The sequence below is a fragment of the Lipophrys pholis genome (genome assembly GCF_963383615.2).
Source record: "Lipophrys pholis genome assembly, chromosome: 14".
In the NCBI taxonomy this organism is placed as follows: domain Eukaryota; kingdom Metazoa; phylum Chordata; class Actinopteri; order Blenniiformes; family Blenniidae; genus Lipophrys; species Lipophrys pholis.
The window spans coordinates 22710386-22998743 of record NC_137633.1 but is presented as its reverse complement, the minus strand read 5'-3'; the positions used below and the strand labels follow the sequence as shown (position 1 = coordinate 22998743).

General features: G+C 42.3%; 9 protein-coding genes across 13 annotated transcripts; 5 read left to right on the top strand and 4 right to left on the bottom strand.

Moving 5' to 3' along the window:
- Positions 1–74770: 74770 nt before the first annotated feature.
- On the top strand, positions 74771–141008 carry ltk (leukocyte receptor tyrosine kinase; the record flags this gene model as incomplete). Its single annotated transcript, XM_080480834.1, has 29 exons — positions 74771–74877; positions 97050–97142; positions 98371–98514; positions 99193–99421; positions 100506–100645; positions 101011–101148; positions 104807–104956; positions 107053–107153; positions 107244–107404; positions 108715–108809; positions 109802–109873; positions 111490–111664; positions 113777–113927; positions 114122–114250; positions 115408–115564; positions 123928–124113; positions 124417–124515; positions 125473–125634; positions 125732–125845; positions 130651–130837; positions 131163–131253; positions 131725–131789; positions 134722–134851; positions 135029–135126; positions 136021–136113; positions 136232–136333; positions 138450–138584; positions 139683–139773; positions 140007–141008. Exons 1-29 carry the CDS (start codon positions 74829–74831, stop codon positions 141006–141008), a joined length of 4539 nt encoding a protein of 1512 aa, XP_080336960.1. The 5' UTR covers positions 74771–74828.
- Positions 141009–144623: 3615 nt separating this feature from the next.
- Positions 144624–159298, bottom strand: itpka (inositol-trisphosphate 3-kinase A). 2 transcript variants are annotated; one of them, XM_080480388.1, is made up of 7 exons: positions 158447–159241; positions 153305–153401; positions 153000–153213; positions 149498–149702; positions 148053–148154; positions 147730–147801; positions 144624–146905 (listed from the first exon to the last, which is right to left on the bottom strand). In XM_080480388.1, the coding sequence occupies exons 1-7, from the start codon at positions 158828–158830 to the stop codon at positions 146648–146650; spliced, it is 1332 nt and encodes a 443-aa protein (XP_080336514.1). In that variant the 5' UTR covers positions 158831–159241; the 3' UTR covers positions 144624–146647. The 2 variants fall into 2 exon arrangements, with proteins under 2 accessions (XP_080336514.1, XP_080336513.1); XM_080480387.1 differs by having other exon boundaries at positions 145339–146905; positions 153305–153404; positions 158447–159298.
- A 7039-nt stretch (positions 159299–166337) lies between these two features.
- Positions 166338–176147, top strand: ivd (isovaleryl-CoA dehydrogenase). Its single transcript, XM_080480676.1, has 12 exons — positions 166338–166575; positions 168923–169012; positions 169159–169210; positions 170190–170359; positions 171278–171371; positions 171511–171641; positions 171751–171847; positions 171957–172050; positions 172634–172715; positions 172787–172891; positions 172975–173047; positions 175416–176147. The coding sequence occupies exons 1-12, from the start codon at positions 166444–166446 to the stop codon at positions 175547–175549; spliced, it is 1254 nt and encodes a 417-aa protein (XP_080336802.1). The 5' UTR covers positions 166338–166443; the 3' UTR covers positions 175550–176147.
- Positions 176148–184256: 8109 nt separating this feature from the next.
- bahd1 (bromo adjacent homology domain containing 1) lies at positions 184257–227576 on the top strand. Its single transcript, XM_080480806.1, has 7 exons — positions 184257–184583; positions 211961–213690; positions 222349–222731; positions 222844–223003; positions 223187–223266; positions 225592–225683; positions 227089–227576. The coding sequence occupies exons 2-7, from the start codon at positions 212070–212072 to the stop codon at positions 227279–227281; spliced, it is 2529 nt and encodes an 842-aa protein (XP_080336932.1). The 5' UTR covers positions 184257–184583; positions 211961–212069; the 3' UTR covers positions 227282–227576.
- Positions 227577–239763: 12187 nt separating this feature from the next.
- On the bottom strand, positions 239764–244316 carry prlh2r (prolactin releasing hormone 2 receptor). The gene is made up of 4 exons (XM_080480571.1): positions 244216–244316; positions 243544–243715; positions 242540–243369; positions 239764–240527 (listed from the first exon to the last, which is right to left on the bottom strand). Exons 3-4 carry the CDS (start codon positions 243365–243367, stop codon positions 240204–240206), a joined length of 1152 nt encoding a protein of 383 aa, XP_080336697.1. The 5' UTR covers positions 243368–243369; positions 243544–243715; positions 244216–244316; the 3' UTR covers positions 239764–240203.
- A 7987-nt stretch (positions 244317–252303) lies between these two features.
- ccdc32 (coiled-coil domain containing 32) lies at positions 252304–255368 on the bottom strand. 2 transcript variants are annotated; one of them, XM_080480285.1, is made up of 4 exons: positions 255241–255368; positions 254716–255105; positions 253232–253385; positions 252304–253092 (listed from the first exon to the last, which is right to left on the bottom strand). In XM_080480285.1, the coding sequence occupies exons 2-4, from the start codon at positions 255029–255031 to the stop codon at positions 252903–252905; spliced, it is 660 nt and encodes a 219-aa protein (XP_080336411.1). In that variant the 5' UTR covers positions 255032–255105; positions 255241–255368; the 3' UTR covers positions 252304–252902. The 2 variants fall into 2 exon arrangements, with proteins under 2 accessions (XP_080336411.1, XP_080336412.1); XM_080480286.1 differs by having other exon boundaries at positions 255318–255361.
- Positions 255369–255382: 14 nt separating this feature from the next.
- Positions 255383–260820, top strand: pcmtl (l-isoaspartyl protein carboxyl methyltransferase, like). 2 transcript variants are annotated; one of them, XM_080480283.1, is made up of 9 exons: positions 255383–255495; positions 255579–255713; positions 256775–256879; positions 258175–258206; positions 258284–258388; positions 258472–258592; positions 258684–258769; positions 259944–260113; positions 260250–260820. In XM_080480283.1, the coding sequence occupies exons 2-9, from the start codon at positions 255596–255598 to the stop codon at positions 260284–260286; spliced, it is 774 nt and encodes a 257-aa protein (XP_080336409.1). In that variant the 5' UTR covers positions 255383–255495; positions 255579–255595; the 3' UTR covers positions 260287–260820. The 2 variants fall into 2 exon arrangements, with proteins under 2 accessions (XP_080336409.1, XP_080336410.1); XM_080480284.1 differs by having other exon boundaries at positions 260213–260820.
- A 1689-nt stretch (positions 260821–262509) lies between these two features.
- rpusd2 (RNA pseudouridine synthase domain containing 2) lies at positions 262510–266371 on the top strand. 2 transcript variants are annotated; one of them, XM_080479637.1, is made up of 3 exons: positions 262510–263107; positions 264330–264626; positions 265074–266371. In XM_080479637.1, the coding sequence occupies exons 1-3, from the start codon at positions 262535–262537 to the stop codon at positions 265806–265808; spliced, it is 1605 nt and encodes a 534-aa protein (XP_080335763.1). In that variant the 5' UTR covers positions 262510–262534; the 3' UTR covers positions 265809–266371. The 2 variants fall into 2 exon arrangements, with proteins under 2 accessions (XP_080335763.1, XP_080335764.1); XM_080479638.1 differs by having other exon boundaries at positions 262524–263107; positions 264330–264611; positions 265074–266316.
- Positions 266372–269076: 2705 nt separating this feature from the next.
- Positions 269077–283283, bottom strand: disp2 (dispatched RND transporter family member 2; the record flags this gene model as incomplete). Its single annotated transcript, XM_080479879.1, has 10 exons — positions 269077–272365; positions 272661–272819; positions 273008–273105; positions 273647–273744; positions 274942–275057; positions 275551–275674; positions 275785–275814; positions 276868–277118; positions 277195–277333; positions 283189–283283. The coding sequence occupies 10 exons, from the start codon at positions 283281–283283 to the stop codon at positions 269084–269086; spliced, it is 4392 nt and encodes a 1463-aa protein (XP_080336005.1). The 3' UTR covers positions 269077–269083.
- Between the last annotated feature and the right edge of the window lie 5075 nt (positions 283284–288358).

The window sequence follows — 288358 nt, the reverse complement described above, 5'->3', positions numbered from 1 at the left end:
ACGGAGACGAAAAGTAGTTGAATAGTTGGAGACATCGTCAGGTGGCTCGGCGTTTTATGTCGTAGTCTTGTTGTTGGAACGCTGTCCTGGGCCAGATGCGTCGTTGGAACACTATACGAACATATATCACTACTTGTTGTAGCTATACTGGTACTCAGCTAGCCTACTAATACAAATCAGACAGGGAGAGTGGAGCTGGATGCAAAGTAGAGTTCTATTGCTAAAACCCGGTCCTCAGATCAGTCCCCAGACAGACACAAACGATCAGACACATTGCTAGGCACGATCGAACACAAAAATAAGTCGCTTGGGTTTAGTTCTTATATACACTGAAGAGGGTCCTCCTTCCTAAACAGGGGCTACCCATTTCTCTTGATGAGGGTCCTCCTTTCCAGACAGGTGCCGCCCATTTCTCTTTTTGTCATTACAACATTAGTGCGGAAATAACCGTGTCTTATTAGGGCATGTTCTGGAGGCCCCTCCCATCCTTATTTCATTCTCTTGACGATACTAATGGTGTCTCCTGTTTGGTCCTGTCTGGTCTATTTTGGGCTTCTTCCAGCATCTACAGCGGACACAGTTATAATCGCCCATAGCTGCATTCCAATTTTTAAAAAACATTGTAAGAGTTTTGATACATTGCTTTGGTATAACTTGCATGCATAATGTGTTTTGTTCACACAGGCTTTCCTAATACAGTTCTAGAGATATATGGATTATTATTCAACAGTTTCCCAACTCATCCCCCAACACGGCCAGCGGACCCGGACTGGGTCCGAACAGAAGACTGCTGGGACTGAAACCGAAGGTTTGTATGTTTTGAATGAGGAAACAGGAGAAAATTACTTCATGAGCATCTGTTGTGGATAACAGGAAAAACATCTTTAGAATGTGTTTGGGTGTGACTTTTATGTGTGGACAAATGTTCAATATGTGTTTGTATTGTGTTATACTGTGTTCTGAACTCAGCTACTTTGTTTTCCCTTCAGAAACTAAAAAAAGTAACTTCTATATGTGATCAAGTACATTATTCATTTTCACTAACTTGCACTGCAAGGCTCCTTCTCGCCATCATGTAGTTTCCTAAAACTTTCCCTTGCTCTTTTCTTTCCAACTTTTTCTTCATTTCCTGAAAGCTGAACCATAACGACACAATCTGGTTTTCTCCAGCGATGACACAGGTTTAATTTGATATTGGGATGAGACTTTGAGCACTAAGGTATCCGTCACTCCAACCTAATCCCCTCTAATTCTCCCTCTTGACAAACGCAGGAGCACAGGAAATGAAAAGCAATAGAAGCTATTACACTTTTACCTCTGTGATTAAATCTTAAATAAAGAGTCTGCGTAATGGGAAAATAATGACCTTCTTACTTTCCATTTCCGCTCCGAGAGAAGTATCAACTGTTGCAGCAGTAGAAAAGTTTCAATATTGTGAGCGTTTTTTGTTTTTTTCTGGATTAAAGTTCATGACAGTCAGACCTTCTAAATACTCCACGAGGATGAATCCATCTCATCTCATTTAATGCAATTGTGGTGACAATACTTTAATAAACACAACAACAAACAATAACGTCAACCTGGAATCAGCTCATATCCAACCATTACAATAATAATGATAATATAAGGTTATGGAGGATGATCTATCTTCTGATGAGAGAAGCAAACAAACAGAGGGTGGCTTTAGTAAGGAGATTAAACCTTTGCCAATTCAAATTAATGTTTCACAAACATGACGCTCTGGATTGAGGTGGACGTCGACTGCCAAGGTTTCTGTTTTCGTGGAAACTGTGAAGGATTTTTAATATTGAGGAGAAATTGTGGATTCTGAATGTCATTACTGTGATTGGTATTGAAAGAAAGCTGGATGAGAAGGTGAAGAGAATTCAGTTAATGTCCAGGTGGAAAATAAATAATAGTAATAGTAACTTCAGGTCTGTGTGCGAAGCATTTATCATGGAATAGACGTCAACAGAAATGTGGTCAAGATGAACTTGAATAGTGAAAAGTGTTCTGAGGAGGAGGGAGAAGTGCTCGGATGATCAGAACGAGAGAAAGCAGGGTGGAGGACGTGGAGGGTGGAGATCTGTAAGCGAAATAGATTCGTGAAGAAATAGTGAGGTGGAGATCTGTGCGCAGCAGTTTGTACTTGAAGCCACTCAAGAGTAGTTGAGATGTGACGTTTGCTTTGAGAATGAAGAAAGAGAGCAGTGGAGAAGGTGAGAAGGAGCTGAGCGACGTGCATGAGGAATCCAGAAGTGACTGAGAAGTACGTTTGAGAGGTTCAGGATGTGTGTGCCTTCAGGCTGACAGCAGTGAGGCGCGCTGTGGCTCAACAGAGGCTTTGAACAAAACTTAGATGGAAAGATCAAGAAGAACCTTCATCAAACAAAAATGTAAAACATAACGGGGTGGGGAGAGGGCCGGCCCAAAAGTCTGGGTTTCCTTCCAAACACAATCTTCACAGGTGTGAGACTGACACGAAGCAGGACAGGCTGCTTTATGACCACAGATGAACCTTGAAGCCTCTGAAGCATCGTGACCACTCAATTTCACTTTATTCCAGCAGAAAGGTTTCAGGCTGAACCTCCTCGCTGCCCTCCTTTAGTTCATATTTTCCATCCCGTTGTTTTGAGGACGACTTTCCCCCGTGTCAGTGTGTTTAGTGTTGGAATGTGAATTAATCACCGTGACGGCACGAGTAGTCCTGCGTTCCATTAATTCATGTTTCTGCAGTTCTGTCAGGCGAGACCATGAACCTCATCATTCCAGATCAACCCTCGTGGAGCTAAACAGACTTGGAGGAAGTCAAGAATAGGAACAAAAGGATTTATTTCTTTATATCAAAAAGATTGTTCTCAATTCTCTTTTTCCTCTCCTCTCTGCTGCACTCAGTGCTGTACCTGTGCACCGTTCACAATCATTTAAGAATGTGCAGGTCATTTTACAAGAGATCTGATTGGTCAGGAGGCGGAGCTGTTACACTCACTGGTGTCTCATAGAGAGCGTATTCTGCTCAGGAGGAGGTTGGACTTTCAGAGTAAGAGTTAATCCTTGAAGGTATCTTGATAAGAGAAAATCCAGAGTCGTAGTACTGTGGTATTGTGGAGGCCCCTGGAGTTTTTATAGAGAGCAGGCGGGTGAATTCCCGATCAGCTTGTTTAGAGAACAGGTGTAGTGGAGGACGCCGAGGCAGCAGAGGGAGAGTGGCCACACCCTGCAGCAAGATGGAAACAAACAGACATTGAGAGACACAGACAAGAGACAGTCGGGACAGGGAAAACACCAGAAACAAGAGTGCAGAGGGAGGACAGTCCCCCCCGCCAACATTAGCCTCCAGGGGAGCTACCTTGTTTGTCCAAGTGGGCCTGATGGAATTCTTGGACTGGCTGAGGGTCCAAGATTAGAGAGCAAGGGACCCAAGAGGTCTTCTCTGGACCCTTTCCCTCCCAGTCCTCTAGATACTGCATTCCTCCTCTGGACATTCAAGAGCCGACGGACTATGTAGGCGAGATAGTCATCAATAAGCCGGGTAGGAGGAGGGCATAACTGACTTTCTGAAACTGGTTTCACTTGAGAGACATTGAAGACAGGACGCACTCTCATAGAGGCAGGCAACCTGAGCTTGAGAGCTTTGGGGTTGATAATCTTGTCAACGGTTAAGGGTCCCGAGAACTGGACAGACAGTTTGTTGGAGTCAGTCTTCAAAGGGATTTTTTTTTTGAGGAAAGCCAAACTTTCTGACCTGGTTCATCGAAAGGATCTGCTCTGCAGTACCAGTCAGAAAGGCACATATTATCCTCAGATGTCCAAAACCAAAGAGGCTAAACTGTTTGACAACCGTGAGAGATGAGATGAGATGAGACATAGATGGATAGTACTGTCCCACGCCATTGGACTGAAAACAGAGATGGTAAGTACCCCAGACACACGTCTGTGAAAGGTGCTATATGAATAAGGTTCTATTCTATTCTATTCTATTCTATTCTATTCTATTCTATTCTATTCTATTCAGAGATGCTTCAAATGGAGACAGGCCTGTAGCAGAGAATGCAAAGGAGTTGTTAGAATCCAAGAGAGATGTTTGGACCAGAAAGACGGGTTAGAAGCAGTGACACACCTCAAGCGGACTCTAGACCTTGATTGGATCTTCGGTCTGCCTATTAGTTTGGAGGTAAAACACAGAAAAGAGGCTCACTGTGGCTCCAAGGGCAGGGTTCTCTCCAGATTTGTGGATTTGACAGATAAACGGAGGTTCTCAATCAGATGCAGTGTCAGCTGGTATGTTATGAAGTTGGAAGACATGAATGATCAGTTTATCAACTGTTTCTTTGGCTTTTGGCAGACTAGACTAGGAAGAGTCTGGAAAAATGGTCAGTTATTGTGAGGATGATCATATTACCTTGGAACGGAGGCAGAACAGTGACAGAGTCCAAGGCGACGTGGGATCAAGGACGGCTGGGGACTGGAAGGATCTGGGGAGGCAAGTTGGTGGCTGGAGAGATGTCTTGCCCTGAGCGCAAATTAAACAAGTATTGACAATCACATGGATATTGATTTCTATCTGGGGCCACTATGTCTCTTAAGAAGCTGTAAAGTGTGGTTGATGCCAGGATGATTGGCAAAACAAGAAGTATGGGCAGATTGGAGAAGCTGTGAAGGGACATTGTCAGGAATGAAAAGCCGGTTGGGTGGTCTGCCGCCTGGATCCTGCTGACTCTGCTGAGCTCTGGAAACTACCTCCTCAATCGTCTAAGTGAAGGAAGCAACCACACAGGAGGCTGGGATCATGGTTTGGGGAGTGTGTGTGGTCTCCACAGTACTCGTGAGACAGGGCATCGGGTTCGACATTTCAGGTCTCAGCTGGTAGAGTGATCATCTCCCAATCAGAAGGTTGCAGGTTTGATTCCCATCTCCACCTGTCCACATAACAAAGTGTCAAGACACTGAACCCGAAATTGCTCTCATGGAGTGACAGTGCCTTGCATGGCCGCAGACTCCATTGGCGTGTGAATGGGTGTGTGTGTTTAACAATGTAAAGCGCTTTGGGGCTGTTCACGCAGTTGAAAAGCGCTATACATGAGCGAAGTGAAGAAAGGTTTCACCTGGTGTCAGGATGACAAGTCAGCAGTCCAACCTGCAGGCCAACAGGCTTGGCCAGAGTAAAACGTCTTGTGGTCAATCCAAACTACAAATGGTTGCTCAGAATCTTTCAGCCAGTGATGCTACTCCCCCAATGCCATCTGGATGACCAATAGCCCTCATTCAGTGGAGTTTAGTTACTAAAAGAAGGCACACGGGTGGGGTTTCTGGTCATGACTGGAATGTTGAAACATTTATCTTTATTAAAAAAACATTTTTTGTCTTGTTCCGTTCAGCAGCTAATGCGTACAATATTATACGATTGAGACCCTTTTTTCAGTATGAGCCTGGTTGAAGCCTGTTTGAAGAGAAAACTAAATTCTGTCACTTGCATAAATTCTTTCAATGTCCTCTAATTATTAAATATTAAGGACAAGTTTCTGGAGGATCATGTCTGTGAATGTGCTGCATTCAAGCAGAAACTGCTGTCAGGGTCATAAATATTGGCCTTGTCACATTAATACATGAGGATGAGATGTGGTTTGAACAGACTGAAGCAACGTGTGTCAGAAGTTCATTCCTGCAGGCAAAAATCAGGCTCCATGTCCAAGACAGTAGTGAACAAGATCAGCGTGATAATGAAAAACACTCTTCTTCCAAAAGCCCCGGAGGTTAGTAACCACAAACACTTCAGTTCTAAATGACAGACAAAGCTCGCTTATAATGACCTTTTTCTTGCTTTACTTCTGGATGTGACTGTGTAAGGAGGATAAGTACGGACTGCGTACAGTGATGTAGTCATGATAGCACTTCAAAGCATTTACTGTGTTCTTAAAATGTGTTGAAGAACCGGTAATCATGCTGTAATGCTTAATGTTGTTCTGATGTTGTGATGGTTTTTCTAATTAAGGCATCAATTTCAATGGTTTGTTACAAAATGCGCTAAATTATCACTTTTTTTTTTAAAATGAAAGTGCAACACCTGCATTTTGTAATAACTGTTGCAATATGTAACAAGTTATTACAAAAGACATTAAAGAATTGTATTATAAAACACGTCAGATTATTACAAAATGCAGTGCTGTTACATAATGAGGCGAGAATCTATGATATTGTTACATAATACACCATTATTACATAATGTGTCGCTGCAGGCCTGAAGGCCAAGCTGAGCTTTACATACTGGAACCAAACACACTGACTAAAGAAGATGTGCTTTTATTTTGTGGGTGACACTGTGATCAGTGTTGTGCCTAAAGATAATCGTTAATTACATTTACGAGTTGATTCCCACACTGGTGATAAAAGAAGCTCTGTTGTTTTTATTTACATGAAAAGTATCATAATGATCCCACTGAACTTCCAGAAATCAGAACGAAGGTGCTGTTTTCATAATAACTAGTTGGTGACTTGTAACTGCCAAAATATGTAGGTATACATTAACTTGATGTTTGGGAATGTGATAATGGAAGCACAGACTCCGTCGTTTACAATGTTTGTTGTTTGTTAAATGGCAATTTCTTTTTTTACGTGTACTTCACTCAGATCTCAATCCAGGAAAGTCTCCTGACTAACGAAATCAGAATATTCTCGTCCTAATGCTGGTTTGTTTGTGATTTGACTTTCACTGTGGTCATAATGTCCTCTGAGGCAAGTCAGCAGACCAGATGGATAAACAAAATGCTTATTACGTTAAAATATCATAAGAATAATAGCTTCTAACCCACATTCGACTGGTATTGGAGGAAGGAGAAAGCCTCACTCTCTGACCAGTTAGTCGGTTGGATTTGCATTTTGGACCAGTGGGTTGAATTTTAAATGGAACAAAATTGAGCACAGCTCTGTTAAACTGCTCGAAATCCCCGACAGACAGAAATGCCAGTGAATGCAGACGGAGCTGGGAATCAAGAAAAGGATCTACTTCAAAGAAGCAGAGACGCTTGGAGGAATCACTTTCTGTCTGTAATTCTCTCGTCTCACCAGGCAGAGACGCCATTTGGAGAGCTGTCGCTCTCTCTCCTCTCTCTCCTCCCTCTCCTCCCTCTCCTCCCTCTTCTCTCTCTCCTCTCTCTTCTCCCTCTCCTCCCTCTTCTCTCTCTCCTCTCTCTTCTCCCTCTCCTCTCTCTTCTCTCTCTCTCCTCTCTCTCCTCCAGGTTCACATAGTCTGAGACATGCAGGGACTTAAGTGGACTGGATGAGTGTCACCAGGTCTTAATGCCATTAGGCACTGTTGTAATTCACAAAAGCTGATTTTGTTAGAGAGAAGACACGATGCTCTCACGATGCTCGACTAACAAAGGCCGCCTTCAGCCTCGACTCGTGCTGCAGATTGAAAAACCACAAGGAAGGAAAAGAGGAAGAGGAAAAGAGGCGACATGCAGAAATAAGTTTAAAAGGCAGAAACAGTGAGAAGGAGTTGTTTTATTTATATAAAGATTGCTTTGCATGTCGTATTGTGCCTGTGTGTATTTATTACTGATGTGAAGGCTGATTCTCTTTGCACAGTCACAATATTGATATTTGTCATTCTTATTCACAAACATTATACCCCAACAGGAAAGTTCTTCTCATCATAAACTATGATGAGGTTTAGGTGAATGCAGGAATCCTTAGTGCAGGAGGATCAGCCCCCCTCACTTTGCTCTTCATGCCAAATGTAGTTTGATTAAACTTGATGGTTGATTTTGTATTGTTAGTCACATTATAAAATATTACCGCCTGTTAAGAATTAGAGGCGATGAAAAGCAAAACGTGCTTGTTGGAAGTTTTTACTTTGAAAAATCTCTTAAGTCTTTACATGTATTAGTTAGTCTGCAGTTAGTCAAACACAAATATGAATGCCTTTATCATTGCCATACAGAGAGCACGAGTAAAGTGAAACAGCATCCACTGTTCTCTGCACCTGAGCAAATATTTGATTAAAAACATGCATTAACTGATATAAGTAGAAGAAATAAGTCACAGCTCAATAGAATGTTTGTTATATTCAACCATAAAGTGGAGAAGAGGCAACATATAAGTGAAATATAAATGTAATTATGAATATATAAATGAAAATGTGAACTAGATATTAAAGTTGTTTGGTGGTCCGGTACTTCTGTTGGGCAGATTCCTGTGCTTTCTTTAAATACTGAAGCATATCTGAGGATTTTAATGAATCTCAATTACACTTCAAACTCATGATTAATAAAAATTAGTTTTCATAAAAATAATTCATAATCATTGATTATTCAATTCTTATTTGAAATGAATGACTAATAACCTACCCAGTAAGCCTTCGTTCCGAGCATGTATGATTAAGTTTAACTATTCAATCATTTCCACAAGGTCACCACTAAAGCATGTTTTAAGGGTGTAAGTTTGTGGTTGGCACATAACATATTAATTTAAAGTCACCTTGTGTGTGTTTCTTGAGCCAAATGGCTGCATTCAGTAAATAGATTGCACAAACGTTTCTCAGGAGAATAAAATCTCATGTTTAAGATGAAGCTTGACTGAGCTTTTGGAAACGAGCACAGTGAGGTAATGATCAGACGATGGTTTCTTCATCAGCATGCATGTGTGAGTGCTAAAAACTTCTAAAGAGCCAATAACTTCGTCTCCCTGGGCCATTCATAAAAAAGGAAAAACAAACCAGACAGGAGTTGGACTGAAGATTATTCACAAGTGTCAACATTTAGTGGTTTAATACTTTATTTCTCTGCCGTCTGACTTCATGTGCTCCATGTGATTTCATCATGTTCAAACCCTCTGCCACTCTGTTTCTGTCACCACTCACATCTCTCTCTCTCTCTCTCTCTCTCTCTCTCTCTCTCTCTCTCTCTCTCTCTCTCTCTCTCTCTCTCTCTCTCTCTCTCTCTCTCTCTCTCTCTCTCTCTCTCTCTCTCTCTCTCTCTCTCTCCGCAGTTTGGTGAGTAATAAATGTTTAATGTCTATGTAATGAGTGCTTTGCTTTTCAAGCTGGGCTGCAATGTGTGTCTCAGAGTGAGAGAGAGGGATTGTAGAATCCACCAGTTTACTCTCTCAAGACGTGAGATGAGAGCCTCAGTTTAGAGGCTTTTCTTTTTCTTTGCGTGTGTTGTTAGTGTCTTTTGGTTTTTCTACAGAAGTTTCAGGTGTGGATACGTCCCTGTATTGTGAGAACATTTAAGCAGCACGTTCTCAACTCAATTAAAGGTGGTGTTCTGCAATAAAACTGACCTTTCCATATCAAGTGTCACTCTCCAGTTTGAAGTTGTTTTTCTTGTTGTTGAAGAAGTAATGGGTACGGTGGCCCAGAAGGGCCAACAACACAACACACCAACATAACACACCAACACAACACACCAACAAAAGCTACAACACACCAACACAACACACCAACACAACACACCAACACAACACACCAACAAAAGTTCTTAAAAGCTCTCAGACTGCTCCATCCTTCCGTTGTGGCTTTTGTTGTTGTGTTGTGGCTTATGTTGTTGTATTGCGGCTTTTGTTGCTGTGCTGTGGCTTTTGTTGTTGTGGCTTTTGTTGTTGTGTTGCAACTTTTGTTGTTGTGTTGTGGCTTATGTTGTTGTGTCGCGGCTTTTGTTGTTGTGTTGTGGCTTTTGTTGTTGTGTTGCGGCTTTTGTTGTTGTGGCTTTTGTTGGTGTGTTGCAACTTTTGTTGTTGTGTTGCAACTTATGTTGTTGTGTTGTGGCTTTTGTTGTTGTGTTGCGGCTTTTGTTGTTGTGGCTTTTGTTGGTGTGTTGCAACTTTTGTTGTTGTGTTGCAACTTATGTTGTTGTGTTGTGGCTTTTGTTGTTGTGTTGTGACTTTTGTTGTTGTGTTGTGACTTTTGTTGTTGTGTTGCGACTTTTGTTGTTGTGTTGTGGCTTTTGTTGTTGTGTTGCGACTTTTGTTGTTGTGTTGTATTGTTGGCCCTTCTGGGCCAGCGTAAATGAGCTGTTCCAGACCTTTAAAGTCAGTATCCTGAAGCTAAACGCAGCTTCAGGGTGACATGTTAGAGTAAACTGTATTTCATTGTTGCTTCTAAGTTTTTCAACCATTTCAGGGGCTCAAACATAGAGTTGTGCTTCAGTATCATTTTGCTTGTTAAAAAGTACCAAGTGAGGCTTTCCTAGTGAAAAAAATGCATCGTTTATACTTGGAAAGATTTAGCACAAGAGCAGTTTGCACACTTGCATTGAGCTGTAATGGCTTCTACAGCAGTCTGATAGCGTCATTACCTGAAGCCACATTGTGCAATATAGATTTTAATAACTTGGATAGGACAAATTGTTTCACTGCACAGTGCCAACCTCCAGATACTCAGAAATGATCCCATAGACGTATGCTCCTTTTCATTGTGTCATTCTTCAAACGAACAAGGAAAATCAATGCGAAGTCCCAATGTTGTGGTCATGACGACAGTCAGAGACGGGCGATGATTTGTGTAAAACATTTCTCTGCAAGGTTTCCCTCTTTTTCCGTCTTTTGGTGGCAGTCAAGGAGGAAGGACCAAAGTAGTCCAGCAATGAATACTGAATCCATGGTTTGTATATAATACTGGCAAGTGGGAGAAGGTAAATTATGAAGAGAAGGGGCCCGAGGACAGAGTCGTGGGGCACTCCACTGCTACCTGAAGAAGGACTGAACCTATAAATCCTCAGCTCTTCATCCTCTGAAATATCTCGCTCCATTTTGGGAAAGATTCGGAACTAAACTATGAAAATAATGGTTAAAGAAACATTTTTAGTCGGTTTAGAGGACTTTTTTCCCAGTGTGGTTTTGGACGGGATGAACTGCAGTTCCTTATGACATTGATCTGTATATGGAGGGGTATCAGGGCGTAGTGGATGATGAAACCTGCGGGTCAGTTCAGAATCAGGTTCTTGTTCCCTTGATGTTTAACGTGAGCAAGTAATCGCCTCAATAATTCAGCAGACATGAAGCAGCATTAGCATTCGTTTGTAGTTGTGTTTTTGGCCGCCTGATCAATATAACTCCAACATTTGAACTGTGATCTGAGGTCCACAGAACTCCTGAGGGAAATATGCAGCTCCTTAGTTGCTAAATGTTTCCTGGCGTTCACCAGCTCGTCTAACTGTTTCTGTCTGCTGTTTGGCACTGAGGGTTAGAAAGGGCTGTTAAAGGCTTTACACTGAAAACATCTGTGTGCAGTTACCTGTTGCCTTGATGACAAGTGGCGAGCCAAAACAAATCAGTGATCTTAAAATAAAGCTCCTGAGAGCAGTGGTTCGTTATTATGGGTGACGCCTTTCACATTACAAGGGATTTGATCCTCTGGTAGGAATAATAATGCCAGCCAGTGCAGGATGGTTTTATTCGATCACGGTGTATCATTTGACAGTGTGGGATGTAAGAGAGGTTGCTCGCTATGACAGCTCCCTTTGGCTTCATGGAGCTTTGAATTGAATACTGCTGCTCATTTCTTAACTGAGCATGGTTTTACTGCGTCACTCTGCTTCAATAGTGCTTCAATAGTGTCTCAAATAATGAAAAAAAAAAAGCCATGTAAAGTACTTGCAGGCAGAAACTGCTAGTGCTGAACACAATGGAGCAATTTAGTGTAACTTGTTGGGGGAAATGGATCAAACTCCGCACAACGCAAACAGATGAGGCATCTAAATTACATTCATCAGAAACAAAACTTAAATGCCTGAAGATGTTGTTTTTTAATTTAACCATCTTTCATTGACTGTTAAGTAGCGTGACCTCATAGTAGTTAACAAAATTCTGTTCAATATGGATTTACATCTTGATTAAATTAAACAACAAACAACAAACTAAACGTATATTACATTGTTTTGATGGGCTGCTATTCTTGCACTGCATCAAGCACGTTTTTCAGAGGTTTTTTCAAAATTTTCCAGGTGTCATATTGGCAATTCAAATTCTAATCCCTATACACAGCAATCTGTAATCCATTAACTAAGCCTTTGAATTAAGTATGTTAATGTCTGTGTTGGACTTTACTTCAGGATCTTGGTTTTTAGCAGTAAATTACTGAAAGTAAGAGATTACTGAAATACATTTATGAATGATTTAAATTATTAATGAAATAAAATGATTTATTAATGAATAATTTCGGGGGACCACCCTGGATTCAGAGACTAATGACTTCTGCTGCGTCTTTGGCTGAGGGGAGCTTAGCCAGAGGGATAAGGTGTGCCATTGTGTAGAAGCAGTCAGCAATGTTTAGAATGACTGTGTTACCTGCGGAAACGGAGTCGGGTCACAAATGCTTCGGTTCCACTGCGCAGTACACACGCGACCTGGGCCGGGATGGGCCAATAAGGCAAGACACACCCAGACCAAACTCTGTTGCGTAGTCCCACCACAGAGAGTAAAGTTAAAATATAGGTGGGGTTGCGAAAGTATGTAAACAACAACAGGAGGAATTTACGGCAGATGATCTGTTTAAATATTGCAGGTTTGTTTGTTGAGAGTGACGACTGTCGCTACCAATCAGCAGACGGCTGCATTGGAGCTCCTCTTCATTGGACCCATACTGATGCGCTAATTACCCCAACTGAGGTGCTACAAAGAAATCGTAACCGTTGGGTACCGTTTTTCTCGGTACTATCCACAACTTTGTCATTGGAGACGTAAGAAAAAACCTGGAGGCAGTTTGAGGGGCAGTTGTCTAAGACCTGGCTCCTCACGTGCTCGTACCACCGCATCCTCAATGGCCACTGGTTACTATTCCACTGACACAGGAAGAAGGAAGGACGTTTGCACTGAGCCCTCCAACCAGCCTTCCATTCCTTTAAGTAAAGCTTCCTGGAAAAGAATGCACAGGGTCATGCGTGTGTTTTCCTTAGACAAAAAAAAGTGAAGCGATAATAACAATAATCAAAATGTCATTGAGAAAGACAAACACAAACTGATTCACCATAATTCACGAGGGGTTGAAACATGGCAGGTGCATTGGTGAGACCAAGATACTCACAGTGGCCACTCGCTATATTGAAAGCAGTGTTCCACTTATCCACCTCTTTTATTCTCACTAAACGATAGACATTCCTTAAGTCCAGTTTGGTAAAGATAGTGCCACTCTGAAACAATTCAAAAATTGAGAAGTCCAAAAGGAAGAGGCTACCTGATCTTCATGGAGGCCACTGTCGTCACTGCGGGAATTTTCCACAAAACGAATCCTGCCCCTGCAGCAACAGATGATGGGTGGATAATGCCGCTTGTTAGAGATTTATAATGATGGATATAATCTGCACAGCCTACCTTTTCGGGTTCGACATGGTGTAAAGTGTGCTGAGCAGAGGCATGGAAGTGTCCAGGTTGTCCATCATAGATGTCTTGCCCCTCTCTTTTACATTGCCTCAACACAAAGGCATGTGTGTCCCGGCTGCATAGGTTCCTCCTGGGTTTTGGGAAACAGAGACGTTGGAGAGGGTCTTAACTCTCATGTTGTGTTTGTTTCACGTTAAACAATTTTATGTTCCCGGTCAAAAATGACCGATCCATTTAAACTCATCATAAAAACTGCAATATTACATTTATTATCACTGCTTGTTGTGTCAGATCTTTTTTATCAACTTCAGTTCTTGTGAACATTACAAGTTTTATTTATGGTCTGTATACCTCACTGATCTGAGCGTATACATCTTGAATTCCAGTTCTAAAAAGCATCATTTCTGGATTATTTTGACTATAACAATAATCAGATGAAACATAGTATATTGTTTATCACAGAATACGTAGAGCGAAAGTTACCAACAACATTTGTTTTGAAAGCATTAATTGTCTTTATACAGTCGCATATATTAACACTGGTCGTATTCCCGGTCAAAAGTGAGTGGAATATTTTATTTGTGTACAAAGGAAATGATCCCAAAACAATTTCCCAATTTTGCAAGATCAATGTCTTAATACATTAAAGAACAACTAAGAAGAACAATAACATTACAATATTCATCACTCTATCAGATGTGTTTTTGCCTGATAACAGAAAAAAAACTGAAAACTGTTAAAAATCTGGCTTCTAAACTTGGAGTGGGTTGACTCAAACTTCTCATGCACATTTTGGACAATATGTGCAGGTTGTTGGACGTGCTTTGCACACATATGCGTTGCATTTCTGGCACGTTATGCTAGTTTTTACATCTCTTGGTGCACACAGACTGAACCTTTTCCTTTTGTCGCCTCTCTCTCTTGCAGCGGGTGATCTTGCTTCTCCGCCTTGTATCTCTCTCAGCAATCCTGCAGAGGCTGGCGTTGGGGGAAGGTATTGGCGCTGTTGAATGCAGGGTGCTAGCATGGCTTTCCCCAACTCTTCCAGGAACAGCCTCCATTTGAAACATTTCCCCTGCTTCCATCTTGGATTCACCTCCATCCACAGCACGAATGCATTGCACGCTGACACATGTAACATGTTGAAAAACACCAGCATGGGCCAACGTGCTGTCTTGGCATATGTTGTAGGTCCTGGGGTCATCCTGATGACATTTTCAGCTGAAGGCCTACCTTGATTCTCAGGTGGGGATGAAGACCAGGATAAATTCCCATTCTTTGACTTGAACGTGACAGCAGCCTCAGCATGGCCATCCTCTTCATCACTGGATTCCTCCCCATCAGTTAATTCTTGGTCTGGATTATATTCTGTGTCGTCTTCATCTTCTGACACTTCCTCCTCGAATCTATCCTCACTGCCAGTTTCCTGGCCTCTCTCTTCCTCACCAGTGCGGTGATCACATATGTAATCAATAGCCTCACTTATGGTATATCGACGAGCCATGGTGCTGCCACACAGTGAACTGTGAGCAAGGCCTCAAAAAAGCATTTATATAGGCGACCAAAGCTGCGAGAAAAGTTCAATATTATTGAAACAGTGTTGGAACTTTCTGAGAACAGGTGATGTTCCTGCAGGAGAGAGACTCTAACTGGGCTAAGGTTCCAGCAGTGGTTGCCTGGGAACCAAGGTGTGTGTGTGTGTGTGTGTGTGTGTGTGTGTGTGTGTGTGTGTGTGTGTGTGTGTGTGTGTGTGTGTGTGTGTGTGTGTGTGTGTGTGTGTGTGTGTGTGTGTGTGTGTGTGTGTGTCCCTATATGGCAAATGAGGATGTACCTGAGATCAGTTTTCTACACTAATTGTAGTCTCCCCCATTCATTTCTAATGACATTGTCATTTTTGCCCAGGAACACCAAGAGTGTACAAAAGTAATACACAAAATTGTATGTAAATAAATACTATTTATTTTGAGGGTCAAAATCCTATTTGTGGACAACGTCATGGACTCTTCGGTCAGTCTGATCAATATAGGTACTTTTTTCAGAGATTAAACTTTGAACTTGGTCAGATTGGACCGGAACACAACATAAGGGTTATTAAGAGCGAGAACCAAACCTCTCCTTTCTGTGAGCCATCAGCCTCCTGTCCAGTTTGATGGCCAGAGAGTTGAGGGAGTCCAGTTAACCAGGAAGGTTGAAGGGAGCCATGTGATCCTTTACCTCCTTTGAGATCCATTCTCAAAAGACAAAAACAAGGTTGGCAGTGTTCCAACCACTGTCTGCAGCAAAGTGTGTGGAACTGGATAGCATATGTATTCTATGGACAGCGTCTGTTCCAGAAGTAGAATGGTCAAAAACTCTTCGACAAAGAAGGACAGTGTGTCTGCCTGAGCTTTCTTGGGAAAAATAGCTCTGGTAAGGCCACATCAGTAAACCCCCTCTCCTTTTCCCTTAAAACAAAAAATAATTGTGATTTTGGCCACCCAGCCTCGCTGGGTACAGTACTTATGGAGTTACAAATAGAAAGTTATGGGGCACTGTCTTGCAGATCACTTACCGCAGAATGTGGCAGGGTATTAAATCCCTGACTGACTACAAAAGTAACAATGTACAGGTCAGTCAGGACATAGGTCTCCCCAACACGTTGAATGTCTTCTCTGCTCACTTTGACGAGCAACAGGAAAAGCCCAACGTGGTGAAAGAACCCAGCACAGAGGGAGCCTGCACTCCCCTTCCAGCAGATCACATCCACCCTGAAGCGGATCAACACCACAAAAGCAGCAGGACCGGATGGAGTGACAGGCCGCCTAGTGAGGACCTGTTGCGACCAGCTGACTGAGTGTTCACAATGATCTTTAACCTCTCCCTACAACAATCTGCAGTCCACACCTGCCTCAAAGGGACCACCATCGTCCCTGTGCCCAAAGATTCTGCCATGACAATCCTCAACGACTACCCCTCGGTCGCCCTCACCTCGGCCATTATGAAGTACTTTGAGAGGAGGTTGTTGTAAAGGCACGTTCACATTTCCCTGTTTGATCCGGACCAGAGTTCTCTTCATGGAGTTTCTGGGAAAGACTGTTTTGTTTGGGCGTCTCCAACGCTCCCCTGAACTCTGAACCAGATCTAACAAGCGATCTCTGGTCCTCTTGAAAACATGGGTCTTGATTCTCAAACGATCTTTCCAGCGGGCGGGGTGAGAGAACGGGACGTAGAACGCAATGCATTCTGGGTAGTAATCAGAGGAAGCAGATGCAGAAAGAAAAAGTTGGAAAATATCTCACTTGCAGATGTGGAGTAATGAGGAAGTAGTGAGGAAGAAGAAGTGAGGAAGGTGCTCATTGATATCAGGTCTGAAGACTACATATCGTGGTTGTTTGTGGCTACCCATTAGCCACACGCTAATTAGCCTAGCCACCACGGGCTAAAATGGCGAGACATCTCCTTTTTTTGAGCTGTGTTTCTTCTTTACTTCCTCTCTGAACAGTGTTTGTTTCAGGCAATGGCGCCCCCAAATGAGCAGCTGGAGTAATTGGGTAACATATTCTAAGCGGTTTGATCCAGTAGCAAAAGTGCTGCTTGTACAAATCTTTGTGGATTTTATCAGAAGCTTCAACCCTGTAATCCCCCATAAACTGGTACCTAAACTCACCAACCTTTGATTCTCTTATAAAGCTGTTTGTTGTTGTTTATTACACTGTGTTGTTTTTAAAAGTGCCAGCAAAGTTTCAATGCAGAAATGCAAAGACAATAAATATCTTTGGTCCTTAAAGCTCAGGTTGAAAATCAACGGGTGACACATTTCTCACAGCAGTAAGTGTATATGTTACTGTTTTTCCAGTATATCACAACACTTTCCAACAGCAGATGCTCCCTCATACTGCCTGGCAAGTAGACTGAAACATTGAAAGGTAAATCCGCACTGCAATTCAAATGCAAGTGCATTTTATGAGAAATTAATGGAAATTTTGCTTCTATCTATATTGACGATGAAGTAGAACAAGATGTGCCGTAAGCAGTATGAAGTGTCACAACTGCCATTTGAAAAAATAAACCAAAGCAATTAGGGCTCACTAAGATCAATATTACTTGTAGCAAGAGTATTTGGCTCCTGGGTTGAAGTTGGGAGCTGGTCGCTCCAGCTGAACGAGCTGCAACCCATTTTGTGTTTCGAAACTCTGGGAAACTCCAATAAACCAGCATGAAGACCAATGTATTACAAATGCCATGTCAGAGAAGAGGTCAGGGGAGCAATAATGTCAGAGTATATTTATCCTCCGGAACCCATGAATATCTGCACATTGCTTGGCATCAGTACATAATGAGATAAATCTATGACCAGCTGTCACTCCAAGAAAGAAAGTCAACCACAAGTTGTGAATATTCTCCTCAACTGGAAAAACGTTTTGTTGTATTCAAGAAAGAATTCACCTCAATCAAATCCAATTAAAGTAAACCAGTAAAATCAGAATATATGCAATACTCGTGTGTCAGACAGAATACAGCATTTTGTATTTGTATTTGTATTTGTATTTCCATCCATCACCAGCATTCTTCATTTTCATTCATTCAGTCAGACCACCAGCTCCAAATGAGACACATCGTGGTTAGTATGATTAACACCTTCCTGAGAATCCCTGTGAAGTCTATAAATATGAAGTGATATGATATGATATGGCCCCTGTAGAGGCTGGAATATCATGGATTTTGCACATATGGAATTTCAAAGAAGTCACCGTAACGAATGTGGCTCGAATTACCAGCTGGATGTGAATGAGTGAAACCGCAGCGTGAGGCCACACAAATCACTCCCAGCCTGAACAGAATGACATTATCCAAACTGAAATCAAGAATTCTTTTACGATAATATATCAAATAAAACTGAGAGAGTGTTGAACAGCTGGATCAGCGGGGAGTTAGAAATACCAGATGTCAACGTTATGTCAACAGCTTGAAGAAGTAGAGCTCAAAGCATAAATAAGTAAATAAAAGCTTTTAAAACCCAATCCAGAAAACAATTTTCATTTAATGCCAGCTTAATTGCCTTTCTAACTTCACACTACTGCACCCAAATCAAAACTGAATAGAAAACTGATCTTACAACCAAACTGATGAACTGGTTTTGTGTTTTTGTGGGTTTTTAAAGATTTATTTTCTTGTACTTGGCTAAACAGCAGCGCAGCCACAAGGGAATCCATCCACCTTCTGTACAACTGTAATGCATGTTTGTTTGAGAGGCCCATTGTGTTTTAGCAAGTAGAAATATCAACCTGAAAGAATTTGTTTATGGATTGCCCATGCACAGGGAAGAACATGCAAACTCACAAAAATGCTGGAACCACCCCGGGGGAGCCTCTCTCTCTGCAGATTGAGGCCAAAGTACCAACCCCTCCACGGCCGTGCGGCCTTGTTTGTGCTGCTCGCGGCTTTACAAACATGTGAACTGGGTGGCGAGTCCACAGCGACGCTAACAGATGGAGCGCAGCTCAAAGTACTTCAAGTAACATGGCTTGGTTTCAGAGTCCGGTGTAACCAGTATTTTTAGTTTCACGTGTTCGGCAACTTGCAAAGTCTGCTTCTAAAAAGAAAAAAGAATTATAACAAATGAACTTTTTATCCACTCCACATGGATCTGTCAATCATCCACTGTTTCAGAGGGATCACATTTCTTTGATATTACGCAAGCCATGATTTAATAAAACCTTGTGTAAAGATGTTTTTGATGTGATATCCCGAAGCTGTAATCGCCTCAAATTATTCTGTGTATTGATCTTGAGGCCTGGTGATGCCACACACCGGTCAAATAAAATCCTGAACATCTGCTCATGGGTCTGAATGATTAACAGCATTAAATGTTACAAATGAGCTGAAAGCTGTCGGTTTGCCACGACTTTGGGATGTTTGGTTCCACAATGATCCCACATGAACGCCCCGGGCCTCTTAGGTCATCACCCGGGTCAACTCCACACTCATCACCATCCTGCACATCCTAAAGCCATTCCATCGTCAATATCTCACTGTGTGTGTGTGTGGGGGGGGGGGGGGGGGGGGGGGGGGGGGGGGGGGGGGGTGTTAAAGAGCAATTAACACACAGCTGTTAAGTGATCACTTCAATATTGATGGTTTAATGGGTTGCTAATCTCTCTCTTTTCCACACACACACACACACACACACACACACACACACACACACACACACACACACACACACACACACACACACACACACACACACACACACACACACACACACACAGAAATGAACTGACTAATTGACCCTGACCTCCTGCTGTGCCTCAGAAACGCTCTGGATTGTAGGTTAATGGTTTTAATGGAAAAGCTTAATTCACATTCCAGCCATTAAGTTCCATTCAGTTAGTAAGTAATGTATAAACACTCCAGTGGGTCGGATAAACATGAGTCGGTTTTCTGTGGCGCACTTTCAATATTCAGAGGTCCTAAATGTCTGACAAATTAGCGCCATGTGACTTCTTGAATGATTTGCAGAAACTGGGACAGGATGTAGTAACATTTTGTCTGCGTAATTGATATTTTTCCTTCAATAAAAAAGGTCCACAAAGACATGGAACATTATTATTTGCAGCAACTGACATGTCACGTATTCACTGGCAGGCAGTTACATGTAATTGTTCTGCTTCATACTGACCAATTAAAAATGAGTGAAGCTGAATCCTCTGTGACTGAATGAACAACGGAATAACAAAAATACACAACGCTTGACCCCTGAAGAAGATTTTCAAAACAAACTACACAAATAAAGGGAACAGTAAATAACCTGTCTTTATTTCAGGTTCATGGGTTTTTAGAGCCTTAGTTGTTCAGTTAATTGTGACGGAGATATGTGTGGAACATGTTAAAATTCTCCCCTCATAGAAAAAAAGCAGAGTCCAGCTTGTACTCGGGGGTGTTTCTGTATGGAGTCTGCATGTTCTCCAGTTTCCTCCCGCAATCCATAAACATGCGTTTGAAGCCGTGACTATAAAAACTGCCCCGAGCCGTGAATAATGTCATTCACAAATATTCTTTGTTGCGGCAAAACTGGTGAAAAATGTTGCAACAATCAATGGTACACAGGCACTAAACACAAACAATATGACGCATATTCCATGAAGATAAAATGCTGGACCACAAACCCCCTCCCTCTATGTTTCTCCATTTATATGAATGTTATTAGAACAATGCTACATCTGTTCACTGTAAACTTCATTGCCTATTTCTTGATGGAAAAGCTGTGGAATTAACTGGTTCTTCTTGCATCATGAAAAACATCACTTTCATTTTCAGTCCAAGTCAAGCCTCTGATCTTCCCCAAGTTTATGAAATTATTTTTTTTTTTATAGCTGAGCAGCTAAACGTAGACCCTGTGTACCTTTCCAAGTGAAGACAGTAAACCTTTGTTGCATTTTGGTTGTTTGTTTACGATGGCTTCCCGCGGTCAACAGCCTCTTCTGAACATTGGAAAACTCAACCTTTCTCAAACAACGTTCAGTAAATGCTCAACATGGTTGCAGTTCAATGTTTCTGCTAAAGTACGAGTAGATTTAAAACAATAACAGCAGAAGATTCCAGGTTGTTTGTGCCACTCACTACTTTGAATGTACATTTATTACCATTGACGACACCGGGGCACATTTCAAACATGCAGATGCTGAACGGTCGATGAAAAAGAGCAACTAAATGGAGCATGAATGTTTACATTGAACCATTCTGTGCACATGTGATCACATTACAAAAACACACCACCAACCACAGCCATTCCACTGCAACAGATTATTATCAAAATGTTTCCATCTGCATGAGTAACTTTCCTGTAAACAGAAAAACAATAGTTCCCAGCGGGTCGTCAGACTGTTTGAGGCTGCACAGCATTTAGAATCAATGTTGTGAGCAGGCTGGAGTCTGTTTCTGTCCGTTACATTCACCTTCACGCTGCTAGATGATTTCTAAACAAAATGAAAATGAAAATAGGCACTTGCTTGATGAAGGAAAGAAAAAAATACAACCACTGTAACAAACAAACAAAATTCCATTAAACACAAATCCTTCTCACTTTCATGCCACGACCATCATTGTTCAAGTGTTTCTGCTTCCATTTGTGGAGACAAGCAGGTTGGGTCAAAGCTTTCCAGTCTGATCTCAGGTCTGCACCTGGTTCGAATGAACTGTCATCACGGTCAGCGGCGGCTCGGGGCTGGAAGAACCGCACTCTGCGCAGGGAAATTTATTTGAGTTTAAGAATAGGATAAAGTCTTTAAAGAGGGGATAATGGAATCTGACAGAAAACTGGCCGACAATTCTTCGGGTTGTATCCAAAACATTTTGGCGGCAGTACCTCTAAACAGGAGTGAACCGCATTCAGTGATACCTCAACCAGACTCAGAGAACATCCATTATCTCTGACAACGTGATCCCCAAACCCTGAGCTCTTTCTTATTATTATCTTTATCCTTGGTGCCATTAATAACACAAGCAGGAGTATTGCTGTCAGGCTCAGGTATAGAATACAACCCGATATACTCTCCTAATAAATCCCTCTGAGCACAGTTCACAGGACCCCAGTCGGTTTGTTTCCTCGTTCTCCCTCCGTTTCCTCGGTGTACTTCTTTATCGCATGGCTATCGCAAGGTGCCGGTCTGTTCTCATCGAGTCTGAATTCTTCTCTCTGTAGAAAAACAGATACTGTAAATGTGGAGTCCAGAGACAGAAGATAAAAGCATGCTGTTGTTATTCCTAAAATCTGCAGCATATGTTTGGCACTTGTGGAGAAACCCCGGCGGGTTACAGTCAAAGGTTGCCTCTTTTGGCTGCAGCTCGTAGTTTGTTGCGGTATTTCACTGTTACCTCTTTGGTCAGGAAAGTGTCCCACTTTTTAATGTCCCGGTGAAAATTAACTTCACAGATGTGACCTGAAGCCTGAACGGGGAAGTGACTGAAGGGAACGTCTGCTGGAGCTCGTTTCAAATACACTGAGAGACAAATAGGGCAAAAAAAAAAATAACAAAAGAAAAAAACTAATCAGCAACAAATGAAGGAATAACTTTTGGTGATGAAAGATAAAATTCAAATCTCAAATTTGGGGAAAACAACACTCGTATAATATGATATCATAGTTCAGTAGTGATTTCTGAACTCTCTCAGTGAATTAACTGACAGCGACTCCTCCAAACCAAGAAGGACTCATGATGTTGAAATGTGCAGGTGCATAAAAAACTATCTTTCATTTATTCGGTTTTGCACCAGAACTGGACGTCTCTCATGGTCTGAATGCATGCAAGACAAGAAAGAGGAGGCACATCCAGGTGAAGAGCCTGATGAGCTTTTTATTGATACCAACATTAATTCGACAACCACAGATTAACTGCATGAAGTGAAAGACTTGCATGAATGGGTAAGAATTGTGTGTGCAATGTTTGAAAAGAGGAAGAATAATTCAATTAAATTCAAGATACTTTATTTATAAGGACAAACTGTAACAATGAAATGTGAATCCTGGGAGGGAGACATGTAAGAGGACCAAGCTGGTATATCTAGAAATGGTGGAAGCTCAGCTGATTCTCGCGGAGTGCCTCCCTCAGTGGGAGCGTCTGCAGAGAAAAGCTGGAGACACATGCGGCAGGCAGAAAGGCAGAAGGTCCATCCATCATTATCCCCACTGTTAACTGAAGGCAGGAGGCTGGAGAAGACCCAAGCTGACTTTGATCAGGAGGCAGAGTACATCCTGTACTCAGGATGTACAGATATCAATACCAGTATCGGGTATGGAGTACACGTACTGGTAAAAAGCTCCCCAATACTTCCCGGTGAGTTCTACGTGTCAATAACGTTGCAGGTACTAAAGATAGCCCAAGCAATGTCTGCGGTTGGGAGATTCTCTGATATTAATTTGGATGACAATAGTAAGACAGACAATACATTTCTGTCCAACAAAACATCAAGAGGAGGAGGAAGATAGTTTGTACAACACCAGCTACTTAATCACCAGGGACATTTGGACCAGCAGAGTTAGCCTGATAACTGCTCAGCACATAACAACATTCTACATGCTGAAGAGTTTCAGGCTCACACACCAGCAATGCTACATGCTAAAGAATTTCAGGCCCACACACCAGCAATGCTACATGCTAAAGAGTTTCAGGCTCACACACCAGCAATGCTACATGCTAAAGAGTTTCAGGCTCACACACCAGCAATGCTACATGCTAAAGAGGTTCAGGCTCACACACCAGCAATGCTACATGCTAAAGATGATTAAAGTATGACTGATACACATAATTAACAGCGAGCTGGAGTGTGTGACAGCACACAGCGAGCTTAGTCCCTCTGTCTCTACTATAGAGGAGTGCGCAGATCAATAAAAACTTGTATCAGTACTCGCGATTGGCAAGTAGCAACTAACTAAGGTCTGTACTTGTACTTGTACTCATTCTTTAAAAAAGTGGTATCGGTGCAGCGGCCCATCACAAACACAGAGAGACACACACTCACCTCTTCAGGACATTTACCAACTGACCAGATTCTCTGGATTGTGGTAGAAAACCAGAGGACACACACACACACACACACACACACACACACACACACACACACATACAGGCTTTTTAATTTGATGTGAAAATCTCAAAACAGGAGTTGTTTTTTTTTATTCATTTTGCAATACAGTACAACCTGTGAGGAGTGGACCCGGTAAGAGCGGACACCCTGTACTGGGCGGACACGTCACTGTGCACGGACACATATTCAACTGTTAACACACCTTGATGGGTGGACAATCTGCTGAAGTGACAACGGACAGGTTTTCCTGGCAAATTCTCCACCTTTTGTAAAGTAGTTTATGTTTCACTTCAGGAGCTCTGAGCCTCCGGCTCTTTATTTGCTTTTAAATTGTGATTGTTCAGACGGGGAGACGGAGGATCTCCTCACACAAAGGTCCAGTAGGCTCTGGCGCATGAGCAGTCGACGGTTGACCGCAGAGGGTCAGAGCCTAACGCACAGGGTGGATGACGATTGTGACCTTAACAGCAGTGAACATAAGGCCCGTGGACCAAAACCGACCAAGAGGCTCCAATCTGGTCCCACCAAGCAAGGAGGTTATAAAGGATAAAGTTTTTTTTTGACATTTCATTGTATTTTGCACCAGAATGTTTCATTAAAATTTACTTTATGTTGGGATTGTAACTATTTGATCTTGCAAAAATATAAACCACAACAAAGAAAAACTTGAAGTGTAACTTTAAAGGTTATTATAACAATATTTTACCAGTCTGGTCCACTCAGGATGAAACTGGACTGGATGTGGTCCCTGAAGTAAATTAAATCTTATTTAATAATTATCTTGTATACATCTTATATACATGTTTCTATATATTGTATACATCTTTGTATTGGTTCAGTTATGTGCTTTTAAATAACCATAACATATTTGGTGTTTGGTTCGTTCATTATCAACTGGTCCTACACTTTGTCCTCGTGTGCCTCCGAAGAGAGGACACCTGCGTTCAGGGGACACTTGCCCTTGGACTCTAGGGCGTCCCTACATCAGAGGTTTTACTGTATTAAACAAAGTTTTGTCAAAGTTGCTCTTTAGTGTGTATTTGGCCTTGTCTTATTTAAACTATCCTAAAATTTGAAAAAAGCTCCTCAGACTCTTCCCAATAATATTCAGTACTATTAAGAGATTTGTTGCTTTGTGGGGGAAAAAGAACCAGGTGAGATGTTTTCTCCATTTCAAGTCATTATACATAAAATCACCACGCAGGATACAGGTTGACACAAAGAAAAACATACAACAGTAACACATAACAAACATGCGCTGCATATACAGAATGAACACACACATAGATCTAAGCTCAGAAAATTCTATTTGATGAATGATTTGAATGCCATTCCTTTGTTTTTAGCAACTCTCCAGTTTCATGCATCGCACTTCACTGGCAAGGATTGCAGGTGGCTTGTGGATGGACCCAAGCGCAGACTCAGTGCCATAAAAACCAGAGTTTATTAAAGTCCAGGGAACACCAGGAGACACAAGGGCGACGAGACGAGCGACATGATGACACATAGACAAGAGGATCCGACAAGGACAACAGAGAGAGGGGGGTTTAAATACAGAAGGAAGGGGTGGACACAAGTGGAACACAACGATGGGCACACACAGAGGGATAAGGCCATTGGTTAAGTGGAAACACGAGGTGAGACACACAGAGACCTGACATTTACAGGATTTACTGGCTCTTGTTGTCAACCATGGCAGATCCACAAGCGTGTCCTCTGTTGCAGACTTGGCTTTGTCAGAACAGTAATGTGTGTTTTTTAACGTCACTGGTTTTATTATAAGCAGGGAACCTTGGTGAGAACTGTGAGGAAACATGTGGCCAGCTGAAGTGGCTGTCAATTTCATTGAGGTGCTCAACAATAATCATTTTACCTGCTGCTTGCGATTAGTTTTAATAGTAAACTCAAATCAACTCTGGATGTAGACAAAAAAAAAAAAAAAAAAGGTTCAAATGAATCAAACATGCCGGTGGACAAATGTTGAAATTGAGCAACATAAAAGAAATTGCAGTATAGTTGAGCAAAAATGCAGGAAAGAGAAACTCTTGAGACGTTCTCAAATATTACCAGAACAAATTAACATTAAAGTAAAACAGGAAATAAATGACTATTTAGCCAAACTGATCACTAATTATAAAAATATTCCTAAAACTCTGTTTTCCACAATAAACCACCTGATCAATCCTGGTTTGAATGAAAAAAAAATTTGGACCAATGACCACTTCTGTGAAGAATTTACTGACCACTTCAGGAGCAAAATTGATTTCGTTAGATTTTATCTGGCCAAATGAACGTTTATTTTTTTTATAATGAAACCAAAGGTCTGTGTTCACCTGCACCGTTTTGTCATCACCAGCTGAAGTTATGAGGACCAAAAATAATCCCATTAAATGGTCACCATCTCAGAGAATCGTCAATGATGGTCAGTACGAGCCTGTCACCTCTAGACACGGGGAACCCAGTGATGAAGTCCGACACAATGTCAGACCAGGGAGGCCGGGGTATGGGCAGCGGGCGCAGAAGACCAGGAGCTGGTCGATGGGAGGTCTAGAGCTGGGTGCAGACAGGGCAGAGGATGACGTACTCCTGGACACATCGCTCCATACCCCCACCCAAACTGCTGTCTGGCCACAAAGAGAGTCCTTCCGGGTCCCTGGAGAGGAATGACCCTGATGAACCATGGAAGACATGATGATCTCAAAGACATACCGGCAATGGGGGGGAGGTGCACTTTTCCAGGATGGTCTGACCCTCTAGCACCTGCTTGACCCTCACCTCCAAGACACAGTCCTACATAGCATGTCGTTTTCAGAATGTATCAGGAGTGTCGGGGCTGGGAGATGGATCAAACAAACCCTATTAAAGTTAGGAAGCACTGCAAGTCCTTCCTGCAGGACGGCGTTTTCCACTCTCTGACTGCACTGACCTTCCCAGAGTCCATCTCCAGAGTTCATCTTTAGCTAATACGCAGACATCCGCACGTGGGTCTAAGGTGAGTCAAAAATAAAACAGGAAGTGACAAACAGGTAAAAGATACAAACAAGACTAAGACACAGAAGGATCCCTCACAGGTTTGTGAGATGAATGCTTTACATTTATATCTTATTCACAGCATTTAAGGGATCGTTATAAGTGTAACAGAGCTGGATAAAGCTTTACTTTTTCTTCACCTTTTATTTAATCAGACAATCTTTATGAAGAAGGACCCGAGAGAAAGCAATCGAACACTGTTAAAAGAACAAATGACTTTAAAACAAGTTCATTAAGCTTATTTCTAAAGTTAAAAGCATTTAACTCATTATGCTCTGGATCCAAACAACTTTCAACAATAACATCTTACAATGTGAAAAAACACATTCAAGCAAAACGTACCACTGACAGTTGTTGGGTGGCAACGTGGTTGAAGCTCTGTGTGTGTGTGTGTGTGTGTGTGTGTGTGTGTGTGTGTGTGTGTGTGTGTGTGTGTGGGGGGGGGGGGGGGGGGGGGGGCTTCCATCCCATCTCATCCCATCTCATCCCATGTAGTTTAGTAATTATAATGTCGCTATCGTGAGTACAAAGAGCTGTGTGTTTAATCTGTCCTGCCACGGTGTTCCTGTTTGGGCATTTCAAAATCAAAGGGTACGTCCGAATTGTCCCTCCTATCCCCTTAACTATCGACTGTTCCTTCACCCCGGAAGAGTTTTGTGTGGCGGCCATGATAAGAACTGTCTGAATTCTCAATAAGCAAAGGAAAGGAGGCTCGTTGCTTCCTTTAGAACCTCCTTTAGCTTAGGAACCACTGATGCTTCCTTTAGCAAAGGAGGCGAGCTCATGCTGTTCAGGGAAACTCAGGTCTGAAAAAGGGAGCAGATCATGTAAGTTACCAAAGCAATAATCTGCCATGAACAACTTTAAATCATCTAAAACCCAAATGTGCTTTTTGTAGTCCATTTTTGGAAACTTGTAGTTCTTTCCCCACCATGGTGGACGTCGCTAACTCGCACTGCCGTCGCATTATCATGACATCACTAAGTGAAAGTGCGGTTCGACTACCACACCACCGTGATCGCCTTTCACTAACGACTTTAGAAAGCCTCCTAACACCTCTCACTAACCCCGTGACGTCATCCAGGGGTTAAGGTAAAGTCAATAGATGAGGAGTTAGGAGGGACAATTCGGACGTACATATATATATACTGTGTATATATATATATATATATATATATATATATATGTTTTGATTATTATTATGCTCAGTCTGGGCAGCTCATAATTATTGATCTGAAACTCATAGTCATTTGTCAGTGTCAATATTAAACTGACAAGGAGCCAGAGAATTTATGATGGATTAACAAAGTTTACTTTGGAGGGAAAAGGCCATTAAATGTGTCCAGTTCACCATAAACCATAAAAGAAGGCAGATGCTTTCCTTAGTCACCGCTGTCAGCATGAACATGTGTGTGTTAAATTCTAAAATGTGATGACGGATCATGTGAACAAAATACACAAAAAAACATCAGTTCGAGTTGTTGTTCCAAACATCTGCTCTTTAGAAAAAGACATAAACAGACCACATGAAATTCTTCTAATGCTGCAAAGTGCTCGAAACAAACCAAACAATCAATACACATCTGCCCTGTGTAACATGTTTTACAGGTCACAGAACATGTCGCTCATTTGGCTTCGGAAAAACTCAATGTGAATAAAAGGAACTACGTACATTCATCTTTCATATTGTTTTATTCAACTTAGTCCCAAATCCATGAAGCTAAAGCATAAAGCCTGTATAAAGCTGCAGGCTCACACAGATATAATAACAGATCACACTTTGCATGTGTTTTGGAGGTGATCAACTAAGAAAACATGAGAGATATAATATACATCTCGAAGCCAAAAGTATTGCTTCATTATAAAGAAGTACTGTGGAGTAGAAAATAGTGGGGCGTCTCATAGCAGATCGCGCAGGCAACACAGCCCGCATGCAGATCTCAGCCTGCGGTCATAACGTGATACAAGACCAGAGGCCTGTGCTACGAAGCTGGATTTTCTCTTATCCAGATAACTTCAAGGATTAACCCTGGGTTTTACGTACTACGACGCTCGCTCACTTCTCACCAGGATAAATCACCATGGTAACTGACGCTGAAAGTCTAACCTGCTCCGGAGCAGGTTATGTTCTCGATAAGAGGTCAGACCTCCGCCTCCTGACCAATCAGATCTCTTGGAAAACGCCCTGCCCGTTCTTAAATGATGGTGATTGGTGTGCAGGTTCAGCACTGAGCTGCAGCTGAGAGAAATTAATTTAGAACGATATTTTTGACATAATAAAATAAATCCTGGTCACTGAGGCTTTGAAGGATGTTTTTGTTCTTGACTGGTTCCAGGTCTGTTTATCTCCACGAGGGTTGATCTGGAATAATGAGGTTAATGATCACACCTGACAGAACGGCAGAAACAGGAATTTATGGAGAACTCCTCGTGTCGTCGCGGTGATTAATTAATATTCCAACGCAAAACACAAGAGAAACTCAAAACAACTGGATGGAAAATCTAAACTAAGAGACGAGCAGTGAGGAAGTTCAGCCTGACATGTTTCTACTGTAATAAAGTGAAATTGATTGATCAGCGGACGTGCTGTCCGTTCATATCGCTGATATATTAATCTGGTATAATCTCACTAAGTCACACATTAACAAGTCAGGAATGTTCTGGCTTTGGCTGCAGCAGCAGTGTTGCTTTTAGCTGCTGGATGTGTTTTAATTCTTCATTTTCTCAGAGAATAACTGCTCCTTCAGTAATCTGTAAACTGCGCTGCAGGATTTCTCTGTGTGTGATTGGTCGGACGCTACAAACTCCGCCCCTTTCACGTGAACGTGCACACGTAGGTCTGGGTTGAACCAGAGAGTTGATAACCTGCTTGGTAGTAACAGTTATCAGGATCACGCACATCTTGATAAGTCAACCCAGGAAACAGAGAGAGATCCTGGATATGTTGATCACGGTTCGTAGTTCATTCCTCTGGAGGTGAAGTTAGTTACGATGACATTATGATAAAAAAAAATGACAATGGAAACTACTTCTAAATTCTATATATCCGACACAGCTGACTTTGTGTGACAGCGCAGGTGAAGTGCAGCACAACAGTTCAGTTACAGCCACTGGCTCCGCCATGGCTACAATATAACCGTGGCCACGAATGAAATTATCTTGTTCCCTCGCTTTATTTTTTCCCTCTATGGCCACTCAATCAGGGGCTCACTGCGACAGCACTTAAGACCTACTCTGAATTCTTGTGTGTTTCTTTTAGCTGCTGTGCGACACAACCGTCCGACATCTGATGCCACGGACCAAGAAATTGAGAACAGGATAACAAAGTGGCTTCAAAATGCACCAGATAGGAATGGTGGGCGAACCGAACATATGGAGAGAAAGGAATTACGATGCATGCTGGCTGCCAAACTATTGGCTAATGTTGCTACTGTTTTCAAAAAGACCATGTTCCAATGTCTTTTTGCACTTTTTAATTGAATGCTATATTAAGTATTTGAACTGTTAAACGTATTGTGTTCCAATGTCTTTTTGCACTTTATAATACATGTTAAGTATTTAAACTGTTAAACTTATTGTGTCATAATAAATGTTTTGGACTTCATAATTGAATGTTAAGTATTTGAAGTGTTAAACTGTGTTACATTGAATTTTTGGTCTTTATAATTCAATGTAGTGTTTTTTTGACAAATATTATAACTATTAAACCTTCTGTGTTATAATGTCTTCTTGCACTTTTTAATTGAATGTTATATTAAGTATTTGAACTTAATTCAATCTTATATTAAGTATTTCAATTGTTAAGGACTAAGTGTGTTAGAATGATTTTTTGCACTATTTAATTGAATGTCGTGTTCTATTGTTAAATATATGGACTGTTAAGGATTGTGAATTGGTTTTCATAAGTTCAATTAAAAAATAAATGTTTGCAAAATTGTATCACTCGAGTTGAAGCATTTTAATATTAAGCTAAATAAGGCATGACTTAATTAAGGTATAAATTAGGCCGACATCTGGTGCCAGTGCTGAAATAGTTCTGGGCCAGCATAGGGCCGCATACTGCAAAGGAAGACGGCCCAGTGCTGGCCCACACCTGGGCCACACCTGGGCCACACTTGGGCCAGCACTGTGCCAGCAGTGTGTCTGCAGCAGGCCCAATGCTGGCCCGTGTGTGGGCCTCCTCTGGCAAAGCGGATCTGGGCCACCAAAGGGCCGTCATTCTTTGCGGTATGTGGGCCGAGCCTAAGAGCATCGTGTGGGCCAGAGCCGGGCCAGACCAATTTGGCAATGTGGGAACAGTACAGTACCACTGAATCATTAGAACAATAACTGCAATGTTACACTATTTGTAATTTTCTCTTGGAAAAATAAAGCCCCCCCCCCTTCACACACACACACACACACACACACACACACACACACACACACACACACACACACACACACGGGCCCCTGCCACCCCCACCACCACCAAAAAAACAAACAAAAAAGGGACTTCGGTGTCAAACTTGTAAGTGGGGAGAGTTTTTTATGTTGATAGGGTTTGTGTTGAAAGTAACTAAAAAGTTACTTGTCATCTAACTTTGTTACTTTTAAAAGCAAGTAATCAGTAAAGTAACTGAGTTACTTTGTAAAGGAGTAACTAGTCATCAGTAATCATACTACCTTTTCAAGGTAACTGTGGCAACACGGCCTGCAAAACAAACCTGATTTTCCATATTAATGACGACAAACACGCTAAACTGTGTTTGTTATTTTGCGTGTCTTCCAGACTCAGTCCTCAGGGGACCCTGTCAGTACAGCAGCGTCCACGTTTGTGTGCACGGCACCAAGTCTGAGCCCATTTTCTTATATTTTTATCTTCTCTCGTGGATCGAGCCCTGAGGACAGACGCGTTGAAAAGAGTCTATCACAACACGCACGCACACAGGCACTAATGCAGTGAACGTTGTGTTGACTCAGGAGAATCAGCAGCAGCAGCAGCAACAGCTTTGATCACTTAAATCAGATTTTTGTTGCTTCTCTGTTCAGACGCCAACACCTGAGAGGACGAGGTGAAGGACAAGCAGGTCCACTCTGCAAGCAGTTATTATCTTTCCCTTTACTTCATCACTTTTTAGTTGGAGTCAGCGTTACTGAAAGAGTTCCTGTTGCCTTCCTGCTGTTGTTAATGCAGTAGTCTGAAAGCAGCTGTTACTACTAAACTCCTGTTTACTGTCGGCGTGCCGCACTGATCCTGCCTTAACTCAGTCCTCCTGACCACAACATGAAAACTGTCCCATCGTCAGTAGCATTACAGTATCACTGTGTCCACAGTGCCTGTCACACCAGCAGCTGTTTGGGCTCTAAGAGCTGGTTGTACAGGTTTCTTTCAGCTGTTCTGTTGCTGTTTCACATTTCTTTCAGAGATTACGAACACCCCGGTCAAAGAGCTCCTTCCTCTCAGTCAGTGATGAACTTAATGAATCAAATGTCACTTTGAGCAGCTCAGCTAATGTGTCAATGAAACAATATAACCATGTAATCAAATGAGTGACATGACTTTCATTCAGTGGTTCATCTTCCATCACTGCTCCCACGTTCGCCAGCTAATAACTCTGACTGTTCCTCCCTATTGGCAGCTACTTTCCACTCAACAAAATACTGACATACGTTTTACTAATGAATATTTGTGTTTCATTTGATTGTTTTTGAAAACAATGTGTTTTAAGAAGCTCAAACTCCTCCATCTGAAAAACTCAAACTTATAAACTGGATTATCAACACTTTGCCACACATGGGATTTCCCTCCCACATTTATTTTTTTTATTTTTTTTATTTTTTATTTTTTTGCAGGGAGAGATTTAACATCTTGAAAAACGAGCTTTGAAGGGGCTGATATGTGATTTTGTCAACACAAGACAGGTGTTTTGTTCTGTTTCCAGTCTTTCCACTGAGACAAACTGCTGCTGGCAGAGCTACAGTCGCACTATAGACAAAGAGCATCAATATAACTTTGGAACAGAAACATAAAGTCATGTCATTCCATGCTAATGATAAAATTACTTATTTAAAGACAGTAAGTTATGCATGAGTGATGATTCATGTTGGATTCCCTAGAAACAACAAATCAAAGTGGAAGCTGCCTCCAGGATTCAATAAACTCTGTATTAAATTTCATTTCGGAGTCGCAGCCTTCAGAGATGTTTCTCCCAGACGAGCTGCTGTCATTACATGCTTATGAAATCCGTGTTGGTCGTAACAACAGTGGTCTAATTGCTTACATACTTCTTCCTTTCAGCTGTTTATTTTCTGTCATTAAAGCGCATTGGCTGACTGCAGTTTTAAGACCGTTAATGAATCATCAGGGTCCTAAGTGAGGAAACACTGAGTTCACGTCCCAGCACCCGCAAAGGTTTTCCTCGCCCGTTTCTGAATGCCCGTGGTCGTGGCTGTAGTTGTGTATGAAATCTTTTTCTGGTTTGCCTCACAAAACAACTCTGACACTGAACACACAGCAGACTTTCTCTCAGCATGGGACTGTACCCATATCTGACAACTGAGCGCATTACAAACACAAAGCTGAACCACAGGAATAAGCATTCTGACTAAAAACAACTGTGTGCGTTCAGTTCTGTCACACTTCTGATGTGAATCCAGTTACTGGGTCAATCCAAAGCAGGGTTAAATATATTGCTCAGTTAAACTGAAAGAAACACATGAGATCTCGACGAGGAAACCTCTCCTGATATGTAATGAATAATGAGTTAGGAATGAATGCTACAGTGTGAATGCTAACGTTACATTGCTTAATGGAAAATACCAGAGGAATCCAAAGAAAACCTGAGAATCAAAGTTAAACAGCGATGCAGCAGCTGCTCAGATTTCATTGCGGGAATCATAAATAGTCGTTGGTTTGTAATGTCTTCACCTGCTTGTCTGACAACAATGTCCCTTCACAAGATGGTTTTCTGGGGGATAAGATGTGAGGCGTGATCTGGCTGACCAGGATGTGACAAAGGAGTTTCATTGGATTTTAATTTATTTTTTAATAAAGGAGAGTTTCTTGAGTGTCTAATTTTCAAGAGGAAAAAGTAATCCACAACAATCAAACAGGCTTGTATAACAAACATATACCGCAAACACACAAACATCTTACACTTCAGGCAGTTCAATTCAAGCCAACAGAACAAAGGGAATGTAGTAATCAATCGTTATCAAGCATGTAGAGGTGTGTATGTCATCCTAGAGTAATCCCAGTAATTCTTCAAGATGTTGCATGAGCCATAACCCTTCAGATTAGTAACACATCCTGAATACTATCTGTTTGGGATTATTTGGTGTGGAGACATTCAGACCGGTGTCCTGCTGGAGGTCATTTTGCGTTGCTCCTTCAATCCTGCTTTCCACAAAGAGCTGATAACGATCCTGCTGATGGATTAATCACTTTCCACGGATTTGTCCACTTCCGTAAAAGTGGCTGCTGGTTTCAAAGAACCTCCGCTTTTTGTCTTCGACTGTTCAGAGACACACAGAAACCTTTTGGTAAGGTAGCATGTATTGATCGAGGAGCGTTACGAGCTGTGCGCCCTTCATAGGGCAAAGGTCCAGAAACATTGTACTAACCAATACGCCGACCCCAGGAAAAGGCAAGTTGTGAAACATTGTCCACTCTGACATTTTTCAGTGTGCACTAACACATTATCACATAATAAACAACACATTTACACCATATTTCTTCCTATATTTTATCTCACATCCCACGGCTCTGAAGTACATGTATGTTCTTCTGAATGATGACTCAATGAAGCTGTTTGTTGCAAATTTCAAAAGTTCAAACTGGTAAGGGAGCTCATTTGCCTTGTTTTTAATTAAAGCAATTATGGCAACGGCTCGCTCTGAGCAGCATTTGGTTTGTTATTGACTGTGAGGTAAATTGTCAGGCTGGTAAACAGGAAAAGATCAGAACACAAGCAAACTACTGACAGAACCTTTATTCCTAGTCTTCCTGTAAAATGTGTTTAACGCATGAGACCAGAAAAAGTAATGATGTCACAGCATGTGAGGAAGTAAATCTATGCAGAGAGAGAGAGAGAGAGAGAGAGAGAGAGAGAGAGGGAGAGAGAGAAAGAGACAGAGAGACAGAGAGAGACAGTGACAGACAGAGAGAGAGAGAGAGAGAGAGAGAGAGAGAGAGAGAGAGAGAGAGAGAGAGAGAGAGAGAGAGAGAGAGAGGACAGACTGGAAGCAAATCAACACACTGCAGACTTCATGGGATTTGACAGATTAAGAACTCTTCCATAATCAGAGATCCTGCAGGGATTTACCAAGAAGAGAGAGTACAGAGAGAAGACACAAGGTTCCAGCAGACTAAACCTACAGCAGCTCAACTAAAAAAGAAAAACCGTCCATGGAGAAATAAATTCAAACTGTGATCAGATACAAACACTGACCTTGAGTAACCTTGATTTTAAAAGTGAAGACTGTGTTAGCCTCTTTAACAACAATTAAGAAGCCTGTGAATGGAAAGCTCTGCCTCCATTTTATTGTACTTTCAGAAACTGTGCAAACTTACAATATGCAACTTTAAAAAAATAAAAGTTTTTTAAATTAAGCTTCACATTTTTGCACAGGGCCAAAACAAAACAATACAATAAGGACTGTTTTTTTTACAAACAAGTTACAGAGTGGAAACATTTTAAAACGCCGCCTCGACTTAGCCATGTGGACGGGCTTAACATGATGATGTCATCGATCCACCTCTTGACCCGATAACACCGCGATTCTCTGCGACGTCACTTAACAACAACTACAATGGCAGACGACATGCTGCTCAAGTTACTGATGATATTTGATTTAATATGGCCAGACGTTAGACTTGTCGATTTCTGTTTTTGTGTGCTCCGTGTCTTCTTCTCCATTTTTGTTGTTGTTCTGTGGCAGCGATACAGCACCACCTATTGGCCTGGCATATGTATGACATCGTTTTGAGTAGTTTTCCTGGACGCAGATGCTTTTTAAGGACCACAGGGTGAACAACAATCGTTTTGGCTCATGTGGTCGGGACCTGAGACTGGCTGGAACAGCGTTGACTCAATGAACAAAGTTCACAGTTAAATAGGTTCATCATTTCCACATTGTCCAGGATCGGTTGCAACGTCTTTATAAATCCTTGGAGGGTGTAGGTCAGCTTTTCTAGAGTGAGTATTCTGAGAACCTCTTTAAACCAATCCTCCACTCTGCGTTGATATCCAGAATTTAAAATGTGTCTTACTTGCTAAATATAAGAGAATATTAATCAGTTTGGCATTACAGTATATTTGTCCACTTTCACTGCCAAAATACACTGAAGAGCTCCGGGTCATATCCCATCAAAAATAATAACTTCATCCTTCACTTCAGATGAAAAATTCTGTATTTTACTACATTTACAAGATGTGTGTACATATGTACCAATTTCTGAATTTCATTTAATACATTTAGGAGAGCTCTGCCTGAGCTTGCTCATCAGCAGTTGTGTATAGAGGAGTTTGTGTACTATTTTGAATTGTGTTTGTCTGTATTACAACTCAGAGTTCTCAGCGTGTCTCCTATAGCTGAAGTCCACACATCCTCATTTATTTGTTCCAAATCAGAAAGCAGTGGCCGGTCTGCTTTCTTCCCGTGAAATTTACGTCAGCATGTTTCCAACATTCACTAAATATTCACATTAAAGTTGCTAAATAAGATTTGAAATTTTTTGGATGGATTTTCCCAACATTTATGCAAAACAATTCTTGTTATATAAATACGGGAGCTTTCCCCATCCAGCGCTCATCGTGTCCTCATACCGCGAGTGAAATGGAGGTGATTATAGAAGTGCTGAAGCTGCAGGATGAGGAGGCCAAACTGGATGAAAACCAGACTGACACACTGAAGGTTCAGCTCTCATTTCTCACTAAATCTCAATTGTGGAAAATAAATTTCAAATATATCAAGATGGGTTTGAGATGTCCACAGTGACTATGAGGAAGTAAAGTCCTGTGAATTTTTCTGAAATAATTAAAATTGAAGTGACATGTTTGCATGTTTCTGTGAAGATTCTGAGATGAAATCTTTCTGGAAAGTCCTTCATGAACTAAAACTTGTTTTCTGGTCCATAAATTTCTTCATAAGAAAGACTGTTTGTCTTAGAGACTATTATGATGTTGCTCTTGGATACCCACGCATCCTGAGTGTTAATATAAAGTATTTAACTATAATTCTTTATATCTGTTTATTAGAATACAATTAAATAATATCATACATGGGTTCCATTTAATTAAAAATGTGTTTTATAGAATCAAAATACATCAATTATGGATTAAAGACGGAAAGAATGAGTTCATATTAAATCATAAATATTTGTAGATGAATAATAGAATGTTAATTCCTCATTTTATTCCCCATCTCAGTCTAGTTAAACATTCTGAAATGAAATCCACATTTAAACTCTACAAATGGACTCCCAGAAATCTTTCCTGAAGATAAAGAACAAAGTAAACACAAAGAAATTAAAGTTCCCTCCGCTAAAATATCCCTAAGTGTTTCAGTCCTCGGCAGAGCAAAGTACTTTACAAGCAACAAAGCACTGCATGTTCTATATTGTTCACTAATATTGTCATTTTTGAATTACTGTGTGGAAGTTTGGGGCAACACCAACAAATCCTCACTCCAACCGGCGTGCATACAGCAGAAAAGAGGCATCAGACTGGTTCATAAGGCTTTCAGGACCACACAAATACCTTTTAATAAATTCCGGCCCACAAAAACTCCCAGATCTGGTAGAATACGAAACAGTTAAAGTAATACACCAAGCAAGAAACAAACAACTACCAGACAACATACAGAAACTTTTTACTGATAGAGGGGGTTATAACTACAGGGGGAATCTGGACTTCAGAACCAAGAGTGTTTGAACTACAATGAGGAGGATGAGCTCTTCAGTCAGTGCAGTGAGGATTTGGAACAAACTCAGCCAAGACCTGAAACAATGTCCAAGCATGAGACGGTTTAAAAAAAAGGCTCAGACTGATCATTTTAAACAAGTACAGGGATGAAACTCTGTGATGAATTTATATGGGTGTGTCTTAAACTGTAAACAGGACACAAGACTGAACAGGTGATTGGTGGTATATTTTCATGTAGTTGTTTGGGTGTGAACATGTATATTGGGAAGAGGTGTACTGTCTGAATGAATGCAAAACGTAAATTTATATGTGTGTGTGTGTGTGTGTGTGTGTGTGTGTGTGTGTGTGTGTGTGTGTGTGTGTGTGTGTGTGTGTGTGTGTGTGTGTGTGCGTGTGTGTGTACATATACGCTGATCATAAAATAAAGGGACCACCTAACTAGCACAATGTAACTAGTGCCACACTGGTGTGAAATCAACCTGTCCAGTTAGGAAGCAACACTAGTTGTGAATCAATTTCCCCTGTTGTACAAATGAAACAAACAACATGTGGAAATGAGAGGCAATTAGCAAGACAATTCCTATAAAGTTGTGTCCCCGGCCAGCTCAGTTGGTACAGCATGAGACTCACAATCTCAAGGGAGTGGGTTCATGTCCCACGCTGGGCGCCACCTTCCGATTGGCTCACCACCCACAGGAAAGGTTCTTAATTGGTGCAATGTGATCTGGGTGACAGTGCTCAGACTGCCACCCCCACCACCCGGAAACAGATAAGCGGGAGAGGATGGATGGATGGATGGATGGATGGATGGATGGATGGATGGATGGATGGATGGATGCATGGATTCCTATAAAGGACTGGTTCTGCAGGTGGTGACCACAAATCATGACGCTGTTTTCGTGGTTTCTGGCTGATGTTCTGGTCACTTTTGAATGTTGTCAGTGTTCTCAGTCCTCGAGGCAGCATAAGGCGTGTCTACAACCAACACAAGTTGCTCAGGTTGTGCAGCTCATCCAAGATGGCACATCAATGTGAGCTGTGGCAAGAAGGTTTGCTGTGTCTCCCAGCACAGTGTCCAGAGCATGGAGGAGACAAGCCAGTACACCAGGAGGCATAGGAGGGCAACAAGCCAGCAGCAGGACCACCACCTCCTCCTCTGTGCAAGAAGTACCAGGAGGAGCCCTGCAACATGACCTCCAGCAGTTTATAAACAGTAGGTTAATAAAACCAGGGCACTCATTTATTTCTTGTAAAAAGACACAGAACCACTGAAGTTCTGGCTCAGCCCTCCATAATTATTCATGTTAAAAATCATGTTAAAATATTTTGTTTGAGGACAGAATATTGAAAAAACCTGCAGTGCAGCGTGATTCCCTGCTTAGCCAAACATCCCGTCAGTCTCTTCTGATCCAGCCTTCATAAATGATCATTGTTTTGGAATTCAGCAGGAATAAATGCAGACAAAATATCTTGGGATCCAAAAATCAGTTCAGACAAATTGTGTCTGTCAAGACCTCTTAACCTGCAGGGTAATTAGATATTTACCTTCATCAGTGGAAGTTGGGGGGAAGGTTATGTTTTGTCCGCGTGTATATATTTATTTATTGGTTTATATGTATGTATTTGACCAACTTTTTGCAAAAACTACTCACCCAAATTGCACTAAATCTTCAAGGATTATTTGTCATTATCCGAGGACCAATCGATACGTTTTGGGGATCAATCAGCTCCTGGAGAGGTAACATATTCCCTCCGTGGTGGACACACTGGAGGTCCGCGGGGCGTCGTCAGTCAGGGCTGCCATTTGCCAGAGTTAGCACTCTGCTCTGGAGCGCGCAGCTAATATCTCAGTTCATCAAGTATCCAGAAAGCCCGGTGTGAGCGCATTGACTCGGGTAGTGTTTTATGTTTGTGCCTCGCTCAGTGTTTTGCACAGTGATGTTGCTATCTGACAGGCTAGTTAGCATCAATATGAGCTAATGGCAAACATGCTATAGATGCTAACTCGGTTCCACAAACAAATGTGGCGTTGGCAAAGGTCTGCACTCTACCGGCTTTAAGATGAGTAGTTTTACTGAATATAACCACGTTGTGTTACCCTCTTTTTGTTTGGATGCATCTTTTAAAGGATAGCAGGTGAAAAATCAACCATATTTTGGTACAACAGAGGCAATAAATTCAAGATTGCTCTAAGAAAAATCGCTTCAGTCAAACTTTTTCAGAGCATTTAGAACATGTATTATATAAGACCATCTTGAATAGGTTTTATAACACTACAAAAAGAAATCTTCAAAACAAACCCTTTGATTTCTTTTAAAAGATATATCTGTGTGGTCATCGGGAGTCAGAATGTTGTTGTGTTTCCTCCACTTGATTTGCCATCATGATGGTACGACCGTGAACAGTTCTTGCTGACAGAGGCATGCCAGCAAGAACTTTTTTTGTCTTTATCTGAAAAGTCGTCAAAAACTTCCGTGGCCACATCAAGCATGAATCTTTTGGCGTACTCCCCGTCTGTGAATGGTTTTTCGTTCCTCACTATTGCTAAAGAACCAGCAAAGCCAGCCGAATTCCAGTCACCTTGTCGGATCCAAACACGGAGAACTTTGCTGCTGACTAGCTTCCACTCGGCACAGTAGCTCTTGGCATGTCTTCTTTCTGCTTTCCCCCCGCCGGGGATTTGGATGCACATGTAGCATGGCGTGTGTCGAAGTGCCACTTCACATTCAACCTCTTCATTGAGGAAATTTTATCACTGCATAATAGACACACCGCAGAACCTGCTCTCTCCACAAAGGCAAATTCCTCCGTCCACTTGTCCTGAAATGTCTGGGACTCGTCATCTTTTTTTCTTTTCGCCATCTTCTTTCAAAAGAGTTTTATCCACATTAACTATCAAGCTGAATATTTGATTGAAAGGCGGAGCGTTTCGTGACCTCGCAACATTCGTAGCTGTGATTGGCTCAAGCCTGGCAGGTAGCTGGAGCCAAACCCGGGCCCTGATTCAAGCGGCAGAGGATGGATGGATGGATTCAAATGCATGAGCATGTTTTAAGGTGGCAAGATTTATCTGCGAGCCAGATGCGGTCATTGAAAGAGCCACAGGTTCCTGATCCCCACTCTGAACTGCCCCTGGGTGGTTGTTTGTCCTGTGATGGACTGAAGACAGAATAGAAGATAGGCGGATGTTTCAATCCTCTTTCCATGTTTGTCGCATTTCCACCCATTTACATGAAATGATCTGTAAAAGCAGCTACACACTGAGATTTTCAGCCGTTGCAGTGAAAGATAACAATCGTTGGCTCTAAATCGGTGGTCGTACTTCGCACTGAGACCGGTTCAAAAATGACTGTTGTCATGGTCTTGCTACAAAAGACTACCTGCAATAAAATCTATACAGTGCCATATTTGGGGTGATGGTGATGGTGATGCTGCTGCGACCTGTTATGTTTACATGTCATGTGTTTTGTTGGAAAATGAAACACTGTGTTCATGTTTAGTGTGCGTTATTGTTGTGCAATCACATCGACTTATGGCTTTACACAGAAACTACTGTAACTATTTAACTCATTTCCATACAATTGTTTGACGGGCCCATTAACTCTGTGCAGAAAAGGATTGTGCACCAAAAAGATTGTCCCATTGAGCAACATAAAGTTTATTCTGTGGAAAAACACTCTGATACGATCAAAGAATGTTTGGGTGGTTTCTCACTCTGGCTGTTCTTGTTCTTGTTTTGAGAGGAACGTGTGGTTGGTACAGAGACACAGAAGTGAACATCAGTAACACTCAGCAGAGTTCACAAGAGGCCACCGCACTTCTCTGGCTAGGATTAATGAACACTTCAAACAATGAGCGATCTGGTGCTTATTTATTAAGAAAAAATGTAAAATGATATTGTTATCTTAATAAAGGCTTCGAGAATAAATGGAAAGTGAAAAAGGTCAAAATTCCCCTCTGGTAAAAATCCATCTAAACGATATCAACATGCAAACATCCCCCTGGAAAGTCAGGAAATGAGATGAAATAAGTCAACATCACAGCGTCTGTATCTACAAACTGAGGATGAATGTGTGAATTCATTCACGCTGGAGGCTGAGCGAATCATGGGCCCTGAAAAACTCAAAACTTCTCCCCTCATCCATCTGAAGACAAACATGGAGGCAGACACGACTTCACATCCTTCAGCAGCTTTGCCAAATAAAACACAAAGTCCAGCCATTTGTTGTAGTTTTGGATTCAACAAATTTAAGAACAAAAAAACTACACATGGGGGACAGTTTTTAAAACATTTCACTGTTTTGCGGCAGGAATCTCTAATAGAAATGTCGAGATGCTGAAGTTTATTCTATTTTATTTACATTCTAAAGCTTATATATTGTACTTTACAGATTTTGTGAAACTATATCTTTATCTAAATGTATTTTCACCTTTTATTTGTCTGTCTTTGCCCTGAACTAAATTCAATACATGTAAAATTTCTATCTATCAATAGAATTAGTTAAAAAAGCATGGTTTTTAGTCTCATTGCTTGTTTTTGGTCTAAAACAAATATTCGCTGTCGTCTCACACTCCAAACTGGGAACTGAAACTTCTCCAAAACATGAACTTATACTTAAACTTATCATGTTCCCAGCTGCATGAAAGCACCATGGACTTTACAAATGTTATGAGATTGGCAGTGAAGTGGGTCATTTTGTTGAGTCGAGATGCTCTGAACAACTAATCCACTGTTACAGATTGAGCAGCGATCAGTATCAGAAATAAGTGAAACCGATTTGTGTTTGTGTAAACTGTGTTTTCTTTACTACTCGAATTGATTGGAAGACATGTTGAGGCCAGAGGGTTTATTCTTATTTGTACATTTCCACACTAAAATTATTTACCCATTTAGTCATTAACCACATTTTTCGACATTCCAGCAAAGTGGAAAAACAAAACAGAAATATTCCTTTTGAACTTCGGGTTTGACTGCTTGATTGCAGCACAGGGTGGAAAGGGTTAACATTAAGCAACAATACAGTGAAAAGAAGCCTGGTCTTAACAAAGTATGAAGCAACGATTCAACATTTTTCTAATCTTACTATTGTTTTTGCCATTTATTCCAATTCAGTGGGATCATCCATCACATCCTTGTGCTAAAATCCAAATCAATCCATTAGAAAGATTGAACTATCCTCGCCTTCATGAGATAAGGAGGAGCCTGGAATGGTTCCCGTCACAATGATTGTTTCTCATAAAACCTTTTCATTCCCCACAGGACAGAACGCACGAGTATAAATTATGAAATCAATGAATAGTTGGAGCTGAATGAGTCACTGTGTTATATGAGAGGAAGCAAAAAGTCTCCCTGCAATAACACTGGGAAATGAACAGTCATGGTAAGTGCACAAGTGTGTTCGATATTAAAGGAGTCATCGCCTGGTATTCACACGTATCCAGTCTCTCTTGAATTGTCTTTTACAGTTTTTTGTTTTAATTGCTTAAGCACGATTTTGAAAACTGGTCCCGATTTCTCCAAACACTACACACAGTTAGCACAACTAAACACCCAAACAGCAGAACACCTCAGACCCTTTGCTAAATGAAGTACTCTTGTCAAAACTATACACCAACTTATAAAAATGGATTTTGTCACCATATCAAACACACACGCTTCATATTACTTGATTCTGTCTGAACCAGTTAAACACTGCTGTTCTTAAATTAAACACTTTTAGCAATTCTACTTCTCAGTGATTCGAGTACTGTAGTACACAGAGAAAGTGCAAATATACAATAAGTTCACCAAAACACTTGACTAGACCAATGCTGCAGACTGACGAAAATATAATTTATTTCTCTCCATACACCTAAATCAGTCAACATGGAGAATCACAACAAAACATGTCTGCAGTAATGTGTGTTACACGGTTACTGTAACCCAGCAAACAACAACATAAAATACTTGCGTCTGCTGTATTTGATTCCGTGCTGTGACTGTGTTGTGCAATCGGTCTAAAAATGTGAGTTTGGGGTGTGTATCGGAAGGGCCAATTTTGGCATAACGGAGGAGGACCCCATCCTGTGTAATGGCCACACAAAGGGTGATGTTACCCCCACGTTGCCCTGGGACCTTGATTATAGCCCTGTGGCCAATGATGTTTCTGCCTCTCCGTCTTGCTTTGGTGAGGTTGAACCCTGCCTCGTCTAGGTAGAGGAATTCATGCTGGATTTCCTCAGCATCCATCTGTAGAACCCTCTGAAATACAGTGAGAGGCAAGATTTTGTAGTTGAGGATAGATCTAGAATACAGCCAATGTACATGTCAAAAGGTCACGTGTGCAGAACTTTTGAGTTCCGCTCAAAAGGCACTCCATACAGGTCTTTCATTTGGACCCGATTTCTTTTCAGGATGTCGGTCAGTGTTGACAGAGAGACCTGATGGACATTATCGAAAAAGGCTTGGTAACCAATAATGTTGGCTTGAATTCCTCTGAGCCTGATGGTATTATTGGCAAAAAACCAAGTTTATTATCTGTCTCTCTTGATCTTGTGTGAAAATGCAACCCCCTTCCTCCTCGCCGTTCTCGAGCCTCAATCCTTTGTAGAAAGGCCATGTTTTGCTTCTTGAGTGTGAGGTTTTGATAATTGTGTGATACTTTCAATTTTAGTGCTTACGCGATCTGAAAAAACTGTAATCGATTCTAAAAATTTATGATGAAAATAAATACAACTGTTCTGACCCTTTTTCATAGCGCAACTTCCTCTCGGTACGGATGTTAGGCGCACATTTATTGGCTGCAGGAACTGTACATCATTAATAGCACAGCATAGCATAGCAGTCCTTTGCTCACAAGAAAAAACTAAGTAAGTTGTTGTGCAGCCGTCTACAAACGCACCACAGAGATATAAGATATGGAGATCATTTTTAAATCATTTGTAAATCACATGGGGCTAAAAGTTCAGACTAGCGGTGCTCCAGTGTTGACGACAACACAGGAGCACAATCAAAACCTCCCGTTTTTGGCTGCGCCCTCTTGTGGGCGATTCCGGTTTAAACAAACAGCCCAAACAAACCAAAGAAAAAAACTCAGCCACTTTCAAACTCCAGATTTTCTGGAGTTTGTCCAACCCCAATATACATGTTTTAACAAGGACAAATGGGATTTGCGGGTGATGACGCCTATAAAGACAGGAAGATTTGCGTATCGATCAGAGGAAGAAGATTCAATCAACTGAAAATTGATATGTGAGTCTTACTATTTTGCCATTTTGGTTCCTGAGACAGAAGCCCAGCGAGCTGAGGAATGCAGTTGAAGTACAGTATTAAATACACTAATACTCTAAAATGCATCTCCCTCATGCTCAGTGACGGATCACTTCACGCTGCTTCCCGTCTGTGCCAAAACCTCCTCCTGTAATATCTAATAGCTCTGGAGATGGGAGCTGAGCTGAACGTTTGGCAGCGCCGGGTGTACGCCGTTCTTCTGGGACTCAGTTTGACAGAAACTCATTCAACAGTGAAGGCATGTCACTCTTGGTTTGAGGGTCATAGATTTTCTTTTTTGACATTCATCCACTCACACTATCCTGAATCCCTTCGATAAAAACCTCTGGAACGTAAATAGAACCTTAAATGTCCGTCTCCAGCCTCACGAGGCTGCGGTTTGGGTGTTTAGCACAGCGGCCAGAAACAACATCAGCAGCGACCCGGTTGTGAGCCTCAAACCACAGGTCAATGTTTTGACACATTTTTGAAAGATTCATCAAAGAACATTAGATTTGTGAATTAGTGATATATGAGTGTTTTCAAACTCATCTAAAGGGCTGTGTTGAATCTGTGCTTCTTATCAGAGCAGCTGCTGTCCGCAGAGACAAAGCTGAGTCTTCAGGTCTATTGGTTTATTGACCTGCCAAATTTGAAATTAAAAAACTTCACAGGAATGAAACAACAAGACAAAATGGCTGCTTCTTTAGATTTCGTGTGTCTCCGTCACCAATGACTGCAGAGAACAGCTTCAACATTTCAGTGGTACCAGTGAAGAGTTATTAACACATTGAACGTTGTGATTGTACCACAGTCAGCTTTACAGCAATACTTCAATACATATGTGATCTACTGCTGGTGCCTTAAGAAAATGAATAAATAAAGTAAACCAGGGATTATTCTCAAAGTGTGAGGCAGGTCAGGTCTCTTATAGAAGCATTATATTTCATTTAGAATTTTTGAGAGGAGATTGTGATCAAATGAAAGTCTCAATAATTGTGTTACAACAAAGTGATGAAAATGTTTTCATAGCAATGTAGAAACATTGAAATTAGAAAATAAGCTTTGATGCCAAACCATGAGTGTGTAAACAGTTTCAGACTATATATAGTATAAATATCTGTGAGATTTCAAATATGCGTTGGTGTGAGAGCTGGGTTGTCCTCTCGCCTTTTTTTGTAGCACTTGCATGCAGGGCAAAAGCTTGAAGTGAAAGAAGATGGCGAATGTGAGTATTTTACTGCCTTGGGAATCTGCAAACTGTTGTTTCACTGCAGCGGTTGTGTTGCTTTGGTCGCTGCATCATCATTGCAGCTGCTGCAGTCACACTGAAGTGAAGTGAGACGTCGGTCCAGAAATTCCTGATACTTTCCTTGATGAAACCAAACTATGTTTAGTTGGTGGCCCTCACGATCAGGGCCTCCGCCTCCGCCTCCGCCATCTGGCTGGACTCTGCCCTCCTGGACTTGGCCGACGCCTCTGCCCTCTGACTTGACTCCACCCTCCTGGACTTGGCCTCAGCCTCCGCCTCCGCCATCTGACTTGACTCCACTCTCCTGGACTTGGCCTCTGCCTCCACCCTCTGGCTGGACTCCACCCTCCTGGACTCCACCTCCGCCCCCTAGCTGGACTCCGCCTGGTGCCTACCCATCCCTGGGCTGGTCGCTGCAGCCCCCGCCGTCACTGGTGCCGGTGTGCATGGGGACCGCCTCTGCGCTGTCCCGTCGAGGCTCCGCCTTTCTCTGCCCTGCTCTCCTCCTCCCGGAGACGGTCTGCCGGCACGGTGCCGCCGCCATTCCGGCCGTCGACGACATGCGCTACTCCGGAGGGTTCTTCTCCAGCTCTGTGGGTTCGAAGGGCACCCAGTGTGGCAGTCCAACACGCCACCGTCAGGTTCCCCCACAGAGGCCCGGAGTCAGAGTTCCAGTTTAAACTATAATTTAAACTAAAGCTAAAACAAAACTCAAAACACACTCAGACACTACTGTCTCTTTCAGACTCTTGTGTGTGTCTGCGTGTTCACTCCAGCCTATCACTTTGATCTTTTGCTGGTATCTGATTTTTTGCGTGATCATTCACATTACATTTTAAACGTGACCTGTATCAGACTGCCGCGTGAACGTGATCGAACCCACTGGGTTCAGGCCCCAGAGTGCATGCGTAGAATATGGATGACATACCGGTCAGCACCAGGGTTGCCAGATGTGACTCACCATTTCCAGCCCAAACAACATAAAACCCACACACCTCAATAAAAACCAGTCCAAATATCAGACTGTGTAGAAATCATGTTAAAACCGTAAAACTATTACACGTGTAATAAAGAACTCGCCATAAACACAAAAATAAAACTAAATAAACAAAGTTAAAAGGTAAGAGAGTTTGGCTCCCCAAATATCCACCATATCTGGCAATGCTGGTCAGCCCGTGTGGATTTGTTTTCAAGTGGTTGTTAAATACGAGTCGACAAAATCTAGACGAGGGAAAAAATAAAGAGAATGAGCTAAAAAGAGAGCACAGCTTTTAACATTTTGGCGGAGCTGCTTCCTCCAGCACTGATCCGTGACGTCGGTCACACGTCAATGACGAAGCGGTCACGTGTAGAAAAATTTCCAAATTGGTACCACATATGAACAAGGCCTGGGTCTGGTGTGAAAAAAGTGGAACTGGAGCTTTCACACGGCCACAAAACAGGTCGATATGGGTCACTGTGAGGAAAAAAACTGAATTGGGTCACTTTTCCCTGCAGTGAGCGAGGACTGTGCTTCTGCTCTTCACTGTCCCTGTTAAACTTTGGTATTTTTGGTTTCACCTTTTTTGGCAGTAAAACGAGTTTCTTCACCAATAACGACGGAGTCTGGTATATTGTGAGTCTACCTCTACCGAGCCAAACGTAACAAACTAAGAATGAAATAAAAATAATGGTTTTCTCAAAGATAAACTAAAAACCAAGTTGGAAAGAAAAGGTAAAAAAATTTAAGAAAAACATGTTCTCAGATGAAGTGTGTGTGTGTGTGTGTGTGTGTGTGTGTGTGTGTGTGTGTGTGTGTGTGTGTGTGTGTGTGTGTGTGTGTGTGTGTGTGTGTGTGTGTGTGTGTGTGTGTGTGTGAGTGAGTGAGTGAGTGAGTGAGTGTTTGGTGTGTGTGTGTGGAGCAGTAGTGTGTGTGTGGAGCAGCAGTGTGTGTGGGTGGAGCAGTAGTGTGTGTGTGGAGCAGCAGTGTGTATGTTGGGTGTTTGTGTAGAGCAGCAGTGTGTGTGTGTGGAGCAGCAGAGTGTGTTGGGTGTTTGTGTGGAGCAGCAGTGTGTGCGTTGAGCAGCAGTGTGTATGTTGGGTGTGTGTGTGGAGCAGCAGTGTGTGCGGGTGGAGCAGCAGTGTGTGTGTGGAGCAGCAGTGTATGTGTGGAGCAGTAGTGTGTGAGTGGAGCAGCAGTGTGTGTGTGGAGCAGCACTGTGTGTGTTGGGTGTGTGTGTGTGGAGCAGCAGTGTGTGTGTGTGGAGCAGTAGTGTGTGTGTTGGGTGTGTGTGTGTGGAGCAGCACTGTGTGTGTTGGGTGTGTGTGTGTGGAGCAGTAGTGTGTGTGTGGAGCAGCAGTGTGTGTGTGAGGAGCAGTAGTGTGTGTGTGGAGCAGTAGTGTGTGTGTGGAGCAGTAGTGTGTTGTACAGCTGCGACTGACTGATGAACAAGGATTAAAATCAGTTGTTGAAGTTAGATTGATATTGTTCTACTTACATTTTTAATACGAACGTTTTCAGTTGACTCCTCTTTATTTTCAGAAACCAAGTCGGATCTAGAATGGAGGATTTAGAATAATACTTAGTTGATTGGTAAATAAAACTGGAATGAAATAAAAACAATGTTTTACAGTTAATTAGAATTAAAGTCAAAAGTGTGATAATAATAATAATAATAGTAATAAACTCCATCTTCCCCATGAAACAGAAGAGAGCATGTTGCTGGGACCGGTGGAAGTGGGTTTGAAGGGTGCAGTACATGCAGCAGATAATCTATATTTTACTGAAAGTCTAACGTGCAGCCACTGTTATGACCTCTTAAATGAAAAGAAATCAACTCAAAAGAGACCATAACATCAGAGCAGCACACCACACAAATATTCAAGTTTAACAACAGACCAAAAGTTTATGGTGCTAAAAGAGATTCATGGATTAAATCACTTACAAACTCAAATAACTCACAGATATTCTGGCCAAACTGACTAAAAGGAGGGGGAGAGGAGGCCGACAGGGCAGTCTTAATATCCTGCATGTTCTGCTGAACTCCCTCACCAATAAAACATTCTAAAATAAAACTGTTAACAGTACTATTTCCTACCTATAAGCAAAACAAAAATAAGAAAACCTCAAATTCCAACGTTTCATGCAGATGGTAAATGGACTTCATTTATGACGCACATTGAAAAAAAGAAAAAATAAGAAAAAGAGAATATAATATAATAACATATCATGATCATGTAAAGACCGCCTTCCTCCATAGCAGTGAAAGCAGTTTTGGAGACGTGTGTCCTCATCCAATATGGTGATAATCCTCCATCCCTGTCTTCGTGTTTCTATCATGAGAGCAGGACAGGCTTCAGTTTCTTTTACTGAAAATCCATCACACTGATCACACCGACTGCTTTCTCTTTGATGAATAATAGACGGTTCAGACTCGTGTGCCCAACTGCTATTCTGCTTTCGATTTTTTGCTCTCTTCTGTTTGTTGTAATATTCATTCCAGATCCCACCTTTTAAAAAAAAAAAAAGAAAAGAAAATGTTTTTAGATATTTTATTCATTCATTCTCCTTCTGTATCATGATACAAGGCTGTTGGCAATGTTAAAACACTTCTTTCCAAATCCAATCTAGCAAGATGATGAATGTTAGGAGTCAGAAGACGTGGTTGACGGCTGTTGTCAAATGCTGAAAATATCGAAAATGTTGTTCAGATAAAGGAACAAGAAAGAGTAGAATCTTGAAAAATAGGTTTACAACTTTACAAATTGTTTTAGTTTGAAATCGTTTTTTAAAATGAAGACACAGATATACAGTAATGCAGATGAAATATAACATAGGAAATACAGAAAAATCTAAATTTCCTTCTCAGTGGAAGAGAAGCAACTGCAATGGAGTAGTAACAGTGTAACTTTAGACTTAACGTGAGTTTGGAGGTAGAAATGTGAGTAAATAGTTAATAGAGCAATTTTGGATGTAAGACTATGAGTCTAGAGTTCATAGTGTGAGTTTAGAGTGAATAGTTCATTGTTTTATCATTGATTTTAATCAATGTCAACTCTCGTTTTAACACTGATTGTCCCATATCAGTTCTTGGACTGAACATTGTCAGTGTTAGACCGGCATCTTCCTCCTGCATGACAGCTGTTTACCCTACTCCACCCATCCACGTCATCTTCCAGTACACCAACACAGAATTTCTCCAACTCCCTTTACACCTGGAGACTCTGCCGTCACTTCTACCTGGACGCTGCTCACCTGCAAGACTCCACAAGGATAAATTCCTGTTGGACCTGAGCTCACCATCCAGAGAAACGCCGGCCGTGAGGTGAACCCCAGCGTCCTCGCCGGCTCTCCTCCAAGACATCGTGATTAGAAAGTCTTGCCAGTCTCCCTCACGTCACTTTAGTATGCCTTGTCATACGACTGCGTGGATCCACACCAACTATAACGGCTAGTTTACCGTCCACCCAAACCCAATAAGGGATCCATAAATGAATTCTCTACTCTCCTCACTCATCTCTGCTCGCTTTCTCCCATTGTGAGACGGCTGGGAGATTCCAACATACACATGGACATTTTCAACAACACCCTCACAATGGACTTCTCATCCCGTCTGGACAGCTTCGGTTTACAGCAATATATTTACTTCCCCACACATTCCTAAGGACACACACTGGATCTGGAACGCTGCACTGGAGTCAGCCCCTCCAGATGCACCGCCTCTGATCTGCCCGTCTCAAACCATAAACTAAGATCAGTCACAGTTCGCCTACCACCTACCTTCAACGCCATCTCACACGACATCCGCCTCCAGAGACTCTTCTCTATTGACATCACAAGCCTCCACCCTTCAACTGGTTTAAATCATGTCACTCACTGCATCCAACTCCACTCACTGACATCCCAGCCATCCCCCGTCACTTCAGGTGTCCCGCAGGGTTCTGTCCGAGGTCAAAAACTGACAGTATCACTATCAAAATTGAAAACTCCCTTGTCATCTCAGTAGTGCTCACACCTGGACTCACGTTTTAACCTGTCAGAGAGCCTGTGCCCGTCTGAGTCTATGTCTGTTTCCCTACCGCTTTTTACTGTCCTACCTTTTTACTGTATCTGTACGTACTGCCAGATGCCCTCTCTTGCTGCACAAAAATCTACCTACGGGTACCACTACAGTCACCTTTGACCTTTGTATCCCCCTTTTTCGATGGCCTTCCTTAAACAACAGCTGCCTGGATCATCATTGAACCCCCTCCACCCACCTCATCACCGCAGTGCTCCAGCAGCTCCACTGGCTCCAGTTCACAAACACATTGATTTCAGGATTCTGGTCCTTAAGGTGGGTAAAGCCTTCAGTCACTCTGCCCCCTACCTTTATAACTCCCTACTACCCCACCTCCAGAACATGGACTCCCTCCCCACATTCCAATCAGCGTTTGACACCCACTTACTGTATTTTAGTTATTAACCTATTCTGTTCCAATCTTTCCACCCCCCCCCCCCCCCCCCCCCTCACACACACACATACACACACACACAGACTGCTGTCTGACTTTATTTACACTATTTTATGTATTTGCTCTCACGTCATTTTAAACCTTTGTGAAGTGACCTTGGGTGTTGTAAAAGGCGAATATGAATAAAATGGATCATTATCATTTTTATTAAAGACCACCTTAATGATGTAAGCAGATCCCTCACGACTTTACTTTATGTCAGGAGCCTCTTAAATTTTCAATTGAATAAGACTGCGCTACAAAGAAAGGCAGACCAAATAGAAGATATAAACGATAGATTTGAGTAGAAAATTACCTAAAAGTAGTGACGTTATCTCTCCATGCTGCAAGTCAGATTTACTTGAGTTTTACATTTGTTTTAAATTTAGATTTTTAAATAATAAGATTATACTGTAAACTCACGGACCAAAAATAAGTAAATTACTTTTTTTATTGGTTATATTGGGTGAAATGTACTCAGTGTTAGTGGTTTACCTACTTATTCTACTTTCTCTTCATTAGTATTCTAGATTTCAGGGTGTAGAATGATTTTATTCAGAGAAAAGTTCGATTGAGGATTCATTTCCTAATTACTGTTTGTTTGGATTTACTTTAATATCCATGATCAAATTTTCGGTTCAGTGAAAGTTACAGCTGTTTCTTCAGTGTCCTTCTCTGCTGGATACTTCACAGCAATGTGAGTACTGTTTTTATAATTGGTTACTTCCACTATGGAAGTTAGTAGAAATTAAAATTAAAATTCAATTGGTTCATACTGACCCGTCTCCATTGTCACTTCATACATATCTTATTATCTTCACTTAGACTCCACTCTCGACTTTGCAGACTTTTCATGAATTACCAAACGTTATACCGGATCCCAGATTGTTTATATCTCGGCTTGACAGGTCATTAATGAAATCACTTCAGATTAGTATTTTAACTCCTGCTTCCACCACGAGCTGATTACACCAATTCTTCTTTCCTTGATTCAGTAAAGGTTTTAAAGGAAGAAATATATGTTATGAGTTATCAACGCACTAGCCTGCTTACCATTATAATCAGCTTGTCTCACTTCTGCTCAGAACTGTTAATAACATGACCATATATGGGAGGATGCAACTACATTCACACCAGTTTGTAACATATGTCAAGGTGACATCCAGCTTGTCTGAAGAAAGAACGATTGTGATGTCTAAAACGTCTCGGGACAGAACACAAGATATAGTCAGTTTGGATAAAGACAACGTGTGATCTCCACACCATATGTGCAGGGAGGAGTGAAAGAAATGCTTATAAACCAACGTTTTCATTTACTCTGCGCTCTTGACCACTTGAAGCCTGGTCCCCCCGGACAGACTGGTGCTTGAGCCCGAGATCTCGTTTTATTCCATGTATTCTGCTGAAGGTAATTATCTGTGAAACTGTGTGATTAATTCCACTCTTGTTTCCTCATCAATAAAAGAACACATTAATGACTGTTTTTCCTTCAGTTTCCAGGATCTTTTTCCTGCTTCAGCTTTAACCTTTTGTGCTGCTGCCATCGTTGGCTGTGGTCTGCCAGTGCACTGAACCCTGTTTGGCCCTTTTTTGTTTGCCCATAAAAATATCTTTGCAGAACTCTGTTTCTTAGTTGTGTGTTTGGGTCGTTGCCTTTGAGCCATGTCAGCTGGCTTTAGTTTTCTACTCATTACCACTGCTCGAAGCTTGTAACAAGCCGGCAGGTTCACTTGTTTCCCAAAATGACATTTCAAATTGTGGCGTAAAGATGATCAGATAGCTTATCTGAAAAAACTCTTCCAGATGAGAAATGGCTCCATTTTCACCGGGGGTGTGAAGCATGAAGCCCAAGGGCCAAAACAGCACCAAGTGGTGATGACTGTGCAAATTGTAATTTAAAGAAAAAAAGTGGTGGTGGGGGTGGTGGTGGTGGTGGTGGGGGTTCTTAAATGGGAGTCACATCATTGTTAAGTCAAGTCAAGTCAAGTCAGCTTTATTTATACAGCACTTTAAAACAGTTGTGGCAGAGGCCAAAGTGCTTTCCAATAAAAGACTAAATAAAAAAGTACAGTAGAGAGTAAAGAGTAAAAACAGTGAAATACAATAAACAAACAATAGATTGGCAACAATAAAACCAGGGACAGAGTCTCAAACATGGTTAAAAGCCAAGGAATAAAAGTGGGTTTTAAGATTAGTTTTAAAAGTGGACAGTGAGGGGGATTGTCTGACGGGCAGTGGTAGCTCATTCCACAACAGAGGGGCTGCAACAGAAAAGGCCCTGTCCCCTCTGAGCTTTCGTTTGGACCTCGGTACCTCCAGAAGAAGCTGATCAGCTGACCGGAGGCACCGAGCAGGGGTGTAGGGGTGGAGCAGTTAAAAGATTAGCAGACATTATTCAGCTTTAAACTGTACAATACTGCCAATCGCAGAGAGAAAACTGGCCACTGTGGCCCTCCTTGATCATGTTTGTATGGAGACAGAACATCTTGGGATTATTCTGCCATCATATCACTGCTCCACCCTGAATGAGATCAAACATATGGTGGTACGCGGCCCCGGAACTAAAATGAGTTTAATACGCCTGTTCGATAAGGTAGTGGACAACACAGTGACCTGGATATGTCATAAGCTGAGACAACTGAGGAAGATCCCCAGAAATAAATCACTTCAAATTGTTTTGTTCCAGTCATCAGAATAAATGGAGTTAAAGACATGTTGATGTCAGAGATGCTGTGGAGAAAAAGAAAGAAAACACACAACTTAACTCAGAAACCAGATAGTTACTTTACACACACACACACACACACACACACACACACACACACACACACACACACACACACACACACACACACACACACACACACACACACACACACACACACACACACACACAATCAATCGGTTTGTCGAGGCACCACTGGCAGCGTACGAAGAGGAGGAGAAGTTACACACAGAGAGGAAGGACTACACAGACCTGCTGCTGAGCATGTATTTCACATTTACCTTTGAAGATGTAGAACATGAACCCAGATCTGTTTTCCTCTCAGTGAACGACACCAATATTTAAAGCAGCTGCAAGATGAAACAAGATGCACGTGTAAAAGTGTATTTCACTTCGAGATATCGAGCATGAACTAAACAGGCTGCTCAATCTGCAGGAGCTTCCCAGACAGGAAAACCTTCATCTTTCTAGGCCAGGGGTCTTCAGCCTTTATGATTCAAAGAGCCGATTTTGCAATTTTTTTTGCATCAAATAAAATTTGTCTGGAGCCACAAAACATGTCACTTTTCTGAAATGAAAGAAGAAGAAAAAATTTCAGAAGCAAAAATTGAGGTAGCATTCCTAAAGTGTAATGATTTGGATTTAGATATGTTTTATCACAGTTTTAGCTCTTGTAGCCATTTTCTGGGCCGAACATTTTTCCTCTTTTTTCATGGATTTTCGCACTTTAGCTATGCATCTTGTCTATATATATATATATAAGTCTGATCATTATAGTAGTAAAAGAACATCAGTGTTACATCTGTACGTGGGGGATGGAGGTTGTGAACATGCAGGCCGAAAGCAGCAATAATCGTGCTGCCTGGAAAGCATCAGGCCCTTTAAACACACACACACACACACACACGCACACACACACACACACACACACACACACACACACACACACACACACACACACACACACACACACACACACACACACACACACACACACACACACACACACACACACACACACACACACACACACACACACACACACACACACACACACATTAGACGAAACACTGTGCCAAACAGGGTTTGGGATTGTACTTTTTGAATTAGTTTCAGGTTGTAGATGCAGGAAGTTCTCTGTAGAGAAACTAAAAACCATTCTGCAGTTGTCATATGCTCATCAGATATTGTCTAATGGGTTTAATGCTCCTGCTGTAAAGGTCAAATCTGCCACGTTCATATGTCACAGACGTAATATGAGCTCAGGTTTGGTTTCAGTCAGAAACACAACGTGATATGAACTTCCCGTCAGCAACAAACAGAATCAGCATGTTTCCTAAAATATGTCAAACTTCCTGCTGGGCAGACTTAATAGACACCAAAGAGGACCAGCGTGCTTGCTGTCACTTTGATGTCCTCCCTTCATCCCTCTTGCTCAGTTTTGGCTCACAGCTCTCGATAAAAATGTCTCCCGGCTCCACACAAACGTCTTTCTGTGTTTTCTCATACCATGTCTTGATTTGCCTCCAGATGTCACCTCATTTTCTCTCTCAGCCCAGTTTACCTCATTCCTCGTCTTTGTTCTGGTTCTGCTAATACTATTCAAGTCCAGCACTAATGCTCTGTCTATGTTTGGGAGTTGAGTTCAGGATAGTTCTCTTATTGATTTCCTCCAGTGTCTTCCTCTTCCTATCCGCTCATCTCCTCAGCACTGTTCTTCCACAGCGTTAACAGAGTCCAACTCGCCTGTTCAGGAATGTTCCGTCTGTGAGAGCATCACTTCTTTGGTTTTCTTCAAGGTCGTTGACGTAGCTTCCAACATTTTGAGATTTTGCCTAGGAATTTGAAGTTTTGCCATAAAGATGGAAATTAAATCCAGTCAGAGATTTTGCTGCCCTGCCAAATACTGCTCCACAGCAAATGTCCAAAGGCAAAATCCAGCCCACTTTAAGGGTTTCCGTCAAATTTCTGCAGATATTCCACTTCTTCTACATCAATTGTACACACACACACACACACACACACACACACACACACACACACACACACACACACACACACACACACACACACACACACACACACACACACACACACACACACACACACACACACACAAAGCAGCTGTAAATTTTTAATCCCAATTTTATACTTTTTTGTCTCAGTGTTTCTCTGCACATCCACAAGCTTTCAATTTGCTCAGTCTCAACATTCCTGCAGAGGCGAAACTAGTCCTGAACATTTGTACTCAAGTGTATCTACTTTCACCCTGTACTACTCAAGTAGTGTTAAAAAGCGTCTAATAAATCTATAAATTACTCTTAACGTATCACTTGATTATTTGCAGGTATTTCTTTTAATTTGCCTACGTCAAATATTAATGTTCAAAGCACATTTCTCAATAAACAGCAAAGTCTATTAAAATCATGCAATAGTAAATAAGAGTAGGTATTTCCTCTGTTAAAGAAATAAGGTTACTGGCTGCAAAAATGCAGATCAGAAGGTTTGAACATTGATTGAGAGTATGATTGATATTCAGCAAGCATATGGCTTGTATGTAGATTATTATACTTAAATTTGAGATAAATTGCATTCACCCATTCACCACAGCAATCTATTTTCTGTCTCCATCCCTCAGTAAAGATAGAATGAGAGAGAGAGAGTTATGGAGATAAAATTAACATACATACATACATACATACATACATACATACATACATACATACATACATACATACATACATACATACATACATACATACATACATACATACATACATACATACATACATACCAATAAATAAAAACATAACCTCCGCCCTCTGTAATAAGAAGACACTTTATGATGGGCTCTGATCAGACGGTCTGATAATCAGACTGGTCACAGGAGGGTGAAGGACTCAGGCATAGCTGGAACAGCAACCGGACTCAAGGAGGTGAAGTCATGGAGCCTGAAACAAAAGACAGGGTGGGACCTAATTAAAAGAGGAAACAGCCAGGACAGAAAATGGGCACTGTGACCAAAGAAAAGGAAAATATAACCCCACAAACACGGACGACTCCATAGTTCACTTTCACTAGATCAGGCATAAGAGGCAGCGGTTTCCTCTGAGGGTGAACAACGCGTTCACCGCTGCACGACACCGTCGTTCAGCTCGTTCGTCTGATCGCTAACATGTCAACTGACTTTAAACCTGCAGTCAACTTTAAACGAAGCGTGTGAAAAGGAAACGCACACATCAGTAAATCTAGAGGTTATCGTACTGCTAAAGGTCACCCTCATCAGTTTTACTCTCCACATTTTGCCCTCAATTTTTTATTCGATAAACTTTAAAAAGAAATTCCACTCTCGCAAATAAATTTAACCAGATGTACAATAGCACAAGTTTATTTGGGCTGCAGCCCTGCAATCAGAGCAATAACAGGTTTGAGTCATTGCGTCTGCATGCCTCTACACTCTGAAATGTGATGCCTTGAACCTGCTGCAGCTCCTCACAGGATGCAGATCTCTGACTTCAGTGCAGTGCAGAGGATGAAAAATCAAACTGTACATGCTGAACAATTGATTCTACCTTCCAGAGAGTAAAAACAATGAAATTCAAGGGAAAACACAAAGCTCCTTCTATTAGTGAGTTCTTTACTTGGCAAAAGACAGCGACTTTAAAAATGTCTCCAGGCTTCCAAAAACGGAGCCGTCCAAACAACACTAATGGAACAATGAGAAAAACACACATCGCTGTTCATGAAGTTAATCAAAGAGGACTCACAAAAACATTTGAAGTCACATGTTTAGCTGGACTGACGCAGCTTGTCCCAAAAATATATGCAAATGGACAGATACCAAGTGGAACAGTTTATACAGAAGTTTCCCTAAACCGTCCAAAATAACTGAATCATCAGGAACTTTAAACGCAATATTCAAATATAAGCCTTCAAAATGTTCTTGTTTTTCAAATAAATCACATTGCCTCGATTGGAAGAAAGATCAGTTTGCTTGATGTCTCCAATGAAAAAAATTGCTTTTCTTTGCTCGTGTTTGCTCCCATCAGGCCACCAACGAGTCAGACGCCAGGAAGAAGAAACCCACCATGAGAAAGTTGAGACAAAGCCATGCTTCTGCGGGCGATTTAAAGTAATGAGGTTCTTTTAATTGAGTTACAGGATTAGATTTGAGATTTTACTGAGCGATAGCATATGTAGTCAAACAAAGGTCAGGGGAATTTGGTGTGAGATGACTCCAGCTCAGGTTGTGGAGAAATGACGAGAGACTTTAGGTATTACAAACCATGCAAACGTGAAGAACTTATACCAGCAACCTGTTTGAGAAGCTCCAGCTAATAGATAATGTCTGAGAAAGACTCTGGAAAAGAAAGCACAAGATGCTGTGATGCCTGTTACTGTATCTGAGGAGGATTGTGGCTGGGGAGCAGTGACGGCTGGTGGTAAATTTCTTAGGTGGGGCTGGTCATCATTCTTCATTGGTCAGTCATTTTTCTGAGTGTTCACGTTGCCCTGTTTGATCTGGACCAGAGTTCTCTTCAGGGAAAAACTGTTTCGTTTGGGCGAAGTGAACAATCCCACGAACTTTGAAACGGAAAGAACAAGCAATCACTGGTCCTCTTGAAATGCTCGCTCTCGCCTCGCTTGCAAACGGTCTTTCTTGCAGGTGGGGTGAGAGGACTGGGGAAGAGGTCGTTACGTAGTTTGCAATGCATTCTGGGTAGTAAACAAAGAAAGCTAACCATGCAAATCAGAATAAGCAGACACAGAAAGAAAAAGTTGGAAAATATCTCAAGGGCAGACATGGAGTAGTGAAGAAGAAGTAGAGAGGTGGAATTATTTAGGAAGACTCGCATTAATATCTGGTCTGAAGACTATGTGTCGCGGTTGTTTATGGCTACCCATTAGCCACGAGATAATTAGCCTAGCCACCACAGGCTAAAGCAATAGGACTTCCGGTTTCAGTCCAGACCAATCAATGAGCCGTGTTTCTTCTTTACTTCCTCTCTGATCAGTGTTTGTTGTAATTGCGTGACATTTTCCAGGCGTTTTAGACTTGCAACGTAAACTGTGCTTTTTTAAGCTCTTAGATTTTCAGTCGTTAATAAATGTGAGCATATCTAAACATTTTAAAAGAATTAACAAACCTGGACACATTTGCAAAATTCTGAACACATTTCTGTTTTTAACAATAACTATAATGGAGAAAGTTGGAGCTGACCTTTGGCTTCTCAGCCAAATTTCTCCTTTCAAACAGGTAAATTACACACATTGTAGAAACACAGGAGAACAAACCAGACCAGTCTGCACCCTAGCGCCCTCTACTGGCCACCACAGTTGAGGAGGATGAAGTTGCATCGGAAGCAGGGAGCTGCTACAATACTCAGTCCAGCTGATGGGAACTGCACAGTCGGCTGACAATTTGGAAACTTTTGTCAGCTGCTCTCCCTCTGAAGACGTTGATCGAATCTGTCACCGGACAGCAGAGCACCAAACTGTGGCGTCACAGTCGAGGCCATGCCCCTTCAGCTCCGAGGTCATGTGGTTTTAGTGATGCTATCACAACAAATTTGAAGAAACCCAAAAGCTTGCGCAGCGAGATAAAAACGTTTTGTGATGTTCACTGTGCTCCAGCTGTCAGTTTATGATAAAGGATCTCCATCCAGCCTCTTGGATTTACTTCTGTTCCAGCTTGTGAATTTCAAAGTCTCTGGGAAGTTTATTTAGGGCATCTGAAGAACAGCTGCTTGTTTCTCCAGCTGAGAAAACATGAAGATGAAACTCCAGCCCGTTGCATGTGCTCCATTCAACTCCATTTACATCTCACACACATGCACAGCCCCATTTTCTGAGTATATTAATATGTTTAGTGGGCTGTTCTTTGTCAGATGATGAAACTATAACTTCAAATGAAGGCTGCAGTTTGAGCTTATCGTTGAGGTAACGCTCCACATGTTTTCCAGGTTACCAAGACGAGTGAAGAGCCATAAAAACAAAGCGATAAATGTTACATCACAGAACCGCGCGTATGCTCATTATTAAATGGCCGGGATCTACTTAAAGTTCAGGTGAAACTACCAAAAGTTTTTATTTACTTTTTAACCACAGTTGATTGACTTGTCATCAGTGTTTGATTGGTTTTACCTGAAGAACACGTCTCTACATTTGAGGCATCTTTTTTCAGCCCATTACAAAGTGCACAAGTCAGTTTATCTTAAAATTTATTGGGTGCAAAAATGAAAGTTTGAATATTAAATCAGATTGTGGTTGCATCGGCAGACTTACCATTCTAAACATAGTGAGATGGATGAAAACAAATAAAAATATTTGAAGTCCATCCTCTCCCTCTGTTCACCGTTTAGACTTCAAATATTTTTATTTGTTTTCAAAGAGCCGAGGCTGAGGGATCCAGAAAGGCAGAGGCAGAAGTGAGTCCAAAAACGAGCAAAACATGAGAGGCAACAAAACATGAGGAAAAGACACGAGGAGTGGCGAGATGTCTGAAGCCACGTTTACACATAGCTGGGTATTTACAAAACCGGCCGTGATATTTCTACCCATTTGGGCCTTACATTTACACATAAATGCAGTTGTGAATTTCCCAAAACGACAATATCCTGAAACTCCTGCCACAGTGGAGATTTAGAAAAACTCTGTTTTTGTATTGTAGCATGTAGGGGGGGGGTGTACGTCACAATATGCTGATGACTGAAGCATTATTGGCGTCATCTGTGTGCGACCCGTGTTTACAGTTAGGCTCTCGACTCCTTTATATCTATATAGACATTTGGAAACAAAGATAAGATAATTAGAATCTACTCTATAAAATCATACGCACCTAATGATAAATGGAGTTTAACACTGGCTCATGTACAGGAGAGAGAAAGAGTCAAAACCGCTCTCCATTTTTTGGCCAGAAAGAGTAAAATAAGTCAGTTGAGAAACTACAAAGCAAAATGCAGCAAACACAATCAATCAACATGAATCAATCTAATCGGCAACATATCAGATAACTGAACAATACAAGATGTGGATGATTGATAAAGAATGAATCCTCTATGATTTTCTTCTTCTGTGTGGTCTGGAGTATCGACAGTGTTTTCTCTGCGTTGGCCTTCTCTACCTGTTCCTCATTGTCCACGCTCTCCTTGTGTGTGCTTGTCATGTTGTCTTCCTTCATGTTTTTTCCACCTCTATTGACTAATTCCTGCCTCTTTAGTGCGCACCTGTAGCTGACTGTCTTCACCTTCATTCCAGGTCTGTTTCTTGGTGTCACAGCTCATTTATTTGTGTTTCATAGTCGGTATTTACAGTCGGATTCTCAGCTTGTGATCTCTGCCTGCGTCGCGTTTAGTGTGCTTCCTCAGACATCTCTTTACCGCCAAGTGGACGTCGAATCTGATTCCGGTAGAAATAGACCTAATAACATGTTATATTCTTGTTTTTGTTTTTTTTAATCCATGCCAGCCTCTCAAGCTTTGATTATACAAAGCTTGTGACCGGCAACAATGGGGGCAGCATGTTTTTGTCTGCACCAACAATAGAGGGTGAAATTTAATTTCAGAATTGTTTTCCATTTAACTGGACAAAAATAAAACCATAAGTTCAGCTGTGATTATTTTAACTTCAGTTTATCTCGGGTCTGGCTTTGATCACATCCTTCTGGACTCCTGCTGCAGCCTCGTGCTCAGTGGTCAAGTCTGAGACCATTTCCTGATATTAAAATCGATACGTGACGGTGCAGATGACAGCTCACCGGTGAGCAGAGGTGGGACGTTGGTGTCATCTTTGGACTGTGTTCAGACACTTGTTACATCTATCCTTGTTGGCAAAGCAAAGAAACCAGACCAGAGTGAATGTCCTGTGGTTTTCACGTCACACATAGATTTCATGATAAAAAAGACAACCGTGGTTGATCTGTAGTTTAAAAAAAAGGAGTTTTCCTTCACAACCACATGGCACCAAGACCATCTGAGGTGATTCATAAATTTGCGTTTTGGCAGAGGGGTTGACAGCTGGTTTGTAACAAGCAGATCGTGAACAAGAAACAGACAGTCATAATCATCGGTCTGTACTGGTTGGGCTCTGCAGAATCCAGCGTGCCCAAACCTCCAGTAATGATGGCAGAAGGAGCTCACATTTTGCATTTGGGTCATTTTTCACTGCTGACTGAAGCTCTGCAACTTTGGAAATGGTCAATTCTTCTAGCTTGCTGATTTGTGGTAAAAGGAAGAAGCCATGTGCCTTACAGAGAAAGTCTGTCCTCGTCTTATTCAGGACATAAGATATCACACAAGTCAATAATCCATAGTGCTAATAAATAACTGTAAAATGAAAAAGACAAAACAACCTCATAATTCTCATATGATTCTTCCAACACACAATATAGTCTGTCAATTCTAAATTTAATTTTTTTTTTAAACTACAGTAGGTATTATTCATTCATCCATCCATCCATCCATCCATCCATCCATCCATCCATCCATCCATCCATCCATCCATCCATCCATCCATCCATCCATCCATCGCCTGTAGCTACCCAACACTGTAAGTGAAGCTGTAAACTGAGGTGTGCTATAATCAGTATGTTTATTCATGGAAGAAAGGAACTAATCACAAGTACTCACATGAGAGTTATATTTTTATTTTTCTCATGCATGTATTTTTACTCAAGAACAGTTGAGTTTTTGTACTAGGTATCTATTTTTTAAAGTCATAAGTCAACACAGATTACCATCATGATAGCAAAAGTTAGTATCTAAACCATTTGATCTGCATTTTCAAAGTCAATCGCTTTATTCTTTAGTGGAGAAAAGCTCTGCTTCGTATCTTCATAAATTATATAGTAAGTTACAGATTATTCTTTGTATGAGAAATGTGCTTTGAACATATAAAATTTATTTAATTCTTTCTTTAATAAGATGAAATAGAATATAGAATGAAGACATTCATTACAACACTACATACTGTACAATCAAAAGCGAAACAGTGATTGTCCTGCAGACATTCATGAAAGCATACACGTCTACTTTGAGAAGAGCACATTGTACTTTTACTTGAGTATTTTTGTTTGAGTAAGTGTGAGTATCACGACATGTCCAGCCAAGGGGCCGGCGGCAGCAGCGGCAAAGCTGGTCTCCGTCTTCCAACAAAACCTTCTTTTTGTCAGTTTTTGCCATTTAATTGTGACACATTTGATTGTTGCTGTAGTCAGAATTTATAAAAGGTATTTCTGAGCTCTATTATTAATACCGGTTGGTATAAACCCAAGTAGTGCCACTTTTGGATCTTTTGTAATATTATGTTGAAATATTGCTGTTAATGCCTCAAAGATTTTTTTCCCAAAATCCTTTGTAATTTAGGACAGGTCTTGAATATATGAGCGTGATTCCCGATCTCCATGCTGCAGTTCCTCCAGCAGGTGTCTGGGTACTGTGGGTAGGGTACTGGGTACTGTGGGTAGAGTACTGGGTACTGTGGGCTCATCTTTGCCTTCAGTTCAGGTGTGTGAAAATATCTCATGAGTATTTTCCATTTGAATTCCCTCCACATATTGGAGTTAATTACTTTATAGGCTTCAACACACATTTCTTCCCATTCATCCAGTTACTTCCCATCGTCTTTTTGTCTTTCACGGGTCATTAGGTGTCATATGTGTAAATAAATGCTAGATTTGGCCGAAGATTTCTGAGTTCTTATTTACTAATTGAATAATTTTTTAAAATAAAAAATTCCTTGATTGGGGTGTGTTTATTCACTTTATACCATTGTTTGTGTTTCATGAGGAAGGATCGTGACTGCAGGTATCTAAAGAAATTCTCGTAATTGTGTAAATGATTTGAAGTTGTCATTTTTGTGAAGTTGGTGTAAGTCTGTGATCCCAGATTTAGCCCAATTTTTTGTCTTTCCTATATACAATATTAGTTACAGCTGATATTTCTTTAGGCAACCCAAATGATATTTAAATTTTTCTCCATATTTTCAATATGTTGCTCTTTTGAGTTTCCTTTAGTGGGGTATCTCCAAAGAGCAGGACCTGCAGTGGGAGGCTGCAGATGCTTTTTAAATGTCAAGCCAACGAGTAGATGCGAGATCTAGAATCCATGTTGTTATAGGTTTCAGTTGTGCAGCCCAGAAATAATATTTAAGATTTGGAAGATTGAGCCCGCCAGATCGTTTAGATAATTTTTGTTTTTTTAGTCTAACTCTGGGTCGTCTTCCTTGCCATACGAATTTTGAGATGAGCTTGTCCAGTTTATCAAATGTTGATTATGGGATTTCAACAGGCAACATCCGAAATGGAATCAGGAGCTTGGAAAGAACACTCGTGTGTACAATTTCAATGCGGCCGAGCAGTGACAACAGGAGTGCAGACCATCGTTCGAGGTCTCGGCCAATTTAGAAAATTAAACCTTTGTAGATTACATTGTACATTTTTTTTCAGGAGTGGGGGGATTTCAATACCCAAGTATTTAACACCTTCTTTTGTCCATTTGAATTGAGTACGCAGGTTGTATTGAAGAGAAAAGACAAATAGAATTAAAGCTGCAAGCAGCGTTGGCCAGGACCTCGCCCCCTGGCCCGCTGGGGTCGGCCCAATCATGGCCTCTGGCCCAATCATGGCCTCAGGCCCCTTTAAACGTTATCTACCTGAAAATAGAATTAAGGACATCATTTTTACATGTCCTTAATTCTATTGCCATTCTTGATGAGCGTGCCAAATTTGGTGAGTTTTTGAGCGTGTTAAATGGGTCAAATTTGGTGCCAAATTTTCAGGAGTGAAAGAAAAAATAAGAAGAAACGCATTAAATACAAAAGGGTCCTGGCCTCTCGGGCTCGGTCCCTAAGAAAAGCTGCAGGCAGCCTTGATCAGGGCTTCGTACTCTGTTCCGTCGGGGTCGGCCTCAACATGGCCTCATGTTATAGGTGTGTGTGAATTGTTCATCACATTCACCCAGTCGCATTCACCAATGGAGGCTGCAGGGCGCTGCCACTCCAATGGGAGTGGTTTGGGGTTCAGTGTCTTGCCCAAGGACACTTCGGCACACGGGCAGGTGGAGGTGGGATTTGAACCTGTAATCTACCGATTAGGAGACGACTGCTCTACCAACCAAGCCTTTCCTGGACATCACACGGACGCCCTGTCTGGACGTTGTTTTGTGCAGGCATGGAGAGTTCCTTGTTGAAATAGTGCAGAAATGGCTGCCACACATTATACAATTTCTTCGTACAGCCTTGTGTGGGCCAGTTCTTCCTCAAGCCAGCGTTTATGTCTTGGAGCCTTGGGGCTCCTCCAATTAACAAGAATTAATTTCCTGACAAAGAGTGTGACGACGGCAACCACACTTGCTTGATTTGTTGTAAGTGTAATTTCCTAAGGTGAGGTCTCAAATATTGCCATAATTAGATTGGGGCTGATCCTTTTCTTACAAACGGAAGAGATGGAATCAAAGATAGACAGCCAGAGAGAGCCCAACCCCATGTGAGCGAAGGTGGCCTCGGTCTGGTGACATCTTTCCCATCTTGGACCAATATTTGAATATAGTTTAGCTCGTCTGCTCTGGGAGAAATGAAGCCTGTGAAATATTTTGAATTGAATCAGACCATGTCTGATACAAATGGATGATGCGTTCACTTACTCACTGCTGGTTGCCAGGTCACATCTGATATCTGTAGGCTGAGATCCTCCTCCTATCTAGTCTTTATATGGTGAAGGGAAGGAGAAGCTGGCGTTTGGATCCTTGAATCTCTCAGTGACACGTACACAAGGTACTTAAAAGAGTCGTGTGGGGAACATGTCAAGAGGCCTCTGCTTTGTAGTTGCGCCTATAGGAAAAATTTGACTTTTTGAGAAGTTTATTTTGTAGCCGGAAATTTAGTGATCAGATCTAATGCCACAGGTATGGATGTATCTGGGTGTGAAAGATACAAAAGGAAATTGTCACAGTATAATGAAAGTTTATGGTTGAGACCGCATCGGTCTATGCCCAGTAAGTCAGTGTTTTCCCTCAAGGACACAACCGGGGTTCAACAGCGATATTGAATAATAGGGGTGACAGGGGGCATCCCTTGTGCCCCTGAAAATTGCAAAATAATCTGATATAAGGTTGTTAGTGTGCACAGAAGCCTGTGGACTGGAGTACTAAAGACTCACCCAGCTACAAAAGTTCTGTTCAAAACCAAACTTTCTAAGAGCTGCAAATAAATAGTTGTACTCCACCCTGTCAAAGGCCTTGTGTGCATCTAATGATAGTAGTACCTCGTGTGTGGTTGTGGTTTGATGTATATATGATGTTAAAGATTGCCGACCAGTCATAAACCCTGTCTGATCTCTGTGGATTATTTTGTGCATAGCTGGTTCAAGTTTCGCTGCAACGGTCTTTGTTAAAATTTTATAATCAGAGCAGAGCAAGCTGATTGGCCTAAAAGACTCACATTTTAGTGGATCTTTACCCTTTTTGAGGAGGACAGATATAATTGCCTTTGTCATTGTTAAAGGTAGAGTTTTCTTCTGCAAGGCTTCTTCATACACTTCACATAGACGTGGCACTAATTTAGCAGAAAAGGCTTTGTAATATTCAATGGGATAGCCGTCTGGGCCGGGCCACTTCCCGGATTTGGATGTTTTAATGGCCCTTTCAATATCTGCATGTGTTAGTGGCACCTCAAGTGCGCCTACGTCGAACCATGTAGTTTTGGATGTAAAAGAAATGAGAGGGAGATTGAAGACCACAATAACATTTACTAAGGTACTGTAAAAATCATATTGAGCAGGTCTAATGATTGTCTTTGCTTGTGTTTTACAGTATATTTGTGGTGCTCCCACAATAGATAGACAAATTCTGGCGACTCAAGTGATAGGAGTCGCAACAGAGACAAAACAACAAAGAGAAAATCAGCGATCTAGAAAAGGAGCTGAACATCTTGAATGAAGAAGAGAAAAATGTCAACATAAAATCTTCTGACAGACATGGAGGTGGTGTGCACCACTGCTAGAGAGGAGCTGGAGGAGGAGAAGTGGGAGGAGAAGCAGGATCAGAGAGAGCAGAAAGAAGAAGGAGCAGCGTGAGATGGTGCAGGAGGAGGAGATGAGGAGCAGGATGAGGTGAAGGAGGAGGAGGAGGAGGAGGGGGAGAGAGAGCAGAAAGAAGTAGCAAGAGAAGGAGACAGAGCAGTAATGGGAGGAGTAAGTGAAGAGAGAGCAGAAAGGAGGTGGAGAAGAATGAAATCAACAGAGAAAATGAAGAACCTGAGACCACACCCCCCACCCCTCCCCCACCAGAGCAAAGGAGTGTGTTTTTAAGAAAATAAAACATGTTAAAAACATTAAATACTGCTGCATGATGAGTCTTGTTAAAGTCCAGGATGGAACAACCACCCAACATGTGACAACCACCTGAATTGTTCTAAAATATACTGTTAGAACAATTGAGGTTGTTTTTTTATTTTGGCTTGTCGATACATATTGGGTTCTAATACGCCCGTGTAACACCCCCACTCACCCAAATAAAATTTTTATAAAAAAACATGCCGACATCTAAACACTGTGGCACTGCTTTTCTACATTATTAAATAGGAAAAACCTTTATTCTGTTTAACCAATTTCACAACAAATGTAAATATATCTGAAGTCATATATCAAACGGTGTAAAAGTACATCATTTACAGAACTAAACTGAATTGTGCACCCACAGAAACATCTGGTTGACCCAAACAAGGAACGTTACAGTGAGACAACAGTGCTGACCAATACTCACAAACACATCACAATGGATAATATGAGATAAAAGTGACATGTGAAGTTTCTGTATAGTTTGGAGGCCTCGGCCTTTCTGCTCGGTCTCTAATAAAGAGCGGCATTCGAGAAGGCGGTCCAGGTCCAGGTCCAGGTCCAGGTCCAGGTCGGCACACAGGAGAAATCCAGGGCTGGGGTCATGAAGACAGAGCAACAAAGAAGATCGAGCACCGAGACACGAAGAGGCAGGGTTTAAATACATGAGGAGAGGGAAGTAACTGGTGAGACACATCAAGCTGATCACACACACACACACACACACACACACACACACACACACACACACACACACACACACACACACACACACACACACACACACACACACACACACACACACACACACGCAGAGGAGTACACATGAAGAGCAAGTGACGGAGACGCAGACAGACGGAGGATTACACAACAAAACAGGAAGTGAAAACCGATTAAGAGACACGGACTTGACGAACAAACACACAAACACAAACCATTACAATGTGGAGATAAAACTTTTTAGGTACGGGATTGTTGTCACGGGTTTGGTGAGGTATAGTAGAACATCGTCTGCATATAGAGACAGTTTATGCTGGTCTTTATTTATTTATTGTGAATCGTTTTATATTATGGTCAGCTCTAGTTAGTTGTGCCACTGGTTCAATACACGTCAAACAGTAAGGGTGAGACAAGGGGGACAGCCCTGTCTACACACACGTTGGATGTCAAACCGGTTTCAAAGAAAACCATTTGCTTTGACTGAAGCTTGTGGGTTTTAATAAGGGTCTGGATCCCTTTTATGAAATTAGGTCCAAATTTAAACAGTTTCACTACTTGAAATCAGAATTTCCAAGACACCCGATTAAATGCTTTTTGGGCATCGAGGGATAATACCATGGATTCTACCTCTCTGAGTTTTGGTTGTGTCATTATATTTAACAGTCGTCTCACGTTGTCTTCGTAATGCCTTCCTGTAATGAATCCAGTCTGATCCGGGTGAATCATTTGGGTGATCCCTTTGTTGACCCTTCTAACTAAGATAGCGGTTAAAATTTGCAGGTCTGTCTTCAGTAGTGATATTGGTTGATGCGATTCGCATTTAGTGGGATTTTGGCCTTCTTTATGAATGACTGTTCTGGTTGCCTTTCTCCAAGAGGGGGCGACAATTCTTGATTACAGGGCATGGTGGTAAGCTTTCAACAATAAAGGCGTTATAGTTGATTTGAATGCTTTGTAGAATTCACTTCAAAACCATCTGGCCTTGGGTTCGTATTATTTTTGAGATCATAATTGGTTCAGTTAGTTCCTTTAGCTGAATATTTTCCCAAAAGTTTATTATTTTGTTTTCATCTGAGCAGGTGTCTGTATCTTTATATAGAGTTTTGTAAAACTCTGCATATTGATAATCGGAACATATTTTTGTTGGTGTCTTTTAATTTCCGGTCATATTTTTTTGCCCTCCTCGGATTCAGGATTCTAAAAGTGACTCTTTCAGTCAAGTTCTGCTCCATGTGACAGCCCACAATTAAAACCATTATTCTGGTCACGTTTAGTCTCAGCCGTGTCTCTCCGCGCCCTGGTGGAAGCCATCAGACCGCAACTTCAACTTTGAGTTTCAACATTTCGAAATAATACCATTGAAAAGGCTGAATATGTGGCATTTTTCTGTACTTACCTGTTTACACCAGCACACACGTCTGTTCAGGCTGGTTTGTGGTTATTTTAACGTTGATGATGTTTTTCTGTCCAATCTCTCCATGTCTCAAGGTTATTTTCCTCCCTCTCCACAGCGCTGCCTCACTTTGACCATTATTGATAATCTGTGGTTTTCAGCGCCGTGAAGAATCAAAACCTTCTTTGTCAAAATGCCATTGACTGACAATGATGAGCACAATGCTGTTTTCAGGTCTACTATTGAAGTGGACTGCGACGACGACCACGACGGCTGGGACAGATTTAAATGCTGCCCGGTCTTGAAAGAAAGACCCAAATGAAGAATAGGCTGACATCAGCTGAGAGTGAATGGAAAGTTTCACTTATAAGAATTTTGTGGGTTTTTTTGGTACTTCAATGATTTTTTTCAAAGTGTTTTTAATGATTCAATTCAGTAGACTTAAGCCCCCTCCTGGTAAGTGACTTTTAAAACTAAGAAAAAGCAATGTGAAAGACTCAATTGTGTTTTAATGGTTACCAGTTATCTGTTGAATTGACAATTTTAAATCGAAGTGTTCGGGAGCAATGGTTTTAAAAGTTTTCATGAACGAGTGGAAGAATGGGTTATACTCATATTACTGTAAATATTAGTACACTCACAAAACTAATTAAAAGTGATTATTCTGGACATGTGTACTTTTCTTTGATTTTCTTTTTAAATATTTGAATTTTACTTGCAGCTACTCAAGTACAGTTGACACCATGTAATCTACTTTACTACTTTAAGAAGGAATTTACGTCTTTTACTCCTGCATTTATTTATTTATTTATTTAATCATCATTTATTTATATATTATAGCATCATTAAAAGAACAATTTTAAATAAAGATATTTTTCACAAGAACAAAACTCACAAGTACAATTTAACCGATGTGACATCATTCAACTTGTGAGAAATTTCTATCTGTATTTTCTCATTTCTGCTTTGAGAGTTTCTTTTTTTAAACTCAATAACGTTTAGAACTGAATGTGTGTTTTGCTCTCGTCATCGGAGGAATCAATAAAGCAGCGTAACGGGATCTCACTCGGCAATTAGTCATACAATCCAATCTGAATAAGATGATTCTGTCGTGTGTCTGTTTTGGTGTTTTTCTGCAGGTGAAAAGAGCTATAGCTCTTTAGTTTATTCTTAGTTTATGTGCCTCAGAGTTGTTAATCAAAAACACTTGGCATCACACAGAGTTGAAAATAGACATAATTGGAAGAGAAGGTTCACTTTTATGTTTTGGAACATCAGATCAGAGATTTACCCTGAAATATGTGCAGTTTTTATAGATTTGTTGGAGGCATATAGACGTGTTTCTAATGTAAATGTTCATAAATGTTCAAACTAAAGATCAAAAAGGTAATAAAATAGTTTTCACTGTTTAAAAATAATTTCCCCCTCATTATTTTATCAATACTGGATCCGATTAACCTCCGTTTAGTAAGAGGTTATGTGCCACAATCCTTTAAAAAGCTCTTAAATAACCCACCCTTGATCAGAGTGTTTTAGTTAGAGGCCAATATCAAACCTTCCCTTTATTTCTAAAATCCCACAAAAAGTTGTTGCAGGTCAGCTATGTGACTCTCTGTGTATTAACGACCCATTTGAGTGTTTCCAGTCAGGTTCTAGAGCTCATCACTCATCACAGCACAGAGACACTCTGGTCAGAGTTACTGATGATCTTCTCACGGCCTCAGACGAAGGACTGGTCTCTGTTCTGGTCCTGTTAGATCTCAGTGCTGCATTGATACTATTGATCAGAACATCCTACTACAGAGATTAGAACACGTCATCAGGATTAAAGGTGCAGCACTAAACTGGTTTCCATCATATTGATCTGACAGATTCGACTTCATTCATGTTAACGACGCTTTAGCTCAGACTGAAGTTAAACATGGAGTTCCACAGGGTTCTGTCTTAGGAACTACACTTTTCACATTATACATGCTTCCTGTAGGGAATATTATGAGGAAAATATTAATTTCTATAGCGATGCAGATGATACATTAATCTAGTTATCTATGAATCCAGATGATACTAATCAACTTGTTAAACTAGAAGCTTGTCTTGAAGACATAACAGCCTGGATGAGCTGTAATGTTCTACTTCTAAACCTGGGAGTTCCTTTTGACCAGGACTGATCCTTCAACTCCCACATTAATCAAATCTGCAGGACTGCCTTGTTTCACCTGCATATTATTTCTAATATGAGAAACATGCTGACTCAGAGTGACGCTGAAAAACTCCTCTATGCCTTTGTTACCTCCAGAGTAGACTATTGTAACTCCCTGCTATCAGGGTGTCCCAACAACTGCTTAAAAAGTCTACAACTGATTCACAATGCTGCAGCAAGAGTTCTGACAGGAACCAGCAGGAGAAACCACGTCACTCCAATATGACCTTCTCTTCATTGGCTTCCTGTTAAATCTAAGATAGAATTAAAAAATCCTCCTTCTAACTTAGAAACAACGAGGCTCCATCCTATCTTAAAGAGTGTTAGTCTCATATCTCCCCAGAAGAACACTTGGTTCTCAGAGTACTGCTCACTGGAGGTTCCTCGGTTTTCTAAAAGTAGAATGGAGGCGGAGCTTTCAGCTCTCAGGCCCCTCTCATGTGGAACCAGATCCCAGTTTCAGTTCGGGAGACTGACACAGTCTCTACTTTAAGGTTAGGATGAAGATTTTTCTATTTAATAAAGTTCACAGTTCAGCCTGGTTCAGGACACCAGGGACCATTTTCTGGTTCTGCAGGTTTCTTCCTGTTAAAACAGTTTTTCCTTTCCACCGTCTCCTCTACTTACTCATGTAGAATTGTTTGTTTTTCTCAGTAACACTGCCTTGAAATGACTGTTGTATTTTGCGCTATACTAATTAAACCTGTATTTAATTCTATACCTAAGTAATTCCATGCTGTGGTAATTTAGTAGCTTTATTCAGTTTGTAAAAACAGATTTGACAGAGAAATTAAGAACAGATAATCATAAAATGTGTTATGTATAATTTTTATGATTGGCATCATCACAGCAGCGCAAACATTGTAGAAATAAACAAATGAAAAAGAAAAAAAAAGAAAAGACACTACAAATGTAATTGTTGCTTCGAATGCATTGTTGCATCTTCTGTGGAAAGGAGAAGTCAACACAACAATCAACAACTGGGAGCAGTCAGAGCAGGTGTAACACAACCAAAAAAAGTTTATTAAACAACAAAACTGGTACAAATAATCCTAAATGTGGAGGAAGTTTGTGCCAATGGGGTTGTGCCAAACAAAATTTGAGAAATACAATCGAACCAGGCCTCACTGTCTCTGAACTTAGAAAACAAAACTCAATCAAAAGCCCGACTCACCGAGAGAAGAGCTCAGCAATGACACCGGTCTGATCACCTCGTGTGTGCATACAAGAAGGATCTACGTGAATGAAAATGTAACTTACCTCACATCACAAGCTACTGTCTAATCTAAAAAGAGAGGATCTCTGCAGGCATGGCTCGTTTATGAGAAGGACTGCTGGATATCGTGTGTTTGTCTGCCTGCTGTGTTGTTCCTCCTTCCTGCTCTTCGCAGGAGGAGCGTGGCGCCTCCAGCTCAATCAATACTCTCGTAGCATGACAGTGGTAGAAATCAGTTAGTCCTATTATGTTGCCAAATATCATCACTGGACCATCATTTTCATGGAGTAAAGTTGGTAAACAAATACTCAAGAGATATGCAGAACTTGATGCAAAATAGAGTTTATTCTCACACAGATATAAACCTGAGTCAGATCACGATGGAGACTGACAAACATTTGTTCCTTTCCTCGTTTATATTCTTCTGACTTAGTGAGATGGCTCTGATCCCCTCTTCAAAAAGGATACCAGTGACTCCAGTCTAGATACACAAGCAGTAGATGGGTTCTATATGCAATGTAATACATGTTCCAATTTGTACTTTATTTATTATGTAATTCTGTTAAACAGTCATAAACATACAGCCATATAAATTCCCTCAATAATGTGATTTGCCAGTCTGGAAGGTGACTCAAACTTCAGCTGCAGGCCAACCAGGCTGATGACAGAAGAAGAACTAGACTTAATATACCCTGGGTATTTCTCCGTTATCTCATTTGGGCAGAGCTTCCTCGGTGTTCTTCCTTTAGTTTATATTTTATATTATATTAATTTATTAAATTTTATGTATTACATGAGTTAAAATCTACTCAATTATGAATAAACTTTCACTCAAGTACAAAGAAGAAATAGCTCAAAAAGTGTTTTTATTTTATTTTTATTTGACACATAAACTTTCCTGATAAAACTTTGAATGTGAGTTTCCCACAGCACATTTGTATTTTCATTTAATTTTAACAAGTAATCCGGAGAAAACAATAAACTACTGAGACTGAACTACTGGTGTATCACAGTTAAACCATAGGATGTGATAAAAGCGCACAGCGTGAATCTGCTGACTAACACACACACACACACACACACACACACACACACACACACACACACACACAGAGAGAGAGAGAGAGAGAGAGAGAGAGAGAGAGAGAGAGAGAGAGAGAGAGAGAGAGAGAGAGAGAGAGAGAGAGAGAGAGAGAGAGAGAGAGAGAGAGAGAGAGAGAGAGAGAGAGAGGTGGAGGAGGAGTTGTCGTCACCGGCTGCTGCAGCAGCATCGGCAGCATCTCCAGAATGAGTAACAGTGCGCAGCTCGGAGGATTGCGCTCAGTGTTTCCCCGGAGGAGCACGTGTACTGTCGGGCCATTGCGCGCGCCTCTCTGCGCGTCCATGAGTGCGTAAAGGTTGCCACAGACGCACGGACCCTCTGTGGATGTGACTCCGGAGCAACGGGAACCATGGATTATAGACAAAATCCCTCTTATCTCTCCATCGTGATGCTGATCAGTAAGTAGAGGAAATCACTTTGACTTGTTTGGACTTTATTGATCAAAGATTAATGTGGGAGAAACTTTTCCTCCTCTGTCGCTTCCCTTCATTACTTTGAGTTTTCACGCAGTGGCTGCATGAGCAGATTCAAAAACAATGCTTCAAACTGAGCCTGTTGCAGGTCCTTTCAACACACACACACACACACACACACACACACACACACACACACACACACACACACACACACACACACACACACACACACGCACGCACGCACGCACGTCCGGGCGAGTTCTGACATCCTCTCAGATGGAGCACACCAGTGGAGGTGTCATGCTCTGCTCAGGGATCTGATTTAAATTAATTTACACTGCAGCAAGAACACTTGGCAGGAAGTGAGCTCTCTCGGGAGAGAACGGTGTTTATGGAAAATTATAGGCTGTTGGTTTTGATTTGTCTCGGTAAACTGAGAAATATGTGGATTTGTTCATGTTAACCAAGGTTTCATGCTGTGAAAGCTGTTTGACAAACAGATCCGTTTTTGTCACAAATGTTGTATTTAGTTGTTTACTGACAGGAGCGCCTCTTTCTAACCATGTCTGATGAGGCTTAATGTCGCATGAAAGGAGTGTTTGTGAGCAGCAGAGGCATGTCATGTGGGCACAGAAATTATGATGAGGTCACTTGTAACCAGCATGGTTTATTAGCATCACTGTGACTCCATCTGACTTCAGCTCTTCTCCGGCAGCACATTATTTCACCTTTCACATCATCCCGATTCTCCTTGGGTTCATTTGTGAAATATCCTGCAGTCCACACACCCAGCTACATGTTTTGCGTCCTCTCAGCAGTTGAACTCGGTGTATCCAGCATGCATGAGCCTAAAGAGGGCAGTGTGCAGCCTGCCTGATGCTCAGCACTACCACCTTCTTGTCTTTGGAGCCAGCAGGCTGCTGTTGGCTCCGGATCAGTGTGAGTGGCTCTTACTGCAGTCAATCCCAGTGACAGGAGAGCACCAGGCTGTGCTTTGCCAGAACTCACATTATTATGTCAGGACGCCCTCCCTCCCTCTGCCCGCACCAGCATCCAAACCAGGACACTTTTCTAAGCTTACAACCCTTTTAGGTATATTGACTTTTCCCAAAAATGTTGTTTTTATTCTGCTGCCTTGGAACAGGAGCTGAGTTGTATGGTGATGTTGAGGGCATGGAGCAGCACGGCTCACCTTCCCAGGTGAACTGACCTCAGTGTTTGTGGTTTCTGCTTCACTTCCTGTCGACTGAATGTGTCGAGGTGAAGCTCCTTTTGGACTTTGCCTCCTCTGGATATTCAGCTGGATGCCTGCGAAGGCTGAGACAATCTGAGAAAGCTGCCTTTCTGGCCCGTACTTGACACAGTTTCTTTTTCTGTTTTTTTTCTTCAATAGTGACGATTCGCTTCCTGTAACTGTGAGAATGTCATTTGTTTTGCAGGCTTGGTTTTCTGCTCTATTTCGCCCATTTTTCTTTCACTGCTCATGTAGGAACCTGTTCACTTTTACAGTCATTGCCCATGTAACATAGTTCACTGAAAGTTAGACTTTCTATAGATTTTATCCACTAACTACTGAAACCTTTAATATAAATAAAGAACACAAAATGTCATGCTACAAATATTGGCGTCACATAATGAATAGATCTCCAGACATGTCAATAAAGTAGCAGGATGCATTGCAAAACATCCCCACATCACTGAATTAAGAAGATCAAATTGAAAATGTACATTGTACAAAACATATTACAAAAAAATTCAATTCCTTCTTCTTGTCTGTATGTGTACAAAAACATTTTCTGGATCAAAATATAAATACATGCGGTTGTACAGTATACAGTAATAAGGTCCTGATGATTAAAACAGCAACGAATTGTCTTCAAAAGAGTCCAAAACGTTATTGAGCATGTAGAAACATATTTATTGAATATCCGACAAAGGACCTGAGAGGAAGATGAAGAGAGTTCGATGATTTGAAACATTCCTCCGGAAACATGTTTTGAATATGCAGATAAGTTATTTGTGTAAACTTTTGTTCTGAACTGCAGTTTCTGAAGATTTTACTGGATTACCTTGCATTAGAAATGTTCCTCTTTGTGTCTCCTCTCGTTGTACCGGGACTCGTGAGTACAGTGTGTTCACATCAGCAGAACTTTCTGTTGTACAATACAAAACAAACAAAGTTTCAGACTCTTCATTTTCTTCTCTCCTCCTCCTTCCTCGTCGGCGCTGCAAGCTTTAATGTTTCATTTGGCACCGAGAGGATCGCAGCCAAAATATGGCTGATCCATTAGACCTGAAGAGTGTTTCTCTTTCCAATGAGGCTTTCCCCTCACTTCTTCCCATTAACACACCTTCGCTCACATCCAGAAAACAAAAAGTCTATTCTGAATCTCACTGCTCTGCAGACCTTTTTAAGAGTGTCCCTCTTTCTACTAGTAAAAAGAAAAAAGTCTTTCAGTTCCACCCTCAGACTTTTGCTTTTAAATTCGTTGAATATACATTAAGTAAAACAAAGGAATGCTTTTTTTACTGTGGGTAAACGTATTGGAAACAAACCTGTGTTTAATGGATTACTTTTACTTTCAGTGGGAAAAAAAAAGTTGATAAATGTGATTATCTTTTAGGATTTGTGTGTGTGTGTGTGTGTTAGTGTGTGTGTGTGTGTGTGTGTGTGTGTGTGTGTCCTCATTTCCAAATTTAAACCTTATAGGCGACACGATACGTCTCTGTATTAATCTCCACTTAAGTAAAGATCAGAAGTAAAAGCAGAGTCTCTGAATTTTATTCAGTGTGTAAAAGTGGAAAATAAATAGCCTCTGAAGCGTTTCATCTGTGCTGCTGTTGTGTTTTTCTCGTCTCTTATATGATCCTGGATGGATTTATCTTCCCGCTCTGAGTTTCGGGGTTAATACCGAGAGCTGCCTCCGGCTGAACTGAAACTTTAAGCAAAAGGAAATTAAGCGCTAACAACAACCATTCGGAGCTGGACGCTGAGCGATGTGATTCTTTTTGCACCGCACACGCTCTGCAAACAGGAAGTGCCCTGCTTAGTAATTCCACTTTGTACCACAAGGTGGTGCAGTGAGCCACAGCAGTGTGCATCACGCCAGACAAAAGAAGAAGATTCTGAAGACGAATGAGAAGTTTTACTTGTGTTGAAGCTCACTGTAGCAACAAACAGCAAATTGCAGTAACGTTGACTCTCTACTGCCACCACTGCACAATAGTGGCATTACATTTACACCACCTTTAAGGCGTATAACTGCAATAGGCAGATAAACTTCTCCAGTAAATACTACAATAATTTGCTGTTAACTTCCCTATATTGTTTTAACTGAATCAAAGTGATGCACATACTGAACAGCTTTGAGTCTGCGTGTGTGTGAACCTTTAATAACACCTTTTAAACTAATCATCTGTGTTTATTCTGCACCCGCAGACCTCATTAACTCCGTGAATGTCAAAGAAAATGACTCCGATCAGTAATTGAGCTGCAGAGTTTGAGTTTGATTAATTCCGGCAGCCGGTGTGGAGATCACATTCGCAGTGAGCCACTTTATCAATGACGAGGTTCGGTTCCAAACAACATGGATCCCCCTGAGAGTTAACACACTCCGACGTCCGACACAAACACACACGCACCTCGAATACCAATGCGTCCAGGTTAATGAAACATTGATGTGACTGGCAGTGTGGTGTCAGGAAAATTCTTAAGAAAACCTCAGGAGACAAAACCCCGTGAGATCAAACTGAAATCAAGTTAAAAGTTTCAAACGGTATTTTAATAAAATCTTGCAGCAAGAGGAGGCAGGTCACATACTGCCTTCGTCTTCGGCCATGCACGACTTGTCTCAAATCTTCCTTCACATTTCAGTTTTTTACCAGGCGAAATAACAAGATGTGTTTGAAGATATGTAGTGGTGTGCCAACTCAGTGGGCAAGCAGTGATAAGATACAGTTTTGTTTTTCCCTTAAGATATTTTGTAGTTCGGTCGTTAACTTGAAGCATTTTCCACTGAAGGGCAGGACCTGTGAAGATTAAAGAACTTCATCTTTAATTAGCCAACAAATTCTTCTCACATGTAGGAACTTTCTCCTGTGGCTTGAGTTACAACTTGTTTAAAGTAGCAAATGAAACCTTATAGTTTGGCTCAGTGGAATTTTCAAAGTGAAAATGTGGACTTCTTTATCTTAGAATGTATAATTGTTCCATCCATCCATATCCATCCATCCATACTGCTGAATGTAGCTGATAATAGGTGAAAGCAGGTTAAACTCTGGATCCAGTCCATCACATTCACACCTGCAACCAATTTAAAGTCATCAATTAACCCCAGCTGTGGGAAGAACAGCCGCCCCCCCCCCCCCCCCCCCCCCCCCCCCCCCCCGCAGAACCACCACCACCACAGGGACTTGAACATCCTCGCTGCCATTTCACCACCATGCAGCCTGTTATCAACAAACACGATGGAACAACATACTAATCATGTGAAACAATTTCACACCGGATTAAACACGCAAAACTAGAATATATGTGACATTTTTATCTCAAACTGACTTCCAACTCAAACTAGAAATGAAGCATAGTTTCACCCATTGGCCACATTTTGAACGTTACAACAGAAAAACGTATTGATGGGAGCCAAAGTTTAAGTCATCGGCTTCAAAGAGTTAAAATATCCGGTGCTGAGCCTTTTTATTTAGCTTTAAGCGTATTTAGGCATCCGCCTGGTGACCCAGCAGGGGCCTTCGTAACACACAGAGACAGGTGAACGTTTCCTCCAGAGTCTCTGTGGTGAAGCGGGACAGGAATCGGATGTCAGCCGCTCAGCTTTTGTTAGATTGGAATGATAAATTCAGTGTCGGCAGAAACCAGAGAAAGTTTGAGGATCAAAGCTGAAAGCTGCGCCTCAGGCTTCACTGGGCCGGCCGGCCGGCTGGATGGCCGGGCGGATATCACACACAGCAAGCAGGACCGAGCAGCAGTTTGCTTCTCTCATATTCAAGGCCAACGAGAACTTCAAGTAAAATAAAGCCTGATATATATATATATATATATATATATATATATAAACAAAAAGATCAAAGGCATCAGGATAATGTCTCAAAGAAAAAAATGAAAAAAGAAAAAAACCTGTATGAGTTTGTTGTTTAACTTGGCAAATCTTAATGCTGCATTAAGTATTTTTTCTTTTTGTCCAAAACAAGAACGATGTTTCATTTAAAGCACTTCATAACTCAAAGACATTTGAATTTACTGTCATGAAATAAAAAGAGGGAACAAAGTTTTCCATTTGGAAAAGAAGAACGGCTGAAGTTTTTTCTTTTTCTTTTTCCAAACCATTGATTCACTCGCTTGTGGATCAATATGTTGACTCTGAGCTTTGCTGCTTTGCGTGAAGCATTTTGAGTTACAGCGTGTCGGCCATCATTCTCTGCATATTCAACAGTTTTTTGTGAGGAGTCTCACATGTTTTATGACGTGACATTAAAACTAAAAATCGGAACCAAAGCAGACAAACCAAACAGAAACGGTGAAAGATTTGCCGGACTTAAGTGTGCTTGTGGCGACTCACAAGGAACCAGAGCAAGTTTTTTTCATTTATCTCTTTTGCAAGTGTGTCCTGGTCGCAATGCATTAAATAAATTTACAACGTCAATAATACTAGAATGTTCTTAAATACAATTAAATAGCAAAAAGATATGAAATACAATAAAAGTACAGAAAACAAGGAGCATATGAAAGATAAATTCTAAAAACCATCAAATAGTTTAAAATCAGTTTGTTAAAACAAGAACATGGTGAATTTTATGATTCCAACCACTGTTAAAGGCTCTAAACTCCCCCAATGAGACCAGCTCTGTCAGTTTAAGGTCGTTCTGTAAAACATTCCATGAGTAAGGAGCAGAACACATGAAGGCTTTTTTTGCCCAGTGCCGTACGGACAGTCGGAACTGTGAGTCAAAATAAATCTTGAGATTGCAGACTGTAGTAATTTCGGGGTTTTCGGATCACATAACTACAAAGGTAGGGAGGCAGCAAACCAAGAATTCCCTTCTAGATTAAACCGAGCCAGTGAACGTGTCTGCGTGCAGGTAGAGCCGCCATCCAACACGTTAGCCCATTATAACCCTCAGTGCTCCATGGTAAACTGTGTCCAGTGAGTGAAGACACTGAGAAGAGGCATTCATATAGACAATGTCCCCATAGTCCAACATGGACACGAAGGTAGCCTCAACAAAGCGCTGTTTGGTCTGGAAGGAGAAGCATGATCGATTTCTAATAACAGACAAAGTCCTGCGGGTGTTTACCCTGGAAAGAGACGATACCGCAGAGATCATCAGCTCCAGACCTGCTGGGCTCCAATCTGGATAAATAGATAAAAACCCTTCGAGTGACTAGATGATGAAACTGTATCTGGACGGCTGCAGGTGGAGATATTATGTCACAGCAGCAGTTTGGTTCAGGACAAATTGTTTCATTCTGCAGGTTCACTTGAGACGTTTCTCATCAGCTATAATTACATTTTATTAAATTCTGTGAATCCAAACAAACGCTGGAGATGGAATGTCATTATTTTACTGTAATTTATTCAGTGACGTCGTCTCGGAGAGCTCGGGTGACTGAACTAACACAGAATAAGTTAACAAGACGCTCACTTTCTCTATTTGTTCATTTTATGACGCCATCTGAGAGTTGTTCTCACTTTAGTGACTTTTGAAAGTTTGGTAGACTCAAAAAAATCAGCTGGAAACAGGTTTCAAGAAGTAAGAGGAAAAGGGTTTCGAGGAAATAAATCCAAACTATATCTTCTAATAAAATCCGTCCCGGCGGCAGAAATGTCTCTCACTACAATAAAAGCAGCATTTCTGCTGACGTTCACATCCTTTTCAAACACAAACACCATCAGATATTGTAAATCTCACTACACATTGGAAATGTATTTTTTAATAAACTCTTCTCAGGAGTCCAGTAAACACGTCTGATGGTCCAAATCAATGAAGACAAACTCAATACGTCAGTGGTGTTATTGTTGTTCCTAGTTAATCGATCAGCTTCTATTTTCACACACACAAGTCATTTATCTCCACTAGATCTGAATCTAGGACGTTAAACATTAAGTAGAAAACAGATAAAACATCGTTGGCCTGAACATTGAGTGTATCACACGCTCAGTCTCACACTCAGAGTTTAATATCTTCCATTTGGAGTCGTGTTGCTGCTGGACTTTATTCTCCTGACCATAAACTGAACACTCACTAGTATTTGTTCAATTCCTTTTCATTTGCTTTCAATCTGTTTTGTTACGTCTCAATTAGAATCATAAGAAGATTTTTGAAAAACAAATTATTTGTGTGCAAATGTAGCTGAACTAAAAAAAAGCGTCTGGAAAAATACATTTTCAAAATATAGATTCCATTAAACTTCACTACTAGTTGGAATTATTTTCATTTTGGTTTTGTCTTTACCTTTGAAAACATTTTGAAAATCCCCAAAACAAAATAACAAAGCAGAAACATCTTAAACTCTTAATAGAGAAAACAGACTTGTATTGATAAAAACCTGCAATTTGTGACGAACACAAACACAAAGCTTCAGAAAAACATGCTTCTTGTCAGTGTGCAATCAAATGTCCTGAATTATTCTTCGCTTTGTTTTGCAGGCGGTCATCTGTCCTCCACAGTTTAGTATTTGACTCTCATGTGAAGCAGAAATGAAAGAAGTTTGGTCTGAATGTGGACGATTTTCTGTCACATGAGCATGAAACCTTTCATGAGACGTAATTTGCCGGTTGAATGAAAACACGGGGACAGCGGCGCTCTGACGAAGCTGCTGAGGTAAAGACGGTTGAGACGTTGTGAGAATAATATGGCAGGACGGGTTTTGATCTCTTGCGGGGACAGAAAAAGTCCCAGTGGAAGTCCAGACCTCTTTTATTCTCCGTTTCCATTTCAACAATTCCAAACAGCCACTTTCTGTTTATCCTGCTGTTTATGTGGGAGCAGAGAACAGACGGACATTTTAATACATTCAGCCTTGTGTTTCAAACGTTCTCCACGATGAAGGATGAAGAATAAAGAGTCATTTTAAATCCCGAGGGAGGTTTTGGTGGGTTTTTCCTCTCTTCGGCCTGATTTAAGCCTCGGTGCTGAGCTGAAAGTGGAGCGTACAGTATAACGATGTTTGGTGTGTGTGTGGAGTAAAGTCAGCTCACACATTCAGACCGGGCAGGAGAAGATTAGAGGAGCTTCCTCCTGAAGAAAAGCTGCAGACAGATGTCAAACCTGAAACATAGAATCATTCAAACAGAACTGGAAAACCAAAGTTAGAACTGAAGTATAATAAAAAGAATTTAAACTTCAAACACAAAGATGGATTTGCACACTTTCCAAGGATTTAAGGAATAAGACAGAAGCGTTGGTCTTTCTTTGTCCAGGAACATTTTCCAAATCTTCCCAAAGAAATCTGGCTTCTGTGTTTTTTTTTTCATTCTTTAGTCATGAAATTTGTTCAGATTTTCCATATTTTTAATCAAGAATTATGAAACATCTTATTTGTTGTTTTATTTTCCAAATAAAGTAAAAATGTCAAAATGTTAAGAGTCTTAAGAACTTCCCAGAGAGATATACTTTTTTTTTTTTTTTTTTTTTTATCATTATTCTTTCATGGAACCCTGAGGAGCACTTTTATCAAAAGGTTATTGTCACTTTAGTGATTTCTTCAAGTTAATAAAAAAATGTTTCAGACTATTAATATCATATAGAATGGGTTTGTTAAACTGACCAAATAATTACTACAAATAATGAAGTGTAATGTGCTTTTGTTATGAAAATGTATTGAGTCAGTTAACACTTACTAGTTGTGACTGTTTTTAAAGCATCACAGTGCGCCTGACCACATTTACTCTATTGCAACGTAAATAGAAATTATTCAGGCGAAGGGAAGTGGTGGAAAAACAAATCTGAATATTAAAAGTTTGAAGTAAAACTTTAATTCCACACGCCGACAGAACCGTGCAAAAGACATGTGAAGGAATAAGAAAGTTACCAAAGATGGGCTGAATTGAGGTTAAACATCTCTCCACCATATTTCTGCTCAAATCCAGCTTAATGCTGAAAATGCAGAACAAAGGATATTTCATATTTAGTGTTGAGCTCTGCCCAGAAGTTGACACGCAGTAGTTTTATACCAAAGTTTATCAGCCAGAACATTCACACTGAGCGAAAAGACGAAAAACCTTCAAACAGAAAATGGACCTAAGAGTTCAGAGTCTTATGATCTTTTTATTTCTTACAAATAATATTTCATTACATCATGATAGTCTTTAAATGTTTCTGGATGGAAACACAGAGAAAACCACTCCTACTGGTGTCCATCATTACTTATTAAAACCTCTACATTAGCACCTATTTACATCAAACATTCCATTCTGCCTTTTAGTTTGTCTTTTCTATTGGGTTTTACTTTTGTTCGTCTCCTAATACATTATATATAATCATAGAAATGAATGTTAATCTGTATTGGTTTGCACTATTTCAGTGGGTTTATGAGAAACAACATCTGGAACTGAAGAGTAAGACGGTAAGACGCTGCGATGAAACGAAGGTGGACGAGAGGGAAGTCAGAGCTTGTGTTCAGAGGTTCACAGGTTCGAATCCCAAGGCTACCAGCACGTGTCAATGATTATGATTAGGAACGGGATGAGTTAAATACAGAGAAGAGGTTCAGTAAAGTCCATTTTGTTTCTTTCTTTTGACTGAGAGCTTGTTAACATCAGATCCACAGGACATAAATGTTCAAACAATCTCAGAGGACAAAGGTTTGTGGTTGATATTTGCAGGTTAATAAGCCGTCTTGTTCTGACTGTAATCAAACAGGAATCCTGCATAACTCCTAATGAACCTCCGTATAAAGAGTTCAGCACTTATTGTTTGTGTTTCTCCTGCCAGAGGAAAATCTCTTTTTGTTTGATGCTTGAGATATTTTGATAACTGTTGTTTGAAAAAAAAAGAAAAAAGAAAAAGTGCAAACACTTAACAATACCGTTGACCGTCTCATACTTGTCCTTGTGTGCTGTTTTCATATGGTAGTGACGGATGACATATTTAACCTGAATATATCCAGAGGATGTATGGGTGCTGCTCTCTTTATATACAATGTGAGCTCACAGAGTCGGACAAATTTGAAGAATACGTTTCAAAATCACATCGCATTTGTGTGGTAAAAGCTTTCTGCCATCACCATCACTCTGAGCTTTCAGTCTCGTTAAAACCACATCTTCTTCTTCTTCTTCCGCTGAACCGTCCTCGGTCACCTTGAATGGAAACACTGAGAAGCTGCAAGCTGTTTACACTGCCTCCCAACTCCATATTCATAAGTATGGAGCTTAAAGGCAGACAAACAGAAAATGAGATCTTTTTTTTTTGGGGGGGGATGAGAATCTGTTTTTGTTGAAACAGTCCATCCGAGAAGAAGCGGCTCATCTCATATGGTAAACCAGCTTAACCGGAGTCAGGCTGCAACCAATTAAAGCATAAATTAAATTATGGGGCCTAATTCTCAAATACCAAAAGCCTGATTCAATGCGTATGAATGGGTCTTCAGATGTGTGTCTGGACGCCGGCGGCAGGCGTCCCCGTGTCTCTGCTCAGGTGCTTCACGTGGTTCGAAACCTGCACACCTGGGCTGAGGTGTGCTCGCGTCAATACCTGCAACAAAAAAAAACTCACAAAAAAAAGAGTTTATAGTGGATATTCTCCCTGGGCCTGCATGTGGTTTCTCAGAGTTCACGTTCTTCCGCCCACAACCCACAGACCAGTGTGTTCACGAGTTGGATTTCACCGATGATCTGTTTCCACTGCCACGCTGCTTCACACTGTTAGTCACATTCACCCATTCACCCGCCGGAGGACATTCAAGTTGCTCGTTCCATCCATTGGGAGCTCGTTGGGGTTCGTCGACTTGCTAAAGGACAGGGGAACTGAACCTGCAACTTTCTGATTGAGAGTCAAGCCACAGCCGCCCCATTTCAGCTCGTCAGTGTTTTTCACCCTGAGGACCGCCGGATTTAACTCATGAGTTTTTAAGACATGCAACTGTAAATCTGTTTAATCTGTATAAAGATTGTTGACACGCGTTTGTTAAGACTAATTCTGATGTTTTTGAGGCCACTGTTTGATAGGAACTGACTATTTCTCTGACTACGGCCTCGACTGGACCCTTCCTACCCACAGTTCATTCTCCTTTACAGCCTATCAAAGTGTTTAGATTGAAGTTCTTCACCTGTTCACCAACGGCAGTACACACCACTCTGCCTGACACTACTTTTAAGTTCTACTTTTGTTTTGTTTGATCAACTAAGAATAACACCATGAAACGTCCACAAATCTCAACACTGCCAGTCGGACGGCAATACGAACAAGTCCAGTGAAGACAAAAGAGTAAATAAACAAAGAAATGACAGAAATCTAAATTCTTCGGTTATGTGAAACTAAAACGTAAAAAACAACAACAAAAAAATCACTTGTATTTCTTGTGCTGCTTCTTCCCATCAGGCGGTTAATGATGTGTTTGTGTAATTATACCGATGTGACATTTCAGATCACAGAACAGCAGGTATTTGTTCTGCGCTTGTTCTTGTCTGCGTCTCGAAGGAAAAGTCTGAACATCCATTGATTGTCTCAGAACAAGAGAGCCATTAACAACGAGCAACAGCTTCGACGGAGTGTCGGAACTTGTATTATTTCTATTTGAATTCGACTCTGGAGTGTGTTCCCGAGGGAGCCGCGCCATTTGTCACCAGTTTAATTTCGGAACCTTCCTTTGTTTTTACGAGTGAATTGGATCCAGTGTGCGTTGTGATTCCTTCCACATGATTCAAAATGCTGAAGTCAAGTGTTTAATGCTGTCATATGTCTTTGCTTGAGCGCAGTGCACGATCCAGGGGAATTGCTACAGACTTAAGGTTCATATAAAGCTGTGGAGCAGCCATGGGCGAGAGAGAGAGCGAGAGAGAGAGAGAGACTCTGCAGGAAACAAGCAAAGAGCAAAATTAAAATCTGACAGTCAGAAATGACAGCTCACTGATGCTTCCAGAGGAAAAAGTATTTTTTATTTTTTTTTGATAAGCTTCTTTTCCAAAATTGCAGAATAATCTGACATTAGAAATGGTGAATGTGACCATTCTCTCGGTAGTCTTACATAGGGGCTGTACCGATACCGGGTTACTGGTATCGTACTCGTACTTGTCGTACCCGGTGAGTTCTATGTGACGTCCGGCGCCTGCTGGTACGTAAGAGAGCGCGAGAGACGTCAGCGGTTTGGAGATACTTGAATATGCTTTAGCTCCTGCTTTAGTTTTAACGTCTTGGAATTGTGTTTGTCCACTAACCAGATGTTGAGCCCATCTCAACAAAATGTTATGACAAACTGCAAAAGAAACAGACACAATCTGCTTGATCTGGAACCTTCCTGCTGGCCTGTGCGAGATTGTTTGAGCTTTAAAACAGGAAGTAAACTTCCCGTAAATTACTGTCACTTCCATTCATTCATGGCTGCGAAGATATGATTGGACAGTGAATGATTTGAAGACACTTTTAATATTATGGGTTCATTTGGGTCCTTCTTAAAGGTTAGAATATGTAAAACATTGAAATATTACCACCTTGTGGTTTTATACATACTTCTATCTCCCAAAATTTTTTCCAAACTCGTCATTATCGCTCAATCCAAGTTTAAAATTCATTCATTACGAGTTTTAATTCACACCAAATGACAAACGTATGCAAACATCCTATTATTATCTTTTCATGTTGAAAGTGGAAAGGGAAAGTACTTCAATATTTTACTCAAAAATAAATTCTGTCAATTAAATCGTATTCAATTCCAGGTAAAAGTACTTTCATTTAAAAAGAAATGTAAACATGTCGCACACATATGATGCTGCTGACGCTTCTATCACGTACTCTGACGCTTTACCTCCCGACGTGCAAATGCAAAGACGCAGTTTTTCCAAATCTCCACTTCCAGTTTTCAGATATAATGGTTTCCCATGACTTGTAGCTTTGTTTACGTGTAAACAAAAGGCCCTAACGCATTGCTATTGGACCGTTTTTGCTACGTCTAAACGGGCCTTTGAGTCGTCAAATATTCTCCCACGTATGTGTTTGGAAGGCGGGATGGGTTAGGGTTAGGGTTAGGGTTAGGGTTAGGGTTAGGGTTAGGCTATTTTTTAACTTGCTTCTTCTGAACCACTAATATTGGAGGAAGAATCACTGTTAAGTGAAGCAGTGAGTGTAAACAAAAGCAGTGAACTTCAAAGCTTTTAAAAACAGGCTCTAAAACTGCTTGGGGAAGATCTTCTGTACTTTCTGTTGAGGAAGATCCGGCGACGTAGGTGGTCTGAGAGTGACGATAAGTGAATGTGATGAAACGAGGCCAAGACTCGCCTGCCAGTGGTTTACAACTCTAATTGTTTCCAAATTGTTTGGGTCTTTATTGTTTCACATGCTGCTATTTAAAGAATAACCTGGCATGATAGAGTTCACTACCACCGCCTTAATGTGTAATTACACGTCTTCACACAATGAGAGCGATTAGGGGCCTCGAGAGACCCGAGCCGTCCTCTACGTGTTTAATCCGCCGCTTTTTTCTAAAGTGATGGACGTAAATCAGCGTGGAGTGGAGGGTTTTGGTTCAGGGTCGTGCTGGTATGTACAAACTGCTTCTAAATCTGTGTGCGAGCCTAATGGATGAGGTTTAGATCCTGAGATCTGCTCCTCTGGACGGACACAAATGTGTTCTGCTGAAACGGAGATGAAAGATGGAGCTTAACTGCTGTGTGTGTGTGTGTGTGTGTGTGTGTGTGTGTGTGTGTGTGTGTGTGTGTGTGTGTGTGTGTGTGTGTGTGTGTGTGTGTGCGTGTGTGTGTCTGAACTTTAATGATGTTTGAGACAAAGAGCAAAAATGATTCACGTCTAAAAAGGTCAACGTTTCTCTTCTGACAGTAAAAATCTCTGGGATTATTTTTGAATGATATTTTTTTTAGAAAGCTTTTTAGAACCGGTTGAGAGGAACAATTTAAACAGTTGTCCTCCTCAGAGACTCAATTTTACCCCCAAATCATTGAAAACGCAGAACCGACAAGATATAATTTTATATCACGTAATTTTGGAGTTTAAAAGATAATTGCAGATTATTTTATACATGTGACTTTTATGGATAAGCAATAATGTTAAGATAACATTCCTAACATTTCCACCATGAGTCAACTCAACTATTAAGGCTGAAGACACCGCTTGAAAACCAAAGGCTGGAGGAGTTTTCTTCTATTTCTAATTAGAGATGTAAATGCAATAAGGACAATCTAAAGTCGTGGTGAACAAGTGTCACCGACCCACCTGATTTCCACTTTCAAAGTAAAAGGCAGCTGTGACCAGCAAAGTATTGTACTGTGAACGTCTGAGATCAAATAATAGTTGCATGATTATGATTACGTGATTTTCACTTTCAATATGTAAGAACAAACTATTCTGCTTTACTTGTATTTATTCATGATGTCTTTCGTCTGGCTGGCTGTAGGAGGAGCTTCAAGTAACAATGACCTTTGAAGAATGAACTTTTGAACATAAGAGCTCAGTACTGAGATATGTAGTATTCATGTTGTACTGGGACGAAAGACATTTTGTCTTTACTTTAACGAAGCGTCTTCTTTTCCCAGTGAACCTGGTTGATGCTCGTTATCTTTAAAATGTTAACTAATGTGAATTAACTGTGTATACATACACTGCACAGAAAACTATTGCAAGCAAAAGCATCTATTTTAAACATAAGTACATTAGTACTTAGAAGTATTGTAGTAGGGTACTTTTATGTAACCTCTAAAGGGGGCTAAAGCCTATTTAGAGGATTTATTAGACGAGAAATAGTGAAACATTAGTGATTTTGCTCAGTTTCATGTTTTTTACAGTCCTTGGAGATGTTTCCTCTTCCTGCATCTGCTGATTTAAATATCTGAGGTGGACAGTTGTCCTCCTGGCAGCCTCCTCCAGCCTCGGCAGAGCTTTCCTCTCCAGCAGAGCAGCTGCTGCCATGCCGGCATGCAGTGGTCAGCAGACTTCTCTATGTGACAGCTCGGTGTTTGGCAGAGCAGCCATACGGTATCGGGGTGAACAGGAGGGAGCTCAGCACACTGCCCTGGGGGGAGCCAGTGCTGAGCGTGGTAGAGGTGCAGAAGAGTTCATGGATCCTGACATTCTGTGGCCTGTGGGTGAGCAAGTCCAGGACCCAGTGACAGAGGGAGGGGCTCAGTCTGAGTGCTGTGAGTTTCCTTACCAGGGTCTGAGTGATGAAGGGGCAAACAGAGATATGAGTTCCTGCACTCCAGGTGGGTGAGGGTCGTGTGGACCATTGACGATATGGTATTGTCAGTGGAGTGGTTCTACCTGTAGATGTACTGGTGGCAGTCCACAGTGATGTCGATGGACTCTTTTATGTGACCAGAACCAGCCTGCCCTTCATGACCATCGGGGTGGGGGCTACCGGCCAATAGTCATTCAGGCCGTCACTGTGGAGATCTTGGAGATGATGGTGGCAGCCTGGAGGCAGGTTGGAGCAGCTGCCTGTGAGACGGAGGTGTTGTAGATGTCTGTCAACACCTCAGACACAGTGAGCACAGTCCTTCAGTACCCACCAGGGAGGTTATCAGAGCCTGCAGCTTTGCAGGGCTTCATGTATACTTGGTACATTATGATATAGAAAGTTCTTTCACCAACACTACAATTGAAATGTTTAATTTACTGTACGATTCACAGCTCTCTCTGGACAAAAGCCTTTCATTAATAAAAATGGTTATTTCTGCCCATGTTCTTCAATTAACTATAAGTACATGTAATATGATCTGCTTATCATATGATCTTATGGTGCACATGTGGAAACATGCTCCTAAAGACTTATTGCTTAATGTGATTTGAAATGTACAACTTTTTATTGAATGAGCTGCACAATGGAGCCAATGCTATGAAGGACCCCCCCCCCCCCCCCCACATCCCCCACTATGTGGCTTTCTAATGTTTCTAAAAAGACTTTGAATCTGTTCACATTGTATATCTGCTCGTTTGAGTTTCACTAAAACTCTGTGTGTGAAAGTAGATCCTGAGAACACAGGAATGAAGTGACAAAACTGGAGGAACCAGAAGGTTTAACCGCTGACGCATGGTGGCGCCTGTTAAAAGCACCGCTCACTCTTCAGACATTATTCTGTGACATTCAGATTTTTTTGTTCAATGAAAAGTCACTGTGGATGCAGTCATGGTAGAATAGAAAAACCTTTTTCTCTGCTAAAAGATTTTTTTTAAATGAATAACTGCCCTGAATCGTTCTCCTCCCGCCTGAATTTCTTGCTCACTTGAGAAGTTTCTCTGCAGGTTTTAAATGTTTTCCAGCTGATTCACATTTATGACTCTGAGCAGGCAGCTCCTCCATCATACTGAACGTGAATACTTCATTACAGTCATTTCTAAGTTACTTTCAAACCTAACTTGTTCTCTCCTTATTAGGATTTCACAATAAAGTTCTGTTTCGTTGTTGCTTGGTCAGACAAATGACCCAAATGAATCGTAGGTGGAGCATCATAGATGGAGCATCGTAGGTGGAGCATCGTAGGTGGAGCATCGTAGGTGGAGCATCGTAGGTGGAGCATGCTTTGTTCTTCTGAGCTCATCTGAGCTGAGTTGAAACCTCAAACTGCACAAGCTGCATTGCAGGCGACCTGGAAGAGACTCTGCTATAAACACCTTCCTTCTCCGTGGAGGGAAACGGATTAACGAACTAACGCTGAGAAAAAGGAACAACGAGCTGAGATAAAGATCTGAGTGTCTTCGTTCCCCTCCGACGTTGTTTTTTTTATTTGCCTCTGTCACCATTCAGGCTGAATCAGATAAATAACCCGTTGAAACAAAACAGTCTCAGTGATTTCAAGATGATTCCTCACAGGAACAGCGCAGCACATGGCTGTGTCAGCTGTCATGTGTTTTCTATTACCTCTATTATCTGTCTGCTTCACTGATGCTTGTTTTCTGGTCGTGGGGAAACGTGGCAGATCCTCCGGGTCACTGCTGATCTCGGTTTCTTTACAATGTGTCACAACAACAACAACAACAACAACAACAACAACAACTGTTTACTGCCTGGTGAAAGCAGAAAATCTCCATAGGTGAATAAGTCCTATGACAGTGCTATCATGAAGTGGAGCAGCTTGTCACTGCCCTTTACTGTCACTGATGCGCCGTCGCTCATCGATTCCCGTGTCCAGTTCGTTCACACGCACACCTTTTCAGTGGAAAACAAGAGGTTTATTTAAGAGAAATGTTTGAACACTTCTGTTTGAAGACATAATGCTGTGGAGTATTAGTAATCATCTCACAGCTAGATACTGGCAGGAAATGACAAAGACTCAACTAGATTTAGAAGCTTTGTTAACCACTACAAGGATCAATTATTTCTGGGAAAATTGGCTGTTTTATGGTGTGATTCCTCTGCAGACTTGTGAATATATACATACTCTGTCGAGCTTCTTCTTCACCACTTTTTGTCACAGACACCTCTCGCTTTAAGGTTTCAATAACAATAACTGCTGTTTCTAATTAATCCTCTGGCTTTAGTCACGGAGATAAAACAGAGACGGAAGACATCAGTGGTGAAGCTGTGAAAAGCAGCAGACTGAAAGTCAAAGCTACTAATGCTTAAAATCTGTGAAAACATCCAGAACTCTTCACAAATCATGTGGCAAGTTCAGGCAATTTGTCGAACTTTGAAGTAATACATGTAAAACACTTGGTTTTTGGACATTCTAACATTTAATTTTGCTCAAAGAAGCATCGTGATAAATGACAGCAAATGTTACAAAGTGCTTCTTCTCTTCTCTTCTCTTCTCTTCTCTTCTCTTCTCTTCTCTTCTCTTCTCTTCTCTTCTCTTCTCTGTAGATTATTATGGTATATGACTGGTCAACATGGTTTCGGCCTGTTTGTGGCTTTGGCATCGATTATAGTTTTATTATTGTCTCTTCCATTATTCTAAAGCTAATGCTTTATCATTTTCCCACCGTTGTTGTCCCCGCTGAAACATCTTAATACAAATACCTACAAATACTTTCTAATAATTGTTGCATGGTTAGTCTGAGAGTACAGAACTTCCTCTGTGGGAAGTTAACTGGTGATTTAACCAGATTGAGATGTCAACAAAAACACAAACCCTGTGAGTGTAGTTCAGCCTCAGTTTGTGGGTGAGATCTGGAGTGATGTGATCTTAAGAAGGACTTTGACTCTTTTGTTGGATCTATGTACACTGGCCTCTAGAAACATATACAGGATGTCACTTCTCATAATCAGACAATGAAATGGCAGCTAATATAAGGAGTTTGACATAAAAAGACAGTGACAACAAGTGTGAAGTTTGTGAAACGTATGGGCTGATATGTAGATTATTGTAGAATCTTCTCAAGCTGTTATTTCTATACCATAACCTTCCACAACAATAGTGACTCATCATTTCACTTTGCTTTTTCATCCAGTTTTACTTCCCCCGAGTTGAGCTGAGATAAACATTGCTTTAAATTGAACTTGTTTCTTCAGTCAAAACATTACAAGGTTTTCACTTTGTTTTGTGTGAAAGAAGTCAGTAATGACTGAAAAAAAAAGCATTTTTCCTTTCAACGTGTCGCTTTAGTTTCCCTGTTGATGAGTCATGTATCCGCTGAGTCACAAGGTTGTTTCTTGTTTTACTTTCCTCTGCAGTAGAAAATCAGATCTCACAGCGGGTTGACATGCAGACAACATTTATGTACGTATGTCACACGGTGTGAATGGCAGTCCCGGTTAAAATCAGGTTCCTAAAATTATAAATGAGAAACTTTAAGAGTGAGCTTGACAGACGTAACCGGAAAAGAGGTCTCTGACGGGACCAAAGGCCCATGACTGCTGATATTTTCCATATGTGCATTTTTTGCACTTTTGTTTTGCAGGTGATCAGCTAAGAAAACCACCATGAAAGACATCATCGCGCTTTAAAAAGAAGGTTTTAGACCCTGTTTGTCCAACAGGGATCTGCTGGAAACGGTGTTCATTTGCTTGAGTTCACCATGGAGTTATTAGATGAAGCACTGAATGAGCTGAGAAACCATGGAAGTGGATGTGCTGGATTAAATCACGGGTCTTCAACCGGCAGTTCGAGAGTAAACTAGCGGCTCTTTAGTTCTTCTGTATGGGCTCTGAAGCCTTCTGAAAATTATATTTCAAACAAAATCCATCCTGGCTTATTTGCAACAATACTCTCCTGGATAAAATGGTTAAAAAGGCTAAAATTGCGATTTAAAAAAGGCTACAAACTGCTAAAATTGCTAAAAGAAAAAAAAAATGGAAAAGTGTTTGAAGGAGAAATGGCTGAAAAATGCAAAATTGTCTTAAAAAAAAAAAAAGTAGCCAAAATGTTAGAAGCTGTTAAAAACAGAGAATGGCGCAAAAACAGGTCAAACTAACCATTTGGGCTAAAATGACGAAAAAGGCTAGAAAAAAATGGTTGAAATTCAAAAAACAACCAAACTTGCTGAATCAGTTAAAGTTTGCTAAAGAGGTGCTGCAAATGGCCACAAAAGCTAAAATTCTAAATTGTAGTCATGAAACACAACTAAAACTTTTATAATTAAATGTGTTTTGTTGTTTCGAAAGAAGTTTATTTGGTGTAAAGAGACAAAAACGACTCATTTGATGGGGAAGGTTTCAGACCTCTGGTTTAAATAATCTGAATAGACTTGCGGCTTTTACCAATCAACAACTATCCACAAAATGTAAACAGGCACACAAACACTGTGTGGAAAATCCTCCGTTGATCGAACCAGACGATGCAAAGTAATGGAGTATTGATGTTGAGGTCTGTCAGAGATTTTAGTGGAGCTTAGACTTTGCTTTTCCTCAAATGCTCAACTTTGAAGTCCAACCAGCAGCAGCTTCTCCGACTCCAACGGAGTCTTTGTGCTTAGAAAACTAAAAAAAGCCAGATTAGACGTTGAGCAGTCAGAAGTCACACTGCAGCCAACGTCCCGGGCTCAAATCAAACACACTCACTCTTCTGCAGGCTGGCCGACAGGCACATTCACACTTTCGCCATCGTTTCCTCTTACCCATAAAAGAGTGTTAAAGTTACAAGCAATGAAAGGGAGGTTTGAACAACGGGGAGATTCCCCCCCAAAAAAGTTTTCATTTATGTCAATAATAGCTGTTTAATGGACTTTCCTAATTGTTCCGGTTTCCGCGTTCAGGAATATTTCCATAGCAGCTTTTATTCCATAATTACCACTGAATGGCTGCGCTGCCGTACAGATACATGACCCCTCCTCATCACTACCATCACTAACTGCCTTTGATAAACAGTCTTTTGAAAAGTGGGATTAGTTCAGCCTGACTTGCTTGACCTTGCCTCGGGGGTCAGAACACAGTGCGGCTGCTGTCCGCAGGCCGGCGCGGGGCTCGAGTCGTAACGAGCCACCGGCTCCTCCATTGTCCGCCGCTCACGCCTGTTAGCGTGCTCACAAGTCAAGTGTCAGCAAACCTCCCCCACTCCTCCAGCGTGTCCACGCACTTTCTCCAAAATAACAGCGTGTCAAAAAGGACGGAACCACCTCCGTCTGTTTATCTGTCTGCTTCTGAGCAGACTGAGGCAAACACACAGGGAATCCACACTGCTGAAGGGCTTTTGTTGGAATCGTCATAAATCAGCATCACCTACAGAGAAACAAAGTGAGCGCTGAGCTCCAAGGTGAGATTAACGTCCAGGTCGGAGACGGACAGGAAATGTAAACACATGCAGTAAATTGTCGTCATTTTGCCTCTGAGATACAGATGTGCTGTTTGTGACTCACAGTGACCATTTCAGTCATGTTGGGTATTTTAGATCACAGAAACAACTGCTGGCTTTTCAGCAAGATCAGTGAAAACCCCAGATGAATTATAATCCATGATTTGATATTTTGGCTGGCCGACCAGTCAGAGACCAAGCACCGCAGGTATGACGTCGGTTCTTAAAAGAGCCGCATCATACAAACTGGGTTTCCAAATAAACTCCCTCTCTCACGAACACGAAATGACATACAGTGAAAATACATACACAACGTATGATACATTTCCATGTGGAATTACAGTTGACAAGGAGTGGATTTACAGCTTCAACGGGAATAATTTCAGCCTACACAGATGTGCAGGGACCGTCTGCAAAATGCAAAACTGCTACAACAGCGAAGACAGATACTATAAACCACATATCAAACCAAGTGTGATCAAGTGAAGGCTGCAGTGATTTTCATAACACTGCAGTGAATACTAGTCACACTATTAGGTGTTGCAATTTGCAGACGGTCCCTGCACACTGTCACACAGTCCACTGCTCATCTAACTTATCTTTGTTGTCCTCTGTGTGCTGCTCCTCTTTTATTAAGCTGCTGGAACTTAAATTTCCCTGACGGAGTCATCCCAAGGGATAAATAAATCTGAGTCTAAAGTCTAAAGTCATCTAGAACAATGTCGTTTCTGCTGCTTTTGGCATTACTTTTGGCATTAAGCAGTAAGTAATTCTTACTATTCTAGGTTTAATAAAAGCAGTTATAATGAGTACACTTACTCTATTGACTGTATTTCTCTATTAACTTTCTCTATATTAACTTTCTCTCTTGCTCTAGTTGAAGCTGTTAGCTTCAACTGGAGCGTCGTTTCCTCCACATTACCTTCATGTTGTATTTCTGGCCCCGAATAAACGTGAGCGGAGCTTTTTAAAACCTCTCTGCTGGCTGGTGGCTGTCGGACGGGGTGTTAGATCCATCCAATTGGACCTCTCCATTTACATCTTTGTGCATTTGAATACATTCATCATCTTTCTTTCTTTTTGTTTTGTTGATGAATCTAAAGTCTGCGATACTCTCACTGAAATGTGTTTGTTTTCTTCTGGTTCAGACAAATTTACTGCAAAAAAACACAAAGTTTGTTCTCATTGGGGTTTTAAAAACACGGAGAGCTGAAGGACTGAACTGTACTGAGATATACACTCTTAACCTGCCTCTGTGTGTGTGTGTGTGTGTGTGTGTATGTGTGTGTGTGTGTGTCTCCACAGTGAGCAGTACCGCTGGCGCTCTCTTTGACAGACTTCTGCAGGAAAACTACGCAGACGAGTTGATTCCACGTCGCCTGGAAGACGACAGCCAAAGTAAAAAAAATCTGAAAATTTAATTTAAATGATCGTCTTTGGCATAATTACTTTACGTGATTATAGGAGCACTTATTTGGTTTTAGAATCACCGTAAAGGTTTTTAAAGGTCAGAGATGAGTTTGTTGACGAACTTTCTCAGAAATGTGACTGTTAAACACCAGGAAGCCGTTCAAGGTTCAGTTAAAGTGGAAATTGGAGTTTGATGCCACAAAAACAGAAAAACAAGGATTTCTGCGTCATTTGTTATCAAAGGGGGATTATTCTTAAGTGGTGTAAAAAATGCAAAGTGCTTTGTAATGAGATAAATTGAAATTGAATGAAAGCTGCCTATATTTTGGTTGAATCCCCCGAGGCGTCTCTCCAGTCATCACATGATGCCTTGAACGCACACACACACACACACACACACACACACACACACACACACACACACACACACACACACACACACACACACACACACACACACACACACACACACACACACACACACACACACACACACACACACACACACACACACGTTGACAAAGCCTCTGTCTGTTTGGCTCTTAAACAGATTTTGGTTTTAAATTGGATTAAGTGGATATTCAGCCAAAGCAGTGACAGTCTGGGATCTTCCTCCAGGTGTAAGTCTGGACATTGTAAACCATTATTGAACAAAATAAAAGACATCAAATCCTGTGTTTACAGCTCTCAGTCCAGGATTTGGGTTGTATTTATTTTACACTCAAACAATTGAACGTGTTCGGCGTTCTTGGAGTAAATTGTTATGTGTAAACTTTTCTGGAGATTTGAAGTTAATTAAGAAAGTCGCCTCACCTCTATAAATGAAAACAACCAACAAACATGTAATTTCATTGTTTCCACTCCGGCTTTTAAATGATGGACTTTGGCTCGTATTTGAGGTGAATCCATTTTTTTGGGGGCTTCTCTGGAAACACGTTGTGTAATTCATGAGTAGGATTTTATTTCTGAAAACATCTGACAGCAGCTTTAAGTTATTATACAAGCAAGTCTGAAAACATTACAATACCACAGAACAGCTCATCTTGGCCATGATTGAATTAACACAATGAAACTTCCATCCATCCATCAATTTAATAGTTCAAACAAATTCACAAATCACGTTTCAATATTTGTTGTGTTTTCATCACTATGGCAACAAGCCTATAAATAGAGATGATCATTTTCTGTTTGACTGTTTGACTTCGACTTGTTTCAGTCCCGTCCTGTGACTTTGAGTCTCCGTGTCTCTGGACGTCGCCTAACAACCAGAGTGGCTGGTCAGTGGCGTCGCCTCGACAAACACGGCCAGCGAGAGCCGGGAAGACGCCCGAGACGGATCACTCAGCGGGAAGCTCCGAAGGTAAAAGTTCCATTATTAGTCATTTACTTCTGGAAGCTCCGAGGAGCCCCGGCCTTGGATTTGAGATGCCCTGCAGTGAGTTTTAATGTTGTTTTACAGCATGAAAAGGCTTTTCTGCTGTGGCACTGGGTTGTGCAGCACTGCTGCAGTGGTACATGTGTGGAAACGAGTCATAAAAAATAAGCTATTATAATATAAAAGGCTTAAACGTTTTCAAAATACAAACATTCTGGGGGGAAAAGGCCATAGAAATGCTGCATTTTTGTCAAAAGGTCTGACATGAAAGAAGATAAATCAATCATCACATATAAAAACATGATCAACTTCAAAATATATATAAGTCTCTTCCCTATGAGAATAATTAAATAAAATAACAGTATTTTATCACTGTATCGACAGTATAATAAAACAATGATGGTGGAAGAGCTCAAACTGGGAACACATCGAAAAAAGAATAATAATGAAGAGTAATTGTGTTCAAAGGTTCACTTAATGTTTTGAATTTATGTGAAAGGGAAGTAAATTCTTAATTATTCACCTTTTTATTCAATATTGAACTAAAAACATGTAAAATCGTATTGTTTACAGAGAAATTAAATACAGTTTCAATGAATGAAGGAGTGAGGAAACATAATAATCAGATTTTCGGGACTCGTCGTGTTTCTTTGTTTTTTTTAGGGCACTTCCTCCTCCTGAGCTCCTCGCTTGCCGCTGAGGATTCTGGGAGATGTGAATTCCGCCTGACCAGCCCGGTCCTGCCAGGAAGCAGCTCGCACTGCTCCCTGCAGGTGGCCGTGTTCGAGTCCGGCACGGTGGAAGGAAACCTCACGCTCCTGATCAAACCTGTGCTCTCAGGTTTCACTGTTCACTCTGAAGTTCTTCACCACAGGAGGCCAGACGACCGCAGGTCCGCAGAAACACTACCCACAATGCACCTGGCCTTTAATGTGCTCATTCATTTATCAGTGCATTTCTTATTGATGTCTCTTGACTGATTGAAAAGCTTGTCGGGTTGAGGTCGGCCTTGTCGAATGAATGAAAGGCTGCAATGAAATGTGACACGGGGCTTCAGACGGAGGAAGGGCACACAAACTAATACATTTACTTCTGTGCCTCTGAAGTTAAATGAGGAAAAAATTCCCCCATTGGCCATGTGGGACAAACCGAAGAACTGAGGCGAGCGGGGGCCGCGGCCCCCCGGGTATTGTTTGAGAAATGTGGACAGGGATTTCCTATTGATCCCATGCCGAGGCGCAGCCGGCTCTGCAGCAGCTGAGAGCCTCTCTGCTCTGCAGACGCAGACTGAAAATGAATTTATATGTAATTGGTCACGACGGAGGAGGGATGGACGGAATAGCAATGAGTCTGTACTCTGGCCTTCGTACTGTCTGTGGAGTAATGCACTGTGCAATCTAATCACACACACGCACACACACACACACACACACACACACACACACACACACACACACACACACACACACACACACACACACACACACACACACACACACACACACACACACACTCACTCGTATTCCATACAAAACAGTAAATAGAGCTACTGGAAGCACTGGTTACTTAAAGCACATTAACCATTAAGTGCTTTGTACTTTTACTTGAGTATTTTTTTCAAACATGATTCTTATAATAGCTGAGTATCAGTTTTAACTTCTCATTCCTCCTGTGATTTATAAGTGCATTAATTATTTCTACTGCTGCTACAACGATGAACCACATTAACATCAATCTATTTAGGGAATCCTGACCACTATGGCTGACGTGCTTGCACTCCCGTGGCCCATCCTATAGATTAGGAAATTAATCTGTATGTACTCCCTATCGAACCCGCCACAATAAAAACATGTTAAAAGCTTTAGAAGAAGTGATTTCTGTCTAACCTTCTCTTTCATGCAGTGATCACGTCTGTCCACAAAGATATTCCTGGATGTTGTGAGCTGCTGCAGACTGTTGTTGCCTGCTTGTTGCAGGGCTGAGTGGGAGGTCCTGGACGCCGCCATTGGACAGGTGGACGAACCCTTTCAGGTGACGCTGCTCTACACTTCCTGCGTCCGAGAGGAGGAAGCCTCCGTGGCTCTGGACTCTCTGGAGTTCTTCCACTGTGAATCAGGTGAGTTTCCACTCAGACCAGATGTCGCAACGACAGTTTTTCTTTGATGAGCGACCCAAACAGACTAGATGGGGATCCAGCTGTGCACGTTGTTCAAACTCGGAAGTTACTGTTGGTTCATGTCTGGAAACACGTGTTTGGAGTTTCTACAGCAGGAGAAAGAAGATTTTGTCCTGAGATCAGATGCCACCGTGTAACGTCAAGATGTAACTCTGCACACACACCCTGGTATCTCCATTAGATGTGTGTGTGTGTGTGTGTGTGTGTGTGTGTGTGTGTGTGTGTGTGTGTGTGTGTGTGTGTGTGTGTGTGTGTGTGTGTGTGTGTGTGTGTGTGTGTGTGTGTGTGTGTGTGTAACATTGCAGAGGACCCGTTTCTGAAGCTGAGTGCTCCTTGTGGGGACTCCTTCCACTGCGAACACTCGGGCGGCTGCATCGACCCCAGTCAAGTGTGTAACTTCCACACAGACTGTCCTTTAGGGGAGGACGAGGGATTCATCTGCGGTGAGGCGCTCTTCACTCTCCCACTGGAAATCAAAGGCTGCGAAACATGTTGACAGATGAAAAAGGGTTTTGACACGACTTCATCTGCACCGCTGGACCGAATCTGAGACTGTCGGCAATGTACATAAATATGTTTGCTTTTGTGAGAGTTCTGCAGGGACCATATATCATACAGTGAAGTGAAACGCATGTCTGCGAGGAGGCTATAATTCATGTGTGTTTACTGTTAAAGTTAAATCCTAAAATTGTAAATCGTTGGCCCGATTATTTTAGACCGAAATCTATTTAACAATTTGTTCGAAACCGATCGGTCTCCTGCGGACTCCTTCATGTGTGTGGAAAACAACAGGCCTTGGAGAAAGTGTCTGTTCAGAAAGTCAAGGAGCACTTCACAGTCTGACCGATTACCCGTTTCCTTCCCCTCTGTGGAAACATCAATCAATTCTGTACAAAGAACAACATTTCACCCACGGCGAGACTCAAAAGGCCTCGTCTGAGTAATGAAATCAATGTAGCGACGGCTATTTACGGCCGCTGAGCTGCCGATCCCCGGGGGAAGGGACTCGGCGCTCGGCGACGCCGTCGTCGTTTCGATGGACCCTCGTGTGAGTGCTCGTAGAAAACGTTCCCTCTGCGATGTCAAACTTCAGGCGCACTGCAGCAAACGGCTCCTCGTCGTCTCACCGAGCGTCAGACAGACAGTTTGTGGGTCCAACAGAGAAACGTCCGATATGTTTAGTGTCACTTGTTTTATTTGCACTGAAATAACGAGAAAAGAAGAAGAGGTAGTTCTGTTCTTACCAGAAAATACTCGAAACTCTAAATTTGACAACAGGATTACTTAAAACCAGTACAGTTATCTGTGCATGCAGCAAGTACATATTACTTGATCAGACATCTTGAAATAAGGCTTTTAAATTCAGATTTAAGATTATACAGTAAAAAATGAATAAATCAAGGACTAAAAATATGTAAATGACTTTTAAAACAAGTCAAATTATCTGTCATGCGTAACAATTAGATTTTAAGTCTTGGGAAGTGTCAAATAATTAGCAGTGCACAGATTAAACCCCTTAAATTAGAATTCAGTGGAAACTTTACATTTCCATTATACAGGACTGTCTCAGAAAATTAGAATATTGTGATAAAGGTCTTTATTTTCTGTAATGCAATTAAAAAACAAAAATGTCATACATTCTGGATTCATTACACATCAACTGAAATATTGCGAGCCTTTTATTATTTTAATATTGCTGATTATGGCATACAGCTTAAGAAAACTCAAATGTCCTATCTCAAAAAATTAGAATATTTCCTCAGACCAAGTAAAAAAAAAAAGATTTATAACAGCAAAACAAAATCAAACATTTGAAAATGTCAATTAATGCACTCAGTACTTGGTTGGGAACCCTTTTGCACGGATTACTGCATCAATGCGGCGTGGCATGGAAGCAATCAGCCTGTGGCATTGCTGAGGTGTTATGGAGGCCCAGGATGCTTCAATAGCGGCCTTTAGCTCATTTGCATTATTGGGTCTGGTGTCTTTCAGCTTCTTCTTCACAATACCCCACAAATTCTCTGTGGGGTTCAGGTCAGGGGAGTTGGCAGGCCAATCGAGGACAGTAATGCCATGGTCAGTACACCAGTTACTGGTGGTTTTGGCACTGTGGGCAGGTGCCAGATCATGCTGGAAAATGAAATCATCATCTCCATAGAGCTTTTCAACAGATGGAAGCATGTAGTGCTCTAAAATCTCTTGGTACACAGCTGCATTGACTCTGGACTTGATGAAACACAGTGGACCAACACCAGCAGCTGACATGGCTCCCCAAACCATTGCTGACTGTGGGAACTTCACACTGGATTTCAAGCAACTTGGATTGTGCTCCTCTCCAGCCTTCCTCCAGACTCTAGCGCCTTGACTTCCAAATGAAATACAAAACTTGCTTTTGTCTGAAAACAGGACTCTGGACCACTCTGCAACTGTCCAGTGCTTCTTTTCCATAGCCCAAGTCAGACGCTTCTTCCGTTGTCTTGAGTTCAGGAGTGGCTTGACCATGGGAATACGGCTATTGTAGCCCATTTCCCGGACACGTCTGTGAACGGTGGCTTTTGATACCTGGACTCCAGCTTCAGTCCACTGTCTTTGAAGCTCCCCCAAATTCTGGAAGTGGCTCTTCTTCACAATGCTGTTAAGGCTGCGGTCCTCTCTCTTGGTTGTGCAGCGTTTCCTGCCACATTTCCTCCTTCCAACAGACTTTTTGTGAATGTGCTTTGAAACTGCACTCTGTGAACAGCCTGCTCTTTTAGAAATTTCTTTTTGTGTCTTACCCTCCTGATGGAGGGTGTCAATGATGGTCCTCTGGACAGCAGTCAGGTCAGCAGTCTTCCCCATACTTGTGATTTAGTTTACTGAACCAAGCTGAGTGTTTTTAAAGGCTCAGGGAAACCCTTGCTGGTGTTTCGAGTTAATTAGACGATTCAAGTGATTAGTTAAATAGCCTGCAAGTATACTTTTTCATGATATTCTAATATTTTGAGATAGGATATTTGAGTTTTCTTAAGCTGTATGCCATAATCAGCAATATTAAAATGACAAAAGGCTTGCAATATTTCAGTTGATGTGTAATGAATCCAGAATGTATGACATTTTCATGTTTTTAGTTGCATTACAGAAAATAAAGGACTTTAACACAATATTCTAATTTTCTGAGACAGTCCTGTACGTATATATTTCAAGATACAACATGATTTTTTAATATTTAATGAACAAAAAGCCAAAATTATAATAAAATGAAAAATGTATGCTTGAACGTTTATAGTTTCTGACTTATATATATAAAAAGTAGTCGTTTTTCCAATTAAATTCTCTTTTTTTTTAAACCCACCTGAACACTGGTTTGATTCAGGTTTTATCTTCACATCAAGAACCAGCCGGACATGGAGCAGGGGGGTCAGGGGAGGGCTTTTCCCATCACGGTTATTTTAGAAGACTTTATGGAATATCAATTTTAAAGCCTCTAATTAAAAAGAGTTTGGCTTTGAAGATGGATTACTTTTCCCACTGAGCCCTAAAATCCATTAAAAAGGAAATCTTGCAAAAAAAAAGCAGGAAATCTAAACTGGACTCAATGTGCTCAAACTACGACAATGTGAGGTGGATGGATCGATGATTCATAGATACCAAAAGGTTACAAACAAGAGAACAAATGAATGATTCCAGTTAGTGTATGGATGGCTTACCTAGAGATCTTTTTCTCCTGCATGTCGGTTCAGAGACTGTTGGATAATTCATCATAGCTTCAAGTTGTTGGAAAAAAGCTTTCACTTTGCAGCTGGCTCACGTCTTCCTGTTTTTTAGCCGTATGTAAAAAAAAAAAAAAAAAAGATCCTTTCTGACTGTGAAACGTGGAAATCAGGACACTCTGACCTGCTCCAAGTTTGTCTTTAGTTCAGGAAGAAGAGAGGAGAGTTGAGTAGCGAGTCCATTTTCACATTTAAAAAAAAACCCCTCAAAGATATAATTTGTACTCCTCAGTCTTTTGCAAAACGCGTTATTTGCTTTGGAGGAAGACTCGGGGGCCTGAGGTGGCTGTTCTAACGGCGGGGGGTCCCTGTTGTGCTGAAATATGAGAACGATCTGCTGCTTCCTTCACAGATGCTCTTCCCTTTGGCTCCTACTGCTCGTTCGAAGGAGATTCGTGTGGCTGGTCGGTTTCCAGGCAGCGCTCCGGCTGGAGGAGGGTCGCTGGAGACGAGCTTCTGGAGAGAGAAGACATGCAGGGTGTCACTCTGCAGCGCACACCAGGTCTGCTCTGTGTGTGTGTGCGTGCGTGCGTGCGTGCGTGTGTGTGTGTGTGTTTTTATTTCTGCCTCTCCGGTGAAATTTCTTCCCCAAACAACAACATCTTAAGATTAAAACATCAAATGTCTCAAACTGAAAACAGTCGGAATCCCTTTCATTTAGTCTCCAGCAGGATTGTATCTTTTTTGTTCCGTCTGCAGCTAAAAGGAGAAAAGATCACTTCCATATGAAGGCACGGTGAATAACGTTCATGTGGATGGGCTGAAGAACAGATTCCTCACCGCCAGTGTTGGAATGTTAAAACAGCCTTTCTGCAGTTTTTGTTAGTAACACTTGCTGTGAGCTGTGTTACGCTGATAGAGTCGCTGATGTTTATCAGCTCTTTCCTCTCATTGCTTTTGTTGTGAATGGAAACTGTTACAGAGCTGCTGTCTCTCTTTCTCCATGTCTTACTGTGAGCTTTACCCGAATCCTTTTCCTTAACAGTGGCGCTGATCCATTCACTGCCTGAAATATACATGAAGTTTCCATTTTTTTAAAAGCTGTCTGACTCTGCATTTGCGGGCAGCAAAGCCATGTGCACAATATTCATACGTCCCAATTAGATGAATCCATTCCTCACAATGGAGTAAGTACAATTCAAGATACAAAAAAGGCACCACAAATACAGGATATAAACACTAAATCTGAGGAGAGAATTACTTAAAACTAGTGAAATTATTTGTCTGTGCAGAAAGTAAATTTTTTTACATGATAGCAAATCTTAAAATAGATTTTTAGATTTAGATTTAAGATCATACTGTAAAATCAAGGGCCAAAAATAAGCAAATACCTTTTAAAACAAGCTAAATGATCCCGCGTGTCTAAAAATGAGATTTTAAATCTTGACAAGTGCCGAATAATATGCAGTGTTCTTAACATGTTTCAAGGACAATAAATTCAAAGGAATTGCTATGCAGGTCAAGAGTTGTACAAATAAGTCGTCAGTAGTCATTGTGTGTATATGTTAGTGAATAGGCTCAAAACCAATGAAATACTTTTTTTTTTTTTTTTTTTTAAATCCATAACGTAAGAAAGCAAGGCACTATAGAACCCAGCAGCATGTTAAAGATCAGACAGAACAGGGCAGAGTGGACCGAGGGGTGGGAAAGCACTTTAACGTCTCACTGCACTTTAGACCTCGAACAGTTACTGTTAGTTTTCTACTCAAGTACAGGTACTCATGTAAAAATAGACTCTGGGATTGATTTAACTTCAACTTTCAAAAGCAAGGAAGGGCAGGTGTGATGATATAAACCAGATTAGAGACATCAAACAGTCCATGTTACTAATAATCACAGTTCTTCGGTCTGGAGTCTTTCATGGAAACATGAAGTAAAAGTACAAAAAAATAAAAAATAATAAAACCACACAAGAGCAAACAAAATGATAAAAACAATCCAGCAAATTAGAACATGAATACATACGTCTTCAGGGTTTTAGACAAGTGCAATGAGACGTGCAAGTGGTGGCCGAGAAGTTCAGGGAGGAAGTTCTTAGGTTCCATCTCCACTGTGGACTGTGAGTCCCTGAGCCTGACCCTTGACCCCGTTTAATATTACTATTGTAACACAGTAATACCATGTTTTATTGACCAACTCGCTTATTGGACTCAGATTCAATTTGTATCACAAGTTTGAGTCAGAAACCGAAGCATTTTCTTTAGTAAAAACAAATAATAATGAAACAATAGATGTAAACTTACATTTATTCTCGTGTCGCTCGTGTGAAATTGTTGGGTTTTGCCTGTAAAAGTGCCTTGAAGTGAGTGTTGTTTTTGGTGTTATATAAATAAAGTTGAATTGAGTTGATTTGAATTGAAGAATCTAAGGACAAAATAAGGAGACCATTGTCTTCATACGTAGGGAGGCAAAGAAAGAATTGTGAGAAAAGTGGATATTCAAGTATCATAACAGAAGTACTTTTGACTCTTCACACCTCTGTAAAGACATAACTGCAAGCCAGCATAATCCTAATCCTAACAGAATTCACAATGTGCATTAATTAAAAGATAACATAACAGCCATAACCTGATGAATGTCCCGCTTTGCTTCCCTCAGGTCACATCTTGTTTCTGCAGGTTGGGGAGAGTAACTCCCTCCAGGAGGCCTCCGTCTCCAGCTCTGCGTTCCCTCGCCCAGTCTCCACCGCGGCCTGCCAGGTCCGCTCTTTCCTTCACCGAACTCTTTTATTTGTCCCGCTTCTTTCCTGCCACAGGTCTTTCTCAATCTCTGCCTCCCTGCCTGTGCAGATGCGCTTCTCCCTGTACGTGTACGGTGAATTTAACGGCTCGCTGTTGGTGGCCGTAGAGGAGAACGGGACCGCCACGGCGCCGCTGGTCTGGGAGAGAAACGGTCCCTGGACGGACGACTGGGAGGCCGTCGCCCTGCAGCTGACCGGCCTCCAGCACGAGTAAGAAACCGCTAATAGAAAGGTCAAGGAGCAGCGAACATCTGGACAGCTGCAGTGCCAGACATGAGGATTTTACTTTGCTTGTTTCTTCTCGCGTCACTGATAATCAAGGAAGGGCTCATTTTAAATCAGTGGTTGGCGGGTTGGGGAAACATTAAAAACTTCAGGGAGACTGAGCAGTAGATGATTCTTCCTAACAATAGTTTAAATTTAACCACTTACAGGTAATCCATTGAAATTGTAATACTTAAACACCGACCAGAATGAATCACACGTCTTAAAAACTCTCTTTTTTCATGAAAAACTTTCTATTCCTGCTCCAGACTGACTACATATGATGATGATGATCATCATCATAATGATGATGATGATGATGATCATAATGATGATGCACTGAAAGCTTTGGGAATACGTTTGAACTCTGGTCTTATGTGTCCAATGCTTGACTCATGCACAGTCTGTCACACTTTATGGTGTTTTTTCATGCTTCAATCATGTGAACTGACAGGAGGAAAACCGATGAGTTTTTTTTCCACAGCAAAGAGGGCAAAACAAACTCCTATCTCAAAATGTAAAACAAAGAATGGTAAAGTTATAAGATTGTCTTTTGCATTGGTTTTACTCGCTGAGCTGAGTTCAGATAATAAGAGATGTGCGCGTGTGTGGGAATTAAAAATACATCTTAATGTGTCACTGTAACGTGTTAATGTTGTCAGTTTTAATTCATCAAAACACACATCTTTTCAACTGAACTGGTTTTAACTGAAGTAGACACACACAAAACCCATTAAATTAAATGTTATTTGCACAGCACCAAAACAGCAGGGTCATCTGAAGGCAATTTACTGAGGAAAACCCAAAAGACCAACATGAGCAAGTAGAGGAGGAAAGGAAAAACTCCCTTTAAACAGGGAGAAACTTGCAGAACCAGACCCTCAGGTGGAGACTCTGCATTGGAAAAACTCCCTATAAACAGGGAAAAACCTGCAGAACCAGACCCACAGGTGGAGAGTCTGCGTCGGTGAAACATCACTGCATGACTAGTGGAAGAAGTGCAGTAAAGTTCTCCCAGCAGTCTAAACCTAGAGCAGCTGAACCCTCCTGAACTGTAAGCTTTATGTGGTATGGCCCAGAAAATATAACTAGTTTTAGTGGAGAACGACCAGAGTCACCGTTGCCGCGGTTTCAGACTAAATGATGGGCTTGTTTCACAACATGGCATCAAACAAACCATCTGCAGCGCCAGGAGATGTCAGTGTGGACACACCCCTACAGGAATGTACAGGAACTACAGCTTGATATCCCTGCAGGTTTCACGTGAAGGTGACGGCGGTGTGGGCGCGAGGCTCCAGCGCTGATGTTGCTCTGGATGATATCGCCGTAGGAGCTGCCTGCTTCAGCACAGGTGAGCTGTTAGTGTCTCATGTAATGAAGGTAATGGCTGAATAACCCTGTCAAATAAAAATGGTGTCAAAGTATTAACAAGCTGTAAATAAGGTGTCAGGGTCTGACCCTTCTGTCTGCCAGCGTTGCTGCGTGTTGCATTTTGTGTTTTTAATTCCAACATCGACGTCAGGGGATTTAAAACATTTTTTATTTATTTACAAGCCTCTTTTAATAAACACGAAACATCTGTTTTCATTTGTGAATGGTTTAAGGTAAACTCTGCTTAAAACCTCCTGAGAGCAGAGGGGTTGGTGTCTGTTACTGGTGTGTGTGTGTGTGTGTGTGTGTGTAAGGTTAACTCAGGATTACAGACTAATTTTAACAGGCAGTTGATGTGTTTTCCATGAAGCCGTTCTGGCCTCAGTCTGCAGTGGGACCTTGTTGTGCTCGTAATGTTAATCTACTGCCAAGTCCAATTTACGGACGTTCCACTGGTTTGTGGGAAGAGTTTGGACTTCTGCAACCCTTGGACTTTACACATTTGTTTGGATTTTGAGGTTTTAGTCTTTCATTCATACAGAATCAACAAATGCGACATGCACTTGTGGTTAACATGGTTACTGTTTAATAATGACTTCTTGGATACATGAACATGAGGCTTTATAAGATCTGGAAAATGGGATCCATCAAACATTGAATTAGCAAATTCAGTATAAACAAGTAAGGATTGACAGTAAGGAGATATTTGTACACAAGAGTTGAGTTTGACAGGAGAGAGTTTAGACAGCGTGTCGGCCGCCCCTGCAGAGCCACACGCTGATTATTCCTTCAGAAAATCTATAAATATCTGTATGTTGTAAACGAGTGAAAAGAATTCACGGTGCTCAGTGGTGATTCTCAGTAACCAGAACAACAGTTTTCCTTTGTTCTCTGACAGTTTCTCTGTGATATTAATGTGCGATCCAGTGAAGGGCAGGATTACTATGACTTCTGTACTCTTCTTTTCCTCAGATCTCAACTCTCTGCTGCCCTTGACCGACTTTGAGGACTTCTTGAGTCCTCTTCCCGAGCCGTCTGCTTCAGGTAGCGTGCAGCAGTTGAGACTTCGTCTACTGGGAAATACATTTAAATCAGTTTTGCATGCAGAAATCACCTCCCAGGTTCCGGATCCACTCTCACAATACGTCTAGTTTGAAGGTTGTCTGCTGTCGAACCCGAGCGGAGGCTTTTAATTCAATCTGCAATCTGTCACATAACACCAGGGCGCAATGTCCAGTGACTCTGGTAGATCTGGTCGTCGTGTCCGACTCTGTGGTTAAAGGTGCAGTTTGTGGGAAACGATCTTCAGGTTGTTGCAGAGAATCGTCTAACCACAGCCGGATCAGGGCTGTAACGTCGCTTCATGAGTGAGACTATTTGAGCTTTTGTCAACTACGAACAAATTGGTGAAAATCTGAGGAACAGCGACTCACTGCTGCCACCCAGTGTTTAAAAGTGGCAGTGCTTAAATGGTGACCGGTGTATTTTTAAAGATCTCCTATTATCCAGCTTTTCAACAATTTTACATGAGTCTCTTACAAAAACGTTGTGTTCAAAGTTTATTTCCTCAAATCCAGCCTTTCCTTGATTTTCCTCCAGTTGAATATTGGATCCTATGAGCTGCATTCACAATCTGCTGTGTCTGTGTGAGCTGGACTGGCTCCACCCACACATGTCCACCTTGGGAAGGGGAGGAAGCGCTTCCTGTCATGGTGCCATGTGCCAGAGCAGAGCTGCCTAATTGTGGGAGGAGTCAAAGGGAGGGACTATCTTTATTGGGATTGGCTAAACCCCTGATGACACTATATAGGGTTTGATTTCTGATTGGCTGGTTGAAGCAACACACTTTTTAAAAACAGAAACAAGCCAGAGAGAGAGAGAGGACAGACTGTCTTCACTTCTGGGACATCATTCCAGGTATGGGGAGGATTATTACTGTTGGAAAACCTTTAGAAAGCTCCTACACGTTGCGACTTTCGGCCGTTGCAGACAAAGATAACAATTGTGATCGAAATGTGATCTTTGGTTGTGGATCTAAATCGGTGGTCGTACGTCATACAGTGAGCCCAGATCAAGGTCGGCCGATGTCGTGGTCCTACGCTTGTTATCAGTACAGATATTTGGGGCGATCGTAGCTGCTGCTGCGACCTGCTGCTGCTTCCTGTTTGTTTCGTTTACATGTCGTGTGTTTTGTTTGAAAAAGAAAGATCATCACAGTGAGTGCTAAAGTAAAATGTCAGTAGATGTTAACAAGTACTTCAAGCTTCTGTTGCAAAATTACCATCCCAGGTTGTCCTCTCTATCTGAGTCACGGCCGCGTCCGTATTCTTCTCCTCCTTCTCCATTTTCTGGGATTTCGTTCCAAACACATAAATGTCACAACGGCGTGGCTCCGTTCGTGTTTATGTTTAGGACGTGTTATTCTTCAGCATTCACGTCGACTGGCGTCGGCGTAGGCTGCGATTCAGTTTGTGTTTCCGTCGTCCAATCTGCACACAGCAAACTTCATGTCGTGGAATCAGACTATTTAGATCCGTGTCACACAGTGTGGCGAGCTGTGAACTTAGAAGACTGTTAAAATGGCACCGTCTGTAGGAGCCTTTACACAATAACCTTGACGTCTCCTGATTTCAAATGAATTTTCCATCTTGTTTTTGTAGAGGTTTCTCTGATGACCTGGTGGTTTAACTCTTGCGGTGCCAGTGGACCTCAGGGCCCGACACAGGCCCAGTGCGACAGCACCTACAGGAACAAGAACGTCAGCGTGACTGTGGGGAAGGACGGCTCTTTGAAAGGAGTGCAGATGTGGAGAGTGCCTGCTACGAACAGATACCTGTAAGTGTTTCATTTATCACAAGTCTCAAGCAAAAGATCCGGTGCGAATACTAAAAGACACAACATCTTTACCCAAACCTCCTAAACTCCTGTTTCAACCAGTTCAGGTGTTGATACTAAAACATCTGATCAAGTAACTTTACTGGCAGTAACATGACTGAATATATGAGAAAAGGCAGCAGTTATTCAGAAAGAAAAATGTTGTTTGAAATTGGGTTCAAGCTTCAGATGTAGAAGAAAAGTACGAGTCTATTTATGATACAACTGTGTGATGGAGTTTTTGTCAGGTGAGGCCGGGACTCATGATGTTTTCATTTATGTTCTTTTTATTGGAGCCAATCAATGATCCATTAAAGTGTAAACTGCAGTGTGGATAAAACCCCCTGCTGTGAAGAAGTGGCTCATTTCTGTTAATGCAGCTTCATGTCAAGTGACACACAATCTACTTAAAGTAGGGATGCACTGATAGCACTTTTCTATTAAAGGACGAGTACGAGTCCTGACATTTACACGATACTGAGTACCGATACGAGTGCTTAGTGAACGCCGTGAGGCCTAAGTAATGTTCTGTATGCAAACCATACATATAGGCTTGGTATCGTTGATGAGTGTATCAGTTTTTGAAAACGTGAAAAACAACTTTCATCAAAGTTGCTGTTCTCTTCATGCTGAAAGACGTTTCTTCCACTGGCTCACCACCGCTTTCATTTGTAGATTTTATTAGAATTGATTTTATGTGTTCTCACCCTTCTTAGGGCTTTCGGGCTCCAAATATCAAATTCATAAAATACATCACGTAGTATTCAAGACGCGAGTATATATAACAAAAGCGTTTGCATTCAGCAAGCCGAAGATATTTCAGATACAAAATCTAATGGAGGTTCAAAGTGAGTCGTCGCTATTCGACGGGGAATTAAATGATTGAACTATTGAAATGTTTGGAAGCACACGGAAATCAATTTTGTAAGGTACAAATATCAAGATTCATTTTATTTGATGATTATTTTATCCCTTCTCATGACGACAACTGACGGCATCGGCCTGACTTACTATGTATTACTGTTGAGCTAAAAACCTCCACAAACACATACGTTTTCATACGTTGATCAAATGTCCAAAAAAATAAATCCAAACCTTCTTGTCTGTTCTTTTTCAGGCAGTTTTTATTGTTCCCTTTTGTTATTTAAGGTCTAGTATAATTAGCATGCTTTGGTTGAATTGTATTTGAATGAAACACGTACAGAATTGTACAATATAAAAAAAACAAGTGAAATAAAACACACAGAACTGAGTCATTCCAGCAGATTGTGTGGCGTGTGAAAACGCATGTGAGTTCAGTGCTTTTACATGTATTTTTATGACAAACAGCAGGGAGATTGCAGGTCACTTACATTCATACTGAAGCGGCATCAAATCCAAGGTTGAACGTATTTCCCTAAGTATCCACCATTTTTCCTGGTTTTCCTGCAAAGCTGAGGCCTTCAGGACGTGACTCCCTACCTTCATATGCAATCCAACAGAAAGGCAGATTATGTATCACCCAGATGTTTGCCAGGATTTATTTGTTTCAGGTCCTGAACCTCAGACTGCCTGATCATGTGGATCAGTGATCTACTGCTTTTATGTTATTTTACCCATCTCATCTTGTAATAGTTGTTTGTATAAGCCAGCGGTTCTGCCGTTGTCTCTCTTTATTATTCTTGCACTTAAATCACTGTAAAGCCGAATCATTTATTTGCTCAATTTGCTTGCGTCTTGAATTTTGAATTGCGAGGCGCATTTCAGTGGAATCCCATTGTTTTCCTGCCAGACCGCAACGTTAATAATTGTGTTTTCTTTTGCAAAGCCAGTGAGGAGACCTCTTTATCAAATTCACCACATGAAATAAAAAGAAAACAAGTGAAAAGGATAATATTCTAAGATTTGCAAGGTGCTGATCCTTTTCTGTCAAAACACAATCCTTAACGCAGTCAGTCACTCTGTCTGTTCATCAAACAGCTATGCTTTATTTGCTCAAGTTTGTGTGGGTACATTTATATTTACGTCGGCTCCAGAGAATGAATAAAAAATGTCTCACTGACAGAACTCAATCCATTTTGCGATCTCCACCAGGATCTCTGCTTATGGGGCCGCAGGTGGAAAAGGAGCCAAAAACCACAACAAACGCAACCACGGCGTCTTTATATCGGCCGTATTTCCTCTGGAGAAAGGAGAGATACTCTACATCTTGGTGGGCCACCAGGGAGAGGACGCGTGTCCCGGGGTGAGTAGGGTGAGGACGGACTGGGAGGATGGAGAGGGATTGACAGGGTGCAGCGTCTCGCTGGGATTTCCTGCCTGATGCAGACGAGGCCAGAGTGACCTAGATACAGTCTCATAGCCCGCTGGATTCATGAAGTCCTTTTCTCCTTCTCCCCTGTGGAGCCTCTCTCTCTCTCTCTCTCTCTCTCTCTCCAGAGAAATCCCCACACCCAGAAGATCTGCCTGGGAGAGTCGTCTGTGATTGAAGACAACCTGCGGGTGGAGGCTGGCGCCGAGTGGGCGGGGGGCGGAGGCGGAGGTGGGGGCGCCACATTTATCTTCAAGGTGACAAAAGGCGTTTTTTCCCCCATTTCAACTTATTGTTTGTGTGGATTTGTGGGCTGATAGGAATCAAACGAGCCTGCAGGAGTGCAGATCGTCACAGTCTGTAATCTCTGGGTTTAAATATAGACATGACAGGGGTCGTGTGTGGGTGTGTGTGTGTGTGTGTGTGTGTGTGTGTGTGTGTGTGTGTGTGTGTGTGTGTGTGTGTGTGTGTGTGTGTGTGTGTGTGTCTCATGGTGAACAGCGGGGGGGGTGAACCTGTGGCCCACCAGGGCGTCCAGTCCAGCCCACAGCATGAAGTTACAATGACCACTAATTACATTTAAGCACTTTTCAATAGAAGCAGCTACTATTTTCAATGTATTGAGTCGCTCACAGTTTTTATAATAGTAGGTAACATGCATGAGTCTGAAGCCAAAGAGATCAGCGATGCTGCAGTGTGAGTCAGTGAGGAGGCATTAACATCACAGTTGTAGTGAATGGAATTGTGAAAACATAAATGATCCATTATCGTGATCTCCCCGAAGAATGAATCAAAACAATAAACTCATTTGTTGTATTTTTTTCACCAGAGGTTTTCAGTGATTTTACAGCGTTAATTGACTCACACCTTTTATTCTGTGAAGAAATCAACCTGTTCAGGTTAGGTAATTAGATATTCAATGAAATGAAACATTCCTTATAAAGAACCTTGACCTCTTTGCACTAAAACTGTGGAAAACATTTTCCGTTTTCATTCTTTGTAGTTGATTAAACCTTTGTTTTACTGGACTGACACAGACTGAATGTGACCCTAACTAAAATAAAATGGTGAACACAGTTAAAATGAGTGACAGTGACGACGACGCGGTTAAGTCTCGGGTCCGCTTCCCCTCCTGCTTGATCATTTCTATGTATTTTCATCCCCTTTCACAGATTGAGAGTGAATGAGTGAATAAGTTCAAGCAGCATGTTTGCTTCAGACCAAGTGGTACTTTTCGGATGATTTCCAGATTTGCTCTTCTTTTTGCTTGTAAAGTCTGGTGCTTTAATAAAATTCACTGCATTTTTTTTTTTTACTCAATATTTTTTATATCCTTTTCCCTTTCTCTCTCCGTCGTCGTCTGATACACCCCTCCCTACTGCCTTCATCATCACTCGCTCCCTGGCTGAGTCAGATGGACGGAGGTGATCTGGTTCCGTTGCTAATCGCCGCTGGAGGAGGAGGAAACTCGTACCTGGAGGACCCGGAGTCCAGTCTGGACCAGATCCCACTGGAGCAGTATGAGAACAGCACAATCGCTCCCAGCACCAACGGTCAGACCGGAGCAGCAGGTACCTCACTTTACTTTACCACCGTCAACACCAACATACGATGAAACCAAGATTTTGATTTCTGACTCCTGAAGACTGCTGACACACTCACTTCTTTTAAATCAGGACTTAAAAAGTTCTTATTTTAACAGTCTGTCGAATAAACAATAGATAGACGGCCAGAGAGTTTATTCAGAACACAGACACAGTCTGCACACCGCTTGGCGCAGCGGCTGGTTCTGGATACAGGAAGTAGGCTGTGGCCATTATTGCTTTAAGTTGAACATTTTGAACGAGTGCACGAGTGACTTTCTGGGGTTCCCTGGGTTTCTGTTGAGAGATCGCAAACGTTCAAGATTCCCAAAAGTGAGATTGTGACATTCGAAGAGAAATCCTGAGAAACTCTTATTTCTGTTAATCAAGATCTCACTGGTTAGAACAAACTGGTGAGCTATTTGCTGAGGGAGGTTTGGGTTTCTGTTGGCACTGGGCGACTGAAGATGATGGCAGTCGGGACAGAGAAGGAGGTCTCTGTAAAGAGGAGAGGTCACTGCTGCCCCGCCTCTAAAGTCTCTCATCCAATCAGTGTGACCTTTCCTACCTTAATGGCACTTTGAAATTGATTGAAGGATCTACGGGGTCCCAATATGACCGTATGGTCAGTGGTTGTAAGAAACACTCAGTAAAATACTGAAAGATCTGGAGATTAAGATTAAGATTCTTCATTACTTGTTTTAATTTATTTATTTCATTTCTTTTAAAACATTAATGTGTTTCTTTTTATTATTAACGTCTTTATTTTTTTGTAAAGCTTTTCCATATTTCTTTAATTTCTTTGTAAAGCACTTTGAATTGACGTTTTTGAACGGCGCTCTATAAACAAATGTACTTGCAATACAAAGTACTGCGAGTAAAACTCTTTCACCTTTGAAGTAATATTTACAATTGTGACCATTGAAAATAGAGTCATCTTGACTTTATAGTTTGGTGATGTAGCATAATGACTGTCGGCCCCGAAAGATACTAACAACTTCATACAATAGACACGGTAAATAAAGGCCAAACAATAAGTACAGCAATCGTCAGAATCACAGAGTCTGGCAAGTTATGATAGAGATGCTGCAAATATTGAAAGTCTATTCATAACAAACACGACAGAGCGAGAGCCACTGTGATGTAACCTACAGCGTGTCGACATGACAAGACCCGCAATCTCTTTATCTGTTTGCTTCTTTTCTGCTATTCTCTTTTAATTCAAGCTCAGAGCACAAAGACGACATACACTGAATGGACAGAGCTTATGATTTACCAACAATCAAAAACTGCTATTAGAGACTCGACCTGACATTTTTACTGTGTATGATATAAAATATAGAATCACGTGTGTCAAGGGAAGTGCCCTCAAAGCAGGTTTAATCATTTAGTCCCAAGCATCACTCACAAGAACACACGCTAAATATTGTACATAAGTTTACATGACAAACTACACAAATAAAATAAAGTCCATAATTCTACGGTGCACCACTTTGACCAAGTCCATGATACGTCTAGTGATGAAACTTAGAATGCACCAAGAGAGAATCAGACCTCAGCAATATATCAACAAACTGTTCAGACTGACACCTGAAGTATCGACAAATGGGAGGAAATAAAAACAGGCCACCCAAAAAAGACACCCAATCAGGTTAAAGCGTCCTCTACAACAAGAGGAGCCGTGTCGATCATCATCTTGCTAAATTCAATTTGTCTGAAGGTCAACAAAACATGAAATTGTAAAGTTTTTAATATGTTTTTTCTTACAATAGCAAAGCTGCGGGTTTTGTTTTGTTAAAGAACAACTGCTGACATCTTATCATTCTTTTTAGTAGTTCTACTCATTACTGTTTTTATGTTTTTAACTTACTCCTCATGTCTTATCATGTACTCCACACTAAATCAAACTCACCATTTCCTTTGAATATTTCGTTTTAACTATCCATTAATGCATTATAATGAATCTATGCATCAAGTAATCGACTTTACCACGATGCAGTTCAGTTCATGTACCGTCTTTATACACCATTGTACACCACTGTTGGTGACACTGATGATTGGCTGCAGACTCTCAGCTGCACGGGATGAATGGAGAAACGTGAAACGTCTGAGTGAAGACGACAACTTTTCCTCTGAGCATATTAGTAATGTGAAAACCTCTGAGGTGTGTGTGTGTGCGTGTGTGTGTGTGTGTGTGTGTGTGTGTGTGTGTGTGTGTGTGTGTGTGTGTGTGTGTGTGTGTGTGTGTGTGTGTGTGTGTGTGTTCTCAATCTGGCTTCACTGACAGGTTGCAGCATTACGCACACGTAGAGGTTTTCTTGTGAAACGTCCGGAACATTCTGGTAAATCCAGTGTGAGCAGCAGTCAGAGCATCTCTCTGCTCATCTCGCTGAATCTCTGTGAGGCTGTTTAGATAAGGATCAGAGTGTGAGAGGACCCGCGCTGTATAGGAGATCTGTGTGTGTGTGTGTGTGTGTGTGTGTGTGTGTGTGTGTGTGTGTGTGTGTGTGTGTGTGTGTGTGTGTGTGTGTGTGTGTGTGTGTGTGTGTGTGTGTGTGTGTGTGTGTGTGTGTGAACTCTCTGAGGCTTATTAAACTGCCCCAGGACGTGTTATTCATTTAAATCCAGTGTTTGTCTGCCCTTCAGCGGAGATTACTGATCCTCATCATGTGGTGATTTAACCTGTTCACTATTTGTTATTCATGTCCGCACTTTATTAACTCTAAAGCTTTTCTATGCTTTACGTTTAAAGCTGCAGTGTGACGACAGCAGAAAACACATTCCAGTACATGATGAACTTGTTAGTTGTAAAACTTAAACTAAAATAAATGTACTCTTCTCAAAAACAACTTAAACTAGAACTAGAACCCGGTAGAGCGCATACCTTCATTAACGTTAAACGATGATGTTCTCCTGGTTCTATTCTTTTGTGTTACTTGAACGAGTTGGCCTGTGATTGGCTGAGAGTGGAGAAGGGGGGGGGGGGGGGGTAACGGCGTTAGCAGTGTGCTCTGAGACGGCTAACAGCACCTGCAGCCCTGCATATATATATACACACTGTATATATAATCAGAGTGTTTGAATAATACATTTTTGTCCAATTTAGGAAATTACATTGTAAAATTTTCTAAAGACGAAATTTGCAATTTTTAATTTTCAAGCAATATTGATCTTTGGGCCTCCTATAGAAAGCTTTAGATAAGTTCCTGAGCCTTTCACATATCCATCTATAGTACAAAATGCATACTATTTTCAATGTTAAATTAAACTTGAAGCATTCTGCCAGCTTTAACATGCAAGACGTTTATATTTTTCTAAAATCTGTGCAGACATTCTTCTCTGTACGTCTCTGCGAGCTGAACCCAAACCGGTAACTGAATGTGCTCAAACACTTTCAATCCCTGTTTCATCCCGACTGAGATTTTAGTCCTTAGAAAATCATGGCTTCATGAGGCCAATGAGTGCGTGCTGATTTCCTGGTTGACGGGCCAGCTGGCTCCCGCTCCCTCGCCCTGATTGCCTCGGCTGCTGAATCAAGATGCTGAGGCTGCAAGTCACCAGCAGGACCTGATTTCTGCCCATGTGGCGAAGAGTGCAGGGCATCACGCCACACTAGTAAAACAAGCTGATGAATCCTGTGATGTGGGGACACCACTTGGCTTTGTCCCGTCTCACCAGGCGCCAGCAGCAGGTACTCTAAGATGAAGACGACCTGACATTACCGTCGTGTCTGCCTCATTTCCTTCCTGCTATCGATAGTTAATAACTAACCGTAGGGCTCTACTTGCTCCAACCCAGTAATCCAGTAGAAATCCTTCCTGTACTGTTTGAACTTCTCCACATATTTTGACACAAAAAAAAAAAAAGAAAAACGGGCCAATAATAATCACTTGTTTACACTGATAGAATTTAGAGTACATGATCAGGCTGCTTCCCCTTCACGTCTCACAGATGCTTTATTGAACAGAGATCTGGAGAACATGTTTGGACTCTTTGTCAAGTTCCTCCAATCATTCCTCAACAACTTAGCTCCGTAGACCTGAGAGAATATCATAGCCATGATGAGAGTTTGTGTCAAATTTACCGCCACATGTGTGCAGAATCAGGCGTTACCCTCCCACAACTGCTCATCATCTTGTGAGACTCAAGCCGACACTTGAATGTTCACAAGAAAACAGTTTTTAAATGTTTTCAAAGCTTGGAAAAGGGAGGATTATGAGTTGGGGGTGTTCTTCCATTTACAGCAGTCACATGACAATAACACATGAATCCAGGATGGAAGTCAAATAAAGCTCAGGTGATACCGTGTGTGTTCCAACTACAACAATACACATTTTCTGAACAGCTGTCGAACAAATATTATGTAACGTATCTTAAAACCAAGCCTGTCCGTACGAGCAACAAGATAAAACTTAACTTATCTGTGCACAAAGCGAGCACATTCTTCACCCAGCAGTAGTGCTGCCATGTTAAGTTTCCACTGGGAAACCTCCCACTTCCTCGATTTGAAATTCTGTTTACCATTGTTCAGATGCAGTATTTACAACTTGGAAGTGGAAGAACCGAAGGTTTCCGCTCTGCTGTTACAAATCTCAATGCAGACAATCCAAGAAGAAGCTCTGATTTCATGTTTTATGCAGTTTATGTTCTTTGTTGTGTTGTCACACAGCGTCGGGCTCACACATCACACACCCCTTCAGCTGTTCACTGTATCGTTCGCATAAAAACCTAAAACACCCAACAACATTTTAGAATTCGGAAAACTGTATCCAAAACCAAACATATTTCATTGCAGTTTGCGTTCTGAGTTTGTCATACTTTTACACATCAATTTTTAAGAAGTTGGTGTTGGGATTTATGGTTGGTTATTAGCATTGAATTACTGTAAGTAATAGATTACTGAAAGTAATATATCACTGGAAATAATTTTGTGAAAAATTTTAATTACTAATGGAAGTAAACTGTCATTAACAACTCCTAAAGTAATTGATTAATTACTTAAAGTTAACAAAATATCAAAAATGATTTATTAATGAAAATTTATTTGAATAAATTCGTTATATATTCATTAATAATAAAAGGGGCACCACCCTAGAATCTAGAGATAGCTAATTACCAGTCTTAAAGTATCAGTCTTGTTTGGAAAAAAGGTTTATTTAAGTTAGTTAATATTTCTGTCTAAAATATAATCATCTTAAATAAAAGGGAAGGTGTGGGATCCGAGTACAGACTGTTACAAACCAGTGAATGTCAACAATAAATACACAATAATCACTAGGAATCATTCAATTCAGCTAACAGGCGTTTATGAACAAAAATTTATTAATTCTGAAATTCTGAAATCATCTCATAAATAAACACATCGAAATAGCAAACATCATCTAATACGGAGATCTAATCTATTAAACAGCAAACACTATGTACAAAGTGTGTGTGTGTGTGTGTGTGTGTGTGTGTGCGTGCGTGCGTGCGTGCGTGCGTGTCTGTGTGTGTGTGTGTGTGTGTGTGTGTGTGTGTGTGTGTCTGGTTAAGTCTGAGTGGGAATGGGTGAAATGACCTGGAATGTCCACCAGGGTGAGGCAAACGTCAAAGGTTCTGTGTAATGACCGTGAAGGCCACTGGAGGGCGCCAGGCGATGCAGTGACTCGGAGTGACTGAGAAAGTGCAATGACCCACGCGGCCACTGGGGGCGTTCTGCGCGTTTTTCTGGGATAGAGTGACATCACTGGGCTCCGTGCCCGGCTCGTTTAGGTCTGCAGAGAGCGAGATTTCTCATGGCTGAGAAATCCGAGCTGCAGTGAACTACACACGGTCTGAGAAGGGAAAGTGAAAGTGCGACCGGGAACTGCTGTTGCTGCACCACGCGCTGGGTAAAGGCCCCCGCATACTCCCTTTATGACGCCATAAGAACAAGAAGAAAATAGGGCAGTGACGTCAGCCAGCTGCCGAAAAAAAAAGCTTTTTCGGCAGGACTGTCCACACTCCTGTTAGATTATTTTAACTTGAATTCTTCTATGGAGTCTGCCATTTTAGGTTCACTGTTACAGAGACAAAAGCTCTGCATACGACCATATTTTTCCCTCCATTTTGTACAATGTGGTTTCATTGATACTCAAGAACAATAGCCTGTTGATGTGTAAACAAGGAAGTGACTGCAAACTAGAGCCCGGCTCAAGAACAGAGTCCATTGTGATTGGCGCAGAGTGTGAAACAGGAAGTGGTCACAGGAGGCGGTTCACAGAGACGGAAGGAAGTCCGCCTCTCTGATTTCAAAAGTCAATGTTGGTATAGAATCGCTGTCTCTTTCCCATCCTTAAGCTGGGGGGAGCACGGCCGTGACCTGTGCAGCTGACCATGTGGTGAGAATGTCTTTGTTTAGTAAATAATTGTGTTAATTCGTAACTATCGCAGATCTATTCTTTCTTAAGCCAGCCACGGTTTTAGGAACATGCAGAATCAAGAGAATATAAATAAAAAGATATCTAACACTCCGATAAGAAGCTGTCGAACTCGCAGGCCACGCCCCCTCACAGCAGCCACACGTCTGTGAAGCAGCGTTATAACTTTTCAACGGCACAAGTTTATTTCTCGCCTCCAGTGCTTTCAGAAATACATTTCTCTGAACTGTTTCATTAATAAAAGAGAGTTGTTGGTCCGGTTTTAACTACAGGAGCATGACGTCATTTTGTTCGCCAGCCGCACTGCCAAGCTTTCTTCTTGTTCTTATGGAGGAAGAATTGGCCTTTAGTGAGGAGACGGTGAAGGAAGGAGGAAAAGAGTGAGAGAGAGAGAGAGAAAAGGTTGGCTGCAGAGTCCACTAACGCTGGAGATTCAGGAGTTATCCACAGAGGCTGGAGGGGCTGCTCAAGCCGCCTCAGTCTCCGAGAGCAGAGGGATAAAACAGTACTTTTTCACTTGGCCAGCAAGTAAAAATTCCGTCCCGGTCCTGGTGGGTTAACACGTGGCTCCTTGTGTCTCCTTACGAAGTTGTACGTCTCGATCAGCGCAGATTCGTCTTGGAGAACAGGTGGGGGTTCTCAGGCCTGGATTTTATACCTGGACGTCGTGTTCCAGTGTCCTGCTGCTTTGGCCAGTGTCATGACCAATCCGTTTGGAGGTGGTCTCGGTGTCGGTGGATCCCCCTGCTGGTGGAGTGCAGTGGTGCAGCTTACGGGAGGGGTTGCGGGGCCCCCTGGTGGGGGTCCCATGACCAATGGCAGTTCTTACCACGTTTCTTTGTTCTCAAACCCCCTTTTCATGAGGGTGAGTGAACAATGGATTTTGGCTCCAACATTGTTGATTCGCAGCATTTTGTCCTCTGTCTCACATCGTCAGCGACGGCTGAACAAGACGTGGCCGGCTGGATGGAGCCGGACACTATTGCTGTTGCCCAGACCAATTCGTGAAATCTTTTATAAGCCTGTAAATATGGTGTCGGTCGAATTTCAAAAATATCTATCTTCGATGGGAGCTGCAGATTTATGCATACCAACACGATGGTGTTTTTCTAAGGATTGAAAAGCACAGGTTTGCAGTCAGCGTATGTATTTATTTATGTATGAATGGTCTGCAACCTGTAGCTAATCACCCGGTAAACAATCTTATAATGTTTGTACAATATTTCCTGCAAGACGGACACAAACTAAAAACAAATATCACAATTGTTATTGTGATATCAACTAATGCAGATCACAGACTGAACCGACACCGTGTCTTCATGCTCTGCAAATAGATCAGCAAGGAAAGTGTGAATGATCGTGATTAATAAATAAAAAATTGTGCAAATATATAATCAAAAGAAATTTCAGTAGGTTGGGAAGTCACATTATTTGATCAAAGACCAAAGATGAGTCAACACACTTCAGAAACACTGCTGGTGTGAAACTGAGGCAAGAGAAAGAGCACTGTTATTAAGAAGCACAGCTACATTAACATAAAACACTTGTATTCATCACAGTACTGAACAACATTATCACAGGTCACATATTTACATAATGTCGTGCAGTCCGATAACATTTATACGTTGACATTTGTCTTTAATTACTAAGAGGACATTTTGACATTTTAATTGCTTTTATTGGTTAAGCAAATGATTTCTTATTTTAAAGCGGTTACACTATAGATCAAGGTTGGATAGATTAATCACTTGATCTGCAGTCAGTGAGATCCTAAACACCTTCAGTGGTGGAATAAACCAACTGGAATAAAATGTCACAATTTTTGACATTTTGATTCTTAAAAGATGCAACATAAACTACAGTTCTGGTTCCCATGGCAACATTTCTTTATGAGTTAATGTTTCTATCTTCATGATGTGATTCTTGAACTGTGTGGCGTTTGTTTCCTCTCAGGTGGAGGTGGAGGCTGGAGGGACGCCCCCTCGACCCTCCCAGGGGCGGGGAAGTCCCTGGTGGACGGAGCAGAGGGGGGGTCCTCCTGTCCGCTGGCTGTGTCCAAGCTGGGCTGGTCAACATTCGGTGGGTTTGGAGGCGGAGGCGGGGCGTGCACCGCCGGAGGAGGGGGAGGGGGATACAGAGGTACGAACCGTCTCTTTGGTCTTATTCTTGTAGTTTTTGTAAAAATCATCCAAGACCATCATGCTTGTGATAATAAGGGAAAATGTCGTTTTCTCCTTCCTTTCTTTTCTTTGGTACTCAGACCCGGCAGATCAGGTTAAATGTGGGATCACTTTGCTGTGAAGTGTAATTCGGTGTTTTTCATTTGAAGAAAATGTCCGCAGTGCTGGCGGAGTGCTTATCGTGGGCACTCCTGACAAGGACCAACTGTTCGACTTCTAGCACAAAGAGTTCAACACTCACAGCATTTTCATTTCACAACAGGAGGCGATGCCGCGCTGGCGGATGAGCTCACGGCCGACGGGCAGAATGGAATTTCATTCATTCATCCGATGGGAGAGATTTTCCTGCAGCCGCTGGCTGGTATGCCTCAGTCTGAGAGAGAGAGAGAGAGAGAGAGAGAGAGAGAGAGAGAGAGAGAGAGAGAGCTGTTGAAAGCCATGACATGCTGTTGAAAGTTTGTCCATTGTTTGTCCATTTTTCATGAAAGGAAGAGAAAAACATGTATTGGAAGGTGCTTGGATAATTCGCAGCCACAAGCAGCCAGTTTATTTTCGCGCCCTGGAGTTCTGGTGTGAAAGACGTGGTTGTTTGCTCCGGCTGCTGCCGGTCGTCTGACCTGGCGGCAACATGAAAGACAAGTTGAAGATCGGAGGAAAATAGATAGCGTTAAAATCATTAGGCTTCACAAATTAAATCTTTAAATGAAGAATGCGACTTAATGCTTTGAAAAAAAGAAACCAGCTTAATTTACCCTTAATTCAGAACATGTTTTAGAAAATAAAAGCTTTGTTTTGGTCAGTATTGAAGAAAACAATATAGAAGCCAATATTATCAAAGTTAATGACAAATAATTGTGTTTAAAAGTAAGAAATAAGAAAAGTATTGATATTTATGAGTTTTAAAGTGCAACTTTCACACAATTACGTGCAAGAAAGATAGAATGTAAATAATCAGTGGAGTCCTGTACAGATGAGCGTAAAGAATCAAGAAAGCTTTGGACTTATCGAAGCCTCCTGCTGATTCTGACAAAGCGATGAAACATTAAAAGTTACAGATTAAATACAGAGGAAAACGTACCATTCCAAATGTCACACGCAAGTGATTCTTAATGATTAAAGCAACAAAAGCAGCCACAGCATGGGCAGAAATTGTTAGGATGTTTGGTAAATAGATTGCACCTGACTGTTTTTGTTACCTTCCCAATAGTGTCGAGCGAATTAAAGCAGCTCTGACATGAAATGCCTGCGATGCGGCGCACAGACTGATCCCGTTATAGAGCAGCTCGTGCTCATCTCGGCGTGTCCGTTGTGTTTCCAGCCATGGAGAGTCACGGCGATTGTGAGATCAAGGTGCAGCTGAACTGCAGCCACTGTCAGACGCAGAGCTGCAAACGGGAGGAAGACTCTCACCTCATCCTCTGCCTGTGTGATGAAGACGAAGTCCTCGCCAGTGACAACGTCACATGCGTCAGCACCGTCGGTACGTTACGACCCTCCGGGAACACGTTTGGATGATGAAGTCTGAGAGGATTGGAGATGTTGTAACCTGCGCTCTGGTCTTCTCTCTGGTCTCCCAGCGCCCCCCCAGGGCCTGGCTCCTCAGGGCCAGATGTCCACCTCACTGATCCTGGCCGTAGTGGTCTCCACCACCCTGAGCGGCGTCGCTCTGCTCTGCGCCGGAGTCATCCTCAGTAAGAGACTCGTCCAGTTCTGTGCACAGTCTGTGCCTGCCACCTTCCACCGGCTGTGAGCACAGCTGGATGCACACATGCTTCCAGATGTTACTAACAGAAACAGGAACTGTGATGAGTGTTGAGTTGAGTGCTTTTGTGCTTTCGGCGCGTCAGACGTCTGAATCGTGGGAACAATGGTTCTGTATTGCAGGACGCTGATAGTGAGCACAATATGAACTGTTTGATCACAGACTGGTTCCAGGTGACGCTCTTTCCTCTGGATAAACGTAAACACAGACTAGAAGAAGGAGAAGAGTTTGAATCTGACTGTTGAATACCATAATGTTTCTGTGTGTTGAATAATACAGTCAGCATACATCATGGACTATAAAAAGCACCAAACTTGAAATTAAACAACACTTTCCCTCAGCTACGCCAATGCTCACAACTGAGCAGATGGAAAATATCAGCCATCATGACTCACACTATCTGACAAGAAAAAGATCAGGATTATAAAGAAGTGAAAATAACAAAATGAGGAACTGACAAAACACACAACGACCAGCAGAACCCCTGGGCATTGATTCTCTCAGATAAGAGAACAAGAAAGCGGAGAAAGTATTCGGCTGTGATGCAGCTCACCTCTGTTTAACCAAAGCACTGTGATGTAGAGTATCTGGAGGAGGGCGGGAGCCGGATTCTCATGGAGGAAGTGTGTTTCCTCTGGTATCAGTTTATCTCGAGCTGCGGTTTTCAAAGTGTGGTGGCAGCCCATCTCCCGAGGGGGGCGCTAAGGAGTCGCGTGGGGGTGAGGCAGCAGAAACCATCCAGGGGTCGGGGGGGGAGGCCTTCACCCAGCATGACTCCTGGAGAAGCACATTCGGAACTGAATCTATTGTAAATGTAACTTGCAGCCTGTTTCAGAAGCATCTGAAAGGAGAGATTTGCTCATCATCTAAACTGTAGCGCTGTACGATATTAGTTAAAAAAGCATCAACGAAGGAGCCTTCACCCGGAAGTCACACGTTTCCTTGTTAAAACATGCATGTTGGCGTTGGACCTCATGTGAAACTTGCTTGAAATTGTGGAGTTTGAAAATGGCTGAGTGTTTTCATTTGGGCTCTTTGTTCATACCAGAATCACCCACAAGATGGCGCACAACACAAAACGTGAGATTTTGATTGTGTTGTCAATACGGGAGGCTAGCATCATAAACCCACCTCTGTTAAATTTAGTGGTTAGCCACTAGCGTTCAGCCGCTAACTGAACTAACATAAACCTTGCAGCCCATGTGATTTACAAATGACCCTGGATTTCATTTTAAATCTCTGGGGTGCCTTGCTGGAAGTTTGTAGACGGCTGAACGATCATATTTTTCTTTCCACCTTTTGTGTGAGCAGAGGACAGCTACGCTATCGCCGCTATCGCCATGATTGACAGTTCAGGCGGCCAATCAGCACGCACCTAACCTCCGCACCAGTCAAAATCTCGCATGAGAAAGGGTCAGAATGAGCTCTAGGTTTGATTCTTTTTTCCTAATAAATATTAAGAATTCATGTAAAGCCAAGGGAGACGAGATACGTGACAATACCAGGGTTTACCTTTCAGTCTTCCAATATGATTTGCAATAAATTAAAATCACTTAAGCATCTGATATTGAGAATTATGCTTCTAAATGTTTTAACCGGACACAACAAGCCTGCCTTTCCATTCGTTTTTTCCTCCTCTGCAGTTTCATCTAGTTTGTTGATTTTTCTTTGATTCTGACTTCTGGCCTGTCGCCACCATGTAAGAACTCATTTTAAAAAGTCTTTTGCGATAGATACATCGTGAATGTTGATGTCGTGATGACGATATATTTACGGGATGTTGTGCAGCTCAAGTTAACGGTCGTATCCTATAATGTGAAAAACGTTAGGAAGTTTCACCAGAACAAAGTCTTTAGTGTGAGAAATCTGCGGAGATGTGATGGGAACGCGGTTAAAGCTCTGGGAGATGGTCCATCCACCCACACTTTGAAAACCTTTCACTGTGATGTGCTGTAAAATGCCTTAGTTTTCATGCATAAATAGGAATAATTAGGGAATTAATCGCTAATCATTTTGTGTAACTTTAATTGTGTTGAACGCTAAAAGCGGGATAGTTACAGAGGGAAGGAGTCTGACCTTACACATTACAACCTTTACAAACTGCAGCCAGGATACAGAAGCAGGATGTGTGTGTGTGACGGTAATGATGGAATGTGCAGTTTCTTTCAGTGATATAGGACAGTGAGCGCGATAATACAGCGAGTAACACTTTCTCTTCTGCACCTTTGTCACCTTTTTTCACAACTTGAGGGGATCCTGACTCTTGTGGTTGAGTTTAAGATGTTTGAACTGCAGGTTCTCTCTCTCTCTCTCTCTCTCTCTCTCTCTCTCTCTCTCTCTCTCTCTCTCTCTCTCTCTCTCTCTCTCGGTTGTCCTCTCTTTAACCTCGCAGCAAGTGCAGAATTTTAAGTCCAGCTCAGCGTCGTCTTTCCCACAGTAAGTTGTGATGAATCCAAACTTCATTTCAGGGCCTCTGGAGGAATCTGTGCTCCGTCAGTTACTCTTCCAGCTCTCTGGGCTCCAACGAAAAAAAGAAAAAAAGCATTTTGGCTTTTTTACTGATGTGATATGAACAATAAATCTTTGTGGGGATGCCGATGTAAGCCAGAGCTTCCCAGAGGACAGGACCTCTGGACTCGGCTCTGCGTGACGTCTCCGGGCTCCCGAACACCTGATGGACATGAACAGGTTGTTCCTGGGCTTCTCTCGCTTGATGGGGATGATCTCCTCATGTGGATCAGCTGTGTGGGAGCAGGGAGACACTGGTAACACGCAGGGCGCCGGGTTCCCAGGACCGAGGCTGATATGAAGTGAATCTGACAGATGAAAGAGCGATACGCACATTTACCTTTTGGCAGCAAGGTCTGAGCAACATGTCCATTTTCCATCCACGCTGAAGGCACAATATCTCAATAATTCCAGAGAACTGAAAAGACAGATTTATGAGGCTGGCATTCAGGGAGTTCTGAGGAAGACTCCTAATATATCTACTCACTCTGATTTACTGACTTCTAATTTAGCTGTTTGACTCCCAGCTGCCTGAAATAAACTCCTCTTCAGTTTGTCCTGATATCTGGCTTTAATTCTCAGTACAGAACAAAGGAAATGTTTGTGAGTTGCTCTCATTCAAAATGACTGGACAAACTGCATTTGTACTGTCAAGATAAAGATGAGTGGATATCAAGAGTATTAATATCTAATCTAACTTGATTGTTCTGAGACGAGAGTGGAATTTATTGTCATTGTTTCAGAAACAGGAAATGTTCACGAACTTAAGACGGGAGTGCCAAATAAATCAAAACAAAGATATGTAAGAATAAATTAATTGTGCGGGTGACGTTTCAGACATTGGGCATTATTACGCGGTAGATTTTGAAAGGTGGGTGTGCTGGTGTTTGGAGGTTATTCAGTGTCGGGTCTTTGAAATGAAAGTTATTTATTGGATGCAATGAGTGAGATGTTGATTTGGGATGTGAGAGATTCGAGAAAAGACGGGCACCAGTGTTGATGAAGCCAGATTCTCATTTAGGAAGGTGAAGACTGGCTCAGTTCAAAATGGACTTTTCTAATGGAAAATAAACCTCTCAGCATCTGTGCTTTCAACAGATAGATGATATTTGCAAATACACTGTATATTCCAGGTTTATCCAGACACAATAACTGCAGATACGATTATATTCATGAGGACGAGGCTGGAAAAATACAGAAAGGCTTTTCTGAGTGATTTCTTTCACTAATTGTGTTGTGTGTAAGTGTGTGCACTTGTCAGTGAATAAATCAGCCACTAAACAAAAGGTGATGACTATAATGTTTGTGTTCCTTTTACAAAGCATAAGAAAGGCTGCATTCATCAAGAGCTTGTTCAGCGATGGCTCTCACGAAGGCAGAGAAACACATGCACACACACACACGCACACACACACACACACACACACACACACACACACACACACACACACACACACACACACACACACACACACACACACACACACACACACTTTTCAGGTTAACAGTGTCTCTTCACCTGAGCTCTCCCCCATGCAGGGAGGTAGTCTGTTCCCTGGGCGCCCCATCTCCTGCACCCTCCTCCTCCTCCTCCTCCTCCTCCTCCTCCTCCTCCACATGCCTACCCCCCCCCCCCCCAAATCCCTAGCATCTGCACCGGGCGATGGCTCGACGACACCTCTTACCTGCACGCAACGCCCCCCCTCCCTGGCAGACTACCAACCTGCATCGGGGACACGGGCTGCCTCCATGGCGGGTGAGTCTGAACTCACTGGAACAGACAGTCTAGGAACAGTAAGCAAGGAGAGGCCGTCCCACAGAGCATCCAGTGCAGGTTCCTCTAGTAGTCCTGCATGTGTTTCTTCACATGAAGTCGTGCAGAGTCACGTCATTAACGACAGAGCTGAACTGTACAAGTGGAATCACACTTAGGTAATCTGCTGCTCTTCACCTGTGCTTGAGGCTGTCGCTGCCTGCGGCTACAATAAGTTCTCAGTTTCCAAAGGTAAAATCCTCTTTCTCTACTGTAATACTGGTATTTGAAGACTGTGATGTGGGTAATCCCTCCTTGTGTTACTGCTTCTACACTCAGCAGACAGTCAGGGAGTTGTTTCTCCCGCGTACACGCGACTTCGGGATTCCCGATTACAGTTTTGACTCTTTTACGGAGGAGTTCTAAAAACTGATTGGTTGGTCCCTCCTGTCCTGTCCCGTCCTCGTCTGCAGTGTGGTACCGCAGGAAGAACGACCTCCTTGCCGTCCGGGGGCGTCTGCAGAGTCCAGAGTACAAGCTGAGCAAGATCCGCTCCTCCACCATAATGACGGACTACAACCCAAACTACTGCTTCGCCGGCAAGGCTGCTTCACTCAGCGAGCTGAAGGAAGTACCGCGCAAGAACATCACACTTCTCAGGTACAATACGAGCACAAACGGCGTGTTTAAGGCCACTCTGCTGGTGCACGGTGGCGCAGTGGTTAGTGCTCTCACCTCACAGAAAGAAGGTCATGGGTTCAAATACTGGGCCTTTCTGTGTGGAGTTTGCATGTTCTCCCCCTGTGTGTGGGTTTCCCCCACAGTCCAAAATACATGGACTGGGGGTCCCTGAGCCAGACCTTTGGCTCTCCAGGACACACTTGTAAATTAGATTATTAATCTCAATGTGGCTAAATAAGATAAGAACACACAGTTCTCATCACGGTGCTTTTATTCCTCCTCTTTTCTTGATTACTGTTTCCAGAGCTCTCGGCCACGGTGCTTTTGGCGAAGTCTACGAAGGTCAAGTCCTGGGGATGAGTGGTGACGGCGGTCCGATGCAGGTGGCCATAAAGGTCAGTTCACACTGAGTCTCATTAGGTCATGTTGTACTTTAATGTTGGATGATGGCGCCTCACCAGGAGTTCAGTGTATTAATATAAACCACTATGTGGCTTCCCACAGAGCGGCTCTTATATCGTACATTTAAAGGTCACACACTCATGTGGGAAACTGTTTACTTAAAGCTGCAGTGACTCACTGTTGTCTGTTTTTATAAAGGTATGAAGTATACTAATCAAAGATGAAGTTGCATGGCTGCATAAGAGAAGTGACTTAAAAAAATTAATAAATAAATAAAAATATATATATATATTTATTTATATATTTATTTTTCTTAAGTCGGTGCCTCGGGTCTGTTTAAAAGCCACACAGCGCTCAAAGGAGAGGCTGAGTGAGCTTTCTCTGCTTCTCAATGCTCAGCTGATTCGCTTCAATAATACAGTTCCTCCAAGCCAAAACTGTTCCTGATTCTTTTTCCTCCGCAGACTCTTCCCGAAATCTGCTCCGAACAAGATGAAATGGATTTCCTGATGGAGGCGCTGATTATGAGGTGCAGTAAACTGCCGGTGGAAACTCCTCGTGTCCGTTACGCACACTGTGCCGCTCCGGGACGAGGTCCCATCACAAAGTTCTGCCATCATGGAAAGAAAAGCCTCCACCTGAATAAAGTTCTGCTGCCATGTCCTTCAGAGTCTTCAACCTTTGCAGAGATACTCAAAGTGAAGGAGAGTAATTTTATCCCAGGGAGCCAAGCACCACCTGCAATGCATGCTGGGACTTTTCCTTGGTGTCAAAACAATGTTCCTTCAGCTGGAACTTCACGTGGTGATATGAAAAACAACATGTCAGGGTTACCTGAGAAATAAACCGTTGATGTCAGTGACTTCTCAGCTCGAGCTAAAGAAATCCATCGTCACACAAAGACATCAGAGCGACTTCCAGGGAGCTGCGCAGGATCAATACTCTGAAGGAGATGGTGCTAAACTTTATTTTTCTCCCTTTAACACAAAACTCTCTGATCGCACCTCATGGAAACAAACTGTTTGTACTTTCTTGCTGTGGCTCTTCCAGATGTCTGAGCAACTTTCAGACGAATCTTTACGTTTTCTTCCCATTCTTAAACAATAATCTGAACTTCCTTCTGCTCACATTCTTCCTGGTGGCTCGGCGCTTCTTTAAGTTTCTGCAGATTCTGAGCTTCGTCGAAAGGACTGGAGCAGCTGGTGTCACATTCACACTGACGATTTCAGCTAAATAATAAACATTAACTTCGATATTGTGACACGTTATGGTGAAGAACATTATCAGGACTGGCCATGAAATATTTCTTGAGGGCATTTCTCTACATCACTAGAGGAACTATAGCGCCTCCCAGAGATTGAACCCTGAAACTGGCTGAAGAGACGCTTCAAATCAATGATTCACATGTCGTTTATACTGTTTTACACTAATTCTGGTAAGATTCTAAAAAAAAAAGTAATATTTGAAAAAAGATATGTAGCAGCCTGATGACGAGTCACAACTGTGTGCACATATAAATATAGATTTCTTTTTAAATTCTTGATACTTTCACTTTACTTTTACCAAAGCCTTTTTTCCAAGACTGGCATCCACATTTTTACTTTAAAAGGGTACTTCTACTGCTTTTACCTCTTGTGCACAGCAGCGTCTGCAGCTGACGTACGAGAGGCTACAGCTTGAGGCGGACTTGTAACTTCAGTCATGGAAACGATTCGTCCACAAACTGTCCTGTGGTCAGTGGAAGCTTTCAAAGGTTGTGTGGGAAGCCAATTAGCAGACTGAGGGAGAAACATGTCTGGAGGATTAATGGGTTCATCAGAGGATAAATATGTGACTTAAATTGCTGGTTCCAAGTGATTCTCCTTCCTGAACATCTGGTGGCTGTTTTCCTTTTGTTGGGGATATTTTGAGACAAGAATTTTCTTTTTTCAGTTGAGCCTGTTGTTTCACCGCCTGACTATACTTGTTATGATTTAATAAAAAAGAGACTGAATAACAGAGCCGGGATCAAACAAAGACAAATACTTCTGATACGTCAGTGCAGAATTAGTTAATGCAAAAAAAGATTCTCAGTGACAACAGCTTTGACCAGTTAGTCCTTTTCTTGCGCAAGGCAGTTTGTCAACTTGCCCCACGTTGAGGGTAACTACAGATAACTTTAACAGTTTGTGTTCCTCACATACACACTCAATGACAAGTCAGAACCCAACAGTCCCAGCAGGACAAAAGACAGCTGAGATACAGAAAAAGGACTGTGACTGTCAAACAACTCACAATCCATTAAACCATGGAGGAAGGAGAGTTTTCAAAAAGCTTCAAATCCAGATTATTTTTCCTGAGAACTTCTCAACAATGTGAATCTTCTCTGAACATTGAACTTAAATAAGATCAACCTGCAGCTCATCATGTCTGACCCATTCTTCACAAACACCATGTCAGTTTAACCACATTGTGAACTCTGAATTTACTCTTTTATTAAATCTGTTTTGATCAGACAAAACACACAATGCAGGCCTGTTAATGGAAGAAACCGTACCCACTTTTCTGTTGGATTAGTAGCAATGAGCCTGTTTATCACAATTTTTCTAGAAGTGAGGTTGGGCCACACCGTCAGTGATTCGCAAAAACATGGGTTGATGGATGGATGACTGAATGGATAGATGGGTGGATGACGTAGTAAAGCTGAAAATGTTGTGGTCCTTTCAATATTCAGAGTTGCATGTCCCTTAATGGCAATCATCTCTTATAGATTAAAGAAACAGATGATTTCTACATCTGTTTGAGTTTTATCTTTATAAAATTCTAAAGTTAATATCCAACCGTTCAAAGGTTGAAGGTGTGTTTACCTTCTTAATGTGCCTTCTTATGTTTGTGTTCTGTTTTTGTTATTTTACCAACTTTTCACAAAAACTGGTTCCATTACATTTTGAGAGCGATTGGGTCAAAGGTCCCGGCTCATGAAAAGGTATTTTCCTCCTCACGCGGTCAGTTTTAATCAGATTGATGTTCAACCCAACACCAGTTTTCAAAGTTGTTCAGTTTTCAAATCCCTATCCTCTGATATGTGACATGATGCAGTGATGTCATTACTCTGGTTAGCGGTTGGGGGTCAAATGTCGGGGGGGGGGGGGGGGGGGGGTTACCTGGGAATTGTAAAATACGTGGAACCAGTATCAAACCAGTGTCTAACCCTAACCTTAACCCCACTGATAACATGAAGAAATTCAAACGACCTTGACAAATGATGGAAGGAGTGGTGTAATGGATCAAATAGCCTTGTAACTCATTGGTTTCCATGGTGACAAATGTGGCGTTGGCGAATGTATGCACCCAACCGAGTGGCCGTTCTAGTTTAATATGTCACCAGCACAACATTAGTTAATAAACAGCATGCCTATGTTGCATTTCTATAAATACAAGTTATCCTGAAACTTCACACTGTTTATCGTTTGTCTTTACAGCAAATTCAGCCACGAGAACATCGTCCGCTGCATCGGAGTCAGTCTGAACATCCTGCCTCGGTTCATCCTGCTGGAGCTGATGACCGGCGGAGACATGAAGAGCTTCCTGAGACAGAACAGACCCCGAGCTGTACGTGTGTGTGTGTGTGTGTGTGTGTGTGTGTGTGTGTGTGTGTGTGTGTGTGTGTGTGTGTGTGTGTGTGTGTGTGTGTGTGTGTGTGTGTGTGTGTGTGTGTGTGTGTGTGTGTGTGTGTGTGTGTGTGTGTGTGTGTGTTGCCCTCACTAAGCTGAGCTGTGCTGCCTCCAGGGTCAGAGCTCCTGGCTCTCCATGCAGGAGCTGCTGCGTATGGCCCGAGACATCGCCTGCGGCTGCCGCTACCTGGAGGAGAACCACTTCATACACAGGTCGGGACTCACACACTCTCATCACAGTCAAGAGCTCTGAGCAGGAATCAGCACAGGAAATGTGTAACCGTGTCTGAAACGGCATGTACGCGGGGCTCTGAGAGAGAGGAGAGGATGTTTGGTCTGATCGGAGAGTCGCTCCAGCAGCACAAACACCCCAACATCAGGAGGAAGGAACACGGCGGGATTTACAATATTTCAAAATAAATGCAAACCGCGATGCATTTACACTTAAATCACTGTTTTAAAAAAACAGCTGGTAAAAATCTGTTGACATACTGTCTGAGGAAGACGTAATAAATCCCAAATACTCTGCAATTAAATACTGTACGATTTGATGAATGGAATTTCACATGTACAGATTAAATAATGTCATTTAGTTTGGAAAGTTCACTACTGAGTACTCAATTCCTGGATTATATCAACATTTAAGTAAATGTGCTTTAAACGTCGATATTAAGTCAAATGAACACTTGCTGCTATTTTGCAAATGCATGCATTTGAAATATTGTAATTCTTTGAGTAATTTCTGGGGGAGGGCTACTCTGGAAACAGTACTTGTACTTTTAATTGAGAAAAAAATGAAAGCTGTAAAATAATGTGTAATCAAGTTCATGTTACTTTACTGAGAAGATGAATTTGTGTTGCAGCCGGAGAGCAGAAGCCTCGACTGCTGAACATCTAATACAGAATGAAAATATTCACCCGGACGTGTAAAACACAAATATATCTATTATTATTATAAAACTCACTAAAATAACTACAGACCAACAACGTTGTCTTCAATTTATTGATTCAAGGAGAAGTTTTCCATAATCACCCAGCTGCTGAAGAAAAGAAACACTTTTCCTCCCAAAAAATCGACCATTTTGTAAGAAGTTTTCTTGTTTTCAGGGACATTGCTGCCAGAAACTGCCTGCTGACGTGTCCAGGTCCCGACAGAGTGGCGAAGATCGGAGACTTCGGCATGGCGCGGGACATCTACAGGTGTGTGTGTGTGTCAGAAGGTTCACTCACAGAGTGTGTGGCCTTTTGTTTTAAATATTCATAGTGTTCACGGATTTAGCGTGAGCACCTTGAATATTGTGCTGCGTTTCTGTCTCAGAGCCAGTTACTACAGGAAGGGCGGCCGCGCCATGCTGCCGGTCAAATGGATGCCGCCAGAGGCCTTTATGGAGGGAATCTTCACCTGCAAGACGGACACATGGTACGAAACTTACTGCATTATTAAAAGTGTGTAGTACGTACAGTTAAAGTTAGTGTTAAAGCGAACATTCAGAAACTACAGTAAAGCAGAGAACAAGAGCTTTACTTCACTTCTATTCAGTCGAATCACACACAAGAGTCCCTGTACCATCAGGAACACACAGTCACACTTAATAAATGCCTGATATTGAAAGTTGAAGTCGTATTGGGGAAAGATGTCAGAAGCACTCAGTCGTTGCACCATTTTTAATAATTATCATTCAGTTAGTGTTCATTTATAGATATTTACATCCGAAAGGGTCAGGCAGCTTCAGATAATTTAGTCTGAAGGTCAGTGAATAAATCTCTGATTCAATTGTAGGAAAAATAAATAAAATTTGCTAATTTCTGTACAATTTATTAACTTAAATTTCTGTATAAAGTTGTTCAGACTGATTACCTCTGCTTCTTCGTCTCATGTACTAAAACGACTTGACACAACAAAAGGTCCATAGACAGGCTGTTATTTGTCTTTGTGTGTCAGTTTGAGGCGTCTTATTAAATCCCATTTATTTCTTGAGAGGAAGCTCCTGATTTGTTGTTCTTGTTTCATGCGTTCATGCTGTTACCACACGGTTATCTGAGCATTTCGTTCGGATGGTGGGCCATCAAAGCCAGATGTCAGGTTTACAAACTGAAAACAGACTCGTGCTGGAAAATATTTCCTTTTCTTTAGTAACGTTGAATAAGACGAACAATCCTCTTGAGTGGTTGAACGTGCGTAAGCACGCAGTGCAGTGAGCGAGGTCTCGCACCGCAGCTTGTTTTTCCACATTCGAAGCAGCGGCCCTACGGAGAGCTCAACATCTGAGCAGCAGTTCGTCAAGTGGACGCCTCTGCCAGACACACCAGCCTCCGAGCCGCGGAGGGAAGCTGCTGTCAGACCACTTCTGTGGCCAAACGAGCCAAATGTTCAGAAAACAAACACGTTTTCTTCGAGTGGACAAAGCAACAGATTTGTTTATGTTCGGGCAGGACTTCGGCCTGCATTACAGTAATAGACAACAGAACTTAGCCCTCCTGTGAACCTCAAATTTTACTCACATTTTTATCCTTCAGGTCAGTTTGACCACGTTTAGAAATGATTTTCATCAAACTGTTTAACAACAACACACAGATTCAAGTCAAAGTGCTGATTCAACTTTAAAAGAATATTGAGAATCTGAAATGTACTCAAGTCCCCCGGCTAGCTCAGTTGGTAGAGCATGAGACTCACAATCTCAGGGGTAGTGGGTTCATGTCCCACGCCGGGGGTCACCTTCCCGTGGGCTCACCACCTGCAGGAAGGTTCTTAATCGGTGCATTGTGATCTGGATGACAGTGCTCATACTGTCACCCCCGCGACCCGGAAACGGATAAGCGGAAGAAAATGAATGAATGAAATGTACTCAACTTTATTACTCTTTAATTTATCACCTTGTAACAATCAATATTGGAATATTTGGGGTATTTCTCTGTTTGATAAAGCATGTAAAGTAATAACGTAACGATAATGTTTTAAGATGTTTGATCCATTATCATAATTTTGTCAATAATGTTATAAGTTATTCGTATCCTAAAATATAAGAAGTGACGATTGAAGTATCATTAAAAAAAAGTCCTTTCAAAACATAACTACTGCAGCCAATAATGTAAAAAAAAGATAAATAGAGCTTCATTACTTAGAATTAATTTTGTTTTCGGCTTTTTTTGGGAGTTGGTATTTTAAAAATAGATACAGCTTCTGGTGTAGTCGTCATATTCATTCGTTGAGGGTACCATCTATTAGAGTATTGGCTTCATTCCATTCAATTAATTCAATAGGATTGTTATGATCAGCCAGTTTGACCTTTTCCTTGTAAATCTGAATTCTCCTCATCGAGTTGAAAACAAGGAGCAAGTCAGTTTAAAGGAATATAAGGAGCAGAAAGTACAGACATTTGTGTTGAAATGTCGGGAGGTAAAGGTGAAAATGATCCCGGTGAAGCACAGACGCCACAATAACCTGAGGGTTGGGTGAAAGCTATTGATTCCTCAGCTGATCCTCCAGCAGTGCCAGCAGAAGAAGAGCTGCGACTGATGTGTGTCTCCCTCTGCAGGTCGTTTGGAGTGCTGCTCTGGGAGATCCTCTCTCTGGGTTACATGCCTTATCCTTGTAAAACCAACCAGGAGGTCCTGGAGTTTGTCACCAGCGGAGGAAGGATGGATCCTCCCAAAAGCTGCCCGGGGCCTGTGTGAGTGTCTAGTGCTGAAAATGTAGGCTGATCTGTGGGACGAAGCTGCAAAAGGGTTTCATTTTCATCGCATAATGTAAATTATTGAGACATTTACTGTGTGCTTGTGTGTGGGTATAGGTGTTTATGTCTGTCTGTAGATACGTATGAATGGACGTGTATGTATATATATTCTATGTGCTGCACAGGACACGTGTGTGTGTGTGTGTGTGTGTGTGTGTGTGTGTGTGTGTGTGTGTGTGTGTGTGTGTGTGTGTGTGTGTGTGTGTGTGTGTGTGTGTGTGTGTGTGTGTGTGTGTGTGTGTGTGTGTGTGTGTGTGTGTGTGTGTGTGTGTGTGTGTGTGTGTGTATCTGTGTGTGTATCTGTGTGTGTATCTATGTATGTATGTAAGAGATGGAAGGAAGTAATTATATTATTTATTTGTGACAAGGGGTGAGAGTAAATAAGTTTTTACTTCTTCTCACTCCTTTTCGAATACTCATCTGACGGATGTTTTTCTTGATTTATTTTATTTTATTATTGCTGTTATTCATTTATTTATTTATTTGAGAGGAAAACTTTGTTGTTAATTTTCTTTCCTTTTTTTCTTATTTGTTTTCGTACCTTATTCGAAATAAACATTTCAATCAATCAATCATTTAAGCACCAGAGAAATCCGCATTTGGTGTCTTTTGTTTAAAGCAGCATGATTGTTTTCCAGTTCTTCTTCATGTTGGAGAACGAAGCACAGAACGTCTGTGGATGTAGTGAGATTCAGATCCCGCTGTCTCTTCATGTGAACACACACACTATTCATTACGTTAAGATCTGAGCTCTGTGTGTGCCTTCGGGCTGAAGGTAGTTTGTAGTAAACACTGGCTGTTTGTTTGGGTTTTGTTTTCTTCTGCTGCTAAATACCTTCGACAGTCAACTTGCTGCTGGTATTACATCAATGAAACATAAACACCATATAGCACAACATCACACCGCGATAAAACCTTTGCACAGTGCTGCACAACCATAACGGATGTATAGATATTTGTCATTGATCTACCTAGTCTTTGTAAGGGTAGCACATGTCCGTGTTTACTATACGTTGTGTATGTTTTCCTCTGCAGCTATCGGATAATGACCCAGTGCTGGCAGCACTGTCCTGAGCATCGGCCAAACTTCTCCACGATCCTGGAGAGAATCAACTACTGCACTCAGGTACATTTCATCCCGATCTAATATTCAGATCCAGAAAGCCTTTCTGCACTCCAACCACAGCAGTCCATTTTTCAGTCAGTTTGAGGTTATTTACGTCAAAACCAGGTGAAAAGTGAAGGAATTCAATGCAAATAAAAATCATTTAAAATCGATTGTATTGGTGTTGAAAGACAAAACGCATAAAGTTATATGTATTTTAGCTGAAATATCTGCCTGCCTTGCTCTTTCATTAGGACCCAGATGTGATCAACACGCCATTACCGGTGGAATATGGTCCGAACACTGAAGACGACGGAGGTACGACGATCCGTCCCACTGGCCCATCCTCCAGCAGCCTCGCTCCCCTCCTGGTGTCACGCCCCGCTTCCCAGGATTCACCGTCCCAGCTGGGTCTCTCCTCCATGGGCCTGGGTACCACGTGTCTTCCTCCACAGCCCGTCAAAGCCCGGCTGCAAAGGATCCAGCCCGTCCACCCTGACGTCACGTCTTGCCGTGAGGCTTCGGAGCCGTCCTGGGCCGAGTCTGTTCCTGCGCCCGTCCTGCTCCACGCCGAGCCCCATCATCACCGGCCGTGCTCCAGAAACAGCTCCTCCTCAGGCAGCCAGAGGCTGAAGAACAAGACCAAGAACCTCTGGAACCCCACGTACGGCTCATGGGTCTTGGAAAACTTCAAGGGGAAGAAAACGCTGGCCCACACTCAGTCCGTGCCGCTGTCCAACCCACAGACCTGCAACCCCACGGCGGAGAAACAAGAGGCCGGGTGTGACGGCACCAGCAGCACCTACCTCAGCCCCTCCAGCAACAGCTCTTCCTCTACTCCATCTCCTTCCTGCCAGGCTCCAGCTGCCCCCACCTTGTCCTCCCATAAACCGCCAGCAGGTGGCGGCACAAAGGCTGGAATCGACCTGGCAAAGCTCCAAAGTTTCCCATGTGGCAACGTCAACTATGCCTACGATGAGCAGAGCTACGAGGCAGAGAGTCTGCCTCTGGTTATGGCCAAGGCCCCAGAAGCCACCACGGGGACCAGCTCCACCCTGAGCGTCTCGTCAGGAACCAGCCTGGGCCTGGCACTGGGCATCTATAACGCCGCATCCTGCGTCCCCAAACTGCTGCTCAAGCGTCACGCGAGCTATGGACACGAGGACGTGAGGAGACACACCAAAGTGGAGAAGCCCACACGTGACCGCGACTCGGGTTTCTCTCTGTCTGAAGACCTCAGCGTGACCCCCATCTAACACACCGGGCATCCAAGACAGTCTCGTCCTGAAAGACAACTGGACACAAGCTTAAGAAAGACATTCCTCCTCTCAGGCTTCATCAAATTGAATTAAATGAGCAAGTTGAGTTGTCTTTCAAGAGATAGTCAGAGAGGAATCAGCTGGACAAACAGAAAGCTTTCTGACTGTCTTCGTCCTGAGTCCTTCATCCTCAACAAGAAGAACGACCAGGAGGACACTGTCCTGGTCCAAGAACCACCAGATCTCGTAACTGCAGATCCTGGTATGCTGGAAACACACACACACACACACACACACACACACACACACACACACACACACACACACACACACACACACACACACACACACACACACACACACACACACACACACACACACACACACACACACTCCTTTGCACTCTGATACAGAGAGCCAGGCCTGGACCCTGACCTTCTGCTACACGGCTGTCGGTGACACTAACTGCTGTAGACAGACTCTGTTTTAACTGCTCTTCTCATCTTTTGGTTGTTTTTACGTCGTGACAGCTTTGGGATTTAGATGGAGGGACTCGTGGTGTTCGGTGCAAAGTACGACCACGGTTGTTGCACTGGAAGAGAATGTAACAGGTCTTTGCAGGGTAACTGTTATACACATACTTTACAACCCTAAACTTCTAGATGTTACTTTATTATACTTTAGATTTGTTTACCAAAAACAATGTGAAAAACTGTCAAACTCCTGTAAGCATGTGTATTTTTGCTCTCTTTTTATCTTGAAGGTGGTTGGTGTTATTGGACGGGGATGTACGAGCGCTAATGTAAACAAAGAGTTGAATCACACGTTTTGTTGTTACAGCCTTTCTATGAACCTAAAACTGAATGTTTTCGTTCAGTGGTTTTAAAACTGTGGGCAGGCGTCTCCTGAGGGGTCAGGGAGAAACCTTTCACCATTTCTCCCCTTTCACATTTGAGAAGAAATGAAGATAAAACCAAAACGCCGTCACACATATGAGTTTGAGTTACATCCCGTTCTAAACGTACAGGATTTATTATCACGTTGGTTGATTCTTTGCAGCTATAACAGCTTCTACCCTTCGGGGAAGGCATTCCAAAAGGTTTAGGAGTCTTTATGGGAATTCTGGACCATTAGTGAGGACACACTCTGATGTGGGAGGAGAAGGCCTGGCTCTGTCTCCGCTTTAATTCATCCTGAAGGTTTTCTGTCAGGTTGAGGTCGGGACTCTGCAGGAGTCAAACTGCATCATCCAAGTCTTTATGGACCTGCTTAGTGTAAGAAGGGGTCATCTCTAAATGGTTCCCAACAAGTTGGGAGCCTGAAATGTCTAAAATGTGTTGGCATGCTGCAGCTTTCAGAGGCCGAGCCCACCTCCCTCAAAACAAGCCCACACCAAAACCCCAGCGCCTGGTATAATGCAGTCAGACTTGCGCTGTCCTCCTGGCAACCATCCAACCAGACTGTCCGTCAGACTGCCGGACACAGCAGTGTGATCGGTCCCTCCAGAGGACTCGTCTCCACTGTTCTACAGTCCAGTGTCGGTGAGCTTCACACCACTGCATCCAATGCTCTGCGTTGCTTGGTGATGTGAGGCCTGGATGCAGCTGCTGCGGCCTGGAAACCCTCCACGAAGCTCTACGCTCTGTTCTTGAGCTGATCTGAAGATCACATGAAGTTTGGAGGTCTGGAGCTGTTGACTCTGCGGAAAATTGACCTTTGACCTCTGCGCGCTATGTGCCTCAGCATCCACGGACCGGCTCTGTGATATTTCATGTCCTACCACTTCATGGCTGAGTTGCCGTTGTTCCCAATCACTTCCACGTTGTTCTTGCACTACAAACAGTTGATTGTGATGAAATTTCACGGCTGGACTGATTGATCAGGTCGCGTCCCGTCACTGCACCACGCTGGAATTCACTGAGCTCCTGAGAGCGACGCTTCATTTAACTATAACGTTTGTAGAAGTAGTCTGCATGCCGAGGTGCCTGTGGCCCTGGAAGTGATTAGAGCGCCTGAATTCAATGATTTGGAAAGCTGAGTGAATACTTTTGTCAATATAGTGTATCTACATATAAAGTTAAAAGCATCTAACACAAGCGGGCTTCTGATTTTTATTGACATCCATTTTAATTAGTGAAAAACATTAAGAAGTCCAACGTTCACCAACAGAAACAATATGAACATGAGAATGGTGACGCTGGAGGCCAGAAGCTGTGTGACGGTCTGACTCTCCCACACTGTGAAAACCATTGTCCTACATGAAGGCACATGTCAGTAACATTGAGCCAAACTTTGTAGATTTTGATTCATTTTCACATTTATTTTGATTCAATCCCTCCTGTCCGAATGGTCCCCGGCCTGCAGCCGGTCGTATTCTTGTCTCAATGTATGCTGATGACTGAGCAGGTAGAACAAATACATAAATATATTCACTATTTTTATACTTACTTCCACTACTTACACTGGACTAACCCATTGCATTTGTAGTGGTTTTGTTGTTATTATTTTTTTTACATGTGTGTTGAGTCATGATATTGTTGAATGTCTTCTTGTAGTTAATCACTGCCATTATAAACTGCCGCTCTGGTGGTAGTACCTATGTTTACTCAGCAGGGGGCGCTTTTTAGTTCACGTCTGAGATGACTGGCCAGCAAAATGTCGATTTTGTTGTCTCCCTTGAACTAAAACAGAGTTAATGAAACTCTTTTTGCTTGATTCTTCCTTCTTTATTTTTTTTCAATAATTTTTTTTAAAGTAACTAACAAAACTTACGCTGTTGACACATTTACACACATGTTCTTCATTATACAAGTAAATTGTTTTTTGTTGTTGAAGATTCCTGTATTATTGGCCAACATTTGTGTTTTTTTTATAATCCTCAGTGCAGCATTTTCAGTAGAATTAGTTTGAATTCATTATGCAAATTTTAAAAAAAAAACTGCATTTTTTTCAGTTTTCAGGTAATACTTTAATGAGTTTAGTAGTGGTAGCTGATGTGACTTTATTTGGACTAAATATTCTCTTTTTAACATGTTGAATGAACAGTTAGATTTATATAGACGTTCATCAGGCTTTCTGTGTGTTTCATGCGTTGAGAAATATTAGCTCATATAGGTTTTTTTTTTTTTTAAAAGACGTGTGCCAAATGGGAAATACAGGTTACTTTGGAGTATTTTCACAGCAGTAGGACAAAATGACTTTACTTGTTATTCGCTTTGCGTGTTTCTCCTGCCGTACTTTAAAGTTCTGTATTTGATTTGTGGCTGAAGTTTCCTCAAAGACACTCTATGCAATATTTTCACATTTTCATTTAACCCAACAGTCCCCCAAATAAACCCACATGTATTCACCTCGTTTGTGTTATTACTGTGTCGTTACTGAAAACCCCTTGATGACAGTAAGAGGTTTCTGAAAAGTGTCACTGCTTCACAAATGTTTACGTTACATGCACGTTGTTGTCTTGCTGTTATATATTATCTGAGCTGTTGTAATTAATACAAACAGAGACATAATTCATGTGGACTGAGTTATAGAAAAGCTTCTTGTTTCTGTCCTGTGGATACGGACTAACATTAACCCTTTAAACACCGCTCTCAGACTCTCAGACCAGCCGCTGTTGCTACTTTTTTATTTGGATAAAGCAGTTTGTCCAGATACCTAAAATATAATACAATTTGTCGACTTGACAATTTGTAAATTTGACAATTTACAATTATATATTTCCCCTCCACACAAATAAAATATACTTTTGAGTATTAGGGAACGACATCTGCACATAACATAACCGTTATACAGTATGAAATGAGAAACAGATTATATATTTTAAAATTAATAGAACATAGAAGCTCTCTCCAATGAACTGACGGGGTCAGCAGCTTCCCCCAGCTCGGCTTCAACTCATTTAAATGCCCTGAAATTGGGAAGTTTAACTTCGCTATAAATTAATATTTCAAGACTTTTTCAATTCAGGAAAAAGTTTTGATCAAAGTTAAAAAAAAATCTAACTTGTTTGTCTTATATTTTAAAAATATCTTAAAAGGGAAAAAAAGATAAAACATTCCATATATATTTAAAAAATAAATAAACACAACTTGCACTGTTAGGTTCGCAGTATTCAACATCAATAAAGCATCAAATCAGCTCATCAAACTGGTTTTGTGAATATTATGAGAAGCAGAAGTGTCAAACTTTTTGAAATCCCCTGAACTTGTCATTTGTTTTGAAGATAAAAAAAAAAGAAAAAAGAAATACAACCACAATAGAAAGTTGTTTCTCTGGTGTTTCTGAGTCACTTCAGGATCAATGAAGCGTCCACTTCAGCAAACGTGACATTTAAGACAAAAAGCTGCAGCCAACAGTGGAAACAGCAGCTCAGTTTTAATCTCAAACTGAAAGTTCAGTAATGTTACAGATATTATCGTCAACACTCAAATGACTGGAGACTGTGGCTTCCTCTGATTGGAGACAACAACAAACCAAACGCTCTGTTTTCTTCTTCATTGACACCATCATTTATTCATGTTTGAGCTCCAAAAGCAGAAGAAAGAGTGCAGCATCAGAACCCAACACAATATGATAAGTACAAGTTTGATTACAGGACTGACGTCTGTCAGAGGCAAATAGATGATGTAGAAATAAAAGACAGTTTGCCAGAACATAGAGTGTCATTAATGTGCAGGATCCGTTAAAACCGATCCCCTCAAGTTTGAAACACCTGCTCATTCTTTTTATATGGTCAACAAATGTCCACAGGTATTGTAACTGTGACACTTGCTTGTGCACCAAACCTTACTTTCATGTTTCAAACGGTCTCTAATTCACTAGCAATGAATGTTTAGTGAATAATTAATAGTTTAACCGGCATTATGCATGTGAAGTCTGCGAGCCCCACTCACCCACATTGGTTGTTTTTTGTTAAATCACAAACTTCTTCATAGTGATTAAAGCTCCTTCACCAGCAGACTGAAAAAAACAACAACATGTAAATCCTTAAAATTGAAGTAAAGAAGAGCTGCTGGCTCTCATGCCTCGATAGGAACTCTTCTCTGATTATCTCTAAATTCATGCATACCAAACAAACTTCACTCCTCTTTGGCTAAATGCTGGACTCCCTGTGTGGCTGCAGGATTAAACCTGCCAGAAGTGTCCACACTGCTGGACAGCCACATTCCTGGTTTGTATTAGAACCCACGCTATAATTCTACTTCGTCTTTACATTACATTCAGGAGTAAAAATCTGTGTTTTCACAGTCTCAGCTTCCTTTGTGTGAAGCTGAGACTGAGCAGAGTCCCTGGACGCGGCAGGAAGTCAGACCTGAGTTAGGACTTGTGCTTCGCTCGTTGTCTTTTTGATTTAATTGGATTTTCATGATCTCGTGTAACATCCTGACTCTGGAACTGAAATCCCTTCACTTTCACTTCTGTCCACTTTCTGAGGAAGTTGAATTAGTGTCGGTGCGATTGCTCAATTGTTCAGAAACTTGCGACAGAGTCTCTGTCCGCGAGGATCCGTCGTGTGTTTTCTGTCGGCGTCGTGATTAAAGTGGTGAACGGTGCCTGGGAGGAACCTGCGCTGTCACTATGGGCACGGTGCCGCTCTTTCTCTGCTTCCCCAGCAGAGACTTCGGCTCCAGCCGTCACTGACAGTGTGTTTGTGTAGTTTGGTCGTTCCCTCCCGTTTCCCCGCTGGTCCCTTGGCTGCTGACGGCCTGCAGCGTGTGGATCAGGTTCTCCAGCCCCCACAGGTAGCCGTCCTCCCGGTTCCCCTCCTGCCAGGGGACGTCGTGCTTCAGCGTCTGGCCCTCCGGCAGCGCTGTCGTCTTCCCAAAGTCGATCATCCACACCTGCGCTTTGCCCGTGTGGTCGTGGATGAAGAGGAGGGAGCTGCCGATCACCTGCGGAGAAGTGATTTCACCAAGCGGATCAGTAAAGTCTGCTTTCTTTCTTTATTCCTAAACACACACATCACATGTTCTTACACACTGTAAGAAAAAAAAAAACACTTCAACCACCTGAATATCACACTGAGTAAGAGTTGTTGGGTGACTGTTGGATTTCTTCTTCTTTGTCACATTGTAGATATTAATACCAACAACTGCATGTTTTCCCTGAGCAGTGTGTGTGTGTGTGTGTGTGTGTGTGTGTGTGTGTGTGTGTGTGTATGTGTTTGTGTGTGTGTGATGCTTCGCTTTTTAAAGAGGCACAGCTAAAATGGAGAAAAATGGCAAAAAACACAAGAAATAGGGGAGAAAACTGTTGAAATAGACAGAAATAATAAAATATATAATATTATTCTAAAATAAAAAAAGTAAAAGATTGTGCGGTACTGCTTAAGAAAAGAGCCAAATTGGTTAAAACGGTTAAACTGTCTAAAAATGCTGAAAAAGAAGGTTGAATCATCTAAAATCGGGTGGAAACGTCACGTCATGTTTGCCATCCTAAAGTGTGAGTGAATTAAATGCAACATGCGACACAGTTTCTGCTCCGATATCAAAACTATATATGAAACTTTACAAGTTGTATCTGCCTCATTTTAAAGGTGAAACGTGTCTTTTCCAGTTGAATTTGATTCGGTTGGACAAAGTGACCAAAAAGGCTCTGCTGGTCCTATTGCGCCGCGCCCGGAGCGAGCGCCCTGACGGTGCGCCCTGATGGAGCGCCCTGACGGAGTGCAGTGGGTGGATGAACACATGAACGTTTACTGTGGATCAGCCGGTACCTCGTGGCTCTTGAAGAACTCGGACGTCTTCAGAGCTTTCTGGATCTCCGTCAGTCCGCTCAAATAAGACGCCTGCGTTTCAAAAAACAAACAGTGAAAGTGAATTGTAAATTTGATCTTGATCCCTGGTTGAGGCTGCTGCTTCTCGGCAGGATGTGGAGAGCGAACGTCACACAGGCAGTGACTCGGCGGCTCGCTCCTTAAATAAAGCACACGCATGTCTCGGCGCGGGGATGATCTCTAATCCCGTGTAAGAACAGAGTCCACAACCTTTCCATTTCAGAAAGGCATAAATCTGCGTTCTCTGACTCAGACTGACATACCGTGATGCTCCCGCTCCCTCCGACGAAGTCCGTAAACACCTGGACCACATCCTGCTTCGATCGGGTCTTCTTGAAGTCGGTTCGACACGTGCCGTCAGATTTCTGCCGAGAAGGAAGGAGCTGAATGAGAACATGACGACTCAGCATTATCTCACTAACCCTGCTTGTTTCAGACGCTCCAATAAACCTGCTTGAATTTAAGAGCAAGTTCTGCACGTGACAAGGATCCATTCGAGTCGGGAAGATTGGAGCATCTGAAACCATGCAAAAGAAGAGACCGTGAACCGGAGCAGTAAAGTTACATGAATAATGAAATGAATGAATCGGAAATAGATTTCAGAAGAGGGAAGTTTCTCTCCTCACTGTGTAATAAAAAGACAATAAAGACCAAACGCATTTGTGTGTTTTGTTGGAGGATTGTGTCGACCAGCTTACCAACTGCACAAAGAACAACCAAGAGTCCAAAGTTAAATGAAATGTTGACATAAATAAACATAAAGAAGTCACTTTTTTTTTTTTTTTTTTACAAAAACAGGAAATGTCTCAGCACATGACAGCAAGATGAAAACATGAAAACACAAAATGAACAATAAAAGTGAATTTGAGCTTCACAGTCTGCAGGTTTTTTTACTCAAAATCTGAATAACACCTGATAAATGAATGTACTTTAGGCCTGTCTGTGCAGGTGATCAGATAAAAATAACATCATGTGTTAATGACAGTATTGAAAAGAGGGTTTGAGTTTGGGTTTGTTCTCACAAGTAGTAAATAAAATCAGACAAAGCAACTCGGTCGGAATTTGGTAAAGAAAAACTTGATCTGTCACAAAGTCAAAACTGTGAACAAGAATAAAAGCAGCAGAGGAGATTCAGAAATGACTGTAGGACCTGAAAAATCTGGGAATAAAAGTCATGGAGGGGCAGCTGAAGAATAACGATGACAGAAGCTTTTCACACCTTTTCTTTAAAACATTGGAGTGTGTGTGTGTGTGTGTGTGTGTGTGTGTGTGTGTGTGTGTGTGTGTGTGTGTGTGTGTGTGTGTGTGTGTGTGTGTGTGTGTGTGTGTGTGTGTGTGTGTGTGTGTGTGTGTGTGTGTGTGTGTGTGTGTGTGCCATATTAACCTTTAAATCTAAATTTTAAAGGAGTCATCACCTGGTACTTCCAGCAACCAGGGAGCTCGCTATCATTTCAGCTTCTCAATATCTCAGCTCGGCTCTCATAGTGTCGATATTCTTAAGAAATCTGTTTCAATAATCAACGTTTTCTTGTAAAAGTTTCCTATTTGCTCGGCGGTTTGGAGGATTGGAGCTTGGATTGGATTGGGTTTTATGGTTGACCCCCCCCAGCTCCAGGGTGTCCAGGTTTAACTGATAACCCTTCAGGACGTCTCTCCCGCCGCCCCTGGAGCGACCCGGAGCTGGAACCATGGCTTCCACATGTTCTACCTTGGTGCCCTCGATCCTGAAGCCCAGGCTGTTGGTGGAGCTCATGGTCTCCCTCCACTGCATGTAGCGAGGCTTGGTGACGCCCCGCTGGGCGTGCTCCTCGGCGGTCGGCCCCTCGCCGTCCACCTCCACCATTTTGCGATACAGGTCCTCTCTGGGCTTGGGCCGCTCCCTCGCTCGCACCAGCTCCTCCTCCAGGTAGGTCCTGTGGCGGCAGGGGGAGAAGATGTGTATGCGTTCAGGGTTTGTCTTGTTTTCGCAGCATTATTTATCAAGAGGAAAAGTACACAGGAAGGGTTGTATACTTTCAAGGCTTGTCCTGGATCAACGCTCTCATTTACAGAGTTGGTGTACTGCTTTCTTTTTCCTGCAGGCTTTAGGAGTGTCACACAGTGTGCAGAGTTCATGAGAACATCAAGCCTCATACATGCAGCTCAGACTCTCTCCCTGTACTGGCGTTCCGAGCACAGTGTTTGTGCAGACGGACGAGGATTTCAGTTTCAGTTTGTCGAGCTGCACTTCCTCTCTGCCGAAGAGGGAAGCTGAGAGGAGACTCCACCGTGCAGCGCGCAACTATCTGAAAGTGTGTGTGTGTGTGTGTGTGTGTGTGTGTGTGTGTGTGTGTGTGTGTGTGTGTGTGTGTGTGTGTGTGTGTGTGTGTGTGTGTGTGTGTGTGTGTGTGTGTGTGTGTGTGTGTGTGTGTGTGTGTGTGCAACTTAGTGGTTTAGCAGCTTTGTGGTTGAGAATGTTTTTGACATAGGGGAGCCTCCAGGGACACCCTGTGTGTGTGTGTGTGTGTGTGTGTGTGTGTGTGTGTGTGTGTGTGTGTGTGTGTGTGTGTGTGTGTGTGTGTGTGTGTGTGTGTACTTGTGAACATGCCCCCCTTCCACACACACACATGCAAACACAGACATATGACAGATGATTGTATTTACACATTGCAAATTGCATATGTCTGTGTTTGCAATTCATGCCCCCCCTCCACACACACACACACACACACAACACACACACACACAACACACGCCCCCGCTGCCACAGGAAGCGAGCACACAGCCTGCAGTTACAACAGGTGTTCCCCTGTAGAAGAAGAGTGCTTCAGGCAGCAGCTTCTGTCACCACACACACACACACACACACACACACACACACACACACACACACACACACACACACACACACACACACACACACACACACACACACACACACACACACACACACACACACACACACACACACACACAAACACACACCAATCCACTGAGTGAGTGAGGATCTTTACATATTGTAAAAGTCATAAAAGGTGAATTAATGCTCTAATCAATATTTTTTAAATGATTTATTTGGGTTCTGTTTATCAGTGTTTTATATTTTTGTAAAACCTCATTTCCATATTTCTTTCTTTCTTTGTTTATTTCTTTATTTATTCATTGTGACTTTTTGCATTCACATAATCATTAGTTTTCACATTTCTATCTTCCAATAATTAGTTATTTATCTTATGCATATTTCATTATTTTCCCATGAAGTCATTGATTTTGTCTGTCTTAAGGGATCTTCTCATCAAGTGATTTGTTTACAGAAACTCAAGTTTTCCTTCGGCGAGTCCCGTGATGGAAAGTGTTTTATGACGATATCAGATCACTGCCGAACACCTTCCAGGATGTATTGAAATATACGCTGAAATTTTTTTGATATTTTTCAACAAATGCTTTGTGACTGTGTTTAAGTAGACGTTTCCTGTGTCGATGAAATAAGAAAATGTTTAAATGACTTTTAATTTGCACACAAATATGGGTATTCGTCGCGTTACTTTGTTTTAAGTTCTCCACTGATCACATCCTGACATTCAAACATGATCATCTTCATCAAAACACATCAATTATAGTTAGTACACAACTGTACTTAGTACACTGTACAAGTATGAGAGGCAGCGTCAGAGCAGTTACAGTGACTGAGGGTGCAAGTTCCAAACACCCTGTTTCTGTTTCAAACATATAAAAAGAGTTTTTAATAAAGTCAAGTTATTCAGTTTCAGTATGTGTGTTGTTCTTACTGGTTAAACTGCTGAATCCATGCTGATTGATTCAATTTTCAAACAAAAGCTCTATTGTGTGTTTTCACGTGTGTTTGTGCAAGAAAAGAGGCATTTTGTAACAATTCAGTTAAGAAACTTGTTTTGTAAATCAATTTTCAGAAACTGTGATTTCCTACTTTCACTTGAAGGGGTCATATTATTCAGCTTTTCAATAAATTCACGTGGATCTCGTTGGTCCAAAAATGTTGTATTCAAAGTTTACTGGTCCAAATCAAGCTTTTCTTTTTTTTAAACTTTTCCTCCATTTGAATATTGGATCGTAGGAGCTTCATTCAGAATCTGCTGTGTCTCTGTGAGCTGGACTGGCTCTGCCCACACATGTCCATCTTGTGAAGAGGAGGAAGTACTTCCTCTGGTGGTGCCATGTGCCAGAGCAGAGCTGCCTAATTGTGGGAGGAGTCAAAGGGAGGGACTACCTTGATTGGCTAAACCCCTGATGACACTGTATAGGATTTGATTTCTGATTCGCTGGTTGGAGCAAAACACTTTTTAAAAACAAGCCAGGGAGAGAGAGGACAGACTGTCTTCCCTTCTGGGGCGTCATTCTCATGTATGGGGACGATTATTACTGTTGGAAAACCATTAGAAAGTGAATTTTGCATGATATGACCCCCTTAAGTAAAGCAGTTGATTTAGCCCTCATATTATTTTGTAAACTTCCTTTTGAGAACAGATAATTATTTTTATTTTTTCCCTTATCTTTTTAAGAAGTGATCATTACCAGGCCGGCTTCACGTCCTCGCAGAACTGAACATCCAATAAAGGTGTAAACCTGAGACAATTAAATCTGCCGTCTTTTAGGAGCTCAAAGAATGAAAGAAAGTAAAAAAAAAGCTAAATTATTACCAAATATTTACTTTTCAAATCCAACTTTTTGTGTAATTGATTATTATACCTTTCTATCTATCTATCTATCTATCTATCTATCTATCTATCTATCTATCTATCTATCTATCTATCTATCTATCTGTCTATCTGTCTGTCTGTCTGTCTGTCTGTCTGTCTGTCTGTCTGTCTGTCTATCTATCTATCTATCTATCTATCTATCTATCTATCTATCTATCTATCTATCTATCTATCTATCTATCTATCGTTCTATCTATCTATCTATTTATCGTTCTATCTATCTATCTCTATATCTACCCAATCTATCTATCCATCCATCTATCTATCTATCTATCTATCTATCTATCTATCTATCTATCTATCTATCTATCTATCTATCTATCTATCTATCTATCTATCTATCTATCTATCTATCTATCTATCTATCTATCTATCTATCTATCTATCTATCTATCTATTGTTACATTGTTATGCCATTTTCGCCATTTACAAAACAAACTGCAATAGAAATAACTTCACTAAAGTAGTGAATGAATGGAAAACGTCGTCCCTCACCTCACTCCCATCTTGCAGTCCATAACATTAGGAAGGTCGAAGGTCGCCAGCAGGTCGGTCATGTGCAGGAAGGACTCTCCGTCTTTCTCCACCACGCCGTGATATTCAGGCACGAAGGAAAGCAGCACGTCTCCCTTCAGCTTCACAAAACACTGCATCTCGAACTCGGAGAACTTCTTCAGGATGGTGCCTTCGTCCGCTGCCTTGAAGTTCCCTGAGAGGAGGGCAAGGGGGCGCAGTTCAGGTGTCAGGTGATCTCCGTGTGTGCGATTAGTCTGGACTGATTGTGACGAGAACCATGGCACCTTTGTGTCCAGCCAGCTGAACCCAGTTTAACCTCTTCCTCTGGGTGGCGCGAAAGGGCCAGTGGACGACGGTCTTCAGCTTCCACCACGGCTTGATCTGCTAGAAAACACAATCAAAACAAAGATAAATGAGCAGAAACATTCTGAATGTGAACATCTTTGTGTGCCGGCGGGCGCTTGGTAACAGGAGGAAGTGCAGTGAGCCAGCCTCCGTACCATCTCTGCAGAAATCTGACGACATAAGCAGTTCTGCCCCCGTGAAGGTGATGCCGGGCGTCTGGTTTGCCACTCTGTCAAACCTCGGATGTAGGTCGCCTCAACATCTGTGGAAACTCATGTCTCTTCTCAACATCTCTGCTCAGCACTTCTACTGCTGTGTGACGACGGCGCTGCGACTTTCACACATTCAGACGTTTCATTTCACTGTCGTTACTATGACTTTACATTAGAGTGAAATTTGAATAACGAACAGACTGAAGCATTACGGTTCTTCAAATTGTCAGGATTTTGAGGAGCGCTGAAAGGTCTTGCCGCAGCTCTTGGCTTTGGGGTAATCACTCACGCTCAGTGTCGCTGGTTTGCAGTTTTATCGTGTGTTCACAATAAATCAGAGTCGGCTTGAAATCAAGAACAAATACAGAGATTCGTCTGAACCACAGACTGTGTCGTCTTGGCACCACGGTTTGTTTTTAACTGTTGTTTGTGTTCTCCAATCACACACACACACACACACACACACACACACACACACACACACACACACACACACACACACACACACACACACACACACACACACACACACACACACACACACACACACACACACACACCACACACAGCTTGCGTAAGACGCCGTAGTGTTTTCACACTTACTGTGTTATTATCAGAAAACTGAGTAAATCTCCAGCATCAGATTGTCATTATAATTCTCCTGCACTGATTTTTGGCCGCAGGTTCGCTGGATCTGACCTGATCACAGGTAACGTGAAGTGGACAGGTGGGCAGTCGACCTCACATTCACACACACTCACACACATTCACACACACACTCACGTTCACAAGCACTTTAGAATCACCGATTGCCCACAAAGTAGCCATAGAAAAAACCCACAATGCAAAGTGGGAACATGCCAGCTGCACACAGACGGACTCGAACCAGGCATTGGGCTCAATGTGAGGCGGGAGTGCTAAACCACTTCACCACACTTTTGTGTTTCAAGCTTCATTAGTTGAAATTTTGAAAAGTTTTGAAAATCAAAACGACAGTATCGCAAAATATTTGAAGACAAAAAAGAAGTTTCTCATTTTTTTTTGAACAGAGGCCATGAATAATTCTTTTAAATGCTTCAAACTTTTTTATCTAACGACAATAAACTTGCTGGTGCTTGTTTTCAGAGCTCGCTGTTCGGCTGTGGAGCGGACATTTTTATTCTGTGTATTCTGAATAAAACAGGAAATGAAACAGGGCGGCGTGAGCGTGAGTGTGTGTGTGTGTGTGTGTGTGTGTGTGTGTGTGTGTGTGTGTGTGTGTGTGTGTGTGTGTGTGTGTGTGTGTGTGTGTGTGCGCGTGTGTGTGTGCATGAATGTGTCTTTTTTCACAGTTCACTGAGAGCAGAACTCAAGAGCCGACGTTAAAAACACACATTGTTCATCCAGTTTGCTTGAACTCTGGAAAACAAACGGCCTTGATGACAGAAAGCAGAGAAGTTTGTATGGATAACATTTGTAATAATACGGGTTGGGATTAGAACTATCAGCTCTGCCCTCTACCACTTTGTGCTCACGTATATTAAAGACAACACCATCCACACCTTTATATGAGCAGGAGTCAGTTACAGCTGAAATCTAGAGTAGTTAATAGTTAATAATAATAAAGTATTTCTAACCTCTGTGAGCTCTAAATATCATTATGACTGTTTTATGTCGAGCTTCTATCTTTGGAAGTACATCAACTTTACTATAATATGTGTTTATGCAAACTCTTTTAACAAACTTGTTCTCATGTTTGCAACTATTGTAAATTTTAATATGTAGTCATAGTCATAGTCATAGTCATAGTATTGATTTATTTATTCATTTTCTAACATACTGTTTTAATCTTTGTGAGATGTTTGGCTGCTGTAATGCCTGAATGTCTGAGATGACAGAAGTCTTATATCATCCCGTGTTTCCCCAGTTCTCCTTCATTTAAGTCGAATAACAAATCGTGTCCCATCTCTAGTCTTTAAGGTGATTCTGATCTTGACTTAGGCTCTTCATAAGGATCAAATGTCCAGGCTAGTTGGAAGAACAACAAGTTTAATTGTTAACGATATGCTTATTTAATGGAAATAATTCACTTTTAAAAGTTGGACATGAATCCAGGAGAGAACAAAAGAAGTCAAACTTTATGTGATTTAGCCATATGTTAGGACTTATAACCATGATAAGATTAGAGGGGAATGTTTACACCAAAATACATCCGATATTAGTATTTTATAATCCAAGTAAAGGGACGCAGAGCTCCCATCAAGAGTCAAAGTCACAGTGGTATCTTTGAACTCACACAAAACAATGATGTTTTTGAATGTGTCTTTTCATAAATGAAGTATTTGTTTTGAACTAATGTCATGACTATCAGAGGTATTATGGTCTGTCGCCATGTCCGGGGTGTTTTACTGGATACCTGGTTCCACAACATAAAAACTTGGACCAACAGGCAAAGGAACACACACACACACACACACACACACACACACACACACACACACACACACACACACACACACACACACACACACACACCCACACACACACACACACACACACACACACACACACACACACACACACACACACACACACACACACACACACACACACACACACACCAACAGAAGTTACAGACTGTCCCAACACATAGAAGCTCAAAGTTTGACACGCTGACATGCTGATAGTTGATTGACTTTCTTTAATAAATTAAAACGTCAGCTGTCGTCATCATTCAGTGAACAGGAAACAGTAAACTTCTACTGAATCCAGCAGAGGGGCTGAATGTGGGCCGAAGCAGCTGCGACGATTCATCAGACTCTGGTTGTAACTCCTGCTTTCTACATGAAGATGTATCCAGATGTGAACGTCAAGAACTCCTGCTGCTGTTTGCTTCCGTCCTTGTTTCTCTGTGTTTGATCCGTCCATTAGAGCCTGAGGGCATCGGCGTGTCACACGAGGCCTGCATCACTCCACCGGCCTGGACGCGCTCTGTGCTGATACATCAGAGTTTCTGACTTCCTGAAGTGCAGGCTTTGTTAAATGTCAAAGGATGAAGCTAAAATTGGAAAGTGACCACAAAGCAGCATTATTACACAAGGCTGCTTTAGCCTGAGCTTGTTTTTGTGTGCGGCGGTCTGTGTGGGCGGCGGGGTAAGCATCATGTGGCTATTTCCACAGGAGACACGACATTAGTATTTCCATATGAACTCCAGTCAAAAGGGGGGTTTTGTCGGCTTGGAGCCGACATGGCGAGCCTCGTTTGGCAATGTGAGATTCAGCAACGCTCTCATTCTCGCATAAACACACCAGCTCGGCAGGCAATACGTATTCAGTGTGTTTGACAGAAAGAGACAGGGACAGGCCTTGTACGGCGAGGCAAAGCCACGTGGTCGGCCAATAAAATACACACACGCTGGTCAAACGACAGCCGGGGACAAAAAGCAGACGATGCTGTTTAACAGAGGTGAGTCACTGTGAGCGCGCTCAACTTCCCTGTAAATCACACAATGACTGAGAGAGGTTTTCACCGAGTCCACACGCAAAACATCAGCGAGCCCTGCTGAGCACTCGCCTGGTTCTGTGAGGCCGAGTAAAGCTGTATCAGCCAAAGGTAAACAGATTTCCACCCTCAGCGGGTATTGAACTGCAGCGCCGGCTGTGTGCTGAAGGAGGGACGGCGGCTGGAAAGGTCAACATGGGATTCGCTGACTGACGAGCTCACGTTTAACACGCAAACACACGCAGTTTTATCGGTCAGTGTGAACTCAGGAAGAAGCTCAGTGGAAATCCCTTAGTGAACTCGTTTGGCAAATTAACTACACAATCTCTCTTCCAAAGAGGCTCATTCAGGTTCATGATGTCGTACCTTCAGAATAAAACGTACTTCAAATGATTGAAATGACCAATCTGCTTAAGTGTCAGCGAGCAAACCCGAAGTAAAGATGAAAACCGTCGGTACACATTCAGAAAATGATTCATAGAGAAGACAAAGGTTATTCAGTTTCTGTCTGCGGAGCTCAAGGTGAAGTGAAAGATGTTGACAGCTCATCAACCATAAAGACAGATAACATCATTTCAGAGGAAACAATCACATTTCCACCAGATTAATCTGCCAGTCTGAGGCTTTATTCTATAAGACACATGTAATTCCTTCCTGCAGCCCGTTAATCACATTCCCAAAGCAAAAACTTAGAAGTCAGGAGTGACTGGAGATGTAAAGTGACTACTGAAGAGACATATTTGTGACAGTCGGAAATCAACTAAACAAACAGTGGCTGGTGTGTCTCTGACTGTGTAATTGGTTCTGTTAGTGTGCTGACTGCTGTTTACATGTTTTCTAAACATCAGCGCTTTAACTGTGAGACAGCAGGTTTACAGAGACACACAGCAAGTCCTCTACTTCACTGTGTGCAGAAGAAACAGGCTTATTTTCTGTCCCGCTGAAACAAAACTCAGCTCATTTATCCGGTGAGAAAAGTTTGACCCTAAAGTCAAAGGAGGGGAAAAGTGGACAAACAACTGTATTTAACTGGCTGCAGCAATGAACGGCGAAAAAAGTACCCTAAAAGTACATTAACTACTTTGTATTGTTCTGGTAAAAGCAGGATTGAATGTACTCATAATAAACATACACGCTGAGTAAACATCAATAGACAATAAACATAAACAGTTTAGCAAACAAATGTAAATCAAAATAAACTCACACCTGTACTAATCAAAAGGTTGGAATATTAATATTAGATGTGAGCTTCCCGAGTAAGCAATTTATGATTTGGTGTAAAATGACACACTTGTCAAAATACCACCGATGCCATGTCGGCTCCTCCAGAATGACTTGTTGATGAGAGTGATGTGTGTCTTTGTCGTTCTAAGCCCTGCTGTACTCACATCTCCAGCGTCCAGCAGATGCTCCAGAGTGACGATGCCTTTGCTCTTCGTCTCGGTGTCACTGAGCAGATCGTCCTCGGACTCCGCCACCGAGGAGCCGGTGGACGAGATGGACGAGCTGGACAGTTTCCTGCGTAGGGTTCCGTCCACGGCATCGTCCCAGTCCTCCTGCTGCATCTCCCGGGAGGAGCCGCCTCCCTCCGGGGTGATGGTGACCTGCGGGACCCGCGGCGCCTCCCTCAACGGCGGCTGCGCGCGTTCAGCGGCCGTCAACGCGAGCTCATCGCCGGGCTGCGGAGGCTTCACGCCGACGCGTCGCTCGGTGAGTCCGGTCACAGAGAGCCCGAGGTCCTTGGAGGTCTTCCTCCTGCTCTCTTTGGGCATTGGAGCGGAGTGCGCGTCTCGCGGGCGCACGACGGCAAAACGGCTTCAGCCGTCAAATCCGGACATTTCACTTTGAGAAAGTTGTAGGTGAAGCTCGAGGAGACTCCCGGTCCTCCGCCGCTCCTCCGCGGGTCCTCCTGCCTGCTCCTGGTCCGAGCCGCCTTAAACGGCTGCGTGAGCCCGTGCGCTCTGGGAACCCCTCTGTGGCGGCGGCGTGGCCCGAGCCTCTAAAGGCGCTCTGCACGCGCGCCTAGACTCACCGTGCTTATTATCTTCCGCGAAGTCTCTCTCTCTCTCTCTCTCTTTCTCTCTCTCCTTCTCTCTTCCTGATTGACAAGTTGAAGTCGAGCCAGAATACACCCACAAACAAGACGCACCGCTGCCGTCGGCAAGCGCACAGCGATTATTGACTTCTTCTTCTTCTTCTTCTTCTTCTTCTTCTTCTTCTTCTTCTTCTTCTTCTTCTTCTTCTTCTTCTTCTTCTTCTTCTTCTTCTTCTTCTTCTTCTTCTTCTTATTCTTATTCTTATTATTATGCATTAACTAACTACCACATGAGTAACCTTTACCCGGAACGTAACCTCCAGAACCACATCCCTTGAGTCTTCACCTGAGATGTTATTGATCAGCCTCCATCATTGCTTATCACTCACACCACACGTGTGTTTGAGTGAGAACACTAAATGGAAAAATACAATACACTTATTATAATTTACAGTTGAGTTTATCTTTTGTTGGCTGAGTGGTCCTGAAAGTGTGGGAGAATGAGTCCACAGCCTGCAACATGTTGTTACATATGAGGTTTGCACAAAAGCTTATTTCAGCACTTCACGTTTTCACAAATTCAGTCATGAAAATCTAAAAATCTCAAATCCCCAAAAAAGCGTAAATTCTTTACATTTTTAACACTTTTAAACTCGCTATTCATATATTCATATTGTAAGTGATTTTATATTAAGTGTACTGTCTACTTTATGTGTACGTTTGCGCACTATGTTGATCCACAAGGGAGCAGCGCCTGTAATCTCATTATATTGCCCATATAATGACAAAGTTTTATCTTGTCATGAAAACCTGTGATTTGTTACCGACTCGTTAACCCTCTGGCGCCCTCTAGAGGAGACCCGTTATTATTATTTCAGTTTTTAATGTAAATAATATATAATTAATATATTTTATATCAATCTAAGAGGAAGTCTGCAATTGGCCTTTCAGAATAAGGTTTTTGTCCCAAATTGAATTTGGCTCGGCTCAACCCTGCTGCTCCTCCTATCAACAGCTGCAATTCGAGTTGCATGTCCAGTTTGTGCTCTGAATAAGCTTTTGGCAGTTTTTACCTACATGAACATCATCACATTCAGTTTGTTTACCAGAGCTTTAATTCAGGCTCTGGGTCATTGCACCAGTTAGAAAAACTCGTTTGAAAACCGGCTTGTCTCTGTGTGACTGTGTGTGACTGTGTGTGTCTGTGTGTGTCTGTGTGTGACTGTGTGTGTCTGTGTGTGACTGTTTGTGACTGTGTGTGTCTGTAGGTGTCTGTGTGTGTCTGTGTGTGACTGTGTGTGTGACTGTGTGTGACTGTGTGTGTCTGTGTGTGACTGTGTGACTGTGTGTGACTGTTTGTGACTGTGTGTGTCTGTAGGTGTCTGTGTGTGTCTGTGTGTGACTGTGTGTGTGACTGTGTGTGACTGTGTGTGTCTGTGTGTGTGACTGTGTGTGACTGTGTGTGTGTGTCTGTGTGTAACTGTGTGTGTCTGTGTGTGACTATGTGTGTGACTGTGTGTGTCTGTGTGTGTTTGTGTGTGACTGTGTGTGTCTGTGTGTGTCTGTAGGTGTCTGTGTGTGACTGTGTGTGTCTGTGTGTGACTGTGTGTGACTGTGTTTGTGACTGTGTGTGTCTGTGTGTGTCTGTGTGTGTCTGTAGGTGTCTGTGTGTGACTGTGTGTGTCTGTGTGTGACTGTGTGTGTGACTGTGTTTGTGACTGTGTGTGTCTGTGTGTGACTGTGTGTGTCTGTGTGTGACTGTGTGTGTGACTGTGTGTGTGACTGTGTTTGTGACTGTGTGTGTCTGTGTGTGACTGTGTGTGTCTGTGTGTGACTGTGTTTGTGACTGTGTGTGTCTGTGTGTGACTGTGTGTGTCTGTGTGTGACTGTGTTTGTGACTGTGTGTGTCTGTGTGTGACTGTGTGTGCTGACGATGTGTTGTCGTCGCTCTACAGCGGCCGTCATTCCCAGAAGAAGAGCAGGAGAAAGACTTTCATCAGGCCAAAGCCATATTGTGAGTAGCATTATGTAATCCTCTATATCCATTGTTTTATCCTCATGATTGTTGATGCTTTATAGCACAAAGAAAACTCACGAGTCTACAACAGTTGATACGCTGCAGTTTCTGGTCTTGCTTCTCCTTAACTTCTGCTAAGAGTTGTTGCTTCACAAAGGGAAAATGTTGTTATTTTCCTTTGGAGTTTGTTGTTAACTTTACCTTTAAAACAAAAAAAAATTCTATTTTTTGTTTCATTTAATGTGATTTTTCTATTAGTTGTGAAGTGCTTGATCCGGTGGATCATACAGGCCAACATACAGATTTTGTCAGATGGCAAATGAGAAGGAATTTGAATGTGTAAGTGATCTCTTGGAATGTTAGCGGCCTTAGAAACCTTGTTAAATTAAAGCATGTGATGTCCAAACTTAAACAATACCACCCAACAATTATAATTTTGCAAGAAACGCATCTCCTCAAGTAAAGACCCAAGCCTGAGAACGAGGTGGCCAGGCCAAGTAGCGTCCCCCTTCTCATCACATTAGTCTTGCTGTAGTACAATACATACTGTAAATCAGTACTTCTTCGTAAACAAAAAAACTGTTTCAGACTCACCGGTTCGTCATTTTACAAGGTTCATTACTAAAGTAAGTCTTGATTCTAGTAAACCTCTAAGGATCAAACATTTATGATGCAAAATGTTATAACAACTTGCTTATTTGAATATCTTCAATGCATGGAGACACAATAAAAGGAGGGATTTTAACTCACGAGAGCAGAAACTTCATCGTTCTTCAGGCTCAGTTGTCTCACACTCGAAAAAGCAGGAATTATACATCAATTCATATTAGAATTGAATCTTAAAGACACTTGGACTTTTAAAAATCCTCCAAAGAGAGAATCTTTATGTCATTCCACTCGTCATAATAGGTTAACCACTGGATACTTATCCTCATATCCCATCATGCTCTAGTTACACTTTCATATTCTGCTTCAACAGCATCACTTGTACTGCTGTGGTTTTACCCACCATTACTTTCAATGGAAATTCCCATAAAATCACAAGAGATAACAGTAAAATTTCCAAAATCCGTATCTGATTTTAAATCTATTTCCCACCACATTGTGACTCCCTCACTGAGCGAAGAAGCTAAAGCTGAGCCGGACGCCCCGATTACCATAACTGAAGTGTCTGCTGCAATGGACAAACTTAAAGACGGAAAAGCCCGGGGCCCAGATGGTCTGTGAATAGATCAATAAAAAAGATTTAAATTAAAGTTACTGCAACCGTCATTAGACACGGTGGAGGAAAGCTTCCAGGCAAATGAACTTCCTCCCTCCTTCCGCAGTGCTCTCATAATTCTACTTCTTAAACCTGATGAGCCATCCACAGAATGTGAATCCTGTCCACCACTTTCATTAGTGAACTCAGATGCTGGGATATTAGCAAAGGAGTGAGCTTGTAGGTTGGAGAAATGTCTCCCTTCTCTTTCTGATCCCGACCAAAGTGGGTTTATAGAGGGTCACCGAGCTCGTGTTCACCAGGCACTGAATATCATTCATGGAAAATCAGAACAACCAGATACAACTCTACTGTCTATATACGCGGAAAAAGTTTTCAATCATGTTGAGCATTTATGTCTCTGTGAAGCCTTGTCCCGATTTGGATCTGGCAATTAGTTTTCCACTTAGCTCACTGAGCCAAAAGTGGTCCAAAACATGTCCAAAGAAAGTCATGTATACATCCAGAAGACGGCCAGAATGAAAGTTTTTTTATACGTTGTATTTTTGTCTTGTCTGGACGTCAATGAAAATACATTTAAAACCATAAGGAGGACAGGCCGTCAGTCTATCACGAGACACACACTGACTCACACATAGGGGCAATTTAGCTTTACCGATTATAATCATGTTTTGGGAATGTGGGAGGAAACCAGGAAACCCATGGACACACGTGCAAACTCCACAAACACCTCCTGCTGGATTTAAACCCACAACCTTTCTCTCTGTGAGGTAAGAGCACTAACCGCTGTGCCAATGAGACAATTGACCAGATGAAAGCTTCTCAAAGTGACGAGTTTCTCCATGGAGACTAAGTTCATTACCTTGTGACATTGTGCGGTCTGCATTAAACTCCACATGCTGTCTCCTCCTGCCTGTCACGATCTATTTCCCTCATTATTTTGAAGACAAATCAAAAATCCTACAGGCAGTTGGACTTAACAGATTCTGACTTGTCTCTTTCAACTGATTCTGGGTGTCTTAGATGTCCACAACCTTTATGTGTCATTTATCAACTAGTTCTGGCAAATAGACGTCCAGATTAGAGTTTGGACGGACAGACGTGTCTTGGACGTTGCTTGCTCCGTTGCGGGTCAAAATCTTGTATAAAAGCTCAGTTGGCTTGATTAATGTGCTTCTAAAATTCTTTTATATATTTAAATCACAACCCCTTAGTCCCCCTTCTTATTTATTTGCAACAATAAAAATATCTATTGCACGTTTATCTGGAATAACAGACGGGCGAGACTTTGTTTGTCTTTATTTCTCCCATATGGGGGGGTGGGGGGGGGTCTGAGGCTTCCCAATCTGCAGTGGTACTATTGGGCAGCAAAACTCTACTGCCTCCAACTGGTTCTCATCAGACACGCCATTGTCCTGGGTAAAGTTTCAGCCATTAAATACATCACCATTTACCACTTAACTGATATTTGTACTCAGTTAAAGAAGTTAAGGGATATACAGAGAGGAATTCATTACAAGGTGTGGTATGAAGCACATAAACATAATAAACACAGAAGTGAAACTCCAAACCCATCCCAGTTCTCTCCTGTCTGGGGCAACAACTTCTTTATACCTGGCGAGATGGAGATGAGAATCACAATCAGCTTTACTGGACAGGTATGTTTTACACGTCGGCAGACTGTGCTCTCTTTGTAAAGAAGCAATAACAATAAACAAAACGTATGAACGCGTATTTAAAGACTAATATGTACAAGACTAAATGAGATAATAGTGCACTGGGTTTGAAATCCTGGGCAGATCTATATATGTATATAAAAATATATGTAAAATTGCAGATTTATTCTTAACGTTTTCTTGTCCTTTGAGAATTTGAGACACAAATATGACGTTTTGGAAAAACATTTCTTTAAGTTTCTACAGCTGAGAAGCTTCATATCAAAAACCTATGGATCTTTATTTCTCCCCTCTGTGGAGGGAATAGTCGTTAAATTCCTCCAGACGAAAAGTTTAATGTCTCGCTTTTATAGGATAGTTGAGGACGACTTGCAAGCCTCATCAGAGAGGAAAAGATCTGTTGTGAAGATTTAAACAATGAAATCACAGTAGAGGAATAACAGAGGACTTGCTATAAAACTCAAACATGATCTATGAATACACATTTAAAATTAGTTCAGTGTAAGTGGTTAATGAGAACAAACATAACACCAACCTCATGGAACAAACTTAATCCCAGTCTCCCTGATATTTGAGCTAAATGTGGAATGAAAGGTACTTAATTTCATTTCCTTTGGAGCTGCTGGCTCTTCTCATGTGTCACAGGAGAAAAGATATTACTTTGCCCTAAACTGTTTATTCTTAGAATATTTCACAAAAACTGTAAACCAAGCAAAGCTGATGAGAAAATGATTGTGTCTCGTGTGATGCAAGCAAAACGCACAATAGTCAAGGCCTGGAGATCTACAGTACGACCAAGTGGCTCTCTGGCTTATCAAGCTTTTGTTTACAAATATAAATACTTTCACTGTAATCTGGAGAAAATTCTTGTCCTCTTTAAAAAGGGAAGAAGCTCCGGTGTCTTAAGTGTATTTAGATATTTTCTGTACTTCATCATTTGCCAATAATGATATGTCCTCAGTGACAGATCAGCACATGCCTTGTACTTTACATTTCTCAGTGAAAAGTTAGAATTATGGATATTATTCATCACTCCTTTGTATTGCACCACATCTTGTTCTTTTTGGATTTGTTTGGTTGTTTGTTTGTTTGGTTGGTCAGTTGGTTCGTTAGCTTTTTGAGTTTCTGGCAAAGTAAAAAAAATAATTTCTGTGAAAATCCAATAAATATATTTGTTTCAAAAAAAGAGTCATTGCTTCAGGTATCACTTAAAATATTTTCTTATCTGCTTTCCCATTGTGATGGATGCAGCATCCATATGTTGTTGGTGATCAAACTAAACAGGATGTGGCTCTTGAATTAAAATATAAAATGCTAGACAATTGCAAATTTATTTTTAATACAATTTCCATGTATGAAATGTGTAAATAAACTAGCGTCTGACTATATTCATGTCTCATCTAATAAATTTGAGACTATTTTGAAGTACAGTTCAAGTTACATTCATAAAAAAGGTCAATATAAAATATGGGAAACATGTTTCAACTCTACCAAAGCAGCATGTGTAACAGACATATAATAAAACATTAACCACTGAAGACCAGGGTCAGAAAGGATAATAAGTTATTATAACAAGGAAGTGAGGGCCCTTGTTGTTATGCTGCTTGCAGCTTTTTTTTTTAAATGATTATTAATATTCTTATTATCCTTATTATTCTTATTCTTAATCAAGACCTAATAAACATGTATTGCTTTGCAGAATACTGCCTGTCTTGAACATGGGACTACTACCCTCACATATTATCGTAAATAATAAGACGTCTCACAAACAGACATCAGGGCAGCATTTCGCCGACTCTGATGGACACTTCAGCTTGGACAACGCTCAGCAGCTGGTGTCCGATTTGGAAAATGGTAAGTTAAGAATTCTTCTATGATTTTTGAATGACTTTAAATCAAATGATTAATTATGCATATATGTTTATTTATTTATAACTTCACAGAACTGGCAGCAGTGAAAGCAGACGGCCCAGACTGGACCGTCTTGACACGCGGCCATTCGGACACATCTCCAGTCGAGACACTGGAATAAAGTGGCATAAAGGCTTAATGCATTTGTCGTGCTGTCAGTGTGAATGGTTTTGAAACCTAGTTGTTGTGATAAGTTTTAATAGTGTTCAATTAGATCATGATTAAAATTTTAATTCCTGGAAATAGTTGCGGATAATGTTTTTTATCTTCTATTTTATGATTCAAAACAAAAATATTCGAACTCGAACAATATTCACCAGCCACCACTGCTACTGGTACAAGTCCAGTTTTATGTTTCAGTGTGGTTGACCGGCCAGCGGGGGTGCTGCTGAGCGGACTGCCCGCTCTCCACCGCAGCACACAGGAAGGCGAAGAAGAATCCTTAAAGTGGCAGACACCTCAACGCTCCGGACGCCGATCAGCTGTCCTCTCGCTCCATCTCCACCTCTCTCTCTCCCTGCAACATGCTCGCCGTCAGAAACGCTCTCCGGCTCGGCTCCAGGCTGTGTGTGCCCGCGGTGTCCCGGCGGGGCTGCTCCGGAGCCACTGTCCCGGTGGACGACGTGGTGAACGGACTCACGGACGACCAGATGCAGGTTAGCTCCAGCGGCTAACGCAGGCTAGCACAACAAAGTTCACTTCTCTGTACAAAATAAATCCTCCTGCTGGTTAGAAAACATTCACCTGTAAACAGTAAATACGGGTTAAATGTTGGTGACTGAGTTTGACACTCAGGAGAAATATCAGTTTGCAGCCACACGACGTGATGACATAACATTAGTTAACTCGTCCTCTAGTTGAGCTCACGTTCCACACCGCGAGGTTAAAACTAGTTAATGTCCGAGTGAAATTCTAAACTGGTTGGTTGTGTGAGTTCGGAGGTGGTTTGGATCAGTTAGAGGTGAGAGCAGGTCAGCTGTGTTATGGCACAGAGTGAAGGAGAAGCTGGGCAGCAGGAGGTGGAGCTCTCAGGAGGGAGGTGATTGGATGCTCAGGCTCTCCTCCTCATGGACCCCAGGTCTCTGATCATTACACAAATAATAACTCTCTAATATCTGCATGTGATCCAGCACACTGACTCGTATCCTATGTTGATGATTTAATGTTTAAAGCATTCCCTTAACTCCTTTGAGACTACTTATAATGAACAAAGTGAGGTTCACATGTGATTTACTGCTCTACTTCATCTCCAGTAAGTCCAGAGCATGAGAATATAACATTTTATTAATAAAATATTTTCCAAAATGTGGATTTTTTTTTCATTGTCCAGTTTACAGTTTGTGCAAAGGGGTTTAAAATATCTCCATGAGGGTTTTAAGGGCTAAATTAAATTGAAAGTGTCTTGTACATATGCACATTATTTTTATCTTAACATGTGCTTATTTTTGTACTTTTCAGTCAAGCAGTCTTTAGTTTATCCAACATTAACATTCATGCAAATTCATAACAAACACATACATGTGTGTATTTAAAACCACAGTAAAGTAGTAAAAACCCCAAAAAGGTAAATAAAATATCCCTAAAATAGATGGAGAACTCTAATAGAAGAAGAAAAGACACACTGATGGACATTAAGCCATGAAATTTGAAATAATTATGTAAAATCCAGACTAACGACGTGAATATTACATTTGATAAAATTATTATTATTTTTTTTTATTTATAGTCACTTAACAAATATAAAACTTTCATCTTAAACTATCGACATGAGAAATGATCCTCTTTTTTTAAATAAAGTAGAATGAATAACCCAAATGCAGAACAGAACATGGGCTGATTTACACTATGAAAAAGAGGAAAATAGGGGTTGCACAATGCGTACTTTACAAATAAAGCAATTACAAAAATGAGCAATAAGTGGAATATATCACAAAAAAACAAATAAATTAAACAAAAGATGGTCTTTTTTGGAAAATGAACCTTTACCACTCTTTCCAGATTTTTTCAAATTTTGCTTTCTGTCGTCTTATTGAGAAAGTCATTCCCTCCATTCACAGGTGATATCATGTCATCCACTAACAGATGAGCCGTCTGGTTGAAGCCATTTTCTTGTTATTGCCTTTCTGGCCACAAGAGTCGGTATTCCAAATAAATACTTGACATTTGTATCTGTGGATCGCAGCAAGCCGAAAAAAAGAGTTCTTTCCTGTTAAATTAAAAAAAAAATTCTCAATTACATCAACTATTTCTTTGTGGATCAGGTTCCAGAAAACAATGACTTTCAGTCCCAACATAAGTGAAAGTGGTTGGTTTCCACAGTTCCTCCAACAACTAGAAGAGCCGGTGTGACGAGAACTTTTGGGCAGGAGTGATAAAGAATCTGCTCAAACTTTTCCAGCCAAATGCCCTCCATGAGTTAGAGTGTGAGATCCGCCACTGAAATTCACAGCACTTTCCCCAATCCTCCGCTCTAATACAGCGACTGGTTTCCCTTTCCTATTTTTGTTTTATGTAAATGGTGTTTGTTGGTTTAACCTCCTGAAGTGCCTTATAAAATCCTGGAAGTTATTTCGAGCCCCGAATCTTCCCTGTCGGCACTTACAAGAACTTTCAGTATTTGATTTTCAAACACTTTTTGTCCGTTAGAAATAAAGCTGTTTGAGTGATGTCGGACCTGGAGGAATCTAAAGTGTTCACTGCAGTCGAATCAGAACTCTTTCCTCTGCTTCTCAAAGCTGCTCAAAGTGCCTTTGTGAAAGACGTTGACTATTACTATTGCATCATTAAAATTGGTTTTATGTTGAGAGTGCAGTAAGTTTTGATAGTAATTGTTCCACTTTGGAAAAGTAGTTTGTGCCACCACAAAGAAAAACACTAGTGTGTAAATGTAAAGGTCATCGTATATGTTTGACGTTTCCAGACTTTGCTTTGTTTTCATTCTGATGTCCGTTGTGTCTGTAAAGTAACGACGCTGATAAATTGAGGCGCCTGTTGTCTTCACAGTTGAGGCACACGGTTCGTAAGTTCTTAACAGAAAAGCTGGCGCCGTACGCCGATGAGATCGACAAGAACAACGACTTTCCAGGCATGCGGGTGAGTTGAAGGAGTTTCTGTCGCGCGTTGATGAACCAACAAAGGAAAACGAGAGTTTAATCCGCAGCCAGCAGCTGTTCGGGATTCGTATAAAGTCCCTGTGAATCCGTATGAGTCGTCATGTTTTCTCACTTTCTGCTCGCCAGACGTTTTGGAGAGAGATGGGAGACATGGGTCTGCTCGGCATCACCGCTCCAGGTATGTGGAGAAATACTCTTAACGCATTTGCAGCTTTACAGTTGGTAATAACTGGGATTGATGGCGGTTGAATGTAGTTAGTAGTTTCACGAGTATGTTTGGAAAACCTCCCGGTCTCTGCTGCCACTTTTCTGTTTGATGTAGAGCACACGTGTCGAACTCCAGGCCTCGAGGGCCGCAGCCCTGCACGTTTTGCATGTCTCCCAGCTTCAACACAGCTGATTGCAATGAGCAGCTCGTTATCTGGCTTTGTGCTGAATGTGATGATGAACCATCAGGACATTCAGGGGAGGGAGACATTGAAAACGTGCAGGGCTGCGGCCCACGAGGATCTGAGTTTGACACCCCTGATGTAGAGTATAGATCAGGGGTCGGCAACCCGAGGCTCTTTGGTCCCTCTGCTGCGGCTCCTTGGGCCTCGGTTCCACTGCAGGACTGAACACAAAACTTTCTCGATCCGGACCGCAGCGTCCATCTCCCACTGGAGCTCCTCCTCTCCTGTTACTGAGACGGGACTTCTCCCGGTGTGTTGTGTTTCAGTGGGAGACGGGTCCAAATGGCGGTTTGAGTGTTGAAGGTTGCCGACCCCCGGTATCGGTCAGAGTCTGCTACACGCTGAGAAGACCACTGGAGTTATGAGAGAAAATGTCTGGAAGAAAGAGCGTTTGTTCAGGGGCAGAGGATACATGTGTTGTTATGACCAGTAAGATCAGTCTAAATGGTCACAACACTACTTGTAATGTCAATTCTTCAATGTCCCTTGGTCCAGTTATTGCCATTACTCCACAGGTGGAGCAGGACTGAACCAACACAGACCTCAAACTGAATTTCCAGTTTATCCATTTGCGGTTTAGTTTATTTATTTGGAAGCAAAAGAGGAAAATAGCACTGCTAAGCGTGTAGGAACGTTCCAGAAGGGAATTTAGTTAAAGGTCCTGCATTAACCGGGGGAATATAAACGTCTTTCTGTGCGTCTCAGTGGAAGACGGGGGAACTGGTTTGGGCTACCTGGACCACGTCATCGTGATGGAGGAGATGTCCCGCGTGTCGGCAGCCGTCGCTCTCAGTTACGGCGCCCACTCCAACCTCTGCGTCAACCAGATGGTTCGCCACGCCAACGAGGCGCAGAAAGAGAAGTACATGCCAAAGGTTTGGACGGAAGATTTCTCTGATGGAGGGGTGTCAAACATAAGGTCCGTGGGGGAAAAACTGGCCGGCAAGAGGCTGAAATCTGGACAAACCACCGAGATATTTGGAAAAATGTCAAAGAAAACATTGATTTTTCACAAATTTCTTAAGAGTAGTGAACACAACACTGAGACCCGAGCGGAGATATTGTGATGCTGCCATGAACGCGATGCAACCTCGTTGCATACCTGCTAGTCGGTTGTCCAATAACCGGAGGGTTGGCGGTTCGAATCCCACTATCAAAAAGTCTTTGTCGTTGTGCCCTATACATATATATATACTGTATATATACGTGATATATATACTTTACCCACATTGCCTTGTATGAATGGTGCATGAATGTTATGTTCGTGGTGGTTGGCGCAAAATGACAGCCATACATGCTCTGGCGCACGCCCCAGAGCAACAAACAACAACAACAATAGACGCTTATCGAGTGCTTGTGAGAGGAGATCCCCATATACGGTCACAATATAGAAGAATATGAAGACAGCCAGACGGCTCAGTGAAAAATCAAAAGCTTTAAGAACGCAGGAGAACGCCGCCCACCAGAAGTGGAAGAATTTTCGGGATTGTTATGTTATGGAACATGTTAACCCTGAAATGTAGTATGGATGGAATCATGTGCGTATAGGCGTGTAAGTCGAAGCGGTCTGCAGACGCTCAGTGTGCAAAGTCACATATATACTCTGCGCCACAACAAAGAAAAACCTACACTTAATATTTTACCGGTCCGACCCGCTCCAGGTGAATTTGGACTGTTTGTGTCCCCCGAAGTAAAATGTGTTGGACGTCCCCGCTGCTCTGTTGCATCCCGTTTTTAAAAATGCTTCAGTTGAAGCTGATCTCTGGATTCGTCCGCGTCTTGACTCTCCTCAGTTAATGACGGGAGAACATGTGGGCGCGCTGGCTATGAGTGAGCCCAACGCTGGATCGGACGTTGTTTCCATGAAGCTGAAAGCCAAGAAGAACGGTAGGAACCAGAAAGGGTGGAGAACTGGCTTGGTCCATTACTGACGCTTGAAACAAACATTAAATGTGTAACTTTGCGACTCTCGGTGGACCATCTCCAATCAAGTTGTACTTGGTTTAATGTTTTTGTCTTTGAATAGGTGACTACTATGTTCTGAATGGGAACAAGTTCTGGATCACTAACGGGCCGGACGCCGACGTTCTTATCGTGTATGCTAAGACGAACCCCGAGGCTCATCAGAAGGGCATCACAGCGTTCATTGTTGAGAAGGTAAATCCAGATGAAGAGTTGTTCCCTTGGCTCTTCATGTTCCACCTCCTCACCTATCGGAGGTTTTTAAATGGCTGAAAGAAGAAGGCTTTGGTTTGTCCTCCTGTAGGGAATGCCAGGATTCTCCACGGCACAGAAGCTGGACAAACTGGGCATGAGAGGATCCAACACCTGTGAGCTGATTTTTGAAGACTGTAAAATCCCAGGCATGTAGAAAAGAAAAGAAAAACAACAGGGCTGCTCACCGTGCGGCACGCGTGTCGGCTTCGTTCTCTTCACGCACATGAAGTGTGTCTTTTCTTCCTTTGCTTTTAGAGAAGAATATTCTTGGTCCGCTGAACAAAGGCGTGTACGTGATGATGAGCGGTTTGGACCTGGAGAGGCTGGTTCTGGCTGCTGGACCAATCGGGTGACGAACAATTACTGACCGCTGCTGCTTCATCATCACTTTTATCACAACACTGCAACTCAGACGATAAAGAGGTTTCTAGTTGAGCTGCTCTTTCCGGGCGGAAGTGAAAACATTGAGGTGCAGTTGGTTGACGAAAAGCATTCGCATATAAACAACCCAGATGATGTGTCTCCACATTGGAACTGCACAGAGACAAAGGAGGGACGGCACTGCCAGATCCAAAGCATTAAAACGTTTCCGCCACGCAGCCCAATTATACCAACTCATCTGTTGGTGGAATAATACATTTGGAGCAGAATTGAAGTTCCTGCGTCCAAATGCCTGATCCAAAGTAGTACCAGGGAGCCAGTAATGCCCGAGTAAATTACATTTAAATCAGCTTCAGCATCTAAACATGTGAACACACTTTATATAATGTACTTAGTGAAATTTGCAGTAAAACAAAGCAGAATGTTTGGCGCTCTGAGTGGACACTGTACTAAAATGAGTTCGCAGCCTTGTTTTTGAAGTTTCCATTGTCAAAATCACTAAAAACTTGATTCTTTCGCCAGTTTTTAACCAGACTTTTATACTTTGATAGCATCATGCAGTCGGTGTTGGACTCGGCTATTCCTTATCTTCACGTCAGAGAAGCTTTCGGACAGAAGATTGGACACTTTCAGGTCTGAACGTCGGCTCTTATTTCACTTTTAGTTTAACGTGAGTGAATCTGACGTGATGATCTGCTGCTCAGCTGATGCAGGGAAAGATGGCCGACATGTACACCAGGCTCAGCTCCTGTCGCCAGTATCTGTACAACGTTGCCCGAGCGTGTGACAAAGGACACTTCAGCGCGAAGGTGAGCAGAATCTGTTCTCTCCGCTCCGTTCTGCTGCTTCATTTCCCGCCCGTCACAGTGACTGAGACTTGGTGTTGTTGCAGGATTGTGCTGGAGTGATCCTGTATTGTGCTGAGAACGCCACGCAGGTCGCTTTGGACGGGATTCAGTGTTTGGGTAAGTGGGTCTTTTTTCCCCATTTTCTAGATTTGATCAAAATACTTAACACAATTCAGAAAACCAAACACCCAATCTGCAAAAATACCTCATATATGCTACAAAATGAAGCACTGCAACCAAAACTACATACAGCATCATCAAAATCAAACTTCTGTACTAAGTGGCACAAACTTCATTCACATTACCTGATCTTGTCTAACAACTACACACTATTAGGCTTCATGTAAAGCACTCACATCTTTAGTGTACTTTGACATAATACTAAAATAGTTCAAATTGTAGAATATTCTTCAGATTGTTCAATGCACAGAATTATTTGCAGATACCCTCATGCTGTTGATATATAGATTTGTTTTAATTTTCCACCAAACAAGTCAGTGCATACCTTCCACCGCCGTGCTGAAAATCAGTCAATATGGTGCTTTCCAGTCCACTGGGATATAATGTCACATGTAGAGTACTGCAGTCAGTATTGTACTTGTACATGTGCTCGTCTGAGCTTTTGTTTGCTTGAGAGTTTCTCTCAAAAGTCACCGTATAAAGTTGTGTCATTCTGACGTAGTTTCACTTGAGAATGAGAGCCAATGTGGACAGTCTGACGTGTTGAATGTTGCTGAACACGGTGTTGTCTTGGATGATGTGGATTTGAATTTCTTGTAATCTGATTTCTGATTTCATTATTTTCCCAAACCAAATTTACAATGTCAGCGTCCTGTACGCTGATGAACATTTGGCCTCTTTCTCCACTATAGTTGTGTCTCTCAGTCTTTTAGAAAAAGAAAAAAGATAAATATATATATATATATAACAATAATGATGATAAAAATATTAAAGCAAACAGAGCTCTGATATCGGACTAGTATCGGTATCGGCAGATATCCAAATAGAGGTATCAGATGGGAAGTGAAAGTCGGTGCGTCCCTATGGCGAGTTTCCCTGTTGTCATCCTTTCTCCTGAAATGGAACCAAACTTTCCGTGTTTCCTGCTGGCTGCTGGTGACGTCGTTCACGCCGACTGAAATCGACGAGGGAATCGTTTGCAGCATTTGGCAAATGATTTCAAGGAACTGAAACGCCGGGAGCCGGTTCTTGAAACGGAGACGTTTTGCTTGAACTGAATGGGAGCAACACGTTTGATAAAGTTTGGACAGAAGTTGTAACCAGCAGAGGAAACCAGTGGTTGGAGTTTTTGGGGGATGAGTGTTTTCTCACATAGGATTTTATCTGGTTTATAATCTTAAGGTTGTTTTTATTTATTGAAGCTCCAGTGGCCTCCTGCTCAGTGAAGACGAGTGGAATCTTCCTCTGAAAACACCTCGTCTCCGTTCCAGTTAATCCAGATGTGTAACGTGTCTTTAGGCACTAATAGAACCTTCAGAGACGCTTCAGATCCGCCTGCTGATGACGAGCTGAACGGGCTTGAATTCACAGGACATGGATCCTGAAAGAAGTTCCCCTCTTGAGTAATCTGATTCCTTCTGGTGGTTTTGAAGGAGCTTGAAAGGAAGACGGCAGTTTAACAGACGGGGATTTGTAGAAGACTTCCTGAGCCCATGAAGTGATATTTAGTGGAGAATCAGGCCCGTTTCAATTCAGCTTCCACTTTTTATCTTCCAACGTGTCGTTTTTCACCAGACTTGTTGAAGATTATTAGATTTTTCAGGATGTTAGAACTGGTGAGGTATTTAAAGTCTTCACTACTTTGAGAAAACTATCCCTGAGGGGTATTTTTTAATTGATTTATTCTGATTACTTTTCCGGTCTGTTCCAGCTTTTTTGAGATGTGCTGCTGCTATTGAATTCAGATTTTATATATATATATATATATATAAGACATGTGTGCGGTCACATGCGCACACCAATGGATTTATAGCTATATGCTGCATATACACACATACATTTACATACCCATATATAAACCCCTTGACGATCATATCAATAATTAAATTTATATTCTATCAAAATGTATCTAGACAAAATAGATGATCTACATTCGAGTATGCATACATCATATATCTAGCTACATGCCTGAAAAGGGGTAGGAAGAAGTAAAGCTTATATAGTCCTACCCCTTCTTTAATATTAGTCGTATTTTATAATTACAGCTTTCTAAATTAAAAATATATAGTTTTGTATATGTAAATATATACATTGAAAATGTCATCTAATATAGAAGACAGTCGATATATACGTGTATACACACACACACATATACACATACAAACGTATATAAAGAATAAATGTATAGTTTTCCATGCATTCAGACGGTGGATCCCAGACTGAGGTCGTATTAATAACCAACATTTCTCAGTCCAGTTCCACGTCCACTTTGGAGATCGTCATCTAAATTGTCGTTTGCCAACAGGTGGGAACGGCTACATCAACGACTACCCGACGGGCCGATACCTGCGGGATGCCAAGCTGTATGAAATCGGGGCGGGCACCAGCGAAGTTCGCCGGCTCATCATCGGTCGAGCGTTCAACATTTTGTACAAGTAGAGATGCGAGATGAGCTGGATGAACCAGAGCGTTACTCACACCCCGGGCCTTACTGTTCAAACTCCAGCCGCTGTTTGGGTGAAGCTTCCACGTCTTTCTGAATTCAAAATCAAACAGAATCGACATGAAATCAGGCAGATTTTTTTTTTTTTTTACTGAGAGCGGCCTTCATAGCATTTTGTTTTTTAGGTTAAAACCTGCAGAGGCTCTGACACACACATGAAACACTCCGATCAGAGATCAAACTCGCAGACTAAATCCAAATAATGTGTCCGAGGCTGGAAATCAAACCGAGGATCATTTCCACTACAGTATAAATGTATTTTTTCAGCTGTGAAAACTATTGTATATAACAGGATTGTAGTCCAGATCTTCAGGAAATTCCCAGTTTAAGATTTTATTGCAAGCTGAACTCGAAGAGATGATCTGCCGGTGCTCGGTGGACGACAAGGAAACATTTCCTCTTAGTTGGGAGCAAGCGTCTGTCCAGATCTGTGAGGGCCTGTCTTCTCTGCACAGATTTCTATGATTATCACTGTAGATGTACAGTATGCCGTTGTGATAGTTGTGTTTGCAATAAATAGGATTTAAAACATTGAAACGTTGCGTCTGTCTGCTGTGTCTCTCCTCTCCAGGCCTGTTTTCTACCCCGGCAGTGGTTTAATGAGCCACAAGAATCAAAGTGACAAACTGCTTCACGATCCACAAAGTGAGTCGTAGTTTTTAAACGTGAAACACAAATTTACAGCTTAAGTACAAAAAGAATTTCCCTCTGGGATTAATAAAATATTTCTGTTCTATCAGTGGTTATGATCTATTCTGATGCTGTCGGTAACATTTTGGATTTTATTGACTTAGAAACTAAAGAGATCAAAAATTTTAAAGTGTTTAATAATTTAAATTATAGGGGTGTGTTTGCTTACGATCAAAAGGCCTCATAAGTCTGATCATTAAATGGATTAAACACAATCTATTTGGTTCTTGGGTCACATTATAATCTACAAAAAGCCGTTAGATCGATGCAGCGGAGCACACGTGAACCTTTTCCATTAAAAGCTGATTTACTTGTACCAGACGTCATTTATCCGTCTTGAACTTGAGTGATTTCTCTGGGGTTGGTTCTGATGGCAGTAACGTCTCTGAGTGACCCTCGGCTGAAGCTCTCCTGTCCGTCACCTGTTAAAATGATTCACTGTCGGGTTATTGCCTCCGATCCGTCTCAGCCCGTCGTGCAGCGACGCTGCGGCTGATTGATGAACAGACGATGGTGTGGTTGGACCTGGACGACGTCCAGTGTCGCATTCACCTCCCTCTGTGGCGAAACAAAGGAGGATTAACCACATTCACAATCTGAGCTTTTATCTCTTGATCGAGATGAAATCTGTTGTCACATCATTGTCTTTTATAGAATTAACATGACTTTCTGTCTCTGAGTGAGGGTGGGCAGCTCTGCTTTATTAAAGGAGTCCTCACCCGGAAATTACGTTTCCTTGTTAAAACGTATATATTGGTGTTGGACCTCAGTTGAAACGTGCCCGAGGATCTAAAGTTTGAAAGTGGCTGAGTTTTTTTTTGTTTGTTTGAGCTCTTTGTTCAAACTAGAATCGCCCACAAGGGTGACGTCATCAACACACTATGCTATTATCATAAACCACCTCTGTTTGATTTAGCCGCTACCGGTTAACCGCGAGCCACTAACTAGTATGAACCTTGAGCTTCATGTGATTTACAAATGACCCAGTGTTTCAGTTTAAATCTCTGGGTGCGTTGCTCTGCGGCGTGGATGTTTGTAGACGACTCTACCATTATATTTAAATTTTTTCGTGTGAGCATAGGACTGCTAACCCTATCGCCACGCTATCGCTATGCTATCGCCATGTTTGACAGGTCCTGCGTCCAATCGACTCGCAGCAAACATCCCACCAGTCAAAATCTGACATGAACTCTCGTGAGAGGAAGTTGTGCAATGAAAAAGGGCAGAACGAGTTTTTCTCCTAATAAATTTTAAGAATTGATTTAAAGGCAAATTAAGGGAGATTAGATATGTGAGAATACCAGGTGATGATTCCTTGGATTGTGCGTTTCGTGTGAAACGTGACGGTGGACAGCAGATGAAGACGGAGGCCTTCAGAGTCTCTTCCAGAGGAAAGTAGAGCTGCTTCTCTACATGGAGGAGACGCTGGACATGGTTTAGGTGTCTGATTGTCTGACGCTGCCTCCTGTTGGAGGTCTTCCTTCCTCACGTTTCATCTCACAGAAAAGAGCCATAGGAATAAAAGAAGAAGAGGAAAATAACCGCGGGATTCAACAAACCAGTGATTCAGCCAGTTACTGTTGTTAAAATTTCACGACATAGTAGATTATAGTGTTCTGCAGATTATAAAGCCCAGAATGGAATTTTACCAATCAATGTGCAAAAAGAGAAAGTAACAATAACTTAAAAGGAACAGAAATATATATATATAAATTTTTTTTAAAAAAAAGCATTTAGAACCAAAGTAAGAGAATGAAAGATTGTAAAAGACGGGCTAGATTTAGAAAAGTGATTGAAACCAGAAATGATGTAGGAGAGTCAAAGTGTCTTTTTCTTGTACTTTTTATTTTTTACAACTAACTAACTAACTAACTAACTAACTAACTAACTAACTGTGCTGTGGATCCTCTCGTCCCTCCCAACAGATCACATAACAGAGCACTGTGGTTCTCTCTTACTAAACATTAAGCGTCTATGATTCCGTCTATGGTTCCGTCTATGGTTCTGTCTATGGTTCTGTCTATGGTTCCGTCTATGGTTCCGTCTATGGTTCTGTCTATGGTTCTGTGTTTCTGACCACACTAGTTTATCACAGTGATGAAAGAAATTCCTCTAAATACATGATTCTGGCTTCTATTTGTGAATCTTTTCAATAGAACAACCTTTTGTGGACGACTGAATGTTTTCTTCTTCATCTCAGGAACTAAACAAACGGATCCAATGATGCTCTGCTGCTTTAATCTCCGCTGTCTGTTATATTATCTTCTGTTTTCTCGGCGCAGCCACAGTTTCCACTGATTTCTGATGAAAGCAGCTCTTTGTCTTTCTGGTTCCTGATGTTTGCTGAGCTGTGATGAAGATTGCTCTGTTCCAGTGATGCTGCTGCGATGCTCTGATTGAAAAGCTCCATCTGGAACCATCAAACAACCACAGGTGGTCCCGACTCTTCAGTCTGTCTGAAAGGTTTTGAGGTTAAAAATCTATTTCTTCATTTCTTTCACTCTCACGATGCTTTGTTTTCTCTCCCAAGGCGCCCAGCTTTACGATGAACAGAGAAATCAAAGTTAATCTCAGTGTAATTTGGCCTCTGGGTCAGCAGCCGTGTCTGGGTCGCAGAGGAAGCTGCGGTATTGCACACGGCGGCTCTTTATTCGGCAGGAAGGACTCCTCCCTCCGATGGAGGCGTGTGTGAATGCCTCATTGTCAAGTGAAGGGTTTCCACTGGAACACAAGCCACTCTGGAGTCAGTGTGAGTCGTTCAGAAATAGTTGTAACCTTCAGTCACAAAGGAGCAGAACTGAGCCGAGGGCAAGGTTTTCCTGCTCAATACTGAACCTGCTGCAATGTAATCAGAATACATTATCTGAGAGAAAACAAAGCATGCAGCATAGAAACACGGCACCAGCTTTCAGAAGGATTTATTGTTTTATTAAAGCATTCAGGTCAGCTTTATGCACTGACCTCCGCTTTATAAGGTTCTTTTACACAATAGAATGTGATCCAGTACAAATACACTGCTCAAAAAAATTAAAGGAACACTTTGAAAACACATCAGATTTCAATGGTGAAAAAAAAATGTTGGATATCTATACTGATATAGACAGTTTAATGTCTCAGGAACAAAAGGATGCCACATCTTTTGATGGAAATAAAAGTTTTCAGCCTACAGAGGGCTCAGTATATAGACACCCCAAAAATCAAAGTGAAAAAATGATGTGGCAGGCTCGTCCATTTTGCCTAAATTCAATTTCTGCAACTCAAAATTCTTTTCAATATCTTGTGTGGCCCCCACGTGCTTGTATGCATGCTTTTTTTTTTTTTCTTCCCTTGTCCTGTTCGGCAGCTTGGGCCAACAATATGATGTGATTGAGAGCCTTCGGAGTCAGAACAGTTTTTGGTCTTGCAACAGGGAGAGACCTGGAGTCTCCTCCTGTTGCCTTCTCCGTCAGAAGTTGGCATGGCTGCCGTACACGACCGGGGGGGAACGCTCAAAGAGAGAGAGAAGAGAAAAGAGAGAAGAAAGTTGAGGGGGGAGGGGGGAGGGGGGAAGGGGATAACATACAATATCCTTGTTGTGGTACATATATTATTTGCAGTTATCACACTGATCCAAATACCTTCCAACTGTTTTTAGATTAAACCAGCCTGAGCAGCTCTATCTAGACAGTAATGTGAAGCAGAAACATGAATTAACAAAGAGGCAACAACAAAAGAGGAACATGATTTGAGCAAATGATGACAGAGAACAAGCAACTTCAGAAGCACCTTACATGAGGAGTGGAAGTGGAAGTGTGTGTGTGTGTGTGTGTGTGTGTGTGTGTGTGTGTGTGTGTGTGTGTGTGTGTGTGTGTGTGTGTGTGTGTGTGTGTGTGTGTGTGAGTGTGTGTGGCTTGTCCACTGGGTGTGGCCGGAACTGATGTGGGGGGACCCGTGGCGACACCCCGGGGTTCGAGGCCATCGGGCCCGGACACCGCCACCCTGGCAGACGGAAACCCCCCAGGCCCGGGGAGACCCCAGCGAACCTCCCCAGAGAGCCCCGCCCCCGCCCAAAAAGCACCCGACGGAGAATGCAGAGAGGAATCCCCCCCAGGCAAGAGGGGCCCACAAGAGAAGGATAAAGGGCACAGGGCCCCAGGCCCCGACCCAAGCCGCCAAGCCGAGAAATGGCCGGAGCAGGGCCCCCGGGCCGAGCGGGACGAGAGCCCCCCCAACCCCGGCGGCGAGTCCCACCGCACCCCCGGGAACAGGCCCACCCACCGCCCCCCACCAACCCGGCAAGGCAGAGACGGCCCCAGCCGCCGCGCCCCGAACCAGCCCCGCCCCCAGACCCAGGAAAGCGAAGGCCGGCGCAGGCCCCGGTCGGAGGACAGTCAACTCTACACCCCCAGGAGCCTCATATTCCACCCGAGCCATGATCCTCCCCCCCCGGTCTTGATTGAAAAACCCAACCCATGACCCACCCCCCACAGACACCCACCCCTGACGCACACACACACACACACACACACACACGGAACGGGGGGGGGGGGGGTGACTCTCGCACCCTCAGGCCGCCGGCCGGGCCCCCTCCCGGCCACCGCGGTATCCCAACCTCCACCAATCCAACAGCAAGTGGAGAAGGAGCACCGTACCCCAGCCCCCCCACGAGCGTCACGCCCGAGGGAGCGCGCCGCCCGCATTCCAGCCGCACTCACCCCGGGCCGGGGCGGGACCCCAGCGGGAGGTGCTGGGGGAGCCAAGTCTCCCGCCCTTCCCCTGCCCTATATGTGTGTTGGATGTATGTAAGGGTGTGTCTTTGTGTTTTGAAGAGGTGGATGCAATATGTGTGTCTATGGTGCGGTTTAAAATTGGGGGGTAGCGGGGCCCGGGCGTTCTACCGCTGACAAGCGGCAGAACCCCGAAAGCGGCTTACCCCCTCAAGACCCTGCGTGACTAAGTGTGGTTAAAATTGTGGGTGGTGCAAAGTCGGGGGAGGACCCAGACCGCAGTTAAGTAGCCTGGACCCCCCACCTAGGCACCGCCCCACTGTTCCCTATTGTGGAGTAATATAAGGTGAGGTAAGGCAGGGAGGGTTCTGAGGGAGGGGGTCCCCCCGTCGCTAGGACCTTGGCCCAGCTGGACCCCCCGCGCTACCCCACCCCACCCCCGAGCGGCCGGTCTAGGACCCGGGGAGCCACACCCCCCCAAATAAGGCGCTGCAAGGGGACCCGGGCAGGGAGCCCCCACCCCACCCAACGGCCAGACAGCAGAGTCCGAGACCCGCAGGGCCCAGTGCGAGCCCAGCCGGAGGCCAGAGGCCAGTGGGCAGGGCACCCCCCCTCATTCGCCCACACCCACACAAAACCTTATCAGAAAAGTGCAATTGAATTCATGCCATACCTTGATAAAAAACTGTTCCTTTAATTTTTTTGAGCAGTGTATATTCAGACTTTACGAAGGAGACACAAGCTTTCATTTTAAGGTTTCTATTTATTTAGATGAGTTGCTTCATAGTGAGGGACAATATCAGAACCAGTATGAGGAGTACATGAGGGGAGAAAAAAACCCACTTTAGTTTTATCATCTTCCACAGCAGCAATGTAAACACTGACTGACCAATTAAACGTGTTCAGTTACACTTTATGACCTTAAGAGAAATGTTTGAAACTATTACTTTATTACAACAGTTTTTACAAATGAATTAAGTGTGGTCAAGACACGTTAATAATTAAAGACAATTTGCGACACACTTTTTCCTCTCGACTCAGACCAGCTGAATGTTAACATAAGAAAAAACCCTGTGTGACAAAACTCAAACTAGCCGTATAACATGACCCAGACAATCATTCTTCATGTATTCATCATCTCTTTTTCATTTGTTTATAACCTGTCTTGTATATTATCTTATATCTCTATAAAATATACTGTATATATTAGATAACTATTATCCCATACTGAGAATAAATGTTCAACTCTATATTGCTTCATTCTGTGTTTATACTAATATTATTCTTTAATATTATTAATTATTAATTCTAATATATACTAAATATGTTATTATTTGTTGTATATGTATTATAATAATATGCACATGTTATCTGATATATACTACTTTGGGATTTATGCTTTACTATATATACATATATAATTTCACACTGCATTACATAATTTTTTATGGTCTATTATGACCGTATAATTTCTTGTTTTTTTCCTCTGTATATTTAAATATCATCCTGCTGCATCGTGTGAACTCATGAAAGAAAATCTAATCTGTTTGGTTCTGATCGCTGAGCGTGTTTGACTTTAACTTGCTCTTTAACACAATTCAGTTATGACCTTCCTAAAAGCCGCTTACACAGACAGATGAAGGACACTTGTGTTAAATACTAATTTATGCAAACATCTGTTGGATTAGTAGTTGAGATTAGACCCTGCGACACCTGATCAAGAGGCAGTTTGTGTAGCAGAGCTCTACAGTGTGTGCAAAAAGAAAAAAATATATTATCAAGTGGTGTCTCTCCATATTGTTTTGATGATGTTTCACATATAAGATCTTCCCTTTATTTCTTTTGAATATGGGAAGAACATTTTAAAGACATGTAGGAGAAGCAGGTCTTTTAGAACTATTAAAGCCCTCTTGGTTTTAAAGATCTCCAATAATTCTGCTTTTCAACCCTTCCACATGGATCTCATTGGTCCAAAAACATTGTATTCAAAGTTTACTGCTCCAAATCCAGCTTTTCCTTGATTTTTTCCACCATTTGAATCTTGGATCATAGAAGCTGCATTCAGAATCTGCTGTGTCTGTGTGAGCTGGACTGGCTCCGCCCATCTTGGGAGGAAGAGGAAGTACTTCCTCTTGTGGTGCCATGTGGCAGAGCAGAGCACTGTATGTATGTATGTATGTATGTATGTATGTATGTATGTATGTATGTATGTATGTATTTTGCCAACTTTTCGCAAAAACTATTGACCCAAATTGCATGAAATCTTCAGGGATGATTTGGACCAATCAATTAGATTTTGGGAGGCTCGCCATTTCCAAATAAATTCCCCAAAGTACGGCTAAATAAAATGTCCCATACAGAGCGGATGAGAGCGGAACCTCGTGGATAAGGTCAAAGGAGATCTTTCTTTGTTGCCATGGAGACGCTCCGGAGCTCGCAGCTGATATTTCAGTTCGACAAGTATCCAGAAGCCCCCCGGCGTGAGCGCAGTGACTCTGGTAGTGGTTTATCTGCGTGTCCCTGCTCAGCGTTTCACGCGGTCATGTTGCTATCTAGGCTAGTTAGCATTGGTATGAGCTAACGGCTAACATGCGAGCGACACTAACTCGGTTCACAAACAAATGTGTCCTTGGCGAAGGTCTGCGCTCTACCGAGAGCCCGTTCTAGTTTTGGATATATTTTGTTAAAATATAGTTTGATAAAATATAATTTAATTATTTATATGGGTGATCATGAAAGAGTTTATGGATATGGTTATGTATTTGTATGTGTATGTATATTGTATCAGTGTGTGTGTACACATGTTTTGACATGTCTGAAAATAATTAAATAATTAATTAATTTAAAAAACAACAACTAAGAAACAGGATTTCACATACAGTGCATTAATAAGTTCATTCAAGTTTTTTGTAACTGCACAGGGGAGGACGTGGGGGTGGACGGTGGTAAAAATCGGGTCCAAGAGACAAAGATGTAACGAACAACTGCAGTAAAAGCAGAAGTGAAAGAAGCTGAAGGAGACGTTAAGCTGCTGCTCTCAGCTGTCAGATCCTTGGTTTCTTACCGAGGATCGGAGCTGTGAGGGTTAACCTGGTGTCATAAGACATTAAGTAGGTGGGAGCCATCTGTCAGCCCCAGCAGGGACCTGAGAGACTCACTACCGGGGACATGTGGACGCTGCGTCCGTGGCCCTTTAAGAAACTCCATGTTTTCGCTACATGATGCGTCAACATAAAAAGCGGATGATGCTGTTATGTAAAAAAAAAAACATGCCAAAGTGATCGGTAGTTTGCAGGAGCTGTGCCGAGTGTCCACCACCCCTCGCTCGGTCTTCTATCAGACAGTTTTCGGGCAGAAGAAGCGCCGAGCGGAGGATTTTTACGCACGAAGCGAAGCGGCGCAGTTTGGAGAGAAAACGATCAGACGAGCAACTCAACATGAGTCGTCCTCCGCACTGTTTTCCTCCTTCACTACACCTGACGCATCTCTCTCCCACCCTGTGGATCTCGTCTGTCTGCTAAGACGCGCAGACCTCCCCGGCCGGGTGTCCGCTCCTCCAGCCCGCCAACAAACGGTAAGACACCGAAAAGCGTCAAACTCCGACCGCCTGAACTGGAAGTGTGAAGCAGGACGGATCAGATCAGGCGATGAGCAGAACAGAGCAGAACAGAGCAGAACAGCTCGGATCAGCCTGGAAACGCCAGGAACGATCAGGAGAACGTGTCGCTGCGGACACGCGGACTCGTCCTCCGCCTCTTAGCGCCCGATTAACGTGAAACTTCAACGTGTTTGTGCGCAACGTGCAGGTGAAGGAGCTGAACGGAAGCGGACTGACAAACACACACACACACACACACACACACACACACACACACACACACACACACACACACACACACACACACACACACACACACACACACACACACACATTTTTTATTCAATATTTCCTGTTGCTGAACTTTTAGCAGCAATAGTTTGTTGGAAAGTTTGAAATCAATCAAAAAATGTCTCATTAGTGATTAAAAAAAAAAGTGCAAAGCTGCTGAATTACTCAGATGATGAGACACTTAGAATATAGATAATAGAGATAATAGAATTTAATTCCTTTTCCAAAGGCAGTAATTCAATCAGTTTATATATAGAATAGCAGTAAATGTAGCAGCCTACTGGCCCCAGATGTAATGGAAGTGTTTGGTGTACTCAGAATAAACTTGTGATTTTAAGTTTTAGTGGGATGAAATTCAAATGAATAATGAAGGGCTTCGTGAATAATTACTCACATCTCAGTAGTTTATAGGAGAAGCAGCATTTCTTTTCAGTTGAGACTGATTTAGATGAATGAAAATAATTCCACAGGAACACTTTATACTTCACTAACAAGAAACTGACTAGATATACACTTTATATATAGGAGCTAATGAAGGACACTTTAATTAGGTTCAGAGAGTGACGTTTTGAATTTGGTAATAGAGAGAAAAGAAATACAGTTGTATTAGTTTGACTGTGGAGTTTTCAAATTCTTCCTGTGCATGTGTGGGTTGTGATGTGAATTTTTGAAATGAAATAAATGAAAATGACAGGTTAAAGTCCCAGCCATAGTTTTAAGATAAGATCAACGTTCACTGTAGTTCTATAATATGCATAAATCAATAAGTACTTCTTCATTGCAAAGCTATAAAAACGATGCAAATTGCAGACAGAACAAAAGACGATGTACTGAGTGTGGCTCCATCGCTGGTACTTTTGACTTTTGATATTTCTGAATCTCCCACCAGAGAGCAGGGAGAAGATGACGTGGTGTGAACGTTCGTCATACTTCCACCCATGATGTTGGGCACGATTACAAGGCAATGATTTCAAGAGAAAATACAAAACTTTTGTTGTGTTTTGGGAGTTTGTTTTACCTTGTGGAAACGACTCCCAAAGTGGAACTTTTTGCAACTGCTCGGGCTCCGTTGGCCTGTAGACGCTGGAAATGCTGCTGCTGCTGCGCAGGACCAACATGGTCGTAGTAAATAGTTCTCCTGCACATGCTCAGTAGCTGGACAATAAGAACAATGTTTTCCTCCAGAGTGTCGTGACTCTCCGTCCGTATTCTCCTGGACTTTGTAGTTTATTTTGACAGTCACTGTAACAACAATCCAACTTGGTCGTCTGTACATGTGAATGTCCGTGTTCTCCCATTGTTGGTGTTTAGAGCGTTTTGTTCTCTGCGTGCATGTGTGTGTGGTTTCATTACAAAAACAACCAACAACACCAACTCATGGCCTGGCATGCTGACTGCATCATTTTCAGTTTTTTGCCGTTTCCATGTAAACAAACATCATTTTCAAAGCTTTGCTGTGTAAACAGGAAACTTTTCTGAAACGAAAAATGCTAAAACGATGCATTTTCCCTTTGTCGTGTGAACGGGGCATCCGGCTACTTGTTTGTGTTTATGTCAGTTCACTTTATTACGAAGTCAAACAACAGCACCAACTCGTGGCACAACATGAAAACGACATTGTTTTCAATGTTTCTGCTGTTGCCGTGTAAATAAACATCGTTTTCATAACGCTGCTGCATAAATCTGAAACTTTTCTCAAATGAAAAATGCAAAAACGATGCATTTTCCCTTTGTCGTGCGAACGGGGCACCAGGCTACTTGTTTGTGTTTATGTCGGTTCACTGAATGTCAGACGGTGCATTTTTCACTTCTTTGTTATTATTTAACAGCCTCGACCATTTTTCTATCAATCTGCCCAATATATTAAAATCATTAAGTGATTTAAGAGAAACACGTTTATCTGAGACTTTACCTTTCAAAACATGACTAAATAAAGTGATCACCCGCTGCTGTGGGAAGCTCAGCAGGGACGTGACGTCAGCTCTGTAGCAGCTGCACACAAGTGGCCTGGTGACTTCCTCAATATAATGGTGTTTGTGACAATCGCTCCGGCTGTGGAGTCGCCGCTGGATGTGTGTGGAGTCGCTCCTCCGCCGGGAACCTTGACAGGCGCGACAGAGCTGGATATCAATCCTGGACATAATCCTATTATTTGTGAGGAGCCGTGGTGTTGAGCGAGAGCGCGACCTCCCAGCCGGTCGCAAAGAGACGAATTCCTCCGACTCGGAGAGCCGCAGGAACACGGGGCGGCTTCACACAATAGCTGTTTGTTTTTTAGTGGGAATGAGCACCGTGACCTTTTGCTATTAACATTGGGTCGTTAATACAAACCTGTTCTGGCGGAGCAAAAATATTTTATGAATGCCACATTAACTCGGAGCGACTGAAAGCGAAGTGACGCATCCAGATTTGACCAAAAACATCACGTCTTAGTCATCGTCGCTCAGAGATGTTGAAAAATATCAGAAAAAGACTCACAGCTTGCTGCGTGTGGTGTCGTATGTGTGTGTGTGTGATGTCTTTTGTGTGTTTGTCAATAGAAGAGAAAAACCCTTTTAACATAGTCTTTATTGTTTATACTTACGTCACCTGGAGTTGTTATACTGTCGCTCCACTTGGCCCGAACGAAGCTGCTGCTTCCACTTTCCCAGGAAATGTGTATTTTTAACTCAAAGAATATTTTACATTCCTTCTCATAGAAACTTTAAACACCGATTCAGAGCTAGTTTGTTCACTCGGACCACCCAGAGGAGTGAAGAGCTTCATAAAGGAGCTCAAAACTTTTTTAAAAGAGTACAACTTTTTGTACTGCCAATACTGATGTGACTACCTAATTATGCTTTAGCAATTCTGATCATAACTTTAAATGTTTTTTTTGTTTTTATTCACAAATCTATTAGACGATGGTCATTTGTTTATGACTGACAGTAAAACATTTACTATTTTTCTCAAACAAGGCCTGAAGACACATTTCACTAAAATATTGTATAACCACAAATTGTGTCTTATTGTGATGAAGTGAAATGAAATCCATTAACATTCATTTGATTGTGAAAGTTTCCTTTCACAGCCGCTGTGAACCACAGAATCAGTAAAAGCTCAGTGAATTATTCACTCAGTTTGACATTTGTGGCCGTTGTTTCTCTTAAAGCTTCACTGATGAGCTTCTGTGGTGAGAATGTGACGACAAGCCGCTGTAACGTGGCCGAGTCCGATCAGAGAACCTGTTCACGCTCACCAACCCCACGCTTCAACATGCTTCATTTCCCTTTCTGATCCTACATTAAAATCTGTAGAGTTTTGTATTGCGTCTTCAGTGGTTTTCACAGTTACCTTGAAAAAGTAATCAGATTACTGATGACTCAGGTAAAATATAACTTTGCTACTTTAATTCCAAGTTACTATTTTTAGTTACTAGCAGCTGCTGACAATACCCTCTATCGTCTCAACATTAACAAAAATGACAGCCGGTTTTGCCCCCAAAAAGGGGCGGGGCTTCCTGCCAATATATCTTAAAGGAGACATATCATGCTTTTAAATCCTTCCTTTTTACATATAAATCATACAGTTGTGGTCTATACAACGCGAAACTGCAATGCTTGGGTCTGAATTCCTCATTATTATAGCTCCACAGGCCCCTTTTCTACCCCTTTTCTGATGCGCTTCTGAGAGCAACTCGTTTTGGTGCGGTCTCTTCAAATGCAAATGAGACACTTCATACCCCGCCTCCTCTCCAGGTTGCAGAGGTGACACTCGGTTCAACGTCACCCTGTTCGGCCATCTTTGTAGTTTGATAGAACAGATACAATTATCTAGCGGCGCAGAAACTTTATATTCACACATTATTTACAAAATGTCAACAACGGAAGATTTGTCCATCCAGCCATACATGTTGGAGCCAGAGTCGGACCCGGCGGAGCGAGATGAAAATGACGATGATGCACCTACAGAACAACGTCTTCATATGGATGTAACGCAATGGTGTGTTACTATATTTACACTAACTTCTCCATCCATGCCCACTACTACAATACTGCCTGTATTACAACGACTATTTAACACAGAAGTTACATTAAAATCTAAAACGAGCACACAGCGCTAACATATGAAGACGGTGCAACTGCTAATGCTAACAAAACAATGACAGGGACGTCTTATCATCACACTTTTTAGCGTTATATACAGCTTACCGAAGTGCTCTGTTCGTCGTCTCCATAGATAGAAGGAACTGACCGCTCAATCAGACGAAGTCTTTCGGCAAATCCTTCTTTATACTGGCGGAGGTTGCTGAAGCAGTCGTCCTTAAAGTGATTCGCGCACACAAAAATGACCTTACCCACAGATGTGGGTACATTTCTGTGAAAAATAAAACTCAACCAGGCACTTCGAAAAGGTTCTGATGCTGGGAGACGGTGTAACGAAGCTTGTGGGTTACTACATCCAACAACCGAACATTTCAACTTATCCTCTCGTAACTTCGGTTGGACTACAAAATCGCAGCGAGAAACAAAAATGGCGGATTGCTCGAAACGTCGATGTCCTAATTTGGCAGTTCCGCTGAGAATACTGTGACGTCATTGTTCAAAAAACGTAATAGAGAATAGAAAAATCGAAACCGATCGCAAAATATGACCAAAACAGAATATAAAGATATCAACGGAGCACCTGAAGAGACTACTTTGAACTTTTCTGTACTTCTAAACACTCTAAATATACAACAAAATGCATTTAAGGGCTAAAAAAGTGGATTTAGCATGATATGTCCCCTTTAATACACAGGAAAATTACAAAAATAGTGTAACATCTCTGCTGTTGTGTTACTGATGCAATGATATGGTTGCGGGCCGGTTGTGTTCTGTAATAAAGCGGCTATACTGACAAGAACCTCGTCCTGCTGGACGCTTCCATAGTAACGCACAGTGACTTGGAGAAGTAACTTTAATCTGATTACTGGTTTTGAAGTACTAATCCGTTAGATTACTCGTTACCCTCCGGCGCTTATCCGTGACGTCAGTCACACGTCAATGACGAAGCAGTCGCATGTAGAAAAATATCTGAGTTGGAGCTTTCACACGGCCACAAAACACGTCGGTTTGGGTCACCGAGAGTAAACAATCAGAATTGGGTTGCATTTCCCTGCAGTGTGAACGAGACCTAATTAACACGTTACCGGCATCGGCGGTCTTCAGTGGTTTTCACAGAGACGTGAGCCTCCACTGAAGGCTAGAGAAATCAGACGGTCATGGGCAGGAATTCTTTTTTTCCTTTTAGTTCTTAGAAGGATTCCTGACAAATAATAATAATAATACATTTTAGCATTCATCAGTGCCTTTCAGGACAGCCAAGGCCACCGTACACAATGAAAATGTAAACATAGAGTTAAAAAACAGCAACAAACCCGGGGATGTTCTGCAAAATTTGAAAGCTAGAAACATGTGTTTGTCTGAGTGTAATGAGGAATTTCCTTCAGATATGTATTGACAACTTATGAGAGATGTACATCAACTAAAACTGGGTTCTAAATAGTTATTTTTCCTGTGTGGATTCTGGTAGAGGAACTTTAAAAGTTGTGTAAATGGGGCCTAACTATACCTGTAAGTGTGCTCTATGTTGTGTTTATTAGAAAACTTTAAATTGAAAGTGTCTAGAGGAAGAGTGATAAAATAGAAGGGTGGTTAACACTCGCTTATCTAGCAGACTTTAAAACCTCCTGGTGCACATGAAGATACAAGCCTCTTGTCTGATGAGGACGTCGTTACACAAACGGTTAATGTCACAAAGAGAGAGCATACTTCGTAATCCAGGGTTATTTCATCTGATGTTTATTCATGCTGCTGAAGTCAAACTCCACATATTGAAGCTTCTGGAACTATTCTTAGACGCAGCTTGAGTCTTATGAGACCAGGCGTTTTATAAGTGTTCTTTTCAATGTGATCCTCTCGTACAGCGGCTGACTTCAGCTCAAAGCTTTGACCCTGTGAAGTTAGTTTGTCCTCGGGGCGAACGCCCACTGCACCCTGCGGCTACCTCAACCTTTGCCGAGGTCTTGAAGAGCGGTGGGTCTGCTAAAGCAGGACTCCAGCGGGGAGGAAGCAGCATTGAAACGGAGCTTTTGGAGGCTGGATTCATATATGGTTCATTTTCAGATGAAGTGCTGAGCTCATCGGGCTGCTGTTTCGTTTATTCAACATTTTACTATCATGACATTATTAGAGGCTTAAAGTAAAGAAGAACAAAACGTTACAAAAAGGTTTTATTTTCAGTTTTTACCTTTTCTACTGATTTGGACACGGATATTCATGTGACCTGTTCATTCTGACTTGTTTTAACTTTTATGAGGAGGTCAGGGTTAGTGTGATACAGAGAAAAACACCAGCAACGCGACACTACAGTGCTCGTGGGTCGTATTCTCACCTCACAGTGGGAAGTTCTCTGGTTCCAGTCTGAAATCTTTTTTTTTTTTTTCTGTGGGTAGTTTGCATGTTCTTAATGCCTTAGATTTCTCTGGATACTTTGATTTCCTCCCAGTAGATAAAACTGCGAGGCTCCAACCCGGTGAAACACCAAGCAAATTGTCAGGTTTCAAGGAAAACATTGATTTTTTCTTTTTTTAAACAAATGTCTTAAGAGTGGCAACACAACACTGAGACCCGAGCTGAGATATCGGCGATGCCGCCATGAAAAATAGCAAACTAGCGTTCACCTCAGAGCCATGTAGTCAGGGTGTAAAAACACCCATAATGCAACAGCTATAGGAGACGTCGTTTGGACATTCGACTGTATTGTGCAACAGGTTTCATTAAAATCGGATCTATGTTGAGATTGTAGTCATTTTCAATAGTAATTGTTTAGTTTTGTGAAAATATCCACACTTTCATCTTCTCTACTCTGTGCCGCAACAAAGAAAAACTTTAAAGTTATAATTTAAAAGTCTTTATGGCACTCTTTAACCGGTCCGGCCCACTCAAGATGAAATTGGACCGTTTGTGGCCCCTGAACTAAAATGTGTTTGACACCCCTGAGTGTAGCAGCATTGAGGACCTGTGGATGGATGGACATCACACTCCCACTCTCTGAAATGTAGTTTGAACATTACAATAAAACGATCCAAAAGTCTTGAAGACCTGCAGAGCAAGTCCTGCTTTTCCTTCTTTCTTTGAAACTAACCGTTATAAGTCCAACTGGTGTAATTATTGTGAATATTTTTATATTTGAAAAAATGTTGTTTCAACGTAATGAGACAGGAAAAGACTTTATTCATCCAACATGTTGACATTTTTCACAGCCGCTCCACATCCACAAAGATATGAAGAAAAAACAACCCTGAATATTAAAGGATCATTAATAATAAAATATTAAATATAAATATAATAGTTGATATCTAAATATTTAATTATAAAAATTAATATTATATATTCTAATATTGAAACATCATAAATTATTCTCCTGAAAATGATACTATAATAGAAATTTGCAATAAAGACACACATTGTAAATTGAAACAATTTTAAAAGGGAATAATATACAGATACATTGAATATAAATCAATAGATTACAGTAACAGTGCATACAGCACAGTACTGTGATGTTTGAATCTACTTAGACAGTATGTTACAATATACAATATAGTTTTCATCAGTTTTATACTGAACAGACTCTTATTACACATAATTAAAACATACTTGATTTTAAAAAGTTCCAAATGTAATTCAAAAAAGTAGGTCGTGAAATTTTCTTTAACTTCCGATCGTTGACCTTCTCCATTTCCAAATGCTTCAGTGAATCAACATACAGCAGTTTTAGTATTTTGTGTTGTTTCTTATATAGTATAATTTGATTAAATTACAAAAGGCACCATTCATATATATTCATTTACATAAAAGTTGTGAATAAAGGCTCCTGTGTCATTTTAGTCAGTTTTCCATGAAAAAAAAAGTTATTATGTTTAGATTTAGATTTAAAAAATGTTTTAAATCTTACCAAACTACAACTAGTGTGTATGTAGATTACAACACAAACAGCACAAAGGAAAACCTCAGAAAAATAAACAAGGACATACAAAAGTGACCTCTTAGATAAATGTCTTGTGTTTCTTAATAGAATATTTAATAGTATTTATTCAAACCGTGTGTGAAAATCTGGAGGCGTTCAAGGAAAACTGATTGTTATAACAGGAGGCTGTTACTACATCTAATTATTACACTTATAGTTTTCCATCAGACTCTACCTAGGAAGTACCTGCCCTGATCACACTCATCATATTATGTTTTACTGAAAACTACCAGTTCTAAAAAGGCACGTTTATCTCAATACTATAATAAATGTCTTTATCGCTCTGTTCATGTTGAGCAACAAGCTGGTGAATCGTGATGACCAGCTTGTTACAAAATACAATCTCACAATGTTGCCATTAATATACAAATGTACATCATTTTTACTTTTACCTTGGTACTTAAGTACATTTTAGTGCTACCTTCTTATTGTACTTTTAATCAGCACAGCGTGTGAGTACTTCTGAACGAAAGTCAACATTTTACGGAGCGACCACGCAACTTTCAAACCTTTGTAATTTCATGTTTTACAATACAAACGAGTTTTGACTGTTAATCTCTTCCAGCTTCGCTCTGAATGAATCTCGTCTCCAAATTAACAAAGCTGCAGTCCTTTAAAAGCCATTAGCCCGCTCTCCGTCTCTCTCTCTCTCTCTCTCTCTCTCTCTCTGTCTCACTGACTCACGCTGGCATGAAGCCGAGACACAGCTGTGAAAATTACAGGTCCGTTTCATGGAAACATGGAGGAGGAGGAGGAGGAGGAGGAGGAGGAGCTGGTGTGTGAGGAAGGAGAAGTGGAGCTCCGACCCTCAGACTGGCGTCAGCTGTCCACCGGTCCACAGCTGCAGTGGATGAGGTGGAGCTTTCAGAGCCAGGGCCTCGCTCGCCCCTCACACACTCTGGGATTGTTTACACGGTGTGTGTGTGTGTGTGTGTGTGTGTGTGTGTGTGTGTGTGTGTGTGTGTGTGTGTGTGTGTGTGTGTGTGTGTGTGTGTGTGTGTGTGTGTGTGTGTGTGTGGCTGCAGCTGAACAGAACAGAAGCCGTCAGTGTGACGGAGCAGCGTCAGGCCCCTTCAGAGAGCAGCACATGGCACCGAGCGTCCTTCAGTTTGGCAGATGCTAAAAGCCTGACTGAGGCTCTGGCAGGTGGGCCGGTGGGGGGGCGGTAGGGGGGGGGGGGGGCCCTCCCTGACTCAGCCAGCGACAGGCCTCCTCTATCAGAGGCTCATTGTTCATGATGATGATGACAATCTCTCAGTGTCTCCATTCAGCGTGCGATCACACTCCATCACTCTCTCCTTCCTCGCCGTCTCTCACACATTCTCCCCATTTTTCTTCCCCCTTGTTTTTGTCCGCTCACTCAGAAAAGTCTCTTCCAAAAAGCGCCCGTGTCTCTGAAAAGCTGTCAAGCAAAGAAAAGCTGGGAGCTGAATGTGAAAAATTGCCAGTCTGATTTGCACTGAGCCTGACTTTCCTCCTGCTGGATGAGATGTGAGGTGTGAGATTCCCTCCTCACTTCCACACTCCTCCTCCTCTGAGTTCAGTCCTCATCACAATCTCTCTATCTGCTTCCCTGCTCTCTCGCCCCTCCTCGACTGCTTTGCTCGTCAGGCTGTCTGGCATCTTGCCCCGTCTCTTTGTGGAGGAACAGTAGAAGCAGATAATTACACTTCCTGTCTTTACATCTGTCGGCTCCACCTGAGCTGCCGGGTGAAGCGTTGCTCTCTGTTCATCATAAACAGTCTTTTCAAGTGATGTTTGGATGCTTCGTGCTCCATCAGTCACAACATTACATCGGCTGACGGGTGAAGAACATTGATTATCTCGTCTTGATGGTCTGTATCGGGAGGGGGGGGGGTTGATTATATCAGGCAGAACTCAAACATTTACTAATAGAAGCTGATGTGCTGGAACTAAAACGCTCAGACGAGGGGAAGACAATAAAGTCATTAGTGGTGACAGAGAGACGCCGGGTGGCTGTGGATCAGTGGGTGAATCCTGAGATCTGGTCTGTCTTACCTTGACCAAAGTCTTTTAGTTTGTTAAGACCATGAGCCACATGTTTTCTCAGACCCCGTTTCAAGTGAAAACGCCTCATTTTTGCATTCAGCAAAGTTTTGCGTTTCCGTGGCAAAGTTCTGAAAACAATGTTCATTTAGACGGAAAATGCTGAAAACGATGCCGTTGGCACGCCAGGCCATTAGTAGGAGCTGTTGGTTGTTTTTGTATTGAAACCACACACATATGCAGCGGAGAACAAAAGGCTCATCCACAAAGGGAGAACACGAACAGTCACATGGACAGACGACCAAGGAGGATTGTTATTACGCGACTCTCAAAATAGTGACTCCGAGCGTCGACTCAGATTCAACAAAAGTTTCATGTTGAGTGACTTTCTTTTCTCGTTCGAGTTGCTGCTTGTGTTTTAAAAAGAGTTTCTCCACAGAAAAGCAATTTTTTTAGAACTAATCTTGAAAGCATTTGATAAATGTTACGATGCAAAAATGATAAGTAGAATGGAATTTTATGGAATTTGATATGAAATTTGCTTTTTCTAAAAAAAAACATTTCGTAAAAAAGAGTTTGAATGTAAAAAATGTGTTCATGTGTGGAGTCCTGGAAATGTTGGGTTCGCTAAAAAAACCAAGCCAAACGGGGGCCGAGAGAAAAAAGTGAAATATCCTCGTCACAGATCGACTCTGCTGACTCGTCGTGCTCGATTTGAAGTTTGTGTTTAATCCCTCCGTCGTCCAGGGTCAGGTTATATCTCATTTGATCTGTTTGGTAAAAGAGAAGAAAAATCTTCTTAAACTTGAAGAAAGTCCAGTTAGCTTTTTGCTTCTCACTGTGACGTTTGGATTTGAACATGCAGCTGCAGATTCAGGCGACTCTTCTCTGCCCGTGTGTGTCGACATGCTGTCATAGTGTTTGGTGTCTTTCTGCCGGGCGTCTGGTTCCCAGCTGGTGGACAAAGACCCTGCAGGCTTTTCCTCTTCGGAGCTTGTCCACATTAAAGGATTTCTGTCTGATAGAAGACGATCAGACACTTTAATACCTCGAAAATGCTTTTGTTCTGTTTCCCTGCAGTGCAGTGTTTTATACATCCAGCATCCTTAAATTCCCAGGTCAGAATTTATTCTAAATGTTCAGGAGTTCATAAAGTTGGTGTTTTGATGGTTTGATGGTTCCGTGGAGGCGTTGGAGCGGCCGGCCGGCAGCGGTCTGACTTTTCAGGCAGGCGAGCGGAGAAGAGAGATCAATAAAGTATTACAGTGTTATTTCTCTCCACTCGAGACGATCTTCCTCCCGTCACAGTGAGAAATTCATCATCATCACTGAACATCTCCTTAGATTGGAGTTTCTGGGGCAAGATTTCATTAAATCAAGAACATGAGGCCAAATGTGGATGGGTTTGTAGATCGCTGGGATAAAAAAGGCGGTGGAACACAATGTAAAGGACAAACTGTGGAGTTTAAAATCATATCTAGAGTTTAGTTTTTAGTGAACGCTCACTGAGAGGAAGGACAGTCTGTGACCTCTAATCAGAGACACTCGGAAGAGATGAAACGTTTTAGTTCTCTTGAATACGTCGATCGCTTTTCATGGTTTTTCATTCATTTACGTCTTTGAAAAAAATAGATAATCACAGCATAAAACCCCAAAGGAAACAAAAGCTTGTGAATTAGTTAGAATATCTAATGGTGCGTATATGTACTGTAACTCAAAAATAATTGTCTGAGTTTTGCAGAGAAATCCTATCAAAGTTACCAAGCTCCCAACCGCCCCGTCAGCCTGGTAATGCCACTTCGTTCCACCAGATGGTGCAGTGAGCTACTTTGATTTAAATGCTCACATATTTCCATTGCAGTTGGTTACGGTTGGAGTTGATTCAAGATTTCAAATTACTCTGAATCTCTTAATACACACAATGCATACTCAGAAAAAAAAAGCATAATTCATATTACTGTATTTTTACCCTGTTTTCTGATAGTTTTATATTCTAGATTAATTACTAATCTTAAATTAAATAGTTGTTAAGTTAACTCATTTACTCAACAAAGTCTTCAAGTGATAACAGAATAATTTAGTTGCTTTTGGTGCATCTGTTCACAGGAAAAAAGTGTTCGGAGCCACTGAAAGCAAAAACTTTTTGAAAACCCTCTGATCTGTTGTCATATAAACTCAACTTGCTACTGGTCATGTGCGAATAGTTCTGCTCATGCTCAGTAGATGGACAACAAGAACAATGTTTCCTCCAGAGTGTCGTGACTCCATATTCTCCTGGGACTTGTTAGTTTTATTTTGACAGTCACCGTAATAACAATCCAACCTGGTCTGTCCATACAAAGGTCTGCGTTCTCCCATTGTTCATGTTGAGAACGTATTGTTCTCTGCCGCGTGTGTGTGTTTTCATAAACAAAAAAACCCAACAGCTCCAACTAATGGCCTGGCATGCTAACTGCATCGTTGTCAGTGTTTCTGCAGTTTCCTTATAAAGGAACGTCATTTTCAAACCGTTGCAGTGTAAACGGTTTTCTATAGTCACCAGGACAGACCAGAGGAGAGAAAACCGTTCACTGTTCAGCAGCTCATGAATAAAAACAAACACTTGGGATGTCGGGTGTGACTCAGCATTTTCCTCAAAACAAACTTAAAGTTAATGTTGCAGCGTTCAGCAACTGTTTTCATACCAAAGACCAGTGATGCCCGTAACGCGTGACTTAGTAATGTGTTGCTCTCATAGGACCACTTTTTTCAGTAACGAGTAATCTAACGCGTTACTATTTCCAAACCAGTAATCAGATTAAAGTTACTTCTTCAAGTCACTGTGCGTTACAGTTATAGTGTCCAGCAGGACGAGTTTCTTCTCTGTAAAGCCGCTTTAATATTAAACAGAACATGGTCACTCGTTCTCTCTCCGAGACACACACACACACACACACACACACACACACACACACACACACACACACACACACACACACACACACACACACACACACACACACACACACACACACGCACAGAGGCAGTCTCCACACGCTCACCTGACCCGCCTCCTTCTCCACTCTCAGCCAATCACAGGCCAACTCGCTCCAACGGTGCCTTCAGGTGACACAAAATAATCGGAACTGACAAACGCCATCATTAAACCTTCACATTGCATCAAGAACACAACTGCAGAGATGTTAGACTATTTTTGAAATTTTCCTGAGGAAAAATACATTTTGGCAGGAAGCCCCTCCCTTTTTTCAATCAATCGATCGATCGATCAATGAAAGATTAGATTTTTCCCCGGGGGGCAATTACAAGGTCGCATAGAGCAGGCAGTGCTAATAGATAAATAGATAGATAGTGCAACAACAGACAACAACTACATCACGGGGTAAATAAATTCCTGCAACAGTAAAAATCTGATAATAAAACTGTGAGTCAGATATAAATACAACAAAGAAAGAAGGTCAAAGGTGAAAATAAATATAAACATGCTGCAGGAGGCAGTGATCACAGAGTTTTTTCATTTTCATGTTGAGACGATGGGGGGTGTTGTCGGCAGCTGCTGAAAGTAACAAAAAAATGTGTAATCTAACTTAGTTACTTGTAAAAACAAGTACCAGAAATCAATAAGAATTAAAGGAGTACCTAGTAGTCAGTAATCAAACTACTTTTTCAAGTTAACTGTGGCAGCACTACCAAAGACCTGTTTGGATGCTGGATGGCGAGAAAAGTAAAATCCTACTTGTGTGTCGGTTCATCTTCCAATGTTGCTTCGCTCCTCTGGCTGCATCGGGCCTCAAATGACTGTTGGACGTTTATTGATGACTTCTCAAGTAGTTTGAAAAATGCTTTACTTAAAAAGAAAAGTTCCTTTTCTTCAGATCTCAGAAAGGATTCAGATTTCTTCTTCATATCCACTGAGTGAACGAGTGAGTCTGTCCTGCCTGAAGGACGCATGTAGTCCTGGTTCATGCATCGGTCTGTGCAGTGTGTTTATAATATTAATAATAACTAGTGCTGTCAAAAATAATGCGTTAATTTAATTAATTGATTTGAAACGTTTAATTGGTTAAAATTTTTTTTACATAAATAACGCAGTTTTGTTTACTTCTGTTTTTTTTTTGTTTTTTTTAAACTCTCTTACCGGAGCAGCAGCGTCTGGGCGCAGCACCATGACTCCAGAGCAGCACAATACCAAGTGGAATAATATTCAGGCAGAAACTTTAAAAAGTTACCTGACGGCGGATTGAGAAAGTGAAAGTCATTAGCTTTACTTTGAAAAGACGAGTTTAACGACCATAGAAATAATTCTGCAGCAAAGCAGCAGGTTGCCATGTTGGCTGACCAGCAGCCACCAAACTGCTAAAACTGGAGGAAATACTGTGTGTGTGTGTGTGTGTGTGTGTGTGTGTGTGTGTGTGTGTGTGTGTGTGTGTGTGTGTGTGTGTGTGTGTGTGTGTGTGTGTGTGTGTGTGTGTGTGTGTGTGTGTGTGTGTGTGTATTACAATATATTATTGCCACTTTGTTCATGTAATAAGTTTACAACTTTGTTTCTAGAAATATTCAAATTCTCAAAGTGTTGGACTCTAGCAAAACCCAGACTTATGTTAAATGTTTAATAATTAATTAATTTATGTTTTTATTATTTTGCTAATCTTGGAGAGAAACGGCTTCACCAAAAGCTAAAAGGACGTTATAAAAATAGTCTTTGAATTTATATATAGTCTCTGTGTGTTGATTCAACATTAATTCTGTGGTTTACCCTGAATATACAGTATATCCATTACAACTTCAGTCTTCAGTAGAAAAACAATGTGATTAATCATAATTAATTACAGAAACCAGTGCAATTAATTCGTTTTTTTTTTTTAATCGATTGACAGCACTAATAATAACGCCACGAGTCTTATATATTGCTTCATTCTAGGACACTCAAAGCACTTACATTGCATTATTCATTTCCTCCATACTCGATGGTGGTAACCTACGGATGTAGCCACAGCTGCCCCGGGGTAGACTGACGGAAGTAAGGCTGCCACACTGCGCCATCGGCCCCTCCGACCGCCACCAACCACAGTCACAGTGTGTTTCTTGCAGTGCAGGTCAGCTCTCAGCAGCATACACTCCCTCTGCTTGGCTGGCGGCTCTCGCCTCATTACCTCAACACACTCAGCGCCTCTCCAGCTGTTAATTACACACTGTAAAGCTGATATTGATGAGGACGATAAGCATTTACGCCAATTAAGCTTCATTCGGACTAACTTGGAAACACACAGGCTTTACAATCAGCTGGTTGTCGGCGAAGGAGAATCAACCCGCAGCTTGTGCAGAAGCTGAAGACTTCCTGTCGATGTTACACACAGCAGATAGATCATCGGGCTCATCCGTGTTTTATCCAGACGTACAGGAGCTAATAAATGATCAGCAGACACTGATCAGTCATAATTGGATTAAATGTGTCGTTAAGAGCAGAGGATACAGTAAATGAGCCTAATTAAGAGGGAGATGCGCTTCTATTTTCTGCTGTCGTTGTGATGAAGAACATGAGGAAACCGTTCCTGTGGAGATTAACGTTGTGAATGTACCGTTAATTAATGTGTGCTTGATGATCTCCTACCTAATGACATCCATGTGTCTGCTACACAGAAAAAGAGAATAACTGCGGGTTCGTCCGTTTTGATGGTGACATTTTCATTTTGGAAATTATTGATAAGTTCCCATTAAATTTTTTGGTTCAGCAAAAAACCTGTTCAAAATGTTTGCACAACATTTTGTTTTCCAGATAATCTGACAGTCGCTGCAGAATGAGCCTCTGCACTGTAAACATATAACATAATATAAACTGCGTTGTTGGCCTCAGGACAGAAGTCTGAAGCCCCAAAAACATGTAAAAAAAAGACCAAAAACAACAAAGAACTTTGCTTCTGAAACACTGCTGGTGGAAAGTATAACATCGTGTTATTACATGTTTATTACAGGTCCTCATCCTGCAGCTCCTGCACTTCTTTGGGTTTTTAAATTTTTTTTCTTATAAATAAGCTTCATGCAACTTGATGACTGGAGAGAGAGACTCCATGTTTACAAGGTCTTCTATTGTCTCACAGAGCCGTGGCCTCACTGCTGCACATTTGTGGGTCAGTTTGAGCCACAAGAACCAAATATTTGTCCTTTTATTTCATCTGGCGAGTCTCAATCTCCCTGCATGCAAACTGGTGCGCTTCTGTGAGACTCAAAGAACCAGATCAGTGTGATTCTAAATGAAAACGTCGTTCCAGGACTTGTGAATTTTCTCGTATTACTTTGTCTAATTATTTAGAAAGAACTAATAGCGAGTTGTTGCTGCCTGGTGTGATTAGAGCTTTACAGTCATCGAGCCCCTTCACTGAAATATATTCGAGTAATTATGGAGTTTTGGTTGTGTTTTCCTTTACTTGTTGGTGTTTTACAGTAACATTAAAGTTCTTTACAACATGTTTTTTTTAAATAATAATCTTGAATGTCTTTAGATTATTTCCGTAGAAAACCTTATAAAACATTACACAGAAGGTTCTTGTCGCAGATGGGGAACTACAAGTAACCTTTGCTGTTAGCGTTGTGTGTTATTCGTCAAACTTTATTGATTTACTCTTTTTTTCTCATTAAAAGTGCATTATGAGGTGAATCAGCTTACTGACTGCATTACCTTGTGTCATGCACGGTGAGTTGTTCTTTACAATATTACATTTTTTCCTACATATATTCAGTGAAGAAAATTAATACTTTAATCTTTGCACTCATTTCAATTCAAGGGCCGCATTCGGAAATGTTGTACTTTTAATATTTTCATGTATTTTAGTGCAAAGAAGTACAAGTTGTAGAATTAAAAAAAAAGTCAAGTCAGCAATTATTCAAGTATATTTTAAATTGGTAAAAAGGTCCATTCATTTTTATTTTTTTTATGTAAAATGTGAGCATGTTCAACATAATGCTCAGAGTTTATGTTTAATCTGTAAGTTGGGCCGGACTGGATCCTCTGATGGACTGGATCCTCTGAGAGAGGGGATCCTCTGAGGGAGTAGAGCCTCTGGTGGAGTGGATCTTCTGGAGTGGATCCCCTGAGAAAATAGGCCCTATGGGGGAGTGGATCCTCCGAGAGAATGGACCCTCTGGCAGACTGGTTTTGGCCGGTGGGCCATATGTTTCACACTGTTATTCTATAATGGAAAAATAGTGCTCAGTAACACACACAGAGAGAGAGAGAGAGAGAGAGAGAGAGAGAGAGAGAGAGAGAGAGAGAGAGAGAGAGAGAGAGAGAGAGAGAGAGAGAGAGAGAGAGAGAGAGAGAGGAGAGAGAGAGAGAGAGAGAGAGAGAGAGGAGAGAGAGAGAGAGAGAGAGAGAGAGAGAGCATTTTTAAAGCTGAGATGGTGAAATATTGATGATTTTGCTCATTTTAAAGCTTGATGATGTATAAATGACACCTGGGGTGTTAAATATTGAAATATTCTTATATAATTCAGGAAATGCTGACAAATAAAAGCATCTATTAACCTGATGCATGAGGTACAATCTCATTCATGCAGTATCATTAATACATTTCTAAGGTTTTCATCATGTTTATGCCCTGCTGGGGGAAGCTAGGTGCAGTATTTCTGCTCCGGGATTAAATTAGAGCCACATTCCAGTAATAAAGGAGCATTATGAAACATGTTGCAGTCCCAGGGGAGGCAGATTGTGGAGGTTTGGTCTCCCTGCAGGAGTATGACAGCAGGATGAGCTGCTAGTGGACGTCTGGTGTAACAGGGATATTTGGTGTAACAGGGTGTAACAGGGATGTTTGGTGTAACAGGGATGTTTGATGTAACAGGGTTCAACAGGGATGTTTGGTGTAACAGGGTGTAACAGGAATGTTTTGTGTAACAGGATGTAACAGGGATGTTTGATGTAACAGGGATGTTTGGTGTAACAGTAATGTTTGGTGTAACAGGGTTCAACAGGGATGTTTGGTGTAACAGGGTGTAACAGGAATGTTTTGTGTAAAAGGGTGTTACAGGGATGTTTGGTGTAACAGGGTGTTACAGGGATGTTTGGTGTAACAGGGTGTAACAGTAATGTTTGGTGTAACAGGGTTCAACAGGGATGTTTGGTGTAACAGGGTGTAACAGGGATGTTTGGTGTAACAGGGTGTAACAGTAATGTTTGGTGTAACAGGGTTCAACAGGGATGTTTGGTGTAACAGGGTGTAACAGGGATGTTTGGTGTAACAGGGTTCAACAGGGATGTTTGGTGTAACAGGGTGCAACAGGGATGTTTGGTGTAACAGGGTGTAACAGGGATGTTTGGTGTAACAGGGTGTAACAGGGATGTTTGGTGTAAAAGGGTGTAACAGGGATGTTTGGTGTAACAGGGATGTTTGGTGTAACAGGGTGTAACAGCGATGTTTGGTGTAAAAGGGTGTAACAGGAATGTTTTGTGTAACAGGGTGTAACAGGAATGTTTGGTGTAACAGGGTGTAACAGGGATGTTTGGTGTAAAAGGGTGTAACAGGGATGTTTGGTGTAACAGGGTGTAACAGGGATGTTTGGTGTAACAGGGTGCAACAGGGATGTTTGGTGTAAAAGGGTGTAACAGGGATGTTTGGTGTAACAGGGTGCAACAGGGATGTTTGGTGTAAAAGGGTGTAACAGGGATGTTTGGTGTAACAGGGTGCAACAGGGATGTTTGGTGTAAAAGGGTGTAACAGGGATGTTTGGTGTAACAGGGTGCAACAGGGATGTCCCGGGCGGCGCAGCGCAGCGCAGCGGCAGCGCATGAATCTTCTCTCCAGCGCGTGTGTTCGGAAGTAGGTCACCGCTCCGGTCCGCTCCGCTCCGCGGTCTGTTCAGCTCCGCTCCCCGGTCTAAACGGCATGTCTCCGGCTCCACACGGCGGCTCGCCCCGCGGATCCTCCTCCGCCGCTCCGGGCGAACACTGACCGTCACACACCGGGGGTTTATCGCTCGAGTCCCGGCGGGACGCGGAAGGTAAACGGCGGATCGTTATTCTCTCTCAGTCCAGAGATGATCGGGTGTTTCTCGGCTGTAATTCGAGCTGGTGGATGTTAACCAGCAGCTGCTGGAGCTGATCGAGGATCAGCGAGGGTTTCCTACTTCTGGAGTCTGCTGCTTTATTGGTCAACTACAGGAATAACGCTGACTTAAATGCATTTACTGCTGAATAGAATCCCTGCGCGCGCGCGCGCGCGTGTGTGTGTGTGTGTGTGTGTGTGTGTGCGCGTGTGTGATGGTGGGGTGGATGGAGGAGGACTCATGATCTGCTTCAGGAAAGTGGACTTGGTAATATGCAGCGATCTGGAGCTGCGCGTGCACGCACACAGCAGCTCGGATTGCTCGTCGCTCCAGGCTGCCTGAGGGCTTCTCTCTCATCATGACAGTCCTACACCAGGTCCTTCTTCTGAATGAGTCTGTGTGACAGCCACACAGCCTCTTCCTCCTCCTCCTCTTCCTCCTCCTCCTCACTCATCCATCCATCTTCCATATCGCTCTATTTAATCCAGGAGTCACTGTGACTGAAGTCTGAGCCACAGCTCCTCATTTTTTGGGCTGTATGAAGAGAACATGCAAACTCCACAATGAAACAAAGCAAGTTATTGCTTCATATTGTAGCACTGAACGATTATCCAAAACACACCAACCAGGAGACTTTGAGATGGACAGTTTAGGTAGACTAAAGAAAATTCCTTACTTAATTGAATTGATTGTGTGGGGAGCTTTAAAGATTCCGGTTGTACAATTCGACAAAAAAAAAATTTACTTGTTGAACTGTTATATTTGTGAGAAACAAAAGAAACGATCCATTTTGCTTTTTGTTTGGCTTTTGAAATGACAGGTGGATTTTAAGATTTGGTGATGTGGGAAACTTGGCACACATGGCAGTGTCTTTTCTTTTGATCCTGGATCAGGTCAGTTCCCTGCTCATGAGCGGATCGTTACATATCGAAAACAAATGACAGATTTTCTGCTTCTTAAAGAAAGTAATTTCACTATTTCTTCTTTTCTTTATATGCTTTCACTTCGTAGTAAAGCAGTGTCAAATTTAAGTTTTGCATCTTTTAAGTCTTATTTAACTCTGCTTTAGATAATATTTGCACTAAAGCCAATAATGCATTTGAAATTTATGCATGCATGTGAAAACTAGAGGTTCTAATACAGAACCCTGTTGGACTCCATGCTTAACTTTAGTGTGAGCTGAAGAGTCATTAACATGAACAAAGTGGAACCTGTCTGATAAATATGAGCCAAACCAGTTTAGTGCTGAACCTTTAACCCGGATAAAATGTTCTAAACTCATTTAACTGTGATCAGCCGTGTTCATAGTTTTAGCTGTTTTATCTTTCCAGACGCTTTAACTGTTTTTCGTCAGCTGATTTTAGCCATTTAACACTTTCACCTTCTTTAGCTGTTAGCTGTTTTTCCAATTTTTTTCACCTTTTTAAATTGTTTTAGCATTTTAAATTTTTTTTTAATCATATTAGCTGTTTGAATTTTTTGACATTTTTAGCCATATACATTTCACCTTGATTATTGTTTCATCGTTTTCACCATTGTCGCTTTCCTTTTTAACAGATTTTAGCGGATTTTCTCCAAGCAGTGTAACATTTTTAACCATTTTAACAGTTTTATCTTCTTCAGCTAATCTAAGGCCCCCGTTTACACGACAACGGTGCTCAGAGCCACTTAAAAGTCACATTTTTGCAAACGGCTCCCAGCGGCCCGAGTTCTTCTGCAAAAGTGCGAGTCGCTGGACAATAAGAACAATGTCCCAGTACAGACTCTCCTCTAAATTGGTAGTTTTGTAGTTGAGAGTCACATTTAATAGCCATCCAGCTTGTTCGTCCTTCAATATGAATGTGATTCATTCCCAATGTTTATATGTTATATTGTTGTCTGCAGCATGTGTGCGTGTGGTTTCATTACAAAAGCAACCAGCAGCCCCAGCTTGTCGTCCTACATTAAAAGTGCATCATTTTCATGGGTCCTGCCTTTTCTGTGTAACCGGACATCATTTTGAAAACGCTGCCGTCCAAAAACTGTGTTTTTACTTGAAACATGAATTGTTGCTACCTTGAAGTTTTAAAGTTCACTTTCCCTTTTTGCTTTAAACAAAGGTCAAATTTGAAGGTGTGTGTTTTAGCAGCTGTTGACGTGTGCGTGTGTGTGTGTGTGTGTGTGTGTGTGTGTGTGTGTGTGTGTGTGTGTGTGTGTGTGTGTGTGCGTGTGCGTGTGTGTGTGTAAAGCTCTACTGAAATGGCCGTCCTTGTTTTTAGTGACTCCTGTCTCCTGTAAGAGTCTTGTTAGTGCGACCCTGTGGAAAGCCCTCGTGATGTCCGTTGTGCTCACGCAGTGACGGTGTCGCCCTCGGGAAATGATGAGGCTCTGCACCGAGCTCCCGTCCTTCATCTCTGCCCGCTTGTCTCATTCAAATAAAGCAACTTGACGTGATGTCCACAGACAGAAACTCAATGCGAGGCTCCTTTTGTCTGCTTGTTATCTGGAAATTAAATTCCCCCCCTCATGTCTTGCGCTTCGCGGATCACCGAGTCATTGGGCAACACAGACCGGGCTATGAGCCGGTTTTATACTCGATAGTTTAGGTTTGTTGGCCTGTTGAGCTCCGGGGATTCCGCCAATAATCAAGTATCGTCATGGATTACGACCTCCCTGTGTTCAGGCTTCAGTTAAGACGTTTTACACGTGTAGCGTATTGACAGCTCGGTGGTGGGGCGCTCCCGGCTCAATCCCTCGCATGAGGGTCTTACTAGTTTGCATGTTTTCCGTGTGCTTGAGTTGGTTTTCTGAAAGTACTTTAGTTTCTTCATGAAGTCCAAAGACAACGAGTGTCTCTGTTGTCTGAAGTGTGAAAGAGGAGATTTTAAAGAGCTCCATTAGGAATGAATCCAGGCCTTCTTTTCCGATGGCAGAAACAATAGTCACAACCTGTTGTTGTTGTTTTTAGATGTGGTTCTTGGCTGGAAATGATTAAAGACTTTAATCTTCAGCTGGAAGTTTAGCGTCCGAAGTGTCCGTCCGTCCATCTTCTACCCCGCCTGGTCCGGCGGCGGCAGCGGCTGGAGGGAGGCTGGAGCCGATCCCGGCTGACTGGTCGTAGGCAGAGAACACTGGATCATCAACAAGTCACCATCCATCACGTCACCAACAGTGACGGAGACACGCAACCACACACATGTCGCACATTCACACGGGAGATTTTACTTTAATTAACCTCAAACCCGTGCTCTGGGACTGTGGGGGGAAACCAGAGTACGACAACATGACAGCACAGTCCGAATCACTGTGGGAAATGTAATTGAATACAGGATGGGAGTATTTACAGTGTCCATAAATCCATATTATGACATCGAAAGTTGAATATGAATTTTTCCATTTCATCAGAATTCTTAGCACGTTTTGAACGTCAAACTCTTGAGGACATTATGACGTGTAAATACTGATGAAGTGAGGAGAGGCTCCGGTTTGAAGGAGGATTTTCATCCCTTTCTGCTTCTGTTCAGGATTCTTTCTTTCAAGTTTTTGTTTCATGATTCACCAAATCGTTGCTATTGGAGTGAGGGTGTGGACTACAGGAAACACTTAGGCCCTGTTTACACGACAATGTTTCAAGTAGAAACACATAGTTTTTCTGTGAAATTTTACAAACGTTTTGAAAATTTCGTTCGCTTACATCAAACGGCAGAAACGCTGAAAACGATGCAGTTAGCATGTTGGGGCCACTAGTGGGTGCAATTGGTTGTTTTTGTAATTAAACCACACACACATACACAGAGAACAAAACACTATAAACATTAACAATGGGACACGAACATTCCAGTGGACAGACGACTAAGTTGGATTGTTATTACAGTGACTGTCAAAATAAAACTACCAAGTCCCGGGAGAATACGGACTGCGAGTCACGACACTCTGGAGGAAACATTGTTCTTGTTGCCCATCTACTGAGCATGTGCAGAATAGTTATTTACTATGCCCGTGGTGCGCAGTAGCAGCATTTAAGAATCCTAACGTTGGTTCAAATGAGTATGTGTTTAGCAGGAAACCCACACACACACATAGGGAGAACATGCAAACTCCACACAGAAAGCTTCTGGGTCAGACTTGAACCCACAACCTTCTTGCAGTGAGGCGAGAGCGCCAACCACTGCGCCACCATGCGGCAGGGAGCGTCTGTTACGTATGTTACGTATGGAAACACTTTTCTTAGTTTGTCTCTCTTCCTCAGAGTGATGAAGTTGATCTTTAGTTTGACAGGTTGTAGAGGCGGTGGGTCAGTCAGTACAGCGGGTTGCCTTCCAAAGCAACAGATGTGAAACTGAACGTCAAGTTGCTCCACGTGATGTGAGAACATCTTGGTTTGATGTGTGAATGTGACGACCAGTCAAGAAAAGGCTCCTGCAAACTGATTTTTAGCTGTTTGGGCTTTCAGAAGCTTGGATTCAACAGTGAGTCTGACTGTTGTGTATTGAATTAGAACTGATGGCACCAATGTTATCCTGTACCACAGCCACGTACGCCATTGGAAAGTTAATGACAGTTAATGAAGTAGTTAAGTTAAGGTCATTACACCTTTTTCATATTTATTTTGCTTTAGTCTTTTCAGACAAGAAGGTTTTTGAAAATACCTCGACATGTTTCGATGGCGATCTTCCATCTTCATCGGAATCCGGTGGTGTTGTACGACGTGCCCTTTCATCAGCTGGTGTTACTGACCGGTCGATCCCGCCTCAGTGACCCGAACAAAGACATCTCTTTCTTTGAAAACCTCCTTGCTTGAAAAGACTGAAGCCAAATACATAGAGCATGAAGCAACTGCAGCAAACAAACAACCTCATCTATTCAGCACTTTAAAACAACCGCAGTGGATCAAAGTGCTTCACAATAGAATAAGTAAGGTGAATTATTACACATTTTTGAACATTTACAGAAACAGATAATAAAATAAAACAAAGCAGTTAAAACAAATAAAAAGATAAAACATGGGTAATATAAGAGACATTAAAAGATGAGTTAAACCATGTAGAGTACAAGGTCAACCTCTCACGTGGTGTTGAAGGCCAAAGAGAACAGGTGGGTCTTAAGGATTGTAGTGTTGCTCGTTTATTTGGAGGAAAAATCTAAACATTTGAACCTTTTAACATGGAACTAGTTGTAGAATTTGGACGTGGACTATTGGTGCACTGCTCGTGGAGTTTTGATGGTTTCGCCTTTTTGTGGAGCATTTCTCTTGGTTGTTTGCAGCCTGTGGTCAGCCTGTGGTCAGCCTGTGGTCAGCCTGTGGTCAGCCTGTGGTCAGTCTGTGGTCAGTCTGTGGCCAGTCTTCACTGAACACCGAAGACAAATTTTGAACCACGATCAAAGATATTGTAGTGATTACTTTAAGGGATCGCAGTTCCATGTAATTCACTCCTCCAGCTGTTTTCCATTAGTTCCAGTTATGTTTCCAGTGACTTCAGTAACTTTTCAATCTTTCATTGACATCAAATTCAAAACAAGCTGATTTTTTGGGTGTTTATAAAATCAGAAAATGTCTTGAGTCATTTCAACCATGTCACAACTTTTTTGTAATCACATGGCTTTAGATAAGAAGGATGACCGACAACATTTGTCATGTGTTTGGCATATATACTGCGTACAGGGTGTCTAACCCCGGTCCTCGAGAGTCCCTGTCCTGCATGCTTTGGCTCTCCCAGTTGCAACACACCTGATTGTAATGAGCGGCTCGTTATTGGACTTTTTCACTACCTCGGTGACGACATCATCATTAGATTCAGGCATGCGGAAGCAGGGAGAGAGCTAAAACCTGTTGGACAGGGGCTCTCGAGGACTGGGATTGGACACCCCTGGCGTACAGTAAATATCAGTGGGATTTAAGCTCAGGACAAAGATAGCAGGTGCAGGAATGTACACAATACCTTCAAGCTGTTTTTCCACCAAACTGGATGGTGTGGGGTGCAGAAAAAAAGTCTTTCGCATGTCTGAACTTGTCAAAACAAAATCCATGCAATTGACCAAACACTGTATCTGTGTGTCAATAATGGAGCAAGAGTAGAGTCTGACACTTAATCATTCCCATGTGATTGTAAAAGCTCGGTAGTTTTCTGTCTGAAGAGTCACTTCATATAGAATAGACGAGTGTTGACTTCGTTCATCGAGGTCAAGTAGCATCATTGTGTTTCGTCGCTGCAGCAGAAAGGAAGCACCTGAAGGCAGGTGAATTACTGAGGATCATCTTTGACTGATGTTCCCGGAGATGCTTCGGCGTAACCGGCTCAGCGAGTTGACATGGAAACTGAAGAGGTTTCTGTGGGTGATGAGTGTTTCAGCCGCCAGGAGGAATTTGCAAGCCGTTTAATTTAGTGTTTGCTTTTTGTCTGAAAATCTTATTTGCAGAGGTGAGGAGGGTTTGCTGTTCAAATATTTGCTGTTGTGGCTAAAATTCAATTGTGAATTAACGATTCATCGTGTCAGAGATGAAAGACGGCACCTGTTTCTGCTGGTGCTTTCTGTGTTTCAGCGATGAGTGGGTGAACGCCGGTAATGTTGGGCACTCGGTGGGTGTGTGAGTCATTAATCTGCTTCAACGTGGCTTCAAGCGGCTTAAAAAGCATTGATACAAAAGAAGAAATGGTAATTGTTCTTTTTGGATCTGGAGTTAGTCACTCATCAAAACAAAGCCAAGAGGCAGCAGGGAAGCAAATGATTGTATGGATCCTGATTAATGAGAAGCAAAGTTAGGAAGCTAAACAGAAGAGGTGAGTCCATCCCGAACATACATGAAGTTCTCCTCAGCTTAGTTTGTCCTCGAACTTGTCAGGATTAGATTTGCCTGTCAAGCAGTGCATGTTTGCATGTTAGGACAGATTTCCTTTCAAAGCTGCCGACCGAGTCCGATCTCTCTTCCATCATGACGTTATAGTGTAGCTGAAACATTGTTGTGCCCCCAGCCTCAGCGTGACAATCTTCCTTTAGGCATCGAAACATATGAAACAGCTGAAAACAACCGGAACATTTGATAAAAAAAATCTCCTGATTTCAAATCTACTTTAAACAAAGTGACCAGATGAACACACTGGGTCACACACAAGGTCAGTGATCCTAATCTACCCGAAAACTGCCAATTTCAAATTCCCCTTTTGACATTTTTGAGTTTGCAAGCTTTTTAATTTTTATTGAATATGGTGAATAGTTTGTGAACTCATGCAAACACTCTTGCTGAAAATCTCCCATCATCAAATTGCCTTTAGATTTGGAACTGGACCTCAGGATGAGAAGCAGCACTTTAACTGGGTTTAATCTCTGGAAACTGACAGCATATTAAAGAACTAGAAATGGGAACTCAGTAGAGCGCATACCTTCGCCAACGCCACATTTGTCACAGGTGAAACCAACGGATTACAAGGTTATTTGATGAACCACACCACTCCTGCCATCATTTGTCATGGTCGTTTGAACTGCTTCATGTTTCAATGTTCAGGTTAAATGATGTTCTGTTGGTTCCCATGATTTTGTGATACAACAGAGAGAGTTGGCCTGTGATTGGCTGAGAGTGAAGGAGGGGGCGGGGAGAGGAATTAGCAGTGCGCTATCTAATGGCAGCGTCAGCCCTGAATGACGGCGGAGCTCCAGCGTGTCGACAGTGGCGTAAATATCTTACCTCTCCAGGATCTGCTCACTCCCAAATTCTAATGGGTTGGATGATGACAAAGCATTCCTGAACCGCTCATGCAATTCGGGTTAATAGTTTTTGCGAAAAGTCGGTGGAATACATACACACAAACCAATAAATAAATAAATACACACAGACAAAAACATAACCTTGGCCCCAACCTTCGTTGGCGAAGGTGAAAACCCGGTGTTTAATAATGCATGTGAAGAAACTCTGTTTAAGTCACGTTCAGACTGTGAATGAGATATGAGTCACATTATCTTCAAAGTTAAATGTCTAATCTGTGTCTCCTCAGAGAGTCTGGGTCCAGAATGAAAGCTGAAAGCCCCGCCTGAGCTGAAACCAATCAGAGGGACCCTGTGGATGAAGAGGATCTGGTGGACCTGCTCTGGGACGCTGAGACGATGGCGAAAGCTCAGCGGAAGCAGCCAGTGAAACGTGCGAAGCCCCAAAAGGAAAAGGGAAGCAAAGAAGCAAGAGATCGAGTGACGAAAGGAAATGGGGAAAAGAAAGACCCAAGAGGAAGAAGAAAGGACAAAAAAGACTCGAGTCGACAAAGAAAGCAGCTGCTGTCGATCGGTGAGGGAGACGCTTTAGACTGCTGCGTCCTGCTCACCCGTCTGGAGGAGAGAAAACTAGTGGCGAAAGAAAAAGATGCACTAAAAACCAGGAAGCAGACGTGTGTCAACGTCAAAAAGAAGCTGAACTCCACTGAAAGTAAGGTTAGAACTGGAGGGAAGAAATCTCACACAGCCAATCAGCAAACACTGGAACCAAAAAGCAACCGATCCAATGCCTTAAACATGTTTCCCGCTCGGGTCTGCGAGCCCCGCAAGAGGAGGATGGCCTCTCTGAACGCCGAGGCCGTCAACAGCCTGCTGCTCTACAGAGACAAGACCCTGACCGCCAGACCTTCAGAGGGTCTGACGTCCAGCCAGGATCCAGCTCACCTTCTCTCTGGAAGTGAACACCAAGGTGACAAAACCAAAAAGGTTTCTTCAGGAGGGAACGCAGTCCAAAAAGAGAAGAAGAAGAAGAAGAAGCGTTCAGGAGCTCAGGTTGAGGACATTGACTGGTTGAGTTTGCTTGCACCGACTCCTCGGCGTCAGGCCGGCCTCACCGCCGCAACGCTGCTCAGACTCACCAGCGCCCAGTACAGATCCAAACGGCACAGGAAGACCGAGTCCAAGCCGGGGGGCGCCGGTGGAGAGGAAGCAGCTCCTCCAGCTAAAGATGGCGGCGGCGATAAGCCTGTGTGCGGAGGAGCAACACAGACCAAAAGAAAAACACATTCGAAACACGAAGAGCAATCAAAGCACAGAAAACCGGGCGCAGAAGATCCGGTTCATTCCCAAAGGAGCTGCTGCTCCAGCTCATGTAAACCTGACGCTGTGGCTCCGGAGTGGACGAGCGCCACCGGAGGGCAGCAGTGTCTGAAGCGTGCCCTCCACGGCGGCTCCTCTCTGGGATTCTCCCTGAAAACAATCAAAGAGGAGCCGGTGGAGGCGGAGGTGTCGTCCTGCTACTGCTGCTCCCAGGAGCGAGGTGTGGAGTACTGTCACAGACTGGCTCTCTTCCTGGACGACAAGACCTTCAAGGACCCGGAGGACGGCCCGGTGTCCGAGGTGTTCCACCACCACCACCATCACCACCACCACCATCACCACCACCACCTGCAGTCGCCTCATTCTGTGTCCCACCCGGCAGCCATCACCATCAGCCCGCACACATACACCTGTTTCCCAGGGTACTACGTCCACTTCGGCCACCCGGACGGCTCACCGTCGCCCATATCGCCTCTCCCTTTGTGCCCCGGCAGCGGCAAGCGGCCGAAGCTGCTCCCCAGCGCGGCGCCACAACCCTCAGGGATCAGCCATCCAGTGTACTGCTGCACGTCGGTGGAGCCCTGCTACGGAGAGCCCTGCAGGATCAACGGCTACTCCGCTTACAGCAGCGTGATTCCAGCCAGCGCCAGCGGGGGGCGCTCCTTCAGCCCCACTGACTGCACCAAGCACTTCAAAAGAGGTGAGGAGACTCTCATTAAAGTTGTAGTATAGTCTGCTATAGTCGTAGTATTTGTGCGTGTGTAATGACATTTTAGTGTCTGTACTTTAATTTGAGCATGCGGAGATTAGGTTCATGCTTTAACACATTTGTATATCTGTGTGTGTGTTTGTGTGTGTGTGTGTGTGTGTGTGTGTGTGTGTGTGTGTGTGTGTGTGTGTGTGTGTGTGTGTGTGTGTGTGTGTGTGTGTGTGTGTGTGTGTGTGTGTGTGTGTGTGTGTGTGTGTGTGTGTCATTGATACACAAATCACAGTTCACACACAAACACAAATTACACGTGCACAAATTGATTTATTCACATACAAATCTCTATGTATGTATACATAAGTACACACACACACGCACACACATTTCTGGTGAAAATGCAGAATTTTTGCGTTTGTTTCAGAAAAGTTTCACGTTTGCACGGCAACAATCTGAAAACGATGCCGGTTTACACGTAAATGATGCCGCTGTTGTTGGTTTTTGTAATGAAATCACCAGTGTTGCCAAAGTTACCTTTAAAAAAGTAATCTGATTTCTGATTACTAATTACTCCTTTTAAAAGTAACTTAGTTACTTCACTAATTACTTGTCTTTAAAAGTAACTCAGTTAGATTACAAGTTACTTTCTAGTGACTTTCTAGTTACTTTCAACCCCATCGTCTCAACATAAAAACTCTGCCTGGCCTCCTGCACTATGTTTATACAGATTTAACCTTTGACCTTCTTTCTTTGTTGTATTTAAATCTGACTCACGGTTTTATTATCAGATTTTTACTGTTACTGGTATCTATTTGGGGTTGGCTTGTGATTGGCTGAGAGGGGAGAAGGGGGCGAGAGTCAGGTGAGCGTGCGGAGACTGCCTGTGTGTGTGTGTGTGTGTGTGTGTGTGTGTGTGTGTGTGTGTGTGTGTGTGTGTGTGTGTGTGGGTGTGTGTGTGTGTGTGTGTGTGTGTGTGTGTGTGTGTGTGTGTGTGTGTGTGTGTGTGTGTGTGTGTGTGTGTGTGTGTGTGTGTGTGTGTGTGTGTGTGTGTGTGTTTGTTTGTTTGGAGGAGAACTGAGGAGTGGACCGTTCTGTTTAATAATAAAGCGGCTTTACAGACAAGAAACTCGTCCTGCTGGACGCTACAATAGTAACACACAGTGACTTGGAGAAGTAACTTTAATCTGATTACTTGTTTGGAAATAGTAACGCGTTAGATTACTGGTTACTGAAAAAAGTGGTCATATGAGAGTAAGGCGTTTCCGGCATCACTGGGAATCACACACATGCGTGCTGAGAACAAAACGCTATAAGCATGAACAACGGGAGAACACGGACATTAGACGGTGACTGTCAAAATAAAACTGGACTCTGGAGTCACGACACTCTGGAGGAAACAATGTTCTGATTGTCGTCAACTGAGCATGTGCAGAACTACTAGTCACTACATAGCGAGGTGCGCATGCACAGCAGCGGCTTTTCAGAAAAAATGCGTTTTCCCCCATTTCCATGGAGACAGAGTCGGAGCATTTTCAAAAAGTTCCACCTTGGGAGTCGTTTCTGAAAAAGTTGTTTCTAGTGGCTCTGGGCACCGTTCTATAAACAGACACACAAAACACTCCGAAAGTTTTGTGTTTCCACTTGAAATCGTTGTCTTGTCAACAGGATCTAATTCTGCTCTCGGGGGGATTTGGATGACTTTTTAAAAACAAAATGTGGAACTCAACCAAAGCTTACTGCTTGGTGTGAGGGGAGTCTTTGTGCACTGTGAGCGAGAGGTTAAAGCTATTGTCAGCGTCTTTACTTAGATTAGAAAATACATTCATTTGATGTCTTTTGGCCGCTCAGCTGCTGAAGAAGCTTTAATTCCACCAATACAACAACAAAGGAAACATTTTGGAGAACCAGATGCGAAAAGACAGTTTGTCCAAGTGTCTGTGATTGTTTAATATATTTACAGATGAAAAGAAACGGCATTAAATTAAAACACGCTTCACAACAATGTTAAAAAAAAAAAAGGTGTGAAATCTAAATCCCCCTGACCTTTGAGGTCATGTCAGTGTGTTGACGCCGTATGGAGATCGTCTCCTCAGAAGATCGTAGAAACTGAAACAGTTCGGTCGCGTTCCCATGACGACGTCACACCACGACAAGGGGAAAGTCACGTTTTACCTCCGTTGTTCCCCAAAGTACCGTGTTTCACATTCAACCACAAGAAGCTTTTTCTTCCTTTTTTTCTCTCACTTCTTTTATTCAGAGCATCAAGCAATTTGACACACAAGGTCTGTGTTTGAGTTGTATGAATGCAGCACAGACCTATTCGAGTATCAAAGCATAAAAAGCAGACGACGGGAGACATTTAAAAACTTGCTATAATGTAAAAGACAGAGGCGAAGGACTCAAATCATATGAAATATCATAATGAAGAAATAAACTGCAGAATCTACAAAGTGAAACTCAAATAGAGTTAAAATAACAGACACAATTTCATAAATCATCTAATTAAGCTATGCAGTACGGAGCCCCTGAGTGGCCATAGAGAAAATAATAATAACGCGTGGGAACGGAATAATAAGTCGTTCCCTCACATTATATTTTTCACCTCCATCTCGTCTTATTTGCTGTTGTAGATGCTTTGAGATCAAATGATGTGGACCACATTAGATGTTGGTGTTTTCTAAATAAACCATGTGAATTACAGACGTGCAGATCTCGTCTTATATATGATATAACTCCAAAACATAACAAAAAATACAGTTGAGAATCTTTGCAAGTTAATTTACCAGCGTTCTGCGTTGCTGATGTGGTTGTGATGCTGAAGTTACATGAATCACTTCCGTAAAAACCATGAAGATGAAAAGTATTTGTAACAAAATGGGGAAAACAAAAGGAGTAATTTTAGGCTTTTTTTTGCAGTGTAAGGGTTTTTCTGCCAGATGTTTACATTTTCAAGTAATGCTCCTCCTGAAAAAAACAGAAATCTGAGTTTTAAATGTTTATCTAAGTGTGTTTGTCTCACGGCTGAAGATTGCTTGGAAGAATGTGGAGGTTAAAATCACAGCCGAGGAGCAAAATGGATTTTTGTGTTCAGCTCTGAAGTGAGGAGAACTTTTAAAATGGTTTTCAACATAAAGTGTTTTCCAGAATTGCAGCTCAGTTACAGCTTGTCTTCCAGTTTTCAAAGTAAATTTTTTTATCAAACTCTTCATCAAGAGAAGTGAAGCTCCCAGAGATATAATAGTTTTCTTCTTGAGTGACCTCAGGTGGTGTGCGACAGGTTGTAAGTCAGACGGTTGGTTTTTCAAATTAAAAGTTGATGCACTCAGTGTATTTCTGGGATTATTTTAACGCCGTGAACAAGAGTAACTTTCACATCTCTGATTTCGGAGTGTCACTTGTCACTGTGTGTTTGAAGTGAAGCTGCTGGACGGCGAACGCCGAGCCTGTGCATCTGAAACCCACTGAGCCGCTGCAGCGTCAGCTCTTCGTTTCAGACCACGACCACCTCGTGTCTGTTTAAATCTGCACCTGAAATTAGAACAAACGTCGCAAAAACACACGCTCACTGTGAGTTTGTGGTCTCATGCCGACTAAACCAGGTCGGCTTGTGAGTGCTAATGTTACCGCTGAACTAGACTCCCAACAGACCAAGTTTACTAAATGTTTCAGGTGAAAACTCATCATTTCTTCCGTCTTCGTTTCAGAAATGTTGCATGTTTACATGGTTCTGAAAACAAGATCATCTTTTTCACTGTTTTCATGCTTGTCGAGTTGCTTCATCGTAAGGCCGCACTCCCTCAGGAATAGTTTCATATATGTGCTTGTTTATATGATAAAATGTTTAATTTGGCTGGATTGACATTCAACCACAAAGACAAGTACCTCTGTCTTCCTGTTGGGGGCAGTGCTCAGCACACAGTTCATTGACAGGTGAGAGTGTGCAGAAGCTGCATGTCAGGATTTAATACAGGCAGGATTTGTCACGCACATAAAAAAAGTACAAATACAACAGATTTTCCCATAGAAACTCACTGGTATTCTATTTATTCACTGGTGTTGCACTGACACCTGAGTTAACGGATCAACGATGAAACTACTTAAATTATCACTTCACTGTATTCTAAGTGTCACTAAAAATGGCATTATGTTAAAATTGCACACATTTTTCATTAAAATGTTCAATTGGATCAGGTTTTGGAATAAGGTTTTGACTTTAATTAAAACTTTTTGCCAAATATTCTTATTCTTCTTTGCACCGAAACGAAGGAACACATGAGAAATGATTCCAAAATGTGTATTTAAATGTTAATTATTGTATAATTCTACTGGTCTGGCTCACTGGTCGTCCGGAGTTTCACTTCCCTGTGCTGCTTTCTCGCTGCTCGCTCAGATTTGAGGTGGGATTTTTCGCTGTAGATAAGAGTTTGGGTGCACGGCAGGCGCGAAGGTTTTTTTCACCTTTGACTGAGTCGAACTCAAAGTAATGTTGGTACTAAACACCGCAGGTCCTGCTCTCTGCTGCGCTCCGTGTTGGTCACTACACGTCTGTTGTTTACACTGACGTCACACGGCTGATACGTCATTGTTCGAAGAGACTCACAAGACAAAATCACCATTTAGTAACGCAGTAACGTGACTTGCTTGCGGGAAAGTAACAATTCTAATTACTGTTTTTGTTAAAGTAATCCCTTACTTTACTCGTTACTTGAAATAAGTTATGGAATTGCCCGTCAGTGACCTCGACATGCGTCATCGCATTTGCGCTGCATTGATCGTTACACTTATTAGTCACACCGTGCAGTGGAGTGAGACTAACGTTGGCCTTGACATTTCCGACGCTGTAAAGAAACAATGTGAGACGATCTGCGGTCACCCCCCCCCCCCCCCCCCCCCCCCCCCCTCCCCCCACCCCCACCCCTGAACTCCTCTCAGTGTGACCAGTTTTGGCCACAGCTCCTTCATAAGGTAAGATTCTCACATAAGGATGAACCGTTATAGAAACACAAGATTGATCGAGGCGCCTTATTTTTGGAAGTGGGTGAATTGGCTGTCACACACCCGTGGCTTTATACCACACCGAAAATAGGCCGCAGTCATTTGAAATGTCATTATTAACACATGGGCTCTCTCTATTATGACAAGTCGGTAGAAAGGTTTGCGGTTCACCCACACAGGTGCTGAGCAGACCTCCTCTCATTACCGCCGGCACACATCCAGTTTGACTGACGTCTTTCCTGCTCCCAGAGTCAGTTTCCTGCGCCGCCGCCGCCACTGAGGCTGCATTTCATTTGGTAGAAATCACTTCTCTCCTCCATAACCCGCATCAGCTTCCCCCGGCGAGGTGTGAAGGAGAGAGGTGAGGAAGAGGAGGAGGAGGGAGGAGCGGCGTTTTAACCAGCTGCTCGCTCTCTGCGCCGTCGTGACACAAAGCGTTCACCTCCCGACTCCTCTAGAAAACACCTCCACCTGTCGCCCGCTCCTTCAGCACATATGGATTATAACAACACCTCGGGATGCTACCGCTAGAATGTAAACACAAATAAATATTGATGCTTATTCCTGAATCATCACAGCAGAGGTGGAAATATGCTGGAAATTACTACTCAGGAATCACTACATGGGTTAGATTATACTCAGTCAGACGTACAGTACTGTGAAGAGTACTATTACAATCTACTGATGACATGAACTGTTCTTTTTAGTGTCAGTAGACGACATTCATGTCATCACGATGTTGTTAATACAGATGATCTCAGCTGGGATGTTTGAGACACTTTCCTCAGACTTGCAATAAAATACATAAATACTCCACCATGCAAAAGTACATTTGAAGAAAGAATATTAAGCTAATTGGTTCCAGAAATGCAGATTACAATTCAAATTCTGACTTAAATCAGTGGCAGTTTTTTTTTTTTTATATTTCAACTGTATGTAAGTGGCTTACATAGTGTGGATTATACTTAAATATCAGCAAAATTACAAAAATACTTAAGCGACCTAATCAACTCAGAATAGTTACAGTATTGTGAATATATATAATTCTTCACTTCCGCCTCTGCCTGGCAGACATTGAGAGGAAGGTGATAAAATGATTTAAAATGGCTGTAAAAGTCCTGAAAAAGCACAAGTAGAGTCAGTGTGACATCTTTTCAGGCTCAGGCTGAATAAAACCTGAATGAGTCAAATATAAATGCTGAAGAGACGATTGACACGCTCCTCGTGCAGCGATTCTCATGCTGTGAGGAGGAGAATTCTACCCGACAGATAGATTCTCCTGGTCCGGGGGTTTGTGCTTTATCTTCTGTTTTACAAATGTGTTGTTGATTTAGCGCACGATGTGACTGAAGAGACGTACAGATTTTTCTAAAGCTTCAACATTTTATCATTTCCACTCAACTATGAGTCACCTGAGCTGAGGGACGTCGGCCATGTTGGTTTAACCCCTTTCTGTCTGACCGACCTGCAAAAAGATGCTTTTCTTTCTTATTGTAAAACTGTGTGAGGTCTAACTGACGAAATACTTAATACTAATTGATAAGAAATTATACACACCTGATCTGGTGTGACAAGTTCACGAGGTTTAAACTTCTATTCCCAAATAAACTGCAGATTATTCCATTCAGACAGATTTTTAAGATAGAAAATTGTATAGAAATCAAATGATTCTTACAGTTTTCCTTCAGACTCCTGCGATGCAAAACAACTTCATACATGAAAGCAATTTGCATGAATTTACTCAAGAAAAGCTCATGTACACGTGTTTTTAAATACACCATTAAAGGAGAAATGAAGGATTTTCTCACATAAGCAAAGATAAAAAAATTTTTTTAGAAGGATGAGTTATGGTTTGAGATTAGGGTTTTGCTTACACGGGTGAATCAATCGGAAATCTTTTTGACAACACAATTAAATGAATTTAACAAGTAATTGAACAGTACTTTTACTTGAAATCAAATTCAATTTAAATGATGTAACAGTAGCTGTTCTTGAGTTTTCTTGGTTTTCATTACTCCTCACCTAAAATCTAAACCTCAAAGCTGTTAAATAAGTTTGGACAAGCATTTAATCTCAGTGAATCTGAGTATATAGTGATGCTTTAATGAAACTTCCCGAACTAATGTTGAGGTGTTGATTAGTTAGTTAACCTCTGTATCTGTATGATGGGACCCTACAGGGTGTGTTGTTTGATTTTCAGTGTGGACTTGTTCATGTTTCCTCTTATTGAAGGAGTCATCACCTGGAATTCTCACATATCTAGTCTCACTTAAATTGTCTGTAAATCTATTCTAATAATTTATGAGGAAAGAAAATCAAACAGGGCTCCTTCCGACACTTTTTCATACCACGACTTCCTCTCGCGAGAGTACATGTGAGATTTTGACTGGTGCAGATGTTAAGGCCCGTGAGATGAAATACAGGATCGTGGGAGAATGGCTCGTAAAATCTGCGGTCGCCGCTCAAATCGGTCAGGCTTTGTAAACGGTCGCAGGACTGCCAAAGTATCGGTCCGAAGCGAGTCGGCGTGCATTTGTACCGTCTGCGGACATGATTATTTCATTTCATCTCGTGCAGCATGAGAGGCTGTGACCATTAAAGATGGTTAAAATCTCACAGTGTGGGGAAGCCGGATCTCTCAATCATGGCCGTAGCATAGCATAGTGATAGCATAGCATAGTGATAGCATGTCAGTAGCTTTAGCAGTCCTTTGCTCACGGGAAAAAAATTAGCTGTGAAACGATGGTAGAGTCGTCTACAAACATTTACGCCGCAGCGCATCCTGGAGATTTAAAATGAAATACAGGGTCATTTGTAAATCGCATGAGGTTCAAAGTTTATACCGTTAGTGGCTAGTGGCGAACCGCTAAATTCAACAGAGGTGGGTTTATGATATTAGACTTTAGACTTTGGACTTTAACTTTGCTTTATTAATCCCTTGGGATGACTCCGTCAGGGAAATTTGAGTTCCAGCAGCTTAATAGAAGAAGAGCAGCACACAGAGGATAACAACGATGAGTTACAGAAAAAGGTAATTCATCTTAACTTAACTAAATATGGAAGTGGCAAAAAGAATTAGACTCCTAGCAAAATATAGACAAAATATATAAGATAATATAAACTCTTAACCAACTTTAACTTAGCTAGATATAGAAATGGCAAAAAGAGTAAGTAAAACTCTTACCAAAATTTTGTACAGAAAATAATCTAAATCTAGAAATGGCAAAAAGAATAAGACTCCTAACAAAATATAGGAGTGAAAGTGGCCGAATGTTAAATTACTCTGTGGTTACAGAAAGAATTATTGCACAAGTATGATCATTAGATCACATTAGCCTAATTTGTTGACAACATCACAGGAGCACAATGAAAACCTCCCCTTTTGGGGTGCGCCCCCTGGTGGGCGATTCTAGTTTGAAAACAGCCTAAAAACAAAAACTCAGCCACTTTCAAACTCCAGATTTTCAGGCATTTCAGCTGAGTCCAATATCAATTAACATGTTTCAGCAAGGAAACATGGAACTTTAAAAGCTCTAATCACGCTGAGCTGAGATCTTTTGTGCTGCTTTGGTGAAAGTAATAACTCTGTGTCTTGTCTCTGATGTTTAAACTTGCTGAGTATCTTTGTTCGCTCACGTGGAGTATCTTTTGCTTCCTCAGACGACTACCCAGCAGCCCTCAGTCCCTCCTCCATCCCCGTCTGCCCCAGCCCCCGAGTCCTGACGGGCTGCCCCGTCGCCGCCGTGCCTCCAGCCGGCCAGTCGGTGCCCCACGTCCAGACCCCGCTGTCGGACCCCAGCCAGCCGCTGCCGCTGCTGCAGGTGGCGAAGGAGAGTCCGCAGAGCGCCAAGCCGCCCAGCGGCTCGCGGTCCGGCGGTGCCGGCTCGGCCGTGCGCCCCCCCGGCAGAGAGAAGAAGCAGAAGCCGGGCACTGCCAGCGGTGGGGAGAAAACTGCCACCAAGCAGCCCAAGAACGGACGGCAAAGATCCACCAACGGCTGGAAGCCGGTCGGCCCGCCGTTCCAGAAGGAGGTTTTCGATGTGGTACGTTGAAAAAGACCCACTGCTGTTTTTCACATGATCGTGATGAGAAGAGTTCAAGATAATTCCTCACACATCGTAACATCAGGGCTGATTCCCTCTTGCCTGTGTCCAGGGCGACGAGTCTCTGGTGCTGAGGAAGTGTTTCGAGGGAGTCCTCAGGGACGGCGAGCTGATCCGGGTCAGAGACACGGTTCTTCTCAAGTCTGGACCGAGGAAAAAGTCTCTGCCTTATGTGGCCAAGATCTCGTCTCTGTGGGAGGAACCGGAGTCAGGTCAGTGGTTTACTGCACCCTGTGCTTTACCCTTACCCCGGCTGATTGAAGAGTAATAACTGGTTAGTGAACTCAGTGTGTGTGTGTGTGTGTGTGTGTGTGTGTGTGTGTGTGTGTGTGTGTGTGTGTGTGTGTGTGTGTGTGTGTGTGTGTGTGTGTGTGTGTGTGTGTGTGTCCCTCCAGGGGAGCTCATGATGAGTCTGTTTTGGTACTACCGACCAGAACACACACAGAGCGGACGCAACCCGAGCGCACATTGTGAGGTAAGACATCCTTCTAATGACAGTGTGGAGTAATTGTACGCTGAGACACTAAAATATAACTCAGGTCACCTGCTGACGATATAATGGACTTTAATTCCAACAGTTAAACAAACACACACACACTTAGTGTAGGAAAAGATTGGGGATCGAACCACAATCCTTGCACTGGAAGGTGACCCACTCTGCCACAGAGCCAGCAGACCACCAGGGTTTGACATGCCGAGGGTCATTAATTCTGGAGTAAACTATCATAAACTGACTTTCTAAAGCAGAGGTGTCAAACTAATTTAGAAAGCGGAGCCACATACAGAACAATACAATCGGAAGTCGACCCGACCGGTAAAACTAGAATCTATGAACACTTTGTTTCATTACAATGAAGTACTGTTGAACCTGTTGAAATGTAAGTACAATTGCAGCATTGTTTTTAATGAATGGTGCAAAATACTGTCACATTAAGTTCTTTTTCTTTCAGTTCGTTGCAACTGAAAATTCTAATCATAAATATATTTTCTCAAAAGTCCTTGAAGTGGCTGTTTGCCTTTAAACGAGACTGAACCTAAACTTCATAATGCTCTGAGGATATGTGGTTCACGCCGGCAAACCATCAGTGTCCACACAAGGCCACGGCGTTCTGTCTTATTTTATTTCATCTCAAGCAACCAAACAAAAGAAGACCTAATTAAACCTTGGTCGAGTCTAGTTTGGACCCGTGGACTTTATGTACGACGCCTCTGTTTTAACACATTAGTTACTGCCATGTGTACCAGAGGAATTCATTCAAGAATAATAGAAAATACATTCTGTAATTCATCACATATACTCAGTAGTACAAGGATTCCTGTCCTCTGTATTCAACCTTGATTTGTCCAAACTACGGCGGAGGGGCCGACCGCAGCCTGTGGTCATTGAAACTTTGACTGTAGTGTATGTGTCTGACCACTAGGTGGAACTTGAACAAGTTAGCATCTTAACAAAAAATTGAACATGACCAGGGGCAACTGGTCACTAGGGGTAGGTGGGGCTGAGCCCCACCTGGTGTCACCAGAAAGGACTGCAGGCAATGTGTGTTATTTATTTATTTAAGAATATCTACAATATTTTCTTCACTGTGAATAAATTGCATCTAATTTGCCTGTTAGGATTTTACTTCCTGGTTATTGGTCTCGTCTTGCCGCTTCAGGCTGAGTTTTCTCCTGATCCACACTGATGGTTGATAGGGTGGGGTCAGCCCCTCTCCCTCACCATGCAGTGTGTATCGCATGCAGTAAAATGCTCATGCTCAGGCTGTGGCTCCACTCATTCAGATCACATGATCTTTATGTGTAGTGAGACTCGCAGCCCGACGCCCACTAACAACGTCATTTGGAAGCTCTTAGCTGATTGGCTGCAGCCAGTTTAGGCACGGCTGCTTGTTAGAACCAGAGAGAGTCGCCACAGCGAGTCCTCCCAGTTTAGATCGATTATTTACTGGTGTACAAGTTTGAAACTCTGACTTTAGAGGAGAAACTGGAGGTAACTGGTGATTACATGAGTGACATGGTGACAAAAAGCTTGTAAAAATATATTAACTTGCTGATGATGAACCAATTCGCTGATAGCCAAGCGGTAGAAATCCTGCCTTGCAAACGGTCGATCTGGGTTCCATTCCTGACCTCGTTAAAAAAAAAAGAGTTCTTCTTTTTTGATGGGCTGCCTCCAGTGCTCAACATTTTCACGGGCTCGGCGCCTATATGAGTGTCATAATGTTGTGGCTAATATGTTGTGCGTTTACTTTACTTTGGAATTCAGTGATGTTGAACTTTGCTGTCAATAGACCTGAAATCAAATCCTTCCCCCTCCAAGTAGTTCCTAATAGAAACGCCACTGAACATGACTAAACTAAGAGAGGATTTCAACTGAGGGCATACATGTAGTGTGTATATCATATATAGTTCTGTTTTGATGTACTCTGCTCCACTAATTTTCCCAGATTGTGATTTATAAAGTACGGTCATCCATCTTTCATTTGACTGTGTGTTGCTGGAGCCGATCCCAGCTCACCATGTATGAAGGCAGTTTACACCCACATCCTGTGGATCTTTCTTCTGACTTCATGAGTCAGTGTATATCCTCGGTATCCAAGCACACCAAGCAAGTTGAATTCAACGTCTAGAATCAATAAACCACCAGAAGTCTGACATTTTCTCAGCTCAACTCACAAGCAACAGTCACACCTGAGGCGTTCGTGTATGTAGTAACAGGTCGACGAGATGTTTTCAAGTCCTGTGTATGAAAAACAAAGCGAAGCGGAGAGCGGACGTTAACCCGACAGTGTTTTTACAGAACGAGATCTTCGCGTCTCGTCACCAGGATGTGAACAGTGTGGCCTGTATCGAAGACAAATGCTATGTCCTAACTCTGGCGCAGTATTGTCGGTAAGAAAACTTCATAGATCAACACTTTGTCCCTTTTAAATCCTTCCTGAGTTCAACAACAGTAACAATAGTGTTTTGTTTAGAAAGAGTTCAACTTCATTCAGATCCTCAAATAAATAAATGTGTTTCGAGTGACTTTAAAGTATATATATATTAATGAATTTCAAATACTGACGTCACTATCATTAAGTCAGATGTTCCACTGTTTGTATTTTCTCTAATGTGTGATTTTAGAAAATCATACTGCACCATGTAATCTACTTTTCTACTGATATAATCAGTCACTACTGAGAACAGCCACAATTCTAACTGATATTCCCATTTAGTTTATGATTTTAACAAAGAAAACTCCTGTATCTCTGAAAAACTTCAATTCAAGGGATGATTAAATTGTTTTAATATAATCTATCAAATAAACAGTGACACTTGGAATTATCATAAATATTACAATTGAAACCTAAAAAAGAGAATAAAACTTTTTGGTATTCATTATTATGAGTGTAGAATTAACCCCTAATTAGAGAGTGAAAAAACAATTACTTTTGACATATATTTTAGATGCATCTGTATGCTTACATTTGTTTATCATAATGTAATTATCGTTTACTTTTATGTTTATGTGAGAATTATTTTCTTTAAACGGAGCTATTTTGTCCTGACTTGACAGGTATTTTTAACTGGGTAATTTACAACAACAACAATAATAATAATAATAATAATAATAAATGTTATTCATCAGCGCCTTTCACAACACCCAAGGTCGCACGTAGAAAATGCAGTTTTAAACATATCACTAAAAGTAAACAACTTTCAGGCATTTGCTGCGATCGACATTGTTTAGAACGAATCTGCTTGTTTTAAAACAATACTTTCACTTATAATTAAGTATAACTAAAGTCCAGTCAAAGTTTATTCATAAAGCACTTTAAATCCTATTGACCAATGTGCTGTTCAGGTTATTTAAATAGAAAATACAATACAAAATCCAACACAGTAAAAATCAATCAAATAAAACCATATTTGAACCTTGTGTTGCTCGGTATACAGTGCAATTCCATACAATTGAATAAAGTCAATGAATAATAAAAGGCTCAAATTTGTTGTGAAAATATGTAAAAACTAGTTGGTTGAATCAAAATGTGACTGAAGTTCTGTTGAAAGAGATTTTTCAGTATATATTTAATCTGACCTTTATTTGACATCACTTGTTTATGAGCTTGTGGGAAACAGACGCTATGCTGGATCACAGCAGGTTTTTAACCTCTGGATGAGATGAATGAATGTGAATGTTCTATTAAAATCGTGTAACTGCAGTTCTACATGAGTGAGAATGTTTTTCTCGTCTTTCCACCGCTGATGATTTCCCAGGTTGTGTTTGATGTTTTCAAATGTATGTCTTTTTCAGATTTTGTGCCTTGGTGAAACGCCGCAGGGAGGGCGTCTGCGACAGCGCCGCCTCCCTCGTGGTGCCCCCCATTGTTGGCAATGCCACGCCCACCCACCACTGTGTGCCCGACGACGTGGACCCGGAGTTGGTGTTCTTCTGTCGACACGTCTACGACTTCCGATACGGACGCCTCCTGAAGAACCTGCAGTAACGCCTCACACGGAGCACCGCCACGGGAGACGGCCAGCGGCCTGCTGCCTCTGCCACGAGGACCTGTTGTTCAGGAGGAAGGTTCTAGTGTGGAACCTCTGGTTCATTCTGACCTGCTGCACATTAGTTACAGTCTGATAAGGAGAAGAATCTGGAACTTTCTCTGCTGTAGAAAAATGCTACTGTAGCTCTTAGAAGTGTGACAGAGAGGTCGATGTTACATGTGAGCATAATGCTACTTACTGTCTGCACACACACACACACACACACACACACACACACACACACACACACACACACACACACACACACACACACACACACACACACACACACACCATTCTCTGGAGAAACAAACTACATTCAAGGTGATTTCAAAGGTATTTTCATGTTACAGGAAAGTTTTGTTTATAGTTATGGGAAGCCACAGCCAGCAGCTAATTAGCATAGCTTAGCATTAGCTTTAAAAAAATGAAATTTCCAAGTGGCTGTTGGCACAGATGCAATTTTTTTTTTTCAGACATCATATATTTTAGATTTATTTCATATGAACTGAAATACTTCAAGTGGGGTATTTTTTGTTTGTTATATTTTGCATAGTTTTGAGTCGTGAAAATTAGCAATTAAGTATGTAAAAAAAATAGGAATTGTTCATGAAGAGGACACTGATGTGTAGCTGTGTCGCGGAAGAGGATCGGGCCAACAAAAAAACTATTCTATAAATGTTATTATTATTATTATTATTATTATTATTATTATTATTATTATGTTTATTTATTTTATATGGCTATTTTTCTCAGAATTGTTTTATTTCGATTGAGTGGTCTGGAGGACTGATGTGGAGGTCGGGGCCACGTCTTTACCCATCAGGATTTTGTACCACATTTCTTTGAGGGAACTTTATGAAGAGTTGAGGGCCAAACTGATAATAATGAGCTAAAATGTATATTTTTTATTTCCTGAATTTGTTGTTTTACATTTGGTGCAATGTAAAAGAGATGAAAGTGATAAAATAGAAAATATATTGAGATTTACAAGATCTTCAACTTGAAGCCTCGAAAGAGCAAGAGAGGAGTTTTTCCTTTCAGTTAACATTTAAAGTATTTATTATAATGTGAGGAAAGAAAATATTCCACCATAAATTAGTGTGAATTTAAGGGACTTCATGAACCTTTGATTTAATCATTGAAAGCATCTTTTTTTAAAGAAGTATATAGTTTTTTGGGGGGGGTTGTTGGTCTGAATCCTCTGCCAGGCTGTCCAGTTTCCTGACACGATGGCGACTGATCTGTTGTTTTCTGCAGTGAACGCCACGAGCGACATTTCTAAATCTCATTTAACTTTTGTCATCCCCTGTGATGAAATGCAGATGTTTCATCTCATTTTTGAGTTGTTTTGTTTTTTATGTTTTTCCGTGAGACGTTGGTTTCTCTGCAGAAAGCACAGAGCGGTTTGTTCCGGTGAGCCGAGCTTCCAGGGGATTCCAGTTATGCAGATGAATATTTCCTTTCTCCGAGCGGTTTGCCAGAGGTGTGACGTGACTCGGGTGTCGGCTCACTGTACATTTGCATTCGGTCGTCCGGCGTGTTGACGGCAGATGGCTTCAGTGGGTCACATGTCTTGTTTCTTCACCGATGAGCTGGTGAGTAATGCATCCGGCGTAGCATTCAGATCTGAGATGGTGATCCGTTCCTATGTCGAGAAAAGATATGTATTTATTTCTGTACGGAGGAAATATAATTTATTTTCAGAAGATGATTTTAAAGAAGTAGACTTTTTAGGCGAGTGGCGTTCATTCCCGGTAGAAGGAGGCGGACGCCGGCTCTGCGTCTTGAGCTGCGCTGTAACATGAAAAGCGTGTTTTGTTGGTCTTGTCTGTGTTTTCTGAGCGCGTCCGTCCGTGAGGACGCCGAGACGTGGCGACGAGACACCGAAGCAATCTGAGGCTTCACGTGGAGCGTTCGGAAGGATCAGGACTCAGATTGAAGGACGTGCGCGAACGTGTTTTAACCTGCAGGATCAACGTGCACCTTCCTCCCGTTCTCCCTCCTCTTCCTCTCACGCCACAAAGCTTTGCCTCCTCACCTTTAGACGCCGAACGCTACGATGACATCTGAATTACCTTGCTATTAGCCTGTGCCCTTCATTTTGCTGCCTTATCGTACATTCCCAGCCTTTCATTTAGACGTGCGAGCTGATCTCAGCCCGCTCGCCACCGAGCTGCTCTTCATTCCACCTGTTTAGTGTGTTGAGATAGCGTGATCTGGAAAACCAAACCCAACCATTCTGATATTGACCCAAAACCACCAGGAAGTGAAGCGCAGACGGACGATAAGTCTTCTTGCAGAGGTTTAATTCAGAGGACTGATGCCCTTGAACAATAAATATGAAGCAGCATGAACACTGGAAGCAGAATAACTTAGGAAAAAAAGAGACATTTCACCTACAAACCTCTTTTAAAACATCCTCTTGAACAGTTTTATCTTTATATACAAACCTACCGGCGCCACATTAATCGGTCTGCCTCGGTGGTTTTTAATCATTTCCAACAGAAACTGCCAAACGGAAGAATTAAAGTTATGAAACTTTCTCCGTCTGAAACTTATTGGACTTTCTGATTATGATAGTTAACGTTTTTTTTTTTATACATGGATGTACAGAAGAGTTGTTATACAGCTGCGGGAGAGAAACATTAAGCCGTGTTATGCGGTTAATGTCGTAGAAAAATGTGTGTGTGCGTTTGCGTGTGTGTTTGGTGGATTTGTGTGTAGCAACAAAGACTAAAGCGCCAATCTGACTTGACGACAAATGGCTGACGGAGTCTGGAATTAGTTCCCCAAAAACCTCAAAACATTTCACACGGAGTTTCAGAGCTCTTCTCTGTTCAGTTTGTGTGAATCAGTAAGTTTAAGCTGAAATTTCACTTTAAATTTATGCAAAAAACCTGCGAGAAAAAAACAAAATCATTGTGATTCATTGAGTGTCGCTAATTTGCATATATGCGTGTTTTTATGTGTCAAAGTAGTGGAGAGTCTTCAGAGAGCAGCTGAAATATCTCAGACCTGTCAGTGGATTTTTTTACGAAGAGGTTGTTCTGCCCTCCTGCTGTTATTATCATTAATATAAATCCACACTCGTTTACAAGTCGCGTCGTTACTATATTAGCTCCATGTTCACTTCAGTTTATTTCTCACAATGACACAAACCGGCAGCGCTCAGTCTAAAATAAAAGGTAAATGACTTTATTACATAATTGGCTTCATTGAATTTTGGCTAAAATGTTTATCAGGTGTCTGCTTCCAGTTTTTATTCTAATCCAGACTGACCTACTTTCTGCTTGGCGAATTATATTTTGACGAGTTTCATCACCCTCTCATTTAATCCTCCACAAGACGTCAAACGTTTAACATTTTTTTCCATCTGGAGCAGCAGAACGCGTGTTTGCCTCCATTTCACTGAGTCGGTAAATAGTGGAAAGAAGACTTTCTCTCATTAATGGTTGAATTTGATTTCTAACAATGTGTCCTGTTGTTTGAGCTTCTTTCTCTTTATTGTCTGGATAAACATCAGAGCCTCTCTCCTGGCTGGCCTATTCATCTGAATATTCCTGCACATGTCAGCAAATGAATTATCTCCGGTTTGATTCGTCCCTGTGACTCGAAATTGCCCCGTGACGTCAGAGAACCCACACGCCAAGCATGTGATGGCCTTAGGAGTCAGTCAGCCGGTGAATCTGTTGAATCAAGAAGTGTGAAGCTGGTGTCTTAACCGGTCCTCTGTGCCTGATCCCGTCCATCTGCTCCCAGAGAAGAGACAGGCCAGCGCTCACTACAAACCTTCCCAATGCCTTTTTCCTTGTTTTAATCTGTCAGGTGACACTGGTCTGATCTTGACTCACCACAAAGAAATGTTTGCACCAAAAAGAAAAAAAGAGATCAAAGTGTGTGAAAAGAGGTTTTACAAACATGACTTTAGTTTCATTCCCAGGTTGACAAAAACCTGAACTTTGGTTCTTCTTATGTGAATTTATGTTCATATTCTTTGCATGGCTTTTTGGAAAAATCTTGGATATATTAATCACAGCACAGATTATTTGTATGGTATCAAATGGACCTCTGTAATATAAGAAAATATTTAATTGTAATAAATAATATATGAGTTTGAACCCGATTGCGAGTGTTTTATTTGAACTGCAGTAATAGTTGGTGGCCACAAGGTGGCTCACTCAGCCAATATTCACGTGTGTGTGTGTGTGTGTGTGTGTGTGTGTGTGTGTGTGTGTGTGTGTGTGTGTGTGTGTGTGTGTGTGTGTGTGTGTGTGTGTGTGTGTGTGTGTGTGTGTGTGTGTGTGTGTGTGTGTGTGTGTGTGTGAAGAGTAAAGCTAAAATTATTTTTATCATATGATTATATGGTATGATTATTTAGTTAACTGTGTTTTCAATGTCTTTTTCTCTCTTCAACATGTGTTTTTATTACTATTTCTTTCACTTTCATTCTTTCCTTTATTGCTTCTACTCTTGTTCTTTATTTCAATCTGTTCCCATGTGATTTACATTTTCCATTTGTCGGTTTTGTGGTGCAAATTACAGCCAGTTACACAAAAGTGGACGCATCTTTAAAAAGTGTACTTGAGGAGACATAAACCATCTAGCCACATGTGAATATGTGAATATGTATGAGGCGTCCAGCTCGGTAAATGTGGATCAGGGATTTTAAAGGACTGAGTGGTTAAATCATTTGCATCTGTAACAGCTAACATGAGGGATAAGAGTCAGAAAGCTGCTTCAACCAAGAGACACTCTGTATTATTGGGTTCGGGGTAGGCCTAGTTACAGTAAAGATGTTTACACCTTTTAGTAAATTGTTACTTACATTTTCAACTCTACTTCCTTTGTTTGCGCAGCATGAATTAAAAATAGTGTCTCCAAACACATTGCAAATATTATTTAATTCCAACAGGTACGACCATGGCTCAGTAATCGTTGTGAAACACGATGGGAAACACATGTTTAACTCTACCTGGGTGAACTTTAAACTTCTTCATGTTCTGACAAAGTGAAGAAATGGATTGTTTTACCTGTTTGTGTAACACATAACGCCACCATGCTGATTGGTCTTCATTTCTGAGCAGGTTGAGAGGAAGATCCACGAGGATTCAGCTCATTGTGAGTGATAGATGACACGGTTACTGAAATTCACGAGAACAAAGTTCTTTCCGATGTTTGTTTTTTTTTTTTTTGCAGTTTGTGTGAAATCCTTGTGGAAGCAAGATGTATCTTCTGTTGAGGCTTTTTCATGCAGCATCAAACTGAGCTGAGTAATTATTCTGGGTTTTCATGAAGCAGAAGCTGCGACTCCACAGGACCTGCTTGTGATTCTTCTTTCTGTGATTCGACGAAGTATCTGGAGAAACGGGCAGGACACAGCAGAAGTGAAAAGCCTGGGAATTGTTTTCCTCACTTCAACAGATTTATACTGCGGCGAGGAGGTTGCTGCGTGCTGTTATGATGTGCTCTCACAGTGGCGTCGAAACTCATCAAACTCAGAGTTTCACTGTGTCCAATCTGTTGCCGTTTCACACTTTAATCTTACTTCTTCTCAACAAAGCAGGAATGAGATCCTTCACGTCTGCGACAATATAGCCAAGCATGAAGAGACATCAGATTAACGAAAAATAAACAGAAATGTGTCTGATAATCTTTGTTTTCATTAAAGCTCTTTATTAAAAACTTTTTGGGGCAAAAATGATTCGTATATATGTAATGACATACTACAAGCACGTCCGCTGTCTCAGTCTGAATAGGTTTTAATTCTGCTCTTCATAACAATATCGTTCATATCTGAAAAAACAGAAAATCTGGAATTAAGCCACATATTTTTGTACTTTGTGAGGAAAAATCTGTGTTTCTGCAAATGTTCAAGTTAAAGGTTAATTAAGTGAGTTTCGTTCAGTTGCATTAATTAGATTTATAAGTTTAATCTGGACATTTTAGTTATCTCCAGCATTTATTTATTAATTTATTTGTTTGTTTATGCTTCTGACACTAACAGCTGTTTGACTCTAAGCATGTTTCTATTTCAGAGTTCAGTTTATTACAAACAAGGATCACAACATTAAATCTCCATTTGAACTACCAAACAAGATGTAACTGACAAAGACAGTCACTCAATTCATTTCAATTCAACTTTATTTATAGAGCACCGAATACAACAAAGTCATTTCAGGGCACTCTTACAGAGAAACTCAACAGATCCACATGAACAAGAATAAGCGACTGTGGAAAGGAGAGAGAGAGAGAGAGAGAGAGAGAGAGATGTTATGTAATAGTGACACATGATGAGTGAGAAAGAAAGAAGCTCAGCTTCGATCCTCCAGCAGTTCAACCTAAAGCAGTTTGACTAGAAAAAGGTCCCTGGTGTCCTGAACCAGGCTGAACTGTGAAGCTTTATTAAATAGAAAAGTCTTCATCCTAACCTTAAAGTAGAGACTGTGTCAGTCTCCCAAACTGAAACTGGGATCTGGTTCCACATGAGAGGGGCCTGAGAGCTGAAAGCTCCGCCTCCATTCTACTTTTAGAAAACCGAGGAACCTCCAGTGAGCAGTACTCTGAGAACCAAGTGTTCTTCTGGGGAGATATGAGACTAACACTCTTTAAGATAGGATGGAGCCTCGTTGTTTCTAAGTTAGAAGGAGGATTTTTTAATTCTATCTTAGATTTAACAGGAAGCCAATGAAGAGAAGGTCATATTGGAGTGACGTGATTTCTCCTGCTGGTTCCTGTCAGAACTCTTGCTGCAGCATTGTGAATCAGTTGTAGACTTTTTAAGCAGTTGTTGGGACACCCTGATAGCAGGGAGTTACAATAGTCTACTCTGGAGGTAACAAAGGCATAGAGGAGTTTTTCAGCGTCACTCTGAGTCAGCATGTTTCTCATATTAGAAATAATATGCAGGTGAAACAAGGCAGTCCTGCAGATTTGATTAATGTGGGAGTTGAAGGATCAGTCCTGGTCAAAAGGAACTCCCAGGTTTAGAAGTAGAACATTACAGCTCATCCAGGCTGTTATGTCTTCAAGACAAGCTTCTAGTTTAACAAGTTGATTAGTATCATCTGGAGTCATAGATAACTAGATTAATGTATCATCTGCATCGCTATAGAAATTAACGGGGTGTTTCCTCATAATATTCCCTACAGGACGCATGTATAATGTGAAAAGTGTAGTTCCTAAGACAGAACCCTGTGGAACTCCATGTTTAACTTCAGTCTGAGCTAAAGCGTCGTTAACATGAATGACGTCGAATCTGTCAGATCAATATGATGGAAACCAGTTTAGTGCTGCACCTTTAATCCTGATGACGTGTTCTAATCTCTGTAGTAGGATGTTCTGATCAATAGTATCAATGCAGCACTGAGATCTAACAGGACCAGAACAGAGACCAGTCCTTCGTCTGAGGCCGTGAGAAGATCATCAGTAACTCTGACCAGAGTGTCTCTGTGCTGTGATGAGTGATGAGCTCTAGAACCTGACTGGAAACACTCAAATGGGTCGTTAATACACAGAGAGTCACATAGCTGACCTGCAACAACTTTTTGTGGGATTTTAGAAATAAAGGGAAGGTTTGATCCGGAGTCTCATTTGACTCTTTTGTCGTCGCTGTCACTAAATTCTACCCAAATAAACATTTTATCTTATATTTATTATTTTATTAATAATTCATCTGTGCTTGTATTTGTCACCATTAATCTTTCTACATATTATTAGTTAACATGACTTATTTCACAATGGAGAAGCTTTGAACAATGTATGTCTAAAATCTACATTCACAATAGTGTAAATTGTATTTTGGAGAAACACTCAGAAGCACTAAGTGATGAAGATCACTCACGTTTGCATGAGGACGGCGTGAGGCTTCTTCTTTATCTGTGAGAGGGCTGCTGACGACAACACGTGACGGCGGACGATGCGTAAATAAGAGAAGCTCTATCATCTTTTTCTGGAGCCATTAGCCGAGGCAACAAACAAGAGCGTCCACATGTGATCCAACATGGTTGTCGTCTTTATCTGCTGCAGTAAACACTCATCTTCAGACTGCGGTCCGCAGGACGGGGCTTCTCCTCCTCACCAGCTCTCAAAATATCTCCTTCACGCTTTGCTTTGTAGAAATGTTTTTTAAAAGGCCTCCCGAGTGTCTAAGTGGCCCGAGCATCATCAAGTCTGTGTGAAATGTGAGAGAAAAGAGCAAAGGAAAGAGAAAAGTGATGCATTAGCTGGCTTTTTGCTTAAAAGATAAGATTTGAAAGGGCTTTTTAACTTTGTACAGTGTGACGTGGCGACTCTGCCCACGACCACGTTAAATTAACTGTTGACTGTAGTCAACTCTGTGTTGGCGTTAACAAACAAACATTCTCATTAACACTGGTTCTTGTGGAGGTTTGTTATATTTTTTTTATGTCTAATACAAGAACCCTTTAAAATAAATCTCAAATTAATGTGTTTATATAATTAGACATGTCATTATTAATCTGAATCTTTTAGCTTCAGGGGAGATTAGTTATTATTGATTAGTAAAAAAAATTACAGAGGAAACAAAGTTGTATTCATCAGAGATGAAATCTCTCACACCACAGGTCTTCTTGTTTTTTTTTTTTTTTACAATCTGCCATTTTTGTAATAAGTGAAATCACAGCAGCTGAAAGACCCACAGGTGAGATCAGAACACACAGAGACGATTTTACAGCAGGAAACTCATTTCACTGCTTCTCAGATAAAAACTAATTTTCTTCAGTGAAGCTGCGGGTGAATTTTTCTGTCCTGAGAAATAAACACATATCAGCTCACTGTGTGTTTTTATACTTTTCAATGTTTTTGTTTTTACACACTTTTGAAGCCTAAAGCGATTTGGCTGACTATGGTGTATGTTTATGAATGAAAATAACGATCGATCCCTACATCCACCTTTTAGACACGGTTCAAGACAGGATTTCGACTCTTTCAGCAGATTCAACAAATAAATTAAACACACCAAGTGGAGACACGTTGTGTCACTGTAATTTACATGTGCAGGCATAAATTGTAAAAAAAAAAAAAAAAAGGGTAAAAGAGGAAACTAAAGAATATTGTTGATCTGGTTGAAAAAGATATTGAATGAAGCCTCGTTTACACGACAACGTTTCAAGTGAAAACATAAACTTTTTAGTCGTTTTCGTTTCAGAACAGTCTCACGTTTGCGCGGCAACGTTTTGACAACGAAGTCCGTTTACATGAAAACAACAGAAACGCTGCAAATGATGTAGTTAGTGCGTTGGGCCGCACGTTGACGCTGTTGTTTGTTTTTGTAATGAAACCTCACACACATGCAGCAGAGAACGATACGCTGTAAACATAGAGTAAGGGTGTTTTCAGAAAGTTCCGCCTTGAAAGCCGTTTTATAAACGTTGGGTTTTCAGCGGCTGGGAGCACCGTTGTCACGGAAACACACCCCCAGGATGCAACAAAAGTCCTGCGTTTTCACATGAACTGGTCGTTGAGGTGTAAACGGGGTTAAACGAACACAAAGCAGATTTAGCTCCATTCTGAACTCCTCAGGTTTCACAATGAAAATGATTTAATGACTATTGCAAGTCCTGAATCAATACTAGTCTGATGGTCGTGAGGAGCTGGAAGGTGGAAAAATGCATCGGAACTCAGTGGCACTGCAAGATTCCCACTGGGAAAGTGGGAGATTCCCAGAAGCAAGTCGGCGCTCATCGACTGAGCATGTGCAGTGTGACGAGTCCCACCTTCAACTGAATACATCAAAAACAAAAGATATGGCCACTGACCTTAGGAAGCAACAAGACAGGCACAGAGTCACTTTAATTAAAGGCCAGAAAATAGAGCAGTGCAATCATCAATCACATGGGGACCATTATTAATGAAAAACTGAATTTCGAGGAGAATTGCTAATCGGTCTGTAAAAAGGACTGTCAGCAACTTGCTTTATTCCACATCGACCAAACAATCCCGGGTTCTTTCTATGGAGTCTGTTTTATCTTTTTGCTCGGTGGCCTGGTTCGGTCGTCTTTAAAAGAGAAAAACTCACTGAACCAAATAGTAAAATGGTCCAGTCGTCTCATCGGTGAGTCACAGTCTCTTCCAGCCTCCCTTGTTCACTAAACAGGTACAGAGGAGCCTCATCAATCTTTGATAGTGACTCCCATCTTTTTTAAGAGGCGAATTCGAGCTCCTCCCCTCTGGACGAAGGTTCCTGGTCCCACGGTTCAGGACGAAGTGTTTTGAGAACAGCTTTGTTCTTGTTGCCATCATTGAACTGAGAAAGACTCAGTGACATTGCACTTGATTGTATTTAATCTATTGGTCAATTTTTAGCTCGATTTATTATCTTGACTCTTCATTGAATGTTCTTCTCCTGGTTTGTGTTAGTGACTGCCTTTTTATCTCTGTAAGGTTTTACTGTGTTTTTATTGTGGTTTCTCTTCATCTAGTTTTGATCTTATCTTAGTTACTTATTGGTGAACAGCGGAACATTGAGCTCTTGTCTTGTCTATCTTGTCTCACTCGACCAATTATTATCTGCTTGTTTTCGTTCATCTTTATTTGCTATGACGTGACAAGTAATCACAAAACCTGTAGAACAAGTCTACCTACGGGTACCAATAAAGTAGCCTTGACCTTGAAGAACTATTTACCACGGCCACCATGGTGGCGGCGTTTCTACTCAGAACTGAGCCCCGGCGTTTTTCACAAAGTTTAGTTGTCAGTGGCTCCGAGTGCCGTTGTTGTGTAAACAGACGCCTAAAACGCAACAAAGGTTTTGCATTTTCACTTGAAATCATTGCCGTGTAAACGTGGACCTTTTCCACCGAAAACAAACTAAACATTTTTTGTCGCCAAGTTATTATTGTTTCTCTTGTTCAGCCCCACTGAAGATCTAACTGGCTTGCCTGTGGCCCCCTGAACTAAAATCAATTGCTTTAAAATGTTTCTTTTGTTCCTCTAACGGGTCCTAAACCATTTATGCTCCGTGACTCATCTCAGTTCCCTCCACTAATCTCAGATATGTACGTCTCATGCTCCAGCTGAAATCAGTAAATTCAGAAGCATCATGGTGACGGTGTTTAGCTGATTGTAGGACAACTCGTCCACGGAGGAGATTTCAGAATTTCTTGAGAAAATAAATCCAGTACAATGTACTTTTACATATTGTTATTTCAAATTGGTATTTTGTATATTTTTCATATATCTAATATATGTCCATATATATATATTTAGTAGTATCATATCAATTCCATATCATATCAGTTGCTCAAATTTAGCTTATCACACCTCCCTCACACCTACACTGGCCTGGTCACACCTCAGATCTAACCCCAACCCTGAAGACTGCTTCATAATGACATTTATATCTTGTGTGAAATCCTTCAAATCAATTATGCTGGAAAAATTAGTCGTGGGCGAGATGTCCAGGGTTGCAGTTTGGACGAGTTGTCCCTGCACCTTTCAGCCTCGGCTGCAGGAGAGACGTTGGAGGTTCTCTTTGGGAGGAGAGCGACTGAGCGCTGACTGTAAACTCCTGTTTCTAATTGTCTAATTGCTCCTTCACTTCCCGGCTAGCTCGGTTGGTAGAGCATGAGACTCACAATCTCAGGGTAGCGGGTTCGTGTCCCACGCCGGGTGCTACCGTCCCGTGGGCTCACCACCTGCAAGAAGGTTCTTAATTGGTGCGTTGTGATATGGGTGCTCAGACTGTCACCCACGCGACCCGGAAATGGATAAGCGGAAGAAAATGGATGGATGGATGGATGGAAGCGAGGAGAAAAGGCCGCCGGCTGGAGGAGAGAGCAGTAGCATGAAAGAAGCCAGCAACAGGACTGTGTCTTTAGAGAAAGAACAACTGTGAAATTGGTGGAAACATGTTACATGGTATAGGTTAACCCTACTTTACTGTTACTGATGTTAATGCTGCTTTAATCATCGTATAACTTGTTAAATATTGATAAAATAGTATGACGATAATGGAGCAGATATCTTATCACACTACTGGCAAGTCACTCAATTGAAAAAGGAAAAAATATTATGTTATTGGTTGTTACAGATGCATTTACGTGTCCTAACGTTTCTTTTTTTGTTCACTGTCTTGACTTACACTTCTTCTCTTCTTCTGTCCTCGTGGATATTTCTTCCTCTAATGAGATGTTAGGAGAGGTTGTGACTGTTTTGTCTCAGTTTGACTCAGTTTCTTCTATTCTGACAGACTGGAATAAATACGTGTTCTTTTTTTTCTCACCATCAGAGAATTGACATTTCTACGTGTTGCAGGCGAGCTCGTCAAATGTCACAGCTGCAGATGGACGTGTGAAGTGTGCGCCGTCATTCAAGGCTGAGCTGAAGGGCATAATTACACCATTCATTGATGATGAAAGTAACGCTTCATGATCCCATTCTGTCCCTGTTCAGACTGCGTATCGGAGGAGGAATGATGGATTAGATAAATGGCTTTATTGAGGAAAATTGAACAGAACGCAATTTATGTAACACGACACAATTACCTTGATATAGGAGGAATGCAAAAAAAACAACAAAAAAAACACGTTTAGTTTAGAAAAAGTCATTTTTACATAAAGAAAGTAAAATATTAAAGAGAAATAAAGTCGTGATTATCAACAGCGACGAGCAGAACACACAAATCACCAAAGTAGATAAAGGTCCAGCTTCTTTCAAAATATAAAATAATCCTCCAGTGACTCTTATTTTCAAGAATAAACTCATATTATTACACCTGTTTTGTCTGTGGCTGCGGCATGAAAGCCTCGAAAAATCCATCTTATCTCGAAGACCAATGAGATTAAATCTGGAGTGAAAACAGCAGCGGATGTTAATAACTTCAAACAATGTCCAGTCGAACAAACAGGCAGATCAACATCAGGTGTAGTTTCCTAAATTAAAGTTGTGTGTGACGACAGCAGGAACGTCGGCCAGCGTGGTGGAGGTGTGGAGGCGAGGCAGTCGGTGAGACATCCTCGACATGCTCGACCCTTGACCCCTGTCCTTCCCCTTCCGTCTCCTCCGGGACAGGAAGTGGCGACAGAAGCAGGACAGGAACTTCTTGTGTAACGAGGCGTAGATAAAAGGGTTGTAGCAGGCGGAGCTCATGGCCAGAAGATGGCTGGACACCTGGATGACGTTCACGTAGTTCTTCCCCAAGATGGAGAAGTCCGTGTCCAGGTCCCGGATCAAGTTCACCACCTGCAGAGTGGACGGGATGTTGTTCACGGTGAAGACACGAGTTATTCATTTAACTCACGTTCACAGTTTACACATTTAAGAAAGCAATGCTTTTTATACAAAGGCTTTTTTATTCTGTGTATGATCTGTGATCAAATTACGACCTTTAATAGAACGGACACTTGAAATGATTCTCAAACTTTATTCAACAAACAGCAATACACAAAATACTACAAGTATTGTAGTGTTTTGTACAAAGTGCCTGTAAATTTAAATAAATCACTAATATTATTTGAAAAAAACTATTTAAAATAGACCCTTTCTCTAATTTCTGCTCTTGTATCTGAAGTGAAAGTGGACATATCCATTTGTTCACCCTGTGGAAATGAAAACTTACTGCTAGCAGTTAGCTTAGCATAGCTTAGGCTACATTTTAAAAACATGTTGTTTCAATTAACGTGCTGGAAGGTAAGTCTTTCTACATCAGACTAATATTAAAAATGATTTTAAAGGTGAAGTAAGAGTTTACATAACAACATGTAAACGTATGGTTTTTGCATCCTGGAAAATTTTCGCATTTCCATGGTAACGTTTTGAAAATGTCCGTTTACACTGCAACAGCAGAGACAATAGAATGTAAGTTTTATGTTGGGCCACTAGTAGGTGCTGTTGTTTGTTTTTGTAATGAAACCACACAGAGAACAACACACAATAACAACGGGAGTGTAACGAACAGCCAGTTCATTACCGGCATAATCACTCGCAGCACTTTGCGTCCAGCACTTTAAATGTTCACCAGCACTTTGAGTGGTGCACTTTGAGTGGCGCACTTTAAGATGGCGCTTTTTGCACATATATATGAAAATGCACACAATTGTTGTTTTGAACTTATTTATTGAAACTTGTCATCCGTAGGTCCAGCCGGGGTTCGTCCCCCTTCAGGCGGCCGTCTGTGGAGGCAATGCAACAATAAATGATAAATAAATTGAGCATCGTGCAAAATAAGTGTATTCAACATTGGCTGACTCTTTTACAAGCTGGTGTGTGTGAGGGGAATGTTTTGAGATGTGGGTGGAAGTGAGTCTTGTGGTGTGCGAGTGGAAAGAGTTTAACTCACCTTCTTCTCTTCATTGCGGCGTCCAAAAAAATGCAGCTGAACTCAGTGAAACTGAAAGATTCCCACTGGGAAAGTGGGAGATTCCCAGAAAGGAGTCGGAGCTCATTGAGATTGCAGCGGTTTAGCTCAGAATTCTGCTTTGACGAGTTTATTTTTTTGTCTTATCTTGATTTCTGGATACTAAAAAAAAAAAAAATTTGTTAGAATCGACTTGATATTTGAAACTAAAACTATATAACAATTCTAGATGGGTGAAGACGGCAGTGGGCTGAACATTTATTGTCAGCTGGCTGGATTATTGTAACCTCGTGTTCCTGGGTCTGTCAGACAGCTGCAGCTCATCCAGGGTCCTTACCAACACAAAGAGGGTGGAGCACATTACACCTGAGCTTCAATCACTGCTGCTGTGTGTCAAATGTTCCATTTCAACGTCTGACTTCTGCTCCATCGAGCTCTGAATGGTCGCTCAGTGTGTGCCTTTCTTCTTCACCTTGTTTTAATGCATTTCCTTTATCTCCTTCTAAAGAACTCTGACTTGTGTCTGAATGGTGCTATAGAAATACATCTGCCTTGCTTTGTATACGCTAACATAAAAAAAACCAAAGTAATTGCTGTTCAGCAAATATACTGAAGCTATTCTAATTCCCAGCAGAAAGAAAGCTGCATTAATGGCAACTAAATGAGAGTCGTTATGATAAAACTGATGGGGAGTCCTTCTTTACTGCCTCCAAATGTTCTTCATGTCACTCCCTTGACTATATTAGAGGCTTTTTTTATGTGTCCTCGTTAGATTTGATCTTACTTCTACTTAAATCACTCACTTCCAAAACGTAAAGCTAGATAATGGCGCTAAATTACATTCTGCATGCAGGTTTTTGGAGTGTGAGTGAAGTGTTGCTCGTAGTGGTAATTGGACCTGTAACGGCAGCCAGGAGAAGGCGAAGCAGAGCACAGACACCAGCAGCAGGCAGAAGGTCTTCTTCCTCCGTCTGCTCCAGGCGGCCTGCGCGTATCGGACCTCCGGGCGCGTGGTCCTCTGCCTCAGCCGGTACGATATGGCACAGTAGGAGATGGAGACGGCGGCCAGCGGGACGAAGTAGGAGAAAAGCAGGATGAAACAGGAGTAAACGAGGCGGCCTCGCTCCTGGCCGTCCCAGAACTCCTCGCACACGGACATCTGCAGGCCGGCGGCCCGCAGGTCCAGGTGGACGGTGTGCAGTGCCGTGGGCATGGACAGGGCCAGGGAGAAGAGCCAGATGAGGACGACCAGGCTCCAGCAGAACTGCCAGCCGGCCCGTCTCCGGATGGGATAAGCCACGACCACGTAGCGGTCCACCGCGATGGCCGTGAGGGAGAGGACGGCGGCGTAGACGGCGGCGGACTGCATCACGCTGACAAAGTGACACATGTGGTATCCGAACACCCAGCCACGCCGGTCGAAGGCGTAGAAGGCCGTGGCCGGGACGCAGAAGATGCACATGACAAGGTCAACGAGCGCCAGGTTACCGATGAGGAAGTTGGTGGTGTTGTGTCTCCTCTTGTTGCGCCAGATGAGGAAGAGCAGCAGGAGGTTTCCAGAGCAGGCGATCATCACGACGGCGGAGTAAAGAGGGATGAAGAGCAGCTTCAGGTTGAGCAGGAGGTCGAAGCCGGTGAAGGGCGGGACGGAGAGCGGCGAAGTGGAGAAGCTGTGGAGGGAGGAGGAGGCCGGAGTGGAGAAGTTCAGAGGCTTCTCACAGTCCATATCTGGAAGAGACAATCAATGTCATTTAACACATGAATCACAAAAGGAAACTGTATGAAGCATCATGGAAACACGTGAGCTAATTATCGTCCATCTCCAGAGCTCTCAGCCAATCAATGTCATTAACCAGCTCCAGCACAGCTTCTTTTCCTCCTGAAAAGCCGCTTTCTTCCCACCTTTTATCCGCTCCACTCTAAATCTTCTTGATCTGCACTGATTTCACAACCATCCACAGATTATCCATCGAATCCACGTGAGCTTCACTTCGAATCAAACTGAGACGAGCCGCTATTAACCTCAGCTCAAACATCTGCACATGGAGACCGCTCTGACGTCAGACGACAGCTTCTGCTCAAGAAACACAATCAGATGGAGAATGTTTATTTTTTCCAGATGGTGTGAATGCAGAATGAGAATCCATTGACAAGTGAAAATACCTGGGGGATTTTTCTATTCAAATGTGGAAAACTGGACGAGGGTGATATCAAATCAATAACACGTGAATTCACACTGCAATTACTTTAACTTTTAAAAAGGAACCAGTTTCACTGTGTTCAGGACGAACAAACACAACAAAGAACCTGCTAAATTAACCCGAGTTCCTTATAAATGCTGCAACTGCCACATTACGTTGTGAGAATCCTGTTTAATATCCTCAGATTAAACATTAATCACTGCGTTATTCTCACTGAGCTGACGGGATTTTGGTACGAAAAGTTAAATCAACCAGTGAAACAAAATCTAGTGACACTTCTGTGTTTTACCTCATGAGAGGTAAATGAAATATCAATGTAAAAGCAAAACTTAAGGTCAGTGTGTGTAAAGTCCATAATAAAAGATAAAAGTACCTCGTAGAGACGTCAGCCTGTTTGTGTCCTCAGTCTCTGTCTCTGCAGGAAATCTGATGAGCAGCTTCACTTCTTCACTGCAGCCTGGTCTGCTTCAGAATGAAGAGCTGTGCTCGCTCGTCCCCTCTCTCTCTCTCTCTCTCTCTCTCTCTCTCTCTCTCTCTCTCTCCCTCTCTCTCTCTCTCCCTCTCCCTCTCTCCCTGAGACCCTCCTGTTTCCATATATATACACACACACACACACACACACACACACACACACACACACACACAAACACACACACACACACACACACACACACACACACACACACACACACACACACACGCACACACACTGTCCTCTTGAGATCCAATGTCTGACCTTAAAGATGATTTGTATATCGAGCTGTCCTTGTATTACTTTTCTCGTGTGCTACATATTAATGCTGTGATTTTGCATCAGTTTCTCGTGCACATTTTGGTATTTATTTTGACTCTCCCTCACAGCTGGAGTTTTGTATCAGATCTTTTTATTGAATTAAACATGTGCATTTCTTCATTTTTCCTGGCCCCTTGAATTCATGGAGAAGTTTCACATAAAAAACTTTTAAATATTAATTTTCTACTTTGCATTTGAGCTGAAATTATTTCCCAAACTGAGTCACTTCAATACTCTTCTCCGCTGCGTCGGGACTTTCTTTTGCATCATCTCATAATCTTTCAGTTTTATTAAATTTTCTGGCACTTTTGTAGTAGAACTAAGTGACCTTTCTATACATTCAGGCAATTTAAGTCATTTTATCATATTGCTCATGTAATATCAATCATTTCTAAACACTTGAACTGTTCAGCTGAGTGGGAGAGCTGACTTTGACTTTCAAAAATGTATGGAAAGAGAAAATATATATTATGTTGAGTGGCTCTTTCCTCCCACCTGCCGGAAGCCTTTTCAATGGGAAAGGTCACTTTCCAGCTGCGTGCCCACTTTTCTGACAAACTCAGCCACGAACCAACACCAGCGAGACTTAACACAATCTCGGCGACAGCGTTTCCTCGATACGGAACTTATGAATTATTCATGGCGGTGAAGTGAATCTGGAAGGCTGAGTTGAGTGTTTGCATCGGAGCAGAATCGGTGTGACAGTGTGGAGCATCAAGGAGTGATTCATTAGTGTGAAACACTCCAGGGGAACAAGGGGCAGAGTGTGACCATAACACCAATGCCCAACACGGAGTGATTATCATTTTCACCCTTTTTTTTTTTTGTGTGTATAATTTCAATCTGAACACTTATTTTGATCAAACTAATCAGGTCAAGGAATATCAATGTGGCTTGTGGTATTTTTTTTTTTTTGTGTGTTTGTGCACGTTATATACGTTCGCACATACACAGGCTGTGAACTACTTACTCCACACTCAGGTTTAATTATTTCTACCACAGAGGTGTTGTAATGCGTCTCCCCTGCATAGTGATTAAAGGATTTCATCCTCAGATCGGACAAAACACATTAACTGTCGTCTCTCGCACGCTGAGAAGGAAATTACACAATTTACTCTAAATTCATTCGGACTGTTTTCCTCACACCAAGTAAATCAGAATCAAAAGAATTTATTAAGTCCGGATTTGTAGTCTAATTCATACATCTCGTGCAGGGGTGTCAAACAAAAGACCCCGGGGGGCCACAGGCGGCCAGCAAGAGGCTCCAATCCGGCCAAACCATCAAGCAAATGGTCAGAATAGGAAAGAAAACACTGATTCTAGATGAACAAAGTCTATTAGTGGCCCCCTGAACTGAAATGTGTTTGAGGCGCCTGGTCTGCTGTATCTTTTACTCTTCAGAGTAACAGAGTCGTCACGCTATGTGTGATTTTGGACTGTGGGATGAAACGCTTCCAAAGCTTTTAACCTCCTCCTGACCAAATCAATAAGCCATAAATTCTCTTCATTGACGGGGCTACTTAGAGGCTTTCACTTTAAAAGTAAAAGCCATCACGGGTCTCAGCAAACTGTAAAATTGATTACGGCCTCGTGTTTTATTTTGTCAGCATTGGCTCATTAAACGTAAAGCATTTACATTTTTACTGAAAGCTGAAGTTGTACAGTTTGATGAAACACTGAGGTGTTTTCCTCGACTACGCCGACATGCAAATACTACATGTGTATATTATTGTTGTTGGTCTTAGATCAAAACAGATTGTGTCTGTGATCTTTCTGCAGGACACAAGCCTCCAATTTCCCAGAGTGCTCTCTTTGTTCGTGGATTCATCTGTTGTTGAAAGGATTGTGGCGACTGGGAAGATTTTTCTGGTGAAAGCATCAGACTGCTGAACTGTGAGCTCCAGGGACTCCAGGTGGATCATCTGCTGTGAACTTTTATTTATTCTGTTGTCACATTATATGACATGCAGTACCTAAAGCAGTACTAACTTTTTCAACTGGAGGCATTGATTGATTTTAAGAAATATTAAACCACAGTTGGTACACAAACAATCAAGTATCGGAAGTAGGATGGCCATCAAATGTGTATTTAAACCAGGAATATTCTCCGTTTAAAGAATAAACGTAAAAAGGTTTGAATAACAAAACAAATTGTGGGTGATTTAGATTTTTTGAAAGTATGATTTTAAATTTAAAAATAGAGAAGATTTTCCTTTATTTGTCTCACTATGGGGAGATTTACATCATCACAGCAGGAAGTGAACAGTAAATATAAAGAATAGCTAAATATATCTACCACCAGCTCTTTGGCAGTACCTAATACCACTACTACATTACAGCAACATAATGTCTGAATCTGGATCCACGCAGGTTTATTCTGAGAGTTTATTCTCTCTACTGCCTGTGCTCACTTTTCCTACAGTTTTGTGAAGCACTTTGAGCTGCATCTTAGATATGAATATTTTCTATGAGGATCATTGCCGTCGCCGTCGCCGCCGTCGTCAGTAATAAGGATATTGTCTTCATTGAGTGGCCGCTGTGCTGAGAGGGGATTTCTGTGAGCTGATCTCGACTGTGACTGGAGATCTGGGGGGTATTCCAGAAAGGAGGTTCAACAATCTCGGAGTCTCTCCCTGAAATCTGAGTCGACTGACTCTGAGGCCACGTTTACACGTGCCCAGTTTTAAAAACAAACAAACCCTGATATACCCAGAGACTGTGAGTACGTCCAGATTGTCCCTCCTATCTCCTTAACTATCGACTGTTCCTTCACCCCGGAAGAGTTTTGTATGGCGGCCATGATAAGGACTGTCTGAACCCTCAATAAGCAAAGGAAAGGAGGCTCGTTGCTTCCTTTAGAGCCTCCTTTAGCTTAGGAACCACTGATGTTTCCTTTAGCAAAGGAGGCGAGCTCATGCTGCCCCACAATTCCTTGCGGCAACAACATTTAAAGGGACCCGCTCATCCGAGCGTTCAGGGAAACTCAGGATGTCTGAAAAAGGGAGCAGATCATGTAAGTTACCAAAGCAATAATCTGCCATGAACAACTTTAAATCATATAAAACCCAAATGCGCGTTTGTTGTCCATTTTTGGAAACTTGTAGTTCTTTCCCCACCATGGTGGACGTCACTAACTCGCACTGCCGTCGCATTATCATGACATCACTAAGTGAAAGTGCGGTCCGACTACCACACCACCGTGATCGCCTTTCACTAATGACTTTAGGAAACCCTCTAACGTCTTTCCTTAACCCCGTGACGTCATCCAGGGCTTAAGGTAAAGTCCATAGATGAGGAGTTAGGAGGGACAATTCGGACGTACCCACGGATTTTATCTAGCTCTCCACTGTGGCCGGATTTTTCAGGAATCATCGTTTGTGGTGAGTCGTAGCTGCGTTTATGTGTGAATGCGCGGCCCAAATGCAGAGAAATGTCACAGTTTTTTCAGATACCCAGGTTCATGTAAACATGGCCTCAGATGGGAAATTCAGAGTTTCCGCTTCCAGAACAGTTGATCTGAATTAGTTCAATCAACTCTCAGTATGTGAATCTTGAGTTACGTGCGTGCACAACCAGAACAAAAAGCCGTCGTCAATGGAGCCCCGATACCACGAGTCACTAACAGACCGAAAAACGAGTTATTTTGCCGTAAAAGTCCCGGCGCTGCAGCAGCGGAGGAGAGAGACGGCATGGGAGAAGGTTGCTGCACGAATCAACGCATAAGTTTGAATGATCGACTCTATTGACTTTACATTTAACTTAAGATTGCAGCATTCAGGTAGAAATAATAAATAGGTAAAATCTGAATTTCATTTAGGTGCAATCCAACAGGAGAAAGGCAACTTGGAAGCAGCTAGAAATGAAATATAAAAACATCTTTCAGAATGAAAAGGCTTTTATATATATATATATATATATATATATATATATATATATATATATATATATATATATATATATATATATATATATATATATATATATATATGTTCTGATTGTACCTCATTTTGATTTTAATTTTAGTATTTACAATTTGATGTAGGCTATTAAAGTCAATTAAAAAAAAAAAATTCTGTAGCCAAGTAGTAATTTAAACCAGTAACAACATGTTGTTTGAAGTCACCCTCTGTTAAAATCCTACTTAGTAAATTAACCTTAAATACTGTAATGATGTAACCTTAAATTAAGGTTTAGACATTTTTATTCTCGTGGAGTCTTTTAAATTGTGCCAATGTGGACATCAACACTCAATAAATTAATAAATAAAATATTACACACACACACACACACACACACACACACACACACACACACACACACACACACACACACACACACACACACACACACACACACACACACACACACACACACACACACACACACACACACACACACACACATTTCTTTATTTACATAACCCCCCCCCCAAAAAAAAGAAAAAAAAATTAAAACAAAACCAAACAAAATAATAAAACTGTTGTTTCAGTGCGAGGGAGACTTCTCTAACCGCTCTACACACTGTTGCTTTACCAATATTATAAAGGAAACTACCATTTCACAAAAAAATTATATGCTGCACATAAAATGTGCTCTGATGTGAGGCACAGGATCAATTCGGAAAGGAATTATCCCCACGGGGAATTAATACAGTCAAAAAATAGAAAAACTTTTAATCTGGGCCAGAAGACTCTCTATTTTTTTGAGTAAGTTATCTCAAGTTTAATTTGAGTAAGTTATCTCAAATAATTTCTGCCTCGATGTCGATCAGGTTTGGAAATAATGGACAATCCATTTCTAGTCACGCTTCAGGTTGGAGGAGACAAAACCTGCCAGTGAGCAAGTTCTGTTCCCCGTTGCCATGGGGACTGAGTTTCAGTTACCTCTCTTTCTGGAATGGAAAACTCAGAGTATCCCTCAATTCAGGGTGAACTTACTCTGAATTTTCACATAACCCGCTTTCTGGAACAGGGCCCTGGAGAAGTGCAGGGTGTTTTTCTCTAGTGCTCTGAGGGGTGTGTGTGTGTGTGTGTGTGTGTGTGTGTGTGTGTGTGTGTGTGTGTGTGTGTGTGTGTGTGTGTGTGTGTGTGTGTGTGTGTGTGTGACTCATAACCTTCAACCGGGCTCTTTCTTCTCCTTTTGACCCAATCCAACCATGCATCATTATTCCTGTTAATCATTCTGACACAAGGTGGAGAAGTTTGGTAATGTTGTTGTTTTGAGCAGTTTTGCGGTTGACATTTGTGCTTTGAGGCGTCTGCTTTCTGTCCTGCAATGCTGGAGATTTTAAAGGGACATGTTGTCCATTGTGGACAGGATCTGATACAAAAAAGTGCCCATCTGATTATCCAGATATGTTGAATGTATGGCAACATCTCTATTTCAGTTCAGTCAATCGTTTGCAAATGTTGCCATAATCATCATGAAGCCCTGAATTCAAGCTCCCTGAATTGAAAATGTTTGTGGAAATAACAGACTATAGATAAATGATAAAGAGCTGGAGATGAATGACGTGGAGCCGTTTTAGTTTTCTATCGCAGGACATTTTGTGGCTCATTGACTGGCTTATTGTTTTGTTATTCTTTTAATAACACCTTCAGGAGATGCAAATTAGATATTAATCAAGAACTGGTGGCAATCACATTTTAATCTCCATTTCCATTGTGGGCTCCACACTAATATCCGTCATGTTATTATGAGTCACGTCTCTGTCAGACCATGAAAGCATTTCTGTTCCTCAAACTGCGATCAGGATTCTTTGAATAAGTGACAAAAAAGTCCACTTCAGTAGTAATGAAATGTCTCCTCCCCCGGAGGGAGAAATGAGGATTCAGGTGGTTCCTCTCACATTCCTTTGGGTGTTGAAGACAGACAGCAGGTCACCAAAAGTCAACGACTCCAACTGAATTGAGTAATTTAAGAAAATGAAGTCATGACACCATCAAATGAACAAAATCTATTACATTTTACTCCCGAACAAATTACTAATTTCAACAATGCTCAAGTTTGTAAATCATCTGATAAACAATATATAAAGGGCTTGCTGTGGTAGTTTTTGTATGTAACAGGCTCTGTAAAAGACCTGAAATGTGCTTATTTAGACATTTCTGAGAATTATGGCAATGTGTCAATTATAAATCATATCATAATAACTGAAGACTTTTTTTTTTTTTAAACGTAGTGACACAGGATGGAAGTGACGATTACAATTACTGACATTACTGTATTTCAGCAGTCTTATGAGTTACTTGTAAAATGTTTTTCAATTGTCTAGTTCTACTCATGTAATGTAACCATACTAACAACGTCATAATGTAATGATGTAGCAATGTAACATACAACAATGTAGCAATGAAGCAATACAACAATGTGATCATGTAATGATGTAGCAATGTAGATTAAATCAGATAAACCTTCATTTAGTCCCACAAATGATACATTGCAGTGTCGCAGCAGCAAAGTGAAAAGTCCCACAGAGATACCTACAAGCTGAGCAATATGAATAGAGGGGGTAGGGTGGTGGGGTGGGACAATGCAATGATGTAACGGCATGATGTCGACCATGCAATCTACTTTCAGAATCAGGAGCTGCTACTGCGTACACAGTTATCAAACCCTTTTGAATTGCAAATGTAGTGCCAAAGGCTTTAGTATTTCATCTGTTTTATATTTCAAAATGTTTACTGAATAGATTTGCCCTCATAGAGCTTATTGTTTATCTGAATTTTTTTTCCTTTTAATGTACAGGGACTTTAAATTGATTTTTTTTTTTTTTTTTAAACTTCCTTTACATTTGGCTCGCAGTTCTTTTTCTTTTAATGGAGTACAAATCAAGCAATGTAACAGCCGTACTTCACTACCAGCTTTTCAGCAGTTTTTCCTCCCAAAGTCTCCCGACACACAATGTCTTGACCTTTGCCTGCCTCCCTTCATCGTGTTGTGCTGGTTACAGTAACAACCTCAGTTCATATTGTACGTCTTTGTGTTCAGTTCCAGAAAACTAAATCTAAAAAAAAAAAAATTAAAAATATGACACCTGTATAGTGCTTTTACGGTACTCAACGACAATTTCTATAGCAAGAAAGAAAAAAAAAAAAAAAAAAAAAAGAGGATAAGGAAGTAGGTGTGAGGCCGTCTTCAATAAGTGAGAATTAACTTTTTGAATGTGGTGAGAGACAAAGTCAGAGATGCTCTGGGAGCTCCTGATTGGTTCCTGATTGGTGGGAAAAGCAAATCAAAGGCTCTGGCCTCCGAGGATTCAACTGTATTAAAGCGATGCAACGGTGTTAATGGACTTTTACTAACATACAACACGTTTGATCATTTCTGCAGCACTTTTACACGATTGCTCAAACCCACCCCGTCCTCCAGCAAACTGTCCAGAGCGAGTCGGGACTCAAACCACCAACCATGATTCGAGCCAGCACAGTGTGTTCATCCATTCATCTTCTACGCCGCTTCGTCAAACTCATTCCAGCGAACAAGAGGAAGAAGAATGGGACAGTTACAGACTCACATTCACACCTACAGGACATTTTCTCACCAATCACCAGAGAGAGAGAGAGAGAACATGCAAACTCTACTCAGGAAGGCCCCTGATCGAACTCTAATCTTCTCCTTGTGAGACGAGACTGAGCGGCTTACGAATAAAGAAAATGTGAACGGAATCAAATCTAAATGAGTTTTTATTGAAACTAGGATAAAATTTACAATGAAAGTCAACTTGGAAAAAAATTGTTACACAATATGTTACAGTATTTGAGGGTATTTACCACAGAACACTTCCTACTCTAACTGTCACAATTCATAAAAACAAAGTAATGTAGCTCAGTCTGCAATACGTTTACTGTGAGTACATGGTTGTTGTCTTCTCTGCAACAAATCCCTGCATGTGGTCCTTCATTATTCTGCAGACGAGCTTAAAATCGGGAACCCTTCTTACAAATGGAACAAGAGACGGATCTGATGCAAATTCTGTCGCTGCCAGACAAACACGTCCATTTCCAGACTCTTTATATACTTTTAAGATGTGTCGAGACGAGAGGGGATGAATAGCAAAGACAGAATGTATGAGATTGAATGAGTACTTAACACTCAGTTGCTGGGGATACAGAGGATGATGAGGGACTGTAATTGCTTTCCTGACCGCCGATAACAAAAGCGTTGGCCAAAACACTGCGGTGACATTACATGACGGCAAAATGAGCGCGGAGATAACAAGCCACGCTCACCGAACGCACGGAAAATTACTTGTCCTTTCAGCATTGCTATTTTTCCGGGCTGTGGGCGTCGTCCTCCTCGGATCTGTGCGTCTCTCCGTCTGTGTCGTCCTCGTTCTGCGTTTGACCCGCCGCCGCCGATTCTCCGCTCTGAGACGGCCTCAGGAGATACTCCAGCTCCTCCGCGCTGATGGCCACCTTCTCAGGGATCAACCACCTCTTAAAGTGTTCCAGAGCACTGAGGGGAGACGGGCACAAAACTTAAAAAGACCGGTCTCTTTATATGCTTCGGCGGAAGGGAAACGTTAAGGAGGCGACAAACAAAAGTGGTTATAAAAGACAAATGAGTGGAAACGAAGCGTTTCATCACGTCATACCCCTCATCCATGTCTCCACCTTGGAAAAGCTCGGAGGTCTGGGCATCATGCAGGAATCGATCCCAGCACTCTTTCTTCGCCTGGGACAAAGAGCGCAGCATGTCTCTGGAGGTCACGTCCGTCGACTGGCCCTTTAACTTCTTCAGCCGATTCTCTGCAGGAAAATGTGGCGAAAAGACCTTTGATTCATGGGAATTCGACAAGATCCAAAACTCTAAGAAAGAAGAAATATCACACTGCTAAAATTACGAGGAAGGTTATTCACGACTGCCACCTAGAGCACAAACAGGGTGTTACTTAAAACATGCACGATGCACCTTTAAACTTTCAGCGTAGACCCCGTGTGTACTGTCTCAATACTGAGGTTGTGCGATATAGCACACATTTACCGTCACGGCATGCTTTCTGCAATATTTAAGAGCATTACATTCAGTTCAAACAAGACTGGTATTCCTTTTAAAAACATAAACCAAAAATATTAAAAACTGAATTTTCTGAGTATATTTTTTAATTGCCATTTTCTCTCATATTTAAAGTATAATATTATTAAAACCTTTTGATCTGCATGTTTTTCACCAATAACTCGTAATATTTCAATGGAAGATTCCTTCGTTTTAATCTACATTTGTTTATCATAGTGAATGTTTTAGACTTAGTTTTTGTACTTTGAACATAGACATATTCTACAAGTGAAATTAATCAAATGCATTTTGACAATTCGATCAAACAACCAATGGTTAAAGAGTAATTTTTCACTTGAGTATTTTTTTTAGCAAAAAGTCCTCGTTTGTAACGATTACGATTAGAGCAATGTAACTAACTAATTTTTAGTACTCTAAACATTTAGCAACCATTTAATTGTATTAATTTATATACAGACAATATCCATCTGAACACTTTCTTTCAAAGGTGAAGAGTCTTTCAACATGATGTTGAACTGCTGTTACATTGCGATGAACAGTTTTCAGGAAAAATGCTCAATGTAAATGGAAAGTACTCTCACTTGTACCCGAGTGAGATTTTTCCAGTACTTTTCCCACATCTACTAATGTTGCTTTACTGGATTTGATAAGGTTTTACATTACTGGGCAAAAAGTAGACATTATATAAATTAGAAAAAGGTTTCAAAAATACAAAAGGTAAGGTAAAAAGTGCTAGTCTGTATATGTGAATCCAGGACTAACGTCTTTAAAATTATGTTTCTGCTTCATTGAAAAGTGTTTAATTCAGCTGGCCTGGGTCCAGATACCCGCCGGGGCCTTTCTATATGGAGTTTGCATGTTCTCCCCATGTGCACATGGTTTCCTCCCACAGTCCACAAACATGCGTGTGAGGTTGTCTGTCTCTGTGTGACGTCCTCCCATCAAACTATGATGAAGGTTAAAGGTCAAACATGGAGGATGAACCGTGTATTTTGGAGCTTCCTTCAAACAGTCGTCCTCACCACTGTATGTGAAGCAGAACTAGAAACTGGGAGGAAATACCTAAACTGGCAATGTAAACCTCAGAGTCCTCCATGGGCTCCCAGGCAGCGCTGCAGGAGCCGGGGCTGGTGCTGGTTCCGTTGGCCAGTCCGGTCGCCTGCCCTGCAGCTTGTCCCTCAGCCCGCCCTGCAGCCTCTCCCTCAGCCCGCCCTGCAGCCTCTCCCGCCGGGTGAAACGAGTCCCTGAAGTCCGGCCTGTTCTCCTCCTCCTCCTCCACCGCGGCGACGCCGCTTTGTGCCTCCGGCAGACCGGAGCAGATCTCGGTCCACAGCTCCCCGCTGGACCGGACCTCCCGGTTCATGAAGTCGTCGATCATCGTGGGTGCGATGAGGACAGGAGTCACCGGCAGCCTCCGGATTGTTTGTCTGTTTGTTGTTTTCCTCCGTTCAGCTGCGTGAAAACAAAGTGAACGAGACCAATGAACAAGCAGCGAACACTGCGATCTAACCTACTTTTACGCGACTTCGTGGCACATCTAACACTTTCTAAACACTTGGACAGTATAATAAATCACAAAGCTCTTACCTGCTTCACAATCTGCAAAGATGAAACGTTGTTTTCTGAGCTGTCAGGTGAATTTAATGATTAAAGTTGAGCCTCACCAGCTAACCGTCTCCATGATACAGTCTGTAAGCCGCCCACTTCCTTAAGAGACGATCCTTGATTGGTTGTAACACCTGCTCATCAAACAGTACTGTGATGTGATTGGCTAAATGATGTTTGACGATAGAGGACCCGGAAGTGGGTGTAAACTTGAAGTGACGGTGGTGAACTAGCAAGGTAAACATGTTCAAGTGTCGTCTGTTTTCTTTTAATCCGTCACGGAAGACACAGTGTGATGGCGGTATGTGTTAACCCTGCAGGGGATCCGGTGTGGGACATGCGAGCTGTGCTGCGCCTGGCTGTGGTGGCTGTCCCCATGGGAGTGCTGCTGTCCCGGACCGTGGCCTGGATGTCCAGCGGGAAGACACATCCAGAGCTCATCACCAGGCTCAGGGGTAATGTTTTACTCTAGATAATCCCAACAACAGCTCCCATTCGTTCACCCTTTCAAGATTGTTTCTCACAAATCGTGTCCAGGTTTTATTGGTGGGTTCATGGGACTTTTACTCCAATGAAGTCTCATTATTTACTGGTGTTGTAGTCAAGACCACCTGACCTGCGACTGAGACGAGACTGGAACAAGACTAAGATCTTGAAAATGTAACAAGACGATAACAAGCTGCCAGAGCTGAAGTCAGGACTTTTAATATTGAAGCATGATAATTCATTTCTATCAAATTACTGTATGATATACAGGTGTTTCTAAAATTATATTGAAAACTAATAGGTTTATCAGTTTTTTCATCATCTTTTATAACTTCAAGCTTTTTTTTCTTTCCAATTTTGATAATAGATTAGGTAAGAAAGTAGGGAAAACATTTGCCATTATGATACTTCATCTTTGTCTTTTGATGACAAAGTGAATCACGTACCTACATCTCACGCTACCCCCGTATCCTCGACTGTGTCACCAACCACATCTACTGTATGTCCTTCTTTTCCTCCGTGAGTCCTCTGAGGTCTCTCCCTTCTCCTTCTCCCTGACAGCCACATCTTTAACACACTTTGGTGACGATATCACACAAAGTCTGGGCAGCTTTTGTCTTCAAAGCGGCGTTAGTTCTTCTCAGTGAGCGCGCTTCCAATGTTTGAAACAACTTGCACAGAAGCTGAACTTTAAAACTGTTTGAGTTGAAATCACGGATCTTCTGTGGATGTAGTCTGATTCAGATCCTTCGATCTCTTCATGTGAACCCACACAGATGAAGATCAGGGCTAGAGGGGTTAGAAGGTCACTCTCCTTACATTGAAGGTAGCTCCTAATAGACACTGGCGGCACGTTTGGGGTTGTTTTCTTCTGCGGTAGACAAGCCTTTTTTAATTCCCTCTTCTTGATCACCTGCCGCTTCGTAAACCCATCAACACTTTTGTACGATCTAAGGTTTGGAGACATATGAATTGTAGAACTACTGCACTACCTGAGGCTCAGATCACTGCATGCTCCTCTCTCCTCCAGATCACGCAGTAATCCGCTCCGACAGAGTGTTCGACGCCATGCTGGCTACAGACAGAGGGCTGTACTCCAGAGACTATCCTTACGCAGACTCTCCTCAGTCCATCGGTACGCACATCATACTTCATTAACACAATCCTACCTGTATAACAAGAGTTTTGAGTGTTTTTAATTGATTATCAACAGACTGACCAATCAAGAGTCTTTCCACTGAGCTTATTACCACTTTTGTTTCAATCTTGTCACTGCTGACAGGATTTCACATACTTACAAATCTTAGCCAGAACATTTAGGATGCTTCAGAAAGCCGAGAAAAAGAGCTTTGCACTCATATATTAGTCACTACACTGGCCAATCACAAAGGGTCACCATCTTGTGGCACCATGGCTCAGTTGGTAGAGCGGTCGTCTCCCAATCACAAGGTTGCCTGTTCAATTCTTATCTCTGCCTGCCTACATGCTGAAGTGTCCTTAAGCAAGACACTGAACCCCAAACTGCCTGGGTGAACGCAGCATGACAGTGAGTGGTTGGTGGTGGTCGGATGGGCTGATGGCGCAGATTGGCAGCTTCTCTTCCGTCAGTCTGCCCCAGGGCAGCTGTGGCTACATACGTAGGTTACCACCATGGAGGATGGAGTTCATTTATAATGCCATGTAAAATGTCTTTGAGTGTCCACAAATAGAAAGAAGTATATAAAACCTATGCATTGTTATTATTGTTACATATTTCCTCACAGTCACATCAAAGACACTAATTTATAATACAACAATGTAAAGTTTAGAAGTTGGATGTTTTTTGGGCAATTCTGTAGCCATAAAATCCAAATAAATCAAACCGACTCTCAGCCATAAAAGTTTGTGTCGTACTGAATGAAGAAGCACCAGGATATGTTCTCACAGCAGCTTTGACCTTGGACAACATGAGGCACTTTGCCACACCCCCATTCAGATCATGTAAGTTACCAACTCAAAAATCTGCCATGAACAATTTTAAATCACGCCGCCATCGCAGTATTATGACAACACTAGGTGAAAGTGCGGTCCGACTGCCACACTAACGTGATCGCCTTTCATTAACTTCTTTAGGAAACCTTCTATCACATTTCCTTAACCCCGTGACGTCATCCAAGAGTTAAGGTAAAGTCGATAGATAAGGAGATAGGAGGGACAATTCGGAAGTACCCTATTTCTATGTTCTTCTTGTCTTCTTCTGCGTTTTTAGTGTATTTGGTGAGTCAGAGCACCCCTAAGGGCCACACCTATAATTACAACTTATACCTAGATGTAGCCTAGAGATGGCGCCAAAGAGAAGAAATGCACAGTTGTATTAAAACTTAACTGTAATTCATTGTGGCTGCACTTTGAAAGCCTATGCTCTAACACTGTTATTGTGTTTAACATCAGGTTACAGGGCGACCATCAGCGCACCGCACATGGTGAGTAACTTAACTCAAAAATAAATGCACTTTATATACGTAGAGAGAGTTGAACAAACGCTCTGTTGGCCTTCCAGCACGGCCATGCTTTAGAGCTGCTGAGTGACAAACTAACTGAAGGGGCGTCGGCACTGGACGTGGGCTCAGGCAGCGGATATCTCACTGCCTGCTTCGCTAGAATGGTGAGTTCTCAAAACACACGGTTTGAAAATCTCATCCACGTCATGTTTGCACGAGGATGTAAATATTTTCGCGTTGTGTTCAGACGGGACCCAGCGGGAGAGTTGTTGGCATTGAGCACATAGACGAGCTGGTTCAGATGTCAATAAAACACGTGCAGGCCGACGACCCCGAGCTGCTCTCCTCCGGACGCATCAAACTCATCGGTGAGAAGGCGTCAAACATTCATGTTCACAGCAGCAGGAGACTATAAAAGTGTCTAACCCGCCCTGTGTGTATGTGTGTGTGTGTTGACAGTGGGAGATGGACGTCTCGGCTACCCAGACGGAGCGCCGTATGATGCCATTCATGTCGGTGCAGCTGCTCCGACGGTGCCTCAGGCTGTAAGAACCCGACTCCATCTTACTGCTGTGACATGAGAATAGAGGAGAATCACATCAAGATAAATAATGCTCTCATTCAGCTGTACCTGTCAGAAAAGGCAAAACACGTCAGCCATGAAAACAAAAAGAAAGATAGATAGATTTTATTGGTTCTGAAAAACGCTCAAAATCGTGTGTGTGTGTGTGTGTGTGTGTGTGTGTGTGTGTGTGTGTGTGTGTGTGTGTGTGTGTGTGTGTGTGTGTGTGTGTGTGTGTGTGTGTGTGTGTGTGTGTGTGTGTGTGTGTGTGTGTGTGTGTGTGTGTGTGTGTGTGTGTGTGTGTGTGTGTGTGTGTGTGTGTGTGTGTGTGTGTGTGTGTGTGTGTGTGTTTAGAGGTAGCCTGCAGGACCTCATTATTCTGTAAAGCAAATCAATGCTCAGTACAAACAACTTATTTTGAAGGTTAATGATTTTTTATTAGTGTCAACAAATTGATGATTTGTAATAAAAAGTGTACAAAACCCAACAATTGTGCATATCAAGAAAGATCTTACTGTTTCTCACCACCGATGCTGGAACGAATAACATTTTTAATAGTTTATATACACACCTGAGGTTAAGAAAGGCAAAGATGTAGGTTGGACGTGTTGAAGCTGGTTGACTTTTCACCCTCTTGGGACTTTGGCGGAACATTTATTGCATACTGCAATCACGTCTTTTCAGAAACCGTGAAAAATGGCCGCGCCGCTGATGGCGACATGTCTGAAGTGGCGCATCAATATGACGTAATGAGCGCGACTACAGCAGGCAGCAGCATCACAGAGCAAATTAACCGACTGAAAATGAGCAAAACCAAGGCAATTGGTCTGTTTATAATTGGCTGTAGTTATCAGCAAAACATTTATCAGACTTTTCTGTGTGACATCATTTCTTTTTCTAATATCGGTCTGCTAATTATCGGTACCGATAAGTTATGCATCCCTAATAGAAATAATGTTGCAGGTTTCCTTGCTGAGTTAATCTTTGTTCATGATTATTGGTTGTCATTAAGTATGAACCTTACAGTTCAATCACTCAGGAGGTTTGTCAGGAGTAGCCCGTGGTATTACTCGGTATCTTGACGTGTTGATGACCTCTGGACAGAAGCTGGTCACTCCATGTGAAACCTCTTTTTCTTTCTTCTCCTCTGATCGCAGCTCCTGGAGCAGCTGAAGCCCGGCGGGCGGCTGGTCCTCCCCGTGGGCCCGGACGGCGGCAGTCAGGTGCTGGAGCAGTACGACCGGCAGAGAGACGGGTCCTTTCTGAAGAAATCGCTGATGGGCGTGGTCTACGTCCCCCTCACTGACAAGCGCCACCAGTGGCCCGGGTAAGAAAACCTCTTTAAAGATTCAGATATTGAAGCCAAAATGAGTGAATCACGTCCTCCTGCTGTCCTCTCTCTGTCTCTCGCTCTCTCTCTCCCCAGAGCTGAGCTCTGACCTGCAGTGTGGTTGTCCCTGCAGGAGGTGGCAGTGGTGCTGCGGCTCCGTGCCGCCGTAGCTTCGCCGCCCGCTTCGCTGGACTGTCGCCTAGCAACAGGATCGCTCTGTTTACTTGAGCTGATCGCCTTCCCAGAAAGCGAAAACAATGACTCACCGAATAAACGACCACCAGTCCGCTGATCAGTCTCTTCCCAGAATCCTCGGAGGCAGAGATCGACACGGTGGATAACAGCAGGCGACGTGTTTGTCATTACGTGTTGAAGAGCAGCAGGGTGCGTTTGTGCCGATGCTTCTGGGGAATTTAGATCAATCTTATTATTGTGTTTGATAAAATTGAAACGTTTGTTTGACAAAATCCTGAACAAGCCAAGGTTTTAATAAACAATCAACAACAATAAAGTAATATTTATTTTGTGGTAAGAACGCCTCTTCCAGTTTTCTTCTACTGTCTGTATAGAATAAGTTTGGTTTGACTTTGGAGGAGGAAGGCGTTGTGCCAAAATAATGATTAATTTGGGCCATTTCTAAATAATACGACTATTGTAATTACTTGTACAATATACCAGATTTATTAATAAAATTCACTCCGTAATTAGTGTTGCTCATATTTTTTATTTACTGAACTGTGCAGAACTGTCAACGTGATAAATGAGTTTTTAAAGTTTGTTTCAAGAAAAGGTTTTAGGAAGAAAAAAGACTTACGTATGTAGTACAAAATAGCAGTGAAATGAAGTTCCTAACAGTAGAACTGATGAATAATCTGTGGATAAACCAAAAAGAAAACAGAATAAAATGCCGGCTTACCCACTGACTCCGAACTGTATTGAATTAACATGGTTCCCCCCCCCCCCCCCCCCCCCCCTTTTTCCCTCTATATTTTGAGTACTTTAACAATAGTACTTTTGCTTTAGATGGAATTATAACAAACATTTATTGGCGGGCTGCACGGTGGCGCAGTGTTTAACGCTGTCGCCTCACAGCAAGAACATCATGAGCTCAAATCTCCTCCACAACCTTTCTGAGTGGGGTTTGCATGTTCTCCCTCTGGGTACTCCGGTTTCCTCCAAGAGTCCAAAAACAGCATGTGAGGTTAATGGGTGACTCTAAATTGCCCCTCGATGTACTGGAGGTTCCTTGATTCTCTCAAAGTAGAATGAGAGGCAGAGCTTTCAGCTTCCAGGCTACTCTCATGTGGAACCAGCTCCGTTTCAGTCAGGGAGGCTGACACAGTCTCTACTGGAAGGTTAAGACAGGTGAACCTTGTGGGGAAAAGGGTTCTAGTTTCTCTGTAAGGTTAAAGTCCTCAAATACATTTTTTTCCATTATTTACAATTGCTTTAATGGTCAAATCATGAATGATATTTTTCACGCCAAATGAAACATGCTCTTGTCAGATTTACAAAACAACCAGAGGTGCAAGTCTACCCAAAAAGCCTTACTAAATTTACAGTCAAAAATAGATGCTCAGTTGTTTCAACAATTGTAGTCAAAATTAAATCTAAATCTCAAACATTTAGCAGACAGATTTATATCACTGAGAGTTTTAAAGTGAACTTCCTTCACTTCTGGGGCCACGGGAAACTTGAAACATTAAGATCTTGACTTTTTGGCTTCTTTTTAGTGAAGAATGGTGAACATGAGATTCTGTTAGATTAAAATGGATCCAGGTCTTTAATGGAAATTTGCCTTGTTGTGCAATGCAGCCATTTTAAATTAGAATTGATATTTTGATCGTTGATCAATAGTGAGGGAAGAGACGGGTTTACATTATTTCAAAGTTAATTGTAAGACAACAAAATAATAGACTGAGGGGTTGCTTTTATAACATTATTGTATTGTCTTTTATAAATATTAAGTTTATAACAAATCATCAAAGGGCATCATGTTACCAGTATTATCTATGAGAGGCATCACAGAACAAATTCCCCGCTATAACCATTAAAAAAAAAAAGATTTCTAAGTTGATATACCTACAGTTCCACACCGGAATGTTATGAGGACTAAAAATGAGTTTATAGATTATTTCCCGGTACTTTTATACCTGTTGATGAAAGGCAGATAATTTGTTGGGGAGCTTATTCAGGTTATAGTCTCATGTCAGGAGAACCTTCACACCTCTTACACGTTTAAAATGTGTTTTGAGATGCGAAACCACATGCTGTCTTCATTTCAAAAGATCTTAACCATTTAATAGTGCCATTACCACGATCAGTCTATCTGAACTACAAGAGCTAGTATTTGAACTACAATATGACGTCATCGCCCTGCGTCTCAAGCTGAACGACCCACAGCGCTGTCATGGCGGCATGCATGTGAGTGTGTCGGTAGTTTGCCAGTTTCTCCGCTCGGGTCAAACTTCAGTCAGAAGCTTTGCTGCTCGTTTAGTTTCGTCTTTTCCAGTAAAAAGGAGTCCGGTTCGCCACATTAATCCCTCGCTGGTCGGACGGAGCCGCTCGGCCATGGAGGCTCCTGCGGACGCCGCTGTGGAGGCGACGCATCCCGTCAAACGGAGACACGACGACCCGGAGGAGCGAGAGACGAGCGGCCGGGGAAAGAGGCGGAGAGGGGCTGGGGGGAAGAAGCTCCCTCCGGGAGAGAGATACGTCCCCCCGCCTCAGAAACGGAACCCGGGGGTCAGCTTCTGCCAGGAGCACTTCGACGAGACGTCGTACTACTTCGAGGGGGGGCTCCGGAAGGTGCACCCCTACTACTTTGACTTCAAAACCTACTGCAAAGGACGGTGGGTCGGAAAGAGCCTGCTGGAGGTGTTCAAGAGCGAGTTCAGGGCCGAGTCCATCGAGTACTACCTGGAGGCCGCCAGGGAGGGTCGAATCCGGCTCAACGAGGCTCCTGTGGAGGACCTGTCTGTGGTGCTGAGGGTCAGTGAACACATCATCCTGAGCTACTCTATCTGTGGTGCTGAGGGTCAGTGAACGCACCATCCTGAGCTACTCACTGTCTGTGGTGCTGAGGGTCAGTGAACGCATCACCCTGAGCTACTCACTGTCTGTGGTGCTGAGGGTCAGTGAACACATCATCCTGAGCTACTCATTATCTGTGGTGCTGAGGGTCAGTGAACGCACCATCCTGAGCTACTCACTGTCTGTGGTGCTGAGGGTCAGTGAACGCATCACCCTGAGCTACTCACTGTCTGTGGTGCTGAGGGTCAGTGAACGCACCATCGGGGGGGGGGGGGGGGGGGGGGGGGGTCTGCCTTTTATTAGGTTCTAGCAAATTAATGCATTATTCCAAATATTGTACAGAATACTTGTCTTCATGTACTCGGAGTGAAGCAAAATGAAAGTTTTTTTTAAAGTTCAGAAACAAATGGCCATTTCAATTTGACTAAAATATTAAATATGTGTAACATTTAACTATTTACACATTCGAGAGAAGCTCAGAAAGCCACAAAGCAAAATAGACGCAAAAATGTGTACATGAGAAGAACAACCAGCATGACTTGCTGAGACTTTTTAGTTCAAACTGTGGAGTGTTTGATGGAGACACCTCCTCTTCCTCTTCTTCCTGCTTCTCTTCAGAACTACGTCAGATGATCAGTGGAGTGTGAGTCTGTCCCCTGAACTAAAAACAAAAAGCAGTGGAAAGCAGCCTTCTTACATAGAGACCCCTGCTTCGTCCTCTCATAGCACGTCTTGCATTTCTCCCCCGAGCAGCTTGTAGTTGGGCTCCTTGTTCCTTCAGAGCTTTTTGATCTGAGGCATGAGGACACGGACTCTGATGGATTTCAGCCAATTCTGATTTTATATATGTATATAAATTTTGTTAAAGGACATTGTCAAAGAAATCAACAGCTTGTGAAAATATCATTTGTACAGAACCCCAACCTGTTGTTATAACATGGTGCCATAAAGTTCCTTTATTCATTTTCAGTTTGTAATTCGATTGTTGTATCCTGAATGTATTTTCAGATTTTATTTACCCGGAGACTCAACATGGTTTCAGTCTGATTGCCACGTCTTCTCTGTGATTAGATCAGCATGTTAGGAAACAATTCTCTGTGTACTCATGACCGATTCCATGTTATTAATCAGCTCAAGGGGGTTTGTGTTTCATTTGATTCGTCTCTCTTGTTCTCCACAGAACAACGACCACATGAGGAACACGGTTCACCGCCACGAGCCGCCGGTGGTGGGTCGCCCTCTGGAGGTTCTGGTGGATGACGGCAAGGTGCTCGTGGTCGACAAGCCGGCCTCCATCCCCGTCCACCCCTGTGGCCGCTTCCGCCACAACACGGTGATCTTCATCCTGGGGAAAGAGCGCGGCATCTCGGAGCTGCACACCGTCCACAGACTGGACAGACTCACGTCCGGAGTGCTGCTCTTTGCCCGGACGCTGGAGACGTCCCAGAAGCTGGACCAGATGGTGAGAGACAGACAGGTACGGACACAGGCGGCGTTGTTTTTCCTCATGAGAGCTGATGCTTTGCATGTGCAATCAAAATAACGTGGCTGTCAGTCTGGAAACGCGTCTTCTGACACAGAAGTGATGAAATATTCAGTTCTGTCTGGATGTGGAAAGACAAAGTGTTTCACCTGTGAAGGTACACCAGTCTCACTTTGTTTTGTCTTCCGGACTCATTCTTTGACAAATGACATTTATAGTCCAGTTTTTACACAAGTACACGCACGATTCCTTTTCATATCAGAGTTTTTGTGGGAGCTTGTCTCTTGCTGATGGTGCTGATGGTGCTGAATCACTCAGCCACTGGGCTCTTTAGTCTTTCCAGTGTTTCTGCGGCACTTTAAACTTTTCTCTAACTGAAAGTGAAGAATTACTTTCTTTTGAACACGTATTTTAAAGCTGGTTTTTGTTCCCGGTCTCCAGCTGGAGAAGGAGTACGTGTGCCGGGTGGAGGGGGAGTTTCCCGAGAAGGAGCTGGTGTGCGAGGAGCCCATCCTGGTGGTCTCCTTTAAGATCGGGCTGTGCCGAGTGGACCCCAAGGGGAAGGACAGCAGGACGGTGTTCCAGAGGCTGAGCTTCAACGGCAGAACCAGCGTGGTGCGCTGCCTCCCGCTCACCGGCCGCACGCACCAGATCAGAGTCCACCTGCAGTATCTGGGCTTCCCCATCCTCAACGACCCCATCTACGGCTCCTCGGCCTGGGGGCCTCACCGGGGGAGGGGGGGGCTGGTGGGGAAGACTGACGAGGAGCTGCTGCAGGCGCTGCTGGAGGAAAACCGCAGTCAGGAGAATCCTCTGCTGCTGGACATAGACGACAGCATCGGAGTTGCTCAGGACGCAAAAAATAAGACAGATAACGAGGGTGGGAGTTCTGATAACGGGCAGACTTTCCAGAAGCAGGATGGTGACCAAACCACCGCGTGTCCCGACACCAACGCCTCGCCCACAGACACTGAGAAGCGTCTCTCCGCTCAGGAAACTCCGGCCAGCAGCCGAGATCACCTGTGCAGTGAGTGTAAGCTGGTGCGAGCCGACCCCACGGAGAGGGAGCTCGTCATGTTCCTGCACGCTTTACGGTACAAAGGACCCGACTTTGAGTATTCAACACATTTACCCGACTGGGCCAGAGAGGACTGGGTGGAGGCTGACTGGAGCTGAAGACACCAGCGGCTTATGAATCTTCTTATGGTTTTATTCTGATGCTTTTCTGTTTGAACTTCTTCATTGATTCTCTGAAAGTGAAATGAAAAGTCTCATTTATGTTTCAGCCTGAATTGGCATTGAGACAAATCTAAGTCATGTTTTGTTCTTGTGTGGAGGAACGGTTTAAACCTGCCTCAGTGCAGAGCATCCAAGAGGTGTGAAACTATTCTTTTAAGTGACTCAATACACCACCGTGTGGTGGAAACCCGAACTGCAGAATGGAGTTGATGCAACTTGGAAAAAGCTTCATGATTGTTTCTCCTCATTCTGCAGGTAATTTGAGGATTTATTGATTTACATTAGACCAAAAAGTTAAACACGCTGAAGGAAAGATGGAATTTGACCCTTTCCCTGCTTTGTTTGATCAATTATTCAAACACCAATCTTGTAATTTAAGTTTTCTCTGGATGCCTGAAAACCTGTATGTCACAAGTTCAGAATAAATAAAGAGCCACTCTGCAGGAAAATAAATATTTTTATTTCTTTTTTTGTCAAAAATTAACACTGACGACTGAAAGTAACGGTGGTGCTGATTATTTTTGTTTCTGCTGTGAATGGTTCTGTAGAAGTGAAGGCTCACTGAAGTGATGATGCAGTCAAGATGTCAAACTCAAACATCTTCAATGAGACGGTTTGAAAACAACCTCACACTTATTTTTTTGGTTCTCACCACCAGAAGTCCTCCAACACTGCTTTTGTTTTCTACGCAACATCATACAACCATAAACATGTCATATATAACGTCTTGAAGGGCACGACCGCTACACATCACACAGTAACAGCCCATGAAACAACCTGCTGAGGGACATTTGGCACATGCTGATGACATGGTGAATATTGAGTCGGCTGAGGGAGGACGGGGGGGGGGGGGGGTGAAGGCGGTCTGAGTCCAGGGGCGTCTTTATGCAAATTGCCCCATCTGTTGATGCAGTGGCTTGTGATGGTACAATTACCGCTTTCGAAAATAGAAAATCCAGCTGCAGCTTCTTTAGAAACGTTAAGGCGTACGCTGACATCCACATGTCCTGGATTAGTTTGCACCTCAATGAACTCATAACTGCTTTAGAAACCCTTTTTGACCATTAAAATCAGCACATAAGTAAACATTTCTTGGCACAAACACGAGAATAAACAGCTCGACTTATAATGTTGACGGTGAAACACTAAAGGAAGCCATGTCACACACGCACGCACACACACGCACACACACGCACACACACCTACACTGCAGGGGTCTGACTTTTCTACATCATGTACATATGATCACCACAGTTGCTTTTCTGGCTGATGATGACTGATTCATGCATATTAAGTGAACGTGGTGTGGCGCTGCACACACACCATGCAGCCGTTTCACTCCTTGTTTTCTATTTCAGATAAATGAAGATGGCTCGCTTGGGTCATTTCCAGCTCGGAGAAAGGCCAGTCGGTGCACACAGTTGACCCTGTACTTGTTAAAACGCAGAGTTCGCGGATATTAAAAAGATTCCAGGCACAGAGAAACTTCTGCAGGTGTTTTTTTCTTCTCAAGGCTGCAGCTTTAGTTGAAAAGATGTGGCAGAAAGATTTATCTCTGTCGGCTCTCCATATGAGAATGTGTGGTTGAAGAATCCATGCTGTGATTCGACCTGAGGTTTTCAAAGTGTGGCAGGAACATTATGTTTATGCATCATTAACATAACTTTGCATATGTATTATATAGATTTTGTAAGACTATATTTAAAGGTCCCACAGTTTATCAATACTTTCAAGTAGGTGTCAGAGGCCCAAATCCAGCCCTGGTACTGAGTTTCAGCCAGTCTAAAAGTCTCTCTGGTGAGTTCTATTGAGAACAGGCTGTTTTAGTGTGTGTGTGAGTTAAAGATATTGTGTCTGAATATGTGACTTAATTTGGTCGACTGTGTTCTTACAGTCGCTACCCAGCAGCTCACGCCAGTTAATGCTAACTGTAAGGGTAACTCTTCATGTTATACTGAATTTATTCAGTACATCAGTAAGGCAGAGTTACGATACCAGAATGAATAGTTATTTCCCTGCGTGATGTCATGAAGGGAAAATCTCTAACTCGCCGGTATGAGCTCATATTCACGAAAAAGTGGAGTGAGTGAGGGAGAGGACAGACTTTCTTCACTTCTATGGCATAATATTTAATATTCACTGCATTTGTTATTTTTTTATATATGTGTTGATTTATATTTTTGTTACAGTTCTGATTTGTCATCTTATAATCCATCACTGTCAATGATGCAACACTTAAAATGACCCATTGTTATAAGACAAATAATCTTATCTTCAATTTGAAATATCTGTTAAATCTTTGTCATCTGTCAGAGTAGTTATAATTAAACGCTTTTTGAAATTTTCTGTCTCAGTCAGAGGTGGAAATAAACAATTTATGACTTCTTAAGTAAGTTTTTTTTCTGTATCTTTATTGTTTTTAATATGACTCATTTCTTGTGTCGACCACTATGAGGACGATTCAGAATTACAGTGAAATAATCAGAGGGTGTTTACTGAAGCAGTTAATACATTCAGTATTAACACGCCAGGTAAATAATGACTGAATCCTGAGACTCCCTCTCAAAAACAAATAGTGTTTCATGTAAAATCCAGCCAGATAACAGATAACCTGTTTTATGAAATAAATTAGTTTGTGATGGTAAAAGATGAAGGTGTCATTGCTGATAATGAAGCTGTATCCACTCTGGATTAGTATCACAATAACAATGATTATATTATGTGAGAGCATGTGCAAACATGTAAAAAGGTTAAGGATGGTTCAGGAGGTTCAGGACGTTTTATCAATGTAAGTACATACTGAGTTGAATCAAGCAAAGTGACAATTTTTTTCCACCTCTGATTTCCTCTTACACTTAAATTTATTTCAGAAAGTTTTATATTAATTGCGTAGTTAGTTAATTCATTTCATAATGTTTTTTTTAAATTGAAAGGAAAATTACAGTTTTGGAAAAGGCCTCTAGGTTTCCCCTGCTGCTGCACGACACTTTGAAAACCTCTGGTTTTGACCGTGAACTATTGGAAACACTCATGCTGACCTCATTGGTAACAGACACTGAAACAACCGTAACAGTAACATCAGACAAACATGCTGCCACATGTTACATTTGTAGTTGGCTTATATTTCCTCAGATTTTCATACAAATGTAACAGTGTGCTCCTTTTTTCATCCCTATTTGCTTGTGAAATGTCTGCACAGTGTTGGCGGAGACTCAGCACGCATCCTCCCGCTGCCCGTCTCGTTTGATCCACACGTCCGGTAAGTCCGGCTTACTGTTGGGAATAATCACCACCACTTCACTCTGACTGCTGCGGCTTTTCCCACATGTCTCGTACACGGTTTCCTTCAGCGAGAGGCGGAGTGTGTCTCTCTTCCCGTTGAGGTGTCCGGGCTGTAATTGAACCTCTGGCTCATGTTGCTCTGTGCTGGACGGCCCCGGCTCAATGTCGCTCAGGCACGTTTCGCAGGAGTCCTCCAGTCCGTCGCAGGAGCCCTGAGACTGAGACGAGAGGTTGGCTTTGTGGCGACGACTCTCCGCAGCCCTGACCTGGTCTCTGCAGGGCGACAGCTGGTCGGCGGTCTCCAGAGTGTGGCTGACGATGGTCTCGTCGATGCTTGAGGACGAGGAGAAGGACATGTTGGTCGCGGGCTGACCCCGGCAGGTTTTACACAGCAGCTTGTCTTTGGCTGCGTCTCCTGGATGCAGCGTGTTTTCCTTGTATGGAGATGAAGTTTGGACTGCAGGAGGCGGCTGGCAGGATTTGTGTTGATGGCTGCACATTTCCTCAGCGTCTCCGCTCATGCTGCTCCTGCCAGCGTCTCCCTCACAGTACTCGATCTCGTCGGAGAGCACGGAGGGCCGGTTGGACAGTTTGCTGGTACAGGTGCTGTTCTCGAAGCTGTCGCTCAGGCGATAAGACAAAGGCTGCAGCTCGTAATGCTCGGGGCCCCGGCCCCCCCCACCCCCCCCTCCGGCTTGTCTCTGTCTGTGCTGACGCTGATGATTGGGGTAAAGGTAATCTCCGGCTTCTTTGTCGTAGCTCCTCCTCACTCTCGATCTGCCAAACGCGCCGTTCGCGGCTGACGAAGAACCGGCCTCGGAACAAGAAGACAGCATCCCGTCTGTCTGGTCGCTGCAACACGGCAGTGAGACCGTCCCACAGTTCTTCTGAGGTCCAAAGAAACAGCAGAGGGACTGAAAGAAGAAAGTCGCAAATCCACAAGCGACACATTTCACCAGAAAAAGAAAAATCCCAAACTTTCTGAACAGTAAGGCTGTGGCAGGTAACATGATGATGCCTATTGAGAAAAACGCCCCAGAAACAATTGCTACAGGACATCCCATCCTTTTGGTGGCGTGTGCTACTTTTCCTATTTTGTCTGAATGAGGTGCTAGGCTGTACGATATGCAATAGTTTGCTATGAAGTCGATGGATAACCCCGCGGCTGACGATATGAAAAGAGCCTCGATGCCACTCAGCTGCCATTCGAGAAGAACGAGAAGGCCGATGGTGACGAACACGCTGCCTTCCACAGCCACCGTCCCATACATGCTCAGTGGAATATTCCAGGTGGTTAAAAGAAGCAAAACGAAGGTGAGAGCGACAGAGAGACCTGCTACGACCAGAGTTTCCGAGCCTAAAGATTGTTGTAGATCAAAAAGCGACAGCTGACTATTGAACCAGCCGTTCCTCAGGCCTTGCGGTGCTCCAGACATTTCTGTGTTGAACCATGTGAAGATGTTTTGGTAAAAGATGCTGGTTCTGCTGAAGTTGAAGCTGTAGAGGTACGTGGTTTTGAATGCCAGGACGAGGGCGGCGACGCGGCCATCTGGCTGGAAGTACAAGCCTCCGCTGTGCGCCAGATGGCCCTCGGCATAGCGCTCCGCCAGCATCATACCCAGGCAGTTCTCAAAGACGCTGGGAGGGAAAGGGAAAGGGATGTTGTTACAGCAGAAATGCTGGGCGTCGTCAGTCTCCGAGCACCTCCGGACAGATATCCAGTGTATCAGCTGCTCCACCAGGCAGACACTTTCTCCCATCACGTCTTTATCCTCAGGTGATGAAGGTGAGTAAAAGCTCTGATTCTGAACTCGTCCACAAAGATCTCTCAACCAAACCTGAGCGTCTGGACGGCTCATGTTAAACTCTGGATCGAGAACTAAAGAGCCGTTACTTCTTGGGTCAAGACTATCCCTGTTATCAGTTGGCTTGACACCCCAGACGAGCGTCACTGCGACGGGCTTATCCTCGCCATTTCTCTGTCTTTCAAACATGAACATGTGACGGTACTCTGCGTCATACCTCTCAAACGGGTGACTGGAGCGGAAAAGCTGTGCGACCGAGCTGTCGAGCGTGGGCAGCTTCATGCCTGGGTCAATGCACGCCATGTACGTGCCCCCGACGGCAAGCACGGTGAACCAGCACACCCAGATGTACCTGAACTTCACAACGCCACAGGGCAGGATCTTCAAGAACAATAAGCTGGACGTGTCACTTAGACCCCGTTTAACTTCCCTCAGCTTCTGCCCCAGACTGAAGAGGCATCTTTTGCGCGAGCTCGTATCCCAGAAGCCTCCGGTACTCTTGGAGCAGCAGGGTTTCCATCCCTGCACGGAGGCGGAGGCGGCGGACGTCTTCGTGTAGCGCTCACGCAGAACAAAGGAACACGGCAGCCACACCAGCGCCAGGATGGAGCTGACGAAAGATGCAGTTCCCAGATAAACAGAGAAGCATCTGATGGCTGTGATGCTGCTGAGATACCCGGAGAAAAATGCTGCGCTGGAGGTCAACCCCGACGCCAGAATCAGATAACCGACTTCCTGCAGAGCTCGGTAGACCCTCTTCTCCAGAGAGGCCGACGGGTTCTGGGACAGCTGCTGGTTCCAGAAGTCTGCAAAGATAAAGACCTGATTGGAGCATCCTCCCAGGAGAATGAGCCCTGCGGCGAGGTTCACCATGGGGAAGAACGTCAGACGAAACACCACTTTGTAGAAGAAATAGGAGGTGAGGAGGGAGCCTACGATGGCTATGACGGACAACGCTACGATGAAGAGAGAGTGGAGGTACAGAGCCATCGTGAACAGAAGAGACACAACAGCTAGAACAGGATAGACTGAATCTCTCCGCAGGTAATACTTGAACAGCGTCTGCTTGAGGCCAAAATCGATGCCGGTGATGGTCGTGTTGTTGTGGGAGAGATCCCTCCCTTCTAGACTGTTCATGTATATCTCCATCATGTGCTCTCCTTTATCCACCGGGAGGAACAGGAGGCTGTACTTGAGCGTTGGGATTTGGTATTCGACAGTCTGCGGGCTGAGGAAGTCTTTGTCCACCAGGAAGTGCAGGATCTGAAAGACGACGCGGGACTGTTTGCAGCGGGAGGGAACGGCAGAGCAGCTGCCATGTTTGGGTCTGTCCACGCAGCTCTCCACCAGATGACCTTCGTGATAGTGAGGCGCACATTTACGCAGGAGGTTCAGAGACTCGGACACCTGCAAGAAAGTAGGAACATTTTTATTTCAGTCTTAATGCAAAATGAAACAACTGGTCTGCTCTTTGAAGCCTTACATTTCACATGCACATCAAAGTTGCTTAAGTAAACCAAAACATAAGAACAAACTTGTTTTAACTCAAAGATTTCAATAATTTCAGACCAAGATAAAAAAAAAAGGTAAAGAATTCAGCTTTTTTTCAACCAAAGACTGTTGAGCTTCTGCTGTTTATTTACAGAAAACACATGTTTGTAATCACAGTTGACATTATTATTTACTTGTATGGAAAGGGTACCTGCTGTGAGGTGAGACTGAGGCAGCAGGAGGCGTTTGTGAGGACGGCCAAGTAATTCCCCAGCGACCAGCTCGGACAGCAGCCGCTCCTGGACCCTCCATCAGCCCCCAGCCTGGCGTGCTGCTGGCACAGGTCCTGGAACCGGGCCTGCGAACGGATCTGAGCCAAACCAGGGAAAAGCTCTTTGAACACGGGCCCAGTGTGAAAGAAACTCAGCAAAAAACAAAAGTGTATAATAGATGAGGAGCTTAACATGTGAAATACAAACAAAATGGACAGACTGAGAGAGATTGAAGAGGGAACAAAAGTAACGGAGGAATTAAAGAGGGCAGAAGATTAAAACGAACCCTGGATTGCTCCATCTCACACATGGCGTGTATGGCCGTCAGGCTCCAGAGACTGGCCGAGTTCTCCGATCGAAACACCAGCTGCGCCAAACGCTCGCCTGCATGAGGAGACAGACGGATCACAGCAGCGACGCCACAGTTTCATCACAATCAGGAAGTTATAAGATTCTGTCAGGACTCTTTAGGTCTGAATTCATAACAATTAAATGTGTGTGTTGAAATAAAACAAGGACCACAAGGTGTGTTAAATCTTTCTTTTAAGGAAAGTGAAGTGCAGACTATAGCGGACTTTGACTATAAAAAGAGAATCTGGGATAATCTTCATGAGGAAAATTCTACTCCATTCAGTTTCTTATGATCCTCCAAACAGCCACCTGCGATTTTTCCTTCTCAGCTGCAGAGATTTGCCTTGAACTCTCAGTATTTACATGTAAACGACAGAAGTTTGGCAGCTGAATGGACACCCGTCACTATTCCAGTGTTTTATTTCTTTATCATTTTATTTCTCCAACGTCAGGAAAAATCCTGAGTAATGAAACACTGGTGATTTAGCTTCTTGTCGCACGGATTTGAATGATTCATCCCTCTGCAGTGGATATTTATGGTTGGAAGGTGTTGAACTGATCTGCACTTACTTACCTGGAGCATCACAGAGGAAGTTGTTGAGGGACGAGTCTCTGGCCAACATCCTCTTATTGCGAAGTCTGGAGGCGTCGTGACCGCCGCTGCCGCCAAACCTAGGACACACATCAGGACTTGTGGTGTTACCGCACTGTGCATGGAACATGACGGTTAACGGTTTGATCTTTAATATATTAGATAAAACAACACAATGCAAAGTGATTAACCGTTTGGGCTGGGAGTTTGTTCCAAACACCTTTGAGGATTAAACCACAGACCCTGTGTAAACATCAGCCTGTAGGTTTCTCTTCATTCCTGCCAGGACCCTCTAGTCTTCATGCTGAAGGTGGTTTTCGATGACATCTGCTGCACATTTGTGGTTGTTTCCCTCTGTTGGAGAATGAACCTCCAGCTTGTAAGCGTCACTTTGACTCCTCACAGTTGAGTTTCTCCTCCTGCCTCCACTGCTCAGTGAGAGGAGACGCAGCTCGCTTCTCTATGACCTCAGTTCTTGTTCTAACAGTCAGACCCTGCTGACTGATTCAGACATTAACGTGCTGAACTCATCACATTTCTGTCCTGGTTGTAGATTCATTTACTGTCATGATATATGAGTGAACTGTTTGCTTTGTTTGTTGGTTCCATTAACCCCTCGATCACTTCAATCAGTTGAGTCCAATTATTAATCTTAATACATTTATGTTTTTATACATTTTTCCCAATCAGCTCAAGATGTCTTCTGTCTTCTGAAACATTAAACATAACAAAGTCTGTTTAATTCTGTCCTGGTCTTTTGAATCAAAGTAGTGAGTTTTGAGGAATGAGAGTGTTGACAATAACATGTGATCGGTACCTTTGCAGATGGTTTGTTCTGCGGAGGTCAGACGTTATTATTTATTCCTTTATCTATAAACATATTTTCAGCACATATAATCACACATCCACCCATTTTCTGCATCAACTTTTATGGTTGCCGCCCGGGACAAGTGGTCACTCCATCACCGGACCAACACAGAGACACACACACACTTATACACACCGACAAGCAATCTGGAGTCTCGAGTCTGAAGCTTTTGGCTTCATGGATTCAAATCGATTATATTTAGTAGTACACCACTGTGCAGCCCTCTAATAAAATAAACCTTATTTATTGTCAGAACTAATGTTACTATAGACATACGTCACCGTCTTCCTCTGTCAGTAAACATTCTTTGCTTTTATATTTACTAAAGTTGCAGAGTTTGATGTAATTCCGGATCTATTCCTGCAGTATGAGTGTTCTGGACTGTGGTGCAACGTTCCTCTGCTCTGACCTTTCAGCGAGCTGCTCCGGCAAACGAGACAGAGGTTTCCCCGGGCCGGAGTTCCTCTGCAGCTCGGACAAGCTGGACTGGCGGACTCCGATGTAAGTTCCGCGCGGCTCAAAACCCTGAACCATAAAAGAGAGAGGGAGAAAGAAAGAGAGAGAGAGAGAGGGAGAAAGAGAGAGAGAGAGAGAGAGAGAGGCAAAGCTACTCGTTTTTTTTCATTTTAATTGATACAGAAATAAAACAGGTTTTTTGATGAATTGTTGTGATACAACTGTTGTCTGTCCAGAGTCTCAGCCTCGGAGGTGAAAACATGAAGCTCGTTAAGACGGCAGGGAGCGTAACTTAATCCGGCACAGCTCATTGAGTCCAAGATGAAACTCAAGAAAATAAATGGCTGTGATCAGGAGTCATCAGGGGAAACATAATTAACATGCAGCTGGAGATTTTCTTTTACTAGTTCAGATCAAACAGGGCTGAAAGTGTATGTGTATGTGTATGTGTGTGTGTGTATGTGTGTGTGTGTGTGTGTGTGTGTGTGTGTGTGTGTGTGTGTGTGTGTGTGTGTGTGTGTGTGTGTGTGTGTGTGTGAGAGAGAGAGAGAGAGACACACACCCGCAGCGGGTCAGAGAAGTCGGGCAGTGGCCCGATCAAGAGTCCAGCCAGTGAGCATCCCAGCAGCGTCGCAGCACAAGCGAGCAGGACGGCGAGCGGATGATCCACAATCAGCTGGGAATAACTGGCAAATAAAAACCTGCAGGAGAAGAAGGAGCGGCACAATGTGACTCACAGTTCAAGAAATATCTGAACAGGAGGAGAGATTAACGGTGCCTTTGGGGTTTTACTTACTTTCTGAGGATGAAGTAAAGTCCTCCGTTCCTGTTTGAAACAAATAATCTTTATTCGTATATATAGTATATATTATAAATAGCACAAATCAAAAGAAAGAGCAATGATTTTCAAGCTTTGGTTTCATAGATGCACTTTTTTCTGCAGTGGTTTGTGATCTAAGTTTTCCAGGCAGTTTGATCCGGTTCCAAAAGTGAATGTGAATGCCACCCGAACCAAATGAAGGTGGGAAAATTCTCGCCCACGAGTGAACCGAGTCCCAGACTCAGAATGTGAAAGGGCCTCTTGATGTCACCAGAGGTGTAAAGAGTGTTGAGATGTTTTACTTCCATCTAAATTTAAAGTTACTCGACAGAAGAAATCTTTAAAATACACTTCCCATAAAAGGTGTCGCTTCGGCGCCACTCATTTCGGTTTGTTTACAAACAAACCAGAATTTGTAGCCATCAAATTGTGTTTTGGTTTTGCCAACTGACATCTTGGGAAACCTGCTGCAAGGGTTTCTGGGATATCAAAGATGGCATCACGCCAGCCCCAGCGGAAATATTTCACTGATTCAGTCCGAAAAAAAGCCAGACTTTTCTTCAAGCCATGAGAATAGTCTGAAATGTTGTGAACCTGACCGTTAATCATCTTTCCAGTTACGAATCGAGACCTCGCGAAATAAAGTATCTTGTGACACGATGCCTCGGGAATCTTCTGGAGTTTCCGTGATCGCAAGATGTCAACATACCGGGGGATGTTGTGAGAAAGATGAATTTCCTTCAGAAAGGTATTGACAAAGTACTCGAGATAAACATCAACAACTAAAACTGGTTCCGACATTCATTTATTCCGGTGTGGATTCTGGTAGAGGAACTTTTAAGATCAACAGTCAACACTTTATATCTCGACTCCAAAACCCTGAAATGTAAATCACAATTTCTTCAATCTGTTCATAGAAGGAAATATCTGAACACATAATCACGATTTTAGGAGTGAAGAGTCGGCGTTACACTGCTTTGTGTGAAACTTCCTATTTATGGCTTCGTTTTTACCAAAGTAAACATATGTAAATCTTCTCCTGTGTTTTCCTGAACTCACCTGACCGTCACCACGTGCCGCTGCTTGGGTTTGTGTGTGCTGCCGTCGTTGGAGCCGTGCAGCCAGTGGCACCTCACCGCCGAGCTGCAGCCGTGTCCTGCGTTCGCCCCCACGCCGCCGTCGGCTCCGGCGGCGTTGGAGTGACAGTTGTGGCAGGAGGAGTTTTGGTTGACGAGGCCTTGGCGGCTGCAGCGGTGACACTTCGGAGGTTGCTGTGAGCCATAAGCCCCGACGAGAGGACTCTGAGGAACCTTGAGAAGAGGAAGGACGGAGTTTTAGAATTGGTGACAGACTGCTGCAACGTTTGGAGCAGGTGAGAGGAAGTACCTGGTGGTACAGCTGGAAGGAGGACGAGGGTCTGCCCAGGCTGCTGCAGCTGTCACACAGCTCGCCTTCAGAATGGACGACCGTCAGCTGCTCCTCGCCACAGCCATCGGGGGGGCACAGAGAGACCACCGGGATGTTGCTGGGGAAGGAGAACAAATCGTCCTCAGGAAACAGTCCGATCGGTGAACAGTGACTGACATCCTGGTGTTTGACTCAGCTCACGTTCAGCAGAGCTGAAGTAAACGAGGCGAGGAGGAGGATTCTGAGTAACACGCTGAGGATAAACTGCAAGCACAGAGACAAAAGAGGGAGAAAGATAGACTGTTTCCACACGGCGTCACCATGTGGCGGGCGGCTGTCTGGGAGGGAGAACTTGAGATGCAGCAGTGCATCCTGGGTAACGGCAGCAGTGAGGAGAACTCTGGATATGGGTGTGTAACGATGCTGCTGTCAGTACATCATGTGTTCTCCTTATTCCTGCAATACAAACTGTCCTGATACCAATATCAACTAATCCTATCATCGTTATTATCATTCCCTATTTCATCATATTGAACAAGGATTAAGGTTTCAACAATAAAAAGAAGGAATAAATATAAATCTGCACAATTCTTATTGTGGTTTTTGGATGACTTTTGTGACTACAAGTAATCAATTTGGCCTTTAAAGGGTTAAAACCCTGGAAATAACTGAATGATTGGTAATTTCATGCAGGATTGATGTTTTATAGAATATTTTCAGAGAGATTTATCAAAGGAAAAAGGCATAAAAAGATATTATAGTAATTTATCTTTTATCTTTTATCTTTGAAGAGGAGATTTTTGTCCTGAGTTACTTAGTTTAAATTTGATATCAAATAAATAATTCATCAACTTCACTTCTTTCTGTCATATATAATATTTATATATATATTTTTTAAAAACAACATGCAGTCCCTCAACATATTGTATGTTATATGGAAAATAACATTTTGTTATATTTTCCCATAAACCCCCCCCCCAAAAAAAGACTACAGGTAGTCAAACTGACTTTAAGGGGTTAAAATCCTGAAAAAAAACGCTGAATATTTTGTCATTTTGTGCAGGACTGAAGATGTCTAAGAAATTATTTTAGAAAAAGGCAGGAAATGGTGAAGAGTGTGTCAAATTGAAGTTTTTACTGTGTATGTTTCCAAAATGTTATTTTATATACTAACGTACTGATGACCTGAATCCTGTAAAGTTGTTTTAAAACAAAAAAAGAGGGATGAACTAGCGTCTTTGCTCTTTCCAGATGAAGTCGGCCTTCGGGCGGCGTCACATGAGGGCCTCCAGCGTTCACTGGAACGGTTCACAGCTGAGTGTGAAGAGGCTGGGATGCCGGTCAGCTCCTCCAAATCTGGGTCTATGGTCCTATCCTCTCCAGGTAGGGGGGCGGACCTTCCCCAGGTGGAGGAGCTTCAGTATCTCGGGGTCTTGTTTCTGAGTGACGGGAGGACGGATGTGAGGTCGGCCACAGGTTCGGACAGGCGGCTGCAGTAATGCAGTCACTGTACTGGACTGTTGTGGTTCAGAGAAGCTGAGCTGTAAAGCAAAGCTCTCTTTCTACCGGTCGTTCTTCATCCTCATCCTCACCTGAGGTCATGAACTGAAAGAATGAGGTCGCGGGGACAAGCGGCCAAAATGAGTTTTCTCTGCAGGGTGGCGGCGTCACTCTTGGTGACAGAGTGAGGAGCTCAGCCATCCGGGAGAGACTCACAGTCGAGCTGCTGCTCCTCCACATTAAGAGCAGCCAGTTGGTTCATCTGATTAGGACGCCCCCTGGTGGCCTCCCTTTAGCGGGTCTACCAGGCACCTCCAACTGGGAGAAGGCCCCGAGGTCGGCCCAGGACTCTGGAGAGACTCTATCTCAGGTCTGGGAGCCGCTCAGGGTCCCCCAGAAGAGCTGGAGGACATTGTGTTGGACAGAGACGCCTGGACTTCTCTGCTCCTTGTACTTCCACCACGACCGCTAAAGGACCAAGCGGGACAGGAGATGAATGGATGGAGGTTTGGAGAATGATAGGATGGTTGATCATTTACAACTAGATAATCCAATGGTGCTGCTTTGCATCTCAGATGTAATCAAGGGTCAGTGGATTACCGTTCAGTAGGAATATTTTCACACTCTTTGCTCTACAGAAATGCTTAACGTAAAAAACTGTTGCATCTTGTATTTTTTACCTTTCTGGTCTACATTGGAGTCTATGATCAAAGTCAAACTGAACTTTATAGCGATTACTCAGTGTTATTTTATGACTTAGTTTGAATTCTGTGCTTCTCGTTAGAACATTTTAAATTCTAACTTGCGACTAATTTCTGCCACAAATTTATTATTCTATTATCTCGTTTTAGCTTTTATGCACTCATAATAAAAGAGCTGGCGAGCAGTAGCATGACGCTCCGGTTTGATTTCCATTAAGTCGATGTCGTCTGCCGCATGCTTGTTTTTCCACAATAAGCTGATGCAGCCGCACTTCCTGTCTTGTTACCATGGAGACCGAGTAAGTCAACACAACCTAATTGACCTCACCACAGTTTTATTTGCATCCCATAATAATGTGCACAGATGATGAGTCGCCTGCTGAGTTGGTGTTGTACATTAGCAGAGGCTTTATGGAGCCAATTAATGGAGCTCAGTGACGAACTGAACCTCCGTTTTCTCCTCATGTAACAATAAAAATGGAATATCATCTAAATAATAAATACCTCAGAATCTGCTTGGTGATTCTCAGTCACAAAGCATCAAGAGGTTTAACCTATTTATGTCTGAATGCGAACACGCACAGCTACCGCTGCTAGTTCTAGAGCACGTGAACACATAAATGTGTATGTGGGGTCTCAGTGTTTGGTTGCTTCGTGGTAATTGCCTGCCCTGATGGTTTCCACAGACCTGGATGACACCGACAAACACACACCGGGGAAGCAATTTGTGGAACTCGTCAATATTTCAGTGGATGGATACCAAAATACACACGGGAAGGTGACAGCGGCAGACACCCGGGGTAGGAACAGGGCTGATGTCAGAGCAGCGTCAGGAGTCGGAGACGACACACTCATGAGATGAGTGACGTCATCACATCTGCCTCCAGGCACAGGGAGAACATGCAAACCCCCGAGCTTCACATATTCTCAGTATGAGGCTGGAGTGTTCCCACTAGTCTTTATACGGGGGCTGTCGATTGCACCATTTTTTTTCCTTCACAATATTAAAATGTTCCCGGCGAATTGCAGAGCGAAGCCTCAGTAAAGTGAATGTTCATCCTGCCGAGTCAGACCCGAACGTCCTGATTCACCTCTGAGGTGTTGAAAAGCCTCGTGGAGCAGCACAACTCTGTCAGCTCTCTCCTCTCGCTGCCCGCAGGCCTCCGCCTCTCTCCTCCTCTGCCTCTTCCTGAACCCCGTACATGTCAGGCAGCGTCGTGTCCTTGAGCATTTCCTCAACTGACAATCACACACACACACACACACACACACACACACACACACACACACACACACACACACACACACACACACACACACACACACACACACACACACTGTGTATGCAGCAGGCCGACGTAGAAATGGATTATTTCTAGTTGGATGCATTTAGTCCCTTGTTTGCGAATGTCTTATTATTTATAGGTGGTTTGGGACGCCAATCACCAATATGGGAAAAGTGCAGGATAATGTTGATCTAAAGGATCTAGGTGGTCCCCATACGGTCAGTAAGGTCAGTGGTTGTGGGAAGCACTCAATAAAATATTTAAAAATCTGGAGATTAAGATTTTTTTGGTGAAATTTTTAAAGCTTTTATGTAGTTATTTTATTAATATATTTCTTTCACGTCTTTGTAAAGCCTTTATGTATTTCTTGAAGCACTGAGACTTGCCTTGTGTTTGAATGGTGCTCTATAAATAAATGTGCCTTGCCTTGCCTTGCCAGAGCCACGGTGGAACATCTCGTCTGTTCCATTCGAACTTGTATGTCTTCACATTGAAAAACTCCTCCACGTATTTTTAAACGACCATTAAGCGACGAGAGAAGCAACAGATCAGTGACCAAAAGCTGGAGGATGATGCTGAACATGGCCACCGTTTCCATGTAACGATTGTATTACTGCATGCAGGTCTACAGCAGGGGTGTCAACATGAGGCCCGCGGGCCAAAACCAGAGCGCAAGAGGCTCCAATCCAGCAAAGCAAGAAGCACATGTTCGAAAGTTCTAAGGAAAAATTGATTTATCTTTTTTCTAAACAAATTGGTGGACACAACTCAACAGTGAGACCCAAGCTGAGATATCGGTGATGCTGCCATGCAAGAAGCCACCCCGTTGATGTCAAGGAGAGTTTGTAAAAACGCCCACAATGCAACAGCTCCAGGAGAAGATTTCTGGACATTTCACTGGATGTGGAACCAGAAGCTTTCATTAAGATTGGCTTCATGTTGAGACTATAGTCGTTTTGTGTCGTAATTGTTTGCTTTGAAGACAATATTGACATTTTTGTCACATAAACTCACAACAAAGAAAATGTTTAAAGTTTATATTTGGGAGATTATGGCCCTATTTTACCCACTAAAGAGGAAATTGGACTGTAACTTGTCCGTGAACTAAAATGTTGACAGCTCTGCTGTTATGCAGATTGTGAAGAAATCGGGGCTATTCCTCAAAATGTTTTTAGTTTTTTTAAGAATTCACAAAACATATAATGTAAATGTAAGAAAAACAATCCATCAGTTTAACAGGAAATGGCAGATGAGCTGTGGCTCTCAAAGGACCCACAACACACCCAGTAACACTTTACATTATATATTTCTCCCAACTGCTGTAGGTGCAGTGACCTCGTCTGTCCTGTCTGCTGGTGAAGCAGCGTCATCACTGAGCGACTGGGTGGATGTTTACCAGCATTCACAATAATTCTGCAGGAGAGGAGACCCAATGAGCGCACTGAGTGTAAACTGAATATACTCCCTGTGAATGCACCCAAAGGTTTATCCTCCTGGAACACGTCAGCCGCTCACAAAAGTTCAGAAAACTCCCGTCAGTACAAACAGCGTGACAACACAAGGATGCAACAGGTGTGACTTAAAAACAAATTGCACATCAAATGTTGAAACAAACTGAGAACGTGACTGAATCGTGTTAATGTTTCCTGTCATGGTAAATAACTGTTCGTAGATGTCTGAGCCTCTTCGCGTAAATCACAGACGAGTTATTTTGATGATGGTTAAGGACACAAAAATGTCTCTCACCCTATTATCGGGCTGAATTACGACTGAGCGTGTTTAGGATGAATTAAATGTAGAAACTGTACAAACCTCATGATTGTGAAGTAGAGAACATGTAACTGATGAGTTTTATTTATATCCAACCATCTAAAGGGATGTCTGAAAATGGAAAATTAAAAAAATTATAATTACAAGTCAGCCTTAAAAAAACACAAGGGGAAGTTATTTATATTGATCCATTTAAAAGTGTAGAATTCACCAAGATGACACTTTTTTTTTTTTTTTTTAAACAGGCTTTAACCCCCGTGTGATGCTTTCAGAAAGCTTTGTCTCATCCTGATCACTAAAGGTACAGATAAAATGTGTTGATATTTATTGTCATCAATAGCGGGCTGCTGTTCTGCCCTGGAAGAAGCTGTCAGGTCAGAGCTGAGGATGAGCCGTGATGTGACACAGTCATCCAATACAGACAAACATCCCATTTGACCTGGAAATGATTTGATCTCGTTAGTAAAAGTGACAGTAGCACACATGTTCTGTTTAAAGCAGCATTACAAAAACCTAATTAGGGATTAATGGTGAACTGCAGGGTAGGAAAGAGGAGACCAGATCTCACCTGCTGGTCATAATCCTATTGTGCAGCAGAAACAGCTGAATGCTGAGAGACACCAGGAGGGTACACACATCCATCTCACACTGGCTGTTATTCACAACACGATCAGTGATCTCAATCCACACAGCAAACCCCTAAGAATCAAACTCACCTTTGGCAGATCTCTTGAATTTCCTTTTCTTCTATTGGAGATTCGTCCATCACTATCGCGTCACTGCTTTCTCCTCTAATCGATGCAGCCTCCATCCCGCCGCTGAGCCTCTATGTCCTCCAGAAACGGGGATTTCCAGACATCGGGGATTAAACCGCGGCTGCTGCTGGACTCAAGGTGCGGGCTGGATTCTGCTACTACCGAGCAGCACCGGGGCTGCGAGGGTTAATCTGCCCCGTGCTGCGCGCTGATTGGCGGAGCCGCCGTGATGCTCACGACTGTCGCTGTCCAACCGGCCGCGGTGCTGGAGCGCAGGGCCGGGGAGAGGGTGCAGGGGGGCCGGGGGGGGGGCATCTCTCCAGAAGGCAATTCTTGGTTTGCTGCCTCCCTACCTTTGTTGTTATGTGATCCGAAAACCCCGAATCAACTACAGTCTGCGATCTCAAGACTTATTTTCGCTCACGGTTCCGACTGCTCCTAACTGCTTATCAATGGAAGAAATGTTTTATAGGTTGCAATTTGGCCAATTAAAGCAGTCATCACCTGGTATTCTCAAGTAACCAGTCTCCCTCAAATTGTTTATAAATTAATCCTTAAAATGTACTACAAAAAACTAATCTAACATAGAACTCATTCGGACCCTTTTCCACACCACAACTTCCTCTCGTGAGAGTGCAGGTACATCCGAATAGTCCCACCTTTCTACTTTCCTATCTACAGTTCCTTAACCCCGTGGATGACATCACGAGGTTAAGGAAAGATGTTAGGAGACTTCCTAAAGCCGTTAGGGAAAGGCGATGACGTTTTTGTGACCGTTGGACTGCACTTCCACTGGGTGGCACAATAGTAATCCGAAGGCGGAGCAAGTCAGTGACGTCATCCGTGTTGAAAAAACAACAAATTTCTGAAAATGGACTACAAAAAGTGCATTTATAACACTTTCCCCCTGTGCAATGTGAAATATGAATATGAAATGTCAAATATCACAAGGTTTGAATTGAAATCAAGGGAAAAGAAGCTGCCAGGTGAATAAATTACCAATCAAACTGAGAATAGGCTGCACAAAAAAATGTACTTTGCCGTGTTCGTTTTACATCTGCACAAGCTTCATAATTGGGATCTGGGTTTTAGATTATTTTAAATTGTTCAAGGCAGATTATTGCATTGGTAACTTCACATGAACTGCTTTGAGTCATCGTGAGTTTCCCTGAACGCTCAGATGAGCGGGTCCCTTTAAATGTTGTCGTTGCAAGGAATTGTGGGAGAACATGATCTTGTCTCCTTTGATAAAGGAAGCATCAGTGTTTCCTGGGCTGAAGGAGGTTCTAAAGGAAGCATCAGTGTTTCCTGGGCTGAAGGAGGTTCTAAAGGAAGCATTGAGCCTCCTTTCCTTTGCTTACTGAGAATTCGAACGTTCCTTATCATGGCCGCCACTTAAACACTTTAAGGATTTAAGGAAAACTGGATAGGAAAGGAGATAGGAGGAACTATTCGGATGTACCCCGAATGTGAGATTGTGACTGGTATTATGGTTAGGTGTGCGTTGATTGGCCGCCGGAACTGTCAATCATTGATAGCATAGTGCTAGCATAGCAAAAGCGTAACGATAGCATAGCCGTCTTTTGCTCACATATACAAATATAGAAATATAAAGAAAAAAGATGGTGCAACCGTCTACAAACATCCACGCCTGCAGAACAATGCACCCCAAAGATTCAAAATGAAGTACAGGGTCATTTGTAAATCACATGGGGTTCAACGTTTGTGCTAGTCTGATTAGCAGTTAGCTGCTGTGTCTATCATAATTACAGGATCTAAAACAGAATAAAACATATCCTTACACAAGAGGTGAGATTTACCCATTGCAGTGCAGGTGAGTCCCTGGACACTGGAATCTTTCCAAATAAAGTGTTTACACCGTCTATCCTTGGTATCGTTCCAAATTAGTGACATACTCGGGCGCAAAATATATCGCAAAGACATGAAGAGCTTCTGGGAGAGTTACAGGAACATTGTTGTTGTAGATAAATTGGTGGAGGTGGTTTACAGTGGCGGCTGGGGATACATTTCTTAGGTGGGGCTCTTACTTATTCAACTTCAGTCAATTTTATTTTAAATACCACAATAATTCATTGTATGGCCAGCAAGATGGCGCCGGTGTTTGTGGCTCGCCATCTGATGCGTTCAGTTTTCCTTGTATGAAACATTGTCGGTGATCTTGCTGCACTCAACCGTGGTGGGCACAAAACCTTATATCGGGAGTCGCGGCTCACCTGTGCCGGACCTCGGCTTTACTCCCCCGGCGAAAGCGTCACCTGTTTGCTGCCCTGATAAACCTCTTGTGAAGGACTTTTTAACCTTGTTCAGTGTGTGTCTGGCTCCACACACCAACGTGGCCTTACATTAGATCTGGTACTTTGTCATGCTCTGTCTGTGAGTAACCTGGTAATATATGGCGATGTGCTGTCTGATCATCTGCCTGTGTTATTTGATATTGGCTTTTCCCGCACTGCAGTTAAAAACTTCTCTCCCGCTCTGTTGGAATTTTAACTCTTCCACTGCTGGTCTTTTCTCTGCTGCCTTCAACCAGCTCTGTGTCCCACCTGAATTTGCTGATGCAGAGGTGCTCAGTTCTTGGTTTCACTCCTCCTGCACAACCATTCTGGACTCTGTGGCTCCATTAAAAACTAGGCGGCCTAAAGCCAAACCCGAGCCCCGGTTCAGTGAAAGAACTCGGGCAGTCAGACGGGAGGGTCGCAGAGCTGAGCGCAGGTGGAAGAAGGACAAGCTGCATGTTTCCATGCCAGTCTTAAAGGAGAGCTGTTATAGATATCAGAACACTGTAAAAGACGCTAAAAGGGAGCGCTTGTCAAAAATAACTCTGGAAAACTACCACGACTCAGTTTTTCTGGAAGCATCCTCTCAGGAACAGGAGGAGGAGAGTCAGCAGGAGCCTGACGCGAATGTCCATAATGAGAAAGTCTGTGCTGTGTCACAGAGCAAACGTTCTTTGCTCGACGCGTCTCTGCGTCGTTCACAACCCCACCTACATTTTAACCGTACTTTCTGTGGTGGGACTGCTGGACAGAGTTGGGCCTTTGGGCGCTTTGCCGGACTGTACCCTCCCGCTCCGCCACGTACTGCGCGGTGGAACCGCGGCTTATGAGAACACCGTTAAATCTCGTCCTTCCTGAGCTCGATATTTTTCAAATGTGGTGAGTGATAGCTGCCTTTCAAAAGGACTCACTGCAACTTTTTTTTTTTCACAATTACAGTCTTAAATTACTCCCAATAAACGGGTAAATTGGACAAGAGTACCATACTCTTGTACTCTTGTGAATAAGAGAGCGAGTGCTGCCATTTCTCTCTACACCGGAAGTGACCTATAGGGAGTAGTCTTCTCCACCTGCTGACAAACTACAGGAACCAACTTTTACAATGTACAAAAGTACAATAAAAAGAACATTTTGAATGAAAGGAGTAAGATCGGACTGACATTGATAGTGAAAAAACATTTTAGTTTGTTGGTTGACACTTACTCTAGATGGACTACTGCCTGTTCATGTAATTCTCATGTAATTACTACATTTCCTCACTGGGTGGCGACAAATTCAATGAAATGAAGACGAGCAGACAGCAGGGCATCCTGCATGTTTCTTGCAATAATGTTTATGTTTAAAACAACAAAAAGGAACTTCTTTCATAAACACTGATGTGAGCTAATCTGAAGGATAATATCGATCCCTGTTATGACAGACAGACAGACAGACAGACAGACAGACAGACAGACAGACAGACAGACAGACAGACAGACAGACAGACAGACTTTATTGTCTGCCCAAAGCAGTGACAGAAATTTATCTTTGACGAGGGCCCAACAATAAAATACAACACATATTGAAGAAAATAAGAACAAGTACGGACATAAAGAAATGCTAAACGAAAACAGGAAACAATAGCCGATTAAAAAAAAAAGAAGATGTGTATAGTCCAGTTTTTTATTTCATTTTGATTAGAGTGGCTATTGAGTTTTGGAATAAGGATTTTTTTGTAGATGTTTCTACTGGCCAGAGGGACTTTGAAGCATCTGCCTGATGGGAGTGATTCGAAGGAGTGATGGAGGTGGTGAGAAGAGTCTTGTACAGTTCCGCGATCGGTGTTTGTGGTGAACCAATGATTTTGCTGGCCTGTTTGACGATACGGGAGAGTTTTGTGTTTCATGGAGAGGGAACCATATCAGGATGCGTTATTGAATGTAATGATGGATTCGGTGAGTGGCGTGTAAACCAGGGTTAAAATGCCTCTGCTGATGTTGAAAGTCCTGAGTTTCCTCAGAAGGTGAAGGTTGTGCTTTTCTATAAACGAAATCAGCGTGGTTTGCAAAACGACAGGCCGGTGTCGATCTCTGTTCCCAAATATCTGAAAGCCTGGATGGTGAGGGGGTGTAAAGAGGGGTGTAGGAACGTAACCTCTGCCCCCACAGCACAACTCCTTTGTTTTTACAATGTACAACTGCAGGGAGTTTTTATCCAAGGCTTGGACCAGGTTGTTGACCATACGCTGGTAGGGGGTCAGTGCTGTGCTCTCCGGCAGGTGAGCCACCTGAGCCACGCCGTCTGCATTTTTAAAAAGTGTCATTCCTTCACTGTTACAAGAGATGTTATTGGTGTACACAGAGAAGAGAATGGGGGATAAAACACAACCTTGAGGGACGCCTGAGTTTAAAATCACTTTTCTCCATTTATAAACACCTGCTGTGGCTTGTCATGTAAAAAATTCTGAATCCATAAAATCAGGGTGGGGTGAACCTGAAGGTGTGAGAGGTGGTGCAGCAAAGTGTCTGTGTGCACAGTTTTAAAAGCAGAAGAGAAGTCCCTGGATAAAATCCTGGTGTGGGAGTGTGCAGAGTCCAGTTGTTTTGTGACAGTGTCCAAAAGTGTGAGACATGCGTCCTAGACTCCACGTTTTGCCTTATAGGCAAACTGAATCGGGTCCAGTTTGTGTGAGAGCATGTCTGACAGCCAGAGGCCTTGTGTGGGTTGACTCTCTGCAGGATGGAGGTCAGCAGCCACTCGTTGATGATGAGGACTTCTTCTTGGAGCGAGACAGAGGATGGGCAGGTCCAGGTGATTGGTGTGCTGGTGCTGTCAAACCGGGTGAAGAAGGTGGT

What these genes read in the sequence shown, in the direction of transcription:
- itpka (XM_080480387.1), bottom strand. Translation starts at nt 158,830, where the DNA reads ATGCCCAAAGAGAGCAGGAGGAAGACCTCCAAGGACCTCGGGCTCTCT. An exon ending in ATCTGCTGGACGCTGGAGAT is followed by an intron (nt 153,405 to 158,446) that starts GTGAGTACAGCA and finishes TGTGTTTTCTAG; the next exon opens with CAGATCAAGCCGTGGTGGAA. An exon ending in TCAGGATCGAGGGCACCAAG is followed by an intron (nt 148,155 to 149,497) that starts GTAGAACATGTG and finishes CCTTCTCGGCAG; the next exon opens with AAATCTGACGGCACGTGTCG.
- ivd (XM_080480676.1), top strand. Translation starts at nt 166,444, where the DNA reads ATGCTCGCCGTCAGAAACGCTCTCCGGCTCGGCTCCAGGCTGTGTGTG. An exon ending in CAGCGTTCATTGTTGAGAAG is followed by an intron (nt 171,642 to 171,750) that starts GTAAATCCAGAT and finishes GTCCTCCTGTAG; the next exon opens with GGAATGCCAGGATTCTCCAC. An exon ending in CTGGCTGCTGGACCAATCGG is followed by an intron (nt 172,051 to 172,633) that starts GTGACGAACAAT and finishes ATACTTTGATAG; the next exon opens with CATCATGCAGTCGGTGTTGG.
- bahd1 (XM_080480806.1), top strand. Translation starts at nt 212,070, where the DNA reads ATGGCGAAAGCTCAGCGGAAGCAGCCAGTGAAACGTGCGAAGCCCCAA. An exon ending in GTGGGAGGAACCGGAGTCAG is followed by an intron (nt 223,004 to 223,186) that starts GTCAGTGGTTTA and finishes GTGTCCCTCCAG; the next exon opens with GGGAGCTCATGATGAGTCTG. An exon ending in ACTCTGGCGCAGTATTGTCG is followed by an intron (nt 225,684 to 227,088) that starts GTAAGAAAACTT and finishes TGTCTTTTTCAG; the next exon opens with ATTTTGTGCCTTGGTGAAAC.
- prlh2r (XM_080480571.1), bottom strand. Translation starts at nt 243,367, where the DNA reads ATGGACTGTGAGAAGCCTCTGAACTTCTCCACTCCGGCCTCCTCCTCC. An exon ending in TCTCCTGGCTGCCGTTACAG is followed by an intron (nt 240,528 to 242,539) that starts GTCCAATTACCA and finishes TCCACTCTGCAG; the next exon opens with GTGGTGAACTTGATCCGGGA.
- ccdc32 (XM_080480285.1), bottom strand. Translation starts at nt 255,031, where the DNA reads ATGATCGACGACTTCATGAACCGGGAGGTCCGGTCCAGCGGGGAGCTG. An exon ending in GGTTTACATTGCCAGTTTAG is followed by an intron (nt 253,386 to 254,715) that starts GTATTTCCTCCC and finishes ATTTTCCTGCAG; the next exon opens with AGAATCGGCTGAAGAAGTTA. An exon ending in GGTGGAGACATGGATGAGGG is followed by an intron (nt 253,093 to 253,231) that starts GTATGACGTGAT and finishes GTCTCCCCTCAG; the next exon opens with TGCTCTGGAACACTTTAAGA.
- pcmtl (XM_080480283.1), top strand. Translation starts at nt 255,596, where the DNA reads ATGCGAGCTGTGCTGCGCCTGGCTGTGGTGGCTGTCCCCATGGGAGTG. An exon ending in CCATCAGCGCACCGCACATG is followed by an intron (nt 258,207 to 258,283) that starts GTGAGTAACTTA and finishes TTGGCCTTCCAG; the next exon opens with CACGGCCATGCTTTAGAGCT. An exon ending in CTCCGACGGTGCCTCAGGCT is followed by an intron (nt 258,770 to 259,943) that starts GTAAGAACCCGA and finishes CTCTGATCGCAG; the next exon opens with CTCCTGGAGCAGCTGAAGCC.
- rpusd2 (XM_080479637.1), top strand. Translation starts at nt 262,535, where the DNA reads ATGCATGTGAGTGTGTCGGTAGTTTGCCAGTTTCTCCGCTCGGGTCAA. An exon ending in ACCTGTCTGTGGTGCTGAGG is followed by an intron (nt 263,108 to 264,329) that starts GTCAGTGAACAC and finishes TGTTCTCCACAG; the next exon opens with AACAACGACCACATGAGGAA. An exon ending in AGATGGTGAGAGACAGACAG is followed by an intron (nt 264,627 to 265,073) that starts GTACGGACACAG and finishes CCCGGTCTCCAG; the next exon opens with CTGGAGAAGGAGTACGTGTG.